The sequence below is a fragment of the Catharus ustulatus genome, chromosome 8 (genome assembly GCF_009819885.2).
Source record: "Catharus ustulatus isolate bCatUst1 chromosome 8, bCatUst1.pri.v2, whole genome shotgun sequence".
NCBI classification, from domain to species: Eukaryota; Metazoa; Chordata; class Aves; order Passeriformes; family Turdidae; genus Catharus; species Catharus ustulatus.
In genome coordinates, this window is record NC_046228.1 from 21,465,136 (window position 1) to 21,751,738 (window position 286,603).

General features: G+C 40.5%; 8 protein-coding genes and 2 long non-coding RNA genes across 18 annotated transcripts; 5 read left to right on the top strand and 5 right to left on the bottom strand.

The window, feature by feature from the left end:
• Positions 1 to 564: 564 nt before the first annotated feature.
• KAT6B (lysine acetyltransferase 6B) lies at positions 565 to 110,707 on the top strand. Of its 6 annotated transcripts, none has more exons than XM_033066199.2 (17): positions 565 to 680; positions 8,020 to 8,918; positions 53,116 to 53,224; positions 59,625 to 59,740; positions 59,886 to 59,967; positions 60,962 to 61,094; positions 64,917 to 65,842; positions 66,757 to 66,878; positions 69,470 to 69,585; positions 71,591 to 71,732; positions 74,752 to 74,913; positions 78,259 to 78,352; positions 100,696 to 100,927; positions 102,671 to 102,830; positions 103,429 to 103,695; positions 104,895 to 105,195; positions 106,823 to 110,707. In XM_033066199.2, exons 2-17 carry the CDS (start codon positions 8,298 to 8,300, stop codon positions 109,306 to 109,308), a joined length of 6,069 nt encoding a protein of 2,022 aa, XP_032922090.1. In that variant the 5' UTR covers positions 565 to 680; positions 8,020 to 8,297; the 3' UTR covers positions 109,309 to 110,707. The 6 variants fall into 6 exon arrangements, with proteins under 6 accessions (XP_032922090.1, XP_032922091.1, XP_032922087.1 ...); XM_033066200.2 differs by lacking the exon at positions 565 to 680 and adding an exon at positions 692 to 836 and having other exon boundaries at positions 8,022 to 8,918; XM_033066196.1 differs by lacking the exon at positions 565 to 680 and adding an exon at positions 1,008 to 1,220.
• A 4,606-nt stretch (positions 110,708 to 115,313) lies between these two features.
• Positions 115,314 to 146,018, bottom strand: DUSP29 (dual specificity phosphatase 29). Its single transcript, XM_033066378.1, has 4 exons — positions 145,920 to 146,018; positions 130,460 to 130,673; positions 120,534 to 120,754; positions 115,314 to 115,640 (listed from the first exon to the last, which is right to left on the bottom strand). The coding sequence occupies exons 2-4, from the start codon at positions 130,642 to 130,644 to the stop codon at positions 115,393 to 115,395; spliced, it is 654 nt and encodes a 217-aa protein (XP_032922269.1). The 5' UTR covers positions 130,645 to 130,673; positions 145,920 to 146,018; the 3' UTR covers positions 115,314 to 115,392.
• Positions 146,019 to 155,401: 9,383 nt separating this feature from the next.
• LOC116999835 (dual specificity protein phosphatase 13-like) lies at positions 155,402 to 164,454 on the bottom strand. The gene is made up of 3 exons (XM_033066852.1): positions 164,238 to 164,454; positions 163,327 to 163,547; positions 155,402 to 155,734 (listed from the first exon to the last, which is right to left on the bottom strand). Exons 1-3 carry the CDS (start codon positions 164,426 to 164,428, stop codon positions 155,520 to 155,522), a joined length of 627 nt encoding a protein of 208 aa, XP_032922743.1. The 5' UTR covers positions 164,429 to 164,454; the 3' UTR covers positions 155,402 to 155,519.
• Positions 164,394 to 181,176, top strand: LOC116999837. Its single transcript, XR_004418628.1, has 3 exons — positions 164,394 to 164,466; positions 164,556 to 164,668; positions 181,092 to 181,176. It is a non-coding gene; the product is annotated as an uncharacterized LOC116999837 (long non-coding RNA).
• On the bottom strand, positions 180,243 to 202,707 carry LOC116999834 (dual specificity protein phosphatase 13-like). 4 transcript variants are annotated; one of them, XM_033066848.2, is made up of 5 exons: positions 202,268 to 202,707; positions 196,652 to 196,680; positions 183,784 to 183,979; positions 182,449 to 182,669; positions 180,243 to 181,328 (listed from the first exon to the last, which is right to left on the bottom strand). In XM_033066848.2, the coding sequence occupies exons 3-5, from the start codon at positions 183,948 to 183,950 to the stop codon at positions 181,102 to 181,104; spliced, it is 615 nt and encodes a 204-aa protein (XP_032922739.1). In that variant the 5' UTR covers positions 183,951 to 183,979; positions 196,652 to 196,680; positions 202,268 to 202,707; the 3' UTR covers positions 180,243 to 181,101. The 4 variants fall into 4 exon arrangements, with proteins under 4 accessions (XP_032922739.1, XP_032922741.1, XP_032922742.1 ...); XM_033066850.2 differs by lacking the exon at positions 196,652 to 196,680; XM_033066851.2 differs by lacking the exons at positions 196,652 to 196,680; positions 202,268 to 202,707 and adding an exon at positions 196,475 to 196,601.
• LOC116999836 lies at positions 198,259 to 203,271 on the top strand. Its single transcript, XR_004418627.1, has 4 exons — positions 198,259 to 198,351; positions 198,765 to 198,873; positions 199,387 to 199,515; positions 203,180 to 203,271. It is a non-coding gene; the product is annotated as an uncharacterized LOC116999836 (long non-coding RNA).
• A 2,530-nt stretch (positions 203,272 to 205,801) lies between these two features.
• Positions 205,802 to 207,720, bottom strand: LOC116999599 (dual specificity protein phosphatase 13-like). The gene is made up of 3 exons (XM_033066439.1): positions 207,557 to 207,720; positions 207,044 to 207,261; positions 205,802 to 206,007 (listed from the first exon to the last, which is right to left on the bottom strand). Exons 1-3 carry the CDS (start codon positions 207,715 to 207,717, stop codon positions 205,808 to 205,810), a joined length of 579 nt encoding a protein of 192 aa, XP_032922330.1. The 5' UTR covers positions 207,718 to 207,720; the 3' UTR covers positions 205,802 to 205,807.
• Positions 207,721 to 214,122: 6,402 nt separating this feature from the next.
• Positions 214,123 to 227,490, top strand: SAMD8 (sterile alpha motif domain containing 8). The gene is made up of 7 exons (XM_033066116.1): positions 214,123 to 214,185; positions 215,449 to 215,598; positions 221,891 to 222,488; positions 224,267 to 224,362; positions 225,033 to 225,150; positions 225,809 to 225,959; positions 226,847 to 227,490. The coding sequence occupies exons 3-7, from the start codon at positions 221,923 to 221,925 to the stop codon at positions 227,149 to 227,151; spliced, it is 1,236 nt and encodes a 411-aa protein (XP_032922007.1). The 5' UTR covers positions 214,123 to 214,185; positions 215,449 to 215,598; positions 221,891 to 221,922; the 3' UTR covers positions 227,152 to 227,490.
• A 19,805-nt stretch (positions 227,491 to 247,295) lies between these two features.
• Positions 247,296 to 261,243, top strand: VDAC2 (voltage dependent anion channel 2). Its single transcript, XM_033066097.2, has 9 exons — positions 247,296 to 247,448; positions 251,009 to 251,080; positions 252,049 to 252,098; positions 254,280 to 254,432; positions 254,522 to 254,574; positions 255,008 to 255,235; positions 256,370 to 256,520; positions 257,419 to 257,476; positions 258,251 to 261,243. The coding sequence occupies exons 2-9, from the start codon at positions 251,014 to 251,016 to the stop codon at positions 258,340 to 258,342; spliced, it is 852 nt and encodes a 283-aa protein (XP_032921988.1). The 5' UTR covers positions 247,296 to 247,448; positions 251,009 to 251,013; the 3' UTR covers positions 258,343 to 261,243.
• Positions 261,244 to 274,523: 13,280 nt separating this feature from the next.
• COMTD1 (catechol-O-methyltransferase domain containing 1) lies at positions 274,524 to 280,943 on the bottom strand. The gene is made up of 7 exons (XM_033066694.2): positions 280,794 to 280,943; positions 279,397 to 279,521; positions 278,454 to 278,559; positions 277,580 to 277,698; positions 277,263 to 277,317; positions 275,619 to 275,752; positions 274,524 to 274,926 (listed from the first exon to the last, which is right to left on the bottom strand). The coding sequence occupies exons 1-7, from the start codon at positions 280,873 to 280,875 to the stop codon at positions 274,774 to 274,776; spliced, it is 774 nt and encodes a 257-aa protein (XP_032922585.1). The 5' UTR covers positions 280,876 to 280,943; the 3' UTR covers positions 274,524 to 274,773.
• Between the last annotated feature and the right edge of the window lie 5,660 nt (positions 280,944 to 286,603).

Consider the following 286,603-nt stretch of genomic DNA (forward strand, 5'->3'; position numbering starts at 1 on the left):
GAGTCGATGGTTCTGATGGGTCCCTTCCATCTCAGCACATTCTGCGATTCCTGAAACTTTGACATGGCGAGAGGCCTCTGGCAGCCCCGCTCAAGGCAGCGTGGAGGAAGCCGAGCTTTAAGCCCGTCCGTGTTATCACCTTGTTCTTTAAAACACATTCCTCCGAACATCTTGTTACTTGTACAAACTCAACGGGAGGACAACATCTGTGATTTGCTCACGCTGCTTCCATCCCTCGGACAAATTCTGCTAGGCTCAAGCACAGCCGTGTCCCCAAAGGCTGCCGTGCCTGCTCCCCTCGGGACAGCTCCATCGCCCCCGCAGCCCGCACAGCCCAGCGCGACCCCGCGGGCGGGCGCGGGCCCCCGGGAGGCGCCGGTGGCCACTTCCCGCAGCCGCCTTCCCGCCCAGGGGACGCGCCGCCCCCCAAACTTTATCGCCTTTCCCCCTTTCCCCCCCCCTTTTTTTTTTTTTTTTTTTTTTTTTTTTTTTTAGGGAGGAAAAAAGGTGGGGGGAGCTCAATTTCCCACTTGCCAACAGCAGATAAAAAAGTGGGGAGGGACCTCTTCTGTCACAGCCTATGTAGATTAACCTTTCAATTAGCTGTTATCAGGTCCTGTGTCTTAGCACCAGTCCTCGCAATCTGCGTCCGCCCGCACCGGGGAGGCTGGAGGTCTGGGGTGGGTTTCTGTTTTAATTTCTAAATTAATGATAATTGCTCGCGTGGCTCCCCTCCCCCGCCGGGAGCTGAACGCGTGTGTCTGATCTGCCCGTCCACCTTTGAGTATTTTGGAGTGAGAAGAGGAGCCCCGCGGAGGAGGAGGAGGGGAGACAAGGTATTCTCTCTGTATTCGTCTTCTTTTTTTCCCCTCTCGCGGAGGGGCTTAGGGAAGGTAACTGGTGCAATCAATCCGCTGGCTGGGGATTCCCTCCACCCCCTCCCCGGCTCGTCTGGCTCTCCTGGCTGGGTCTCTTCAGTGTGTATGTGTTTGGGGAAGGGGGTGGGGGGAGGCTGTGTTGTTGTTGTGTTCCTGGCTCTGCTTGCAGCCAGGAGAGAGAGCGAGCGGGCGAGCGAGAGACAGAGCGGAGCGAGCGAGAGAGAGAGAGGAGCCGCGATCGCGTTTCAGGGGCAGCACATTCCGCAGGAACCGCTGCTGCAGAAACACACACGGGCAGAGAAAGGAGGTCATTGCGAGCAAAGGGGGGAACCTGCATCCGAGGTTAGATTCCCAGGAGTTTATGCGGGGGATAATAGGGAGCATGCGATGGGGTTTGTTTGGCATTGGGTGACAGGCTGCAATTTGCCATAATAACCCCCTTTCCCTCCCCTCTCGCAGCGCAGGGGGCTTGTCACTAGGCTGGGTACTTTTTTTCCTTTAGCATCGGAGCCGATGCACGTGTTTGCAGACACTCGCGCTGGGTAAATGCATTGCAATGCTCTGCGTTTTGCAGGGGAGGGGGAGCAGCAGCAGGAGGTGATGGCTGGGTTGGATGGGGTGGGGAGAGGGGGAACGGAGCGGCGGAGGGAAGCAGGGGATGGCTGAGGTTTTTGTGTTGCATGTTCCCACCCTGTCTTTCTGAGGCGGCAATTGTTCCCTCGCAGACGGGGTGACAGAGAAGTCCCTGGGCTTCGCATGGCGAAACTTGCAGGGACCTGCATGTGGCTGCAGAGCCGGGAGTCATTGTCGTCGTCCCCGTTCCCACCCCCTCCTCCCTCCCTCGGCGGTGCGGGGTGTGTGTGCGCGATAAGCGGCTGCCAGTGCCAGGCACCTTGGGAGGGTAATGCTGGGAGCATGCTGTTCCATCTCGCCCGCCCGGGCCAGTGCCAGGCTCCGAGGCACGCGCGTGACGCTCAATATTTAAGGCTGCTCATTAGTGTGTGTCGCGCGCCCGCCCGCCCTGCCGAGCTGGTTCAGGCGGCCGCCGCCGGTGTCTCGGCAGCGCTCGCGCTCCCGAACAAACTTCGGGAGGGAGCGGGTGGGGCGGCGGCGGGGGGTGGGGAGGCCGGGGGGTGCCGGACGGGCGGCAGCGGCAGCCAACGGGAGGGCGGGATTGCGAGAAGTCCCGCCCCCGCTCGCGGCGGGTGGCCAATCGCGAGAGCCCGAGGCCCAGCGGCGAGGCGGGCGGGTGGGCGGGGCGCGCGGGTGTGTGGCGGCGGCGGCGGCCAGTGTGAGCCGCCGGCCCCGCCCCCTCCAGCGGGTGGGCGGTGCTGAGCGAGCAGGGAAGGGGCGCGCCGTGTGATTGACAGGCACCTGCCGCCAATCGCAGCCCCGGGCCGGTTGCCGGGCGGGCCCGAGCCGGTGTGGGCGGGTGACGGACAGCGCCCCCCGGCCCGTGAGCGCGCAGCGGCGTGCGCGGCGCGGGCCAATGGCGGGCGGCGGTGGGCGGGGCGCGGGGTAGGTAAGGTTTTAATGAGCCTCCATTGGGCTGTAATCAGTGTCATGTCGGATTCACGTTAAGTACAACAGGGCGAGACAAAATGGCGGCGTAGGTGCGCCGAGCCGCGCGTGGCGGCAGCGGGGCGGTCGCGGCGGCCGCGGGCAGCGCGGAGCGGGGCAGGCGGCGCGGCGCGGCCCGGCGGCGGGAGCGGCGGAAGAGCCGGCAGCAGGGGGAGCCGCTGCGGCGCCCGGAGGAGGCTCCTCCCCCCGCGGAGGTGAGTGGTACCGGGGGGGTCTCACCTGCCTCCCGCGGGGGACGCGCGGCCGCCGCCGCCCCCGGCCCCGCCCGGCGCCCCGCGGTGCGGGTGCGCGCCCGGCCCCGGCGCTGCGCTGCCCTGCCCTGCCCGCGGGTCGCCGTGCCCCGCGGCGCACAGCCCGCGGGCTGGGGGTTCCTGCCTCGGGAACGGCAAATCCCCGAGCAGGGCGGGCAGGGCGCGGAGCCAGCCCCGGCTCGGCCCCTGTCAAATCCAACAATGCCTTGGCCCGCGGCTCTAGGCGTTGTACGTCTCAGTGGCTGGGCTAATACTGCAAGAACCTTAAGTAAGTTGGGGAGGGGAATAGTCCAGCCTGGCAGTGCCACGTTTTGGAAGTGATGTTCACATTGTGTATTCTTTGCCCGGACCTCGCCTCTGGTACTCTGTCACTGAGCAGTGAAAATAAGCCCCTCTGTCAAGAGCTGACAGATACCCACCCCTGCTGCTGAAAACCACTGTCCCAAGAAGAAATGCTTTCGGTGGAACCCTGTTTCCAGGTGAACTCCTGGCAGTGAAGATCACCTTCCCATATTTCCTGCTGTTCTCTAGTACTGTATTTTAAAGTGCTTAGAACTTCCACAGGAGAAGGTGGGAAAGGTGAATTTGGGTGATTTTGCTGGTGTCATCTTGTGCTGATGCTGTTTCCTCTGGTGGCGCTTGCCGCTATCATGTTGTGAAATGATTTTATGATCTCAGAGAAGCTGGTGGGGTATCTCAGAGCACAAGCACTTCCATCAGTTCAGTTCGCATGTGCCACTCTTCTCTCCACACCCCCAAGTCTTTGGTGTCGTTTTGAAGTTACTGTAGTGTCTACACATCAGTCTTTTTAAAGCATATAGATGTGTCATTGCCCTTTCTTGTTATTATTGGAAACCCTGTGTTGTGAAAAGAATATTACAATAGCTGCCTTCATGACCTGATTAATTTTAAGAGGGATATGCACGATGGGAGTCCTTACCAGGATCTGCTTTCTCTGTGTAGGGTCATGTATTTTGCAATAGCTAAACAACTATCTTTTCTGTTTTGCATCATTAATTGAGATGGGGGTGGAATACAGAGTTCATTAGCTACAGAATTCTAAGTAATGGCTCGGAGCAAAGAAAAATGGCAAAAATGGAATGCAATGGCAGTCTTCTCTTCTTCCTCCTCCTCTGCTGCAATCCTTATCTGACCCTGATGCTGCAGCAGAGAGCTGGCCTGCTGCTGCTTCTCCTGAGTGTGTGCAGAGCAGGTAGGAGGGAGCAGAATGAGATTGTGCAACCTGCCGGTGACCTGTGAAGCACAAGTTGCTGTCATCTCCCCCAGCTGTGTCCTCTTCTCCCCTCTTGCTTCTCGTTTTTGATTTTTATAGCTGTATTAACCTCAGTTTTTAAAAGTTTAACTGCATTTACATTTATGGAAGCCAAAGCAAACTTTTCGTTAGTAAAAAACAAACAAACCTTTAAATTGTATGTTGTGATATTTGTGTAATAACTTTTAGTTTTGATTCTGGAGAGAAGTATAGCTTTTTTTGTTGCCTTTTTTTTTTTTACTACACAGCTTGTTTTGACAATCTGGATCACCTGAAAGCAATTCCTGGTCCTAGTTCAGTCTAAAAACCAGCTTATTAGAGGATTATAGGATTACTGATGACACCTGAGATTGAAGTGTTCAGTCACTGCCTTCTTTAATTATAATCAGCTGTGCAATAGGTGTGTGCTTTATAAAGGACTTATTTGCATTCATTCTAAATCCCAAACTGAAATTTTGCAACTTCTTTGTTTTTGTCTGATAATTTATGATCGAGGTAAAGGGACAAGCCTTGACTAGAGATGGTTTTTCATGTTTTAGAGGTAATGGGTTATAATTCACCCTCTAATGCTTCTGTTTTGCAGCTCTTCAGTGGCAGACTTGTTGACAGACTTGGTCAGTAATATAATACAGTCAAACTTTCTCAAATGCTTTTATTTTCAAAATAAGATACCGTACAGCCTAGAAGCTGAAATATGACCAATTACATAGAAAGAACTTTATGACTGTTGCCATAAAACTTGGAAGTTGTCCTGTGCATTTAATTATATGGAGAATCTATTTTGTGATTGAATGAGTGCTGCTGAGGGCTTGATTAAAAGTTAGTTAATTATAAGGGGAGGAAGATTAATAAATAGATATGAGCACCTAAATAGATTAATTTATAATAATTTCTTGAAAATGATATTGCATCAAAATTTGCTTGGGTAATCATCACACTTTTTATATTAAATGATGTTTGACCACCTGTTTGAACTTTTGGTATAATTGCATTCTAAACTTAGAAGCCTGAGTTTGGGTGTCCTTTTGTGTTGAATCTTGAAAGATTGTTTCTGAAACAATTTGTTTTGAGTTTATGTAGTCACTTTGTGTGTAAATGTGTGTATTTCTACATTGCCATTCTTGGATCAATCTGTTTTGGTTTCTGAAAGATCTCCTTAATTTATTGCTCCAGGATCACTCACCCAAGTTGTTTTGCTGGGGAAAATGTTTACAGTAATAAGCTAGTCTGACTCTAGGTGTGGCAGACCTTGGCACAGGAGTCATGGAGGTCAGGGGCTGCACTTCAAGCTCACGTGCATTCCAAGTGCCAGAGTAAGAGAGGCTCTGAGCTGTGGCAAAACAATTAAAAACTTGGGTTGGATGCACTTTGCATGGTTGCCTAAGGCAAAATGAACTTGGATACTGTTGGAAGGTGTGTATTTAAGATGTCTTGATTTTTCCTCCTGAAATACCCCGTCCAGTGCATTGGAAACTCTGTTTCTGCTGGTCCACTCTGCTGGTGTTGATTTAGTAGGTGCTAGCATGCAGGAGGTTGTATTACACGTAGGGAGTTTTAAGTAAATAAGTAAAAATGTAGTTCTGAATGTATATGGCTGTGAAATTTCTGCACCAAGCAGTAGACTTCATATAAAGATACAGGTTTATGCTAACCTTTTGCCACAGTCATTGGCCAATAAAAATTCCTGTAACCCACATGTTACAGCATTTATACTGAAATGTTCATCAGTGTCCAGGAGCTTGGAACAGACCCTGTACTGTGTGTTCTGGAATTTAATGGAAGTGATGTGGTTGCTTGTATGAAATTTAATATAACAGTGCTACAGTAGATGTAAAACTGAGACAAGTATGTCTGACTCAGCAAATGCAGTGTTCAGCATTTAATTAAGTCGTGACTGTCTTAATGAAGACTTACAGTGAATCTAAATAACTTTTAAAGTATCTTTCTAGGAATCTGGGGCTTTATATATAGCTGCAGAGAGCTTCCAAGTCCATAGGAAGAGTGTATGAAAAAGTCTAAATGTGAGTGAGCCTCCACTATATATAGGGTTCTGCTTTGGTGTGTTATTGTGTTTTCAGTGTCAGATTTGTGAGAGAATTTGTAGGATTTATCATACCATGGAAACACTTTCCTTCCCTATATTTGTCTGCATTTTGTAGCTACAGTATTATTTTGGAATTATCTGAAAACAGTGAGTATAAACAATTCTGTCAGGGAAAGAATGGCTTTTGCTAGCTGGAGTAAATAAAAAAGGTCTGTTTACAGAACAAGTTATTGTTTGCTTACAGATACTTGAAATACACAGAACTGTTATCAAATACAGCTTCCATGGGTACAGTCTGGAAGCAAGAAACAGAATCCAATCCGTGTAGATCAATAGGGTTCAGTATGTGAGCCAGTTAAGCGTTCAGGCCCTGCATTTGCATCAGTCTCTTTCAGTCTGACAGTCACTTGAATTTTAGTACTTTTAAATCTGAAGTTGTTTAAGCTTTGATCAGATTTCAGAAGGACAGATTCATAAAATGAATTAATTAATATGGACTATTTGGGTCTAGAAAAATTTTACACTCACCACTAACCAGCTGGTCTTTTGTTACTGATCCTGTTGTATAGGTATAATAATGTGTGAAACATGAGATGGAATTTAAAGACAATTTTGAGGGACAGAAGAAGGAAAAGGTATAGGACTAAAAGTATATGTTGTTGTACTCTTTGTCTTCATAGTTGCAGAGGAATCTTTTTAACAAGTTGAAAATAATTTTGATTACTGTATCAGTTCAAGATTTTTCCTAGCTATAGTTTACTCAAGTTTTTCAATATGATTTCAGTGCAGGATGGCTAGAATAAATGAATGAAAAATGAGATCCAGGACTTGTGTAATCATAGATGATTTTGTTATTTGTAGGCTGCTTGCCCTAGCTTTATGAATGTACTTGGATATTAGCTAATTTTAAATTTTTGCTGTGAAACTGGTAAATCTTCTACTTTACAGGATAAACCATATATTGAGAATTAATATCTTTCTCTTTTTGTTTTCCTTTGAAGTAGTTATGCAATTCTGTTGTTGCCTTCAAAAGTTCTCACACTTCATGACAGAAAAAATAGTACTTCAAATATATTTGTTTATTCATTACGCAACTCTTCTCTAAGTTTAATTTGTGAGTCTTTTAAATTGTTTTTTTTTTTTATCTGTGTTCCCACATTGAATAAACTCATCATCAGGATATTCTTTTAGGTTTCTTAAATGAGTTTTCATAGCCACTGAATTTTCTATTGGAGTGATGTATTCCATAAGTAAAAAAAAAAACAAACCAATTGTGTAACTGAGTCAATAAAATCTTTTAAAATGTGACCTCTTTATGCATCTTTGTGCTGGCAACCTATTTATATGAAAATGCCTCCTGTTACTTTGTTTCTTCTCTGTTCCTAAGGGTTTGTATCAATAATTCCTCTGTGCTGCATGCCTTAAAATGAGAAGTACTTTTGTGGTGCCTTTTGGTTTTGTAGCGAACCTAAATATTAATGAAGGATGTAGTACTTATAACTTGGTTCAGATATTTTTGGTTTTGGTTTCTGAGTTGTGTAATCAACATGGTAGGACTTTAGAGACAGGAGACTTTAAGAATTGGCAGCGGTTAATAATTTATCTTTCATTGGTTGGGGTTTGGGTTTTCTGTTGCATGTATAATCCATGCAGAAATGATTTGTAGGCAGTTTGTTTTAGAGAGTGTTTTCAGATCCCTGACTGAATGGAAATTGTCCAACAGGTCAGTAGTAGGTTAAGTGTTGGGGTGGTGGAATTTAGGAAAACTAAATCCACTGACTGTTATGAAAAGCAGAAGGCTTTTATGATGACTTGTTTGGTGTGGTGTGGGAATTGACAAATGTTTCATATAATATCGCAAAGATTTTTCTATACTGTAGCATCTATACTATGAGTGCATGTCTGAATGTGTTTTTAATTTTGATACTTTACTACTACTTAGCATTAACTGTGTTCTCTCTCTGTCTCTTGTTTTTTTTTTTTTCTTTTTAGAGGTTGCAACAAACTTTCTTTTAAGGACATACTGGTGTCATCAGGGATGAACCCCTTCTACATTTCGGTAACAGTAACATAATTGGAAAGTTGCAATCAGCAGGTATTTCTCTGCTTTATCTGACTCCTCAGGGTGGATACTTTTGACATGTTTCCAAGCAGTGTGTGGAATCCTTCCATTTGTGTTTGAGGTGTGAACAACCTCTGAAAGATCTGCTAAAAGGATAAGGAGGAACCTCTATGGGTAACTCTTGGCTGGAAACAATTACTGGTCAACCATGGTAAAACTTGCCAACCCTCTTTATACAGAGTGGATTCTGGAAGCTATACAAAAAGTTAAAAAGCAAAAGCAAAGGCCTTCTGAAGAGAGAATATGTCATGCTGTTTGTGCTTCCCATGGATTAGATAAGAAGACTGTTTCAGAACAGCTGGAACTTAGTGTTCAAGATGGTTCTATTCTTAAAGTCACTAACAAAGGTCTTGCATCCTACAAGGACCCAGATAATCCTGGACGGTTTTCATGTGTTAAACCCGGCACTGTTCCTAAATCTGTTAAAGGATCTAGAGGAGCTTGTAATGAGCTTCGTAATGTGGATTGGAATAAACTCTTGAGAAGAGCAATTGAAGGGCTTCAAGAACCTAATGGCTCCTCCCTGAAAAACATAGAGAAGTATTTGAGAAGTCAAAATGACCTAGCAAGTATTTTCAACAATCCCGCCTTTCAGCAGAGGTTGCGTCTTGGGGCAAAACGTGCTGTGAACAACGGGAGGCTACTGAAGGATGGTCCTCAGTATAGAGTGAATTATGGCAGTTTGGAAAGCAAAGGAGCTCCAAAATACTCCAGCACCTTCCCAGCTTCCCTTCCACCTGTCAGCCTATTACCCCATGAAAAAGACCAGGTAAGTCTGAAAAATGAGAGCTAATGTAGTAATGAAAAACTATTTTTGTTATCCTTTGTTTATTTACCTAATGCAAAAGTAATGATTCTTCTCGTGCTTTATTTGCCCATTTAAATGTATATGAGTGGGGATGCATGTCCAAGATTTATGCAGAATCAGTTCTGGTAAATGAGTTTTACTTGGCTCCCTATGTCCTGCCGTTGTGCATTGGGTGGTTTGCTTTGTGAATTTGGAGTAGATGAACAGAGCAGCAGGGTAGAGTACAGCTGTATGCTCTGTTGTAGGTGTGAGTTCTGAGTCTGTGTTGCCTGACAGACTGGTGTAGCTGAAATCTGCAGTGTGATTTGATTGTGGCCTTTTACCTTCATTTTCTGCCAGGATATACTGATTTTCTTGTAGTTTGACAACCTGAGATGCCCCTGGTAGGACTCGTGATGTTAAAAACAGAATTATTATTTTAAAATGATATATATATATATGTAGATAGTGAGCTTTAAAATGTCAGTGAATAGAAACCAGAATTAATGTAAATATTCTAGGAACAGAAGTGAAGGTGTTAGAGTGACAATTTGTGCTAAACTACAGGATCCTCCTTCTGTTTTACTTTTGTGGGTTTATTTTTGCTGTTACTTGAGTCTTGTTTTGAAGTTAATTGTTCACAGGATTTCAGCCTTGAGAGAGAAAGGGCTATCAATTAGGTTTTTGTTTATGAAAGGAGAGTGTCAAAGACATGTCTGCAGGTATTCTTTGATCATTTCCCATTTAGTACAGTGAAGTGTGTTTGGAATTTTTAGTGTACTTGGGGAAAATCAAGTTACCTGTTGTAGTGGGATTGGCTTACTTAAAATATTTGTAAGTTGATGGTTTGGGGTTCTTGGTTTGTTTTCATTTTTTTCCTCTTCTGTCTGGTCAAGTTTGATGGCAGTTGTTATAGACATGGAACAGTCCAGACAGCTTTGCTGTTGCAGAGGTGCCACCGGTGTCTCCTAGAAACTTGATGCATGATGGTTTGGTGTTTTTCCTTTGGTGTTGAGATGCTGGAGGATGCAGAGTGGAAAACGCTTGTGTTGGAATTTTTTTAGTGAGGTCTTCAGGAACAGTTGTTTGGGGAACTGTCAGAGGGGAGTAGTTGTAGCTGTATTTTTGTGAGCTTCTCTAAATGTCTGTTAAATATGATTGCATTTATATATGGAAATCTATTTCTGTCAAATTGGACTTCTCGGGTGTTTGAGGGACCCGTGGAGCTTCATGCTCTGTAATCAGAATGGAAATTCAGAAGTGCTGCATACTGTGCAATTACTGCTGTAGCTGTACACTACAAACATTTAATTACTTGTAGTGATAAAGCCGTCTGTTTAAGTACTTTGAGTTTCTACTGTAATTCTGATACTGTAATGACATGAAAAATTTGAGGGCTGGAGTACTGAGCAACCCAAATAACATGAATTTTGTAAAAACAAAAATCTCCCATGTTAGTCTACCTACAAAGCAGCCTTTGCAAGGAATGTTAGTTGGGTCATGGTGCTGAAAAAGCCATTACTGCCATACTAAAATACTGGTATAAGGATAAATCTGTCTTCTAGAAGTTAGCCAAACAAATCTGTTCTCTAGCAAGTGCTTTGGCAAGAAATAAGCTTTCATTTGGGTGCCTCAAAATTAGCAGTGCGACTTGCGTGTTTAAAAACTGGCATACGGTTTTTCCTGACAAAAATAGTTGTGATGTGAAGTTGGTGAATCAGTAGTTCTATGGTAGTGTAGTTTACCACTTAGTTGTGTTAAGTTGCTGAGGTTACTGAGCAAATACATAGAGACTTGTTTTAAATATGGGATTTTTACTGTTCTTCACTATTTGTGAAAGGACAGTTCTGAAAGTTACGTTCATTTCTTCATTTGAAATTGATGTTAATAGATGTATAAGCCGGATGACATTGCAAGAAAAATTAGGCTATTTTTATTGAAAGCATTTGAGTGACAGTATGGGACATGTCAAGATTATTGAAATTAATACAATAAATGTATTCAACTGGCATCTCTTGGGAATAGCTAATGTTTGATTGGTGTATTTAAAAGTTCCTTTGTCTCTTTCTATAGCTAGCACAACTAAGAGATGATTTTTGTTGGGGTGGCTAATTTTGTATACTTGTTTTGGTTTTTTTTATTTTCAAATACTAGAGGTGTTGTTCTAGTATGTCTTGACTTTTTTGGAGGAAAAGAACAATGTAAGGATGCATGGAAATCTGTTTTGATGGCTGTGGAAGTTTGAGTAATTTTGATTATTTTTCTTTCTTTAATGCGTAATTAATATCTCATCAGGATAAGACAGAAGATTTGGTCCATTAGAAGTGCTTTAGAGCTTTTTCTTTGTCACTCTCAACATTCACGCTCAGAGTACCAAATGTAGACTCTGAACCTTTTTTCCTGGGTGAAAGGTGATCAGAAGAGATACAGTCTGGCCTGTGTGGCGAGGTGGTTGTGTTGTGTGTGGGCTGTTGTTGACTTGTTTGGGGCTTTTTTGGTTGTTTTGGTTTTGGGATTTCTGTTTCTGTTTGCTTGCTTCAATCACCCACCCAAAGCATCGAGTATGTAGTGCACTGAAAAGATAAATACTGCTGAAATGCAGTGTCACTGAATTTAGTTTTACAGACTTGGAGCCTTGACTATGTGACAAGAGTGTTGAGTGGTTTGCATTCTATGAAATACTTGGAGCAGGGAGCTGGAAGTGCTAAACATTTGTCTTAGTGGTGATGATATAGGGCTGCTTTTCTCCTCCCTATTAACTGGGTGATCAAATTCAGCTAGATATAGTTCTCTTGTTCCATTAGCTTTAGAAGTAGCTGCAGTTAGTTACAGCAATACTGTGGCCATGTTTCCTCCTGGTATCCATAGGCCTGGAAGAAAGGATTTGTATAAAAATTGTGTTTCAAGTGTTATCCTGACTCTTCTGGATTTGGGCAAAGTTGCAGCAAGAGAAATCATGCAGTGCAGCTGTTTAACTCTTCCCTTACTGGATCCCTTTCCATTCCCTAGTGTGTGTGGAGGGTTGCTTTTCCATCTCTGAATGAAAAGAAAGATACAAGCAGAAGGTTCATGGAAAGACAGATCTTGTTGAAGGTCAGTAGCTTTTGGCAGCTATGTGGTATCTAGGTGGTACATTCTAAGTGTCATATATATGCTATATAAAGGACTTTTCAGTTATCTGAAGTGTTCTGGTGGTTACATTGAGGTAAATGCTCACTTGATGTGTCTGGGAAGGTAACTTGAATCAGTGCACTTCAAAAGATGCCTGATGTAGTGTTAACTGGATGTGTGAAGGACAGCATCCAGCCAGAGGTGGAGCTGCCTTAAGAGTGAAGGAAGACTGAAGGCCATGGGATCTTTAAGGATGAAGACTTAGTGTCTTTTTTATGTCCTAAAAAAATCCCCGGAAAAAAATCTTCCTCAAATAAAGCAGCAAAAAAGCCAAAAAAACCACACACACAAGAAAGCAGAAAAATAATTCATTTGGTTGTGTAGCAGTTTGATCTCGTGCACTTCACTCTGTTGCAGTGCATATTTAAACAATTTAACTGCTCTTATGTGCTCTTCCTTATGCTCAAGAGCATCTTGCATAGTTACCCTCCCTTTTGCTTCACACCTTTTCTCACCAAGCATTTTCTGAAAAGGGCTGTATGAATATGTTAACCAGAAAATGCAGTGTAAAAACTGGTTACATAGCAGGGAAGGGTGTGAAGAGAGAGGAAAATTGAGTGATACTTAGCTTTTCAATAAGCTTTTGAAGCATTAAAATGCGCTTCTGGAAATGCAGCAAAGTGGTATTTAAAACTTATGATTAGTTTTAAGAGGGTTGTTTAATTTATCTTTTATGGTGTCAGTTGTAGAATGGCAATATTGCTGGTGATTTTTGTTTTCCTTGTGACTTGGGCAAGCGCTAGGAAGATTCTGCAGTTTGGGAGCTGCATGAAACCTAGTAAGTCTTGGGAGTTAGCCATCTCCTGAGCACAAGTGCTGGGTGACTATAACCTCAAAGAAACAGATACTTGTAGACTGCTGGCAACTCTTTATTTACTTATTTTTAGACATAATTTAAAAGAATAAATTCCGCTTTTAAAGGTGAAGAGCGAGTGGCCATTGTAACATCACCAGAGAGCTGTGGGAATGCATAGTGTATCTCAGCAGTTTCGTCTTTGCTATGTTCAGAATAATTAGTACTTAAACTTCAAAGTCGTTCAAATGGAGATGGCTTGATGTTGGTTCTCCTCAGCGTTCTCTTGAACAGCTCAACAGCTGTGATTTTCATCTGATTCTTGGCATGAAAAAATTTAGTAATCCCTCTTTCACTTTCAGTTTGTCTTTCTAAGCTGACTTTCATGCAAAATCGAACTTGTTTTATTAATTTTTCTTACCCTGAACTCCTATCTAATTTTGTTTTCACTGGCCTACGTACATTTAGCTTTTCAAAATGTAACTTGGCATGGGTTGAATTTCAGTTTTCTGGTATGTAGCTTGTGCCAGTGCAGACACTGGGTGTTCCTCCTTCTGTCTATCAGGCAAAGGGCCAATCTATAGCGAATTGCTTTTTTGGAATTCAGGCTCCTCCTTGCTCAGTTTTTCAGCTTCCTGCCTTCCTGTGGGTAGGCAGCAAGACAGCGTTGGTTGAGATTTCTTGTTGCCTCTCTCCTCTAGACTTTCCACTGTGTAGAAACAGAAAAGGGAGGCAGAAAGGAATGCACAATGTATCCTGCCAATTTACACGTAAGGGGATATTCATGATGCTGAACTTAGGGAGCTGCCTTTGTGTGGTGTCTGGGCTTCTGAGGGTGAGTGAGCACCAAAATACAGTGATGGGGACGTTTCTAGAGTGTCTGCAGTGCTATAGTTGAAGAGCCTGTACATAAAGAAATCTAGAAACCTAGAAAGAGAAATCTGGGGTTGAACTTTGTCTATAAAATAGTGTTGTCTTCAGATGCAGCCTTTATTTCTCTCCTCATAACATCTTCATGGTGACAAAGTACTGAGGAATGTTGGCATTACTTGGCAAACACTAAGTCTTGTGTTTGTGCTTCCCATTATTTCAATTCACAAGTTACCTTTATTTCTTGGAAGGGTGACTTGCACCTTAACTGTGTGTAGATCTGTTCTTGGAAGTTCTGGGATGATTGCTAGGTTCTGCTGCTCTTGTGTTTTGGGGTGTTTAGGTGTTGGGTTTTGATTTTTGGGGTTTTTTTGGGTGGGTTTTGTTGTTGTTGTTTGTTTTATTTTGGGGGGCTTTGTTTTGTTTTTCTGTCCCTGTAGCTTCTGAAATGTTAAAAGTACCAACTCTGTGCATAAGCCACGAGAACACTTAGAAATAGATCCTATTAACACTTGAGATACTGGAGCTTACCAGAAAGTCAAGTGGAAAATTCTCATCACCCCATATTGTGGACAGGCAACTCATACCACTGCATAGATGAATATATCTGGCTTTGGGGGCTTAGTTTTTTGTTTCACAATTCAGCACATTTGGACCAACATAAGAAGCATATTTGTAAAAGTTTTCTTGAATTGTATGGTGGGAAATAAGTTGAATAGTGCAATCTCCTGAGTTAGACTGGTCGGTTCCTTCATAAGGCAGGGTAGAGGTTAGTTTTTAATTTGTGATGTAAATTAGTTTCTGCAAATAGGGTCATATTTGCAGTAGCCTATAGATCTATGAGGGGAAGACCCTACTCATTCTTTTTTCTCCCAAACTAGATAATCTGAGCATAGTTCTGCATGATGTGCACATGGTTCTTGTTTACTGCAAGGAGTGATTCCAAACCTTATACTGGAAGCTCTTTAATCCTAAGGCTTGCTAAAATTTGATTCTTTTGGCTGTTTCCCTTCAAAATTAATTGGTGTGGTGTTCTGTGATGAGTCCTTTATTGAAACTGACAGCAGTGAGTTAAAGAAATCCTGTGTAGTTCCAGCAGTTCTCTTGGTGTTTATTCATCTATGCTATTTTCTGTGAACTCTTCTGTCTTAACTGGGAGTGACATTGGATTCCTAAACTATGGTTAGAGGTTTTACTCTTTGCATTTTTCCTCCCAGACTAATTTTTCTTCAGCTAGTTAATGTGTGGATATCTGCTTCATCAAGATTCCTTCTAAAACAGAAATACCAGAAGGCTGCCTTAGATAGGAAAGCTACCTAGCATATTTTCTCAGTGCTGTTTTCTTATCTGTTCAAAGTGTCTTTGCTCTTCAGTGTTCAATAATAACAATGGTCTTGACTCTTGGGTATTTTTTCTGTGTCAGTTGAAATATGATAGCAATTCCATATTGTGATAAAAAAATCTTGATAACTCGCAGTTGAAGTTTTCTGCTATTTTTGACATGTTTTTTTTGTCAAGAAAGATAACAGGTATAGGTAACTGCTAATTAACTGCAGTTTTCCAATTTAGGGATTGGAAATGGTAAAAGACTCTCACTATTAAAAGAATTTCATGCTAGCTTTAAGAAAAGACTCCAAAGTTTTCTTTACAACTTTGAATCCATTTATGGTCCTGTAACAACTTGATTCTCTGTGTTCAGGACTATATTTGCTGGGTATAAGGACAGACTCGTGATTTGAGGGCCTGTTTCAAGCAGGCCACTAGGATTTCATGGAAGCAAGTGGATGGAGTGCTACTGTGTACTGGAACAACAGTATTAGGTCTCAGATGATGACTGTAGAATTTTGAACATGGTGTTAGATCAGGTACCACTTAACTGACAGATCCACTGCTGTCCTTTGTGGTTACCTGGTAAGTGACAAATAAACTTTTAAACTAGTGTAATTTTCTTCAATTGCAAAATTACTTGTATTTACTGTTTTTCTCAATCTGCTTAAATCCTTCATTGAGGAAAATTATTACTGGTGTCACATGGATTTTTCTGAGGGTTTTTTTTCCTTTCCAGGTTTGTTGCGAAGAGCTTAAAAGTTTTGATTTTGCAGGCACAGCCAGCCTTCTTGAAATGAGTGTCTGTGACCTGTTACAGGGATCAGGGATGCCTATGCAGGCAACTCCAGGGGTGCTGCACTTAGATTCCAGGTTTGTGTGGATTATTGTGACTTCAGGTTGTGCTGTAGCTAAGATGTTACATAAGGAAAATCCCATGTGGTGAGACAAACTGCAGACTAGTGAATTGTCCACTCTCCTACCTTGTCCCTGAAGTGCTAGCTACATATGTTCAGGAATTGCTGCTTTGTCAAGTTTTTTGGGTCTAGAGGGGCAGAGTCCCATTTTTCTCCCCTTATGGTTGTGGTGGTGCAGTCCACCAGTTACCAATTACTGCAGTTGAGACTTCTGGTTTTAATTACGAGCAGGACTCTGGCACAGGAAAAAAAGCTGTGCATGATCTCAGCAGAGGTGTCTGGTAGGCATGGCTGATATTTCTGCATCTCCAAATAGAAGTAGAGCTAGCTTAGGCTGTGGTGAATTTGCCACACATTTTCCACATGCTCTTCAGGAGTTAATTTCATCACTGGTGGTATTTTGAAGTTGGCTTTAATTTCACATCTGTTTTTTTCCAAAATGATGCAAATGAGTGACTGTACTTTTCAGGACTAATTTTATGTAATGTCCATGTATCCGTGGCAACGCTAACTAGCAATGTTTGCATTTGGCTCAATACAAGACAAATGTCAGTGGCACCTGTGTTTCAGATGTAGAGTACAGGCAGTTCTTAACTGATGAGTAAGTAGAATCACAGAATTATTTAGGGTGGAAAAGATCACTCAAAGATCAGAGAGTCCAACTGTTAACCTAGCACTGCCATGTTCACCATTAAACCATGTTGCTAAGGGCTGCATCTGCATGTTTTGTGAATGCTCTCAGGGATAGTGATTCCAACACTTCCCTAGGCAGCAGGAAGTACTTGCATGAAGCAGTTGAAAGGAGTACAGTCAAGATAAAATTGCCATAGATGTGTGGGGCTGTTGTGTTAAAGCACCTCTTTCAGAACTACATATTGGGTGATTGTAGTGAAGATGGATTTTATTTTTTTAGATGGCAAAATAATGAGAGGTAACTGGTCTAAGTTGCATTGAGGGAAATTGCAGGTAGATGAAGGAGAAAATCCTTTAAAATGAGGATGGAGAGACATGGAACAGAGAGTGGCTACAGAGTCTCCATCCTCAGAGCTGGACTAGGCAGTGTCCTGAGCAACCTGATTGGTAAAAATACCTAACCTGAAAGTAGTGTGGAATTCTTTAAAATGCTTAGCATGAGTGGATAATGAGCAGTAGTTAGAAAAGACATTGTATGAAAATACAGTTAAATGGGTGATGAAAATGTCAGTGCTTGAGCCTGAAAAGATTCTGAAGACCAAAGTAAGCTCTGTTAGTAGTAGCTACTTAACAAGTTCTATGCTTATGAAGGCTACTGTATCACTCCCTTCTATTCAAAATTTAAGGATACTCAGCTTTCATTTCCTACTTTCCATTTTTCTCCCTTGACCTCTGAATGCTAGTATACCTGCTGTAGGAGTTGGTTTAACAAGAATCTGTTGATGGTAGAGGAAGGGAACAGTACATTGACTCCTGCAAGTATTTGGTTAGTTTATAAATATTAACATGGAGGTTAATGTAATAAACAACGGGGTTATACATAAACATGGCATTTTCTCATCTGAATATTTTTGCTCTTCCTTGAACTGTCTAACTCTCTTCTCTTTCCTCTTTATCCAGTTGGAAAAACTGAATGACACAAAAACCTTACTAATGCTGTTTTGCAAATATTAATCTATTTTAATGCTGAAAAGCTGTATAGTAAACCCAGTGTACTTATTTTTATATGTTTGGCATGCATTCTGCTGATCTAGCAAAGCAGGCTTTTGGATGTTACAGATGTTTTCTGAGGGTCTGAAATTTATAGATAAATTAGTCAAAAGATGGCTCAAACCACATGCAGGGTGGGTTCTCAAGGTAGCAGCATGTGCTAAGAGCCTGCAGGATGTGTTCTTGTGCCTGTACCTGTATGTTGTAGCTACACTCAAAAGAACTGCAGCTCATGCTCTCTTGGAAGCCAGTAACTTGCTCCATGGCTTTTTCAAAGAATTGCTCTTGTTGAGTCACTTGACATGTTTGTCTGCCATATACTTAAGGAAGGAAATTATTGGTACTTGTGTTCAATAAGTTCTGTGCGTTGCCATTTGGGGTTTTTGTGACAATGGGCAGTTGTTTTTGCTTTATGAATCTGCACTGTGTTTAAAACCAGTGACTTCCTGGCTCTTCTTGCAGGCATGTTTTCCTTCTTTTGGTGGAGAGTTGCAAGAGTCTTTTCTGATCTGAACATGAGGTGGGTGGTAGGAGTCTTATTTGGAATAATAAACCACCTCAGGAATCTTCCTCTGTGTTCCCAGTTTCCTATACTGCTCTGAGTTCAGGAGGATACCTCAATTTTTGACTGAATTCAAGTAAATAAATGTGGCTTTATTCAGGCTGGGATTGACAGATTTTGTTTTATGTCTTCTGGAAGAAACTAGTGATGGAAGAAAGAAAAACTGCTTTTTATCTGCCAACGTGAACCAGAATCTGAATGATTTATACTGTTTCTTTTTCAATATTGTCATTGGATGTATTTTGAAGAGACCTCTGTATGACTTGCTTTCTAGAGAAGAGCTTGTAATATATCTGAGAATAAGCTTTTTCCATTTTCTGATCTGTTTGGTGCTAAAATTTTAATTTGCTTGATGTTTTACTAATGCAAGTGAGTTTTGCTAAAACAAGTGTATTTCTAATTTTATCAGAGGTTTTGTATTTGTATGGAGTTTACTTGTAAAGATTAATGCCTTAAAATTTTGTATTTGGTCCCATGTAGCAGGGTAGGGAATCATAAAATAGTTTTAGTAGCTGAGTGGTATTAGCATTGAATCTCTTATTTTGCTTTTCCTGTAAAAAATATTTATCATAGTTTTGGTGACCTTGTGTTGGCTTTTAGTTTCTGACAGCAACTTTAGTAGCAAATTCCTTCCTTTCCCCACAACACATGCATGTTTACTTCACTGTTACTGATACTGTGAGACCAGCAGCTTTAAATAAGGTTGGCTTTTTTCTTTTATGTGCACAGCTAGAATGACTCCCATTGTTATTGCTTTCTTAGGGCATGATAACTTGACTTTTTCTTATTTAAGATATGTATTTAATAAATTTTACCAATTAGAGTATAGACATCTGTTTTGGAGATCAGCAGCAATCAAAATCACTTACGAAGAAATTGTTGGCTCGTGATGCATCTAAAATATTTCTGGAAGTTCAGCTTCTTTTAGCTGTTGCTAAGAGATAAATTTTTATTGACATGAGTGATGTGAGGACATGTCAGCATGCTACCAGTTGTTTTATAGGCAGTCAGCTCTGCCGCCTTGCAGATGGTTGGAAAACTCTTGGTAGAGGGTAAATGTGTGCTGATTATCTCGCTGAATTAAGGTAACCTTTTGTTCATTGAATTCTGCAAAGCAGGCACTGAGCAGCTGCTCTACTGCTGAATCTGGATTTTGTGAATGCAAAGATTAAAGGGTGGTTAGTCCTGTTCCAGGTACATTGGCCTGCTGTAAGAATTTCTTGTTTCATATTACCTTTCAAGTGTTGCCTATCTTACTGGATTGGTAACTCTGTTCAACATTTTCACTAAACTGAGTTTTTAAATTTTGTTGCCACCACATGATTATTGATCTTTTGAAACTTTGAAAACTCTGCCTTTCTTCAGGTGGTGTCAAGGGAAGGCTCTTGTTTCTGCCTGATTAGACTTGCCTGAAATATCGTTTAAGCAATCTGATGATTATCAAGTTCTTAAATTTATTTTGGATTACATTTATGGGTGTACACCTGATCTATGGGAGTATATTTAAAGGTCATACTTCACTGTCATGTTAAAGCTTCTGTGTAGACTTGCTTTCCCCATCCTTTAGAAAACAAACTAATACACAGAATTTTATTAAGGACTGTTTTCAAGATTTAAAGGATTTAGTTTCTAGAGTGATTTTGGAAAGGGATTGGGGAAGGAATCGTAGCATCCCCCAGATCAAACTTAAAGTACTTTGACTGCAGAAAGCATTTCTGGGTTGTTAGTCTTTACATACTTTTTCATAAAACTGTTAAGGTCTTCAGATTAGTATAGCTTTGTCTAAGAAAATTCTGTTTTGTAAGGATCCGAAAGGGAGTTGTTGTGAGACTATTTCAATTGCTTTAGAAAGTCAATGGGTAAACTATAAATCTAAAAGTATTGTTCTGTCAGCTATATATGAAGGGGTGTGCTTGTGTACTTTGCTGTATAGAAGGGGATAATAGACACTTCTTCATACAGACCCTGTATTTAAGGGTTAGTGTCTAATGCACGTTATAGAAAAATGTTTTTCAGATCCAGTTTAAGTTCATCTTCCCTGCCCTAAGTGTAACTTTGACTTCATTCCTGAAAGCTTTGGGGGTTCATTTATTTTATCAAGTATATAATGTTTTACAGGATTCTTATGTTTCTTTTCAGCCCACATCGTACACTGACTACCAATAAACAGTTGACCATCTTCCATGCAGTTACAGGAAGTGTTGTTGGGCTGTTTCTGTAGAAACTATATTGTTCAAAAACTAGAAATTCTATTTTAATGCTAGGATTCTAATAAGAAGCTGATTTAAAGTCAGTATTTGGGGTATAGAATTTAGAAATTAATCTTGTTAAATGAATTTTGTTACATAAAACTGTAACACAATGGGATATGATATTGTCAAACCCAGAAGCTGAAGTGTTTTTTCTGTTGTAGAAATACCACAGTCAAATGATTCATCTTTGAAATTATGTAAAAAAGAAGCAACGTCATATTTGTTTCATCGCCCCCAATATATTTTTGCCCTAATAAGAAAATTGGTTTCAATTTCTGAAGTCGATGCTAAAACACTTAGTGAAATACCTTCCATCATAAATGTTCAAAATAGCTTCTCAAAGTGAAGAAATTGCTCTTCTCCTGTGCCTAGTGGAATTTTTATGGATTTTTCTTCCTTTGCCTTTCAGTTTCCTGAAATGCTGACATCTAACTCCAGTACATTTTCAGTAATTCCTTTCTACCTCTGCTTTGTATCAAACCGGTTTCTTTTGTGACCTGGTTTGTGTTTTGAAAGTTAATTACAGTAATTTCACAATTATAAGCCGCACCATTTTGACTAAAATTTTGGTCCGAACCCGAAGTGCGGCTTATAATCAGGAGCGGTTTATATATGGACAAAGAATGACAAGTTGCTGTTTTAGTTTGGAGGACAGGTGTCTGCTGAGAAAGGCAGGAGCTTCTCTTTGAAATGGAGAATGTAAACCCCCTCCCTCCAAATTATTACAATTTTGAAATCAAGGGGCTTTCAGGCAAAAATATGGGAATTAGGAATAATAGCTCTTTTCTAGGGAAATTAAAATAGAAATACAGTACTACAAAGAAACAAACTCCAAACCTGACAAAGTCAGAGTACAACCTGACACCCCGTCAGGCAGGGTGTTGGTAGCAGTTCCATTCAATGGTGGCTGCATCCTCTTGCAGTGACAGATGTGGCTCAGTTGGAGCAGTGCTCCTGTACAAGATGCAGTTTCCCTCCGGAGGTCCAGTGGTGATGTGGAGAAATCCGGTTTTCCTCTGGAGTCCAGTGGAGAAAGGGGCTCCCTTAGTGTCCCAAACCTCTGTTTTTATCTTGGTAAGAAATGTTGGGCTCTTCCCCCTGGCTGGAGCAACTTCCAATGGGATGCAGTAATTTTATCAGTCACACAGTGGGACTCAATGGGCCATTAGCAGACAATGACTCGCTGGAGGAAGGATGGATTGTGAAAAGATAAAGAACAATGCCCTGACTGGTTTCAATGGCTGACCCATTAGCAGAATATCTGCTGTTGAGATAAGGATCACTGCCCCCACCCTCAACAGATGGTGATAGAATAGATACCTTTTATCATGCTCTGTGTTGTAATGTGTGGCTTATAATCGGGTGCGACTTATATATGGACAAAGAATGAAAAGTTGCTGAAACCCAGAAGTGCGGCTTATACTCAGTGTGGCTTATAATCGTGAAATTACTGTATATAAAAATCTGAGCTATTGTCATAGCTTTAAAGAATGGTCTCTAAGATTGCCTCATGTTAAAGCTAACTATTGCATAATAATATATATATATGAGAAAATTGAATCTTTTATCTCTTAGCCACCTTCCCTAGAATATATTGCATGAACTACGGTAAACTGGTATTAATTCTTTCTTCAGGCAAAGTAGACCAAGACACAGTAGCTCCTGCAGTGATAGCTCCCACTTGTGTGGGACTGTGGCCTCCTTGGAGATAAGGATGAAGATAAGGCAGGTGGCATGATGACTTCTAAAGTACAGCTTCCAGTATCAGAGCTGGAAATGGCAGCTTCTGACACGAAGTCTGGCTTACAGCACTGCTGTTCCTTGCTGCTGTTGCAATCTACCCAAAATGGCACAGATAAGCCTCGCGCGCACTTGTAACAACTTGGAAAATTACTCAGTTATGTGATCTAGCAGTCCCCTTCACCTCTGATCTTTTTAAAGCCTGTAATAAAGGGTGCTTGCTTTTGGATAGCTTTTCAGTAAAACATTGCAAAATGCTACAGCTGGATAAAAAATCCCTCAGGTTTTAATTTTAAATTTAAACTGTTTTCTTGGAAGGAGTTTGGGAGGGGGTACCACAGGGAATATTGCCTGTTACCATATATCACTCTTCATTGAAAATGAACTGTAAGACTATAAAGCCAGTAAAGGAGTAATTAAATTCTTAATTGGGGCTGATATTAGCAGGGGTACAATGACAAGTGTTTTGATACAAGCAAAACAGCAACAGGGAAACGACTTAGAGCTACCTTTCAAACTAAGACAGCAACTCTTTCTTGTTAAGAGCTCTGTGAAGTTTTATTTGTTCTCCTATACTCTGTTGATATGGTTACTTTTATATACAAGTAAAAACACCACTTTTCCTAAGAGTTTTTAATATAGTGCTACAATAAAGTAATGTTTATATTTTTTTGCAATTTTAATGCATTTGGATTCACAAACTAGGAAATAAGTAGTCTACAAAAACTTTTTCTTAGTAGATCTATTAAATTCCATCACAACTCTATTTGATACAGCTTATGCCATTGGCACTTAATCCTGCTGTGGTTTGTACCAGAGAAGAGAAGTTTGATGTTTATGCTTTATGCTTGTTTTTTTGTTTCTTAGATATGCTTTTTCAGGCTTGTCAAGAGTAGCATAATCTAGAATAGATAACCCACTTAGTGAAAACAATAGCATAACACAGAGGGGTTTTGTTTTGATTTTTAAAAAGTAATTAAAAAAATATATATCAATTTAGCAGAAGTACATTGAAGGAGTTTTTTGTGAGTGATGTTGGTTGTTTAGCTTCATCAGTGTACAACTTGAGTGAAAAGCTGTAGTCAATGCTTCCCTTAGCAGCTTCCATGGAGGGTACTGACAAGTATCCTGTTACGAAAGTAAGAGGCAGTAATGTATAATCTGTATAAAACCTGTTCACATGACATGCAATTTAGCTTTATTCTCTGGGTTAGTTTGTCCAAATTTCCAGTTTGTATTCAGACTCTGTACTTCCTAGGTGATACCAACATCAGTAAAAACAGTATGCTGTGGGGGTTTTTGTTATTTTGTTTTGCTTTGAGTGCTTCTCAAGAGTGTTAATTAGGAAGTCACTAATACAAATATCTCAAATGATGGAAGAGGCCCAAATATTGTGTCAAAATGGACAGATTTCATTCTTCTAAACTTGTGACTACTTCAGAGACTTGAAGCTGAGCAGTGGTTCTTGGTACAGCTGTTTCTGAACTTTTCCCGTGAGGGAACCTTAACTGATAAGATCTTAACATGGGTTTTGTGGTTTGACTGCTCATAATTAGGGGAAGGAAAAAGCCAACTATGATTTGAGTTTGCTATTGTGGTATAGGACACAGTATAGTTCATGCTGTTTCCTGTCATGCAATAATCTCTATTAGGTTCTTTTGCAGAGTTTAGTATTTTTTTATTTAGCCTACAATAATTTGGGAAAACTAGACAAATATATGTGTAATGTTGGACTGTTCATCTGCTGAAGGAGTAAAAAAGTGCTTTCTTTTTCACCTGTTTCACTGGCTCTACCTTTTCCTACCCACCTACCTGCCTTCCACCATCAGTTCACACAGCTTAAAAAAATAGTTGGTTTGAGGCCCTTACTACATGTATGTATTTTTTAACTGATGTAAAATTGAGTAGAAAATGCAGGTTTAACATGCTGTTTATGTTTTCAAAGTCTAAAGTCAGGATCATCAGTCCCTTCCCATGGTTCTTTGTGATTCAGGATCTGCAATACTAGTATAATAGCACAGGTGAAACTTGAGAATAGGTCTATCTAGTGTGTTAACTCAAGAGCTCAGGCTTTTATAGCTGGATTAAAATAATCTTTCTTTGGTCCTGACTTGTAACACTGGATTAAATTCTGACTAAGTTAAATAGATAATCCATTAGAGTAGAATCAAAAGACCAAGTGAATGCAATGAAGACAGTTTCTTAAGAGCTTAATTTAATGCTTAATTATTCTGACTTGGGAGAAGATTCTGTCTTTAGCAGTATGATGCAGATGCTCTGTTTGAAGATGGAAATGTTCTTACCTAGATTACAGCCAAGAGCTGTTCTTGCAAACAAAGAATGATGGCATTTTGTTAACAGCACATTATTTGGAATTGAGTAGCCTTGTTTATGCTGCAGAAGCACTTCTGTAGTACTGTAATTTTCTTCTGTTTCATGTCTGAAATGTATCTGATTTAATACTACCTTCCTATGAAAGTTGTCTTCCATGTGTATGTACAACCGTACAACATGTTAGATTTCCAAAAATATTTTTGCCTTTTGATCTGTAGGCTAACCACTCCTGCATAGTACAGTTGCAGGTTGTTGAACCCTGTCTTTTCTATTACTGTGTTCTCCTTTGGTTATACAATCATTAGATTCTTTAATGGTCATGAAGTTCATTCTTGATATGTTTGAGGGCCAGTAAGAAAAGACTTGTTGGCTTTCATGCTTGGAGATGTTTTTATGCTAAATAAAGTATTTTTGCAGATCTTCTTGGATATAGTGATTTTGCAGAAATAGGTGAAAACATTTCAGGGTTTCTCATGGCTATGTGAAGTTAGCTACTTTACTGAGTTTCCTTTAGCTTACATGTCTGCACTACAGGGAGTTGCCATTTCAAGCTGTTTGGGTAGAAGTTGTTCTAAGAGCATGCATTCTAGGTTTTACCAGAAGGATTTAGGAGGATCTAGCATGTTGGTCACTAGGTGAGATTTGATTCAGCTAGGAGACTTCCTGCCCTCCATTGATCCAGGAGAGTATCTGGCATGCCAGGATCTGCAGAACTGCTATCTGTCTCATTTGCAGCTGTAATCAAAAGTAAGTGTATTAATTTCTAGTACGAGAGGTAAATGATCTTCAACTGCTTTTCAGACTCTTAAGTAATGAGTCTAATCTATTGCAATAAAAGCTCTACCAGTCAATGAGTGTGGTACTTTAAGTAATTCTGTGGTTTAAATTTAATTACTGTACAGTGCTTTTTAAATCAAACTTTTGCTGGCTGCAGGGCAAAGCATCTTAAGCTTTGTCAAATTTAAACTGTATGTTATGTGGAATTTTTTAAAGAGTGATAACTATGATCCTGTCATCTACAATATGCTCTGTATTTACAAGAGAAGAATTGCAGCTGTTGAAGTTGGTCAATTATATGGGAAATAATGGAAGCAACTGTGCTGGGATGCCAGAAAATAATTGAGTGTGTAAATGAGAGCCAGACTCAGTAGTCTGTGACATCACACAGTGAATGCAAGGTTTTAATGATAAACTAGGTACTAATTATGGAGCTTTTCTGTGCTACAAATGAGCTAATTTATAGACTGCCAGCACCTGAAGAAGGAAGTCTCTTAGGGCCGGAGGCTTGTGTATTATAACATATTTATTGGTTTGATAAAAGCTGTATTGCATTATCTGTCCAATTTAACTAGGAAGTATTTTTCTTATCATTTAACTGTAAATCTCAAGAGGAGAAAACTGTAGAGTGTGATTTTATATTCTAATGACACTTAGCAGTAGCAATTCAGGAATTGATGCAAATAGCAGTTTTAAACAGCTTCCAGGGAAGAGAATTTTCTTTTCTTCTCAGAAGTGATTTTTACGTGCCTTGAGGTACTCTGCTTTTAAACGTATTCATTCACAGATGTATATGTACAATATTTTTTATTTGAACTACCCTCATTTATACAATGGTTTACCGACCTCATTGTTTTGTGAAGACTGAAAGGTTTTGATTCTAAAAATGCAAAAAGGAGGGAGGGTGCAAGGTTGAGTGAGGATAGAAGAAAAACCCAGTAGACTACAGGGAATAAAAGGAAGGTGAAAGAAGTAAACACTGTCTACTGTAAACTTTGTAATGGTAATGTTTGTTACTGAAAGCAGCTTCTTTTCTGCAGGTACTGTCGGCCGCTTAGCAGTGTTGAGGTTTTGAGTTGTATTTTCAAGTTAACTGAGTAACTTGCTACTAGCTGCAGCTAGCTTCAGATACCTGGGCCAGAAGATGTGAGGGGCTGTAACAAATGTTGTGGCACCATGTCCAACTGCAGTAAACCAGAGTGTTGTTACTGATGAGTTTGCCTTCTGAAATCACTAGCAAAATGCAGTGTTAGTGTGTTCCTCATCCATGAAGTAATTTTATGACCAATTTATATGAGGAGTGGGAGAAACTCAGTAGCAGAGCCATTTGGTTGTTGTGGGTTCTTATTTCAGTTGTAGGAACTTAAGGAGTGATCTTTGCACTACTGTGCTTGTTCGGTGCTTGTTTATGGAATAAGTGGTAGTCACCTGAACATCACTTGAATAACCCTGTGATGTTTGTTTTTGGGGGTGGGAAGGATTTCTAGGTACTTAAATCCCAATTCGGATCCTGGAACCACAAAAGTATATCAGACTAAGCCTTATGGAAAATTAAAGGTTATGAGGAGTGCAAACCACTTATGTCCTCTCTTTCTTTTGGTTTAGTAGTGTAGTAATAACTGAGATGGACTAGAAAGTAGTGTAACTAAATAACCTTGGAGGGTGGTACATTTTTGTTTTGAAGTGTTGGGAAACTTTCATAAGCGCTCAGGTTGAGTGGGGGATTTTGTGCCTTTTTTTTAATTGCTAGGAATACTTTATTTCATGCTAGATTATTGCCACCTTCATTTCCACCCCAGTTTAACATGTGATTGCTACTTAAAACTCAGTTATAGTATAGATGTTGTACTGTATGGCACAGAAAGGCTGAAATTACACAGGTACATGCTTCTGTTGCTGAAGGAGTGGACATGGAGGCATGAGCTATACATGTGGTGATAACAGGGGAATGGGACAGGATCCAGTGTTGTCTTGAGAAGGTCAAAATGTAATTTGAAAAGTTCTTCACCTCTTGAAATGACAAAAATGCTCTGTTCTATCTGAAATATGTCTGTACTACAATACTATTATTCAAGAAAATAAAAATCTCTGGAGAGATCAGCTTATTTATACCATCTAGGATTTTGCTTATGTGCCTACCTGAGGAGAATAAGCAGTGCCTTGGCATAGAATGTGCTGTCATGTCACTTGAACAGAATAGAGAGGTAAATGTGTGGAAGTGATTAACATTATGCTCTTGAGTTTCTGCATGCATCTTTGAGCGTGTTTTTAGTGTAACTGTCTCTGTTTTGCCAGATGTTCCTATAGTGTGTTATGCTGACATTAGGGCTCCTGTGTAATAGGCAGTAGCACCAAACTCTGCCCTGAAAGAGTTTGGGGTGAAGGCTTCAAGTTGGAAATATGCTTAAGCTATTGAACTGCTCAGAGTGTCCTGGCAGCTACATACGGAGCTGTGATTGCTGGCAGAGTTGCTTGTTTTGAACTCTTGTAGAGAGGAGTGTTGGTATAATTCTCTTAGCTGGATCTGTCACTTTTGTGCAGTCAGGTAACTTGGCACAGGTTTCCCCAGCACATGGATGTGGTGTCTCCCAAGGTATCTTTGCATCAGCCACCTATTGCTGCTGCTGATTTCCAAGCTAACTAAATCTGGGAGCCACAATGCTAAACTACATCTGTGTTGAAAGTATCAAACATAACTCTTAAAGCAGGAAGCTGTGAGGTTGTCATGATAGCCTGAGCGTCTAGGTGCTTTATTTTGGTGGTCTTCCAGCTATTTGTCCATGTGTGGTTCTGTGGGCAGTAAGAAAGGAGTGTCTGTGCCCCAAGAAAATGTATGGAAAGCAAACAGATCATTAATGTTGGCTTTTGCTCAGATCAAATGCAAATGTCTTTATTGTATTATGTATTAATGGCCTTGGTTTGTTTGGGTTGCTTTATAAGGCACAATTGTTTTAAAGGAAATGAATCTTTTTTTGACTTCATTCAAATACGCCAAGCTTAACGAAAAGCAGTTTGAACTAGATCAGTTTAATGAGGCCTGCTTCTATCAAATTTACTGCTTTAAACCCAACTACAAATAAAGTGAATTAAAGACCAAATTATTTCAATACAGATGTGCATTGAACCAGAGTGCTCTAATGATTAATTTCCTCAAGTGTTTAATTCCCGGTAGATTTTTGTGTCAACAACCAAAAAAGAATTTATTGACTTTGCATTAAGTGTAGTTTGGTCCAGTTGATTATATTGTTCAAGTGTAAATTAGTGGGTGGTAGAAAACTTTGTTGTATTGGAATTTTATTTTGTCTTAAGCAAATCATCACATGCCTTATTAGCAGTGCTTAAAATATGTAGTTCTGACTCATCAAAGAGATGCTGGGGCTTTTAGAGGTGTAAGGGTTTTTCCTGTTCATTAGGTAAGACCTTATATATTCAAGCAGTTTTCCTCCTGCCCTGCCCTAGGAGCATGCTTTTAAGACTGTTTAGTAGATTTGAATGTTTTGTGTCAAACTTGCTGGTTTTTTTTTAAAATTCTATTTGACAAGTGATGTTTAAGTTCAGTTTCAGTATATACAAATACAGAGACCATTTTCTGTCTGGGATAAGCATGGTCTAGATGAAAAACACTCTCCATAGCTTCCCTTCCAAGTCCTGTCTTGTACATCTGTTGCTCTTAATAGATGACTTTCATTTGTCTCTGCTTTTTATGGATTGCAGTCAGGAAACATGATTTGACTAATGTCTCCTGTCTCATACAAAGATAATGCTAGAGGAGTATCTATTTTTTTAGTTGTGTTTTAAAGGGCTGCAGATGCCATGTGGAGTAGTTAATCCTGTGTGTTTATCATTGTCAAAGAACTTGTATCCTCAAATGCATTCTCTTCTCCCACACCCAAACATGCCATCAAAGTATTATTAAAAATGATAGGTGTTGAAGTAGATGATCCTTATAGGTGTTGAAATAGATGATCCTGATACACCTTTTTATATTTAAATTAAAAATTGTGCTGTGCATTTTTTTAAAAAAAATCAGACTTCTAGTTGGGCATGACAGCCCTCCAGTTTGAAAAATAATTACTGTTGGATCTAACTTTCTGTTTTGTTTGTTATCAAGTTATCTATCAAAGAAAATAAGATTGAACATTTAAAAGGTTCAGATCAAAGGCAACTGATTTAACTATACTGGAGGCTCCCATCTTTTAATTTAAAATGTATCTATGACTAACTGATTACCTCTCACATTTATAAGAAAATATTGACATCCTGCTAAAGTATGCAGTGGCCTCACTGCTAGCTGAGTTGTGTAGGCTTCACTGCAGGCACACTGAAAGCATTGATATTCCTGTAACCTTTTGAGGCAAGATATGTGCTTAGTGTATTAATGAGCTGGTTGAAGTGATGTACAGTAATTTCATCCTTGGGTAAAAACAGATGTGAAAGATTCTGTTTTAATATTTAATCAAGCTCAAAGCCTCTGTTGGCTTGTTTAAGTTGACCTGACAACATTATACCTGGAAACACTTTGAATTAAACCCTGAGTGCTTGACCTTGTTCAAACAGTTGTAATTTAATAAGGCTGCTGTCTTTGTGGAGATAGTGCGGCTAATGGGCAAATCTTTTCTTGGCCAGGATTGCTTTTTATTGCAGTGGAAAAACTTGGTATCTGCTCTTAAAAAGATGTTAATCAGCTGGAGTAATAAAAATGAAATAAAGAGCAAAAGAAGTTTTGTAGAGAGTTGCTAGTCCTAGATTATAGTTTAAAAAGGAATTCTAGATGATACCTGCTTTATTTGAATGTCTTCAGCATTCTTTTGTTCCAGGTTTCTGTCAATTGCCCTACTATAGCTCATCTCTTGCCAGATCTTTTCTTAGGGTTAGGAAGCTCTGTTTCTCGAGTGGTCTATATTGGTTTGGACACAGTGAAGTTTGCATCAGTTTAAGGCAAAAGGAATGCTTTTTAAAGTTTTTTATTTGGTTTTTGTTGGTGTTTGTGTGAGGTTGTTTTTTTTTTTTTTTTTTGTGCCTCTTCCCCTGCTTGTGCCTGCAATAGTATTTCTTTGGCATGGTTTTAAAAAGAACGGGCCAGGGAGAGGTGGGGGGGGGGGGGAAAGGCTTCAATGTTTGTGAACCAGTATCACAGCTAAAATTCTGTGAAAGGAGGTGGCAATGGAGTAGAAGCAAGATGGTAAGCTGTGAGCATCAAAGTAGGTTTCAGCATGGTGTCTGGGGTCTAAATGAAGTAGGCTGTGTAGTAGTATTGAGATAGAGGAGCAGTTGTTATTCATTAAATGTAATCACAAAGCTGGGAATGAAATGAGAGAAAAACATCAGGATCTATAGCTCCCTAATTCCACGTGTATATTCAAAGACTTAATAAAATTGTTAGATTTTCTGAAAAATGACTGGGCAGAACTGCACTGCTGTTAAAATTTGCCATCAGATTTGACAGTTTGACTGTCTTGTTCACCAAGGTTAAGCTTGTGTTTTAGTAATCCCAGAAACTATGTCTTTTAAATAACAATATGAAAATCAGAATTAGTTTGAAACAATTTTTACTCTGAAATATAACAACACTTACAACTACAGTGTTGTAAAATATTGTCTGTTTGTTGCTAAAGAGTATTAGTATAGCTTGGAATTACATATTAAACAAGGACTGCATCTGCTTACAAGAAAGCTTCCACATGCTGTAACAAATGTGCCTTGCTATGCCAAACAAGACAATAACTCATTAAAATCCGTTTTTCTCACTCTATCAAAACATATCTTTTATTCTCAAATTCAGTAAGGTAATTAGAGTTTGAATGTAATAGAATTTCTATTGGTGTAGGTTATTATATTACAGCTTTCTTCATATTCCTAGGATGCAGTTGATAAACATGATACGTATGGATGCATGCATTCAACACTTCTGTTCTAGAATCAAGCAACGGATCAGGGTAAGCTTGAAAGAATTATGAAGAATTACAGTAATACTGACTGATGCCCAGAGTGGATCCAACAGAGTCATTTTTTCAGTCATCATTTTTTTGCAAGGGTATTTAACAGGAAATAACTGTTCAGAGTCCTCCTAAGCCTTGCTAGTTGTTGCTAGTCTTTGACTTCTGTGGGTGAGGAAAGGAAAACAAAATCTAAAATAAGTGTTCTTTCACCTAGTAGTTACTCATTTTATTGACACCTTATCTTCAGGGATTTTAATTGTTTCTGTAGTTTGAGAGCTTGATCATGGTTTGTCAAGCTTGAGAAATGTTGTTTGCTTCTCTGATCTGTCATCACTGTTTTGTGCAGTAGTCTGTTTCTTCTGAAGCTTGTGTTTCTACTAAAACTGTAACTCAACTACAGACATTAATGACAGAAAAAGTGACTGTCAGCAGTGTTTTAGTATTAGGAATCTCTGGCAAGACCTCAGCTTCATTCTGTGCTTTTGTGGATCTTCTTCAGACTGTGCTTTGGCTGTTGAAATGTTAGCTTGCAGCATTTTGGCACTTTGTTGTTGCATGATTCTACCCTGGAAGGCCAATGACGTGGTGCCTTTCACCTCCAGAGGACTATTGGGAATATGGTTCAGGCCCTTTCCTGTGGCAGGTTATCTTGGCTACTTGCAGGCTTATGTAAATGACAGGGAGTCTCTGTACTGTTCTTTAAGAGCAGGTATCCATTTTAGGCATAATGAGGGTAATTTCATGGTCTTGGAAGTTTGAACAGTCTTAACCCATTGATTCCCTGTGGTAAAGGACACATGTGAAGGTGATGCCCTTTAACATAGTCATTCCTGCTTTAATTTCTTTGGATGTATCCTAAGCCACCTGATAAACACACTTGAGGAAACTCCATGTGCTGTACTTGGTGTGTGTGTGTTAGAAATACATTTGCCAGGCCTATTGCAGTGATACCATAGCAAGCTGGCAGTTTTTTTCTGTTGTCTCATTTTCTTGGTAGGACCTGGGACCTTGCAGGTAACTGTCTGTTAATTGCTGCTTGAGTCATGGGGACAGATGTGGCAGCTTGTTAGACCCAAGAGGTAGCAACTAATTTTACTAAAAGGACAGAGACTTCAACTCAGGCTTATTTGATTTGGATGTGATTGAACCACTACCCCATTTTTCTCATTAGCAGGAGGAAAAAAAGGTAATTTCAGTGTTGAGGTAAATTAACAAGTTTGGTATAGATGGAAAGTATCTAGTTTCTATGCTGCTTTTAGCAGTGCTAGTTTATTCTGAAATACATCTGTCTTGGATACACACTGCTGAATGGGTAGAGGTGCTTAAGCTGAGTCTGCTCTAATATACAGAAGTAGTAGTAGTATTGGAGTAACAATTCCACTGAGGGAGAAAATGGTACATTTGGTATGTTTGTTAAGGGCATCTGCTTTCTGATTTACTTTCCACTTCCCTACGTTAAAAAAAAAAAAAGGCAATGCAGTGACTTTGCAGCTGCAGTCAGCGTCAGTCAGATGTACTTTGCCCATCTTTCCTCAGTAAAGTTAACCTTAGTGGCCAGATCACACAGTTAACTTCTACTCAAGCAAAAATGACAAGCAGGTTTTATGGAAATTGAGAGTAGCAAGTAGATGTCTTGGGAAGCATTACTGCTGAAAGAGGAGGGAAGACAGCTCTGTCTTCATCTTCATGCTTGATATTTCACATGGTAGTAGTCAGACAAAGAATTAATGTACGATACTGGATTATATGTGGCACGTGTTCCTTCTTGGTAAGATGGAGATCCAATAGCAAGGAGGAAGAATTTTGGGGTTCTAAGTGTGAGCATGAGGGATATATTTTGAGAATTTGGAGCTGAGGAGTTAGTGAAGATGGGTAATCCAGTCAGAAGCTGATTTTACTAGATGTGTTGTGCTGGGGAATGAACTATTCATAAATGTCGAAGATGCTAGGATAAGCTAATGTTTCTTAGTGTGAAACTCAGTACTTTCAAAATCTCATGGGTTTAAGGAATGTTTCATAGCTAGAATAAAGTGAAATCTTGAGTGTTGTTTTTCTACTTTTATAGTAACAGAAACAGATTTCACCATCTCGTTTAAAAGCAGGATCTACATGTTCTGTGCAATTAGCTTGCCAATATAGCTAGATGTAATGAGGAACAATGCTTTCATTTCTTTGGTGTGATGTTTCTGGCCTTTCTGACCTCTTCTCTCCCATCTTGTTCCCATTACACAAAACTTGTTTCAAGCCCCACATTTGTCCTCTTTGGGTACCTTAATGAAAGATGCAATACAGCTAGGAATTGCTTAATTTTATTTTCTAAGATGACTGTGGAGTCAAATGTAACACCTTTTACCCTTGTATTTTTGTGTGGAGTTTTGTTGCTGTTGCTATAGACAGACTGAGTACAAAATAGCCCAGTGAGTGGGTTTTGCTTTGGTTGCACTGTTTGGCATGTGTTTGTAAGAGATTAGGCTGGAATCTCCTGTATATACAACTGCCCCCATCCTCTTAGATCTCGTGTAATAAAAGTACAAAACACAATTCTTACCTCAGAACTGTACAGTGATATTTTTGATTTGCAGGCTCTCCAGAAGTCGTAGACTTGTAGTAAGACTGGTATGCTTCCCGGTGGTTGGGGTGAAAATTTTAAAAATTTACGTATGTAGTACCAATTAGAGAAATGTCTTTGAATTATTTTGTTGCAAGCTTCTCCATTTAATTTACCTTGCTAAAAAATCAATGCATACATAGGTAATTAAAGCAGAAATCAGACTAGGTTAGTTTCCTCAGTAGGAGGTGCAAATAATTTTGCAACCTGTTTGTCATGACTACAGCTTTATTTCTAAAGGTGCCAGCAATTAACTCTGTTGATTTAGCTGTATACTTGGTATCAATACCTTGCTCTGCGCCTACAGAGTGATCAGTGTCACACTGAGTGCTGTCTGCTAGGATCTATCTAACATAGTTCTGTAACACCAAGCCCAGGGGGGACTAGCAGCACGAGCAGCAGCTTGCTTTTGACAGCAGAATGTCCTTGTTGCTATTGATTAGATTGTTCAGTGAAGTGAAAAAACATTGATCCAGCTTTAAACTGGTAGTTATATGATAATCCTGGAGATGAATGAGTATCAAGTGGAGTATTGCTGGGAGGAGGTGGCATGGGGGGAATCCAATACTGGTTTTCTTGGGTAACTAATAATAGGCTAATGATATTTAAAAAATAGTTGTTTTATTATTTAGATGTACAGTAAATTAAATGCAGCTAATAAATATGAACCAGATCTTGCTGAACAACAGATGTAAACAGCTGTAAGATAAGTCTTCTCCCTCTAGTTTCCCAAATCCCTGTTCACTACTGCTCTCTAGTCTGGACAGTGGAAGTAATGCCATTATTTTCACCAGTGGAAGGTTGGGGCATTGTTCTGCAGTGTTGTAGTGTCTGATTGGTGATTATGTTTGGCACTGAGCCCCTCTGAACATGTTTTGAAACCAAAGTCAGTTTAAGCCTCATCTCATCCTCCTGTTCCATCCAAAGCTTATCTGTATTTTGTTACTTTTTCTTTGGGAAGCTAACTTATTTCTTCAATTTTTCTTTTCCTTCCTGAAATGAAGACTCTTGGGTGATTGTGGGGTGGAATATGAGCTTTGAGCTGGATCTCCTAACACTTGGTCTTTTAATGGTCTTCTTGGTCTGCTCAGATACTATCAGGCTAACGATGAATGAGATGGCACTGCTGATATTGATGTTTTCTGGGATTTGAGTCTGCTTTGAATTCTTCATTCAATTATTTTGCTTTCCTGTGGCTTCTTCTTACATTGCTCCCTTAAGGAATGAGGAAGGCGTCTTGAATACAGATGGAAGGGTCCTCTTCCCCATCATTATTATAAATGCCACTGTGTACTGCTTAGTGTTTTGGCATCTGTAGTGGAGAATGGCAGCACCTCTGTGTTCTGGCTACGAGTGTTCTAGTGCCTGCTCAACCTGGGATCCAACATGACCTAGATTTAAGGGGTGACAGCATCTCTCAAAAGGTTGTGTTTGCAACACTGAGCTCTTGAATCCTTGACCCTATGTCTCTCCAGTTTTTAGGGTTGTGGTACTAGGGTTAAGGGGTGCACCTTTTTTCTTGCACTTTGTGTACTTATTTTCTACTCTGTAAAGACATAGTGGCATGTACTTCAAGGAAGATGTCTTGCAAAGATTGTGTGTGGAGATCTCAATTTCTTTGTTTGGTGTGGAACACTGAGCCTTCTTCAGATAAGGGCAGCTACTATAACTTAGTTTGAGAAATTGTATTGGCAGAGCAGAGCAGTCTGCAGGTCAGACTTTAAGAAATACCAAAATTCATCCTCCTTCTCTAAAGACTTTTGTTGTTGATTTGGGAATAGGGGTTGCTTCAGGATATAGCAAGTCCAAACTTTACCCTACAAGACCATTGCAGGCTTGGATTTTCAGCATTATAACTTACTTTGGACAGGTCATCAATTAGAGATAATGACACGAAGTTTATGGATGCAAAAGTGGTTTCAGTATTATTCCCATTCTATGAAACATTATTTCACTGTTTCCTCTTGGTGTATTTCTCTACTGCTCTTTTATCTTAGCTATGAGATGTAATAGCCTTTCAGGACGGTTAGTGTTGACAGAGAAACTTCTCCTGGCCCCTTGCTATTACCCTTAAATTTACTACTAAAGCATGAATAATCTTGTCTTATGTTTACCCTTCAGTCTTGCTTTATACGTCTTGCGATCAGATGATTATGTACTTAATTGAGAAACTAGGAGTGGCAAATCAATTTAAGTGCTTGACTGTAGTTGTCCTCAGTATCAAAACTGTGATAATATTGCAACAGAACATGGTTGCAGCAGTTGCCTCCTTTGCCTTACATGCAGAATTCAAGTGTATGCACCTGTGTGAAATACGCATTTTTCCCTTTCTCCTGCCTCCGTGGTAATCTGGATGTAAACCTGTTCTTTTGCTCAAGTTGTATATTTTGTTACTCCAGCAGAGTTTGTTGTATATAGTTGAGGAATTTAGGGGATGATTACATTAGATCAATTGGGTATAAACAAAGCCTGGACGTTCACAAGTGTTATTTAGCTGCTTTATTTCTAGCATTATTAAATATTGTAAGTTTAGGTTTGTGGTTAGGTTACTGGTGCTTAGATAGCAGTGGTAAGAGTTTGCAACTCTGCCATGCTGTTTCTTCTGCAGAACTGCATCTGCAGAACTACTGGGAATTAGGCTTAAAAACTGTTCAAAAGGCAGAAAACTACACAAAAGACTTCAGTTCTTTAATTTCTTTCTTACGGTTTTCTTTCCTTAAGGGGAGATGGGTGGAGTATTTAGAGTGAAATAGAGATGCACTTCAACTTTCAACTTAAATTGCATGTACACAGTAATGTAAATGTACAGACAAACCCTGTTTTATAGCCCAGTATTTTCAGAATTCCTTTCATGCAATGGGGAGGTGTACATTAAAGCTGCATACTGTTTTAAAAATACAGTTTCAAGGACAAATGTGTTCTCAAAAACATGTTTAATGGGCTTTATACTTGTGCACATTTATTGGTATGCAGAAATGCTGTTTCTAACATTAGTTAATTAATTTGCTCAAATAGCATAAGATCAACTTGAGTACTTTCGTCCACATAAACTAGGTATGCAGAGACTTGTCGCTGTAGGAGACAAATGCTGGATGGTTTTTGGACCTGGGACCATATTTTCAAGACACTGGAGAATTCCCTTTTCCCCTACTGTGGTCAAAATAGAAATTTGGTATTTCTGATGTCTTCCTTGGCCCTCAGTCACATGACCAAATATTTTTATCATTTTTTTTCTTTGTACTACACAGTCTATACAGTTTTTAAGTGTACCTAATAGGCATTACAAATAAGTTAAAAGGTTTGGTTGCCAGATGGTCACTTCTCGAACTAAAAAAATATGAAGGCATCTCCTTAAATTCTTCCTCATAAAGCTGAACGAGTGGAAAGGTCAGTTTGAAATGTTGTTAAATTTTTTTGAGGTAGCACGAGGTATATAAACTGTGAATAGTTTATTAGTTGGTGGATGTGTTGTCTTAACAGTAGAACTGCTCTAGAATTACTTTAAAATACTAACCTGGTATCTAGGGCAAATAGTGACGTTCTTTCAGAGAAATGATAGTTGATGTAATCTCTGAGCAGATCAAGTATAGATGAGTGCATATTGCTTAACTCTGCTAAATCGGAGAATGGAATGAAGACTGACAATCGCTTTTAAATTACTTAGTATTGCAGGTGTCCCACAAACTCTTTGCTTCAACAATTGCTGCACAGTCCTCTCACATTTATCTCCAGTGTGCTTGGGAGTTTGGGGTGGGAAGAAGGTTCCTTGTCTCTGTAAACTTAGATTTGAAGCTGAAAAGTTCTTGATGTAACCACTGCTGAGAACGAATTAGTATTAATTTATGATGTTACTTTGGCTGAGCTGACACCTTTTGATGACAAGTGTGCTGTAGGCTTCTCTCCTTTTTTTCCTCATATCATTTGGGGGATACATGACTATGCTGACCGTGACACAGTGACTCTCTGTGCAGAACTGAAGCTCAGCTGCATATTCAGCTTCAGTTCCATGGGATAGGGCCAGAACTCCCACGTGCTGGGATCTCTTCAGTGGTATTTAAGTGTTGTGGGAAGAGCAAAGAACAGTCTGTAAGTTTTGAGTTTTTTTCTGAATGGTGATGCTTTAATCAGCTATCCAAAGACAGTGTGAAAGGAGGAAAATTACAGATCCAAAACAATCTGAAGCTCTTCATTGAATTATTATTCTAGCAGCTGTTTGTGCTTTATGTAGATGCTTTCAATTAAATGTGACTTAAGAGGGCCGTAAAAATGCCCCAGTACATTGTTCAGAATTGTGGTGGAAATAAATTTCAAGTGGGGGAATGTGAGTTTAGCTAGTGCAGTAAGAGATTTATGCTCCTGTATAAACAAAAGTTGCAACATGCCTCTGTCGGCTTATACAACTTTGTCAGGTGGTGCCACTGTGATCTCTCTGCTTGTAGGTTGTGACTTTTACTTCTGTTTGGCTTCAGAGATTTTAAGCTTTTAGAGAATGTGCTTATGATGGTTGGTACAAGGATTTATTCTTCAGAAAATCAAGAGGCTGCTGGGAGATCATTGAACCTTCATCCTTGTCAGTGTTCAGGACTCTGATATTGATTTGCTGTGTTTCCCTGTTGTCTGTCTTGACATCAATTTATGTTTTTACACTGAATTTATCTCTTTTTATGGCATGTCCAAAGATGATTTACCAGAGGTGTTTTGGGGAAAAGTCATTCATCTTAAGAGATACTGGTTTCCAGGAGTGTGTATAGGTTTGTATGGGGAATACCTTTTCCCTCAGCTGATGACTTCAGTATTCCATCATGCTTTCATTCCACCTTTCCCCTCCAAACAGTGCAGATTCTCTAGAGAATCTGCAGACCATGAAGATGCTCAGCAGGCTGGAGCATGTCTGCTATGAAGGTGAGATGAGAGAGTTGGGCTTGTTGCACCTGCACAAGAGAAGGCTCTGGGGAGAATGTATAGCAGCTTCCAGTGTCTGAAAGGGCCTACAGGAAAGACTTTTTACAAATATGTCTAGTGACAAGGGGTAGTGATTTTTGAATTGAAAGAGTTAAGAGCAGGTTCCACTGAAATGGTTAGTAGATTTAGATTAGATACTAGGAACAAAGTCATTACTGTGAGGATGGTGAAGAATTAGAACAGGTTGCCCAGAGAGGTCCCATCCCTGTGAGTTTTCAAGACCAGGTTGGATGGGGCTTTGAGCAAAGTGGTCTAGTGAAACACTCACAAGTGTACATACACAGCCTGGTGGCAGGGGGTTGGAACTAGATAATCTTTAAGATCCCTTCCAGCCCAAACCATTCTGTAAGTTCACATGAGCAATGAAAGTGTTGATTTTTCCTAGAAAGCAGTGCTGGAGTAGTGACTGTACTGCATGATTAACTATGATTATGGGCAGGGGAACATCCGTTCTCCCAGGAAACAGAGGTCTTAATTTGTAGAATTACTCTTGTAATGTCCTTCCTCTGGAAGAAAATAAAAGCAAAAAAAAGTAGAAAATACTTTGTTCTGTACCTGTGGGTATTATCTGTAGTTATTGGTGAAGGAGAATGGTGTCAGTGCATGAAAGATGTCATAATTGAAGTTGCTATTTCCGGGATGTGTTACAGTGCTACACCTTTCTTCTGAGCTTCTGGGAGAGAGATGCTCTTAGGAAACACTCACAGAATCACAATATTAACAGTAGCTTTTGCTTACAGCTGCTGGTTTGTCTCCTGGTGGTTTGATATAGAGATGCTCTTCACCTTGCTTTTAGTTTGGCAAGGGGCATGATACCTAACCAAGTTATTAGTTCTCATCAGTCTTTTTCAGCACTTTGAACAATGAACTTTACTCAGTAAATAACTGGAGTATATGATTGTTCTCGTATGAATACTAAATCATTGAATTGCTGTGATACAATTAAAAGGAATATAAATCGGCAGATTGTGTGGACTGTTACCGATAAAGAATTTGGAGGGACCTTTTGAGAGCCTTTTTCCTAACAGTAGAAATCCCTGACTTCCTAAATCAACACTTCTGACTGCCTGCATAGTCTTACTGTATCATTTAGAGTGTCTTGGCCATTTGGGGGTTGAATTTGTTATCAGAGAGGCCTACAAGGGGGATTAAAAGTACATTATCAAGAAAAATTGATTTTTGCCTTTCTTTATATCTCACTTTCTGTATTATATAGTCTAATTAATCAAGCATTAATTTATTGGTAGGTTGAAAATGTAGATCTGAGGCTGTTTTGAAATATAAAAGTGATCTGTGCTTGGTGTGAGTGCTACTAGATGTGTCCAAACAAGAAATAAACCCACGGCTATTACAAGGAGATTCCTGATCCCAGATAGGTACCACAGAATAAGTTGTGTGATTTAGGTTTGTTTCTCAAGTTTTATTAAACATAATTTCCAGAAATAGTCTGTAGTTTTAAAGAAGTAAGAAAGATTAGAGTGACAAGTTACTTTCAGTTGCCTGATTCATGTATTTTGACTTTCAAGCTTTGCTATGTTTTGAGTAATAAAGTTGTACAGGGGGGGTTGTGCGATATTAATACTTTCCCCTTCCTTTCCCCCCTCTTTTTCCTACTCTCGTCATGTTTTGTCACTGTCATCTCTCTTCAAGTGTAGATTTATTTCTCATTCAAACTGTTGTTTTTGTTGGCAGGACCCTACAAGCAAGTCTGTGAAATTATGTAATGTCTGAAAAGTTATGTTCATGATTAATTAGCCTATCATGAAACTATTTTAGTGTGTGTGGAATAACTAGACCATATTTTTTATTTATTTGGCAGGGGTAGAAGGCACTCTGGTCAGATCAAGGAACTTCAGAGTGCTTTGTATTAACTATTCTATACGTTACCTGTTTACATTTGGAACCTGAAATGCCTGTCTTTTTTATTGATCACTTAATGCAAACCTCATATTTTATTATTTCTTTTTAGGAAATGAGCTTGGGCTGCTGGTATTCCTTTTTTCCCAAATTGTAAAATTTATAGTTGTTTGCTTAAAGCTGAGCACCCTTTAAATGGCGTACTCAAAGCAAAATTTGCAGAAGCTAAAAAATGGGCTAATGATATGTTATTTCTGAAATGTATGGACATGAATGGCGCAACTCTCATGGCAGTGGAGTCAGGATCTCAAGCAGAATTTGAAGTCTGGAGGGACTTTCTATTATTTATGCTGCAGGGCTTTCTCTTTGCATCCTCTCCACCAAAAAAAGCCAAAAAGGTATCCCAGTGGAGTTAGGTTATAATCTGAAAAATCAAAGGTGTGGATATTGAACCTTTCAGATGTTGACTTATTTATTAAGACTTCTTGCTAGTAATGAAGACCTCTAGGTTTTATTGTAAGCATCAAAGTAGAAAGAAAAGGCCTCTTCTGTGGGTTGTGTTATAGAGAGGTCTTAATAGCCTGTTATTGAAGTGATAATGTTTTAGGCAAGAAGTTTTCAAAACTTTTTTTGTCCTCTTTAAAACTTCTGGTTTGCGTCACTGAAGTACTGCTTCACAAATCCTTGCTCTTTGGAAATTTGAAGGAGATACTGTGCCCAACCTAATTGTAATTATTCATTTAAACCAGCTTTGCAGTTAAACACCATATATAATTTTTTGTTTTCACTAAGTTGATGACATTCTTTCTTACAGTGTAAGTGTAAATGCTTAGTTGTGAGTATTTTAAATACTGGAAAGTTAAGTCATGAACAGATAGGAGCTGTAAATAATTTTATTTAGACTATTAAGAAACGGTGGTATCGTCAATCTTCTGGTTGTCTCAGGATCTACCTGGTTCTTCAGAGAGGTTAAGGGAGGTACTGTTCTCATACTAGCCTCTATGGGATCCTGGAATATGTACTCTGTAGGGATCAGAATTGCAGGCTTCATTGCAATGATCAGTTTTTTGTTGTATTTCTTTGTTGATGCTAAAACAGATGAATAGTGCATGCACAAACTGAAAAAGGGAAATATAAAAGTGAGTTATTTACTGGTCTCTTGGTCTTACAGGCTAATCCAGTCCTAAAGACTTTTTGGTGAGTTATAGAGGGTAGCTCTTGTCATACTGCTTGTCCATTTCCATTAAGATACCGTATTTTCTCCTGTGTATAGAGGAAGAGGCAAGGGAAACATCTTTGCACAGAAAATTTTTCATGAAGTGGATTCCTGTAGTGTCTTTTAATGAGTATATCATTGTGTCTTGTCCCAGCTATGCTCTGCACTCATTTGGAATTAGATCAAAGTGTTTTTGCACTTCTACTGCACATGAAAATTTGCAGCGGAAGTAGTTTTAGTATTACTAGTGAGAGTTGTACTTTAATGACCAGGGCCCTTAGCTGTGGATGATGCTGTAGATACAGGTTATTTCATTGGTGGATTCTTTGACTGAAAAGAAGCAAACAGAAACTGCTTCCTGTCAGAGTTGAAGGGAGGTTGATTCTAGAAGACATCAATTGCAGATTTGGGTATGGTCCAAGAGTGTTGTTAGATGGATTTGCTAAGTGATGATTTCTTAATTCATTCTTTCCTTTGTTTTTGCCTTTTTCTTGAAATTGCTTATCACCTTCTGTAGGCTATCAGCAGTCCAGTTGCTGTTTTTGAAGCAGACTGTAACTACCTTTGAAGCACTGTTTAAAAATCCCTCACTAAACTACAGTCAACAAGCTGCTCACTTAATGAACTTTGTTATGACCTTTCTCCTGTCCTTTTGCACAAATGCTGATGCTAGCATTCGTATGTTTTCCTTGAGTAGCATGGCAATTTAATATTATTGGTAGGACAAAGAATGGCCTCATGGGCTTCATAGACTTTTAATACTTGGAAATAGTGTAGAAGATAAATTGAAACCAATGCTTGAGAGCCTCACAGGATTTGTTTCTACAAGCCACACAATACAAGTTGCTGCAATAATTTTTTTTAATTCCCCCTCCTCCCCCTCAGTCCCCCAGCTTAAATGTAATAGTTAAGGCAAATTTTAAGCCTCTTTTCTTCAAGGGACTTTCATTTAGTTTTATATAATAGGCCTACTTGAAAGCCTTTCTAAGAAAAACTGGTCTTCTGTGAAATGTTTACTGGCTTTGTTCTGAGCTGTTCGAGCTCTGCTTTACATCACATGGCTAGTTAGCAGTGTTTTATTATATTCTAAGGGAGATTATTTTACTCTATTTGTAAAATGACCTGCAGTGACCTGAGTTTTTAATTATGAAATTGCTACTTGATTTGAGGGGGTTGTGATTTCTTGATAGTATGTCACTACTGAACATGATCTACACATATAAAGAAGCAGAGACTGACAGAGCAATTTGTCATTTGTTGGAAGTGCCAGCCTCTTAGGTAACTGCTTGGGGTACAGGGCTACTGTGTCTATTCACCTTTATTGTCCTCTGCCATGGGTTTCAGCACACAGTCAAGTAAAAAACTCATACTCTCCCAAGCCTTGTATAAAATGCACTGTATGTACTTTACAGAGCTGGCACATTTTCAATGGCTTTGTGTCTTGGGCAATGGCTTGTAAAGGTAAATGCCTGCAAATGATTTCAGTGCCTTATCTGTTGAATAAACTGCTTTTCTTCTCTCAAGAATAAAGTTCGGTTCCTGACGGGGGGGGGGACAAAAAAAAAGCAGTTGTCAGCATTTAATCAGCTGTTTGTCCACAGCCTCTTGCTTCAGAAAGGAGACCAGGATTACTTCATTTTTAAAAGAATAAATAGATAAGTAGATTTTATTGCTTGTAATACTCTATAGCTCATCTGGTAGAGAAGTATCTTAGTACTGGTGCTTTTTGCTAGCTAGAAACCAGTGACTAAAATGCAAATGGTCAATGGCCAAGATGCTGCTACTTGTTGCCTGTATGAATATGAGTTTAGCCATGTCATTTTCCTACTACTTGGGCCTTGGTAAGAGAAGTGGCTGTGTTATTTACAGTGGTGTAATTTATACTGCACTTGCTCTATAATTGAGCTGAAAGAATCTCAAGTTATATGCATGAGTTAAAACTAAATACTGTTTTTGTTTAAAAACCCAAAATATATACAACAAAACTAAACTATGTGTTATCTATTTAAAACTTTTATTTCCTAATCATATCAGTGGAAGAAATCTAAAGAAAGAGTTTTCCTGTAATCCTGTATCAGGTTTTGGAATTTGTGACCTTAATAATTTTGCTGTGGTCCTAATATTTTCCCCTTCCCTAATATTTTACCTTATATGAGGCAACTCTGCAGGATATGTCTTGACTTTGTGCAGAAATTCACCTACTTCCTCTTGGAGTAGAACAGGGCTCTGCTTGTTTTATTTAGAATTGCATTTCAAACACTAGCCCAGTTTCAAAAAGCCCTGCTTCTGTATTTAGTATACTGCTATTCAAATCTAGATTGTGCTGACAGTAAATTTGCCCCAAAGAGTAAACTAGATAAAATATGCATATGATCAATTTAATATGCAATTAAACATTTTCCCTGAGCAATTAGCATCAAGACAACTAATAATTATCCTGTGCCACACTGCAAACATTATACGCATTTATGTAGGATGACTTTGGTAATAAGTTATGGATAAAAATATGCATATATACAAACATCTGAGTAAACATAATATCATAGCAATGAAGCATGTGCTTTTCATACTGGAGTTGATTTAATCTGTGTAAAAACAATACATTTCCCCAAAGAATGTAAAAGTTGGCATGCCCATGGTCTGGGAATTGGACCACCACTTACCTTGTGGTTACATGCATCACCTGCTTCATTCTAGTTGCAGTGCAGTAAAAGATAAAATTTGGAGTTGGAAAGTACAATTCCATTTGAACAACTGTATATACATGTGACAAAAACCAGTGGATACCCTGTTTGGAAGTCTCCTAAGCATATGAAGAAACTGAGGTAAAGAAGGCATTGTGGAAATTGGCACATGATGAGGAGGATTGTCAAAAGCGTGATACATAGCACACTTTACCTGTGAATGAATACCTAGAAGTGTGCTTGAGGGTGAGACTTGAAGGACATAATTTTTATTGTAAAGAATGCATGGCAAATAATTCTAGGTATTTCTGATGGTTACCTTGTATATCACAATGCCTTTAGAGAGATACCCTTTCAAATGTGTGATGCTCTTAAGACGTTTAGATGGATTTAAAGAATTGAGTTTTGAGGGAGTTGGCAAGTGTAAAAACTCATTGCTTTGGAGAAAAAAAATTGAGGTACATGAAATGAAAAGGTGTCACTTGGAAGATGTGGCATTCTTTGGCTAGTGGTAGGTATGTGAGGAGTAACACAGCTTATGGATGATCTGCCGTAGTGATTTCACTTTGCTTGTGGAAGTCAATGGACTGCTTGGCGAGGGAATGAAGATGTGAACCTGTTGTTGGTACACTTGAGGTTGCTTTGTATGCCAGACTGACGAGTGTGATTTAAGAAACACAGACATAAAACCAAAACAGTCTTTTAGCCAGCAACTGGATATTAAGATGTTTCGATTTTGAGCCAGTTGCTGGTCTCATAGTAGGCAAGTAAGGGAGCAGAAGGGATGAAGCTTGGAATTTAAAAATGTTGGAGGCCCTTAAATTTTAAGTATTATTTCAATATCTTTTCAGATGAGTCTGAAGACAGAAGTTATCTATGTCTTAGGTGTCAAGAAAATGGAACTCAGTTATCTTTATATAAAGTCTAATTTAGAAATGCGTTTCGAATTAATTTCCCGAGGGTACCTTGTAGAAGGTGAAAGAAGGGGTCAGACCCAATTGTAGTTGAATGTGGAATTGCCTACATGCAGTTCTGATGCTGCATGGTCTGTTCAGTTTCATCTGTTTGATAGAGACAACTTAGATGTGTATTCCTGAAGGAGCTATATTGCCACAGATATTAGTAACATAGCTGGAAAGTGTTAGAATAACTTTTTTCCCTTAGTCTTTTCACTTCACAAGACCGTTGAAGAAAGACTTTCAGGAAGGCTGGAGACTGCCTAGCCAAAGGTTATGTTTACACAATGTGGGTAACAGTCATCAGAATTTCAGGAAGATGCAAACAGAAAACTGTAATGTATATAGGATGTATTTACAGCTTGAGCTGTTGATAACCTGGTAAACAGAAGTACCTCATAGCAACAGGTTCTGTAGCTGGGCTGTGATCTCAGGTTGCAGGATGTGTAAGAGGGAATTTGAGGATTACCTTCTTCATAACCCAGTTACATTAATAGCCTTGGCTACAGAACTTATTATTATTTAAAAACACTCTTACTATTACAACGGAAAGGTGAATACACTTTTCAATTGTTTAGACTCAGATGCAGGACCAAAGCAGGAAACCTACGAATTAAAGAACAAATTCATTCCCATTCAGGAGGGAAAAGCTTGCTTTCTTCTGTAGCGCTACCACAGCCTACTGTTATTGACTAGGGCAGAGTTTTATTTTATTTATAGTAGCTATTATAAGATGATATCTTGGGTTTGTGCTGGAAATGGTGTCAACAATGAAGGGATAGTTCTGGTTATTGCTGAGCAGTGCTTACAGAGTCAAGACATCTTCTGCTTCTCCTGCATTCCTGCCAGTGAGGAGGCTGGAGGTGCTCATGAATCTTGGAGGTTATCTAGGCAGGGCAGCTGGTCCCAGGTGACCAAAGGGATGTTCCATACCATTAAATGCTATTCACAGTGTATAAAGTGGGAACAAGAAGAAGGCAGTGGTGTACACCAGCACAAGGGTGATGGTGTTTGTCTTGCCAGGTAACTGTTCCATGGGAACGGGCCCCTCTGCCCTGATGGCTGAACACCTGCCATGGGAATTAGTGCATCAATTCCTTGGTGTGCTCTGCTTGTGTATGTGGCTTTTGATTTGGCTATTAAACTGTCTTTATCTTAGCCCATGAGTTTTCCACTTTTGTTCTTTTGATTCTCTCCCCGTCCCCATGTGGGGGTAATGAGTGAGCAGCTGTGTGGATCCTAGTTGCCAGCTGGGGTTAAACTGTGGCATATAGAAATTAATGCAAGATCACAGAAGGGATACAGTTTAAATAAGTAAAGTATCAGAGACTGTTGACAGGAGCAGTACCAGGGTGTGCACACGTTTAGGGGTTGTTTTTAGATTGATTTCAGTAATTCTGTGTGTCTGTTGAATTTGGGTTATAGTTGGAAAGCCTCCCTTGTGTAAGTGTAGAGGCTTTATATTCATTCTGTTGAAAGCTGAGCCTCCAGAGCTGTATTAATACAGCTGCACCTCTATTAGCTGTACTTTTGAGCTGCTGCTTTGCACTTTCTCTAGATGTCTTCTGTGCTTGCTTGAGGTGGTGGTTTTTCAACAGAAAGTAAAATTTGTAATGTTTTCAGTGGATATAAACTACAAATGAAATATGAATGCAGGTTGGCTTCTGTGCAGCTAATTAAGCCTAAGATAATCTAGTATTACTCTTGCAGTTAGATGCCTTTGGGGTATGTGAATCCAGGAGGATGTGAAGAGTTTTTAATTTACTCTTTTTGTATAATTCTAGGTATCTCTGATTACTTTGTATATCACAATCCCCTTAGAGCGATATCCTTTCAAAGTACAAGAGAAAGACACAAAGCCTCTGTGTAGTAACAAAGTGAGTTTTATACCAGAAAAGGCACACAAACCTGCATTCTAGCAGTGATGATGATCTTAGGGGAGAAGTTTCAGACTGTAGCTTTTCCTCCATTCACACCATTTATGCAGTAGTTGGTCTAAAAGTGTAATAAAGTTCACAGCCTGGTCACTTCTCTCTATTTGGTACTGCCCTTGTACTGGCCTTTGCCTTGTGCTCTTTGAATGCATGGCTGCTACATTAGGGTTTGTAGCAGGTGTAATGTTTCCACACTTCTGCCTGTCAGGGCGTTTTTGCCATCATTTGAGTTGCTGTGTGCTTTTTACCATGCTTTGTGAGCCTGTAGGACTAACATGGGAGCTACTGGATAGTTAGCAAGTTGATATTAAAATGCAGAGTTTAGTTTAACCTGCAGTTCCTGAAATATAATTATTTTTATTTTTTCAGATATGGAAAGTAAACAGTTTTTTCCACAAACAGAATGGATGCAGGAAAGGGATTGCAGCTGAAAGTACTCACAGAACCTTTTCTTGCCTGGGACCAAGAATGACTGTTTCAGTAGCTGAGACAGAAATCAGTGCCTGTTGCTGATGAAGCTTTTACTTTTCAATATTAATATTTTTAAAAACAGTATTTAGAGATGCTTCTGGCAGTATTTCTTGTTCAAAGACTTCTTTTTTCAAGTCATGATAAAAACCAAAAAATAATAAAACAAGGAGTGTAGATAGCCCTCAAAGGTAGTTTGTGAAAATGCAGGTGTTCTGAGAAAGTCAGCTTGCTCCTTCTGTCCTTCCTAAGGCTGCAAATAGGCTGGGACCAGGACAGTGGATCTGTATTGAAGGTCATGGCAGCTTCACTTCTCAGTAAAATTTGCTCCTCTATGCTGGTAACCCTGTAATTACTTACGTGCTGTTTCTGTTCATAGGATAACAGAGATCTATTGTTTGGGTATCATGCATAAGGATGTGTTTTCCAGCAGGTAGTTAGATGATTGGTGAGGTGGTTCTGAAAAGGCATTGAGAGGCAGTTGCAAATGTGAACAGTTGAGGTTTTTGGTTTACTAGTCAAATTTCTTGGGAGCGTGTGTTAAACTTTTAATTTCTTTTAATGTGTGTGTACACTTAATGAGATAGCACTTAAGACTGTAATTGTGTGTACACAGCTAATGCCTAACAGTTTTCAGACAATCTGTTTAAAACCTCAGAGTGCTATAGCAATGCAAATAGGAATCTTCTTGCTTTGAATGGGATTTATAGTTTTGAGTAACTTTGCATACTCAAAAATAAAGTAAAACAAAACTTTTCAGGACCTACTGTCACTTCTTGGGGGGTGGGATGTTAGAACATGTTACATGCTTTAAGAATTTCATGGTAACTATAAATATAATCAAATAAGCATATAAATTGCACAAGCACAGAAACTACATAGGAAAACAATTGTTACTTTGGGCTGTAGTTCTGAGACAAGTTCTGGCATAAGGTAACAGAAGTCCAGCTGAATTTTTTCCCAAGGATTGATTTTGTGCAGGGGCAAAGCCTGTTAGTTTCTCAGAATAGATAGCTATGAGTCATTAAAATAAACAAAATAATTTACTGGTTGCATAAATGACTTCTAAGTCTTTGCATGGACACTGCACTAGTTTGACTAATGCTAGCACTATTGTTATTTCTAAATTAGTGATGATATGAAAGGTGTCCTTGCCCATGGCAGGGCGCTTGGAATTAGATTTTTGTCCTTTCTGACCTAATCCATTCTATGATTCGTTATTTTTTGTGGACCAATCAGAATGCAGAATATGTAAAGACTGTGAGCAGTAAGGATGGTGGAACCTTATTGTTTCGCAATGTGTAAACTATTCAAATAGTTAAAATGCTTCGTGGTTTTTTGGTGGCTTTGGGGTGGTTTTTTCAGTTGGATCAATTACAAAACACTTACCGAGGGCGCTAAACCAATATTTTTTTATTTTTAGTCTTTATCTGTAGCCCAAACTTATATTAATCATGTTTTTTTTATTATCATGTTCTTTAGTGACTGAAGTAAGAAAGCCATAAACAAAATTCAGTGTACACACTTTCATATATTTTTAGTGAAAACTGTTTCAAGTGTTAGAATAATCACAATCAATTATTGTTTAGAATAATTTTGAAATTATAAATGTTGTGAAATTGGCTTTTGGTGGTGTGTGTTGGTGATACAATATTGTCATACAGTACATGGTTTTAAGACTATTTAGAGGATTGATGGACTGCAGTTGTTGTATGTATGGTGTTTGAAGGGATTGATTGACTATGGCACTTGAATATGTGATGCTTAAATAAGTACAGTTCAATTTCTACTTGGAAAGTAAAATAAAAACCCAGCCTGTTTGCAGGTGCTGAGTTGGTGGTCTACTATTGCCCCATGATGTGTATATCTTTATTTTTTAAAAATCCACTTTCCTGACTGCTCTTTGTGAAACTTCAATTTCTGAATGTATTTTGGCATAAGGGATGAATTTTCTGTAAATTTGCTCTTAGTGCAATTGGGAATACAGTTATTAGAACAAAGCAGTCTTTTAAATTTGAATGTTCAGTTTCTAGTAACCTAGCAAACTAAATTGTTTTGCAAGTTGTCATATACCTTTGCAAAATTAAAGGGATGAAAAATTCTTTTCATTTTATTAGTTCTGTTGAAGCATTAGTGTGTTACTGGGTAAGAATTATTCAGACCTCCCTTGTGTGACAGAGCAGACACCATACTCCTGAAGCTTTTGTAACGCAAATATTAAATATTAACATTAAATATTAAGTATTACTGGTTCATCTGGTTCTAAATACTACAGTGTTGAATAACCAACTTGAATAGAGCTCCTTCCTGTAAGAGATGAAATGGAATTAACCTTCCTGAGGACTCATCTTTGTTTTTCAAAAGAGATATGATTGCTATATTTTAGAAGATAAACTATTGTTTAGAAAAATAGATATAGGATGTGCATTGCTGTTTGGACTACATTCTGCTGCTGTTAAGAAACAGCTAAAAAAATGCACCTGACCCCCCCCCCAAATTAACCCCCAAATCCATTAGTTTATGCTAATTGAGACAGTTGTGAGCCAGAACTAATACTATCAGTATGAATTCAGGTTTGCTTCGATTGTGCAAGCTAAAGCAAATTGAGATGTCTTGTTTACTGTGCTGACAGGAGGGTGTGTGTATTCTTTCAGTAGTAGAGAGAACAGACCCTGTAATACAGTTATGAATGTACATGGCTTCAAAGAATATACTGCACCCTGTAAGTTTTTTGGAAACTTGTATATGAAGTGATAGGATTTGCAAGCTCTTTGTGATTGGTTTTTGGTATGGGAACATCAGTCTTTGTAGCCCTGAACTACCAACAACCTTTGTCCTTTATTTTACCTTCAGAAAAAAAAAAGAGGGGGGGGGAGGTGGGGGCATGTTTGAAATAGGGAAGTAAATGAATGTTGGCTAATGGCCATGTCTTTTCCTAGAGCAAAAAAATATCTTGGAAAGATAGATGAGATTGTGGACCTGGATTTGAATGATATGTGAAGCTTAGTAAATTATTTATCAGCACAAGCCTTTTTGAAATGGGTAAAGCACTGTTACATCCAAGTGAAAGAGAACGGTATGGTTGCCAAGAGGAGATTTTTACTGGATTCCACTATAAGAATAATCTGTCTTTTTTAATTATCTGTATTAAACTTTAAGTAGCAGTTAAGAAATTTTCACAGTATGCTGGAAAATCTGTTTGAATAGCTCTGGACCCTTTCTCTACTGCTGATTATTGGCCTAGTTTATGTATTTTGGGTTTTTTGTTAATATCATTTTGTTCCAATAACATATCTGACAAAAGCAAAATGATGGCAAAGATCTGTTTAATTATATCTGACTGGCAAGAATAGTAACTAAATTCTATTTTATCATATTTTTAGATACTTATATATTTATGTTTTTAACAAGTGAAAAGTCCTGCAAGTAATTGGTATAACCCTTCCCACCTATAGAACTACTAATCGGATTCAATGTCATCGTTCTAAAACTGACAACACCACCAATAATGCTTTTTTTTTTTTTGGAAGCGCAACCATTTTTTTAAAGCTGTCTGGTTTATAACTTAAATGATTGTTTTTATCCAAGTAGCAATTTCGTATTTCAGCTGACCATATAATCAATAATGGAGACCTTAGTAAGACAGACAACTGCAGATGGTTTTTGTTCCTATTGGTTGTCAGAAGGTGACAGAAGTTCCTTTTTGTAGATAATGAGAGAACACACATCTCCTTACTTACAAAAAATTCAGTTCTGTTTATCTTTTATGTATATTCTTTGGGGTATACAAGTATGTCAATATTTCAGTAATTGGATTGTGAAGAGTTGAGTGATGAGCAGACCTTCTGAGGACTAAGCTTTCAGAAAAAGTAGGGTATGTTTATGTGGAAGGATGTTTATGTGTGCTCCTTTCCTTTGACTAAGGCCAAACTTAGCTTCCTAGTGTCAGTATTCTTCATGCTCCTTGACTTAAAATGACCATAAAGCTTAATAACATAAAAATAGTTTTGATATAATGGCATATCATCATGGAACTAATTTCTTCACAAGAATACCCTTAAAAACAAGGTTTGCCCACTTCCCAGATCTGTAATGGAATACAGATTTATAGGTCAAGTGAAGATAGCTTCCAAGTAGTGTAGCATAAAGAGGAAATGAAAAATGAAGGTAAAGCAAATAAATGATTGCTTTGATATGTTAAACAGCATTGTCTATCTGAATCTGGAAACTATGAATCTGTGAAAGAAACCATTTTAATCTGAGTTACTATGACACTCTCTGCTAGAAGGTACTCTTATTTGACTATCCCATTTGAGAGAAATAGTTGTATATTATTTTATTTGTTACAGACCTGTTTACTGATACTTCCATGTAGTCATTAAGACATTAATATTTTGGATGTTGCCAGTTAGCGTTTTAATTAAAGCTCTAAAATGTAATGCAGAAACTATATAATAGATACTTACACTCTGATAATTTGTCATGTAATTGATAAGGAAGATGGGTAGTAAATTTGTACTTCAATTCTGAAGTAATTCTCTGAAGAGTTCTGTGTATTGCTTTCTGACATTGAAAGATTTGCAAGGTTTTTGTTATGGATGTGTATCAGAGCTGATGGGACTCATCTGACTGTAATGGATAACACTTGATCTGTTAAAACTAGTGTTTTTAGCCCAAAAATGGTAGTTTCATAGGGGTTGTGAGTTGTATTGGATTTCCAATTAATAAAATATGTCTTGAATCTGAGAATTTTTACTAAGCTGGTTTTCTTGTATAAAGGAACTGTATTTGTCTGTAATAAAGAGTAGTTCACATCTTGATCCTTCTTGAGCACTGTTAAATTTCAAGAAGTGATTGTGTTCTGGAGTTGCAGTTGTGTGTGCAAGAAGAGTGTCCCAAGTTCCAATTTTTTTCTTGTTTTTGATAACACTACTCTTGTACTGATGACATTTACATGGATTAATGCACAGGTTGGCTTATTATGGGCCAACTTAAAGTTGATGAAATTTGTTAAGCAATTAATATGTGGTATAACAAAATACCAAGTAAAAGCCATGGAGACTGGTGGGTTTTGGTTTGGTTTTTGATTTTGTTTTTTTTAACTAAGTGTCTGTTTATTTTTAAATCTAGCCACGAGCTGATCCCATCCCGATATGTAGCTTTTGCTTGGGAACAAAAGAATCAAATCGTGAAAAAAAACCAGAAGAGCTCTTGTCTTGTGCAGATTGTGGCAGCAGTGGTAAGTTGGCTGAATTTATAAATACTGGAAGTGATTGTCTTAATATGTCTTCTAAAAAATATTTTAAGCTTGTTTACCTTATCCTCTCTTTGAACCAACATAAATGGAGAACTGAACTCAGGAGGGTGAAAGAGTTTGGTTTCTTTTCTTGGTTTTGTTTGTTTTGGGGTTTTTTATTTTTTAAACTAGAATTTTGTCATATGTATAATTAGGATAATTGCAAGTGAGAAGTCTGAATTCATCTTTGTCGAAGTATAGATCTGCTGAGTAAATTAAGAGGGGAAAAAACACACTTTTACAATAGAAGAATTCAGTTATTGTTTGGGATATATGTTGGCTCTGAAAACTCATTTTTGCATTGTGACATCAAATGATGATCAAGAATTTTGCTTGCACTGTTCAGAAGCTGAGGAATAATCATAATAAAGACTATGTAGCAGTCTCTTCTGCTGTGTGTCTTGTGTATCCAGCTCACTTTTTAATAAAATTGTGTTACTCAAGAGGGAATTTGAATACTATTTCAGGTAAAATACCACATCAGGTGGGCGGGGTGTTAGTTGTCAAGTACAAGATAATGACACTACTGATTGCATGTACCTTACTCCTGTGTGTTGCAGCAGCTCTAGCACACTCTGTGGCTGTTCCTAACATAGGTGCTTCTCTTCTTTGTGGTGACCAGTGTGGGGCATGAGGGCAGAGCCTGAGCTTGTGTCAGGGGAGGTTGAGAAAAGCTTCTTCACCTAGAGTGTGGTTGTGCACTAGAGCAACCTCCCCACTAGAACTGGGGAATAGTTGCCCCAGCTGTGCACTAGAGCAGGCTCCCCAGGGCACTGATCACTGCACCAAGGCTGACAAAGTTCGGAAAACATTTGGACAATGCTCTCAAGGTACATGGTGACTCCTGGGAATGTCCTGTGAAGGGCTGGGAGTTGGACTCCATGATCCTTTCAGGTCCCTCCCAGCTCTGGATATTCTGTGATTCTGTAATCTGGAGTCCATGAGTATCATCATTTTGTAGGTATGCTGATGGTAACTGTGGTAGTACCAAGGACAGACTACATTGGTACTAGAGTAAAAACGAAACAGTATGGATAAAAACGTGTTTACAGTTAATCAGTATATGTTATTGATTATCTGCTTCTCAATCTGTCACCCTGGTAGTTACGGTGTATTTTTTAATATATTTTAGCCAATTATTACACTCTGAAATAAGAAAATAACTTTTTAAACCCAGTATGCAACAGCAAACCTCATAAATTTTAAATTATCTTCCTGTAGTGCTTTATAGGTCTCCTCTATTTTCAAGTCTGTTTTCTGATATTTGCAAAATTAATACTTGGTTAGACTCTGGTGCACAGAGTTTATGTTCATCAGGTGAGCTTAGGTATCAACCACTCTTCTGTTGTGTAATAATTCCCTGGTGGGTCTTAAGACACTTTAGAGCTGGAAGTCTTGACTTTCATGGATCAACTTCTATTAGAATTAACACCAATACATTCTCTCTGCCTCATTAAGACTAAATTATCTTTAATTAGTTCTTCAGATGTCTTAGATATAAGGAATGAAATGTTGAGACTGCCAGTCGGTTTGCTGGATGGTTAAACTTTAGCTACTGATGCCTAACTAAAATAAAAACCAATTTCAGTGCAATTTATAAATAACAAAACTTCACTCAAGTGGAGTTTTATTGTAATTGGATTTGTAATTTTGCACATTGCAGTGTGTCTCAAAGCTGGTCTTGCTGTCTAACAAATAGAAAAGGAATTGCATGTTGTGCACAGCAAGCAAATTGTTCAGTTGATCAGAGATTAAATTGCAGTGCCCACTACTGGTATGTCTGTTTTCCCTTTTTGTTTTTTGTGTCAAATTGCTTTTGTCTTTTCAGGTAGTGCTTCTGCGTTCTGAAAGCAGAAACTAGCGGGATAACTGCACATTTTTGTGGTATTTGGGAGGAAAAAGCATTTGGGTAGTAGAAATGAAATGCACTGCTATGTCAGTTGGCACAGAGGATTTTCTCAAGTAGTAAGATGAGGCATGTCAGATGTGAGAAAATAAATCCCATTACAAAAGCAGACGTAGTTGCTCTTGGTTGTGGTTGGGTTTTGTGTTGGTGGTTCTTTTTCTCCCCCTCGTGCTTTTTCACTATCTCTTGATTTTGAAAAATCAATACACTTGAGAACTGGAGTTGAACTCTGCTTTTATTTTTCCGAACAAGATGTGCAGAAGTAATTAAAGAGCTGCTGCTGACAGATTTTCATGAGGATTTGAAGTTGTAGAATGAGGAGGGAAAAAATTGAGTGACTGGAGAATTATAATAAATGTTTTTTAAAAGGGGAGAAAAGAGCAAAGAGTAGATTATCTGTGGGTACTCTGCTTTCAAATTGTGTGTTATCCTGAGGAGGCAAGAGGATTACTCATCAAAGATGGGTAGAGGAGGCTGGAGACCAGAGCAACAGAGACACCGAACTCAGGTCAAGAGCAATAGGGACAGAAAATGTTTGGAAAGAACTGGGCAGAGATTGCTTTATAAATGAGATTTAGGGTATGCTTTAGTAATAATGGAATATAGAAATTGTCTTAATTATTGCTGTCTATTAGGCTAGTTGGATAAAAGGATCTGCTAAGAAACCTGCAGGTAGAAAAAAATGGTACATCCCTAAGACAGGTGCCACTGACCATCTCTGCTCATAGCTAAAATCTCCCTAAATAATAATAATACTTTCTACCTGAAGGATTAGCAGATACAAGTTGAGGGCTTGGTTTTTTGGGGTTTTTTTGGTGAATTGTCTTATACAGTAGCTCCCAGCATTTGTGGTCAAGTTAAAAATATCTGGAGATATTAGCATAACTAATTTAGCACTGTGTTTAATTGTAGTTGCTGATCTAATGCTTGTTCTTTTAAAAGACTAGCTTTCCTCAAATCCTTTAATGAATAAAAAGGCTCAGATTTGTGAGGAAGACATGATAGTGGGCTGGTTAAAGAAATTTCTTCAATCACAAAGGAATGAGACCCTCACTTTTGACTTCCTGGTCTCACCTATTTCTGCCACATTGGTGTATCAGGAATCTTAAACATTTCTAACACAGATTGAATGAATTTTGAGGTGTTTTCCTTTTAAACTAGGCCTGCATGTATTACTGGTGAAATTTTTGAGCTTGTAAAGGTCTAAATTTCCGGTAATCTGGTAAACTTGTTTGGTACATTAAAATATTGATGCTGCTGAGTTTCAAAAGAAAATCAACATGGTGGAACCAGGAGAAATTAGTAGTTTAAATACTACAAACTAGTGTTGGAAACCTCTTGCAGTTTTATCAGGTTCTGGATATGGAGAAGATGGTATGTTTTTAATTTCACTTTTGATTAGTTAGGGCTGAAATACTGCAAATTTGTAAGCCCAAAACATGTTTTCCTTCAACTCTCAAATTTAAAAAAAAAAAAAGCTGTAAAATCAGTGAAGGGCACAGTAACTTCAGCTGAGTATGGAAATCTGTTAAACTACAAAATCTGTGTAGTTGCTATGACTCTAGTTAAACAGAGTTCCTTTTAAAATTGAAAAGGGGTTACCACTTAATGTCTGATAGGCATTACCCTATACATGCTTTTGTTAGATTTGCACTGTCAATTTGTGTCTAAAATGAGTAGTTTAAGTATTATCAGCTATTAAAGAACAATACTATATGGTATTTTGAAATCTAGAAGTTTCTGGGCTGTCTCTGCTAGTGCATACCTAGAAAAGACAGTGAAAAAACATGATAAATACATAGTGACGGTTCCCATTTGCACCCTTCCACTTCTAGTTACTTGTGGCTCAAGGATTTGGAATTGCAGACAGAATCTTTAATACCAGTGGAATATTTGTTTTTAATTTTGTCTGATAATACAATCTAACGCTCAGAAATGTATGAAGCTGTGCAATTGCTTGAATGAGAATTGTTCCATTGGTAGATAAGAGATAAAAAGTAACATAGCTACACTTAATTTGTTCAACCAGTGGTTACCAACCAGTGAGAATGGATATTTCATGTGTTTTTACATTGCAGTTATTTACTTAAAATTAAAATTAAAAATTTAACTGCAACTTACTTGCTCCTTGAAATAAATCACTTCTGTGCAGGGTAGATAACTGGAATTAAATATACTTACATTGAAGTGATTGATTTTGTGCTTTAATGTGTTAATAGAGTTGTTATGTCATAGTTGATAAAATAAGTCTTTATGTGGTATTGATTACTAATATCAGCCTCTCCAGGGGGTTTCAGTGAAGGGAACAGTATCTCATTGAACTCATCTCTGCAGTTATAGTATATTTGTCACGCTCTTGAAAGTGCATACTCAATTTTAAGCACAAAGAATGTTGGTATATCTTAAACTGTGTGCTAAGAATCAAATGGTTATGCTTTTTTGATATCTTTCTGAAACTATTCTTTGAATTTATTATTGATTACTCTCTAGTAATAGATTATATCCCTGCATTTTATTTTGAGATAATATACAATTGAAGTTAACTTTCAAAGTTTAACAATAAAGTGGTTTAAGCCTTGGACAAATAGAATAAAAGGAAGTAAAATCTGAAATTGTCACTTACTCACGTGGCTTTTGCATTCTGTCAGTCTTTGCTATTCATGCCTCAGTCCATTAGAAGATAAAAACAGCAAATGCTCATAGATTAGATTTTATTTTTATTTATGGTGTTTTAGCTCAGTCTTGGACTGAGAAACGGTCAATGGAAAAAATCTGAATTACTGTGACTACATCATTACCTAGAAGAAAGCACTCATTCCAACTCTGACAATGAGAAGAGAGCACCTTTGATGCATGCCACTTCACTGCAGCCATCTCTAAGTGCAGCATGGCATCAGGGATTCTTATCTTTCTGACAGCTTCTGTGTTTATCTTCTTGATAGATAATCTCTGAATATAATACTATCATGAAGTGTTTCCCTGGGAAGGCTTAGCCCTTCCTATATAGCAGTCCTTTTATCTTTTCTGTATTAAGGGTACACTCTGAGGTTGTTGAAGATATGAAAAAAATCACTGCCAGTATTGCCCAAGGTGTTGAATGTGTTCACGTATCTTCTGTTAATTGGAAAGGTCATGTAGGCTTTCGAGGCTACTGTGTAGAGAGGATGGTCCTGCCCAGGAAGTCTTGTGTTTTGTGGGAGGTGATAGTTCAACTGCTCCACACCCACCCCCTCAATTTTAAACCTTCTATAATTTTCTTTATACCAATTGCCAAATTCACTTTTTCCGTTTTTATTACTCTGTAATTGTCCTTTGTGTATAATTAAGCAATAAGTGAAATAAAAAAATGTGTGTAGTGGGGCTGTTCAGTTTCTCTGGTAGGTACTTAGTATAGTTAGAAAAATAACTAATGCAGTTTTATCTAAATATTTCCTCTGTTTGTTTTGCACTGCTGAGAAAAGGGAGTGCGGTCAAGTTTTTAAATATACAGTAATTTCACGATTATAAGCTGCATGTCTGGGTGTCAGCAACGTTTAGGTCTTTGTCAATATATAAGCCACACCTGATTATAAGCCGCACTTTCGTTAGCAGTGAACTTTCACAAAGTTGCCAATTAGTAACAGAATCACGGGGTTTACTGGCAGGTGCTGACCTTGGAAACATTATTTCCAGGCAAAAAAAGATACAGACAATAGCTGCGGCAGCGTATATTAACAAGCAGAAAAAGATACGAACAATAGTGTGGTCATTTTACAAGCATTTCCAATGAATCTGCATTGCCTTTAAATAGCCACTCAGCTGGGCAGCCGCACAGCCGCACGGGCGGGTTGGGAGCCAGGTGGCTGGAGAGCCAGGCAGCCGCGTGGGCAGGCGGGGAGCCAGGTGGGCAGCCGCACAGCTGCACGAGACTGAAAACACTGAAAAAATACAGAGAACTATTGCGGGCTCCGGCTTGGCTCGGGGCTGCTGTGGGCTCTCACTTCCAGGTTGGAAGATTTCTGAACGTCGTTCATATATAAGCCGCTCCGGAGTACAAGCCGCATTTCCGGGTACGGACCAAAACTTTAGTCAAAATGGTGCGGCTTATAATTGTGAAATTACTGTACTTTTTTTCAGAACCAAGTTTAATGTGATATGGAAATCACCTAGTGAAAATGAAAACTTCAGTTTTAGCTGCTTATGTAGACCATTCCCTGGTGTTAGTTACAGTAGAAGTCAGTTTTCTATCTGTCTTCATGAATGGGTTTCATGACAATTACTCTGTGTATTTGTATGAAGTAGATGAGTTAAATAATGTGTTGAAAAATTCTGAAAGCAGCTGGTGCTTGCTGAGATTCTGAAAGTTTGCTGATCGTGCTGGCTATATCCTGCTGAACTTCAAAATCAATCTAACCAATCTTAGATCTCAAGCTCTCAATAAATTTTGGTATTTTTTAGGACATCCGTCGTGTTTGAAATTCTGTCCTGAGTTGACAACAAATGTGAAGGCCTTGAGGTGGCAGTGCATTGAATGCAAGACCTGCAGCGCATGTAGGATCCAAGGCAAAAATGCAGTAAGTTATACTTGGCTCTTCTTTGTTTATGGAAGCTTTATAATTAGCACATGTCCAAATGCAGATAATTGATGTACAACTTCAGCAATTCTGTATTAAATTTTCTCTTTTTCCTTCTCTCCACCCCCTCATCCCTACCCCTCAGGATAACATGCTTTTTTGCGACTCCTGTGATAGAGGGTTCCACATGGAGTGTTGTGACCCGCCACTGTCCCGAATGCCAAAAGGTGATCTTAAAAATCTTTTCCATTCAAATACTTACATTTTCAGTCTTGTATTAAGTGACCAAAACCTCTTGAGCAAGCTGTTTTATTTTTTCTTTTCAATGACAAATAGTATGATTTCATTCATATCAAAGGCAGTTTTATTTGTCATTATATGAGGAGTTTTCTCCTCAGGAAAACAATCAACGTCTGCGCGTAGCTGACCAGATGAATTTACTGTGTAACAAGTTGTTGCCCAGTTTATTGAAGGTGAAGCTTTAGAATGGCTGTTTAAATGCTTGGAGTAGATACACTGACAAAGAAGTCCTTGGAATATGTGGAAGAGACTCTTCATGCCTTTTCTAGGAGTAATTGGAAAAACAGGCAAACAAAACAAAATGCATGTGTCTTCAGGTTTTCTAATCTCTAGATTTGACCTATGGCACCTCTCACTTTTACATCTTTATGGCTTTCCCTATTTAGTCTTTAAGTTACATTAAAGACATTCTTCAGTTCCTCCCCTCCCAGTCCCCAGCCTTATCGACAATAAGTGTTTAGACCTGGCTATATAATGTTAAAAGGATTCTAAATTCAAGTTGTATATTAAAACATATATACCTAGGTGTGTGATGTAATATATTCTTTAGCTTGCTCTACCCTAGTAGCTTTGTAACACACATGTACATTTTTTTTACCCTGACTTAATTGGGTCTGGAGGAACCTCTGGGTAGTATAGGGAGGGACAAGCTAGAACAGAAATTGTTCTAGGAACCTAATTGTTCTTAATTTTTCCATAATGCTTATTGCCTCTTGTTTCCCCCTTTCCATGAGAACTTTGCTTTTAAAAATTTCAGACTATGGATAGAGTTGGATCACTTTTTTGTGCACTTTCCTTTCCCTATGTTCTGTTCAAGAGATAATTTGCTGACCTTGTGTATACTTGGTATGTATCTTGGTACACATCTGCAGTACAGATTGGATAAGTTGTGTATGTCTGAAATCTTTTTCCTTTATGTAGGGATGTGGATTTGCCAGGTCTGTAGACCAAAGAAGAAAGGGAGAAAGCTGCTTCATGAGAAAGCTGCACAAATAAGGAGACGATACGCAAAACCTATTGGACGACCGAAAAATAAATTAAAGCAACGAATGTTGTAAGTTTTTCTTGGTTTTTGTTTCTTTAACTGTTTCCGAGATTGTAGTCAGATAAGAGTTTGATACACGTTTAAGCACAGTTTTTCACTCCATTTCAGTAGACTAAAAATAGAAAATGAGTGATTTAGTATGTGCCTTTCAACCTAATGTTCAATAACTTCCAAATTATAGTAGATGCTTTTGGTGTCATGTCAGAAGATGATAAAAAAATTACTGTAACTTAATTTTTCAGATCCTGTAAGTTTTTATCAAAAATTGTTCCTATAGCAGATTCAAATAAACTTCTCTACAATAACATATGCCAGAGTTGTCTTTGAAGTGTAACTTCAAATAATTGAAATACCTACAGAATATAAAGAGGATAATATCAAACTAGTTATATATAACTTCAGGAGACTGTTCTACTCAAAGAGCTGTTTGAAAACTGTATAAAAATTCCTTCATTAGTTAATATCAGCTCACAAAACCCATTCCAAAAAGCAAACTATACAAGTGATAGAGAAGTTATGATTTCAGTGGTACTCTGGAAAAAAATATTACTTGAATTCTGTTGTTAAGCTGCCACTGGTTACTAGGAAAAGAGATTGCAATTCCTCTTGCTTCTCAGGAGTGTGTTTATCTAAAACAAGAGTGTGCTGTAATATTTTTTTAGCATCTGTCTTCCCAGGAAACACTAGTTGGACATTGTAAGTCATGGTTAGAGGATTGTTTAAGTAGCATTCAAATACTGAGCTGACATTACACTGTTAAACAGGAGCAGATTCTGTGTCAGCTGCAGTAGCATGTTGCCCTCCATCACATGTTCCTATCCACATACACATTTTCCCCCCTATTTAAATATTATTTAACTGTTTAGCTATGTGAAGTGAGCAATTGAAAAGCTTTCTGACTCTACCAACTACTCATTTTGTACATTGTGACATTCTTCTCTACAGTCTAAAAACCTGCCTTGTATTATTCAGAGTTACATGAGAGCTTCTCTAAAACTCTGCATTTTGCAAAACAAGGATTTTTGAAGCCAGTGGAGCCCACATGTGAAAGTAGAAGGAAAAGTACTTACAGTATAGTGCACTAGTCAAGTGATGTACTTGATGACATGTATCTTGCTGTATTGTTTTGCCTTTCTGTCTGCCAGGATCTTTTCATCTTGCCTTTTTGGTTTTTACTCTCACTACATGAGAGTAAGAGATATAGTTACACTGGTTGTTGAGACTGTGCTGTTAGACTGGGTGAAACATTGTACTTCTCTGTTCTCCTCCTGAATAAATAGCTTAGGAATTTGAAGGTCATTGAGATTTCTATATATCATTGTGCTTGCATAATAAAAATATTCCCTATCTCTCTAGCTATGCCTTGGGATTTAGTTGTATCTCTGGTTTTACCCTTTGAAAACACATAAACCTTCAGCTGGAGGTTAGGGCTTTCTTGTGGTTTAGGAGTGCTTAGTGCTACTGCCTTGACTCTCCAAACCACAGGCTGCTCACTTGCTTCCCCCTCCCCTTGCCAGTGGCTGGAGAGGTGAGTTGAAGGCATGAAAATTGAAGATCCAGATTGAGATAAGAACAATTTACTGGAAACAGCAGTGATATAAGACAGCAAAGAGTAACAGCTACATACAAGACAGGCAAAACAATTCACATGTGATTATTTGGAATGGTGTTACCCAGCTGCTCCCCACTTACCTGAGTGGAAACAACCCCTTCTCCCTGGAAGAGAGTCGCTTTCCCTGCCGTGACATGGTACAGAATAACCTCTGGGTCCTGGACATGTTCCCCCTGGCCACTGCAAAAATTAACCCTGCCCTGACCAGAACCAGGACTGGTTCTAGTACAGTCCTGCCATCTTACTTCTCTACAGACATGTCTCTGGTGTGGGTTCCCAAAGGGTGGGTTTAGCAGCAATGTCCCCCCTGCCCCCCTGACACTAACTCTGGTTCTCTTCCCTGCTTGTACATGTAATAGAAGGGTTGGAAATGTTATGAGGGTTTTGCTATTGAGATTCTGAGCTGCAACTTTTAAAGTGAATATCATGCTAAAGCATGTAGAAGTTTTCAGTATTATATGAAGATTATTAATATTTTCAGAGAAGTTTTCTTGGTAGCACATGATCTGCATGAGCATGTTACAGGAGTGTTTGGAAAGCTCTTTGTAAAATAAATACTTGCAATACTGCCAGCACATTTCTATTACTTCAGTGTCTCATATATAAAAACAAAGTAATCTTGTTTTGGAAAAAATAGTGGTTGGAGATAGAATAAGAGAGGATACTCTTCCACATGAATTCCTATTTAAAAGTGATATTGGGGTATGGAAGACAATAGTGTCAAACACAAAAAGTGTGTGGTCACATGAAATGCAGGAAGGTTAGTCAATGCCATTTAGTACAAAGAAAACCTGTTCAGTGGTACTGGAATAATTTTTTGCCTGTTGACCATCTATAGGAAGCTCTTCACAGGCCAATTACTGGGTAAGATTAACTGAAACCAGGTGTGTGCTGGCCTCTGGCACTGCTGGTGATTGCCACATGTGGTGCTGAGAATAGGTCTTGTGACAGACTTATGTGTATGCTGCCAAAGGATTCAAAAGACTTGGAAGTTTTTGGTTTTGTTGGCTCTTAGAAACTAACCAAATTTAAGGATGTGTGGGTGGAAAAGGGAGGGGACCCTTGAAGGTCAGTAAACCAGATGATAGCCCTAGGCTGTTGAATTCCTAATTAGAAATAACCTGTTGCAATTAATTACTTCAGTATCTCAATTAGGAAGGCAAAAAATCTGTGAAGGAAAACTTTCTGCTGCAAAGTAAATAAGCTAACTTCAAAGAGCAGAATAGAAAAGGGAATGAAAAAAAGCAAAATAATTTTGTTTGACTTTGTAATTTGTTTGCGTGTCCTGATAAGTGTTTCTTTTACTGGAGATATTTTCAAAAGTTCTGTATCTATATGCTAGAATATACTGCTCTGCAGTGTAGTTCCTCTCTTCAGTTATTAGCAACTAGTTAAGCCTGTTATTCTGCTCTCACAAATGCTGGTTTTCAGTATGCCCTTTTTCTTCCTAACATTTAAATAAGATTTACCACTCTGGTTTTTTAACTAATGCCTTCCATGTTAGGCCTGAGTAGTTAATGGCTTTTCTGCAAATGCACCTTGGTTGTAGTCCTTGCTCTTTCCTTTCCTTTGCTATTTTTGGTTTTTGCTATTTTTAGAATTTTTAGAGTCTATTTCTTTGGTTTTGTTGTAATGCTCTTAATAAACTACCTCATTTGGCTTTTAGATCTTTGGTGGTAACTTTTACTGCCACATTTTACATAATCCGGCAGGATTAAATAGCAGTTTCTTGAAGATTGACTGTATTGCTTTAAAGGATTAATAGGCTTTCTCTACAGTTCAAGCGAATGTAGTCTGAAGTTAACTGTTTTGATATCATATTAACAATGAAAACATTTATCTCCTCTGTGTGTACAATAAACTCTATGGTGATAGAGCACTTGTTGTACAAACACAGTGTAATGATATTTTCCCAAGAAGCACACTTTGGCTGTGCCTAGAAGTATGTGAGAAGGCTGTATACTTGGGAGATCCTGCTATGCCAGTGCTTGTACATACTGTGGGCTATATTTTAAAGATAAGAGGGCAGAGGGAACAAAAAGGAGAAGGGGGGGAAAATGGATGTTATGTTGTAGTGTGAAATGTATTTCCAAAGTGTATATGTCTTTAAATTTATTTAAAGTTTAAGTACAGTGGCTTAGGTAACTTGTATAAACTATAGTGCTATTTGACAGTAAAGATTTTGAATGCTGATTTTTATTTTTCAAATTTTTGCATAGGTCTGTAACCAGTGATGAAGGATCCGTGAATGCATTCACAGGAAGGGGGTCACCTGGTAGGGGTCAAAAGACTAAAGTCTGTACCACACCTTCATCTGGTCATGCTGCATCTGTGAAGGATTCAAGCAGCAGATTGCCTGTTACAGACCCCACTCGGCCTGGTGCCACCACCAAAATCACCACCACCTCCACCTACATATCTGCCTCTACACTTAAAGTTAACAAGAAAACCAAAGGTCTCATTGATGGCCTTACTAAGTTCTTTACACCATCACCTGATGGTCGCAGATCACGAGGTGAAATAATAGACTTTTCAAAGCACTATCGTCCAAGGAAAAAGGTCTCTCAGAAACAGTCATGCACTTCTCTTGTGTTGGCTACAGGTACCACACAAAAGCTAAAACCTCCACCTTCTTCACTTCTACCCCCAATCCCCATCTCTGGTCAGAGCCTCAGCTCTCAAAAATCCAGCACTTTGACTTCTTCTAACTCTCAAAGTTCTTCCAGTCAGTCAAGCATACCCTCCTTTAGCCTTCCTAGTAGCAGTCAGCTGAAGGGACTCTTTGATGGACTCTCTCATATCTATACCACTCATGAGCAACCTCGAAAAAATGGTCACCCAAGCTATGCACCCCACAAGCATTTGTGTAGTAAACCAGAATTATCTTCCACATCAACATCTGATAGCCATTCCTATGGAAAGAAAGAGTTTAGAAGTAGGTTTATGTCTCATGTCTGTGCCTCTGGATGGGGTGTGTCTAGAGGACATGCTTTTAAAGCAATTGCTCACCTCAAAAAAACAGCTTTCTTTAAAAAGCCCAGGATTCTAGGCAGATTAATGTATAAAATGACCCCTCAGATGGGGACCCCCTCACCAGGGAAGGGGAGCTTGACAGACGGAAGGATTAAACCTGATCAGGATGATGGTAAGCAAAGGTCGAAGTGCCAGCCAAACCTGCGTCCCATCCAAAACCAAAGTTTTTATCACATAGGTCTTAGCTATTGCTCTTGTTCTTACTTCACTCTCATACAAAAACAGCAAAACTTTGACCTTTTATCTAATGCTGACTAAATCTCCAAAACGTTTTTGGTTGTTTTTTTTGTTTTGTTTTGTTTTTTTCCTGACTAATACCACACCACTTTATTATGTTTTGCATCTGTAGTGACACTAGGAGCCCCAAATGCCTTCATGTTGCTTATGGCTGTGTAGTACCGCATGAGTAGCCACTTGTCCATGCTACTTCCTTGTTCTTCCCCTGCCGTTCCTGTGGCAGTAGTGCTGTCATCATGATTGTGTGCTTATAACGGTGGGCATTTCAATTCATTTTCCTCTACTCCATTGCTTTTTCATGAACAGTTCCATCATACTACAGTCTCCACAACACTTGATCTCTACTGCTGTGAACTACCTTTTTATTACTTTAATTTAAGAAAAAAATACATTTAATTTATAATGTCTGAATACAGACTTAGCTTAGCATTAATCTTCAAGTTTTAAGGGCAACTTTTTTTTACCTTCCGGAGTATAGTGGAATTTATCAGGTGGCATAGTTCTAGCAATAAAATATTCTCCATTTCATGGGGGTCAAACTAATTTAGTAGAACTGGACTATAAAGGCTTATACAGACAGACAAGCAAGTACCAAAAAATAGCTGGTGAAGCAGCAAGCTACAAAATAAGAAGGGGAGTGAAGGGTTCACTTCTGTTACTTAGTAATTGCAAATTTTGTTGAAATGGGGAGTTCATAACAGACATAGTTGCAATCCTGTTTAGTAGTGTGCTAATGCACATGTCACCTTCATGTCTGTGAATTAACTTTTTGCTGGTTTTAAATAACAGATACTGAAATCAAACTAAGCATCAAACAAGAAAATGCGGATGTATTTCTGTTGGGAAGCAAGGATACTGTTACACAGGAGGATTTGGAAGTGTTTAAGCAGGCCCGGGAGCTTTCCCTGGAGGTAAGAAATCATGTTGCATAAAATACAGTTATTTCTGTTAATAAAAAGTGAGTTAATTTTCAGTCTCTTCATCTTAATTTCTAATGTATTCCTCTTAATCTAATTTATTGTGCTTGCTGTGAATTTTATTTGGGAGACACTGTATATACAGATAAGAGACAAGGCCTCATGCTGGAATGGATCAGATGATAAATGAGCACTTAAGGTAGATTGTGAAAGATATACTTGAGCATTTTGGACCCAGGATTACAGGATTAAACTTAGAGTTTAAAAGTAGCTGACATCCTGGTCAGGACTGAGTGGATATTGGTTGGTAAGGATATGCCTAATGATTTTCCTCTGCAAAGAAAGCAGATATTCTGAAAAGCTACAGTAATTTCACAACTATAAGGCGCACCGGACTATAAGGCGCACCCCCCAGGATTCGGCAAAATTTGCAACTTTGTAGATCAGATAAGGCGCACCGGTCTATAAGGCGCACTTTTTTTTTGCAGTGAGGCCCCACCCCCAGCTCACCCCGTGGGGTTGCTGGCCGAGGCCCCGCCTCAACCCGGCAGCCATTGGCCCCCGGGCCCGCCTCCACCCGGTAGGGGCGGTGCCGTGAGCCACCGAGCCACCCTGGACCCGGCAGCCATGGGCCCCCGGGACTGCTTCCACCTGGGAAGGGGGGTGCCGCGGCCCCCCTAGCCCGCATTCACACGGCAGCCATGGCTCCCCGGGAATGCCTGGACCCAGGAGCGGGGGTACCGCGGCCCCCCTAGCCTGCATTCACGTGGCAGCCATGGCTCCCCGGGACTGCCTGGACCCAGGAGCAGGGGTGCCGCGGCCCTCCTAGCCCGCATTCATCCGGCAGCCATGGCTCCCCGGGACTGCCTGGACCCAGGAGCGGGGTTGCTGCCGGCCCCCCTAGCCCGCATTCACGCGGCAGCCATGGCTCCCCGGGACTGCCTGGACCCAGGAGCAGGGGTGCCGCGGGGCCCCTAGCCCACCTTCATCTGGCAGCCGTGGGCTCCCGGGACTACTTCCACCCGGGAAGGGGGGTGCCGCGGCCCCCCCTTGCCCACATTCACCCGGCAGCCGTGGGCTCCTGGGACTGCTTCCACCCGGGAAGGGGGGTGCCGCGGCCCCCCTAGCCCACATTCACCCGGCAGCCATGGGCTCCCGAGACTGCCTGGACCCGGGAAGGCGGGTGCCGCGGCCCCCCTAGCCCACATTCACCCGGCAGCCATGGGCTCCTGGGACTGCTTCCACCCGGGAAGGCGGGTGCCGTGGCCTCCCTAGCCCACATTCACCCGGCAGCCATGAGGCCCCAGGACTGCCTGGACCGGAGAGGGGCGGTGCCTCGGACCCCCTGGCCCGCCTCCACCCGGCAGGGGCAGTGTCGCAGGCCTCCGGGCCCGCCCCCAGCCGGCTGCAGTGGCACTTCCGGCTCCCCCCACGGCTCTCAGCTCACACTTCCGGTTTGGCAAATTTCACCGCTTTGTACATCAGATAAGGCGCACCGGACTATAAGGCGCACTTCCGGGTTCGATGGAAAATTTTAGTCAAAAGGGTGCGCCTTATAGTCGTGAAATTACTGTAAGTTGGTCCCAGAAAACACTGGTAGGAACCTGGGTTTAGTGAGTCCGTAAGTACATTTTACCTACATTTTAGCTACTGCACTTTGAGTTTAAATACTGTAGACTTTATCTAGCAACAATAGCATTTGAGCTGAATCATCAGACTAGTGAACCAGACTTGTACTTCTGTGTCCACAAAATGAACAACCAGTGTCTTTAAGAACCTGGGCCAGAAGGTGGGTGAATGTAGTGTTTCAATTGCTGCTTTCTTAAAATGGCATCATAAACGGCTGTGTTCTTCTTTTTTCAGCTAAAAGTCACTTAGATTTTTTTCAGGTTTAGTGTACAAGAACTAACATTACACTGTGACTTTTTTACAATCTTCATTCAGAGCATGTTAACTAACAAATGCAAATTGAGTTTGAAGATTCAGTTTCACTATTAGCTTCTACTTCTGTTTCCTCATTGAAATATTTCCCACTACTTGCTTTCTTCACCTTCCATATGCAGTCCCTAAAAATGTTAGGTGGTCAGGTTTCTAAAAGTTGACATTGAAACTGGTTGTTTTTCCCCACCTTTCTTACTCTTATATTTTGCCAGCCCTTTGGAGCCTAGCAGTCATTTTCTGATCAGCTTAAATGCAGTATTATAGCTGACAACAGTGTGTTAACATATTCTTTACTTTGAGGTAAATTCCAGTTGCTCTTGAAGGGTTGTGCTGATAGATTTTCTCTCATTGCTTTGACAAAGGGACAGCTTTGAGTTTGCACCAGAGTTACTGGGACATCATCACACTAGGTGCTGTGGGACAATAGAATTTGAGACTGTTGTGATTCTTCTCTGGCTGGGCTTTTGCTGTTTGTATTCTCTGTTTGCAAACTCTGTCCTCTGTCAGGGTTTAAAGAGCTTAAGCAACTGATTTGGCTATTTCAGGTTTCTTGTGCTTTCAGTGAGTGAAATTGGTTATATAAAGCTAAAGTTTGTTCTGCTTTTCTATAAATAATACTTTTTTATTTTTGTTGCACCTGACAGAAAATTGGGTGTAAAAACACTGGTGAAACAAGTGGGCGATACCCCTCAGTGATTGAGTTTGGAAAATATGAGATCCAGACCTGGTACTCTTCACCTTACCCACAGGAATATGCAAGGTAACAAGTTGTCAAGATTGCCATACATGAACATTACACAGATTAATTTTTTACTATTTTGTAACTTAATAATTCTTTAAAAGTAAATATGCTTTAAAAGTAAATATATGTAACTGTAATTGAGAACAAGGATTTGTCATTCTTTTTAGTTAGTTCTAAATCAAAGATTCAATGAAAAGTCTTTTTGCTAGTCCTGTATAAATGTCAACGTGCAGTGTGTATTGGTGTGGTTTTGGTCGATGTTTATTTTTGTGCTTTTGATTGGTTTTATTTTCATTTATTTGTTTGGTTTTGTGTGGGGTTTTTTTTGGTTTGTTATTTTTTGGTTGTTTTTTTTCTCTTACACCATTGCCATGAGATATGTCCAACTCCTCTCCCTTTAGATAGATTAGTCTTGGTTGTGGTCCAGTGTTTAACCTCCTTTTTTCTAAGGACCACGGGAGATGTCATGCTAAATAAATAAAGTCAAAGTGGGCAAGTTGTGGCGGCAGCATCTCATTTCTGGCCATCTTTGCAAGGGTACACCTTGGCAGCGAGCATGGACTGGTACATGTGCTCAGCAGATCTTTGCTGAGTTTTGTGTGTACTGAGAATAAATGTTTTATTAATCCATTGTCACTATGGCTCACTGGAGGATATTCAGGACTGTATGTTTATCAAGCTCTACTACTACAGCATGCAATGTGAGCGGTTTCAAAATGCTGTTGCATAGTGTTATTCTCAACTGCCTTTTGTTTGTGTGGTGGGAGTGAGGGATATGTCATGTATCCATCATATATAAATCAAGGGCTAAAAAAGTGTGGAGGGCATTTCCATTTCCTATTATTGGCACTGCTTTTGTAGTGTAATTTTTTTATTTCAATTTTGCTTTTTATTCTCTCAATTTCTATCATATTGTGAAAGGATGAGTAAATTAATCCCAGGTAGAAGCATAATGATGGCTAATTATTAGTATGAGGCTAGAGTGGGATGACACTGTAGGAGGCACTGTGGCTGTCAGCTGAGTGCAGTGGGATTACATAATTGAACAAACAGTTCAAGCTACTTTTTATATTGTTGATGAACTTCCTTAGGATAATGGAATAGTACAAACTGTGGCTATAATCCCAGGATGTGCTAGTAACTTCAGAGCAGATAAAGATTGTCCTCTGCTCTAAAACTTTGCAGACTAATTAATTTCTAGAGCAGTCTTCCACTGCTTCAGTAATTTAAAACTGAAGGTAAGTAGCCATAAAAATTACCTAAGGGAGTGCTTTATGATGGTATGTAGAACACAGGGCATGTAGGTTACTTGTATGTAGTCTGAACTGGATCCTCCCCACAGAAGTGCACTTTGTGTTGCCTGTGCTGTGGAGATGTCTGGAAGGGAGATGTTTTGCCTAGATGAACTCTGGGTTGGCTTCTGTAGTAAAGTGGTAGTTTAGGTGGAGGTGAAGGCGTACAATCCTACTAGAGTTTACTGTCTTGCCCAAGTATTTGAAAGACAGTGGGAAGAAAAGTCATCTCTGAGCCTTCCCCAGATGCAAAAAAAAAAAAAAAAAAAAAAAAAGGAAAATTAAAGGAAAGGAAATCCCTTGTATCCTGCTTTGTGCTTCCTTTATATTTATTAGGAGCAAGTAAGATAAAATTTGAAGTATTACTCCAGTGTACTTATTTTGATGGAAACCACAGCATAAGCTAAGGTGGAGTGTGGCAAGCAGGAAGTAACTGAGGTCTGCCAGAGGGCAAGGCCACAAACTGAGCACAGCACAACTCTATTGAGTTAGGTTCACTGTGATTGATTGATTAATTTAAACTGATACTTTCTTATTTTCCTTTTCTTATGACTAGTGTGTGAATGTTTAATCATTCACTCTAATGTTGTATTTTCTTATTTAGTTATGCTTTAGCAGCATTTATGTATGGTACCTTATATTTCAATGGAAAGGGTTTTTCATTTGTGGTAACTTTGTTTTCGGAATGTAACAAACATTTTGTGTAAAATATCTTCTTAATTTTCTTACAGATTACCAAAGCTTTACCTGTGTGAATTCTGTCTTAAATACATGAAAAGTAAAAACATTTTGTTAAGGCACTCAGAGAAATGTGGCTGGTTTCATCCTCCAGCCAATGAAATCTACAGAAGAAATGACCTTTCAGTATTTGAGGTAGGTGTATCAAAAGTATAAGCTTTTGGAAAATAACCAGTCTGCAGATGTTACAGACCAGGCTGTAGAACTAGTGAAAACTTTAACATGCTTAAATACTTGCTTGGAGATTCTTTTTATACTGCAAAACCAAGTTGAGATTCTGCTTATACTGCAGAAACCAATCCATCTTCCCAATTCTTTTCTGGTCTGCCATGTTCTATCATGAGTTGTACTTTACTTGTACTTCATGCCTTAGCCCAGCGCTCTTTAAAGTACTTGGCTAGCATGAATCTTAGGTCTTCCTTTGTAGTTCTTATCTTGGATTGGTTTGCCTTTCACTTCTCAGCAGAAGTACCCCTTGACACCGTTCATTTCTGGCTGCTTGAATATCTTGGGTGTAAGGAGACGACTAATCATAATGCAGGTGCTCCCAAAGTATAAAAGCAAGTAAAGCAGCTTCACTCTGTGTTCTAAAATCACAAATGTAGCTCCTGAGTGCTTTTGCCTTAATTTTGGATGTTTGAGAAACCTGCTCTGAAATACAAAAAATTACTATCTCGATTTGGGATTTATTAATCCATGTTATTCTTTTGGGAAATGACTTCTTTTAAGTGTGAGGTTTTATGGATATCCTGCACAAGATAATTCTCTTTCTAATAGCACGTATGCAGTTATTAAAACTATGCCTTAACGTTCACATTCCAGTTTCTCAAGCATTCTTACAGGTAGTAATAACAGAAAAGATTGGTGGAGTTGCTAGGGCTTCTTTTCTCAGTGTTATTCAGATGCATGTATGGATAATTTCTATTGTAGATGTCAGATTCTTCTTCAGAATTGTATTTTCAAATTGTATAAATGTTTTTCGTGCTTGGTCATTCCCATTATTTGTTCAAGCAATGGTAGGTTCTGTCTTGAAGTCCTTTTTTAAGTTAGAACAAGATCTTTGTGTTTGGTTCATTTGGTTGTGTTTGTGCTATTAAAAAAAAGTATTTTCCTCAAGATTGTTTCCTTCCTGACTTGAGCAGTTTTAATAAATATTGAAGATCTACCAGCAAAAGACTTTTGTTGTAAATAGACTTACCTGTTCTCCTATCAAGAATGAAATTGCCCTAGTCTGTTTAAAATAATTTGATTTTTCTCTGTTAGCAGGTGTTAAGAACTGTGGAGCATACAATAAGCAAATTGTGCTTTCTCACTTATTTTTATTAACTACTGCTAACATGTTAATGAAAAATTCTTAAGAAAATAAAGTAAAATACAGAGAAACTCTGAGAGGGGATGGGGAGGTGGGGGATTGCTGCAAAAAACACCTGGAAAACAAAGTATTGTGAAAGCAAAGTCCCAACTCTTTGTCCACGGCTTTTATTCCTTTTGTCTGTTTTGGGTGCTTCAGTAAGCACTTGTGTTAAGCCTTCTGAAATAAATATAGTTGGTTTGGGTCTTTTTATTTCAAAGGTAAATGTCAGTTGTCAGTGATTGCTGTAGAAAATTAGTCATTAGCTGATGTCTTTCTTCATAGATCCTTTCAGGAATTCGGTGCAACCATTCTCTTTTAGGCAGAATGTAGAGTTTGTGGTTTCCTTCATGCTTTGTTTTTGAGATAAGTGGAAATAAGTTTGGCATTTTGTGATTTATGTACCTCTGCCCAGAGCATGACTTTGACAGATTTGAGAGCAGACTTTGATATATCCTACTACTATGCTGTAGCCAAGCAACTTTTGACAGATGCTTCCTTTAGAGCTTGCTGTCTCTCTTTTTTCCTTCATTTCTCACATTTAAAACTGATGAACAAGCTGTGTTTGCCTGAAATTTAAGAAGTTTTTTACATTTCTGTACAAATGTTCTTACTGAAAAAGACAGCTCACATAATTTGTGTTTTCAAGCTTACGGCGTACCCAGTGGTGATTTCTGCTTGCTTAATGTTCACATTTAATTTGCACACTTGCTAAGTGTGAAAAGTAATAAAAAGCATCTGGACAATGGAGTGTGCTGTAAGAGAGCTTGATAAATTTGATAGGCTCTTAAGAGCTGTATGCAAGTTTATCCTGATGCCTTTAGGAAAAGTAACTATTCATTGCATGTTTTCTCTTCAATCCACTTAATGCAGCTATACTACTGATGTTCCCTTAAAATGACTAAATATATCTGAAAGGAGGATGGGTTTTGCTTAGATTTGTAACTAGGATTCTTATTCAAAACAAATTAGAACTGAAGATGGCTTCTTTTTCTGCACATTTCCTATCATTTGTCTCTCTCTGAATGAAATGCAGTTACTGTTACTATCAAAAAAATCAGTACAAGCAAACCTTTCTATTAAGATTATTTAAAAAATGTGTTGCCTTTGACTGAGCCTTTCAGGAAATACCTAATTGATCTAGGAAATCTGCATTTGTGTCTGGCTTTTCTGTAGCTGTCTGAATCACAGCTTGACTCTTTACACTCATAATATACCTAGACTAATTGTAGTGTTTAGCCAGGAAATTTACCTCTCTCGCTCAATAGGGTTTTAGCCTGGCATGGAAATTTTGTCTGGTCTAATTTATCCAAACCATTGATGTGATTGATATGTAATTTGCTACTCATTTATTGGCCTTACACCTTAAGGATTCAACATAATACACTTCTTTGTTTGGGGTTTCTTAAAAAGTTGTTGTACTCCACTGCCTTCTAGCAAACCACAGTTTAAGGCAGTTTAAAGTAGTGCATTTTATCTGCCTGTTGTACTCATTTTCATTCCAGGAATAAAGTGAAAGAGGTAAGTCTGTCTTGAACAATTAAAAGGTGAAGTTACTTTGCATTTTTAAGTAACCTCTGACTATCTGGATTTATTAAACAAAGTAACTAGCCCCTGCTGGAGATTTCTTATTTAAGAAGGAACTGGGGCATTTCTCTTCTGAATCTTGATGTGGTTTGTTGGTTTGTTTCTTGTAACACCATACTGTTCACGTTTTCTTCTAGGATATGATTGAATCAATAAGTTGTTTTGTCTTAACTTGTTGGTGTCATGGCAATAACTGCATCTGTCTTGTTTTTCTAGGTTGATGGAAATGTGAGCAAAATTTATTGTCAGAATCTTTGTCTGCTAGCTAAACTCTTTCTGGACCACAAAACCTTGTATTATGATGTTGAACCATTCCTCTTCTATGTCCTCACAAAAAATGATGAGAAAGGATGCCATTTAGTTGGATATTTCTCTAAGGTAAAAATTTTAAAAGTGGGCTTATTTAATGTTTGTAATGTCCTGCTCTCCTTAATACTTCTGCCAACAGCAAAGAAAAATCAGAAGTTGGGAAAAAACCCCATAAGCTTGAAAGTCACTCTGTAAATCTTGAATGTTATGTGCATTGTCTCAAATACGTTGTACTTTCTTGCCTCTGACTAATGCAAGTTGAGAATTTGTTCAACCACCTGAATGGGGTAGGTTTTTTCTTGCTTGGGGACATTTTTTCTTAATTTGTTTTGTTTCTGGAATTTGTTGTGGTTTCGGTTGAATATTTAAATCTCTTTCCTTCCCCAACATTTTTGCATTAGTATGCCAAGTCTAACTTGTAAAAGTTGCAGGTACTTGGAATGTTGATGTGTTTTCATGGCTTGACTGCTGGCAGTTCCAGCTGGCTATTTAGATGTAAATGGCAGTGATGTTGCTCTCTTGTGTGCAGTCTGATCTAATGCAGTTACTTGCTATTCCCAAGGAAGAATGCATTGCCTAACTTCATGGTGGCTGCCTTGTTTAGAGTGGATGGCTCAGTTGGTTTTTCAAGTAATAGATGGCTGCTATTGACAAAAATAATACTTAAGTATTATCTTGACAAAGATGACCAAGAAAAGTGGTGAACTATAGTTAGATATGCCTGCAATGGGGAAAGCTTCCATTATAGTTCATAATTTGCCCCTAAGGGATGTGTTGGATAGGTACAGTTACTCAGAAATCCACTTCTTCCTGATCCTAATATTGCTACCTCCTATTCACTGTATATTTTTTATTTTTTTTGTATAAGTGATTTGTAAGAAAATAGAGTAGTTAGGAGAAGCCCAAAAGTCTTGTTGGAGTCCCTGGATATTATACAGTCATCTCTTGGATGTCTGGTCACATCCTTCCAAGAGGTGGGCCTGGCTGGAATTAAAGTGAGACATCTAGGCACAACTTACACTGTCTTTGATGCCAGTCAGAACTTCTTGTGACAAACATGTCTACTTGTATTTAGACAAGTATTTTGTCCAGGTGGTCTCTACATGCTCAACTGGAAGCACATGGGGGTGGCCTGCTCCTGTATCTTAAAATTTCCTTCTTTAAGATGTCTAATCTTTGTGGACTCCTTTGCCTTGCAGAACTGCATCCTAAGGAACTTTCTCAACCAGCATCCTAAAAAGGCCAGAGTTTGCCCTGAGGGGAGTACAAGGTAGCAGTTCTGCTGACCCCCCTCATTATGTCTTCAAGAAACAGAAGCTATCATTTCATGATCCGTGTGCCCAAGATGACCTCCAGTCATCACATCACCCCCCAGTTTACAAGCAGCAGGAGGTCCAGCTGTGTACCTTCCCTTTTTGGCTCACTCACCAGCTGTATCAGGAAGTTATATTCCACACATTCCAGGAACCTCCTAGTCTGCTTCCTCTCTGCTCTGCTGTATTTCCAGCAGACGTCTGGTAAATTGGAGTCCCCCTCAAGAACAAGGGCTAGTGATCATGAGACTAACCCCAGCTGCTTATAGAATAATTCATCTGCCTCTTCATTGTGGTTGAGTAGTCTATAACAGACTCCCACCAGGATATGTGCCCTGTCGCCCTTTCTTCTGATTCTTGCCCAGAAACACTCAACTCTTTCATTACTGCAATTAAGCTTAAGGCAGTCCTTAACATACAAGGCTACTCCACTGCCTCTTCTTCTTCACCTATCCCTTCTGAAGGGTTTGTAGCCATCCATTCAGCACTCCAGTTGTGTGTGATCCCGCCATGTCTCCATGGTAGCCACTGTGTCCTAGTTTTCCTGCTGCACAACGGCTTCCATTTGCTTCTGTTTGTTGGCCATGCGGTGTGCATTGGTGTAGGTGCACTCGAGTTGGGCAATTCAGTCCTGCTGCCTTTTTGGGGGGAGCTCTAATTCCTGTGTGACTATTCTCAGGCACTTCCATGTTTCTAACACATCAGTAACCCTTGTATCCTTGCTGCCACATGGATCTCCATGCCCTGCCTTCAGTGAGGTGGCAGTGTGAAGGATGTCCTTAGCACACCTTCCCTCAAACAATGGATATATTTTCTTCTTCCAGTTCACCCCAGTTGCTTGTGGCCAGTCTGTGTTGATCACAATGTGATCTGATGATGACAAATATTATCACCATCAAAGCTTTGGGAAAAATCTTCATCTCAAAATATTGCATGTCATCCGTCTGGTTCCCCACCTCCGTTTTTTTAAAAGAATGTGTGCGTGTGTTCTTGCTGGCAGAAATGCCCTGGCTCTTCTTACCTGATTATAAACATTTTGCTAGGATGTGGACTTCTTAGTAGCAGTTGTCTTGAGAACTTGGGAAGCATGTACAGAGCAAATATTTAACTTTGCAGTAGAAACTAAGAAACCTTTGAAATATAGTTTGGGTATCTGATGGAGTATTTGGCAATGAATATACTGGCATGTGGTCCTGTCATGTTATCACTGGCCTAGTGTCACCTTGTGTGGAGGCTGAAATCATAGCTGGTGTCTTAAACTGTATATGTGCTTACCACAGCTCCTTGTCAGTTATACTGACCTGGATATTTCTCATTGCTTTGGTCTCCCTCAAAACTGCCTATTGCTGATTTTTTTGGGGTGTAATCTTTTAAAAGTAACAAAGTTCTTGCTTCTTATCAATGAACTGGACAGTACCTATAAACTTCTATAGTTAGAATAGCTTCCTAATCTTAGCTTCTGTTGTCTTAAACAATCAGTATAGTATTTGTCTTCATTGCCTGTATATGAGTTCATTCTGTCTGAAAGTTTTTGTTTCTGAGCATTCTGCCTAGATTTGTGCTCTGGTGATAAGCATCTAGCTTTGAAAAACTTAGTATGCTTCAAGTATAACTTCTTAGTTTAGTACATACGGGGTTCCTCTCCTGTACCCCAACCATATATTCAGATAAGACAAAAAAAAAAAAAGGTGAAAACCTGCAGGCACTTAGTCTAGCAATTATACAAAATGCAACTTCACCGTGTGTATGGATGTTGTATTCCACTTTCATATCCTGGAGAGATTGGTCAGTGAAGCATGAAAATATTTTCCTCTTCTTACTGTCTTTCTCCTTTACCGCATTTAAACTTCATTATGGTGTTCTGCCAAGGTATTTAATTTTTAAGGTGCCAAGTGGTTAACTAATTAAAAAAATATTCTGAAGGATATGTTTGATACTTCTTTCTTAAAATTAGATATTAACATGGAATTATTTGACTTTGGTGCTGAACTCATGCATCTGTTCACCTTATTGGGATATTTTAAAAGGATAGTAGCAGGTGCAGGCAATTGCCCACTTCAGCAGTGCTTTGACATACTTGATCTGTTTCTCCTTCCCACAGGAAAAGCTTTGCCAGCAGAAGTACAATGTCTCCTGCATAATGATCATGCCTCAATACCAAAGGCAAGGATTTGGAAGGTTTCTCATTGATTTCAGTAAGTGAAGTGTTTTATTTACACTTGTGATCCAAGGAGCTGATGGCTGTAATATACAAGTGTAACATATGAAATTTTATTTAACTCACTTTGTTATTTTTATCAATAGAAATGGGATTTCTGTTTGTATTTACATAGGATAGAAAAGCACCCTGAAGTGAAAAACTTGGTGTTGCTCTGTTATTGTACTCGAGGAAATTGGGAAGGGATCTCTTGGCAGTAATATTAGCTAACAAAGCTATTACCCTGAATGAATTGTCTAAATTACTTTCCATTTTGCTTTGCTCATTAGTATAAGAAGAGGCAATTATTTGTGATTACAGCTAAGAAGGTGTTAGTCTGAGGCATTCTTTCCATTCTAATATTTCTAGCTTGTATCTTCTTTTAACCAAAAAAAAAAAAAAAGCTTTAATTGAGGAATTGCCCCATGGAAGAAAAGTATTCTGGTTTTTGTGTTCATCACTTTCTTAGTGAAAAAATTTACCAGAAAGGGTGTAGGTGTTAGTGGCTGTACATATACTTGCTGCTTTATTTTGCTGAGCTGTCTGACCTGTTAGAAAGCTTCAGGCACACTTATTTAAATATAGATTTGTTATTCCCCAAATCTTTTAATGTACAATGACACTCCAAACAAAATTATCTAAGGAAACTTCCCAGTGGAGTGTCCTCATTACTACTGAATCCATCTTTCTACTCTAATTTAGAGGGAGGATGATAAGGAGTTAGTGCATATTGTATGTAGTTGCTTTTCACTATTATGTTTTATAAAGCACTGTAGAATTACATGATGGTAGAGATAGTTCAGATAATAGGATTCCTGCCCTGAAGGTGTATGCAAGAACATTAAAATGCAAATAATAATACATTGCAGTATAACAGCAGGACAAAGACAATCATTTGTAACTGTAGAGTTTTCAAGTTCTGTGTCTTGCAGTGTTGTACCCAGCATGACTGTGCTTGAGTGTATAAAGATACTAAGTATGTCCCATCATTGCATGGCTTAATAAACAGCCTTCACTGTACCCCTGTGAGTTAGGTAAAAATGGTTCTGGACCACTTAATCCACTACTGAAATGTAGCTGTCACTGGAGTGGAACACAGCAGCTGTTCCACTGTGTGCCTTCTGCAACCTTTTAGCAAAGGCTGTAGGAAGTACCACATATTTCTGGGTCTGTGGAGAGAACTTTAAGTTTACCTAGGTAGAAATTGATCCTGTTTTCCAAGTAGAATCTTGACTTTTTTTTGTTTGGTGGGGGAGGTTGGTTGGTTTTTTGTTGTTGTTTGTTTGTTTTCGGTTTTTTGCTTTTTTGGGGTTTTTTTTTTTTGTTTGTTTTTTGGGTTTTTTTTTCCCCAAAAGGAGATGAGGAACTCTTAAGTAGGCACTAGAAAGTGTTTCCAGACTTCTCCTTTGTTTGTTACTCTGTGGTGTGTGTCTCTCAATAAAAGGAAAAAGGCACTCTTGACAAATGTTATTCTGGTTGAGTTTGCCATGGTTAGAAATACAAAACTGATGGCACAGCCATGAAACCCGTGGACTTCCACAGAAGGTCTGGCTGTGAGTGTGCTGTGTCTCTCTGGATGTGTGCTCTACTACTTTGCCTTGTGCTGCTCAATCTGGGAAAATCAGTAGGGTGTTCTGGCCTTCTTGTCCTTCTGGAAAAATCTGGAAGCACATGGGGCTGTTTGAATCATTAGGTTTTATGTGATAACTTGCTTGGAACTTATTTGGTGCTGTTCTTAGGCCTTCCCTCTTTGCAGACACGTTCAGATCACAGGTATGGGCTGCAGCTGTACAAACAGCCCAGAGACACCTTTAGCTTCTGCTGTGGCTACCAGACTGACCCTTCATGAGCACACTGGCAGTCCTTCAGTGTTTTCCACAGTGCTTTCCTTTTGTTTTCTGGTCAGAGCTTCCCTTAACTTACTGGGAATCAGACTGTTTCATTTGCCAGCAGACTGAAGAACCAAGAGATGACACAGAAAGTCTGGCTCTGTACTGTAAGGTGCAAACTACCTGAAAGTAGTGAGGGAACTGCTTGTTGCTGTTTTTCCCTAGATGTAGAAAGGAAGAGAAAACTTTAGGGCTAGCTTTCCTACACTGTATTTGTATTTTTTTCAGGAGGGAGGCTGAATGCCGTGAAATAGGGCATAGCTTAATCTGAATTAGTCACCCCAAAATCTGTCTTTGTACAGGAGAACCCTTCAAAATTAATTATTTACTCTTTGTCTTGGAATTTGATATGTTTTTGCCTTGTGACTAGATTCCATCTTCTTTGTGCTTTACTCTTTCTCTTCACTTGTGGTCTCCTGAGTATAGATTGCTCTAACTGGTCTGAGAAGATATGATATAAACCCCTCCCTCCAGTTATTATTCTAAACTTGAACAGACAGAGTTTATCATAGTTTAAAGCATTCTTAGCCAGTGACATTATCTAGACTGTCATGTTCTCATAAAGTCATAGCAAGATAAATTTTATACTCTGGATGTTAAGTCTTCATTTGTTATGTGGGTAATGCTTGTAAACTGCTCTATTTTGAAATCTGTGAAGCAGTCACTGGTACTTGCCTTTTTTTTTTTTTATAACAGTAACCAGAACAGTATTTAGACTATAATAATAAAAATGTAACTGAGCAAGTAATTTTCAGAAAATGATAGTTAGAAACCACAGAAGGGAAGATTTTAAAACTGTGTGCAAGCAGTTGACTGCTCACATTATTTTCTATATATCCAGACACTTGATAGGCTGGAAAAAACGCAGCCTTTGAGCCAGTACATGATTTCTGCTTTGTCAGCAGTCTGCTGAAAATGTAGTTTGTGGTAGAAGTTTGCTTCTTTTTTTGGTAAGTGAAAGGCATTTGTTTGTTCAGATAGTGATGCATTCTTTTGTCTTGAACTAATTTAATCTTCACAGATGCGTCTTATATGGTCATGCTGTAACTAGGAAGGGAAAATAAATTCTTTCATTTTGCTGAAGGAAAAATAGCTATTTGTTTTCTGGACACTGATTTTTTTTTTTTTCACCTTAACATTTTCCTAGCTACATTTAAACTGGGAATAGAAGTAATTCTTTCACTGTAGACACCAATATAAAAGTGTATTAGTCTGTCTCTTCAGGAATCTGTAATCTCACCTGTGGGAAAGAAGAGTTTTTAGAAGAGGAGATTATCTCTTGGGAGAAGCAGGTGTGCTGTAAAATGACTGAGTTGTCTACTCTGATTGCCTTCAGCAGTAATTTCATTTCTAGTTTCTGTATGTCATTCATCATTTAAATAGAAATATTGTTAAAATCAAAAAAATATGCTTGTATCTATATTTTTAATGCCTGGTAAGAATTTTTTTTCATGAATTGTGGGGAAGTTAGAGATTTTGACTATGATAGAAAGTTGTTTGGCTGTTTAGAAATTGAAAAAGATTTAGTTATAAATATTAAATGGTTAAACTATTGATTTGTAAAATTGAAGACTTGATACTACTTCATTTTGCCTAATTTATTCTAAGACAATCGTTCGCACTAAGTATTCTTTATTAAATACTATTTTGTAACAGTTGGTTGATTTTTCACATAGGGATAGGGAACCTAATTTTCACTTGGAGCGTAGCTAACATAAAAAGCATTTCCTGAAAATGAATAAGGTTCCTAATTTGCTTGTTATATTTATACCTTCCTGCCTTTTACAGGACTGAAAACTCCTGCCAAACTTTTTGGGTTTGGGCTGTTTTTGTTTTCATTTCCTTCTTCTTCACTGGATTGTGATTTCAGGGTTTTATCTGAGGGAGAATAATTGACTTCTGCATCCATCTTTTGTATTTGCTGTAAATACAGTTTTTGGGCAAGTAGACTCCAGCTGAAGTTGATCCAGAATCACCCAGAAATCGGAGTTTATTGCGTAAGAGCCCATTGTGGGATTGTTGCATTTCAAGTCCTTTTGTGGTGATACACAGCTATCATTGCTGTCCCAAGGATTAGGGTGCTTGCATTTGAGTGAACCTTTGTGTGTCCTCTGTCAGCTTAGCCCGTATTGCTGCTGTGGTATGGACAGTGCAGGCACTGAAGCTGCAGTGCTGTTGCTTCTCTCTGTGCAGACCCATTACTTATATAAACTGGAGCAGCTGCTCTATACAAGACATTTTTCTTTGCTTTCCTGATTTCAGCTCTTGCAAAGCCTGGAGTCTTCATATGCTTTCTATTCCTATTCACTAGACTGTAGTGCCAGAACATATTAGTATTTCTTCATTTGGCGTATCTAACACAGAGTTCATTATTATTAGAATGAAGTACAGCAATATTTCATATTTGTTTTCTGGAAATTTAAAGTCCTCTTTTGATTCATACTTCTTCACAAAGCTCATCTTGTCAGTGTCTCACATTTCTGCATACTGGATTGCAAATTCCATGCTGGAGGCCCAGCCAGCAGCTGGAAGAGAAGAAATGCATGTGACTGTTAGGATAAACCTTTCCAACTGTGCTGGCTAGGATGTTGACAGTTCATTTGCATTACAGTAACAACTGGGCTTAATGCTGAAGAGCAAAGTCCTTGGTAGCCTTTTGTTATTTATCTTGAGGCTGTTTCTGGTCCAACTGATTGTAGCAGTTTCTTCCTCCCCTTCAGAATTCTTTGTTTCTATTTGGTTTATCTGTTCATTGTGAAATTATTATTCTTGCTCAAGAGATGAAGCCTGTTTTAAGGATGCTGGGATTCTGTTTGGGCTAAATGCATTCTTTGTTTTGTGAGGTTTTTGGGTTTTTTGGTTCATTTGTGTGGGAAAGTCAGTGCTAACTTTAACTTTGCTATCGCTTCTTGCATGCAACTTGAAAAGGCTGGACTCTTTTCCGTAGCTTGACTTAACCCCTGATTCTCCTTCAGGATTTAAGGTGTGTAGTTCAGATTTTTTGTGAGAAAACCGTTATAGGGAAAAGAAATTCAGGTCTGACAGTGGAAGAAACAAATAGAATTTATATTACCTGAGGACATTTATTCTGGTGTAGGAAAATCAGGTCTGTTAAATGTTGGCTCATTTCCCCAAATCTGGTATCTCTTTCTTGGTCAAGTGTTGGGTTTTTTTTCTTGTTCTATTTGAACAGGTGAGTAAATGCTCAAGTCCTGATTTGCAGAAGCAGCAGGGCAACAGCAGTAGCAGCACTTGAGTTCAAGAGCTAAGTTATAGCATCACGGAAGACAAAAGGATGAGAGGAACAAAATAATTTGCTTTACAAGTAAGGGAAAAGTGTTAATGAAGAGTTATTTCTTCCCTTCTAAATGCTTTTCATGAGTAAGTATCAGAACCATTGATAGATAGAGAAGACCAGTAGTGATATTTTAAAATTGATAACCAAGAGAGATCCACTCTTTTGCTCATGCAGTGGCAAGATTCATTAGCCCATATTGCTTCTTAATAGTGTTTATTTGTGTTTACAGCTTTGAAGAGCTCAACTGAAGTTCTGGAACTAAAGCTTGTTTCTTTGTTCTCAGTTTTAATCCTGTCCTCTTGACTGCCAATAGCTACAATCTCAAGTTCACATATACCCATTTAGAGGCTTTTGAGCACAAAAGCTGAATCAGTGAAATATTCTGGGTGAAAGTGTGTGGGGCATAAGTACAGCTGTCCTCAAAAGTGTTTTATACATGATCCTGTGTGCACTTTCCTTGAGAAGTGAAGGATGGTGATGGGATGCTGAATAGGCAAAAAAAAAAAAAAACCAAAGATGCATAGCTTTGTAAAGTGCATTCTTGAATCCCTTCCAGTTTGCACTTGTTTCAGAAGATCGTCATCTCTCTATGAAATGTGGAAGATGTTCACTGCTTAGTGCCCAGTGAAGCAGAAGTGCTAAGCATTGTGTATTGAGCCCAGAGAACTGCTGTAGGCAGAGAAACTTTCTGTCCCACAAGTGTCTACAGGTAACATAAACCTGTACTGATGAGAGTGGGGACAGTGTGTTTATTTTTTATGGCCAGCAGTTTTGAGATATTTTTGAAACAAGCTCAAAAAACTGCATTCCATGCAGTTTATTCCAGGTTAGTTGTCAGGCACAGTTTAAGGAGAGTGAAAAGGATGAGATTTTCTTCTGGTAGTTAGTGCAATTTTGTTCTTCCATCAAGTTTTTTAAAGAGTTGGTATAGCCTGTAAAAATCAATGTTTCTGTCAAAGGAAAGAATTTGGGTTTCTGCTGAGCTTGAAGATGAGCATACAGCTGAGAAATGAAACCTTTATTTTTTAATACAATCAATTCAAACTGCCTTTGCTCTTCTAGGATCAGCTAGTTATTGCCAACTTCCTTGTGGCTCCTGTACTTGAAAAACTGTCTTTGATACATTCAAAAGGTTATTTTTGATTGAAAGTAACAATTCTTTTTAGACAATTTTGGGTTTAGTTTTCTCACTCGTATGTATTACCATGCCTTGGGTTTTGCAGTATTGTCAGGAGGAGTCAGGGTTGAGCTTTCCATGGCTGGTTGAAGTTTGGACAATGATCTCTTCTTCTGGTTTCATCTTCCAGAGTGGCTTTGTGGTGCTTTAATGTATCAAGAAGGTTTGAAAATGTTGCTGTGCCAAAAGATCTGTTTTATAACTCACTTATCTGCGCTTCTCACTGTAGTGTTTCCAAGCTTTCTGCTTTAACAGCAAATTAGGCTACTCCTTTGTGGAAACCTAAAAAGCAGTGATTTTTGTCATGAAGCACCATGTTTGTGCAGCCAGCCAAAAAAATCTAATTGAGCAAAACTGAAAACTAGTAATGGACTAACATGTGGCCTCTCATTTAGGGCAACATATTGCTGGTAAGATACTAGCATTTGGGAAAATGTCAACCCTGTTTGGCAGATGAATAACTTTTTTTAATACAATAAATGTGTTGATAATAAGTGGTGGAATAAAATAAAAATGCTGCCTCAGGTTTTGATGGGACCTCTGAAAAAGCAGTATGTCAGAAAAGGAAGAGCCTCAGAAAAGATGAAAGGCTTTCTTGATTGAAGTGTTTTCATTTTTTGGTAGGAAGCTAGAATGAGGTAAGTGAGCAAAAACCATTAAGTACGGAAATGGTGTTATTTCTTCTTTGAAACGTACTTGAAAGTGGAAACAATGACAAACTATTAACAGAGTAGTGCCACAAGGGTAAAAGAGAGCAGAAGTAATGAAAATGGTTTTTTCTTCTTCATTATGATGAATTTACAGAGTTGACTTGCTTTGTGTAGGCTTACTTGGTGGTAAGTATCTGTGTAGACTTCTCTTAGAGTAAGATGTCAAAGAGGGGATTACTGATTTTAAACTATTCAGACAGAAACAGGACACAGATCCTGGACTGAGAGAACTTAAGTTCTTTTAATAATTACTCAATTGACTTCTGGAAAACAAAGCAATTTTTAAAAAAAATGTAGAGGTGGACGATGCAATGAAATAAATGTGTTAGGAGAGATCAGAGGAAGTGTGTTCACATGTGGCATTTGGGTTCTGGTGTGCTTATGGAAGTGCTGGGAACCAGAGTCTGATACCTGCCTGCAGTTTAGAGCTAGGCCTGAGCTGCAGGTGGCTGCAAGGGGTTGGATGTGTGCAAGTTGGTTGTATGTGTTTATATAACAGTGATAGTCTTAATCTCTTTATGAGAAATAATTTGTAGGCACGAAAGTAGTATTTTGGAAAATGTGATTTAAGAAAGTCATATGGAATTTTTAAATGTCTAAGTACTTTAATCAAAAATTAATCTCAAGTGGAAATAGCATTGAAAAATTAGGTTGTCTGTGGAATTATAACACATTCAGTAAATACTTCTTGCGCTGTTCTTTTCCAAAATCTGGTGTTATGGTGTTTTACAGTTTGCACTAACAAATATTGAAATACAACAAATACAATCTAGGAATAAACACACTTTAAAAGAGTTGTTCAGTCACGCTTTGCTGTGGTCTGTAAACAGAATTGAGGTGGGGATGAAATGGAACCATGGGGGTTTTTTGTAAGATAAAATTTACTTTAACTAAGAGCATTTCAGCATTTCCTTTCTCACATTACATTCCTGAAAGTAATGTTTTATTACTGCTGGGGCTGTGGCAAGCAGTGGAAGGTGAGAATGCAAGACCAAGGGTGGAGAGGAACAGTTTGGGTTTTTTAACAGGCTTTGTTGGAAAGGTGTAGTCTCAAATGAAACTTAGGAAGTTTTAAGGATCTGTGTAAAACAGGCCTGTTTCGTTTGTTAAATGTGGTGGCCCACGTTGAATCATTGTGTGCTTTGGGGTTTTCTACTCATGACTACTTGTGTACCCCAGTACAGAACACTGTGTCAGTCTCCTCATTGTTTTGTGGTGGTGTTTACAGATGCACTGAGTCCAAATGAAGGGTTGAGCTACCTGCTTTTTCTTTTCTTTTTCCTTTAGGAATGAATTTAAAGTGTCTGTGGTAGCTGTAGATTTGTGAGGGAGCCTGACTACTGCTGCTTATTTTCTTTTCTTGATGATTGATTATGTTGCTGACCCCAAGGCTTGAGTTTGGCCTCTCCTAAATAACTAATAAGGAGCATTCTGTCAAGCTGAGATTTAGATGAGGAGGGAATGAAGATGGATTTTGAATCAAGCTTAGTTGACTTAAGATTATTCCAAGAAAATCAGCCTCTTGGGATTTCTTGGCATCACTTTTGTATAGCTTGAAGACACTGTACATTTATCAGAATTGCAAAAGAAAGCAGACATGTCACTTCAGATACAGAAGCTAGGGCTGTTTTAACTGAAGAGCATCTTTATTCCAGATAGCAGTGAAAAGGCAAAGCTACACATGGTGAGAATGATAGTAAGTATTTGTTGGACAAAGCTGTATTTATAGGGCATTAGTGAACATGGAAAGCCATCTGCTGAAGACTGGTGGTGGAAAACAGATTTACTTAAGTAATGCATCTTTAATGATTAAAATTTTTACAAAGGGTGAGGTACACTGAGAGAAAAACAGATATTGTCTGAGTTGGTAGAGCTCAGGCTAGGAAAGCCAAAGCTCTGATAAAGTTAAATCTGCTTGGGGACAGTGAGGGCAGCAAGAAAATCTACAGCTGCATTAGTGATAGGAGGAAAGAATAGGGAAATGTGAGCCCTGGCTGGAAGGAAATGGGGAACCTCGTTACCCAGTATATGAAGAAGGTTGAGGTATTCCATGACTTCCTTGCTTTGGTCTTCAGCAATGAGAGCTCCAAGCACATTGCCCAGGAGTAGAAGGCAAAGGCCTGTCCTGCTGTTGTTAAGGCACAGAGAGAACCTTGTGGCTTCCTTAACAGATGTCTTGTTTCCAGTGCCAGCATTTTTATCAGTCACTTCTACCTTCTTCTAAAGAAATTTTATTTTTCCCTTGTGTATTGCTGTTTTGAATCACAGTAGATGTTTAGCAGATTACTGTATCCTGGGCTCTTTGAAGTGTGCTGTAATAGCTACATTTGTGTTTGATGCTTGGTAGATCATGTGCACTTTCTTATGCAATTACTGTATATGTTGACCAACCAGGTACTACTATCAGATTTAACCTTCTTCATCTGTTTGGGATTTTTTTCTTCTAAATCTTCTTTGGTTAATTCCCTGTTATACAGCATGCTTTAGCAGAGCAAATGAACAGCAGTGACATTTTGCTGCTCCTGTCAGACAAATACAGCTTGCATCTTTTGTATCTTATGGAGTATGTGTGTCATGACCGCTGACCTGAGCAAAGTCAGTACTAGCCGTGATTTCTTAGATGTGCCTTTTGGCTTCTCAATATTCAACTCCCTGTTTCACTTTTGTTCATGTGTTTAGTACTACTAGGCTGTCCTTTCTAGGTAAGAATACAATAATGATAGGAAAAGCTCTTGGGCTATGGAACTTTATCTACTCTAAAACTGTTAAAATCGTCCCTGATGCAGTTTTGGTCCAGGCATCTGTCACTTTCCAAGTGTGATAACAATCTTCCTGAACCATAAGTCTGGGAGGGATTATGTGAACAGCCAGGTTAACACTCCAGCTGAGAGTCAGAGCTTAATGGTAATGGTATGGACGCCATCTGTCTGTGATGGTTGGCCTCAGTGCCCTGTAAAGATTCTGAGGATATTCACTGTACTCGTTGTATTAGGCAAAGCCTCCTAGGTCCATCTTCCTGTCTGATCGGTTTGGTTTTGTAGAGACACATAGAACCTGTAAGAAGGCAAGCAGGTAATGTCTAATGAGCACAGGAGATATATTTACAACTCCAGTATTCAAGTGCTGTCAGCATTAAACACCAGAAGGTAAAGGCAGTTCCTGAAGGTAGTTCATTCAACAGTTACAGTTGTATAAACAATTCACTTGTCAGTGTAATTTATTGAATAGTTTTTAAAATGTAAATTTAAATAACTTAAAATACTGCTTATAAAACCAAGAACAATACAGAGTTGTTAATGATCTTCTAAGCCACTTAACCTACTGACAAATTTATTCATCCAATTGGTATTCAGGACTGATGCCCTCTGCACATACAAGTCTTGCTTTTAAGAGTACTTCAATTCTCTTTCTCTTGCTTATGCTTTCACTCTGCTTATAAGTAGTCCACTTCATACACAGAACCTCCACTCAAGGGGTTTACTGGCAACTGGCACAGGTAAAATAAGTGTTAGCAAATTAATTCACTCAAAGGGTGCCTTTTGTAGGTCTGAGTGTAATGCAGTCATCTTTACCTTTCCTTTTATTCATGAAGGGCATTTGTTTAGGCCTAACCTCTTCTGTGAAGTTTTCTATAAAGGAGTTAAAGGTTTTGGGCCTCCTGTGTTGGGTTTACTTGAGGATGTGGAGAGGAATGAGAGCTGGCATTATTTCTTGTAACAATAATGAGAGAATCTTTGGCTTACTCTGTTCATCATAAAGAAAGCTTTTCTTTACTCTGACGAAGAAAAGAGAATGTGGCAGGTTGTTCACTGATCTGAGCATCTCAAGTTACAGCTAGTCTCTTTTTTTTTTTTAAATAGTGTTTGTGTGGATCTTGGGATTGGGGTCCTTTGAAGCTGTTTCAAAAGTGCTTTCAAAGAGGGTACTAACACCTATTTAAGGTCCTCTATCTTTGACCTTCCTCCCACTGACATAGATAAGAACAGTTCAGAGGAACACAGAATAGTTACGGAAAAAATGGTAACATGATTTACAGTTTTAGGAATTGTAAGTCTTAATAAGCTCACACTTTCACCTTATCTATTTCTGCCTTCCACTCATGGTCATACCTCTGAACTTGCAGCGTTGAGCTGACCTATCTATATTGAGTTGTCCTGTCTGAATACTCAGCTGGCTTGATATTCCTGACTACCCTTTTGAACCTGTGTCTTCTCAATTTGTTCATATAATATCAAAAAAAAGATGTGATGTTTTGTACAACAAAAAACATTAGCTCTTAGGATAGCTTCAAATGTTGGTTTGAGGTAAATCTTCACTTTAGATACTGGTGTATTACTGAAACTGTTGCTAGTACTTGCTGTTCTGTCAGATCTTTGGCTTGATATGGCACATTTCACGAAAATTCACAAGTTCTTCCCTTCCATACTAAAGGATTTATTTTGCTTGGTTTTGTTTCAAACAAAACAAACTTTAATGGAAAAGTGCTTGATTCCATCTGCGTGAGTCTGGTAATTAATTTGTGGGGGATGGCCTTTAAAAAGACAGAGAACTCTAAGTATACAAGGATAACAGCTCACTGGTTGCTTCTTTTGTTCTGGATGGAGTCTCATGAGTGCATTTTCTTCTGACACAGAGTAACAAAATATAAATAGGAGCTGGATAGTGTTGATTATGTAAAGGTTACATTCTGAGCACAGGACCTTCCGCAAAGCTCTGATTTGGGAGTAGGGGTCTCTGAGAAGCAAATTTTTAAGCTGTTTCCTGCTCCCAGCAGTAGCTGAATTTTGCTGTGACACTGCTATCTGCTTATGGTTTTCAGCTGTGTATTGGCATCTTTTGAGTGTGTATGTGGAAGCCTTTCCTAAGTGCCTTGATTGTTTTCTGTAGAAGAGCTTCTTCGGTGGTGTTGAGTTCCCTTTGCTATGTGTGAAATTGTATGTAAATGTTGCTATGTGTGATGGTGATGTGCATACATAAATATGAACCTGAGATTGACAGGTTTAAGTTGTTATCCCTATAAATTACAAGGATCTGAGGTCCAAAATGTTAGTGTTAGTTAGTTACATGGCGTTACTTTATTTTGCAGATTTAGTGTGGATGTAGTTCTTAAGACTTCTGCTGTGAAGGCTACATTCAGTCTGAAATTGTGGGAAGATCAGTAGACTAAAATCTGTTCTTGTGACCCAGCACACCTGCTTCTATTTGACTCCATTTGCATGACATCAGTATATGGTTCCTACCCCTTTGCCCTCCAGCAGCTCTTGCCAATGGTGATGTTTTCGGTCTGACTTCACTGGCAGATAAACCAAATCAGTGGACTTGGTTGCTGGCTACTTATCAACATGATGACCTTAATAACCAAAATGATCCAAATTCTTAATTACAGGTATTGTTGCTCTAATCTGTTCATAGGGGATATTCATGCTAGATATAATACTATCTGATAGAAAAATAGAGTTTAAAATGGGCAGGGATGCATCTAGAATAGTAATATAAAAGCACAGTCATCTTGAACCCTTCCCAGCCTTTGTCTGGATACAAGTTCATAGGAAGTGCTCTTCAACATGAATCCTTCCTAATAGGAGTATATGCTGACTTCTTAGTCAAGTTTCTTAAAATTGTCTATCTTAACACTTCATGGAGAAATCCATACTTATTTTAAGTGCTTTTTTCACTTTTTTGTAGCAGTAGAAAAAGATGCAAATGCAATGACCCTTGCTGTAAACTCAATACACTGTAAAAGACAATAGAATATTGGTATTAGTTTCTTGGACTGAGCAATATTTAGACTAATAGCAGAAAATGGAACAAGATAGTGCATTTTAGAGCTGTCGGATAGTGTTTAAGGAGAAATACAACACATGTATTTCTTAATATACTTTGAGCATTTTGGAGCATAGCATAGAAGGAGGGAGCATATTGATGGATCCTGAGTTTGGGTGATTGAGCTTTGTAACAAACAGGTGGATAGCACCAATGACAAACACATGCAGACCTTACAATTAATGAAACAGTTGGCCCAGAATCAGTTGTCCTGAAGGTCAGAGAGCTGTTAGGAGTTGATACAAGTAAGAGGGTGATGTGTCACAGGCATCAGTTGGAATGACTACTTTAGCACGTCAGAAATCAATTTGGACAGCTCTTCTAGGGGAACAGCCATACTGGTCTTAGGCTTGTTGGAGAATGGGATTTTTAAGAGCTAATTGGAGTGGGCAGGGGAAGGGGGCCCACTTGCCTTGCATTTGAGATCCCATTATTCCAGTTTCTCATGTCCTGTAGACAAAAAGGTGGAGTTAGACTGTACTTTGTCCTTGAACTGTAACCTCACTGGGGTTACAGAGGTGCAGTGGGTAGCTCATAAGACTGGACTACTGCAATAGATGTGTCACAGTCTCTGCAGGGACAGGCAGGGAATCCAAGGAGAGGAGGTTGTGCTCTACACAAAAGAATTACTTGGAAGCATGATTCTCTTGCTGTGGAATGGGTCATAGGCCTGTCAAGCCTGTATGCTTCAGAATCAGAGGACAGGGCAGCAGCCATTAATGCTGTGCTGGGCATTTTCTATACACAGCCTGATCAAAAAAAGGGAAGAGCATGAACCTTCCAAGCAGCTGGGTGATACCTGCCAGTGAAAGGCCTTTTTTCCCAAGGGCTATTTGAAACTATTCTGCAAGGACAGCAGGATACTTGGGGTACTATTTAGGCACAGATTTTGAAAGGGCCTCTTAGGGAAGATGCTTTGCATTGAGCAGCCCAGGCTGTAGTGGCTGGGAGAAGGTAGGATTTCAGATCCTTAGAGAAATTAGGAGGGTAACTGTGAGACTAAGGTCCAGAATTTTATCTTGTTTAAAGAACTGCTACGTGGTGTCCTTCAAGAAGTTTGCTGTGAAGAGCAAAGGACATGTTGATCTCTGGAGAAATTTTCCTTAGACTGCAAAAATTACTTATTCTCATGTTCATGACAATAGCAGACATGACAGTAAGCCTGCTAGGCTTCAGGGAGAGTTACTGGCTTTAGTCAAACCAAAGTCTACAAATGCCACTGGTGTTGCTTACATATGCAGCAATGTTAAGCCAAAGCTTGGTTGGAGTTAAAACTGAGGGAGGTGGAAAGTAACAAAATGTGGAGAACTCTTAGAAGTATGCGGGCGGCCAAGGGAGGACTAAGCAGAACATGGCCCTGCTGGTGAATGGAATAAATATGGTGTGACAACAAAGGGACCTGATGTGCATCTCAGAAAGGATTTGAGACTTTCTTTGCAGGACCTGTTTTCAGGTGTGACAGAATTTAAGCAGCAGAGAGAGATGCCATCTTTGCTAGAGAAAGATCGAGTTTCAGAGTACTTAAGTGAAATGGTGAGATTCACCCTAGGGAACTGGCTGACAAGACTCCAACACCTCTCCCCATTGTCTTTGAGAAGTCAGGGCAATTGGGAACATCCTCAGTAACTGAAGGATGACAAATACATCTTGAAGAAGCTCAGGGAAGATGAAAGAGTGAAATAAATGGCTGTCTATCACAAACATTATAGAGCATATGACTTGGTATAAGTCACATAACGTAGGTCTGTGTAAATTCTGTCTACTGGTATTTCAATACGTGCTATCTTCTGAAACTTGGTTGTTAGCATTACATTGCCTCATGATAGGAGAACTTTGGAAGTAAACTTCAGGAAGTTTGGAAATGAAGTGCTGTCAGCAGGCTGTCATTTAGGCACTGTCTTGCATAGGTGTATTTTGAAGTGAACTTGATAATGTGGTAGTTAACACTGGCAGCTTTCCTCAAACCTGTTTATGGGATCAGTGGTGTTTTCAAATTGTTGGTGTAGCTTAACAGGTCCAGAAAGATGAAATGGAGTTATGTATTGACTGCACTTCTGTGTAGCTGTTCCAATGAATTTAACTGTGGTGGCCTTAGTGTTTGGCTGGAGAGCAAAGCTGTCTTTTAGAAAGGCACACTGTGTCTGCTGTACTGTCCTTGATTCAGTTCAGCCATTTACAGCTTGCTGCTGTAGCCCAGCACACACCCATGATGTCTCTAGGCAAAGGGAAGCTGCTGACACTTCACCTTACTGTGCCTTGCTGTATGTTGGAGCAGCTCAGTAGCTGTTTCATGACTGACACTTGTTCTAAGCTATTCATTCCTCTTTGTGAGTTGAAACCTGATTTTAAAATGGCTGTTCTGTGCAGTCTAGGCTTGAGAAAGTTTGGAACCATTTAAGTTTGATTTTTTCTTTTGCTGTGAGACAGATTACAGTGGCAAAAGAGACTCCGTGCTGGAAGCCAGATTAGCAGATTTGAATTTGCTTTTGCCTATGACCTATTCCTCACCCTGATTCTCTGTCATACAAGCATACAATTTGACTTTCTGGGTCTAAAAGTGATTGGAAGATTATTCAGATATGATAATACAGTCTTTGTTTTGTGGGTATTTTAATACATAAGCAATAAATTAAGGGTTTTGCAATGATACTTCTCTTAAATTTTGATCCTTTGTACTTTAAGAAGTGGAGACTCTCAATTTATTTCATATAAATGAAGTAAAGGTTCCCAATACAGAAAAACAGAAATTTTTCCTCTTTGAAGGTGCCATGATGATGCTCATGTAGTTTTACTAGGACACATGGAAGATGATAGCAAAAATTAAGTCTTTGTTATGTTCAGCAGGGTTTAATCAAGACAGCTTCTTCTTGTGCTTTTAAGACTGAGTCCTCTCTTGTTCAAAGCTTTGTAATAGGTTGATAGCCACTGGCAGGGTTATTCCTGTAAGACTCAGGAGTTGTTCTGGTCCAGGGACCTGTGCTATCTTGTATTTTCCGTGTGGCTCTTCTCCTGTAAGAGTTGCTCCTTTTGACGAGCTTAAGTGTGTCTGATAATGCTGTGAATGTGGAGGTATGAAACAAGATGTAAACATTTCTCTCTAATGAGTTTTTTAGTGAAGCAAAGCTATAATTTTCCTGCATTAAACTACCATTGGTGTAGTTCTGTTTTTGAAAGAAAGACTATTTGGTTGCAGCTTTTCTTTAAGGTAAATGCCAATCTAATCTGTAGATATTTTAAGAAAAGTAAAGATACAAGTTTGAATTGCAACATTTGAGTGGAAAATTCTGTTCTTTAGAATAACTAGGCTAATCTAAGATAAGTACTGGAATACTCTGGTAGGACACATTAAAGATATCTGTCTTGTTGCTGTTTTCTTTGTAAAGTGAGCTGTGTCTCAATTACAAGAATATAACAGACTTTCTTTAGTAGTATTTGTAACTTTCTTTTTCAGAGAGATTGATATGATTAATTTCCTAGAAAGTGATCTTGAACATGACTTCTTAAATAAGATGAGAACTATATTTGTCTCCAGTGCATGATGTGATTGATACATAAGACACATACAACTGTTTTCTGGATCATAGACTCTCAGATAAAATACTTTTTAAATTTTTAGTGTAAACTGTTATTTCCAGAGTTTTTGTAGCAGACAAAAAAAATTACGTTCTAGCTAAAAAGTAGGGCTTGTTAATCCTTACTCTTGGGGTCCGCTTTGAAGACTTTGGTTTGGTTTTTAGCCTCCATAAGTGAAAAGCAAATATGTGGATTCGATGCTAGTGACATAGGAGAAAGGAACTGCAATTTCTAAGTGCTTGTCCAGGCATAGAATGAGATTCAGTACTCTGTTTTCCATTCAGGTACATTTTTGTTCATTCTGTTTCTGCTGAAGACAATGTACTGCATTGCAATGCACTGATGTTTCAAAACAATAGTTGAACATCATACATGATGCCCTCAAAAGAGTCAAGTGCTTCTCTCTGTGGCACTGTTGTCAAAGAACCTGCCTGTCTGTAAACAGTAAAGTTCAGGGGCTGGAGGAATTGTGTTAGATCAGCAGTGTCCATGGCATATGTCACTGTTGTTTGTGGGGAGGTTGCTGTCAGATACTCCCTTAAGGGAGCACACGGTTCATAGAACACAGGCAATGGTACTAAAGTTTAAGCTAGTGGCATCTTCTGGAGAATATTGCATTGAAGCTGCTTTAGGATGGTCTGGATGGATTATATTCTGGCTATGTGGAATTTTCAGTAAAATGTACAACTGTATTGCCCATTGGAGAAAGCAAGAAATGCTGTGATCCCTTCATAAAAGGATGAGTGATATACTTACAAGCCAACTATAACCCTCCATTTCACCTTCTTAGACGCTACTCAGCTACAATTATTTCCTTGCCAAAGTGTGTATGCTAACTTTGTTTGACTGTTGTTTGCTCTTAGGCTAAACAAAGTAATTTTTGTATTTAATAATAAAATATAGCATTTCTAGGGCTGTTCTGGGTGGTTTCAAAGTAGAAATAGTAAATATAGTTACATAGAAAATGCTTGTTCAAACCTTCGTATTAGCTGAGATCCCTGGCTTCTCAGGTGAGTAGGAAACTGCAGAGTCTTCATTCACTCCTGTGCAATATGCATACCATGGTTTGGCTGTTGCTGTGTGTAACTGAGCCACAGTGTGACCACAAACAAGTACAATTAGAACACCTACATCCAGCTCATAAGTTGGGTGTTTTGGTTTGCTTGCATCAAGATTAATTCCTTAGGTTACTGAAAGCCTAATGGCTTTATAATGATTGTGGTCAGTGTTAATTGCCCTCAGGGAAATGGAACATTTCAATCTAGATGTCAGTTCTTTGACTATTCATTGGAAATTATGGATGTGAGGGGGGTTGAGCACTGGAACAGGTTGCCTGAAGAGGTTGTGGAGTCTGCTGTCCTGGAGATGTTCAGAAGCTGTCAGGACACAATCCTGACCACCATGCTCTAGGGGTCCCTGCTTGAGCAGGGAGGTTGGCCAAGATGAGCCTCAGTGGTCCCTTCCATCCTTGACTATTCTGTGAAATTAAATGGTAAATTGGTTTGTTCATTGCTATAGAGCATAAGGCATGTATTGGAGAGCACTCAGATTGCAGGAGTGTCTTTTAAAAAATCTTCTGACTTCATTTGACTTCCTTCTGTCAGTTTTAGTTTGTTCACTTGATATTTCCCAGTGTACAGTTGTTTAATGTCTTTGCTACTACTTCCTGTTTCACTGGCCTCTGTGCTAGCCTTTGAAGGCTAGCCTGCATTTGCTACCATGTTAAAAGCAAAAGAACAAGTGTGTTCCTTCAACAGGTAAAAAAATTCAATTCTGCTGTCTCAAGCTAAATTAAAACTGTTGTGATTTTTGCTTATAATATTAAGCAAAATTTATAATATTAAATTTATAATATTAAAGCTGAAGTAGTGATGCTTAGAAGTGTATGTGGTAGGGAAAGAAGGTTGTGTGGGCATTTGGAGGTATGAGACTTAATGAAATAGCTACTCTTGGCAGTTTGTAACTTGAAGTATGCATAAAACTGCTTTCATGCCATAGGAGTGAAAGGGGGCTGATCTGATCCTGATCTTTAGAAGATTTTCAGGAGAGAGCTGGTGCACTGTAAGTCTGTTCACCTCACAGCAGATGTGACAATAAATTTCTCCTAGAGAACACACAAGTAAAATGCAGTGAATGGAGGATGAAGATGGACTCTGCACTGTTTACATAAGGGAGTGATACTTAATACATCTTACCAAGCTCTTGAAAAATGCTAAAAAGTGGACATTAAATTTGTCTGGTTGGTTCCAATTGTTTGGATGAAGCCAGGCTAATTCTGTTTGCATGTGTTTCAGGTGGTGGTTGCCAGTCTGTTTGTCCCTTGGTTTTTCTCTGTTGGCTACTGTCCTGCTATCAAGCCTGGACCACTGATCTCATGCTGTTTAACTTGTTTGGAGATACAGAACCAAGTATCAAAAAAATCAGTAGTTACCTAACTGAAAGTTTCTGGAGACTGGAACAGATGTATTAAAGTTACTGTTTTCACATAAGTGTGTTGTGGGTTCTGTAGCTATTTCAGGGGCATCACTAGGAATGTTGTAGATTGAAATTACTAGGTAATTACAAGTCTGTTTGTTTAAATGTATGTTTTAATGCCTAATTATCTCCTTAATTTGTGTTGAAGGCATAAAATTTATGTAGGTTATATGAACTTTCTCACATTGCATTTCTTCTAATTATTTCAAATCTTGGGTAAGATGAAACCGCAGTAGTTTTGGGGAGGTTTGTGTGACAGAAATCAAAGCTGTAAATCACATTTAGCGCATTGCTTAGCTGTGGAGGGTAGAGAGAAGGCAAGAAATAAAAATCATCAATAATATTTTGGCTGTTGGATTTTGTAATGCTATCACTCATATGCCAGGAAGACAAGATAGACAATTCTCTGTTCTTGATTAGGTCTTACATTTTGTTCTGGTTTTAGTTGTTTGTGTAGCATACGGTCTTGGGGTGGGTGGTGAATAGCTCTATCTTCTCCTGAGAGCTTTGCTGTTGTTCATAACCTGCTGTCAAGGACTACGCCATTAGAAAGTTCTTTCAGGTTGCCACAAGAGGCTAGTTGTTATTAAGATTAGGTAACACAGTGAGGCTGCAGGTGTCTGTTGAACAGGGGCATATTGTGCTCATTTCAGATACTTCAGGATAGATACATGGGCTACCAAAATCAGTGTTTTTATTTACCTGCAACTTTGATCAATTACTTGGCATCTCTTTGGTAAATTTAATTTAATAGGTGTTATTCAAATCACAGAATCTGTTAAGAGACACTTTCCATTGAGTGTTTGCTTACATGTAACCAAGACTGTTACCTCTGATTTATGTTTTTGATCCTCTAGAATGTATCTTGGGAAAGCATAGGTTATGTTTTAGGAGGTAGGGGAAGAATACTGACAGGTGTTACTGCCATGCAGGCAATGTTTCACTGCTTTAATGTAGAGTGAAAACCACCACTAAGAACTAGTCTCTAAATCCCCAGACACAGGAAAGATAGTGAGCCAGTTTAGTAAAACTCTAAAGGTACTTGTGGTTGCCTAAATAATGATTCCAAACTCTTATTTGGATAGTGGTTATTTAAATTCAGCTTCATAATATATTTACCAAGAAATTATAGGTGCATCCCCCTTATCTATGAGGAAAATGAAAGTAGAGGAAGAATTTTTGTCAAAGTAACTTTAAAGTGTAGTGAAATACAAAAATGAAACCTAGGTCTTGCAAATACCCTACAAATGCTTTCTATTAGTGCCAGAAGACTTCTTGATTGTGAAGTTGGTAGGGTAAACTGTAAAGTTACTTGGAGCAGCTCAAGTTCTTTTCATGGATTTATCTTTAAAATCTAGGTTATTCTCCCTCTCTTTTCCTATGTTGAGGCTTCTATCACTGCTTTTTTTACCTACCTCATGTTGCTTTATGGACAGTGACATCATAGTATAAAACTTGGGTTTGTATGTTGTACACAAGGTGATCCAGAATTTTCTTGATACAAGTGATGCTTTCTTTAAAATCAGGCAGAATAGGCTATGCACTGTGGATCTGCTTTTATGCAATTGGAATTAAAGCAACAATTCTTTACCTTCAAACTATTCAGGATCCACTGTGGCGTTGAATGTGGAATTTGATGTTTCCTGTCACCACTAGTTTCATGTAGTACCAAGATGTACTAAAATGTATCATCTAGTTATAAAAGAAGCTTAATATGCTGCAAATTTAAATTCTAAAATACCTTCATTCCCTTAATTTTTATAGTAGTGTTTCTTCTGTACAACAAACTAAATTGACTTGCTGAGTTTCTGGTCGTGCCATGCAGATGCAGGCAGGCTTGATGGAGTTCTGTAGGAGTAGGCAGATGTGGAGTGGTATTCCTGAAGCTCTGGCATTTTATCACAAATCATGCTAATAGATAGGAAAGGCATACCGCTTATTTCAGTATCCATGTTGTGATCACTTGAAATGGTAGGATGTCTGCTTTTCTGTGTAAGTTTATTTAGGTAAACTGGAGATTAGACTACAGTGCATGTCTATGTTTTTTCTAAATTCTGTTGTGGACCTTTGGAATTGTGTCCAAGAAAGGGAAGACCAATGTTTCAGGCAAAGTAAAGACACACGTATTTATATGTATTTCATATTTTTATCTAAGAAAAATACCTCTGTTTGTGGTTTGTGTATGGTAGACCATACAGCAAAAAAATCCACTGCTTCTCTTAAACCTGAATGTTAATCATATGCTTTTAATTTATGGCTAATTTGATTAGGAGAAACTTTGTGAAGAGATTAGTAGGATTTGTTTAGGAAACATGGCATGACTGTACTAGATATGTCTTGCATTAGTCTTTGAAAAATAAGTGAAAAATTTGAGGGGAAAAAATATTTTAAGAAGATTGGAAGGCCCAAGAAATGTATATTTGGGTTGATTTCAAATGACTTTGAGTAGTATAATTCCATAAACATAATTCTATGTTTGTAGTGGAGGACGTGTTTTTGGAGTCTGGTTTTTTAAGGCCTTTATGTTGGCAGTTTTTTGAAAGGCATAATGCAGAATAAGTATTATGGAGAGATGAATTACTGTGAAAGGAATCCTGTTATTTTTTTTCTCTATACCGAATTAGTCTTACAGGTGGCATCTTCTGGTACCTCCAAGCAGGTGTGTTCTATTCTAAATTGTAAAATCCTTGTAAAACTGAAGAGTTAAAAGGGACTTACAACACACATAAAATATAAAATTAAGGTGGTATATTGTGTAATAGTGGATCAGCTACTGTCTTGAAGACTGGAAGCAGGAATTGTAAATGTTCATAAATGTGAATTAAGGGAGATTATTTTTTAATTGTTTCTCTTAACTAATTCTCTGAGCAATTCGTCTTGTGAATTATGTTACCTCCAAAATACAACTTCTAGCTGTTTAATCAAAAACTTAGGTCACCTGGGACTTCTTGAAGAAAAATGACTTAAATTATATTACCCATGATACTTCCTCTTGAGATTCTTTTGTAAGTTCTTGGCTTCAGTGATGTAACGCAGGTGTAAATGTTTGTCAAAAGACCAGAGAGTTGCAGTTGTAAAGGAGAACGTATATGATAGGACCTATTCTGAAACATGTTGCCTTTTTCTTCTCATCCTTGCCTTACAATTAGGAAAGAGTTTTTGGTTAATGTTTCATTCTCATAAGGTCTGAGTCACAAGAATATGATCTTTCCTATGTCACTGTAATGATGAAAACTTGTCTCTTTTATAAAGAAGATTTCCTTAATTGCAAGACATTCCAGTAGTTCAATCACTCATGCTGATGATCTTTTGTATTAATTCCAACTTTCTTACAGGCTAGTTAAAATTCCTTGATTGTTTTATCTCCATAAGGCATCCTGTTTATTTTTATTCTAGGTTATTTACTTTCTAGAAGAGAGGGTCAAGCAGGATCCCCTGAAAAGCCATTGTCTGATCTGGGTCGTCTCTCCTACTTGGCTTATTGGAAAAGTGTCATATTGGAATACCTGAACTGCCACCACGAAAAACAAATCAGCATCAAAGGAATGAGCCGAGCTACTGGAATGTGTCCACATGATATTGCCACAACCCTGCAACAACACAGCATGATAGATAAAAGAGAAGATAGGTCAGTGAATCTTGTAAAAAAATTTTTCATTACTGAGACAAAACATTCTCTACTTATAAAGCAGTTAATATGAAAAATGTGTAAAAGTTTGACTTGAAAATTAATGATAACCATCTTACTGTAGAAGTCAGTAGGGATGGGTCTTACATAAAGAGCTTTTCTTCCTGGGGATTTTTTGGATCTTCTTTCATGTTAATGGTTTTTAGAAGTATGTGACCAACTCAAAATATTTTCAGTTAAGAATTTTTTTTCATTCAATATAATCTTCCCTAAGTGTTCTCAGCTCTGACTGTGCAAATATTTTACTTTGAATACCAGTGAGGGAAAAATTTGTGTTTGTGGGTGGCAGTCTCTCTTTCCACACCTCCTCTTTCAATCATTGCTGAGTTCGTGTAAACCATGGGATCAGATCAGCTCTACATGAAGTGCTCCTGCTCAAGGTACTGGTAATGTGAGTTTCTATTTAATGTTATGATCAGTGTTGAAAGTCATTGCAGTGAGAAGATGAGTTCCTGTTTTATGAATGTCTTCTTTCTTCATGCTCTAGATGGTTATTTTAGAATTTTACTGGGTTGTTGTTCTTGTTTGGTCTGTTTCTTCCCATAAAATGTCTTATATGACTTTCAGTGGTATTTGTGTTTCTGAAGATGATCTTAATTCTTTCTGGATATTCCAATCATAGAAACTTATAATTAAGCAAAGCTGCCTTACAAACACTGACTTGCCAAGAAAATGAAATTAAAATCAGGAAAAGTTCAGCCTCAGTAATTTTTGTGTCCCAACACTTGTATTCAAAACAAGTCATTTTTGAATCAGGAAGAATGCAAGTCTTTAAAAAGGAGATTTGGTTTACAAGATGGTGTATGAGAGTAGTAAGAGGAGTGCTGGCATTTCATTAAACCCTTCCTGGAGTACTTAGTTATGGTCAGCCTGAGGACAAATATATTTTAAGGGAAAGTTTTCTTATGTGTAGTGAAGTAGAAGTTTGTCACAATTCTGTGAAGAGGGTTCTGGGTCTGATTTGGTTTTTTAATTTTGTTTTTCAATGAGAGACTGTTGTTACTTCACCAACTTGATTTTTACAGCACTTGAAATTCTTGCTAATCCTTGTTGTTTAGAATTGTGTAGTTCTTTGTAACACGGGGGTTTGATGGGATAAGCGCTAATATATTAGCATTTTGTGCAATTTTATTACTCTTTAGCTGCTTTTAATATGCCACTTCATAGTAATTGGGAAGTTGTTTTGTACTTTATTAGCAAAGGACTAAAGTACATTCGTATGCTTTGTTAGAGAACCTGTGCTTTTGACTTGTCTTCTTGTTGTCAGCTGTAACATTGTGACTTTCTCACTCTTGACTTGATGATCCACAGTATTTTCTTTCTATGTTTGTATGTAATATTAAAATTAGAAATTGTTCTGGCAGTGATTCAAGTGCCAGCACAAAACCTCTTGAATTAACTTTGGAGTAGTCAACTGCAAAACCTTTTCTTTCTTCTCTGTTGCCCTAGAGATGGTTAATATTGAACTTTCACTTCATAAACTGTTGTTTCCTCACTTCCTCTCAGTAAACAGTCAGTAATGTAAGGATGTTACCACTGTGTGTCAGCTGGTATTTTTAGTTTGATGGATCCTTTCATTTACCCATCTTTTTTCACAGGTTGTTTTCCAAAAGCATGTCAACTGTAGAAAGGTTATTCTAGGTGATCACTTTCTAAATTAAATTACTGTTTATTTGATTGTAGATTTGTAATTATTAGAAGGGAAAAGCTGATCTCTAGTCATATGGAGAAACTGAAAGCGAATCCACGTATCAATGAAGTAGATCCTGAAAGCTTGAGATGGACTCCTTTGTTAGTTTCTAATGCTGCAGTTTCTGAAGAAGAGAGGGAAGCAGAAAAGGAGGTAATATCAGAGATATCTTCTGAATTTCTTTCCTTTGGCTTTCATAACTCTGTGTTCAACATTGACTGTCTTAAATAGAGCAAATTTAGCTTTGACCACTACAAACTGCTATTGTCATGCAGAATTTTTGGAAGCTGTGCAGCAACACATGTTAACTTTGGGGGGGATGCATATGAAAACTTAAAATGTGAATCACTTGTCATGGAGCTGTATTTATCACTCCTGAGGTAGTCAAAGAGCATGTAATCAGATCAAATTTGGTGCAGAGCTCAGGGGCTGCACTGTCAATTGATTCTTTGTGTTCTCAACTTGCTCAAAGTGATCCAGTCAGTGGGCATGTAATGTAGTGCTAAAGGACTTAAATCAATTCGCTGCATCATTAATAGTGCTAAATATCCCATGAAATGCAATCTTCTTTGGTTTGTTATCTGTTAACTGTTGTAAAGGAGCAACTAGATGATTCAGCTGAAATGTTGTTGCTAGGTTAGCCAGCAGTGCTAATCAGGGTTGACTTATTTTAACTATTTAGCTGCATGTAAAGGATATGGCTAAGTAAGTGCTGTTTCAGTGACCTGTTATTTTAACCTCAACCCTTCAGGCTGAGCGACTTATGGAACAAGCTAGCTGCTGGGAGAAGGAAGAGCAAGAAATATTCTCCACAAGAACTAATAGTAGGCAATCACCTGCAAAAGTACAATCTAAAAATAAGTATTTGCGATCTCCTGAAAGTGTGGCAGTGGTGGGGGAGCGAGGGCAATCCACAGAACAATCTAAAGAAAGCAGTGAGGAGGATGGAGGGGATGAGAATCAACAGAGTTCGCCTCCCCGGCTGACAAAGCCCCAGTCCCTGGCCATGAAAAGAAAGGTGTGTAACTTCAGTGCTCTGGTTCAAAGTCATTTGTCTCTGATTTCAATCAAATTGTTATCATCACAATAACACAATAATGTTTGCTTTTTTGCAAACACTTCTTACACTGTTTTAATCCTTTATGTGTTATTTGGATGCTTAACTACTCCTCTCCTTTTCTGCACTCCATCCAATTTTTTGTCTTCTGGATTTTTCACAGAACTGCAAAATATTAGTGATAAAAAAAAATCAGATTTTTCTGTTAATTTTTAAACTAGAGATTGCCCTCTGCTGTTTGACATTGGTATTGATTCAATATCTTAATGGTTCTTTTTTTTGTATTAAGATGGAGTCCAGCTTGCGGGGTTTGTCTTTTTATGTGGATGGGGTTTTTTTAAGGAACTCCTAAAAGGGGAACACTGTTTTTCAAAAGAAATGCTACTAAAACAAAAGGGGATGTTTTTACCCATGTTCTTAGAATTTGAGTGTTAAATTCTGATTACTGCCATGTTTGCCTAATTCTTTGTTTCTTTGAAAAATCAACTCTTTGAGTTGCTTAAATGAGTAAACTTAAGAATCCCAAAATTTTAAAGCACTCACCTTAGCCTGTGTATTTTGGCATCTCTGATGAGAATTAGGAAATTCGATTGTCCCTTTGCTTATACTTTAAGTGACCTTGCTTTAAAGTAATCATAAATCTGAGAATGTATAATAATAGAAAAACAAAATCTTGACCAGGTTTTTTTTAGAGCAGCGAACTGTAGGGTTCTTGAGGTGCACTTCTTCAATATTATCCATTTTGCTGTGTACATACCTATTTCTAAAAATAGCAGAAATCCAAAATGTGGAAAAATAAGCTTTGATACTTGTGAAGGTTGTTGGGGAATTATAAATCTACAGAGGAAAAATGTGTGAGTACAATTTATGTAATAGTGCTATGAATATTAATTGACAGAAGAAGGAAAAAATCACTACAATATGAAGTTCTAGTCCTCATTTTCACTTACAGGAAGGTTTGTATACATGTACACATACCTATTTTAACTGTTTAGACATTTTACTTTTAGATTCTGTCTACATTTGAATTTGATGGCATATATGGTGTTTTTTTAATGAATAAATGAATTACTGTGAACTCATTCTACAAAAATTTATGTCTAGAATCAATTAATGAATGGGAATGTAAGAAGTGTTTGATTTGTGGAATTATTTTTCAGAGACCTTTCATACTGAAAAAGAAAAGGGGCCGTAAACGCAGGAGGATAAATAGCAGTGTTACAACAGAGACAATTTCTGAAACAACAGAGGTGTTGAACGAGCCATTTGATAACTCAGATGAGGAGCGTCCCATGCCACAGCTGGAACCCACCTGTGAGATGGATGGAGAAGATGATGACTTGAAGCCTGTGATTAGAAAAGCTTTTGAGTATCAACCTGGGCAGCAGAAACAGGAGGAAGAAGAGCAGAACAAGGAGCAGAAAGATAGCCATTGTTACAGGAGTGATGAAAATTGTACAGGTAAACTTAAAATGTTCTTATATCTTCACAGAAATAATTTTGTTGGGTTGCCTTCAAAAGAAGTGTTTATTTTTGTCATAAATCTGGAAATTTTTAATGAACTGTATTTAGCTGTTATTATAATAATTTTCTTTTTGTGTTCAGGAAACAAATTTTTTCCAGTCTGAGGCACAGAAGTTCTTGTCGTTGTCAAAACCAATTTCTATGTCCCTACAGCAGGGTATTTTGTACTCAACAGTACAAAAAGTATCACTGGAATATTGTCCAATATAGTTTTTGTATCAGTGGTAAAGGATACAAGCAAAAAGTAAGATTTGATTTACACAAATAACTTCCTATTCAGCATTGTTGGTAATTCCGTGGAATATTTGGTGCTTCTGTGGTGTAATGTATCCTCAGCACCGGGATGCTGGCTTTTTTCCCCATGAAAGAGAGTTTTAACTGTGTCCTTTCAAGGCTGCTTTTCTAGTTTGATTTCAAGGATATTTCCTGTCAGAAAAGTAAATGGATGGATAGTGAAACTACTAATGAGCTACTCCAAATGTACACTCCCCTCTTGACCTCCTGGCCCGCAAATTATGCGTATGAGTTTTAATTCCAGAATGAAATGACCAGACACTCAGGTCTGTGTATTTCTTTAAGAAGTAGTACCTACTTCAGTATTTTTGTAATTGCACTGGAAGATTGATCCCTGCAATCCTCAGTTAAGGGAACACGGGCTGATTTCTATTTCAAGCAGTTCTTGTGTGATGTGCTACCTTAGAACATGACCACTTTTTCCAGCTTCTCAAAAGAAATTATTTAAGCTAGTAGTAGCAAGCTCCAGCTATGTCCCAGTGGTCAGGTTTGCACTGTTTTAACCAGACTGATGTTTTGTATTTGCCATCACAATATAGAAGTGTCACTGAAGCCATTACACTCCTAAGTGCAGCATGTTTTGTCTTGATAATTCTCCTTTCTTTCTGGGGTATATGTTAGTGGTATCTGGGGGGAAAAGAAACAGATTATTGTGTTTGGGTCCTTTTTTTATAGTCAACTGATGAGTGTAATGTTCTGATGCACTCTACGTGTAATTTTAATTATCTTTTGTCTTCTATTATCTCTTGTAAACCATCTCATGACATTTTGCCCATGAGAAATTACTACAATGAACCACCTTTTCTCAGTATTATATATTTGTTATGGCTTGTCCTCCAGAATGGTCAAAGAGAGAACTCCAGACTTTCATGTCATTACTGTGAAAAAAGATGAATGTATGTTAGATCACTGTCTATATAAAGTGAAGGCATACATCTATTCTAAAACCAAAGGTGGAAAATCAAATATTTGGACAGTATTTGCTTTAGTTTACATGTCTTGTCATTTAAATCTCTGGGATTCTTCTAATATATAAATGGTGGTTCTGATAGTGTCTGTTAAAAGGCCACCAGACCATAACATATGTGTAGTGTCTTTGAGCTGCAGATATTACATTGTTCTACTGTGTTTTGAGACCTGTTTATAACTCTTGTTTCATATTTAATACATTTTGAGTTTATAAATTATTTTCAGGTTTATATTGGAAAATATTGATTAGTCTGCAAGCTAAGACTTTTTTTCCTTTTTTTGTCTCTATTACCTCCCAAAGATAATACAGAGGATGTAGCTGTGTTGGAAGAAAGCACTAAAGACAATCTTGAACCTTTAAAGAGTAAGCAGGGTTGGCCCAAAGGAGTTAAACGTGGTCCATCTAAATGGAGGCAAAGCAAAGAAAGAAAACCTGGCTTTAAGCTTAATTTATACACTCCACCTGAGACTCCCATGGAGCCTGACTATCAGGTGCTGGTGGAAGAACAAAAGGAAGTAGCTGAAGACAAGCCCTGCTCAGTTGCTGCTGTTACGGAGGAAGCTATTAAAGAACCTGTTGAAGCATTACCACCACCAGATGATGAGGTGAAGGAAGTAGAGCCTGAACCTCTGCATCCACCCAGTGAACCCTTTGAAAAACAAGAAAATGATACTGTGAAAGGTGGGGAAGAAGAAAGGAACATAGAAGAAGATGGAATCAATTCAAAAGATCAAGAAAAAGACAAAGCAGAAGAAGTCTTTGTGCACAAAGAGGAGTCAGTGCATTTGGATGATCAGGAGGAAGAGGAGGAGGAGGATGAAGAACCTTCTCACAATGAGGATCATGATGCAGATGATGAAGATGACAGTCACATGGGTTCAACAGAGGTGGAGAAAGAGGAATTGCCTGGTGAAGCTTTCAAAGAAATGCTGGAAACTCAGCAATCTTTTTTAGACGTAAACGTTCAAACTGGTAATTCGAATCAGGAGGAGTTAATGGATTGTGGGGTTGACCTTGCAGCTGATGAGTGTGAAAGTGATCAGAAAGAACTTGCTACAGATTCAGACCCGGTGCCTGAATCTGATGATGATCATGCAGACAACAGCCAGGACCAAAAAGCTGGAGAAGAATTACATTCCAATTTCAAGGGAGAGAGTACTGAGACCATGGAGATTGACTCCGAGACAGTTCAGGCAGTACAGTCTCTAACCCAAGAAACAAGTGAACATGAAGATACGTTTCAGGATTGTGCAGAGACTCAAGAGGCCTGTAGAAGTTTGCAGAACTATGCCCACAATGACCAAAGTCCCCAGATGACCACACTGGATGACTGTCAGCAGTCTGACCATAGCAGCCCGGTTTCATCTGTGCACTCTCATCCCAGCCAGTCAGTTCGTTCTGTTAGTAGTCCAAATGTGGCTCCTTTGGAGAACAGCTATGCTCAGATCAGCCCAGATCAAAGTGCCATTTCTGTGCCGTCTCTACAGAACATGGAGACCAGCCCAATGATGGATGTTCCCTCTGTTTCTGATCATTCGCAGCAGGTTGTGGATAGTGGGTTTAGTGACTTAGGAAGTATTGAGAGCACAACAGAAAACTATGAAAACCCAAGCAGCTATGATTCTACAATGGGCAGTAGTATCTGTGGAAACAACTCTTCTCAGAACAGTTGCTCGTACAGCAGCCTTACATCTAGCAACTTAACACAGAGTAGCTGTGCAGTCACCCAGCAGATGTCTAACATTAATGGAAGCTGCAGTATGATGCAACAAGCAAACATTAATTCTCCTCCCACTTGTAATGTGAAGTCTCCCCAAGGCTGTGTTGTTGAAAGGCCTCCAAGCAGCAACCAACAGTTATCCCAGTGCAGCATGGCTGCTAATTTCACACCACCTATGCAGTTGACTGAAATCCCTGAGACTAGCAATGCCAACATTGGGTTATATGAAAGAATGGGGCAGAGTGAATTTGGAGCAGGGCATTACTCACAGCCATCTGCCACCTTCAGCCTTGCTAAACTGCAACAGTTAACTAATACGCTTATGGATCATTCTTTGCCTTACAGCCATTCAGCTGCTGTAACTTCCTATGCAAACAGTGCCTCTTTGTCTGCCCCCTTAAGTAACACAGGGCTTGTTCAGCTTTCTCAGTCTCCACATGCTGTTCCTGGAGGACCCCAAGCACAGGCTACCATGACCCCTCCCCCCAACCTTACTCCTCCTCCCATGAATTTGCCACCTCCCCTTTTGCAGCGTAATATGACTTCATCAAATATTGGAATATCCCACACCCAAAGACTGCAGACTCAGATGGCCAGCAAAGGTCATGTCTCTGTAAGAACCAAATCCACGCCTCTGCCACCTGCTGCTGCAGCCCATCAGCCACAAATTTATGGGCGAGCTTCACAGACTGTGGCCATGCAAGGGCCTGCACGGACCTTAACAATGCAGCGTGGCATGAACATGAGTGTAAATTTGATGCCAGCCCCTGCTTATAATGTCAATTCAGTGAACATGAATATGAACACCCTTAATGCTATGAATGGTTACAGTATGTCCCAGCCAATGATGAATAGTGGCTATCACAGTAATCATGGGTATATGAATCAAACCCCCCAGTACCCTATGCAGATGCAGATGGGAATGATGGGAACTCAGCCATATGCACAGCAGCCAATGCAGACAGCACCCCACAGTAACATGATGTACACTCCTCCGGGCCACCACGGCTACATGAACACAGGCATGTCCAAACAGTCTCTCAATGGCTCCTACATGAGAAGGTAGGGAGAGACACACTACCAAACTGGCATATGGGATTGATCTGCACAAATACCTTTGGAGAGTACGATTTCAAAACCAGCAATTGGTGTGAATGCAAAAACATTTGTTGGCACCATTTAAAAGCTGTATGCAGCAGAAAGCCTTATACAAGTTTTTCTTTATTTCTTGCTTTGTTGGTTTTTTTCCTTTTTTTTTTTTTTTGTTCTGTTTTGGGAGTTTTTGTTTATTTTTTTCACATTGTGAGATTTAACTTCTCTTTGGGGGGAATTAGGTGATTTTCCATTTTTTGTTTATTTCATTGAGCTTGAAGTTCTCTGGAAAGGAAGAACTCTTTCTATGAACTGCAATTACACAGCAGCTGATGGTTCAGAGCCATTTTATGTGCCTGCTCCCATTAAAAATGTGGATAAATAGACTCCAAAACTATCAGACAGTACTGGATCATGAGCTTTTTCTCTCTCCTTTCCCCACATGTAAATGCCTTTTAGCAGTTCTTTTATTGTATTATTTTGTTTCTGAAGGTGACACTTCTGCATGCCGCTAATGTCTTTGTTAGTGACAGTGCATTTTGTAGTACTGTACAAGTGTTGTGCTTAACAGTAAGCCATTTCTTAATTTTTTTGCCTTGATTAGGTTACCCTAGTTTGAGGGGTAAAAAAACCAGAACTATATTTTTGTTAATTATAAAACTTGTAAAAATAATAAAAAAAGCTGCAAAAGCTATTCACATTTTGGTTAGTTCAAAGGGTTTTATTGCTGTATGTTTAGTGTAAAGTTGAGACTCTTTTCCATTTTGGTGACCAGTTTCTTTGGGGCTGGGTAGGAAAAAAGGCAGCTTTCTGTTTTATAAAAACTTACGTTTTTTTGTTGATTGAAACATCTCAGTGTTTATTTGTCAAGTTTTGAAACATTTTCGTATATGTCCAAATACTTGGCAGGATTTAAAAAAAAAAGTAGTGAATTTGGTGTAAAGTTGCTATTTTATGGAAATGCCTCTAACTTTACATTTTCATTCCATCTGTAGATTTTTCTATCTTTATAAAATATTGGAGTTATTTTTTAAGGGAAAAAATAGAGCAGTAGCGTGTGAATAGCTCAAACTAAGCTTACAGATCGCATGTAAAAAGGCAAAAGTTATTTGTGTCTGTTTATATTGCTTCCTTTTTTGTAGCCTTTGTACCTGTACAGAGTGACTGTAAGGGCCGAAGAGAAGAGGCTTGATACATGTAAAAATAGGACCCAGTGACACTCTTGTATTTATCTGTTATCTTTTTAGTCAGTCACTTAAAAAAATACCCACAAAAGACCCACCCAAGCAACAAAAATAAAAACTGCAAAAAACTACACCCCTTCCCCAAGCTGTACATTTTAACATAAAATAAATTATGATGAGCCATTTTTAGCCTCTTGTGTCTTGTCATAGTTTGATGTTGCATGGGAATTACCTCCTGAAACAGTGTTGGTTATGGTGCTCTCACATGCTTGATCTAAATCCCATTGAAGTTGGTGGGGTTTGGATTAGGATGTTTAGAGCTTAAGTGTAGGTTACTCATCATAATTGCATACACCTTGTGAAAATAAAGAATACCTAAGATTATTTTTTTTAATAATCTTAATAAAATATTGAATAAATATGTATTTAATACCTTACAAGGTTGTCAATATTTAATGTATGAAACTTCTTTCCTACAGAAAGTGTGAATATATATATAAAAGGATATATAATAGTAACAGATTTGGTGTTTGAACTGTATTTTAATGATACAATTGTAATCTCTTCCTTTGTCATTGTTGCTGGGTGACAAGATGATGCAAATTCTGCATTGAATTGTGTATATGCATGTATGTGGGCACACACAAACATACACAGATGCTCATCTAGCAATAGAAGATCTGTTAAAGACAAGAAGGCTGTCTATATGTGGATCTTGTGAGTGGACAAATTCAAATGTGGCATGTGTGAACCTACACCAGAAAAAGTCCTTACAAGAATTTTTCAGAATGCTTCTAATGTGGATGTTGCCACTTTCACTACAGTAAGGTTGCTAGCTAAGGTATAAGGAGTGCCCATCCTGACTGAAAACTGTCCCCATTCCAGTATATAGAACAGGTAATATTTCACTTACCTAAAAGTCAAAGAAATGTGTATTTCTTTAAATAAAACCATTACTGTGTGGTGGTGCCAAAGAAAGTGATACTACATATTCATGTGCACGACCTGTTAAGTTTTAATACAATGGGGTAGCAGTGAATCTAAAACAGTGAACCTTAATGAGAGCTAAAATTGCTGCTCAAATGGTAATCTGGAGTCACTTGTGTTTTAGGGGTTCAGAACAAATGACAAGTGGAGCACAATACAACGAAGATCTTGGTTCATGCCTTACATTGTCAAATTTGTTGATTGAAGGCAGAGAATATTCATAGTATTTAAGCTTTGTTTTCATCTTCTCAAAGTAACTCACCTTTTTTATGCTTAGGAAAAGGAAAGTGGAACTTGACGCAGTTCTGTGCAGCCTTCAGGTGTGTTTAGCTTTATGTTTTGTGATTGTTTTTTTTCCACTGGTGTGTTTTTACAATGAGTGTAAAAGGCACCTGGGTCTTCATCTGCTGCTGTTTAGTTTCAAGTTTTGAAGCCTGTAACATACAGGCAAGTCAAACCTTCTTATCATTTCGAATATTTGCTAACCTGAAACAGAACATCCTGACTCCAGCATATTGTTAAAATTCTGAATTGGCAATATATGGGCTAAGAGTTGGTTGGCAAATTATGCAGTATGTGTGCACAACAGGCAAATTTCCAATATCATTTTGTTATTTCAGAATGTAGTTCCTTTCAGGAGGACAAGGGACTATACTACATCTTTTCCCATAACAACTGTAGAGCTGTGAATTGCATCACAGCACTAAAATTCCTGATAAATAAGAAGGTTGTCTTTTCCTTAACAGTTGTACTTGTTCTGTCTTACACACCTTGCAGTGTCAGCTTTGACTGTGTGCTCTAGCACCATGCCAGAGGGGAATGAACTCTTGCTTTTACTGTCTTCAAAAACTTCTTCACAGAATTGCAAGAGATGATTCTTGTGAAAGGCAGGAGTCTTCCTTGGCCATGTACTCTTACAGAATGCTCCATGTCACTGGTGTTTGGCAAGAAGGAAATCCACTTGCCTTGTTCAGTGTGTGTGTTTGTGTGTTTGCTGCAGACCTGGCTTGTAGCTGGAGGCTGTGCTGCTGACACTTGTGAATCAGTTGAGCAGCAGTTGCCTCACTTCGTGGAAGTCACGTCTTCCAGAACTTCTGCTTTTCTGTTTAGTCTCATTAATTCTGGGATGACAGTAGGCAAAAAAAGCTGAGAAGTAAATGAAAAGTATGTTTACTTCAGTAGTGCTTAATGGCATAGCTGTGCCAGCAGTCCTTCAGGCAGGACCTGGTTTTAGGAAAGATACTTGTCTTTGGAGCAGGACATACTTCATCTGGAAGCTGCCAAATGCCAGCACTTGTTGGAAGCTGCATTCAGCCCTTTAGCAAAGACAGGAATGGTAAGTGTTGTTCTGCTCAGGCTACCTCATCTACTAGCAGTTGGCAAAATGCAACCAATTTTTAATAACACTGTAAGAATCTCTGATATAAGCAGAAATGAAGGACTGCTAAAGGTACTCATCTCCCATGTTAGATCATTGTCTGTGTCTCTGTTTCTTAAGCTGTTTAATTTGTCCATCTGTAAGGGTGGCTGATGGAAGCAAATGCCCTTTATGTCAGAATGGTAAATAGAAAGAATGGCCCTGGCAATTTTCTGTAGTGCTGAGGGTGATCAATTATGCATGTAAATCAATGACAAATCCTCTTTCAGTTGCAGCAGTCATCAGGCTCTCATGCAGGATACAAGAAAGAAGACAACCTGTAGCTTAACAAAGGAAAATCCTTACAGATCTTTGGTATCTTGTCATTGGATATCATTGGATACAGAATTCCTGTCTGTAAAGCAAATGCTAAGAAACATTTGGCTTTCACTGCCAGTGTAAAGGAAAGCAGAACCATGCAAGGCAGGTTTCTCTGACACAAGGCTGGGAGAGCTCTTCTGTGTCCTTGAAAATTAAACTGCAGTAGACAAAAAGGTGGTGGGGAAAGGTGCATTTGAAGGAAGTAGGTGGAAAGAGTTGAGGGACCCCATCCAAAAATATTTTTACTCTAAACCCACATTGTGAGTGCTTATTTATTTTTGAAGTGTCAAATTACTTCCTTTCAAGTAATTCATAGTTGAATTTCTGAATTCTAAATTCAGAAATAATAGTTCTCTATTATTTTTGAGGGTTTTTTCAGTGTTTTTTTTTCCCATCCTAATACAGATATAGGGATACTTAATTTGTTTAAAGTCCCAGCGTTTGTGTATTTCTATAATGAATATTGTTCACATTGTGATGTCTAATCTGTACTCAGTTTTTAGCAGTAGTTATTTAAAGATAAGGTGTTTATTATGCAGATAAATCTAATTCATAAATCAACAACATTGCATTATGGTTATCTGCAGCCTTGGCTACAGTTAGTAGCCAAGATGGAGATGAACGATTTACTGGGTTTTGAGCCTCAAAAGGAGTGAAGGAGTAGAATAGTCTTCACACTAGAGGTGCCAAGCCTGTGAAGCACTGCTGACATCTACAAAAAATGTATGAAGTTTTGCTCAACTCTGGTTAGTAGCCTGTCCTTGCGGTTGTCAATGGCACATTTCTGCCCTGTATTTTTTTTTTTCAAGTATCAGACTTACACAGTTCATACTGTACCAAGGTTGCCAAGTCCCCTGTCCGCTGTTGAAGACCAAGAGAACTCTCCTGTGTGCTTGATGGCCAGGCCATTCCTCTCAGCACTGAGCAAATTCCTCCTATCCTACACATTAAATTAGGTAAAATTCTTATAGGGAGGGTGAGGACCTTACCTTCTGCAGATGCAGCAAAGGTAAACATGGCTTAATTGGGATCCTCCTCTGAAGTACATTTTAAGAATATCAAATGCTGGCGAAACTCTCATTGTTTCAAAATGCAGTTGGTGATAATTTATGTTGAACAGGTAAATGGAGTAAGTTAAGGCAGAAAATCTGTCTGGTGTCCCCATTAGTGTATTAGCAGCACTTCTGTCAGCAGATGCAGTTATTAACAAATGTAACTATGTGGGAGCACAATGACTTATTAAGATAGGAAATGTTTGGTATTGATAGATATGAACAGTGTCTGGAAGTACTGCAGCAGCTTTCTTCTGCTGTTAGGTCACTGAGAGGCATTTTTTTAAAGACTTCATTGGTGCCTCTTGCCTTTTCTAAAATCTCACCAGAACTGGTTATAATCCACTATTAGTTAGGGGGCTGTTGGAACTCTAAAAGTTCAGCGTTGAACTTCATCATAACAATGTAAAGGACATGATTGAGGCAGTTGAAGGATTTAGGACAAGTTAAGCAATTAAAACTGCAAGTCCTAAAATGTCACGTGTATGTATCTCTTTGAATTGTTGTCCATCATAACTGCTCATGCATCTGACCTCCTCAAGGGTGTTTCTTTGTTTCTAGTTCTCATGGTGTAGTTGATCCTCATGTAGAGGCTTTCTAACTCTGTGCTGCCCTGGATTATCACTTAAAAAATAAACAGAATTGCCAGGAAACAGCACAAAAAGGCAAACTCCTGTGAAACCCTCCAGGACACTGGACTAAACAATTCCGTGTTTTTCCTGCAAGATTTCTTCAGGAGTGCCTATCGGTACTCCTTTAAAGGCTGTGGGCTTGAGTTAGGATCAGGATTTTGAGGGTACTCAGCTAGGAGAGAGTTTTAAGTTCTGCTTGCTTTTGTGTTGTAAATGTTTGTGGGTTTTTTGCAGAGAGTAAAACTTGTTGGTGTAACAAAGAATTCTCCTAAGGCTGGAACTTTCTAAGATGATGGGTTTTAAATTTGGTTTCCCTTCCTTCTCATCTTGACATATTTGAAACTACTTTGGGTTTTTTCCCTAGCAAATAACAAATGATCCTTGTGACTGTGTAATTAACTACACCTTCTCCTCCCCTCCTTTTATGGAGTTTCTTTTCCAGCAGCACAGCCGTGCCAGGACATGCTAGATGGTGGTGCTGTTCTGCTGCTCAGCAGGTGCTAGGCTGTTCTTGCTGTTCCTCCTCTGCAGTGCCAGTTCTATGTCCAGTTCTCTCAGCTGCTTCAAGAAGCCCCGGTTTGGCATGATGCAGCGGTGCCTTGACACTTGCTCAATGGCATCCACCACAGTCATGTTCTTGTAAATCATCAGGTAAGCCAAGACCAGCGTGGCTGAGCGGCTGCGGCCCATGGCGCAGTGAACCAGCACCTTGCCTGTGGAAACAGAGGGACACATCAGAGGTGACACTGGGTGATCCTTGCCTGTTGACTGTGAAGGTTTCTGTAATGCCTTTGCTCTGTTTGGTGTTTGACTACCCTTACCAGCACTCTCTTTTCATATGAGGGAAAACAGGCTGTAAATCTTACAACTGAACACTATCTATAGTAGGGATGATCCATTAAATCCTACACCAAATTTCTTTGTATTTCTGAACAAAGCTTGCAGAGAAGGCCTGGGGGCTGCATTAAGTGTCATAGCAAGCCCTGCTACAGCCTTGTCTTAAATGCCTCACAGTGTGTATGTATTTCTGTGTTTGGGAATGATGACCAAAGCACAAGGGTGTTGGGAGGGTTTGGTGTGCTCTCAGACTGTCCTTCCATGAGAATAAGTGGAATGCATGGTGGGTGCCTTTCTCAGTTCTACTAACTAGACACAAAAAGTTGTTTTTTTGTTCTGACAATAATGTCCTTTGAGATCTAGACTGCATAACTTTATGGCCATTTTTGAAGACAGAGGATAACAAAGGCTGTAGGTATATAACCAGGGGATGGAAAGAAACCACCTCTTACACTATAGAAAAGCTTCTGCAGAAATTTCTGGCTAGCACCCTGTTGTGTTGAATGCAAATAATGTTTCACCACCACCATCATGAGTGTTCTAATATGATCATCTCCTTATAGTAGGAGCCTGTCTCATATCCTTTGAGTGCAGAGTCTTTGCCAGGAGTTTTCATCTCGAATAAACATGCCACAGTTTAACTCTGTGACACTGCCTGGCTTAACTTGGGGCTTCCAGAGGCAGAAAGTCCTTGGCTTCGGATAGTAACAAGGTTGTAAGTCAAAGTGGAGCCCTCCGTGTTAGCAGTATCTGGGGGAGGTGGAAGAAGAGAACAGTAAGTGGGTTCAGGTCTGATTGGCAGGTTTTGAAACACTTCAAAAGATTTCCAAAAATTATTCAAAGCCCTTGAGGGGGTCTTGCAAAAGGTTGAACTGCTGAAGGAGGTAGATTTGGAGCACACTCTCTAACACCCTGCTAAGCAGAATTGCTACAGGAGAAAAAAATAAAAACTGTGCTATCAGGGCCAATAATAGTTTATCTCTGTCAGCTATGCCTAGTGAGAAGTGCTGGGTGCAAAGCCATGACTCCTGCCGATTAACTCCTTTGCTTCCAGGCACAAGAGGATGCCTTGGCACAAGTAGCATTGCTGTGTGATGGATGCATCAAGAACTGCCAACACTAAAGGATTAATGGTTACAGTCTGCATCCTAATCCCAGCAGATAGTCTTTGAGGCATCTTGGCAAACTTCCAGTCCTTCTGATAACTGAAAGTGCCTCTTCCTCTCCTGGAAAATGATAATCCATTCTATTATTACTGCAAATATTTGAAGTGGATGAAAACACTCATTTGTTCAGCCCTTCAGTGCTTCTCTTTAAGAGTTTCCCACCTTGTAAATCTGTTGCTGTTGAGGTGATAAAAACATGATGGGACAAGGAATGCTTTGCTTTGTGTGGGTGGCAAATGCAGGAGATCTAGGAGAAAGTACAGTTTCATTTTGTGTTAAAGGCAAAAAATGGCTGTACAATCTCCTGAAATGTCCACTGGTTTTCAAAAAAGGAAGTCTGTCCTTTGCTATGTGTGGACAGTCAAGAGGCAACTGCCTGTTACAGCAGAACACTGACACTTTTCTGTAGAGCCATGTCCCTTCTGTGCTATTTTGTAGTCTCTTCCATTCCAATATAAGGACCACTCTAAACCCTCAATCCCCAAAAGGGAGTCTGCTCTTCCAGTCTTGGATTCTGACCACTTATATCTTCAGGGTGTGCCAGAATATGCAGTATTAGCGCAGAGAGACGGAGGTCTGCTGGATGGTGACAGGTCTCTGAAATACTTCATTCACTTGACTTGGGTTTGTGTTCCTTGAAAATTTGTGTAGATACAGAACCCCTTTTCCAGAGTCAGTTGGAGCCATGAATGTTGACGTGTCTTTGGTCAAAAGCCTCAGCTCTTTTTTTCTATCTCTTATGTTTCTTCAAACTTTGTTTTAAATTAAATCTGTCTTCAGAGTATTCTTCCCTGACATTTTAATGTGAAGTGAAAATGCCATTCCTCTCTATTCTACATTCTGAGGACCTAAAATTCCAAGGGAATGAGTATTAAATCTGTAGCTTAGTAGGAAACAAAAAACTTCGTAAAATAAGGTCTTCCTTTCATGTTATACAGGCCTCACTGATAAAAATTTTAAACTATTCTATGGTCTGAATTGCATGTTTTGGGAAAGCTTTATGCACAGCTGAATGAGAGCATGCATAATTGTAACCCATTAGAGTTTGCCTCTAAATCTTACTCTTATAACTGTTCTGTCCATCAATCCATGTTTAACCCTGCAAATACTGTTCTGATCAGAGAGTTTCTTCACCATCATGAAGATTTTGAATGTTAAGTCAGAGTTAGGACTGTTTTGACAGCATCCAAATTGCCAAGCTTTCTGGTCTGTTTCAGAAAGTGCTTTCTTCATTAGAATGACAACTTGTTTCAACAGCATTGACTATTGAACATCTTCCCAGCAAAAATCATTATCTGAAGACATCTGTTCAATTAATTTGATCCTTTGGCTGAAGGTCATACCCCAGATACAGCCAGAACATGATACAACCAGAGTAAATTCATTAACACATACATTCTGGTCACACAAGCTGAAGCTTTTTTCTTTCCCCTGCTTTGCCTCTGCATTTGCTCAGCTCTAATACAAAGCAGCAAAGCAATGCAAAGGTGTTACTGATCAGAAGGATTTAGCACCACATGCTGAAGTCCCATGACATTACCACTAGGAGAGGTGCTTGGTTGCTTCATAACAAATCCTGTTTAGGAATTTGGATGTTCTTAGTCAGGAAGGTGCACACAAAATAGCCTGTTCATTTGGCACTTGAAATGCAGAACACCTCTCTGTGCTAAATATGCATTCACAAATTATACATTTATGTTGTTGGAGAAGAGCACAAGGTACCTCCAGTCTTTTCTTCCATAGACGGCATCAGTCCGCACTTTAGTCTGGCTTCTGGAGTCATTCTATTCTGTAAATGTGTATTGGGACGTTACTGTCATGCTTTAAACCTCATTGTCGTCCTGGGCCATGCATATCTGTGGCTGGGATAAGAGGTGTACATACATACATACATACATTTTAGTTTACCCTCATGAGAAAGTTGAGAGCTTGCTCTTTTTCTTCATGAGTATTACAGTAGTTCTTTATTTTATTGGTCATCAGAAAACATCCTAGGTAACTTGTTTAAAAACTATGAGAATGTGGCAGAAATTACTACAGCTACAGGAATCACTGCAATTTGTAGTATCTACTTGAGTGCAGATTTTTTGTTTGTTGTGTTTGTTCACCCATTCACTCCTCAATTTGTTTTTGTGTTCCAGTGCTGGGCTGGTGTTTGCTGCTGTCTCAGGACTTCCTGGACTTTGATGTGGTTTTGAAACAAAAAGGTTAATATCCCCCCATGTCATCCTTTCCTCCTACAATATTTATTGGGAAGCAAGGCTTTTTTCTTGCCCTTGCTGCTTCCCTTGTGCTTGTTTCTTTACCTCAGTACAGCAGACTAAAGTTTTACAGGAACAGGAGGATGGAAGTCTGCATTTCTTATTCCAGCTGCTCCAGTCTGACACTGACCTCTGGCCTCCAGCCATGGCTAGACACAGGTGTGAGTTATCCTCTCCTTTCCAAAGGCAGTGCTTCAGACACACTTTTTTGAAATGCTGGGTGGCTTTCTTCATAAGCCAGTAAGCTCCTGAAGCAGTTTCTCCTGCTATTAGGACTTTGATTTTTAGAACTGATCTGCTTTCAAAGTTTTTTCCTGAGCAAGGGAAGAGACTGTTGTGTGGACTGTACTTGCTGAAAGGGTAAAATTGTAAAGACCTGGCTGGCTATTGGAAGCAAGTCAGGTAGTAACTGCCTGCAGCTGAGCTAGACAGCCAAGAACAGAAGTTGACACAAGGCTAGAAACTTGATATCTGACCCTCTGATATTAGGGTGTCTTTAGGTCAGCAGGAAAGTTCTAAGTTTCTCAACTGGTTTCTGGCAAAATATCCTGCTGAGATTTTTTTAAGTATGTGGGGGGAAGGAGTAAGAGTAATATTGAAAGTCGGTGTGAGGCCTCGACTGTAGCACTTCACATCAGTGTAAAGCTTTCTGTTAGAACACTGCTGGATATCAGCAAATAATGAATTGTGGTAATCAAACTGAGAAATTACAAAGACTTTGATGAAATGTTTCTGGATTACTGCTGTCAAAGCCGTATCAGTTGCCTGCTGCTTGGAAGATGGCAGAGAGATAAATGTTATAGGTTGGAGGAGATCCAGTGGTCAGGTAGGAAGGGTGGTTTCTATATTTACCGAGAAAATCTAATGGTGTGGAGCATGAAGCTGTGGAATGACAGCATGGAATGTCTGAGACCATTCATGTTCTACTCCCACCATTATGCAACTAATAGTCATGAAACCTGTCTTGATAGGGACTAATTAGAAAAAGGAGAAGACAGCATATTCATGGCACCTTTGCAATGTCCAGTTGTCTCTGATGTGCTTTTGAAGGAGTCAAAATAACAACAAAACAATCTGCCAGACAGGACCCCTTGCTATGAGCTGGGATGAGAACTTTCACAAAAGTCCTTGATAAGGGGCTCCTGGGGGGATATTAGTGAGAAGGGTCCTAATTACATCACTGCCTTCTCTCAAACTGGTTCCCTAATACTAGTTTCATTGTTTCTGTTAAACTGTATTGGCCTTGTATCATTCCCACAACGTTAAATGCCATGGAACTATGCTTTTAATTAAATGTGGTAAATACTATACTGGTTTGAACCATTTTCAGCATCCTCCTTACTTCTTTCATCCTGAAGTGCATTATCAATGAATTTGGAAGCTGAGTAAAAGAACTGGCTGAGGTCGAAAGTGGGGAGATCATCTGCTTCCACCCCATGGTACTCCACACTCATGCTGCTGTAATATTCTGCTCCTGTGTCCACATTGCGCTGCCCGTGGGCCGCATTGAGGATGTGGGTGAATCCCTCCTTCTCCAGGCTGTAGCGATCCAGTGCAGTTTTTCTGGTAAAACAAGAGCTGTCATGTAAGTCAAGAAGCTTCTTCAAGATTTAAGAAAACCTCTAATTTGGTATGTTCTAAATGTTAGTGAAACTGATAATGCTTTAACAAGGCATCATTTGCCATTTTAAGGATCTTAAGATATTGTCATTCTGTTTGAAATTGTCATTCTTTTTGGAGCTCCTAATTATCTCACCCAGGTCCTTAGAGCATGTTTAATATTAATTTATTTTCCTGTTACCTTTGCACATAGGCAATACTGGCTTCAATCCATCTTGTACAGGAAGAAACTTGAAATACAGAAAGAAATAGAAGGAATTATCTGAAGTCAGAAAAGGAAATCAGTGACAGAACTTGAAATAGGACCCTGGAATGCTGTTTTCCCCTTCTATCCCATCAAATGATATTGCAGATGCAATAAAAGAGTCAGTAATATGTGAGTAGTAAAATCATCTGGGATTCAAAAAGCAACTCTTCTTCCCCAAAAGAAGTTTCTGAGTGTTTCTCCATTTCTATAAAAAATAAATGCAGTTTTAAAATCCCACCCTTGTGTGAATATAACTTCCTATCACTGCTTCATTTTACTGTCTTGTTTGGTTGAATCAGAGGTGTAAAGCAAAAAGAACCAGATAAGGAAATTGGATATTAGCCTTCAGAGGAAGCTGGAAGTCATGTATTTAGCCAAATGTTCATATTTGTTCTTGTCCTCTCTTCCCTTAGACAAGGGAAGTCAGGGAGGAGGGGAAAACTTAGGTTTTTATGTTCGATACCCGCTGTAGGTGCTTGCTTTAGGATGAAATTACAGAAAATTTTTAGTTTGGGAAAGTTCTGTTCTGAAAAAGCTCTCAAGTTTCATTAGTTCCTAGGAAAACTGCAAAGCTGTTTACAAAAAGAAAAAATGGCATAGCCTTTATTCTGTTAATATATTTTCACATAATAACTGCATGATGTAAAAAAACTTTTTCCAAAAGTACCTCTCTCCATGAACATTTCCTGAGCACTTCCATGTGTAAATGTGGCTGCTGTCACACAGGACACTGTGGTGGGCTACCTGCTGTGTCTCATAATTCTAGTGATATTGTGTTCCATAATTCTAGTGACAGCCCACAATAGCTTGAAGTTGACTGCCTTTCCAACCTCTAAGTCAAAGCCCCCTTTGAGCAGTTAACAACCTAATGATTAGAGCATTTAACTGGGACATGGACACTGAAGGTTTTACCTATGCTTGCTCTTACTTAAATTAAGCCCATGATCATTGGCTCTTCTGAATAGATACTGCCCTGCAGAAATTCCTTTCTGGTAAGGGTTGATAATGTCTTGACAGTACTGGTATTTTTGCCAGGAAATAATGTCACACATCCCCTAACAAAAGTTAATAAAAGCTTCTCTTAGTGTGGTGATGCCTACTTAATAAGTTGAGTAGACTCTGGAGGACAGAGACATCCTGCTGCTAATGCTCTAAGTTGCCACCTTCGCCTCATGTTAAATAATTCTTACTCCTTCCCTTTGTATTCCTATAGCAGTGATTGACTGAGGAAGACTTTCCTTCTTCTCCCTCCTTTAAAGAGGTTTGTGCCTTAGGATTCTCTTCAGGTGTGAATGCCCTGTATGTACACATTGCCAGCAAAGACACTTCAGTTCTATATCGAAAGGATGGAGAATACTTAATATAAAACAGGTTAAATGTCCTGGCTGAAGTGTAAGGGTGCAGTGAATAACTGCTGCTCTTCATTTTTATGTTCTTGAGGTGAGCTATAGTTCCTGCTTTCAAATTAAGCCTGTCTTTGTTTTACCTCTGCAATGCTGGAATAGAGAAAATGTGGGTTTTCATGCATCAGACTTGGCCCAAAGCATGTATCCTACAAACCACATAAGTCTGAGGGCTTCAGGTCAGAGACCAATGCACAAGGAAGGAGAACCCTTCCAAGTGGAGACCTACATGCTGAGTAGGAGGTAGGATTGCAGAGTAGTTAGGGTGAGCAGAAAAACAAAGACTTTTATGGACTGTAGATACTATCACACTTTGGCTTCTGCATGCACTTCCAGGGCTAATAAATAGCATTAGAATTAAATTATGAAGTTGTTCTGAGCTAGGACAAGGTCAAGCAATAGGTTACAATCATTAACATTTGATACTTGTTTTTATATTAAATCAAATTTTCCTGTTTCCTTGATTAGAGATTGTCTTTTGACACAGTGGGTGCAAGGAATGAATTTTTCTGACAGTCACACAGTCTTGTTCTGTTTCCTAGGACCTGATTTTGCAATGTTGGGTGGCCTCAGTTTTCCAATAGGTATTCAGAAAGAAGGGATAGAATCTTTCAGTAACTTGCATAAGCAGTTGGCTCAGCCTGGCCAAGCTTAGGTGAACTTGCCTTTCCATCTTCCAGTCTTGCCTGTAGCTGCATTCTGTGAATTTGAGGCCCAGGATGGAATTAATCCTTGTCCTTTTTATCTAATCATTTTAATAATTTTGCATGGCAAATGCATTAGCTGTTGTTTTGCCCTTGACCTTTTGGAGGTTGGGAATATGCACATTGTTACTCCAGTCTCTTTGTTTCCCAGCTTGGGCTGGAAATGGATTTGGAAGCAGCAATGTATCAACCTTGAATGGTGTGCAAAAATTCATTATAAATGCTCTGATGTAATTAAATCATCTTCTGTGAAATAACTTATTTTTCCCTCTTTTTACCAGCAAATTGCAAATGTACCAATGAATTTATGCTCAATGTTTTCCTCAATGCTTGGGTTAGGCTAACATTAAAATGTTATCTGCTTTCTTGATTGTGCTTGATATGCAGACTGATTTGGCAGTCCCCTTTGAACTGAATGGAACCTTTCCCAATAGAATTGTTTCCTTTATAATATGGATGCATATTTTCTTTTTTCTACTGACATTGCTAATCTGAAAAACTTCCAGAAAATGAATGCTCAGTGCTGAGCACTCAAATCTGTTAAGTTCTCCACATTTTCACCAGAATAGCTATCACTCAAACTGTGTGTGGGTGTTGTAGAACCTGTTAGTGGAAGCAAGACCTAAAATACTTGGCCTAAGTGGAACAGGGTCAGTACAGGTTCTGTGGCTACGTGACTTTTGCATCTGCAGGCCAAGCTAGTGCACACAGTCTGTAAAGTGGATGCCAGGCACTTTTATTACAGCAGATACCCTGGACACTTTTATCTATGGAAAGCTTTTCCTAAGGTTTGTAATATATCATGTTTTGTGGAGATATGAAGAAACAGTTGTTGTGTAATAGAAAGTAGGGTTCACTGGACTGCAAGTGGTGTTTGCCTTGGGCTTTAGAATCTGCATCTTTTGAAGAAAGCTGAAGTGACACTTAGTATTTTTCAAGAGCCAGAGTGCTTGGTTTCAAACCTAATATGGAGATTAGAAAGTACTTCAGCTCTTTCATCTTTTTCTCTATCCCCTCCAGTCTTACACTTGATAATTATATTTTCATAAGAGATTTTGCTACTATTTGCAAATTTTTCCTCTTTTTTTTCCTTGTAAAATCTTTCCCCAAAATCTAGGTCAAGAACCCAGCTGGGCCACCACTTGTCATACTGGCTCAGGTTTGTCTGCTTTTTACCTCCTGTCAGCCAGTACTTTGTACTTTGTTCATAAACATTGCCAGGCAGAGATGTCCTGTGCTGAGACTGACACTGCCATAGTGTAGGCAGTTAAATTTGGGGTCACACTGGGTTTGCAGCAGCTTGGTTGCCAGTTAACAGAGCAAGAAACAGCCAGGTAAGGCCTCCCGTGGAGGGCCTGTGTGCCTGCAAATGGAAGTGTTACTGTGCCCCTCAACAGGTGTGCTTGGACTGCCTGTAGCCAGCAGTGAGCTCTGGCTTTGGGAGAACGACTGGTTTGCTTTCCACCCTCAGCTGAGTCTGCATTGTCAATGCTGTTGTGAAAGCATCCCTCTGTACACTGGAACCAGAGCCTGTGGGATTTGCTGTGTTTCATCATGCATGATACTGCTGATTACACCCCAAGGAGAAGGGAATGCTCTTGGCCTTCCTTGCAGTTTTTACCATGCCTGAGGTATCAGAATTGTAGAGGAAAGAGAGAAATAAATCAGGCATGAATATCAGATTGGTTGAGGTTACTAATAGCATAGGATTGTTCAGGGGTATATGAATCATTACCCTATTGGAGTATTTATGACTCTCTCTCTAATTCACTTTTGACTAGAAAAGGCATAGGTTTTTTCTCCCTTGCAGTTGGCTCACTACCAGATTGTAATAGTCAAGCTAACAAGATTCTTCTTTTCCCCTCCTTGGGTGCTGCTGTTTCCTATTAAATTGCAATTAATACTTCCATTTTTGTGATTATGGTCGAATTTTAAGTAGTCATTGTAAAGAGGAATTTGCTACAAATGCCAGTGTAGGTGAAGCTGCAAGCACTTGGCTACTCGTGCAATTGTTTTCATTTTGTATATCTCCACCATCTGTGCTATTAGCACTTGATTTCCTTTTACATGGTGCAGCTGTGGTCTCCAGTGTCTGCCTTGAATGTGTTCCCATGCAATGAAGGTGAAGTGTGGCACTGGGAGATAACAGTGAAAATTTCAGTGTAATTCAGCTTAGTAAGAGATGACCTGGGCCAATTAGTCCCATGTAAAGCTCATCAGCTCTTCAGTTCAGAGCACATAAATTTATGCTAAAAGTTAAGTATACCCAGAAGTCCTTTTCTCTATATTAAGCAAAAGCTCAGTGCTTTTCTGAATCTGACCCTGCATTTACTGTAGGGCAGATGAACTCATAAACATGTTTTTCAAGTTCTGAGGCAAGGGGGACTACTTTGATGTGGGAATCCCACCTCTATTGTGAAAATTGGAGATAAAATCACTTCCACATATGGATATATCAATACTAACAAATATATCAATACTCACCAAAAGCTGACTCAGACAAAAGTGTCATCCACTTTTCAAATGGTTCCCAAAAGACTATTTACCTCTCTTGGGTTGTACAAGGGCAAAATAGAGGGCTTGTCTGAGACTTTAACCATGCCTGCTGTCAGTTTTAAGCCTAAATTTCATAGGATTAATAGCAAGTGTTGCAGTAAACTCTGCATTCTTCTGGAAGAAACAATATAAGTTGTTTTAACATGAAAAAAGAATGCTTTCTTTCACATTGCTGTCTCCAGCGTACCAAATCTCCTCTCTTCAAAAATACTGTCATAACAAGCTTTAGTCCCGGCTACTTTTGTTAGAAAGCCCAAATCAATGGAATTTTAAGAGAGGGGACAAAAACTTGCAGGCATTGCAGCCTGCACCTTCACACACAGTATTAAGGGTATCAAAAGCAGCTAACAAAGGGAAGATATGGCAGCTCATGAAGAAAACATAAGTACACTTAAAGGAAGGGATGTACTCCTCCAAAATACCTCAGAAGGGTATGGGCAGAGCAAGGTAAGTCAGCACCTTACAGCTGGTCCTACTCAACCATGACTGGTGCGTTTATCAACTTTAGGTAGAGCCAAGTCTTTTAAACTTCATGCAAAGGTTGTGCAATGCAAACATGTTTCAGTATAGACTGTTAAAGCCACAGATTGACGTGACCCAGATTGACAAAACACCAGGAAATTTGAGGCAACATGTTACTAGGAGAGGAATGTCTCTCTCAAATTTTTCCATTTACTTAAGCGCTAAAGGAAAGCTCAATGCAGGATGATAATTTACCAGATGGTCAGTGTCAGAAAGAAGCTTGCTGAATATAGGCAATATTGACACTTTCTTAAGAAAATCTGGCAGCTCTCCCTCCTGAGGAGAGATGTTGAGAATTTCCAATAATACTGACCCAATTTTTCCGGGTAACTCCAGCACTGAGGGAGGCTAGAGATAGTGTAGCATTGTATCCCCTTTTCCTTCTGAGGTGTTGCTCCATTTGTCTGGGTACCTCCTGTTCAGTGTTAATGAAAAGAATTTTTAGGTACCACTGAAAATACTGAACGAGATTGTCAGGATATGGGATAGAAACATTCAGTAGTTAATTTTCCCTTAGTCCGAAATGGTGGATGTACTTTTTTAAGTGATACAACCTAGACAGAGGAAATAGCTCTCTGTTTATGTACAGCAAAGGCACCAAGCACATGTACTGTCGTCAGTTAGTTCCTGGTCTTGACTTCAGTCACTCATCAAATGTTAGAAATCACTGATAGAGATGTTCGGTGAAGAAGTGTCAACTGTCTTGGAAACCACTGGAGCGTTGAGGTTTACTGTCCAGTGTTAAAGATCTGATTTTCTGGATTGTTAAACTGCTGTTACAATTGGCAGGTTCTCATTCTACACGAGTTAAAACTATGTCCTCAAGAGTGTTGTTATTATCTAAACCCGCATTTGCTTCTATTTTCATATGATTAATACTGGCGTAGATGCTAGGAGTTCGTAATGCTAAATGGTGGGAGGTAACTGTTTTCTAGCCTGAGTGAGTCCCATCTGTTTTCTTCTAGGTTAGTGTAAATTGTTTTTTTACTTAGTCACTTGGAAAAAGCCATACGGTATTGCTTCTTTGCAGAAAGGTAAGAGGAGAGAATGAGTTTTAGTTATGCATATATTTAGTGTTTAGTTACTTGTCTTAATTATCATCACTCCAAATTGTGGGTTTGAGTTACTCATCTTCCTTACTTGTGTTCGTTCTGAACACCATTAGCCATAGCACAGCACAGGCACAGTCCCTAGCTTTTGTGAATTACAAGCTCAGTTCAGCTGCATACCCAGAAGATTGTTTTTCATACTTGTAAAGAATTACATTTCAGAAGACTTCTTTTTTTTTTTCTGGGAATAGTTTGAGAACAAAGCAAGACTTGAAATTGTAATCAGGCCCTAAAACCTAACGAGATCTAGTGAATGCTTAAGAAAACAAATTGGCAGGCTTTTGTCTTCAGCTGAAATATTCTTTGAACTTCAGAAATGTAGAAGACTAAACATCATCTCAGGTAATAAGGCCATCACTGAATAGCTGCAAGAAGAAACTACAAGATGAGTAACTGGCAGATATTTTCCATGTGATCCCAGTGAACCAGGCAGGTTTGGGGTTTGCCAGTAAAACTGCCTGTGCGAGCAACCAGGTGGCCAGTGAAACAAAGGGGAAAGACAAGGCTGCTTTCTATCCCTTTAGAAGACTTCTAAATATGAGGAGGATACAAACAAACACTAATCCTGGTAGCAATTGAATCACAATCTTAGCCAAGAGTGATTTATTCCTATCACTGGGCTGTGTCATACAAATTCCAGTATCTGGTCTTTAAAAGCCCTTGGAACTTGCTGGGGGAAAATTTCAATTGGAGCTGAACACAGCATGTTATATTTTGAGGCTTTGATTATTCCGGGTCTGACAGGCTCATAGAGATTTCATTGCCTCTGGGCAACATCTGCACTGAAGCCTCCTAACAAAAGGATGGAGTGGCCTCACAGGGCTCCTTGATAGCCTGTATTGCATTAGAAGGAAGATGTGGTTACTAGTCAGGGTAATTAATTAGCATTTCCATAAGCAGTGACAAGTCCTGTTAGCCTTGTAAATGCAGGAGGCAGGAATGAAGCACAGATGTGGAGACTCTGAAGACAAACTCTGCATGTGTGTTCATTTGATTTTGTTGATGATTTCCACCAAATTCTTTCAAGATCTACCTTAATTTAGCATGGTTGAGATGCAAATGCACACAACATCTGTTCATGGCTTGTGGCATCTCTTTGACCACCAGTTCTAAATCAAGATCTTGAAACAATACAAAAACCCTGCCACACTGAGGGGGTAAGCTATTAGTCAGGGTAAGATACGGAGCTGGCTCTAGGAAAGGTCTAGAATGGTCTGTGGACTTTGCCTATTTCAAAGCAAATTTTAGCTAGGGTAGTAAAAGCCTGCATCTTGCCTGCAGACCAGTTCTCCTCTCAGATTTTCTGCCGTGTCAGGTTTGCCCTTGCCTGGCTGACAATAGCTGTTCTCTTTTGGGGAGTCCCATTTTCTGGTGAAGTTTTATTTCTGTCCACCCACCGCCTGCTCCTCACTTGTTTTCCTTCTCCACTGGTTTTCTCATTCTTTTGTCTTGTCATGGTGGAGGACTTGTTTTCCCTTGAAGCCCACTGATTTTCCTCCTGACTTAAGACCAGTCCCCAGCAGAACCACACTGCCCAGCATGATGGGGTGTATCTCTATGTGTCTCTCAAGAAGCTTGTGTTTCTGTTCCTTAGGTTAGTTTGTATGAAGTGCCAGGTGTGTGGTGTATTCAGAGTCATGCCTTCTAGCTTTTACTAAATTACAAGGTGTAAGAAAACACTGCTACAGGAAGATTACAGGAAGGAGTCAGTGACTGCTGTCCTGGGCTGCTGAGAGACTGACTTCTTGTCTGGTTACATTCCTTTGCCCAGCAGGCACAGCTATAGCTTCATCACACAGATTAGAGGAAAATTATTCTAACAGCTTCATTCAGGATAATTCTGCTGGTGATTTTAAACAAGGAAGTATGAAATAAATGCCAGAAGAGGCTGTTCTTTATGGTGAATCTTGAGTTAGAAATATCTAACAGGAGGGGCAGGGCGGGATGTGGAGAGAAAAATTCAACCCACTTTTCTTTGTTCCTGAATCATTTGGGCAGGCTGTTCACAGGCTTAATTTTTTTTATCTCACACCACACACACTCTCTTCCACCCTGTCTCTAAAAGTGGGAGCCCTGGCTTGGTTCAAGACCAGAACTCTTGTGTCTTTCTGTTGCCCCCAGCATCACAGAAGTAATTGGTGGATGGTACTAGGAGTCCTGTAACTTTCAAAGGTGTATATCTTTCTTCTTTTATAAGCTGGCAACAGATGAATTTTAGGACCTTTTAAAAAATTATTGAGAACTTTGGGGCCACTGGGGCTCCTACTTTCAGTGATGATGTAAAAATAAATGTCATGTTAGTGCAGGGTGTAGAGGAAAATGGGAATTGGACCAATAATGCCAAAGGGGTAAGAAAAGCTTTCTTGCTCTGCTAAGGGCTTGGGCTGGGGGATTTTCTGGTGGCATGTCTCCTGCTGCAACAGTCTTCTCTGCTTCTTGGAATAGCCTGTTTCTAGTTTAGTCCTGTGCTCAGCAGAACTAAGTCTGTTTTGTGGGTTTGGTTTTTTCCAGATCACACTTGGTCTGATCAGTGAGACACATCTCTGCAACTTTGTCTTCCTCAGGGTTCTGTTTGCTTTAATCTCTTGAGCAATTTGGAAATGGAGAGTGTTCTATGTACACAAGCACAGGCTTGGAAATGCAGAAATACAACTGCAGGGTGAGCTGTCTCTTCAGTCACTTTTCAAGAATTACATTTTAGGCCTAAACAACCTAAGGTGTGGCAAACGCATCCAGGCCGTGCTCTGTAACTGTGGAACGACTTTCACTCAGAGATAAATAACAAATTGGTCCTTGAAATGAAGCATTTAAAAATAGATCACAGAAATAGAGCTTCAGCCTCTGCAGCCTACACTGGTGCCACAACCAGTGCTGTCACTCTGACTTTAACATGAGACCCAGCTGCCCTTACTCTGTGCTTTTCTGAAGCAGCACTAACAGGGCCACACCAGGCTCTGACTGCTCTGTGGAACTCTGATATCTGTCAGTGCTTTCAAACACTTTGCTCTATGACTGAGCTGTGTTTAGAAGAGCTTGGTAATCCTCCGCGTAGAGGGGATGTACTAGGTACCCTTACCTGCTGCGTAGGGGGTACTGTGTGCACTTACTCGTCTCCTATGTAGAGGTTGGGCCAGACTTCATTGACATGAGTGTACTGAGGGCATCCCTTCCACAAGAGCCTCTCCAGTTCAAACGCCCCTGGGGTACAATAGTCCACATCAGGATCTACTTTGACTGTTGTATATGCATTTTTCTTCCCAGCATTCCAGCTTCCTGATGACATCTTGTCCATGGAGTAGCAGTCTTAGGATGTGCAAGAAACTGGAATGCAACCAAAACAGAACGTTAACCCAAGGAAACACATAGCAAATGACTCCTGTTCCAGCTGTGGGATCCTGGGAGCAGCACTGACCAGGTGTGATAGAGCGTTGCTGGAGTCAGATGAACATGTTCTGTGGCAAACACAGACCTGCACCTGGATTTCTGCCTCCTCAGAGTAAGGTGAGGAATATGTTGTTGGATGAGCTCACCAGCAAAGGAAATAAAACTCAAAGGTTGGTGATTGTTGAAGTTCAGTCTCTGCCAGGAATTTATTTCCTGAACAATCCACTGGCAACAGTCTAACAGCCTAAGGATCTAAAGCACCCATTAACTAAGACCGTCCTAAAGGCTCGTCCTTTGTGATATGCAGCAACGAGGAGAGAGTTCGTGTCTATTCAGGTGAATGTTGCATGTACTGTTGTACTGTCTTCTACTTTTTTTTTTCAGCGTTGCCAGCTGCAGATTCCCTGTCTGCTGCATATCCTTGTGCGCTCTGCTTTTATTTCTTTTCCTGGACTCTCTGGTGTCTCAGGGTAGCAGTTGTTCATGTCTTTTATTCCCTTGAAGGGAGAAATTGAACCTTGTGGTTCTGTAAGAGACTTGTAACAAGATGTGGAGTTGGGCTTGTTCTTATGAAGTGTGCAAGTAGAGCCTGCCAAAAATCCACCTTCCTTGCAGGCAATGAATCCTGTAGTTGCTCCCAAAATTTCTTCTGTGTTGGCTGCTGAACGTTTGTGTCTTTTTAATTCCAGAAATCTGGCCAATGCCTTCATGCAGCTATTGCAGAGCTGTCCTGAAAGTAGGATGTCCATTTTTCACTAACATCCCATGTACCCATGGGGTTTGTTTGCTCAGTTTGGGCTCTTTTGTGCCTGTCATTTTCTGTTTCTCTACAAAGCTTGCAAAAACCAAATTATTCCTGTTTTCCTACTCCAAAGCTGTGTAAGATTGTGGAGTCAGTTTTTGTTTGGCAAGTGTACACCTTTGTTCTAAAATTGGCTTGCTTTCACTGGCTAGGGGATTTATCTTTCAGCCATGAAATGTGATGATGATGATGATGTTTAGCTAAGCAGTCCTCTCTTGAGATTTTTAAAGGGCTCTGAGAATTCCAGCTTGTAGCAAATTTACCTTGGGCTTGTCTTGCATGCCTATGTGTAGTACCAAGTCCCATCTCTCTGCCCCAGTAGCTGTGCCCTGGGAGAACCTTTTTCCTTCCCATGCCAGAATTATGCTAATTCGACATGCAGACTCAGCAGTGTAGATAGATAATGTTTGTCTGTCAGAGATACAAATCTAAGACAGTCTGACTTTGGGAACGATTAGGCTGTTATCTAGAAATTGATAAGAACTGCTGTTTGTCTAGTAAAGAATTATCTTAACTGAGAGCCTGTTTGCCTTGATGCTGAAGGACTGACTACTTTTATTCACTCCATAAAATGAGATGGAGGAGAGGAAGGGAAGAGGAGTAAGCAATGTAATCAGTAATCACAGTTGGCGGCCACAGTGCATTGATTTGTTACACCTCAGAACAGGGCAATTACATCTGCAAATGCTGGTTTGTGGTACTGGAACACCGGCGCAGTTTGAAGCTTGGTTAACACTCTGAAAGCTCGACCACTGCTGAGAAATCCTTGTTTCTGTCTGTCCCAGGAAGCCATATGCTCCCTGAACTTTCAAGTACGCTATGTTCTTTTATGCCTTGCCAATGTTATCTGCTGCGGGGATTTTTAAATTGAATTAGAGCACAGGAAAGCATCAGCTGAAATTCCTCTAATAAAACGTATTTCAGATTTGACTCTAGACTATGTAAGAAGTAAGAGAGAGGAGGGAAAAAGGGGCAAAGGGTTGGTTTGCTACTTTGACTCTGAAAATAACTGCCATTAAACTTTTGGTTGAGGGAAGAAGGGCTTGCATCTTCCCAGGAATCAGTCTAACCTCATCTCATATTAGTTGTTCTACGTACACCAAACAGAGCTTCAGGAAGACTATTTCCTAGGCCAGCCTTCTTGGAATAAAAAGTAAAAAGGAGACTGGATTTCTTTGGCGTTCTTAACAGTTCTTAATGCTATTGTGGGTATAAGGGGTGACTGTTTAGCACAAGCCCAGGCAGGGAAAGCTCAGATTTCTCTGGCAGACTTGTGTGGAGAAGAGACCATCTCTTGCAGAGCATTTACCCAGTGCAGTCAGATGGTAGCCAGATTGCAGGGTTACCTCTGCACAGGCTTGTTGGAGCAGGCTCCCACCCCTTGTGGTGCTTCATGTGGGCTGTAGATGAGTTGGTGCAGCCTGAACGATGTACCAGCTTGGCAGTCGCTTCATGGCACTGCACTGTGTTGGGGACACAACCTTAGGCCACAATAGTCTGAGTTGAAAGGGACCCACAAGGATCACCGCAAATGAATGGCCCACATGGAGATTGTGAGCCTGGCACTGTCAGCACCTTGTTCTGACCAACGGAGCTAATTCCCAGGGTCACGTGGAAGTCCTCTGGAGTAGGGACTGCCCTTATGTCCTTTGCATAAAGAACTCTGCACCCTGCCTGCTCCTGAAAATGCTGCTTCAGGACAGCCTTTTTATTTCATGGGGGAGGGATGAGAAGTCAGCTGGCTATGGAACTGCCCTTGTCCCAGATAGTTTTCCCCAGCAGGAGGGTTTGAGCCCAGCTCCATAGCGAGGAACAGATCCCTGTATCTGGGGCCAGGAGTTTGCACCCCTTCCCTCTTGTCCTGCTGGCCTGTGCCGAGGCCAGGCTGTGTTAGCTGGTGAGACTTTGCTGTTCCTTCTGTGTGCCACCTGTGGGGGCTGGTCAGACCTGGGGGTGGGGCACACCTAGGTGGGGCTCACAGGTGCTCCAGCCTGTGAGATTCTGCCTGCTGAGCCCAGCATCCCATGGGTTCTGCTGTTCAGTGCACACAACGCTGAACTGCTGGTACTCCCCAGTTCTGCTGTCATGGACTTAAGGGTATTATCAGAACAAGGATGATAAAAAATCCAGTCATCTGCATTTTTATACCCTAATCTTTCTCTTCATAAATAAGACCAAAGTGCATGTTATCTAATAAATTTTATTTGTTAATCGCTTGGATGACTGGAATATTTGTCCCCCTTGGGTTATATGTATATAAATGAAAATATTGTTAGTGATTTCACAAAATGGTAATTCAGAATAATGGAGAGTTAATCCTCTTTTCATTAGTGAGCCACTTCAGGACATACACTGTGGCAAATTATGCTGCATTTTAAGTCATTCTGAAGTGCTGTGCACTAGAAAAAAATACATTAAACTAGTTTTGCATTGATATAAGTAATTGTGTGGCTAATTTGGATAAGCAGCATGCATTAGGCACAGCAAAGGAATCTCTTCTTTATGTTCACTATCTACTCTACAGCTGCCAGATGGAATTTCTTATACAGCTCTTTAGCTTTTTTTTATTTTATTTTTAACAAAGCAGGGAGGGAAGTAAGAAAGTGCAAGAGAAAAAAAAAAGAAAAATCTACCAGTCTGTCTGCTGTTTAATTCAGAGCATGAGCACAGTCTATTGGTTGGAGCACTAATATGGTAGTGAAAGATTTGCCTTTTGCACCACGTTTGGCATCCCTTGAACTACTCAAATTAGCCCTGTGAAGTCAGAGTGTGGTGGCCCATTTGAAGGGATGTCCAATCCCATCAGAAAATTTGTAGGGGTGAGTTAATGCTTTTGGAAATGTCAGTCATGAGCTCTTCAGTTTGGTAATCCCAAGGAAAACTGAGCTTTTTTCTAGAGGTGAACATCAGAGCCTTGGTGGTGCTGTGTACATTTCTAATGCTGGTTTTCCACATGTAATGGAAGTTTCTGAGTACTTTGAGACTGAAAGCTATAAGTCATTAGCTACATAACAAGATACTATGTTTCTTAGTATTTTTGACTCAATGTGCTGTGCAAGCCCTAGTGCTGTGTATAAAGATGACAAACAATTTGGCAAGATTTACGCCTGAGAGTTAAGATCCAAGTCAGCTGTAGAGACTTAAAAAGAAAAAAAATCAGGCATGCACAGACAAGCACTGCATTTGTCTGTGTCCTGTGCAAGGGCCTTTCTGTACCCCTCCCTGGCACAGAGGGTTCCTCCATCGCTGCTCTTGTCCCCACCGTATGTACTCTGGCCACCAACTTGTAGCTGTATTTGTGTTCTTGAAGCTTCAGATCTTCAGTGAAGTCAGAGCCCAGTGGCATTGGTATAAATAAGCAATGAAAGAGGCTAAACAAATAAAAAGTGGGAAGAAAAATGGAGAGAAGACAATTTTCCTTACTCTTTTCTTTAGCAGTATTAGCTGTTCTGTCATACTGGGCACAGGGCTTCTTTGCCTTAATACCCACTTCACTCCATATTTATACAGCGGAATAGTTTTAAATTCTTTGCCACCCGTGTGTCCTGCTCTTGGAAGTTCTCCCAGCTCCTATGACATTGATTACTTGTGCTAGTGGCGGTTTTGATGCTGACTTTATTAAATTTAATTTGGTGTGTACATGTGTACAAGCCTTGGGTTTGTACTCAGAGTTGTCTAAAAGCTACTGAAAATACCAGGCAATTTACCTGGTTTAGCCAGGAAGCGGAAGTTTTTTAGCATTTAACAAACACCTAAATACACAACCTGTTTGTAAATATGGAGGCAGATTTTTAATCTTATTCCTGTTCTGATGCTTTCAGATTTTGCTCTCTACCTGTTGTCAGCTCTGAAAAAGGAATGGAACTGTGGTATCATTGTAAGTTTTTTTTCCAAGATGCCAAGGGGAGGAAAGAAACCTGCCTATCAGCGCTCAGCTTTTCTTGAGGAGTCTACAAACGTAATGGCATATGTGCTGGACCTTATATCCATTTTAGTGCAGTAGAGATAAAAACTGGTCCCTTGAAATTAATTGGTGGTTTGACCCTCAAACCTGGGGACTAAAGTAGTTAACCTATTGCCATGAACACTAAATCCAAAAGAACACAAAAGAGAAAAAAGCTGCATTTTGATTAAGAAATCATTTTTGTGCATGAAGAGCTTGTTACTAAGAAATTACTCCCATTTTCTTTTCTTATCTTGGATAGAGGGCAGACTTACTTGAATATTTTTATTTATCTGGAAGAATTCAACACCACTGAAGTTGTTGGACTTCTATCTTCCAGGGAGTAAAACATAAAATCGTCTTGCCTTACAAACGATTGCAAAACTAATGGTTTTATTATCATTTACTTCCTTCTTTCAGTTTAATAACTACCTTAGGTAAGAACCTCATGGAGAAGCAACGTTTGTAACAAGTGTGTACAAGAGGGGAGGACTCAACAGAGGGTAAGGATGGAGAACACCAGTTCTATACTTTGAAAAAATGTGCAGAAGACTAGAATCTATTTCAGTAACCAATCTTCAAGCAAGCACTTGCTCACTTCTAAAGGCAGACAAAAATCAGATCTAACAACTGAGAGTCTTCAGAAATAGTGAGGAAGGATCTACTGAGCAAGCCCTTGAGTTTTTAAGAAATGTTCTCTTCTTCCATTTCCAGCCCACATGCCAGACGCATACCTCCCTTCAGGATGAAAAAGTGCTTGCCCTTTTTGAGTATGACTAAGCAGAGGGCTGTTTTATAAACTGAAAAGTTCTTGCAGAAGCCAGTGCACATGTCTGGAGCACAGTGTTTGCACTTGGGAGAAGGGTAAACAGTGCTTTGGTTTCTAAGCTTCTTGTAACTCAGAAGTATATCAGTTGAGCTGAGAGCTGGTAAACTGCAGTGACAAAAGCTTGCTCTGTCAGATGATTTAATGAAATTAATTGAAAATGGTGCTCCCTGATATGCCCCCCATGCTGTTTTGCTCAGACTGGGAAGGCTGGTAGTAGCCATGAAGAGCTATGTGCTTCCCCTGTAACTTCACACTTGTTGCACCCCAGGGCACTGCAATGAGCTGTGCTGCTGCAAAAGCTCCTTGGGTGGGGTTATGTCTTGTGTTTTGTTGGATTTTTTTTTTTCCCTAACACTAGGCGAAAAAAAGGTTATTTTTTACAAATAATTCTTGTGATGGAGAAGTCTTTCAAAATATATTTCTCTAAAACACCCCTAAAAGAATTTACCGAATTCCAAAGCTGTATTTATAGGATACTTAAGCAAAAAGTATAATCCTCTGTTCCCTATTCCTGTCCAAGTCTTCATCAAAATTCATTTACTTCAGTAGTACTTACTTTTTTTTAGCCCTACATTCTTATACTTAAAACATTCATGGACTATAAAATAGTTCATCTATTGCAGTCATCCTTAAACAGCTTTAAACCAGAGCAATTGTAGCCTCTGTGCAATTATTTCCCAGACCCTCCTGCTGTGAATATTCAAAACTAACCAGTTATTTCAACGAATTTCTAAGCCACATATGACTTTTAAAAAACTTATTTTTGCCCTCATTCTTTATTGTTGACTGGACTGGTTAATTGAAAACAGATTAAGCTGAGGTTTTATTAAATATTATTCGAGTGTCCAAAGAAACTTAAAACACAACATCATCTGAGAGAATTTTAATTCAATTGGAAAAGCTAGATTTGACTGGAGGGTGGAGCAATTATTGAAGAATAGGCAAAATATTCTGGGACAGATGTTACATGTCTTTAAAAATTGCATTTTAATTCCCTAACTTTTACATTGAAACTATCTCCAGGATAATTACAGTTTTGGCACCTAATTTCCTGATTGATAAAATTATTTTTTTAACACAACAATTTTGGTTTTCTAAAATTATACATTATACTTTCAAAACTTTTTGAGTCAGTAATAATTTTTTTTTTCTCTGCAACAAGCTAATTACATTGATAGTTACCTCGGCAAGTTTTCCAGTTCTCAGTCCCCTCCCTGCTTTACTAAACCAGGTTACAAAAAGAAGGAAAAAGGAGAAGTACAGCAGAAAATGTATTTTGCTCAGCCTTACCTGTAAGCTTAGGTGGGTGTTGTAGGTAACTGGTCCTGTGAAGTGCAGCAGAACGACAAAAGAAACCTTACTAACTTTGCAACTACAGTCTATTTTTAGAGGAGGTTTTGCTGACTCTGACCTTGAGTGCTACCCACTCCAAATGACGATCTTTACATCTGCTGGTAAAACTATTCCCTGATGCGACCTGAAACATTAAACCTGGCAGTTTAGTTATCTGGTCTTGGTATGACTAAGATAACATGATGCCTGCACGTTGACTATAATAAAACAAACACCACCTTTGATGTTGTCCCCTTGTCAAGGCCGATGCTATGTTTACTGCTGCATGTGGGTGAGGAGCATTGCACTGCTGTTTCCTGTCATGCTGTGCACAAGTGATTTGGCACTGGTACAACGGGCAATGGGAGAGGTGGCATCCTGACAAGGTTCTTTTCTCTTGCATGTGCACCACCAGAAAGCCATCTTCCCCTGCTTCTTGTTTTGGTTTTCTCCAGTGCCAGCACTTTTAGTGCCCATCTAACTTATGAAATGCCTTTCTTTACTGAGAGCATAACATGGTGTTCAGCCCTGGTGACATGAGAAAAGAGGCAGAGGTGCACTCTCCAACCTTTGAAAAATTCTCTACTTCCCTAAAGAGCTCCATGACTTCCTGCTGAAGAAAACCTAAGACTTTCTCTGGTAAGTCACAACCAGGTTCACCAAAGATCAGAGCTGGGTTCCCTGACATCAGAGCCATGCCTCTTCCTCTCCAGTACTTTGCTGCTGTGAGTGGTAACCTTCATGGCCACAGGGATGAAGGACTCAGGGACCACACATGAGCAACTGGTACACAATATCCTCTGCCTGGGCATTTGTTCTGCAACTTGCACCACAGCATTAACAGGAGATTTTGGTGCTGTTGGACATAGGGTTGTGATGATCTAAGATCCAGCTGTCATGTGAGTATTGCTATTTCTTAAAAGAAATTCTTCAGATCTTTTGCTTTCTGCCTGAAAGTGGGAAAAAGAGACAAAGAGACCAGTCGGGGCAAGTGTGTGATACTAGAAGTTACCCTTTGGTGTCTGGACCCTTTTTCTTCTGTTGAGTTGACCATCCTGGGAATGATCTCTCTGAGCAGACCTGCATGCACTGCTTGCCTATCTTTCTGCCTCAGTGCTCGCTACTGCCATACCAGTGCCTGCAAAAAACAGCCAGCTATTGATGGAAACCTCTTGGGGAACTTTTAAAATTTCTTGCAAGAACAGAAACAGTCTTCTGTGACTGCAAATGCCTCTGCCCTACCAAAGATTCAGGTTGCCTGACGATTTTCTACAAAGTATCCAATTCCTACAGTAGCTGCCATTAATTTTCAGTGGGACACAAATTCCTGACTCTGTCAGTTATTTTTAATGTTGCATTAAATTCTTTCAATCACTTTTGTCATCCCCTGTCTGTTTAGAAGATAAAAGTTCATCCTAGAAGGACCAGGGCCAGACTTAGCCATGGCCTGTGGCTAATGCTGCAGTACAGATGTGAAGTAATAACAAAGAGTTTCAGTTCAAGTTCTGGGCATTGGATCTGCTGCTGTTTCATGCTAACAGCATCACTCTAGCCAAGTTTCTGCATTACAGAGCTGCCAAGCTCCTCCCTGCCAATTATTCAGACAGTCACTCTTAAAATGAGAAAGAACTTGGATGCTAGAAACCTGCTGTGCCTTCTAAGGTATCTTGTAAGATTGTTGTGCAAATTAATTCTATACTGATAACAGAGAAACTTTGTGGAGATACAGACCCCATATAACAGAAACTTGCAGCAATTGCTTTATCTTGGTCCCTGCAGGTGACCCAGTACGGGTAACAGAGTAAGATGATCCAGCAGAGGGGCAGTGCTGGTGAGGGCAGTCTGCTCTGTGAGGTCTGTGTGCCCCAGGGATGGGCAGTGGTCTGTTGCTTGTCTCTGACCAAGGCTGTAATTCTGATGAGATCCATAGCATTACAATGTTTTGTGGTACTGTCATTTTCAGGCAGACATGTGAAAAAGAAGTGTTTTTCTGTCTGAGAGGCTATCTAAACAATATGAGCCCTTGTTCCCTTCTCTCTGTAAGGTCTTGAGAACAAGTGCAGAAGGTCACTCACCCCTTGGAAAAGCCACAGAATGGGTAAGATTGGAAGAACTGCAATGGGTCATTTGGTCCAACCTCCCTGCTCAGGCAGAGTCATCCTAGAGCACATTGCAGAGGACTTTGTCCAATTTTTGGGACTAGTTGTTAGTGTTTCCATTAGTTTTGTTTTTGTTAAGTAAAAAAATCCTAGCTGCTGAAATGTTTTGAGTGGCCAATGACTTGGAGTGCTTTGAGCCTGAACACATAGAAAACACAGCAGGAAGACTCTTAATTTGGAAGAGGTAAGCACCTGCCTTCTGGGAAGTTGAATTGTTACCTCAGACTCCTAAAAGCTGACTTGTCCTGTGTTATTGGTAATTTCTGAAAATCTTGGCCAAACTGATGATGGTGCTTTGAACACACAGATCACCCCCTGTTCCTGGAGCCTTGCCTACATCCAGCCTGTTCATGTTGGTGTGCAAATCCCTGCTGTCGGGGATCAGCTCCCAAGGGCAGTCACCCACTGGCACCAGGTGCCACTGACACTTTCTGTTGAACAAGTGTATGGAACTGTGGGAAGAATGAGCACTAAAGTCCCATCCAGAGGGAGGAGTTGGGAAAAGGGGAGCGGGGGAGGAAAGAGCTGCTTTTTTTTCTTCTTGTAAAAGAAATCTTAGAAGGAATGAGCTTGTTCCACAAAGGAAAGGGAAAGAAATTGTAGATTTCTGTCCAGAGCACACTAGAGGTACAGTTGGAAAAATCTGACATACTAAGACTTGAAATTTTTATGTTAGTTTAAAGAAAAAGCTTTGAGTAAAGTTCTGGTTTAGAAGACTTCCCTCCCCCATTCCAACCTGGTGAACTGGAAGATTTCCTCTTTGCTACAAAATATGTTCTTATTTGGAAAAGCTGGGTTTTTAACAATTTCATGGGAAGAGTAAGTATATAATTATATAAGATTGTCATAATGGACTTTTGCAGCTGTACTGAGATGCTAACAGCATGCAGAAACCATTATGTTTCCAGTTGTTTGGCAAAAGTTAAGAAACCTTATATATATATTTTAAAGTTAACTGTAAAGTAAATCCAGATGGTTCTGTCTCACACAGACAAGCAGTCTTCAAACTAGACATATAGTTGTAGCCTGACTATAACTTGTTTTGATTACTGCAGATAGAGAGAAATGCTTTAAATGACTGCACCCTCCTCACAAAATGCTGCATGCCCTTGATTCTTGCTGAAGTCAACTGGTGTTTATACAGCACTACATAAAACTTGTCTGACAAAACCTTGTGTGCAGGAGTATCTTGCTGGGTGTTACTCATTTAATTTCTCTTTATGCTGAAGTATTGCTTAATGACCCCCATCAGGGTTGAGGCTCTGCTGAGACAGGCACTGCAGACCCATAAAACAAAAATGACAATTGCTGCCCTGAGAAACCTACTGTTTGAGCCTGGGTTTGTGCTTCCCTCTTCATCTCCCAGCTACGGATTGCCAGAAAATATTGGTTGTATGCTTATTTTTGATTTATGTATTCAGAGTTTTATTTGATTCTTTAATAAGCACTGTCTGTTGTGTTCATTACTTCATTTCAGCCAGACGTCGGTTGTGTTGCTGCTATCAGCAGGGGAATCAGAATTATGTTGACTTGTGAGGCCATTCTGCAAATCAAATCAAAGGGGCAGCTTTGCTTCACGGAGCAAGGATTTCAGTGGCTGAATGTTTTAAGTTGATGCATTAAGGAGCATTTCTAAAAGTCTGAAAATAGGAGGAACTGAAAGGTCCATCAGAAATTATAGACTTGTGGTATCTTGGTTTTTTTATGTTTTGTGGTTTTATTTTTTTACTCAATAAGCAAACGTTCTTGTAGATAAAGGTTGATGTTGTTTGTCTGAGTCATGTAACAAGTAGACACACTGTTTTATGCGTTTCTTAGGCAGTATTGTCAAGAGGGTAATTTAGATTTGACCTGATAGGAATCAAATTTACTAACTGGTGCATCTCTTGCTATGTCTGTGACAGGGCTAATAGCCCAGTATAGTGGCTGTGTTTGTAAGACACTATGTGAGACAGGGACAGAGCAACTTCCCTGGGGGTTAGTTAGGAAAGACCCCAGTCCTGAACAAGGCTTCCTGGGTTTGTGGGGTGAGGCTGGGGCCAGGGCTCTGAAAGGCATTTTGTTCACTGTTCTGGTTTTTCTCTCACTGTCAGCAGAAAAAATGTTCTGGGAGATTTGTGTTGAAATGGAGTATAGATCCCAAGGCATAGTAATGTGGAAAATAAGGATGAGGTCTTTCTTGTAACCTCCCCTTACCGAAGAATGCTGGGAACAGGGAGAGCCTGGGGCCCCAAACTGCTGGCTCCCCTGTTGCTCAGTCAGTGCTAAGAGGAAGCCCTGCAAGCAGGGCACCTACCAGAGGAATCCTCTGCAGAGAGTGTACTCAGTGAGGGCCTCATTCTGTGCTGTGCAAGGCATCCTGATGTGCTCCTCAGGCCCCAAAATGGAGCATCTCCAATTGGTCAGTGTTAAAACTGACCTCTAAAGAAAAGGGCTTTGCCAAAAATCAAGGGGGGTTTGTCCCTAATTTACCACAGAAACACACACAGAATTGCAGCTAATTCTCTTGACAAGAGAATTGGGAAACTGCCACAGTCTGTTTCTACTCTTGATATTCAGGGGATAAGAAACTCTCTTTCTTTTACTTCTATGTATCATTAATAACATATTGCTGCAGAGGTTCCAGAAATGTGTGGTCCAACCTATTTCCTAAGCATAACACACTTTAAAAAAATAAACAAAAATAGTAGATACTTGGTATGTAACTCTGATCAGAAAAATTGTCCAGACATGCTGAGAAAAGGTTTCAGGTCAGAGTAATCTCATGGTATATGGAGATGTAAATAGAGCTGTGAGACAGAAATTGGATTGATGTTTACTGTCCACTTGGTACAGGATTCTGGCTTGCTGGCAGGGCAAATGGGGAAACACCAGAGTTGCCATGCTGGTGCCACTGATCTGGCGTCTGTTCCACTGACTGTGTCAGTAACAAACCTGTTAAAGGAAACTACAGTAACTTCATGACTATAAGGCACACCCTTTTGACTAAAATTTTCCCCCGAACCCGGAAGTGCACCTTATAGTCTGGTGTGCCTTATGGTCATGAAATTACTGTACACTAAATCTGTGCTCTCCACTTACAGGATAAATTTTCTTCCCTAGAGAAAATCTGTTTACTCTTCCCACTCCAATTCCTTAGATAAAGCTTGGCTGAAAGCCTGAAGTTTTACATCTTTTCCAAAACTATTTATTTTCTTCCAATGTAAATTGTCTCTGATGGTGGCTTTTCTTATTTATGTGACTACATTATATTTTCTTTAACTCTTCTGTGGTCTTTGCCTCAAAGTGTTCTGATAATGAGTTGGACAGACCAAATAATGATGACAACTTTAACATTAACTAGTTTGAAATATATCCCCTTTCCATTCTTCCTTAGCGGGCCTGAGGGAAGTTTATCCAGCCATTGCTCAGGTGCAGCTGTTCTGCTGTGCTTGGAACATCTGGTCCTGAGGGACCATATGGCTATGACCTACTGTCCCTCTAGAAGTAATCAGCTGCACTCATGTCATAAAACTCCACAACAGCAAAGCAATGCCTCATAATCCACAAGGAATGCTCCAAAACCACCTCAGGCCAAGTGCCTTTTAATGACTTTTTGCTCTGAGTTTGATCAGGTTCCAGACTATTTTAAGCTGAGAACACCATAAATGCTGGAAATTAGGTACTTCATTTCAGGAAAAATGCAAAATCCAGACTGAGTAGATCTGCAAAGCAGAAACAGGGTTGTTACATTGAGAGAGATAGCAAGGCTGCCTTAATAGATGGCATTCAAGTACAGCTGCTTATGGTTCTTAACTGGTGTTGGCCCACAAAACGCATGCTTAGAAAGGAAATCGGGGAGAGCTAACACATGCCTGGGGGCTTTGAAGTTGTTATTATCATCCACATGCATAAGAACGGGAGATCCTCTCTAGTCCAGCAAGTACTGAGAAATGAATGAGTTTGGCGCAGACATCAAAGGTCTTCACTTGTAATTTGCTTAAGAGATTAAAAATGAAATATGAGGGAATTATTGAGGAAGAGCAAGCTGCTGTTTTTTCCCCCTTGCAGCAGGAAAGAACAATTGAGCATCTATTCTGACTGAAAGTGATTACTGAAAAGCTTTCTGACAACCTGCAGCAAAACAGCAGTTGCATCTTAGTTTCACTGACATCAAATAAGCTTTTGATTTACTGAGACCCAACTGGACCTGTCCAGTGCCAAGGATTGTCTTTGAGTAGCAAATAAACTTGATAAAGCTCTTTTTTTTTTAAAGAGCCACAATCTCTAAAGCAATGTGTTGCCAGACCATGATATGTGCTCTGCTACCAGAAATATTCTATTTCAGAAATAAACTAACTAAACCTAGTGACAAACACCTGAAGCTTATTACTTTTCCCATGGCTGTCAAATGTGAATTTTACTAAGGTTCTTGAGTCTGAGTAACCATTAGGAAGGAGAGAGCATTGACAAGCCAGATTAGGAGATACGGAAGCTTGGTAACAACTGTGGTCTTCTGGGAAAAAACTATGAAAGCTTTGGAGGTGGAAGGAGGAAACAAATGGCTTCCTGGAACAGCTTCCAGTAGGATTGCAGAGTGTGGGAAACCCACATTTTTGGAATTTGAGGAAAGACTGTGGTGAATTTTTGAAAATAATCCAGAGATATTAGCAGAGGTCTAGATCATGTAAGTCTTCCCAATGCACATCCTTTTCTGTGGCTGAGTCAGAGATGTTGTGACAAGACTTGTTGCCTCTGAATCAAGATCACATACCTTCAAAGCAGAGCCTGGCCTTCTTTGGAAGTGTTACAGGAAGTGATGGGTATTAGTCTATAACGCGACTCAAAATGCAAGATGCTGACTACAAATCATTTCCGTGCTTACTTTGATAATTTCCTTAACACCATAAAATTTGTGCGGTTTGTTGACTTTATATCTATCATGCTATAACACCTTTTCTCCTCTTCACCACACTAATTCTTATTAAGTGTTCTTGGTCCACATCATCTTCTTTAGGTTGGAATTTTACCAGCTCTTCTATGTTCTGAAGTGGGTGGTCCTTAAAAAAATCTTGTCTGCTACTTTGCTGTCCCTTGAGCAGAATATCTCCAGTCCAGCTCATTTATTGTTTTTATATCATGGAGGCACAAGGCACTAGTAATAAAAATGAGGGTAGGTTTCCCAGTCAGAATTAATCAGCTACATTTATAAGCATTGCTGCTCTTAGTTGTTCTGCAGTGTTAAAATAGTCTCTTGTTAAAACAGCTAGAGTCTCCCACGTTTTTCAACCCATAAACACATGCTGAAAGTTTTGTGACCAGTTATTAGCTTGACCCACTGCTTTTCCACTAAGATACCATAGCACCTGCATTTGTGCAAGTATCCATTCAACACACCTTATTCCAGCTGTTACAAATGCTGATTCACTGCAAATTATGGATTCAGTCCTCTGCATTTTCCTAACTTACAGACAGTGAAGTGATAACCAATTATTTCAAATGACCATTAAAACACAGAGGATTTTCACATGAATGAAAATTACCTCCAAGCTACCACAGACCTGAGAACACAGCCCAGTGGCAGAAACGAGCATGGAAAGGGGTGTCAGGAGATGAATTCCTGCCAGAAAGGGAGTGCCAGGGGATAGGACTGGCCATCAGCAACACTTAAGGAATAAAACTGTGGGGAAACTGCCTGGATGGTCAGTGAGATGATTTTTTAAAAAATCTTTGTAGGAAAGGAGTACTTGGGGCTAAGATGCAGACCCTACATTTTTGAAAAATCTGAGCTATCAACTGGAGTTACTGCCTAATGCAATTATAGCTCATTTGCTAACAGAAAAGCAGTATGTATAAACAGTGCATAAAATTATTGCTAAGCATATTTTTGAAATGTCTTGAAATGCTCAGTGCTATGAATAAGCCTGGTTTTAGAGAAAGAAAACTACATGGCATGCCAGAGATAAATACAGGTTTTACCTATTGACTTGTCTCTTTTAAAAGAGAGGAAGAGAGCAGGTGGATGGGGGGGCAACCTAAAGGAAGAAAAACTCGAAAGTAGAATACATCAAATATTGTTTCCTTGGAAACAAAAAGGAAGATTACATCACAGGGTTCAAGCCTATAAATAGCAACCTACCAGTGCAGATACAGAAGAAACTCGTGTTCCATGAGAGAAAATGTAGAAATAAAGATGACCTCCCTTTAGACACTGCTGTCACAATGTAGTCAGCACAACTCGATCGTGAGGACCAGCAGTAAATTTAGCTGATGGTACATGACAGTCTTCTCTCAATTAGCTGTAGCAGTCAGCTCAGGGAACTGGTTCAGCTGGTGAGAAGAGGTACAATTTTCAGGCTGCTATAAATACCATCAGTGTCTCCAGAGCCCTGCTATGCTGCTGTGGCAGAAATTACTAGAAGTCTTCAGCCTGAACTCTAAATCCTTTGGGCAGTCATGACAGGACAGTGAAAACATCAAGTCTGTATTAATGTTTGTAAGAAACAACCTTGCCCGAGTATCTCTGTGCTCTGGTGGGGTTTCAGGCCTTTGGAGATGATGAGCTGCGACTCACAGGAGTCACGCAGGGGGTTTTGTCCTCCTGTGGTCCCCACTATGCCCTGCCCCCTTCTCCTGTCTCTCTCTCTCTCCCCCCCTGCTGCATTTGTGTGACTGTGGTTTCTGTGCTGAGGGCCATGGGGGTGAGCAGGAGCCCCTGAGGAGGCTCTGGAGGCAGGCACAGAGGAGGTGGCTCAGCACACGCTGGGTGCCTGCCCCTGCTGCGAGCTCGCGGTCTCTGCAGCACCCTGCTAGTGTGCGAACTGAGACTGCAAGTGTTTTCTGTTTGACTTATGTTTCCTGATGCTATGGAATATTTATACCATTAATTACTAAACCAAAACATGTTTTTATTGTTACAGATGAGTTCCTTTGGATTATGCAGTGGTTCATCTTACAGCCTTTCCTTTTTAGTGACATGAAACTTTCTGCTTTTGCAGCCAAACACTCATGTGAGAGTGTATAAACAACACTGCTAAAGGATAGCTCCAAAATTGGCCAATTCATGCATCTTATGGGCTAATGTAGCTGAATCTGCCTTCGGAAGACTAAAGCCTTGAATAAATCATATTATTGTACAGTCTCTCCATATGTTAAAAAAAAAAATCAATTGGCTATGGCTGTGTTAGGAAACAATCCCCTCCAAATTGAAACAGAGATTTGTTCCATTAGTTTCTATGTGATAACACAGGGCCTGGTCAAATTTCCACTTTCTGGTGGGAATCATCTTGGTTTGAGTAAGGAACTTAGTGTGATCAACAGCTCACAAAGGATTGCTGCTTCCCAAAGCTGACAGAGTAGGGACTGAAGGCTGGTAAATAAAAAGATTTCTTAAATGTCCCAATGTCATGGATGTTGATGATGCTGTAATATATATGTATGTATACATCCTTCCCTGGCACTGCTCATTAAAAGGCATAGCAAGTCAGTGAAACAGCATATGCTCCCAGCTGCTTTAGCCCTAGGACACGGAGTGCCAGGTGGCAGGACTCTGCTCTTGTAGTTTTTTTTCCATGTCTTGTGACATGGTACATACTCCTAAATCTACTAGAGAATCTCAGCTTTCCTTGACAGGGAAGAGGAGGAGGAATCTAAGTTTATTGCCCTTGTCAAGAAAATAATGAAAACAATGAACTTTAAGACAAATAATAAAATCCCATGCTTTAAAAAGACATTCTCACAATGGGAAAGGGTGTATATGTGTGTGATACAAGAGTTCTAAACATCTGGGGCTGGCAGAAATACAGTTCTTGCTTAGGTAGATATAGGGGTCGTTTGCATGTGTCTGAGTCCAGCTGTGATTCTGGATCTAAGACTGCTATTACCATAATAAATTTTTAAGAACCCAGAGCTGTAAATGTCTAGTGCTAAGGGAAATCTGGATAGGCTTTGATAGGATTTGAACCTTGTAGTTTGTGTCAATCTTCAGTTTAATCTTGTTGTTTTAATTTGAAAGGATTGTGAAGGATTTGGCATGTCTTTTCATGGCAAGAGTGGTTTGAGTGGGAAGGGGACGCTGATATGATAGTGCTCTCTTTAACTTGGGTTTGCTGCTGTAATCTCTCATCTCTGAATCATTGTGCCTGCACAATTTGCTTGTTTCTTTTCAAAATATAAGTTCTACATTGTAAGTTGATATTCTGTGATGCAATGTTCTGCCAGTATAATCACAGAATTCCGGAAGTTCCATTGCATGGGCAAGCTACTAAACTATGTAGATTTTTTAGGATTTTTTTTGTTTTCCAAGCAGCCCAAAATTAGGGGGTATTTTTGTGTGGGGTATTTTGTTTTTGTTTTTGTTTTTTTTTAGCAGACCAGTATCTTTATTGGCAAGCAAGCATTTCTTAGCATTGGGATGATTTGAATGACCAGCCTGAGAAAGATGTTTTAGTATTTGTCTGTTAAAATGCTTTTGGATGACTGGCCAGTCATTTATCTATGGCATTGGTACTTGACATCTGACCAAAAGGAAATGGCATAGCACAGATGATGTGAAGTTGAAATGTGTCAGGTGTGATGCAGAACATATATCTGGTGTGAAGGAGGCTGGATTAGAAACTGGAGGACTTGCTGGAGCTTAATAGTGATGGTAACCACAGAATGTAACCACATGGAGGTATAATGGAGTACAAACTAATTTTCTTTTCTTCCAAAAAATTGACAGTAGGAAAAGACATCAAGTGAATTGAAGAATAGTGTGAATTGATAGAAAACAATTTTGGTTGTAAAAATCTAAATACTCCTTTGTGTTTCTGACTTCTCCCAAGCATTCCCTACCTCCCTGAAGAGCCACATCCTGCTATTCTGCCTGATCAGATGAGCTGTTTAAATTGAAAGCACTCTGAGATTAACATGCATGCCAGAACTGTTTTCCTTGGTACAGTTTTCATTTCTTGTTATATTATGTCTCCTTTGATTAATTCAAATATGTAGGAAATGAAAAAGATGGTCACTGATTTTTAATCAGTTATGTATTCTAATCAGGTGTCAGCTAATTACACACAGACAATTAGCAGTTGCATCTGAGAAATGTGTTGCTTAGCTTTCACCTGTGTAGAGTGGGCAAGGCTGGGACTTCCCTAGGACAACTGAGGAGAGAAGAGCAGACTCCCCTAGCATGTGATGGTATTTGTTCTCAGGATCCAGGAGCTGGGGTGCAGCATCTCTCTGCAGCCAAGTGCTGCCTGGCTGAAGAGGCTGGGTCTTCACCAGTGTAGATTTTTCCTTCTGCAAAACTCTTGGCTAGGGAACATCTTTTGGTTATTATTTCTTTAAATCACCTTGTTGTTGGCCATTATAGATTGAACCCCTTAGAAATGTTCTCTGCATGGGTGACCTAGGCAAGTCACATGTGCTGTGGTACCTCCAGGCATGGCTACAGCCACAAAAATTGTGCAGCTTTTTGATAGTTACACATACACACAGAGAGGATTGCAAATGCAAGCCAACGAATAGAACAAAAAGTAAATTTTATTCTCCAAATATTCTTAGTTTGAATAGACTCTGATAAAATGTTTTTCCTGCTAGTGAGAATAGCAAAGAAAATTGTCTTTGAGTCCAGCCCTGGGATCCTGCTGCGTCTCTCTTGTGAATGAGCAATGAAAAGTGGCCATTCATTGCTGAATGATTATTTTTCCCCTTCAATGGAGTGTGGGGGGAGAAAACCTCCAAAATCCAAGTCTTCTAAGAGTCCAGCAGACTAAAAGCATCAGGAAACCTCTGGAGGGAAGTAAAAAGTTATGAATGGAGAATAAAACACTGATGCAGAGCAAAAGGGCTGTTGTGTATAAAGAGCAGATGGGAAAATGTTGAGTTTCAAATTTAAAAGACAAGGATCTGAATCTCATTCAGCTGAGCAGGGGAAGTGGTTTGGGTTTCCTTTCCTTGGAGGTTGGCTCCATTTGATGAATTGTCGAGATGTGCTATAAATGTTTAAGATTTATAGGAGAGGCTCCAAGTAATACTAATGAATAGCTAAAAATAGATATGATAGGAAAATATAAACTGACAAACAGATCATCCAACACAACAATAACTTCATAATCATGCAACTGTTGCCAGCTGAACATGGGAGACATGGCTTGAAAATGAGCTTTTGTTTTTCACATCTGAAAGTTGAAGGAATCGAAGTGGAAACAGATGTTCTTGAAAACAATGTGTCAGAATAACTCTAGTAACAGCCAATTGTTGCCAGAGCTGAGCAAATAATTCCTTGCTTACTCTTCACTGGCTGATGGTTTTCCAGTGGTGGGTGGGGTTTTTGTAAAGAACTGATTCATTTATTTATTCACTGTAAGCAACCTAAATGATGTTGATGCAAAAATTTTCAGTGTCTCACTTCTTACAGTTATGTGCTTCTTGGGAATTTTTTTTGAAGAGCTGTTGATCTTCGAAAAGCAATCTTAAGGGCTTTGATGGATCATTTTGGTTGTAAATGTTTGTGAATATTTAATTTCTGATATTTAATATTAGATGAATTGATGAATTATAATTGTTATTGAATTAGGAGGAATTAGATGCTTTGTTTCATAGAAAGGGGTTTGTAGAACAGCAACTGCCAGAAGTGTTCTACAATGGGAACAACCACACTAGATCTTATCTACTACAACAGCAGAATTATTGAGCTTTCATTTTTAGTGTCTGTCTGCTGAACACCTACAGAACAGAAACATTCAACTCAATGGCTGATGTGTAGACAGACAGAAGCATCAAAGGTCCTTTGTGCAGCTATGAACTTGGTCTGTGCTGGATGTCTGCTTAATGTGCTGGAAGCTCTTTGTGGTCAAGAAGATGACCAGCAACAAGCAGGACCAGTCTGCAGCAATTGGAGGACCCTATTCCTTGATAAGTAACATCTTGTGTGAGGGGAGGCTCTGCCCACAACCTGAGCAACAGCCAGACTAGAAGTGTGAGCTGAATCCCAGTCTTGCTTTTGAATTCGATGTTTTTATCAGCTGACTGGACTTGCTTGTGCAGATTTTCTATTTGTACTATTGTGAAAATCTTTTTATTTGCAGTGGTATTTCCATTGGGAGATTGCCTTTGTCTTCAGAGTAACTTCCCTGAGAGTGGTTTCAAATTTTAATCTCTGGAGAATACTACATCGTGTTTTGCAGTATTCATATGCCCTTTTACAAAGTAAAGGAAAAGATGTTACTCTGTTTTGGGTACTATTATCACCTTTACTTGCCTCTACCTTATTGTCTGAGACATGGGCAGAGCTCAAAGATTTGGGGAAGTTGTCATGGACTTCACTTTAATTTAGTAATTAAATGAGAAAACTCTAGATAAGACATGATATGGCAATATCACAGAAGCTGCTCTGTGGCAGAGTGGAGAATAGCTACTGGCAGAGGAGGAAGAAAAAGAACAATTTTTTTAGAGAATTAAGCAGGGAGAAGTTTGCTTGAACAGCTGGGGTTGTTGAGCATCAAGATGATGGAAGGATGTTACGGAGGCAGAAGCAGGCGGAGGAGAGACAGAGCCAGATCCTCAGTTAACATGGCTGGGTATTTTTAGGAGTGCTTCCTGAGAGTGCTTTCTGTATATAAACAGTCGAGGTTCCAGGAGGCAGTGGTGAGGGGGAGCAGTGTAACTCAATGATACTTTTACTGCAAATAGTACATTGCAAAGAGCAAACTGTTTGACTTTATTAAACTGAAGCCTCCTGCAACAGATCAAGGGTCTAGTTTCTAAGCAAAATAACTGTAGCCTAAAGAAAACTTAAATGTTGAAAGTCCCATAGGCCCTAGATTCCTGTTTGACTTGGCTTCAGGAGCTGCACATACTATTTGAACCCTAGACTACGAAGTAAATTTGCAAAGCACAAGCTGTTTTGAAGCCCCTTTCCACACTAACACATAGCCTTGTTATCATAAAAATACGGGATGAAAGACAATGGGAGGAGGATCAAGTCTGGCAAGTGGTTTGCTTTTCAATTCTGGTGGGGCTGGGCAGATCTGGTATAGGCATCAGGGCTATGCAGGATAATGCCTGGACTTGGCAGTGCCAAGGTTAAAGCAGAATCAGAGCCACGGGCTAACTTGGAACAGGGCAGCATAATGCAGAACTGGAGTCTGCCCAAGACTGATTCTGTCCACCCTTGTTTAGAGGCATGGAGGTTATTTAGGGTGCTGTACCTGAAGAATGGTCCTGTGTGTACTGGAAGCAAAAGCAATGGATGAAGATGTTCCCATAGGAGAGCAGCATCATTGGTGCAGCAACTCCAAAGCTACCTCTGCAAGGAGGAATGAATCAATGCACGTGTGAGAAAAAGGCTGACACTCTTAGCTGTTGCCACTACACACAGTGAGTACCTGGACAATATCTTGGCTGGTATTTCTTTCCATGGGAAACCTGTCCTTGGCACCATCTCTTTGCATGCAACGTGTTGAAAATTTCTGTCCTCTCTTCCCTTGGCTCCTTGTACAGCAGATTTATGGTCTCATTTTCCTTTTACAAATAAAACCCTAAGCACAAATCCAAAGGATAAATAACACAGTGCAGACGTGCCCATGGCAATATTCTCTGTATCACTGCTGAAAGTCTGAGAGAAAAACTAGAGAAGACAAGAGATCTCATGTGAGAAAACTCCTCTCATGCTTTTGTGCTAGTTCTGGAGGTTGGAGAGCAATCTTCTTGTGCTTTTCTCCAAACATCCTGATGCAGCTCAGGCAAACTTCAGGTGTCTTGTCTGCAGAAGGGGCCAAGGCACCCATTCTTCCTGGCAGGGTTTTTGTGAGGGAGGTATTACCAGCTCCATGACAGTGGTCAATGTTTCTCCTTCATAAAGACAGAGTGGACAGGTGTTCATAAATAAGCCTGTGTGTTTACTCTGCACCAGGTAGGGGTGTTCATGGAAATGGTAGTGGTGTCACTGCCGCTCTCCCATTAACATCTCTGCTGTTCCGACTGCTTCTACCCTGCCTGTGGCCTCAACTGATGTGGCTTGGGCAGGAAACATTTAACCAGGGCACTGGGCAAGAGCCATAGAGGCACCAAACCTGCAGGGCTGAGTGGGGCTCCTTTCAACTGCCTTAGCAGCACTGAAATGGACAGCTGCAGCCAGGACTAAACACCTTGTGTTAGCAAGGGTGGCTGTGAGGGAAGGAAGTTATTCCTCATTTCTCTGGCTGAGCTGGTGGTTTCCAACTCTGGATCTTGCAATTGTATCACAAGATATATCTGGAATGATCCTCAATATTGTTTTCATTCTACCTTGATTTCAGCTGCAATTTTTAGAGGTTTTTGTGTAACTAAGCTCAGGGGCAATAAGCGTCAGTGTGCAGGATGTGTGGGTCAGAGATGAGGACTTAACCGTCATCAGTATGGAGCCTGCCCCTGTGCCCCTGCCAGGCCACTCCATGGTGCTGCAGCCTTCATAGAGAGGGGAGTTAATGATGGATTCAGGAACATTGTCTCCTGAAGGGTGGAAAACCTGGAAGGAGATGGGGGACCTGCCTCTCACAATCTGTACTTCACAGCAATGCAAAGCACTCAAAATAGGCACTTCTCAGAAAAGGATTTTTTTTGTCCTGGGGATTGGATTATTCTCTTTGTGTCTTTTTGAGTGGTTTTGACCTCTTGTTTTTATTTAGTTGGGGTTTTTCCCATGTTGAAGAGGAAGTTTCTACTATACACCTGTAATGGTTACAAGAGCCAGAAGGTCTTAGCTTAGCTGGCATGCTGCAGCTCCACACAGATGTATTGATCCCAGCTGCAAGTCATGCATGGCAGGGAAATCTATGGCCTGCCCAGGCTGGCTAAAATAGTCACACAATGACCAACAGGCCTCAGCTGGGGTAACTTTAGGCTCAGTCAATCTTACAAGTTGTTCACCTTAAGTTCTTCCCTGCAGCCACATATATTTCCAGGTGTGCAACTCACGGGAAATTGTGGCCTGTCCTGATGGGCTCAATGCATGGAGATTTTGGACTGCTGTGTTTCATACACCCCCTATGCTTTAATATAGGGATTGGCATGGGTTGAGTTATAGAGACTTGAAGGGAGTGGTTAGTAAGGCAACTAAAAATACCAGTCACAAAACAGCTTCAGCATGGTCTGCAATAAAAAAGAATCCCCAGACAGACCAAGGTGGAAGAGACCCAAGTGCCAGGAGTGGTTCAGACACCATGCTTACTGAAATCTAATCTCCTTGCTGTGGCAGGCAATAAGAGGCCTGTGAAAACTATAACCTCACTGATTTTTTCCATCATTAGCTATGACCTCGCTTCTGACTGCTTACTCCAGTCTCAAAGGATGGGACCCTTTCTGGAGGGAAGACCTGTACCTCTGTTCCCTGAGAGGAAATTAGTCTGTAGCCTTGCTATGCTTTACTTAATATGTTTATGAAAGTAGAAACACCACCTGAATTCCTCTATAGACTCTGCAGGGAAATCATGTTTCCATATTGCATTATGAGAAATGCAGCGAAGGTGTGCTATGCTCAGTTAATATTTCTAATGGGTGGAGGTAAAAGAAACTTCAGTTCAGAAGAGGTTTATGCTTCCCTCTTTCTATTCAACATCCATGGTGCTATAAATACAAACTGCAGGGTACTTTCAGAACTGAGAGCCTTTAAGACTTCTCGAGGGAAAACATCACACCAAATTAATCTGCCGTCAAGTGGAAATTCTATATTGTTTGCATTTGCCAATGTTCTGTATGTGGCTGTAATTGCACTGAAGCAAATATCTGCTTCAAGTTCTTCACAAGATTAAATGTGGCCAATTGGGCGTAAAAGAGTAATTGAAATGCAGAGCTGCTGCTCTGGATTTGTTAGAGGCACTGCTCATTTTTGCTCTGACATGACGACACTAGGTTCTGACTTTCCATTAAAACAGGGAAATTTGGGGAATGTGATTTCAAGTGTTGGGTTGCAAGCTAAGAGGAGGACATTTCTGTCTGGCACAGTGCTGCCCTGCAGTGTGCCAGCGGGCAGTGTGCCCTGGGTGTGCTCCTTGCTCCATGCATGCAAGGGGACACCTTCCTCTCTCTGACCAGCAGAGAGGCTGTCAACAACTGGGCCCCAGGGTGCAGCCTGAGTTGGCTCCTGAGGATTTAATGGTCCTTAAGTTCTGAGTATTTGCCATAGATTTGAAGCAAAAAGGACTTGTGAAGGTCCAGCAAGAGCCTCTGTGGCTTGTAACAGAGGGAGCTCAAGGTCTGAATTGGATCCTGACTTGTGTCACCACGTCAGACGAAAGGACCACGTCAGCTTGCAAAACCTGCAGTCTCACCCTAAGCCAGCTGGATGTGAAATTTTAAAGATTTGCTTAAAAGCCTTATGCTTTTTTTTAATTTTACTAGTTTAGTCATTTTCCCTCTTGCCAAATAAATGCAATTATAAGCAAGTAAAAAGTATTTTTTCAAGTTGACTGTGCTGCCTTTTAGTTCTACATGAAAACCCAACTGCTCCCTATGCCCTGCCCAACAAGTAGTTAAGCAAACAGGCCCAGGTGAGCAAAAGTGCCAGTTTGAATCCTTCTTTATTTCATTTTCTTTCCAATTAGTGGGCTTATGCAAAAAAATACATGCCTAACAGTTCCTAACAGTTTGCTCATGCTCAGCCTTTCCCCAGAGTTTCTCCGTGCAGCTACAAAGCAGTCCTGACAGCATCCTTGCACTCTTCAGTGAGGACAGCATCTCTTGGGCTGGTGCCAGGAGACAAAGCTTCTTGGCACTAGCAGGCCTCTGCTCCTCTGCCTGTGCCCCTTCCTAACTGGAGGTCCAACTCCCGAAGCTGCTGGAGGAAGCCGGAGTTGGGGCAGATCCCTCTGTGGGAGCGCACAGTCTGAATGGCGGCGGTGAGGGACAAACCTTCACAGATCATTAAGAAAGCGAGGACTAGAGTTGCAGATCGACTGATTCCCATTGCACAGTGAACCAGTACTTTGCCTGGAAAAAGGAGAGAGATTTGCAATTATGCCAGCAGGCCTCATGGTGGGGGTTATTGTGTTGGAGCAGAGATGGAAACTGGTACTGGCGATGGGCAAGTAGATGTGTAGAGCCCTGCAGAGCAGCCCTGGTGCAGTTCCCCCAGTTGGGGAACATGGGGTTTTTACTGGCTAGGAACAGAAAATTCGTAATTGTGTTCCAGGATCCAAGGTTGCTTGTTTGAGCTTAGCTGTCAGCCTGACAGCACACCCTTATCCCTCCTGCCCAGCCTGCCATCCATTGTGTCCCTGCTTGCTCATGTGTGGTTTTGGGAGTGATGTACTTGCTGGCAAAGTTTCAAGAGGTCACGCTTGAAGGCCATGCTGTGGGAAGCAGCCTTGGCAGGTTACTTACTACCAGAGGGCTTGGAAACTTGGGATTTCAGAAGTGCAATGCTCAGGACTGCTCACTGCTGTCACAGCAACACTCCTGGCTTTCCACAAACTCTTTTTTCTTCTTTGCTTAGGGCAGTAGCGCTTTCTGAGGGTGCTGACTGCTGCCCAGGCTTTTTTGGAAGTGTGTTAAGAAAATGGGCGTTATCATTAAGAACAGCTGTTTGTATATGGCATTTGCACTAGCTCACTTAGACATTTTTATCTCTATAGCCTACCCCATACTAATCACTGTCCTTCTCTAATGCCTCTACTTTCCCCTGGTTTATTAAGTAACCAGTAGGAAGACAATTTATGAAATGTTTTTAGTTTTCCAGAGATTTCAGTGCAAGGTGTGCATCTTCGTTAGGAGTTCATTAAGAGTAACATAATGAATCCTTCCCCTGTTGCAGTAAGTGAGCCTCAGGGAACACCTTCCAGGGATTCAGCAGGAAAACTCCCTCCTTCCCTGTGTTCTGCTTTTGGTTTTCCTGCTGTGATCGTGAATGGAAGCAGCTTAAGAAGCTAAATTCTGTGCTGCAACTGCCTCCTAGGTTTCTACTGTGTGACTTTGACCCATTGGAAGGAGATGAGTATTTTTTCAAATGGTCTTATTTGAAATTAAAGGAAGTTTTTTAATTAAAGGAAAATTTTGCTCTCAGGTGGAAGAATTCAGGTTTGTGGTCCTTTCCCTCTAGATGTAAACAAAGAGCTCATTCCGAAACCTGAAAATTTGCATCCTATAAAATGCTTAAAGTTTCACAAAAATGGTAAGATCCATGAGCAAATTTTGAGTGTGAAACTCAATTGTTGTTTAACTGTTCTATTCAGTTATAACCATTCCTGAACATTTTCAAGCTCTCTTGTCCTTTGCTGCAGTCAGATCTATTTTTCTCACAGAGACTGTGGCCCAGCAACTCAGCATTATTAGAGCAACAAGTGATTAGAGGCAGATATGAACTTCTGACCATGTAAGGGACAGCCTCCGATTAAGGCAGCTGAAGAAAATGTCCTTTTAACATAGAAATTTCTGCACAGTTCTTCACTGGAAATCTTCACAAGTTTGAAACCAAGTACTTTTTACCTTTTTTCAGATTTTTTTTAGACTGTCACATATGTGGTCTCTTTTTCATTCATTGCATAGCTGGACAAAATGCAATTTAGTGCAGTAAAATTTATATCCAGAAAAGATGAAAAATCAGTAACAACAATGCCATGTTGCTTTTTTCCTTTGGAGATGGAATAGACTATCTCAGATGCTGCTTCTCTGCAAAATGTAAGGGGGTAGAAAGAACAGACAGCTTTTCAGGGTGAGTTCCTTGTTTTGTTTGTGCTTATAGCATCTTAATCTCTCTATTACTAGGGAGCAAGACAAAAATATCCCTGTTGGATGATGAGCCTAGATCCAGACAAAAACCTCAGACTGATTGTCCCTATCCCCCCAGGTGTTAATTCTGGGTTCTTTGTGTACAGCTTTTAATCTTAATTCCCATTTTGTTTATGACAGAGTATTTATTTAGCAACCATTCTAGTTCTAATGATGATGGCATAGCCACATGCTCAGAGAGGGTGAGCATGTGTTGTGAAAACCTGCTCTGGCCAGCAGGTTGAGAGAAGTGTTGAATTCCACAATGTATGTGACACAGCCACCTCTCATTATCCTGGCATGAGAAATCCGAGCATAGCCCTAAAGATAGACATGTCTTCAGTAGAAATAAAGGGACAAATATAGTCTCTGAGGAAGTGGCAGAAACAGCTCTGGTGACAGCAGACTTGGACCAGGCATCAAAACCCTTGGGGGAAGGAAGAGGTTTTCCAATGTAAGGCCAGTTTTGCAGAATTTCTATTTTCTCATTCAGATACAATTTCATAGAATTTACTGAGATATTGACGTCCTTATTAAAGTTAAATTGCATCTATCTGTCAATTCCACTAACTTCATGAAAATTCTTGGAAGTGAAGTCCTGCTTTTTATGGGCATATGGAGAAATGTTCTGAACCCTTGCTAAAAGATAATGCTAATTTGAATTTCCATCAGACTTCTTTTTCAATGTGCTGTACTTCTATTAGCCTTCTCACCAACCTTGTAGGATATGTACGTTGTATCATCTTCCCCAGAGGAGGTACTTGGGATCCAAATAACCCTGGTCTGAGATTTTCAGAGGAGCATAAAGGAATCAGGAGCACAATTTCACTTTGAAAAGTACTGCAAATAGGGCTAGGCCAAAAGATTTTTGAAAAATCTTTGCTTCAGTAGTTTGCAGGAGTTCTAACTGCAATGTGGTGACAGGAATGGGAAATCCAGACATTCACCCAAATGTGCACCCCAAATAACAGAAGCCAAGGAACAAAATGTTCTGAAAATTTTTCTTGGAATCAGAACCACTCTTTTTTGTTCATTTTTTTTTTTAATTTGTCTGAAAACTTCTGAGCTACCAGCAATCTACAACTAAAGAAGAATTTATGGTTTGAACTGCATCATAGGGGAGAAAAAACTAGAAAGAAATAGCCTTGAAGTTAGATTAGATTTTGCATCACTATACATTTTGAAATTACATCTAAATTTGTGCATAAACTGGGTTGGAGACTTGATGTTCGGAATCTAGTTTTTTGCAAAATTGTTTGATCCTTTTCCTCCCCCTCCCTCCCACCTCACCTGTATGAAGAGTTCTGCCTTTGAAAATGCTCTGCCCCACCAGCAGTCTTGAACTGAAGACCAAGCTGAGCACAGGTTTAAATGCTGCTGTTAAATATTGCCTGTTGTGTTTTTGTTAGAGGCACAGAAAGCAGAACAAATGCCAGGCTCCTGCTTGTACAGGCTGGCTCTCTATTGTTTTGCATCTGTGTCTGAGAGAAGACTCTGTCCAGAAAGAATACACTGAATTTCTTCCCTGTTTCTCTGGCTTATCTGCACTTCAGAAGAGTCCTCCTGTATCAGCAAAGAGCTTTAGAAGGTGTCTCAGCAAAAACCTGGACAAGCCCCAAGTATTGACCTTGTTCGTAATCTGCATGGTTCTCTGATCACTTGTTCCCATGAGGATGTAGGTATATTATCTCTTTTACAAGTGAAATATCTATTCCAACATGGTTAACCTCTGTGCATAGTGAAACAAAGGCTATGATAAATGCTGGTACACTGACAATAAAATGACTTGTTTGTTGCAGATAAATCAGTCATGTGAAATGATTTAATTAATGTAAAATTGCTCTAATGAAAGCAGATTTGAATTTACTGTGCGATTATTTTTAGCAAACAAATTGAATGTTAAACTTGACTAAGGAAACAAAAGCTGTGTTGCTGTTTGGTTCTGTTTACAGGGTCAGACCCTCGTCTCTTAGCAGTGGCTGCAAATGGGTCAAGTGACACTCTGGTGCCATCCTGCACATGACCAGTGCCTGGAGCACGTCTGCTCCGTGGGCTGCCTGCGGTGGGTGATTCCAGCCATTCCACCAGCCCCTCGCGGGACACAGCTGAGATGTCCCAGCACTCAGGCTCGCATTCCTGGGTGGCTGCTGGAGCACAGCCATGAAGAGCAGCGCTCACAGAGGCACTTGTGTGTTCCCCTGTCATGTGGTAGGCAAGGAGGGTATAACCCCATCTCCTGTACCACAGAATCTGTGCCATGAGCTGCCATCTTCCAGCTCTGCCTTCCTCACCCCCATTTGGTTTAACATACAGTGGAAGGAGAAGCTGGACTGGTCCCACATTAGAGGACCATGTTGCAACCTTCCCTCTGAGCATGAAATAGGATCCCTTAGGAATAATGGGATTAACTGAGGAGAAGTAGGGGCACTTAGCTTCTGGCATTATTAAATCTTGCAATCCTTATTTGAAATTTTGCACCACACATCTCGAGCTACTTTTTTCAGAGGCTGACAATAACTGTCATCTGTCTGGGATTTCTGCAGAACAATAACACTTGGTTTTTAACAGCGGATTATGGATATTCTATCCAGCTCATGCCTGCTGTAACTACTAACATCAAAGGGTTTGCACTAGGGATGAAGTTTGCACATTCAACTTTGTTGGCCAAATTCAAATTGAGAAATTCAATGTTGTTGAACAAGATCAGTCATTAAAACACATAATAACTTATTGTCCTTTTGCTAATCATCATTAAATGAGCAAAATGTCCTAAACTAGCCCTTGCTTTCTTGCAGGATGGATTCAATTTGGCTTAAAACGAGGCTCCAGATCTGTCACCCACAGTCACTGTCCCAGCTACCCTCACTCCATTGGATCCAGCAGAAGTATTCTGCTCAGAAGAGAGCTCAGCTGGGCTAATGGGCCCTAGGGGCTTGTTCCACGACTTTCTCATCTCCTGTTAGGTTTTAGCCAGGTGCAGAATCCACTGTCTGTTTCGTGATTAATCCAGTATCTGTTTTGTCACAGCTGAAAATAGCAAGAAGCCTACAGAGAGCTTTAAATAGTGGCAAGTCAGAGCAGGTAAGAGCTGTCATCTGCTGCAGAGTGGGAGGTCAGACTGATGTATGTAATGCACCTACAGTGGAGTCAAGCAAGAGGACCTTTTCTCCAAAGTTAAGCAGCTTTCATAACTCCCACCAACACGAAGGTGACAGGAAAGAGAGCCTAGCTTTTCATTTGCTCCACTGAAGTGGAGGAAGGGAAATTACTTTGAAAGAGTCTGCCATTTCAAGATTTTAATGGGTGATTTTAATCTGCCTGTTTTAAACATGTTTGGAGGTCAATAAAAGGCAAAGCTCTCTACTTGGGAATCTTTCTGTCAGCACAGTGTTAGTTTAATGGTTTTCATGGCATGCTTTCATCAAGTTCTCTTTGCCTCTTCCTTCTGTTAGACTTTACAAAACCCTCCTGATTTACTTTAGGTTTAGCTGCACTCCAGAAAGAAATGCAAATTGTACAGGTGGCCATGCAGAGGGTCAGGACTGATATTCAAGGTGCTGTCCTTTGAGACTGATCATGGGGGAGAAGGCCAGTATTTTCCCAGCTCCATGTTTTTAATTGTAAAGAGGATTGTGCATCTGCTCACTCTTGTCTGAGCCTTCCCAAACAGCTCTGTTGTATGGGCAAAGATACTGCTGGGCTGTGCTGAAGGAAAGGCAGTCAAGGAAGTAGGGATGATAAAGTAATGCTAATGTGGCATGGCTGAAATAGTAGTACATGTATTTTCTAATTTCTGCAACAAAGACAATAAAGGAAGTCAGGGCGTGATGCAGCCATTAGCTACTGTGACAGGAACAGCTCTCAAGTGCACACTCCTCTGCTTCCTTTTGCTCACACTCTGGCACCTGAATTTTAAGAAACTGCCTTAAAAACAAACTCCTTACATCACCAAAGATAATATTCTGTTCAGCTAAGGTAGAAATCTGGAATAAATCTGTCTGTGTTGTTTTCCAGACTTACGGTGTAAAGCATCAGATTTTTTTTCAAGCATGATGGAAATAACAGTTCTTACCTAATTCTAATGAGAACTTGATTCTTAGTTTTAAATATGTTTGTGTCTCATGCAGTCTTAACTTTGACTTGTCCTCTTAGATAAAAAGGATAATATATTTCCATTAAAGAAAAAAAATTATGTTGAATTTGCTTGTAATAGTTAAGCAGCAGTCTTAAATGACTTTTCAACCTAACAGTAGTACCTCATTACATCCTGTATTTAATATGGACAGGCCTCTTGTCACCTGGTGTATTTTTTTGTTGTTGTTCAATTTCACTGCTTATAATAAACACTACTTTTTTTCTTCTTCTAAATGATGTGAGTAACAATCCCCTCCCTGTCTCATCCCTGCACAGGTCATGGGTATTTAGCTGCTAAATTTCTGTACCTTAGGAAATTATGCTTCCAGAACATCTTGTTTATATATTTTCTAAACTGTTGCACTTTCCTCAAAATGATGAATGTCAGCAACAGCTGGACAGCGTATGATTAAATTTCACCTTGTCTCCATTCCCAGAACTCTACTTCCATATGGAGTTCAGTAAAGCAGTATTTAAAAGCATGGGAGTAGGGATAAGCATGCCTTGAGCTGTAACTTGTTCTGCATTCATAACTCAGTATTTCGGCATGCATTTTGCAAAGCACTAATTTTGTTTGCTATTGTGGCTTCTACAATTAATCTGCTGTTTTCTGTCTTTTGTCAATTGATGTGGAACTTTCTTTTACACACACACGGATAGGTTTTGGATCTTACCTTTCTCTGGAGCACTGCCAATAATGACTTCAATTACGAATAGCATATGCTGTAATAAAAATGGGTAAAAATCCAAATTCCCCAAAGGCAGCCCTAAGTTGCACAAAGGCAAATATTTTGTAACAGAACAGAACAAGCCCTCCAAAGAGCAGGAAACATACAGGTACCTAGCATGAAGGTACACTGTTCGCAGTTAGTGTGCCTCCCCTTCCTGGCTAGTATGGTGTGGATCAGATCTACTAGTACATACAATTAAGCTGGATAGTTAGTACTTTAGGACCCTGATTGCAAGCAAAATAGTTTGCTGAGTGTACAACTGTTCTCTTATTAAATCACTTACTTTTGAGTAGTATCCGTACAGTTTTGTGATACAGTGATGACTTGTTTTTGTGAAGGCTTGCTCTTAGTAGTAATGATCTCCCATTGTCCCCAAGCCTCGGGTGTTGTACCTGGCATCTATTTAGTGAGTCTGAGGATTTTATAGGTTGTCTTCCTGTTTTCAAGGAAGACTTTTTCTAGCAACAGCATGACATTATTCCCGGCTGATGGTGTTACTTCATCTCCCTTCTACAGAGTTGCTTTCTAGCAAGTTCTTCCCTGTTCTGTCTTTGTAGGACTTGCACAGATTGTTGAATCTTCTAACTCAAATACAACACTTGCCCTTGTCCTTTATTTTAAATCCCATTACTAATTTGAAAAGATCATATAATGTGCCTCCTCCCAGGTCAGTGTGTCCCTGTAGGTAATAAAGGATACTTGCTATTTTGTCTTTTGCTGCTGAATAACACTAGGCATAGGGAGAACCCCTATAGAAGCCTGTTCAGTGTTTCAGGGAAACATGAGAACTACCACTAGGAGTTCAGGAGGTAGACAGGATACTGCTTTGTTTGGGTTTCTCCATTCTTACCCACACACAGGTGGGTTGGTTTATGTCAAATAATATTTGATAACTTGTTCTGCTTGTCTACTATGCAGAAGATATGCAATATGCACAGATGGTCTAGTTACCTCTTGGGGAATTCAGTGCTGCTCTGATGTAGTGAGCAACTGGATAGAAGTGAATGCTGAGATCAAAGTTTGGGTTGTCCTCTGCTTCTACACCGTAGTAATCCACAGGCAAGTCGTTGTAGAACTTGGGCCCAGTGTTAATGCGGAATCTCCCAGCAGCAGCATTCACAACGTGGGAGATGCCCATGCGGCTCAGCTGTGCCTTGTCACGAGCAACGTACCTGGAAAAAGATGGGGAATTGTATTTGCCTGCTGCATTGCAACACAGGGAAGAACATGCTGCAGCTGGTGAGTTTGTTACAACTGCAGGACGTGGTAGTGGCTATTTTTTTGGCAGGTTGATCAAGTTCAATGTGTCACTTCTGTCTCAAAATGCTTTGAGACAGAAGTGACTTGTTAAGAAGCTAACTCTTAGATTTCCCTCAGTTTTTGCCCAAACGTATGTTTAGATGGTTTTCAACTGATAAAAGGCGGTGGCAGAGATATTTCTGCACAAGCTAAGGGTTTTCTGATTTCAAAGACTTTCTCACCAAGTCACCTCTGCTGAGCATTCATCAGTTCAGAGGACTGATGCTCTCTGGCAGAATAAGGAGAAAATGAGATTGATACTGTTTTACCCAGCTCTGGCATGACTGCCTGAAGTACCAATGCCACAGCTCCAGTGGGTTGTTGCAATGTGAGACTCCTGCACTAATGCAGGAGGAGAAACCAGGAGGAGGGGATATTCTTTTTGTCAGTTAGGATGCATTTCCTCTATGCTACCGCATCATATGCACAGGTTCAATCTTGTTCAACACTTCAGACCTGTTGTGAGAGGTCCCCAAACCAAGGCATAGCTCTCTGTTTTTAAAGAAAGAGTGGAAGATTTGGGGGAAGAGTTGCAATAACCTTCAGCCCTTCCTGTCTCTTACAGGTCTCCCACATAAAGATTTGGCCAGACTTCATCCACATGCCCTGCGGGGTGCGTGCGTGTGCAGAGCAGACGCCGCAGCTCCTCCAGGGATGGTGTCCCAGCGCTGCTCCCACTGCCGCGCATCCTGCTTGAGGCACTTCTTATTCTAGGCCGCCGCAAGTCCTGGCTGCACAAGGAGTCCCAGGCCATCCTGAAAGGGGAGAACAGACATTCACCACCAGCCAGAGGTATTTATGATGGCCCCCTTTCTTCCTCTCACCTTGTTGAATAGTTGATTAAAACTTCATTATATTTTTAAAGATTATTTTCTTCATAGGAAATTGGGAAGTTCCTACTACTGTCTGGAATTCTAGATGCAATTATTAGCACAGTGAAAAAGCCCAGCCCTTGATAAGCCAGCACAAGACTACTGCTTTCACATGGAAAGAGGTAATGTTATGGAAAATGTCCAGTGTAAATGTATCTACTCAAAGGGTGTAGAAACAAAGTATTAATATGGTATGCTGAGTTTTTCCTTTAACCAGGTAACAAGGGTTTCCTTATATATACTTGTTCTGATTTGTCTTCTAATTTGCTCAACACACTGATCTGGACTGAGTAGAAGCAGTCATGCAAAATCTTATGCACTGGTTAGCTATTAATTGTCAACTTCAATGGGGAAAACTCTGTAAGGAGTAGTTTGGTTCTTTCCAATGGTATTTACTGGCCATACTGGTTTTCCTCATGACAAATGTTCGTGTTAGAAAAAAACTGAATTACTTACAGTGATTCCGGCTATCATTTACATGAGCATTGACTAATTTTTTTAGCAAGTTGTTTTAATTTGCATTCCTCTCCTCTCTGCTCCCTCCAAAAAATATCACATTTCTAATCTTGAAACAAGTACTTCAGTTACAGGGAGAAACACTTTTTTTAGGCATCACTTTATCTCTGGAATTACTCTGTTTCCATGTGGTACATTTCTTTGGAAATAGGAGTTCCTCTACAGTGTTAGCAGTAGATTTGAACTGCTGGGAAGATTTTTTAAGAGAGGAATAGAAACTACATTTTTCCCAGAGTTCTGTTCTAAGAAAATATTAAAACTTTAATTTTTGTATGTTCTAAAAACTAGCCAAATATCTGCATTGCAGAGATAGTAGGAAGTCTGTCAACTCCTGAGGCTTAAAACAGAAGCACCTGTCTAGGACACGGGTGAAGTTGTAGTCAGTGAGTCTGGCAGTGCTCTGGCACTTCTTGAAGCATGTCTTCTACATAAATGATTTGAGGGGTGGTTTGGGCTAGAACAGTCCAGGACTACAAACCTAAAATCTCGCATCTTTTTGCTGAACAGATCTATCATTAACAAATAGGTTGTATTTAAGTTCAAGCATCTTCATTGACCATTTCTTTTCAAACACCAACTGTGGTGAAATATTCTCCTGGTTTACTGGTATTTTCTCTAGCCCTAAGTTCACATTTTGGTGTAATTTTATTTTGCATGCACAAAGACAGAGCAAGAGGATCTGAAGGCTAGCCTGCTGTGAGAGCCCATTGCACCTTCATATTTATACAGGGCTTAGCTGAAGCGCAAATGGAGCAATTAATTCCCTGAAATATCCGTAGAAAAGAAGGAGGGAAGTGTCAGGGCAGAGAATGGTCCCTACAAGTCACCCTTCTGCCATGCATGTGGGGTGATCTGCCTTGCCAAGAGAAGCCCTTTGTCATTTCAGAACACCTTCTCCTGCCACCTTCATGGCAGCTGGGGCCTCTTGGATACAGTAAATTTTCCCCAAGTGATGTTCCCACAATGGTTTTGTATTGTTTCAAAAGCCTTGCAAAGAGCTCCACTGTGGAATGTGCTCCCCTCCCAAATGTGCATATCTCCTCCAGTGTCAGCTTTTACTGTGAAAACAAAAGCAGATGTTCTGGCCCATTTTGGATGGCTTTATGCAAGAGGAGGCATGGAGGAATTCTCTACTGAAACAGGCATTTCCCATTGATTTTGATCGCTGCTTTGACACTGGCCACCCCAGTGTCCCCTGTGCCAGCTCTGCCTGACTCCTGCTGGTGATCTTGGACACTTCTCTGATTCCACACAGGAGGTCTGCAGCAGAAATGGGACTTGGATTTCCTGTGCCCTGACACAGGGCCATCTGCCAGTTCATTAAGTACTTTCAAGAAAAACAACCTCCTCCAATCCTTCCCACCTCATAATATCTGCAGCAAATGTTCCCCTTTTTTGATGTACCTAATTCCTTGCAGTGTGGCTAATGACCACTCTAGGGCACTTCTCACTCCCTGTAAAGTTGCTTTAAACTGTTTTGGTTTTTTCTTATTGAGTACTGCCTGTTACCCTTTTCTCTTGCCCTCTCCACTGTTTAAATACTTTGATTTTCCTACCACCTCAGAGGACTGAAGGCTGCTGTCAGCCTTGCTTTCCTAAGCCTCACAAGACCTGGGCAGATAACTCTGACATATAGTGCACCTAAGGAAAAGTGCTCCTTCAAAGACTGTTTTGTTTTGTTCTGTTTTGTTAGAATTGTTTAGAAGAGAAAATAACTGTATAGGCTGGGCAAAAGGAGGTACTGTGTGCTATATGGATATTTAAAGCTATGGAATAACAATCTTTGTAAGATGGGACTGCTCCTTCAGAATTATCCTAAGATGACTTTCAGCTTGTGCTCACATGGATATTGTATTATAGATAAGGAATTTACTCCTGTTGAAACACAGATATGAAGTGCTGATGGTGTGTACAAAACTTAATTAATCTTCATTCTGGTCATATTATTTTTTGAACTGGAGAATAGCATCAGTTTGTGTAAACTCTACATCCAACAAAAAGGAAGGACTACAGTCAAATTTCAAATGTGAAATAGCTGCAACTAACAGGCTGCAAATGATTCAAAAGCAGAGAAGCCTCAGTAGGACTATTCAACTAATATGTTGAATAATGAATGCCCTGAAAAAAGAATAGCTTTCCATAGAAAATTTACAGACAGAAAAACAAGATAATTTTTGGCATCAATCTCACTAAATTTATACATGTAAGTGTCATTACTGAAATGCACATATTTAAAGAAAATAATGCTATGATTAAAATTTTGTGTAATGTTTTATAAGGAACATGGATAGATTAAAAAATTAGTGAGAAAGGAAAATTATTATATGCAATAATGTGGTAGCTGTGCATTTTAAAAATATGTTTTTAATGATTCTCAGCTCAATTCCTCTATACTGACTTTTTGTAGTGGATCTGTTTCTGAGATGTGTGTTGTATGAATGAGCAATACAATTTTAAAATGCTGGTATCTGAACGATGATGACATGAAACATTCCTGATCTTTGCTGTACTGGAGTTGCATTAGGGTAATTATTCAACCACATAGGAGAAACTTTGCCATTATATTTATATTAATTTTGAATTGGCTGGTGCTGCAATTTTATTTGCTGTAATTGTATTTGTACTATGCAGTAGAATTTCCTTAATTACAACTAGCAGGAGGATTGCAATCAGAGGTCTGTTGCAAGAAGGTCATTCTGATGATGCAGAGTGACCCAGAGTATGACATAGGCTGTTTGTGCTGCCATCCCTGCCTGCACCTGTAGCCACCTCCCTGGACCCATGTGTGTTGGTGACTTTGCTGCAGTTGGGTGATGAGAGCAGCCAGGTCACTGGTTCCTTGTATATCAGCTATCCCAGGAAAAAAAGGAAAGTGGTCCTGTGAGTGGTCCCAGAGAAGTAACTCCTTCATGACTGTTTAAGATTCCCATCTGCCCAGCAGGGAATGTCCCTACAGGCTGCATACACTGTGGATGCTTTAGTTGGGTTCAGTTAATTCAGTGACTACAACTTTACCTGTAACATAATTGGTGCTGTTCAGTGCCATGCTGGGGAGAGGGCCTTTAGAGACTTTAGGTTCCTTTACAGTGTCTCAGTCCTTGGAAACATATGCCACCTTTTACCCAATTTCTCCAATTCCACAATATTTAATTAAACAACAAAATGAAAAGTTGGTGTAATTTGACAATTTGACATAACATTGATATGAGATCAAGTTGAGAGGATGAGATGAAGCAGCAGAAAATCTTGCAGCATGATGCTGTGGTAAGTCAGGAGGAAAAAGCAACTCTTGTGTCTAGGATATTTAGTAGAAAGCCTTTACAACCTCTGCTTTAACTCGCATTTTCCAATGCCAAGATAAAGGAAGGATCTGCGTATACTATAAAGATGTCAATGTGCTCATTTCAACCAAGTGTCAAATATTTTAATCATCCCAGGGCCTGTGTTGGCTTTTCTATATGGGCAGAACTTAGCCATTTTCTTACAATGTTAGTAAAGATACTTCTTTAAATCCTGGGTAAAAAGTAGCCTCTATCCTGTGTTTTCTCAAGCTGCTATGTGCTCTAACCTTGCCATCCCAGTGAAGATATCAGTCTGGCTATACTTCGAATAGACTGATTTGTGGTGGTAAAAGACTAGGCTGAAGCTCAGGGCTTGGCCAAGCAGGTCGTGTCAAGTTCATGCCTATCATGTATTCAAAAGCCATAAACATTTCTCAGAAAGCCTATCCCCTGGAAAGGTTGCTCCAAGATAACATATGTTTTAGAGTTTTGTGTTGCTACATCGCCACACAAATGACAAGTATTACTGTCATCATTCTTTCTTCCTTAGCATTTAACCCAATAGTCTCACTGGAGTCATAATTTATCAATTGCTAGGAGCACTACAAGATATAGATGGTATGAATCAAACACAGCAATGACTGAGGTAGGGTCGGCTGGACTTGAAAGTTGAGACAGAGGCTGTGTCTAGGGAGGCACAAGGTATTTGAGTAGCCAACTGCTTGTAAGAAAATCTCTTCAGCAGCTGGAGGATGTAATCTGAACAGCACTTCCAAATTCAGTGGAGGCTTCCAGACCCACAAGTGTAACCCAGCTATGCATTTAGGGCAAGGCACCCACTTGGTGGGACTTGGCAAAATCCATTAGGTGGACTTGTTCTCCACAGATCACACAATGTCTATGTTGAGGAGCAGACTAAATCTCTGTACTGGACAGCTTTGAGCAGCACAAGGCAAAAACATTTGATTTTTTTTTTTTCTCTCAATATTGCATCAATGAGCATTTTCTGTCCTTTAGAGGAATTGTGATGCTTACCTGCTGTCCAAGTAAAACTTTCTCTGTTTGCCATCCAGGGAAATCAGCTATATTTTTGATACAAAGCACTACTCAAATGCAAGGAAGAAATTAATCAACCCATCCTGGTTCTCAAATATGCAGAATTTGCCACAGTTTCCACTGATGTTATGGATTGCCAGGCCTCTGAAGCCTCAAAAATGTCTAATTTTTTCATAGCAAGTCTATGGGCCAGGCTGCAGTTCTCAAACCTAATGGTCTAGACTGTTTCAGGATGTACATTAGCATGCAGGCTTCAAGGCAGGGTGGCCTGGGAGGTTTTTTTCTGTGACTGTAGTATAAAATATTCTCTTGTCATCAGCTGGTTAGTACATTTGTATTTACCAACCATGTGTGCAGTTCCTGACAGCGGCTAGACAGACTCAGCCATCCTTTGATGTCCAGCAATGTTGTACCAAGTGTGGAAAACCTGGCCACCTGCTGATTTTGCTGACTCTTCTGGGTCTTGAATGTATGTTTATTTTATTTTTTAGCAATGGGAAACCAACTCTGTAGAGTTCTTGCTCACACAGCAGCTTTGAGTGGATAAGAGAAGTGAAAAATATAAGCAGCAAAATTTGCCTGACCCATCCTTTCCTCACAAAATGCAAAAACATGGGTTTGCTGTACCTTGTCACATATTTGTAATATAAGTGGGATCCTAACCATGGTTATGAGTCAGGACAGAGGCATGGACAGAATCTGTGCCAGGCATAGGAATGTACATGGGGTATGCTTTACAGAAACCATAGCTGATAGGTAGCTCCACCACAAGGACTGGAGAGATAAAAAGGTAGTTTATCTACCCCAAGCTCTTCTGGGGCTTCTTCAGCACTGAAGCTTTGGCATATTTTGTTTCTGAACTGGACTTTTTATTTACTAGTCACAAATTTTACACGCCCTTTTAATAATGTGCATTGTAACTCTTTAAAGCTGAGCATTAAACTAGCCCAGATACTGTTAACAATCTACATGTTACAATATAGTTTTTTTGTGTAACTGCTTGTTACAGCATAAGCTATTAAGAATTTATTACTGGTGCATTTTAGGTAGTGCTTTACAGTCATTTAATTACAGCCATCCAGCAATCATTACATAAATATGAATTGAGACCAAGAACCCCAATGTAAGGTGACCCAAAAGGCTTTTACCTGCCAAGACCAGAGTTTGGGCCCTTAGGTGGCAATGATGTCATTGATTATGCAGGGAAACAGAGAGTTTAAGGCTGTACAGGGAGCTGTGTTCCTCCCAGCACTAGGTGTTCATGAAGTCATCAGCTGGAGCAAGAGAACTGCAGAGCTCTAAGGACCTGAACTTGGCTCTTGGCAAGCAAGTAAAGCAAAGTCAGTTCCTTTCCAGCTCTAGGCTCAGCAAAGATGTGGCTTTTGGCTGTGAGCACAAAGCTGCAAAACTAGGCCCTCTGGAGCCCATTGGTACCTCTGCTCTCAGCTGCCAAGTGCATCCTCACACCCATTAACCCAACCTGATCTGGTAGACCAGCAGACACACTTCACATGACCCAAAGACAGTAACTGGTCCAAAATGCATCTACCAGATCTCTGTGCTATTTATGACTGCAGCACTATGCCTACATTTGAGAGTCTCTCCAGCTCCTGGCCAGGCTACTGCTCCTACATCAAATATTGCTGGTGTCCTCTCCTGCAATGGACTTCAGCCATCAGGCTTCACTGTCAGTTCTGACAGTCTCTAACTCCATTCAGCACTGACATTATTCAGTACTTCCTGAGAAAACAAAAAATCCCTATCTATAGCATTATAGCACTAAACAGTTCTTAGAAGTGCTACGAAACACTCTTGATATCACTATGGTTGCACTTGAAGACAAGCTTACCAAAAATTTAGTTGTGTGTTAAGGCTGGCTCTTCTTCTGGGCTCAAGAATTGTTCCATCACTGTATCTCTCTTGCCTCCAGCAATAACACGTTGGGGGTGAAAACTGGTATTCTCTGAATTGGTAAGCTCCATTTTTCCTCCTAGAAGCATCCTTAGAAGCTTACTGAAAAGTTGAAGGATGAAACATTTCTGAAAGACAGGCTGGCAAGTTGATGCAGGTTGCTCTAAATCAGGAGCAGCATGTGCCACTTTAATTTTCTTTTGGAGCTGCCAGTCAGAACCAGCTGGGTTGTCTGGCTGACACTGGTTTTTTGGTACAACTACTCCAAAGCCCTCGCCCTTCTTGAACAACATAAATCCTAGCTGCTTTTTCATGGCTTGTAGCAATGCTTTACCAATATGTGCAGCCTGCAGTTGCATGGAGCGTGTGTTGCACTCGTTACTGGATGATGTTAGTTCAGCATGACCCGGGGGAGAGGTACAAGCTTGGATTTATTCACAGATGGCCTGAAATGTGCTGAGTCTGTTCTCTGACACAGACCTGGTGGCCTGGAGGCTCACCACTGTGGTGCACTTCAGCCTCACGCTGTCACTGTGTGGGAGACAGAGCCTGTTCATCCTGTAGCACAAGCACATTGTCTGCTCCATCTCCATGGCTGTTTGGGCTGCAACTGTGACTACCACACAGCCCAAGTTCTACAATCTTTCCTATTTCTGCTATGTAAGGGGTGTTGATTTGGACAGTACCAATCAACTGTGTCCAACTGAACACAAGAAAGTCAGGTGGGTTGCTAGGTTGCACAAAGAAGGACAAAGCATCATTTGGATGTTGTTTCCAGTCTCTCAGCCATGGTTTTATTCTTCAGTTTTACTCCATGTTGCATATTCTTAATCTAGTCTCATTTAATTTTTCCAGGTCACCTTCTAAATGACCTGAAGTCATGTTTATTTCTTGCTTTGGTAAGGTTTAGAGGCTAAGGATTTCTTGTGCTGTGCCTTGCACAAAACCCCACTTGGAATGCAGTCCCTTAGGTCAGCATCCTGTGGCCCAAGAGAGTTTAGCAGCCCACATCTGAAGGTGAATGAGGCTGCTGTTAACAATAACTAATACAGCAGTGTCCTCCAGCCCAGAACTGAAAACATCAGGCTTCAGAATTCAAAGAATCCCATTACAAATGAATGGTTTCTGCCCTAAGGATCTAACCAAAAGGATGGCACAATGCAAAGCCCTTCTCCCCTGTGACTAGCTGTGGTATGTTCTTCTACTTAAAAACAATATATTGCTGGGTTTTTTTTACTTGTGTCTCTTCTGTTTGAGGGCATTAGAAGTTTCACTGCTCTTTGTTCTTGTCCTGTGGTCTCTACCAGCACCACAAAGACAGCTCTATGCTACCCAGCTTAGAGGAGACAGCAGACACTTCTCCCCTGCACTGGCATAGCAGGAGGGTTGAGTAACCTGCTAGGAAGTAAAATGGGAAACAGCAGGAGGTAGGCAGCCAAGAGTCCCTGGTGTTTCTTGGGCACTGGAATGCCTTTCATACATGTTATTACAGTGATCCTGTGAGGAACAGTGCTGTTCCCACTGCACATGGGGAGATGGCAAAGTTAAGCTTGATGACTTTTCTACATCTCTCCACAAATATGAGCTGGGAGGCAACCCAGGGGCAGAGTGCTGCCAAACACTGGTAGTGATAGTTGGACCTGAGTAAAAAGTTGCCCTTGGGTTTAATGTGGGTCAAAAGCTTTTACTCACCACTAGCAATCAAAAGGTAGCTTACAATAGGAGGTAAGTAACCATCAAGATTGGACTTCCATGCTCTTGGGGACAAGGATTTTAGGAATGCTTTGGCAGATGTTGGTTTCAGTGCTCAAAAGAAAATTCAGAACACATAAAATCAAACCAAGGACAAGAAACCCTTTTATCTCTGTGCTCCTGATACCCTTCTTTCAATGCTTGCAAAGTCCTTTTTTTTACAGTTATTAAAAAAAAAAATGGTATGATCTCTTATTAAATGCAGTGACATTATGGTTTTAAACCAACTGTGCTGGCTAAGTGTTCCTTTATCTTTCTCACACCCCAGCCTCTCTGATCTGAGACTTGCTAGGAATTTGATAGCCATGGCAGGACATGGAGAGGTCTGGAAGGTTAGTTCCAGTAACCTGTATTTTACACCAGTGTCTTCTGGCAGAAGGATAAACCACAGACAGAGCTGATTGCAAGTTCCTGTGGCCCAGGTTTCTGGCTACAAAACTGGGAAGGATAAACACCTTCTTAAGCACTGCAAGATAGAAGCAGAACAACAGGAAGGAATGGAAATCCTCTCATAATGCAATGGCTAGAAGCAATCCAGCTGGTTTGTTTTATTCTCACCATGAGAACTATGGTCAGTCCCAGTGCAAGCTTTGCCACCTGTCAGTTCAAGTTTGTGAACCCAGGCTTATAGGAATTTGACATGCTCTTGTCTTGGAGCATGCTGGTATGATCAATGCAGATTCCTCTTACAGCAGTGACACAATGTGTACACTACCCATGCAGTCCCACATGCCCCTCATAAATCATTAAAATACCGGCTCGTTCTAATCAGATCCTTTGAGTTATAACGTAATACACTATTTGAGAACTAAAACCAGTAAATCAAGTTAGTATAGAGGTCAGAGTGAGACAACACAGCTGAGGCTTGCTTGCTGATATGTGTGTAGTCTAAAAGACGCAAGGGAAGGAGATGAAATCCCAAGTCAGCAAAGCAAATTGCTTTCTTCTCATTGTAAAATCTTGCTACTAAGTCTGTGGAGGGGAAAAAATAGGAATTCATCATATTCTGTATCAGAGCTGATTTGAGGTCTAGAATTTCCCAGCAATTGTGTTAGCTCTTGGGATTATATATGATATTTCTGATAATTTGTCCTCCAGGTTAACTCTTACCATTTTTCTAAAAGAAACTAGCAGTTAAAAATATGTGCCCCCAAATGTCATAGATCACCCGCTACAAAAACAGAACATATTTTCTTCTATAGCATAGAAAACAGGTAACTTCTAATACAAAAAAAAAAAAAAATCAAATCCCATTAGAAGGCAGCTGTGGTGGTTGCATTCTAGTGCAAGCTGGGACACAACAGGAACCTTCGTGAAGGGGAGGCTGCAGGCCCAGGTGCTGGGAATGTGTGCTGGGGTGCTACTGCATAAACCTAAATAATCTATGTTTTCTTTTCTATGAGGAAAAGGTTGAAGGCCATCTAAATTTTTTGAGTGTTATCTGACTGAGGACAACATGGTCTGGGGTATGGCCAAGCTCCATGGCCAACACGTAGTTTGGCCACCATAAATGGTACCTGTCAAAGAATAATACTGAAGGCTAACTTCCCCATTTATGCTGTATTTGCATGTACATTTTTTTTCTTACATTATACTTAAAAGAGACAGTAATTGTTTCTTTCCTCATGGCAAAGACAGTCTGGAGCAGAGCTTGCTCTACTTAGGCTGTGTCATTCTCAGTACTGCTGAGTACTTCCTCATGTTTACTTTGTACTTTTCCCTTAAACCTCTCTATCCTGAACCGGACAGAGTGTCTTTAAAGCCCATACAGCAGAGTAACTTGGCACATGAGTTGTACCTAAGGAGCCATATTTCTCTAATGGTCTGCAGGAAAGGCTCTCAGAGGCCCCAGCTGTGGAAGCCTCCCTTCAGTGAGAACAGGACTTTGCTCTAATCCTGTGAAAGCTTGTTATTCTGGGCACAGGCTTAGCTTTTGGGAGGTGCAAGCTGTATGAACTCTTGGGGTTCATGCTGGCAACTCTTGAGCTGAAACCTGGTGATTCAAACCAGTGATCCAGAAAGTCATCATAAAGTGGTGAACAAGGTCTTCATGAGTCACTGGCAGTAAATAAAAGAGCTAGCAAAAACGAAGGCAGTAAGTAACAGGTGGGGAACAGAGTGAAACTTGGCCTATTTGAAAGATGCACCAACAAATCCAAACAGGGAGTATGGAGCAAGATGGATTTATATTGGGTTTATGTCTAATTAAACCTTACGCAAGTCTGAATTTTTCTCCAACCTGGTGGCGAAACAGTTGAAACATAGGAGAAACAATGATCGGGTTCATTAGAGGTGCAGCACAGCTTGGTGCTGGAACTTAATGAATATTTGTTGGTCAACAACAATCTTCCAACTCACTTAACATGCTCTCCATTTAATTTGCTCTGCTACTGCAAATGCAAAGTGCCAAAGTCAGATTCAGGTTTTGTGGCTCTTGTAGCCTATGCAGTGTCAGCAGGAAGCACAAACCAAAGACTTAGAGCCTGGACTTGAGCAATGTATATTTCTCTTAATGAAACCCAAGCCCAGGTGACATTTTCGGGAGAGAGGAAACAGGAAATGGAGTCCCTTTGGGGGGCAGGGAGTTTTCACAACACTCAGAAACTTGGCCCACATTTCTGGTCTCCTCCCTTTCTTGTCCACCGAGGACTTGTAGCGTTTTTAGACAAACTTGGATCCACTGTATGTTGCTGAGAGAACCTGGAACCTGCTGGGAAAATAGGTGACTCCTGCACTCCAGGGCACAGGAAATGTGTGTTTCTGCTTTGTGTTTTCAGGAAAGTAGGAAGATGAAATTCAAAATAAAAAAACAACAGATGGGAATCTCACAGAGACAGACACTGGGAAATGTTTAGACAAGCTTTGTTCCCAGTTCTTGAGCTCAGAATTTAGCCACTAAGCTGCAGAGAGACTTAAGAAAGACAATGAAATGCATTTTGGCTTCAAATACCGTTCCTCCAGATTCCAATGAGAGTTGTGCACGTGAATCTGAAGGCAGAGTACAGCCAGCAGTATGGGGAATAGATGTAATATGAGAAACTCTCATGCTATATTATTATAGTCTGAATTGTTTCCATCATTTTGAGTTAAGTAATTCCCCACTATCCATCTCTAAAGTGCAAACAGTACAGCCTTGATGTGCCCCAGGGAAAGGAAGCAAACCAGCCTTTGAATCTTTACCCAACCTTACTGCTCATATTTTGCTTTCAGTGAGTAAGTGTTCAAATCCTTTAATACTTCATTCCCATAAAAATATATTTACCAGGGGTTTTTGTGGCAGCAGTGAGGCTGTGTTTATTATTTCAGGAACACCACACGACTGGCTTTAGAGAAAAGACAAGGCAGGAGCATGGAGTGCTGCAAATCTATCAGAGAACAGCATGTTTTCCACCTGTTGAGGCAGCAACCACAATAACAGATGCACATAATAATTACCTGTACCTCAAAGGCAGCACCAAGTCCTGCACCTTCTGCTCCCCACCTAGCAGACAGCTTGATAGCAAATTACAAAAGGGGAGCATTGAGACAGAATAGGTAGTGCTTTGTGAAAAATGAAAAAGCAGCTCTTATTAAAAAGAAACTGGAAGGTGGAAGATGAGAAGGAAAGATCTGAGGCACCATGATGCTACAAGAAAAGTGGAGCTAAGGAATTCTAGGAGTGTACCTTTCTTTTAGAGTGGCAGTCACAGGTTTTTGCTAATACCCTTTCCAAAGCTGCTTTCATTTGTACTGTCAACATTAGAGACATTTCTACTGATAGAAATAGGTGCCCTACACACCTACTGGAGCCCATTCCTTCCCCGTGATGGGTGGTTCTGTAGTGGCAGGAGGGGCACGCAGGGTAAGGGCCTCATCTCAAGTGACACCACGAATGACCACGACTGTGTGCCAGTACCATGTTCCTATTCCTCTCTTCGCTGCCTGGCACTGGGGTTGTGCTGGAGCTACACTTTAAAAAAACCACCTTTTGTTTGTAAGTGCCCCAGCACACCTGGTGTAAGAAGGGCAGGGGACTGTATGGGGAGCAAGGATCCATGGCAGGTGAAATGTTTTTGGTCCTTCCTGCTTAAGTGCTGAGGCTTGCAAGAGTCTCTTTCTCCTCTTCCTTTGACTACTAAAAGGAAAGTGATGACATTTGGCTGGGTGAGAAGGACTTGGCCTCTGGAGTGATTTGTACCATGGTAGTTCCTTGTTGCATAAAGGAACAGACCCTTCCTAGAAAAGATTTGCTGGGGAAATGATCTCAGGCCCCATTTAATCTTGACAGAAGAAGATGATGAGAAGACTGTGTGCCGAGTTGGAGTTTTCCTTTGAATTCCTATGGTGTTGAAGGAAGCACTATAAATAGACACACTACCCTTTTTACCCTGGTACAGTTCTGTCTCTAGCTCCCCATACAGACAGCAAGTCTGCTGGTAGGTATTTAGCAGGAATTAATTTAACCCAGTCTTCTCCTTCTGTACTCTTTTACTCCAGTCATCACAATGGATTCCACAGCCATACAAGCATATTTCCTCAATAAAAATGTTCTGAGGAAGACTGCTGATATTAAAAATCCCATTTCTGTCTGAAAATTCTATCCTAGTTATAAATAATCCATAAATGTCCCAAATGATAGAGTTAGTACTTAAAAAAAAAAAAACCACAAAAAACCCAACCAAACAAAAACCTCCTCTCCCCACCCCTCTCCTCTCCAACTTTTTACTCTTTCATTTTGTTTCTGTCCGGTTTTGTTTTTGAACTGCACAGTATTTTGTTCATAGTCTGTTTCACATTTTCTCCAGTATAACTGGCTGGACAGTCTCTCCCTTCCCAGGCTCGACTTGTGGACATCAGCTGAGAGGAAGGAAACCTAAATCCAGTCTTTAATGGCTATTATCCTAAAGACAGATCTGTAAAAAATTTAAATACAAGCCAGGTTGGTATTTAAATAAAATGAGTTTGTTTTTTAAAGCAGTTTTTACAACGAGAGATGCTCAGCCTGTAAGTCCAGCTGGAAGGCAAGCTGGAATTTCACAAATATTGGAGTTTCTGAGCACAAGGGCACAGCCGCTGCTCTGGCCGGGCCCTGCCGGGGTCTCACTGCTGGCTGTGGGGGTGACACTGCTCGGGGCAGGTGCTGACCTCACTGGGGGCAGCTTTGTAAACAAGCTTAAAGGTACTTGCCTGGTAGTCGAAGCTCCCGCGCTGTGGTGTCTTGGATTACCTTTGAATAGTACCACTCACTTTCCTCCTAACGTGCCAGCTGCACAACAAATTTCTAGCCTCTCCGGGTGTTCAGTTTATTCAAAGCCTATTTTTAATTCTGTTAATTATAACCCGTACTCCCCTACCCTGTTTGGACCTGCAGCAGCAGCCGGGGTGAGGCGGCCGCGGGGGGTGAGCTGGGAAGGAGCCGGGGCCCAGGCGGTGCCAGCGGCCGTGACCGCCCGGGGGCGCGGGCGGTGCCGGGACAGGGCCTGAGGGTGCTGGGCATGGAGCCTGAGGGGTCCGGGACACGGGGCCTGAGGGTGCTGGGCATGGAGCCTGGGGGTGCTGGGACACGGGGAGTGAGGGCTGCCCTGCCAGCCGGTGGTGCCAAGGCTGCTCCTGTGGGGAGCTGCGGCTCAGCCCAGCTGGGAGCCGTGAGGGGATGGCTGGCTTTAGCCCGTGTGCGGGGCAGCCGGGTCCGTCCCTGCTGTGCCCCAGCCTGCCGGACGGCAGGGGCCGCCCGCGGCGAGGCAGGGCGAGCGCGCTCCCGAGCACAGCCCCCGTGTCTGCCCCGGTTCCCCCGGGGCTGGACCCGAATTCGGAACAAAGCGGCCAAGGCGGGCCCGGGGCTCGGCGCGGCCCTGCTGGGACCCTCCAGGGACCATCCCGGGATCCGACCGGCCGGGGGCGCCGCCCGCGCCGGGCCGAGCGCGCCACCTGGCGGCGGCAGCCGGAGCTGCGGGCGGGGCCGGGCGGAGGGGAGGGATGGGATGGGATGGGATGGGATGGGATGGGATGGGATGGGATGGGATGGGATGGGGCGGGATGGGATGGGATATGCGATGCGCCTTTGGGAGAAAAACCTTGCGCGAGACATCGCAACCTCAGAAGTTGCATTCTGTGCATTACTTTGCTGTGGTTTCAATATTTTTGCCGTCAGAGTAAGCTGCAGAATTCCAGTTGTGTTAATCAGTGTTTTAAAAGCGTGGTAAGTTTGTATCCTGTGAAATGCCTTTAATGTGCACGTGTTCTAGTACCTCCACCGACTCCTCAGCTCTGCCCTTTGCTTCAGCCCGAAAATGACTGTTGGCATTGTTCCTGCTTCCTAGAGGGGGAAGGATGAGAAAATGTGGTTCTGCTTGAGGCTGGGGGCATCTCTGTAGACAGATCCACCTGGGGGATTTCCCTGACTTGTTCTGAAAGTTTGAATCACTTTGTTAGATTTAATTGGTAACAGAAACATGCATATTAAATTTTGATTTGGGTCTGAAGCATACTTTTAATTTGGCTATTTTACTTGCTGAGGTTTTGTTGTATTTGCAGAGCCCCCCTGGAGCTTAAGAGGAGGTTTCCTTATGCAGGGAGCTAAAGCAAAGAAGTGTTCCAGTACTGCTGTACTGCTTCTTGGGGATGTCCAATCTATAGGGTTAGTCCAAAGTAAAACCCTGAGACATCCTTGGTATAATGGTCATGTCCTCAGTGACAAATACTCTGACTTTGTGCTCTGACTCCTATAGTCTGGCCCACAGAGCAGATGTAGGTATCATCTAAGAGCATTATAAAAGGTGCTGAGTTGCTTGTCCTGAAGGCAGAAATTCACCTTGCAGGCAATACTAGAGATGGCAAGGAATGTTTTCCCTTGTTGCTGTGCTGGTTTTGAGAAGCCAGCTCACATAGTGGGGAGCATTCATGCCTCTGCATTCCTGAGTTTGGTACTAGGAATACAAGCTGCCATCCCCAGCTGGCTTTGGAGCTGGCTTTGTGCTGCAAATGCTTGTCCACTGGGAACCAAAAGCCAGATGTGCTTCACATAGTTTCCAGGCAGCACTGATCCATCAGATGACAGTAGCTATTGAGTGCTCTTATGGTGGCCCAGAGACACAAAGATGAAAGCCTGATGCCTGTCAACGCCATTCCTGTGTGTCTTCAGTTTTCACTTCAGTCCGCCTCACAAAAGCAAATGCCACAGAATATGATGTTGCAATGCTAGTAACCTTTTATTTTTTAGAAAGAAAATCCCAAGTTTTGTAATTTTGAACTGCCAGACAAATTTGGGATACATTGAACTCTGTCAAATATTGTCCTGTACCAGCCTTAGCCAGGAACCCACCGTCTTCTTTAGAACCATTTTCTGCAGCACTTCCTGGATGATTTTTAATATGGAAGATGGACAGTGTTTAAATGCCCTCTCAAGGAAATGCATTTTCATGGAGGAAAAAACCTCTGATGAACAGCCAAAAGGAAAAGCCTGTAGAGATACCTGGAATAATTTCTTAGAGTGGCTCATGCTGCTTCCCAGCTGCTCTGCCTTTAAACAGCCTCTTACCCCAGCTCAGGAGCTCCACCAGTTGTAAAACCAAGAACTAACCAGTGCCAGATTCAAGTCTCAAAATACAAACCGTCTGAGATACAGGGAGTGAAGGGGTGGGGGGTGGGTTTGTAAGAAAACTTCTAAGCATTACTGTAGCATAAATAATATGGCATCTTTCACCTCAAATAGCCTAACACTTCATAAAGTGATATGAGCTTCACTAGTTGCTGAAACACAGCTATTTCTGAAGTGGAACCTGATCTCTCTTTTTTTTTTCTTTCTTTTTTTTTTTTTCTTTTAAACTAGCAGACAGCAGTGTTTTAAGGTGGAGAGGGAAGGATAGAGTATACAACCGATCATAAATATAAATCTAGGAAGGCTTTGCAAAATGGAAAGATCAAGCAAAATCTATTTTTATTAATAACATGCATCCTGGTGTCTCATAAACTTGTATCCTAAATTTATAAATGCAGTTCATCTATAAGAGATACAGGCAACTCAAACAAGATTTTGTCCTCTGTCTTTCAGCAATACTCTCCTACAGGCCTTTGGCAGCAGATGCTCTGGTTCCTTTCCTCTCTTCATTCAGCTTAATGTCCAAGTCCTGGAGCTGACTGAGGAACCCTGAATTCGGACAGATGTTTCTGTGAGCACTCACTGCCTTCAGAGCATCCACAAGTGTCATGTTTTCACGGATCATTAAAAAGGCAAGCACTAAAGTTGCTGAGCGGCTCACTCCCATGGCACAATGAACGAACACCTTACCTGCACAAACAAAAAGGCACGGCAAGGTGAGTGTGCTTTAGCATTTCTAAAGTGGGAAAGACAAAGAGAGGAGAAAAAAAATTAGTAGAAGCAAGTTAAGAAAGCCCTGGTGACAATTAGTGGATCTACATGCTTTTGGGAATATCACCTCTCAGGCAAGTGGTATTTCATACTGACCTCCTGCGTCTAATTTAGGCCTAAGATTGAAATAGTTGAAATTTTCTGTGGAAGGAGAAGCTTTCTGTGACTAAACTTGTCAGTATAGTTGTCTGTGGAAAAAAAAAAAGTTTTGGCAGAAAAATTTGGCCCAGCCCTGACTGTGATCACTGGCAAGTCACACAAACTCTGTGGGATAGTCTGCCTGTAAAAATGGAGTTGTAATTTACTGTATCTCAGCAGCCCAGTGTGAGCTATAACTGAGGATTTAATAAAGCACTCCAGTGAAAGCAGCAGATACTGCAGCCAGTCAGAGTCAGAGCAAACTCTGGAACAAATGGAAATTATGATAACTAGGCCATAATCCAAACTCTGCTGACAAAAATTCAGCAGGCTGCAGGTCAGGCTCGTAGTTTTTGACTTAGTTCATTAACTTCTGCTGCTTCTCTAGCTTAATAGACAGGCAGAATAAAGCTCCAATTCTGTGAAGTACTTGAGCATGTGAAGCATTCGAGCCAGCACCGAAGTGCCTCTCCTCCCGCAGGGAGCAGGAGCAGCCTGCAGGGCAGGATCCCCAGCTGGAGCCCCTGTCAGTGTGTGAGGGCTGGGAGGAACTTGTGGAAGCACACAGATCCTGCTGATTCCTACAGGAGGGGCCCATGGGGCAGCATCTACAGTGCCATAACCTCTGCCCTTCCCTCTACACTCCCAGAGCTTGCCCTTCTTTCCAACATGCTGGGCTGGGGGCAACCAGTCTTCTGCAATTCCTGGGGACCTGGCTCAGCCACCTTCTCTGCAGCACATGGCATAGGCACCCTTCTCCATCCTCTGCTCAGTGGTTCTGCATGTGCTGCCTTGAACCATATGCTGATTCTGAGCTCTGTTGATGCCTGTTACTGCAATGAAAAGTCATTTGGCTTGTGTTGAAATTTCCACTCAAAGCTTATTTTTGCTTCTCTCTTACCTCCTGGAGAGTTTAAGGCCTTGCCTATGAAATTGGCAGCATCATAGAAGAAGGTACTTAAATCGAAGGAAGGATCATCAAATGCTTCTACTCCATAGTACTCTATTTGCAGATCTGCATAATATTTGGCTCCTGTGTTGATGCTATATGGTCCGTCTGCTGCATTAAGGATATGAGTAATGTTGAGGCTTTGAAGTGTAGTTTTGCTCCTAGCAGCCCACCTGTTGAAAGACATGAAGGGCACATTGGCAATGCTCCTAACATTCTGCAAAAATAGCATGGTTTAAAGTTAGTGCCTGCTCCCACTACAGAAGGATGCAGGAACTGCATCCTGCTTAAAGAGGAGCAAGTTTCAAGAAGCACATAGTGCTTTGTACATGAAAAATATGATATGGGGGTGTGGAGAGCAGCGGGAGCACACACTTGCAAGTGGGATACTGTCAGTGTAGCAAATGCCTCCCAGCAGTTCATCCCTGGGAACATGGTTTACTGTGTGAAGTGGTCAAGATTTTCCTTAAATATTTGTTTAGGAACTTTTAGAGCTAATCTCTCATTGACAGTGTGCCTAGTCTCAAGAGTGAGAACTTGCACAGATACAGCAACACCTTCTTCCTGGTTTGGACACGAAATACATGCATTGTGTTCACCAACTAGGTGAACCCCACTTCTCACCATAAACTAGGACTATAGGCATTCTACAAAATTCTGAACCTTGACTGATATATTCATGAGGAGGAGGAGCTGGGAAAAATGAGCTCATGATCTAGGCAATCTGCAGTAATCCAATTGGAAGGAAATAGCAGTAAATATTATTGGTCACAAGAATAACGTATTTGCATGAAAATTCCTGTTTGATATTTTCAATTTTGTTATCTTTGAAAGAAAGCTTGGATTTGAAATGTCAAGATCGCTATTAGACAATTCATTTGGGTCTTTGTCCTTCTGAGTCTTAATCTTGCTACCCCTATTTGAGTGTTAGGCTACTGGCCTCCTGTTTGCTGCCTTAGAGCAGTTTCCAGGCCACATAATGCATCTCAGAATTGACGTCAGTTGACATAGGTTCTTTGAGGACTTTAGTCTAGAATATAAATAATTTTTACCTTGCCAAATCCATGGCAGCTCAAATATAAAAAACCGATTCAGACACACTATGAGTAAGTCACCATTTTGCATGTTCTTCTTGACATCCAAGCTCTTTACATCATCAGTTTTGGAAGCCTGTATCACAAAAACATTCCTGAAGACCCAAAAGCTGTTCCTCAGTGTACCACACCCTTTCCTCCTCCTCCTCCCAGGGACTGATAACAGCTTAACAGTAGGACCATATGTTCTTACGCATCTCCCAGGTAGATATTTGGCCAGACTTGGTCCACGTGATTGTCAGAGCCTCCTCTGAGCCACAGGAGCTGCTGGAGATCTGATAGTGCTGGTGTTTCATAGGAAGTGCTGCTAGTCAGAGATGAAGAGTTTCTGGTGTGAGGCATCTTGCTGCTCCCTTGCATGCACTCAGGCTGTATCAGAGACAGCTTTTCTGAAATGAATTGAAAGGAAATTTTCATACAGAAATACTATTCCCTAGAAAGTAGACCTGTTCATTACCCTTCAAATAGGATTACATTATTAGAACTAGTCTGTGCAGCAGGGCCTCCAGGTGTTGCTAAAAGCATCCAGAGAGCAGGACTGATTCAGGGGTAGAACTCTACAGGCATGTAATTTCTCCCCTGAGAAAGCACCATAAGATAATGTGATTTCATTTCTTGTCAAGTAACATGGTTGGTAAAGAACGTCTGCACCACCTGAATGCAGACTGGATGACCCTTGTAGGTGGAGGTATCATTTCTCTATTTGTTGAAGAGCTACTAGAGTATTTGTGCACACTTAATTCTGATGAGTTAAAACCAGAAGTTTTTGAATGCATCATTAGACTGACTTATACTTACAAAGCTTCTAGGGCCAAGGTGAAAATCCTAGGATGCGTATGTGAGAGCCATCTGTATGGTGTGTGTGTACTCACATATAAACAGTGCGTATGCACAATTTTATTTCATTTATAGTGATGTGTTTAAACACACCTATATGTATACATGCAGAGATACATAGGAAAATATTTTCACATGCATATATAAGCATATGTATACATGTCTGTATACATAGAAAAAGAAACTGAGAGCATTTGAACTAGTTTTTTCTCTTTCAGTTGAATATCCCTAGACACTTAGCTATACTGGTATTCTTGTGCTTGTGTCAATCTCTCCTCTGGGAGCTGTTCCACTTTGTATAAATAATGTGATAGCTACTTCCCTCCAGAGAGAGGCCATTTCTCTTGCCTGAGGGGCAGGGTACTTACCCAGGATGTGAGAAAAAAGAGTGTTTTTGAAATTATAGAGCTAAAAGTTTTGGCATTGTTATCTTGTTGAGAATCCCATCTAGGGCTCCCTCACAGGTCTGTGAGATCACAGACCTATGAACCCTCACAAATCATGCCATGGAATATGGGTAGCCCTTTTGCAATGCTGTTTGCGAGTTTAGACACAGCAAGCCGATGCCAGATGATTCAGCTGGAAGCAAAGCTCAGTCAAGAGCAAGACTTCCAAGCAGTCTCTTCTCTGAGATTTTAGGAACATCTTTCCTGCCTGGATCTCATTATCCTGAATTACTGTTCTTGCCCCCTGAAAATATTAATGTGCTTTGTTTGGTTGCTTGTTCTTACAAGAATCATAATCAGTGTGGAAGGCACACTAGAACTTTTCCCAAAGTAGGGTAAATGGTGTTTATTCTGATATGGCACCAACTTTCACTCTAATGCCTGAATTCCTAAATGTAAAGTTTGGGTTTATTTTCTTAGCAATTTTAGAAAACAAGTGCAGATGGGACCTTCGGAAGTCATCTGGTCTGTCCCCTGCCCCACCACAGCACCAGCCATATGGATGTTGCTCCTGAAACAACAACTTTGTCCACATATGTTATTTTTAACAGTGTAAGCTGCTTTGGGGAATAAGCAGAAAACAAGAGAGAATATATTTTTGCTTGCAGAAAAAGAAGTGGAGTTGATGTGAGGCATGTTGCTGAACATACACGTGTATTTCTGTGACCTCAGTCTAAATTTGCTTCCTTTTCCCCTTCCACCCTCCTCCTCCCCACAAATGTTAAGTGCAGTTATAGCTTTTTGTATGTTCCAATAAGAAAGAGGTCTCCCTAGGGTAACTACTTAATAAGCAAGATATGAAAAGCACAATAAAAATGATGGGAGACATAGGGGGAAAAAAAGACTGGTTTTACTTTTAATGATGAAGGAAAAGAACTGCGGGGAAGTAGAGAGAAATATAGAGATAAAAGCCTACAAATTTTTCAGGTCAGATAATATAAGATCAAGAGCTTTGGTAAAGGAGTATGTTGTGCAATCCTAGCCCAGATTAGCATGAAGAATAGCACAGAAACAGATACTGTGCATTGCCCTACAATTTTTACTGCCTTTTGAAAGTCATGCACTGTGCTCAAGAGCTACTGCCAGCATCCTCATGATGACCTGTTTGTACTTTCACCGACACAGAACATTAAGCTGAAGCAGTAAAAGAAAATCAAGAATAAGATAATACAGCTTCTAAACTGTATAAGATAATACAAGAGATTCATAATACCACAGGCTCATTTTCGAGGAGTGTGGCTGACTGTGGGTTGCTGCAAATGCTTAAGGGCTGAAGTTGTGGAGCAGATGGATACCAAACTTTACTTCTCCTAGACCCTGCTGCTTTAAACTTCTCTTGTAGCCTCACAATTAGTTACAGTAATAGAGATGATGAGCAAAGAGAATTAGATTGTGTGGGCTCTTGTTCAAAACCTGACTTTGAGGGAGTTCTCCCAGAATTGAGTAATTTTGGTGCCAGTGACACTTCCGAGGTGACTCTGGCCTTTGCGGCCAGGGAAATGCTTTGCAACAGAGCTCCCTTTCAAAGAGCAATCCTCTTTCCAAAAAGTGTGCCAACATTGTTTTATTCACATGCCTAATGTCAGACAAGTGAGCTCCTTGTGTCAACACAAGAATGGTTCCTCCCAAGAACACCGCTCCTGCCTGTGATGCACTGGCCTTGAGATTGGATTGCTCTGCAGGGCCATCAGGGTAGGCTTGGAAACAGCTATAGCTGATGATTGGACTAATGAGGAAAGCAATATGAATTTTTTAATTGAAGGTCAGGGACTTTGGTGAAGGTTTCCCCCTACCTTCTACTTTAAGATATTGCAGACGTAGCAAAAGTGCTGCCACTAGATTACATTTCTCTAAGCTTCTTCCTCTGGGTGGCTCCCAGAAGCTGCTGGAAGCAGTGACAGCAGGAGGGCAGGAATCTGTGTACCTGAGGGGAAAATCTCTGTCTTACAAGGTCACTAACATTTACTGTGGAGATCTAGACCATGCAATTTGGATAGGATTACTTTTCTTTTAAACTGTAGCCATTTCATTAGTCTTTCTTTCTTTCTTTCTTTCTTTCTTTCTTTCTTTCTTTCTTTCTTTCTTTCTTTCTTTCTTTCTTTCTTTCTTTCATCTTTCTATCTTTCTTTCTGTCTTTCTCTCCTATTTGTTTTTTCTGCTTAAAAGTAAAACAACAGAAACAAACAAAAAAATTTAACCTATGGGGGACTTTTGAGGCTGGATGGAGATTTTAATGGCAGTCACAAAATACAAGGTAACACACAAGCTTTAAAACTGTCTTGTCATTCTGCATCATTTCCTAAACACCTGGAGCAATATTTTAAAACATTAAAACAAGATGCTATCACTTGTCCCTGGTTGAGAAGAATACGTTTTATTTAACTAAAAATGAACACTGAGTAGCCACCTATTTGCCTAGCCCAAATTTTCACTTCTCTAACAGAGCCTCCTGCCATTTTGCCATGGTTGTTCCCTTGTCTCCTCAAGATGGAACTGAGCTGTAGAGATTAAATGAATGTCTGGTGTCCCAAGAGGAGTCTGACAGGGGCATTAGTTGGACTCCAATCATCTTTCCTCTTTCCCTTTTGCTAGCATCTTCCTGGCTGGCAGAGCTCTGCTGTGGTTATGCTGATAGCCCAGACAGGGACAGGTGTCTTTCAGTAACAAGTCCTTACAAGAGATTATTGAAAGCCTCAGGCACAGCAGAGCCTGTGGTTACTACAATAGCACAAACACTACCTAACAATAACATGATACAGAAAGCTCCTGCAGCCAAATATCCTAAATTCCCTGTATCAAAAACCTGACAAACTAAATGGTTCAACATACCAAAGCGTGCTGTCAGAATATAATTCACGTGGAAGGGAAAAAAATTAAAAAGCAGCAACTTGATGCATTTGAAAATGCTGTCTACTCTGATTTTTCTTCTCTTTTGTCTTAGTAAGCATCTCTGCACTCGTCTTTTACACTCCTTTCTCTTTTCTCTCAGGTAGTGTGTAACACTATGGCTCTTTGTTCTCCTGATGGAAAATTCCAGATGGAAAGAAGTATGTTTTACAAGGAAATGATCATGGTAGTGGAATTAATCTTTTAGATACTGTAATGTGAAATATGATCTTCCTTTTTGTTAAGAAGACCCAGTCTGTGTCTCTACACTTTGGTCAGAGCCTGACACCAAGAGAACCCAGGAGTCTCTTGAGGTAGAGCTGAAAGCTTCGTGTGCAGAAACAGGCACATTTAAAAGCAATAGCAAAGTTAAAACAGCCAGATGGGAACCTAGCAGGCAACCGAGAGGGGAACTCTCTGTTTTCCTTGCAAGCCTACAGGGGCTTGTTTGCAGGAATTAGAATCTCTCACCAGCGTTTCACTGCAGCTCTAATACCAAGTGGTATTGAAAATGAGAAGCAGGTTATGGCTGATGGTTTAAATGAGGTACCTATGGGAATTTAGAAATGAGATCCTGGACTTGTCTTGGTGTAGACTGTGCACATGGCAGAGCAATATTGCTTTCTTGGCTGACTGCATCATATATTATGGCCTTTTATTTTGCCCACAGTCAAACAGCAGGGAATAGTAGAAGTTCATTGCTCCAGCTCACTGTTCAAACTCTGATCTGCCTCACCAAAGGCAGTGCCCCTGAATAATGGAAAGCAGAATCGGTCCCTCAGCCTCAGTGCGGGTACATGTTCAATGCAGCACTGTATAAATGCTATTCCCATTATTTTGGAGTGAAGAGAAAAGCAGAATGTACAATTAAAGCTCTGTTTGGTTCAGTTTTTAACAGAATTTACTACCTGGGAAAGATGCCAGATTGAGGGCTTTGGAAAACAGAGCCCACCCTTTAACCGCAGTGTCAGGAAAGAGCAGGAGCAGCCCTCCAAGGCTCCCCCCTCAGCCCAGCCCAGCTCAGATTGCAGATGCCCCTCACCCTACACTGGCAACCGTGTTTTACAGGGTGGGAGAAAATCTGAGTCTTCACACCTCTTCACTGCTTGTTCTCCCTCCTGACATCTCCATTCACATCCGACCTTGTGCATTTATGATGGGGCCCTCTGGCCTTCTCCAGACTGAGCTGGAAGGTACCAACTTCTGCTTGCAGGGAGCCTGAGCTGGGCTGGAAAGCTAAAGGCTCCTTCCTCTGTGAGCCCTCCTGTTCCTGCGCAGGGCTGCCCATGGAGCTCAGGGACTGCTGCCCCTCAGGAGCTGCTGCCACGTGGGAACAGCAGGAGTGCACATGGCCATTTCAGTAGAGGGAGCGGTCACAGGGCAGGGCAGGGCAGGTGCAAGCAGTCAGCCTCAGGCAAGGTTTGGATAGCCAGGAGACCTCCTGGTAGTGAGGCAGGTCCCAGCTGAAGTGGGGCTGCCTGGCCAGCCGCAGGCGTGCAGGTGGAAGTGGAGCCCAAGCATCTCAGCTCAGAGGGGCCCCTGAACCCCAGCAAGGCCTCCCAGCAGCCCCATTCCAGGTCACAGCCACTGCTGTCCTTGGACAAGACAAGCCCCTGGGAGGGACACAGCTTGCTCAGTGGGGTGAGCTTCACCTGTGCCTTGCTAGTTTCTGGGGAGAGAAGCACTCCTGGAGAGCATTTCCTCTTCTTTGCAATGTAATAGAGCTGCACATATTTTCCCAAAACTCTTGTCATTCCAAGGGGGGAGAACCTTTGTATGCCCCCCTCCCACCTCCCCCAGCCCTCCTATTTGAGTCATGCAGCCTAGGAAGAAGCACTCGCCCACACACACGGCTAAGGCTGCAGGAAAGGATGGCTTAAAAATGGAGGCACTGGTTGGAAAAATGGGGAGTCCTGCTGGCAGTGACAGGTCATGGCTGTGGCATGACGCCAGCTTTTACATCTGCAGCTTTCAGATTCAAAAGAGATAAAAAAAGAAGTATTACCTTAGCAGCTGGCATCTCTGAGCTATGGAATGAACCATCCCCAGCAAGACAGCGCTGCCCTCCACAGGCTCCTAGCACAATTTTCGACTGTCTGTGGATATTGTCGAGCCTAGGGTGATGCTTTCCCCTTTATTTCTCCTCTGGGGCGTTCCTGTCTGGGATACCACAGTTAGGAATTCAAGCCCCCAAAACTACTGGGGTTTTTTTGATGCATCTTAACTGCGCCCATGTTCTCCCTGAATTAAAATTATCTAGTCTTAAGTCCTGCTGCCAGCAGCCATAACTGTGCTGAATGCTGTAATCAGGGGAGCACACGATCACCATGCAGCTAACTGCTTCTAATAGTAGAAACTTCACTCTAATCTTATATAACGCCAGTAATGGAGCAGAGAGGCTGTGGAGAAGCTTAGGCAGAAAGCTTTCTTGGGCAGCTCATGCCCTGAGGGCAGAGGAGCTGCAGCTGCAGTGAGAGCAAGAAAAACAAAATGACCTTGATATTGATAACAGTTCAGTGAGTGCTGTCACAGCCAGTGCTGTGCCAAGACTTCACTGGTGTCACAGGCTGTGGATAGGTGTAAGATATGGGCAGTTCTGATAAAAACGGTGTCAAAGAGGCCAGACTGAGAGAGGGATGTGGGGGAATAATGTCTTGCAATCTTCAGAAAAGACAAACAAGGATGTTAATATATTGCTGTTAAAAAGGGCTCCAAAGCACTCGCGCTTCTGCAGGCAGTATGGATTTGTGTGACTGTGGATTAAAGGGGGTTTTTCATCTCCTGATTTACTCCTGAAATGATTTTTATCTGACCGCTGCTGTCAATACAAAATTGACAATGCTGTCAAGTTTGAAGATTTCAGAATATTTGAAGGCATGAGAAAGGGTTTTTGATGTTCCTCAGTTGTTTGGCAGGGGTAGCTTTGAGCTGTATCTCCCTGCACTTTAAACATAAGCAGTGAAGTGCTCTCCTTGCTTTGCCTTTCTTGAAAAGGTACATACAAAAAAGGCAACTTTTTCTAAGGTTGACAAAGCTGTACAAATTCTTTGCTAAGGAATCAAGAGCAAACTTCAAAACTCTACAGTGGAAGATCTATTTTGGCACTTGAGTTTTTCAGGCATATCACGGAGCTTTCCAGCGACATTCTCAGCTGTGTTGGGGCAGAGTAGAATGGTTTTTTTCTTTAGATTTTTTTTCAACTGCTGACTTTAAAATCATTATTTGATTTCTATTAAGTGATCTTTTAAGAAGAGTGGTTGTGTGTCACAAAGGACTTGACCTCTGATGAACACATGAGAATAACTAGAAAGAGATATTAAGACATAGAACTGGGATTTCCTGTCTCATACAAACTTTTGATTATGTGCCTGATGACTATTTGCTCCTAATTTCTTACCTTAAATTTGAAGAAATGAAACTGAATGGTTTTCCGGTTGCACCTCCCTGGTATCAGGGTGCCAGGTAAATCAGAGTGAAGTAGGAACTTAGGAACTGCCTCATCAGGGGCTGTGGGCAAAGCAGGGTGTGCAACCACCTCTCCAGACTGAAGGATGGGGAGTCAAGGGCAGTGGGGATGTGCTGCTGCTCCATGGAACGCCCAGTCCCAGGGTCACCGGGAAGGAGTTTCCCTGCCTGGCCCTGCTGCAATATCTGTGTGAGAAGCAGGCAGCACAGTGCTGCCCCACTCCTGAGACTGAGGCTATGCAAGCCTTGCAGTTGGTCAGGCAGGGCAGAAGCAAGGGTTGTTTTGTGCCAGCAAGTTTTTGGAGAGTATTTTCACTTTATCTTGCCAGGTTTTATGCTATTGTTTTCCTGATTGTGTTTCGTGCTGTGGCTTGGTGTGGACTGTAGAGGGATGGTGAGGCTGGTAGGTAAGGTGATGGAGGGCAGAAGAGCCTCCAGCAAAGCAGTAGCCTTAGGGCTCAAGAGGGAGAATTGAGCACAGGTAGAAGGAAGGAGCATGTCCTTGCTGGAGGTTGTGCCTGCTGCTGGTGGTTTACAGCTGACAGTTTGGGGACACACCTCAAACCTAATGGTCCATTTTCCCAAAGCAAACCTCCGTGCCTCCAGCACAGCCTTGGGAAGGCTGTTCTCTGCTTGAGAAAGTTGCTGCGAGCAGGAATGCATTAAGGACTGCGACATTCTCAGGTACAATGGCAATGGGAGCCACGCTGGAGCTATAAATAGCACTAACATCCTTTCTCTCCAGTGCCTGGCATCCCAAGCAGTCATTTTTGCGGGTGCTTGTGAAAATGAGCAAAGCTTTGAAGAGCTTTTATTTACACTCTCTTTGCAGGCTGGAAATTCCCTTAGTAAATAATGACTAGTTTTTTCTTACTGGCTCAGAATTTTGCATTTATTTTAAGGGAAAATACTGGCATTTTTTTCTTTTTTAATTTTTAAAAAATTATCATATGTAATTTTCATATTTTTACCTCAACTATGTGGCGAAGAGCTATTGTGGCAGGAGAGTTGGGATCAAAAGTATTAATTTTCAAAAATCCTCTGTGCAATTGCAGCAAAAGGGGGGAAAACCCCAGGAACCTAGCTTCAGTCTTATATAAATCTTATATGCATTTTTAACAAAATAATGAAAATATTTTGGTTTAGAATTAAGCAAACAATGCAGGATGTTTGGACAGGTTTTGTGGTGTTTACATTGAGAGACCAGCCAGCAATAGTGGTTGCAGTAAAAGGAAAAGCTTTACATGTCTATCAGACAAGATCTTCCTATGGTTTGAGAGGGAACCAAGATGGCTTTGTTAAGGAGCTATGAAGACAGAGCAACACTGGCAAAAAGGAGCCTTTTCAAAATATTTAGGGTTCACTTGATGAAGTTGTCATAACATAATAAAGTCACAACTGTTATGCAACTCTGCTTTTGCTCTTTATAGACAGCAGAAAACACAAGGTCTACAAAACAGACGCTTTGCTCTGGGATAACCAAAGAATCCCCACTACAAGAGCAACTAATGGAGCTGGAAGAATTAGTCAAGATTTTAAATATGTAAGAGGGGCTGTAGTTTTTTGCAATGATACCAACTAATCTAATTATAGATCATACTTTTACTGACAACCCTTGTCTTAGGCCAGCAGGCTGCGCTGCTGCTAGTGCAACACCGTGATTTTTCCTGCTGCCACAAGATGGCAGGAAAAAACAATGTTGGGGAATTTTAAAATATACAGCGATGGGCATCACAGGACGGAATACACTCCTGACTACCATTTAAAGGGAGAACTTACAAGAAACTGTGCGTGTCAGATGGAAGAAAAATATTAAAAGTACCGAATTAATTAGATTGGTATTGACCTGGGTGTGTACACCAAATATCAACACCGCATCCTTTCCCATGCAGGTTTCCTGTATAAGAAAAACCTGTGCCAGTGCTCATTTTTCCTGTACACCGTGCAGTTTTGCCTGGTTTTGTTCTGCTGGCAAAATCTGTTGTACAAACCAGTCCAAGACATAATGCGCTCGCCTGAAAAGTAAAAAGCAGGGTGATTATTTTAGTCTTTTATACTGCCTTCTTCCAAATACGGTTCTCTTTCCATTCCCTGTTCCTCCAGCCATAGCAGAAAAAGAGCCAAGCTAGAGGACACTGATACGGCTTTTGGGAGCAGTGGGAGGCAGGGGGACAGCAGGACAGGGGGGCATGCCTGGGTGCTAGCAGAGTTGCACTGGGTTGCTGGGCTTGGCAGTGGGGTCAAATCAGTGTCCCTGCTGCCTGATCTCCTGGGAAAACTGACCCCTCTGTGTAATGGGTGTCACAGGAGCTGCTGGGGCTTTGGACGAGGGCTGGGACAGAGGAGTCTGTACTGCTCATGCTCTCTTCTCAGCTGCTTTCACTTCAGATACTTTTCTTAAAGGAAATAAACCCTCTACAAGAACAGAAATTGGTTTGGAAAGTACAACCATACTGGCTGGGAGCTTTGAGTGATCCAAAGGCATTCCTCCTCAGCAGCTAGTGTTGTGGCTCCCCTGCATTTTTGTAATAGATAAAAGAAAGCTGTGGAAAACTCGCAAAGATTATTGTGTGTTGATGGCAATTACCAGGAGCTCATTAACTGGTAGGAGTTAACTCAGAATGGCAGCACTGAGCAGACCTGGCCAGTCCTGGCCCTGCCACACCACTGCTTCCCAACATGGCCTGGCTTGGCCTGGCCTTCCCTCAATGACACATCCAGGACGTTCATCAGTAGCCTTTGCAGTTCATCTGGTAAGGACACAAAGCTTCCTCTAGCACCAGACTGTTCCTCACCAATCCAGCCTTCCTCCTCACCCATCCAGCCTTCCTCTTCACCATCCAGCCTTCCTCCTCACCCATCCAGCCTGCTCCTCAGCTGTCCTTTCACCTTTCTTTCTCACCCAGCCTTCACCCCTCCTTTTCTTTTTTCCCCCCACAGCCTGAGATAACCTCCTTGGAACTGATGGAGGCAAGGTGCTTGTTGGGGCCATGAGGGCAATTAGGGACTTTCGTGCTATGACCAGTTCTTCTGTTCAGTCTGTAAATTAAAAGTATCAAGAGGTTTAAGAAGTAGCCAATCTGTTGAAAGCCAAAAGCTGGAGGACACACAGCTGTCTTGTTTCTTATGCTGGCTTTCTCTAGACTCTGCTATGGCCTGGTGGAGAATGAATAACTAGTCAGCCCTTCATGTCCAACCTGCATTGTCTCTTTTTCCACCTGTCTTATGAATGCTACCCACACTACTCATTACTAAATACTGAATTCTATAACACAGGCACCAAACATCCAGAATCTGCCTCCCAGGCTGGCAATACATTTGCCACAAAGAACCAAGATTCATTTGGCAGTGGCAACATGGAGGAGAATGACAAGGCATAAAGAGTGAAGAAGCAAAGGCAAAATGCTTAAAGCAACTTGGAACTGTTGTGATGATGAGGGAAAAGAAGTGATAGTACAGGTGCCCATCACCTGGGCAGGCACACCCTGAGATGATGCTAACAGATCCCAACGCTTCATACCTTTCCTCTCCAGATTCTGATCCTACTTGGATTTTTAAGGTATTCTTTCTTGTATTACTTCTTTTGGTAAAATTACTTTGTTCCCAGCTTGGTTCTTCAGTTAGCAGCTTCATTTTGTGAGGAAAACAAGTGATGGAAGGACTGCAGCTGGTGGCAACATCACAAGAACACTGCTAGCATCCAGGAGCCTTCTTTTGCCCTTTGGCTGCCCACCTCTGAGTTATGGGGTCCCACCTGCTATTTAAAGGTAGATTTAGCCTTCCTTGAAATTAGTAGGTTAAATTGAGCACAAAATTACTTTGAATTAGATCATGCAGGACATCCTGCAAGCTGGGTCCTTTTTGACAGGCTTTCAGCAACTGATCATCTAGGTGAAAACAGCTCCAGGGTATGCTTAATTCTGCTCCTTTACACATTGAGGTGTGAGTAGGTAAGTGTGTACAGAGAAAACATCACTCTCTAGACACTTGTTCCCCTTTGGTGCTTGAAAGGAAATTCCTCCCCTTTCAGCACTAAAGCATTAACTGCAAGTGTCAACTTGCTATCTTTTCTAGCAAAAATAATAGTGAGAAACCATTTACCACAGGTAGTTTACCCACAAAGCAAGGGCAAATTCAGGAATTTGAAACCACTGGGTAGAAGGGATTTTCTATTTCTATTCTACTGGGTAAAGGGATTTTCTATTCTGTTCTACTGGATAAAAACTCAGTCTGAGTTTTTAATTTTTGTTCTGTTGAGCAAGGTGTATATGCCTGAGAGGGGGCAAACACGTGCACATCAGCTCTGGAGGGAAGAACCCCCTGCACAGGTGACATAATCACACTTGCAGTGCTGGATCAGTGCTTGATCAGGGCTACACTGATCTCTGCTCTTCTCCTGTCGCTTTTCACTATTGCCACAAGTAAGGGCTGAGATTGGGTGGGTAAGTCTTAACCCAAAAGATCTAATCTGATCTAAAATGCAGGGGCCCATAGCTACATGAGCTTAATTGGGCCTTTCTCTCTATTTCTGAGATTGTCAGGCACAGGAACGTGGTTGCTGACTGTTGGAACAGAAAAATGTGTCACATAGCTGAGGTGCTTTTCTTATCCTGACTTACTTAATGTCTGTCCCACCTCCTTCTTTATGGAGACGTCTGTCATGCCTGTCCCATTTTCTGCCTTTCTAGGGTCATAAACAATGCTGATTACCAAGTAACTTCATCTTGTCCCTCTATTAGCTTAACCATTCTCTTGATGGATCACAGACTGGATGACAACAGGCAAAATCTCTGTCATTAAAAACTCAAACTCCCTCTGCTCTCAGAGGTGCTGGTATGGTGACAGAGCTCCCCTTGCACACAGGCAGCCTTGCCTTCTGCCTGGTCACCTCTATTGCAGGCAGGATGGTGCATCTTGGCTTTACATCTGCTCTATGTGGCTACACATGCTTTCACAGCAGGATCTATCAGCACCAACTACTCCCCTTGCAGGGATCCGAAAGAGTGCTGCCTTTTGGCACAGGAGTGAGCCTGCTGTCCCCAGAGAACATAAAGACAAAGTCCTGGCCAAAGAGGGAACCATGAGAACAGAGCTAAGGTTATGACCTTGTAAATGTTTATCTTCAGTCTGTCTTCGATGTCTGGATAATAAGGTGACCAGTTTCTTACAGAAATTTAAGGCAGGTTAAACAAGAGAGGGGCACACAGTGGTTTTCTTGAGCTGCAGCACAGAGCATGTGCAGGGCCTTACCATTCCCCACTTGCCACCTTTGTGGCTGATGGATGCTTTCATGCAGTGTCTCTTCCTAAGTCCTCCAGATCTGAGCCCAAGTATGGTTAATACAGCTGTGCTTCTCTCTTTTTTCTAAAAAGAATGGCTTTCCCTTTGTACTGTTTGCATTTTGTCATGCTGCTTTGGTTCACTCACCGTTTTCCTCAGCTTGATAAAGAAGCTGTCTGTGAAAACAAGAATGGAAAAAAGAAAACTATCAAAGACAGGGTTTTTTATGAGATGTTTCCAAGTGAGTCTATCAGGTTATGGACCTAAGTATTATTTCTGCCCTTGAAAATCTTTCACTTACAGTGCTTAATTGGTCTGTGCAAATCCATTGCCAAAGAGGTAATTGGCCATTTTTATAAAAGGATCAGAAACAAAAACACTCCAGGCTATTGTTCTAAAAAAAAAATAAAAAAGGAATTATGGAAAGAATATGTTTCAGGGCATCATACAGCCTCTCTTGAAACCGCAAGTTGCAAATTCACTTGGTGAAAACAGCAGCAGACACAATGAAATGAGTTGTATATGTATATGAAGAACTGAGATCTCAAATGTGATATTATGCAGAAGGTAAAGAGTCTGTACTAAATAAGTAACAGCTCAACGTGTTACCAAGGGTGCACTTTGATTTTGATGAATGTTAAAAGAACCTTTAGCCTTGAAAATAAAGAGGATAATTTCTCTCTAGGCAATGGCTGCTCGTGAAAGCCATAAAATAAGAGCAGTGGAGCCCTAATTTTATAGTGCTTTTTAAATGATTTTCAAATGGTCCAGCTGCTTTGTGCCACAATAGCACAAGGCAGAGGATATTTACGCCGGCAATAACAAGCATGCATCAGCCTGCCCAAGCTGCTCTCTGCAGGCAGCCTGCGGGAGGCGAAGCACACGTGGAAAGATGATACTTGCCAATGTGGATTGATCACAATCACACCATGGTCACAACGATCCTGGGAAGCCACTTTTTCCACCAGACAACTTGATTGTTTTCCTTGTCTGTGTGTTGCCTGTGAAGCACAGGATCTATGTGGCTGGCAGTGCTGGTTCTATTTTGACACTTGAGAGCCTGCCAGCAATGTGTGCCTCTAAGGCCATACTGTCCTTGGCAGATGTCTCCTTTTGGAATTAGGAGGGCAAGTTCACCCCTGGGTTACACTGCTGGTTTGGGGTGGGAGTTTCCATAAGGATGAGTGTGGCCCCTAGCTTTGGAGTTCTGATGCAGCACTGCATTATCTTCTATAAAAATGCATGCATGTCGCAAGTAAACTCTGGGCAAATGCTGTGGAATTCTGCTGAGATGCTGAATTGCCACCAGCAACTTTCCCCAGGTATTTTACTTCTGCATGTTTTGGACTTCAGTCTAAAAGTACAATTTATTTTCCAAACAAATGCTCTAAGATGAGAACTACTCTGGGATGGTCTACCTTTGGGTAGTCTACAATTTGGGTAGTCATTGCAACAGTTCAAACAAAAGTTTCCCTTTTTTTTCTTTACAGTCCTCTCTCCTTGGTGATACATTGACAAAAGATAGGGTACTGGGAGAAACCTGCCTTCTGGGCCACCAGAATAGGCTTAAAAAAGCAGCTCCTTTATGAAATATTCTATTAAAATAAATAACTTGTCTCTTTCCATGTTCACTAGTGCTAGAGGCACATCAATGTTCAAGTAGTAAGAATTTTGGTGGGAACAGGGAATTCTGAGCATGAGAGAAATGTCTAATTTATGGCTGAAAACTTATTACATTTACAGAAATTCTTAGGTCCATAAAGCTGAGACAGAGCTGGGCAGAGGACATGGCAGGAAGAAGTTACCTCTGGAAAGTCCTCAGTCACTGAGCATCTATTGTCACCAGGGTGAGAAAACTTTCTCCTATCTGGGTGACTTCCTGTACAGGTTGGGCAATATTTTCCCCTTTTCATTTGCTGATCCCAATCAGCAAAACAGGTTAGCATCTTTTTGTGTGCAGGGATATACTTAATTTTAAACAGGGGGCTATTTTCCCTTGGTGTTGAGTTTTAAGAGTTTTAATGAGCAGAGTGGACAGCAAGTTAGGGGAGTACCTAGCATATTTGCTGCCTTCATTTAACCGACTGACTGAGGAGTGACAGGAGCATGAAAAATTCAGAAACATTCTATGCCCTAAACAGAGAGGAGAAACAGATTTGATGCCAAAGCTTTAGGTCATGTTACTTTCATCTTTATCTCATATGCTGATTGTTTGTCTGACATTTCTCCTTGTCTCTTTGTCTTGTTTTAATTTTATAAGAGTTTAGAGTTTACATGGGTACGTAAATCCTGCAGCTTGATGAAATTGCTCATGACTGGATAACTCTTTGGATAGCATTGCCCAGAGGAAAGTGGCAGAATATCATAAGGTAAGCCAGCATAAGGGAAGCAGATCTGCTTTTTTAAAGAATACAGCAATAAAGATTTTTCCTTCCAAACCAGAAAGGAATACATGTAGTGCTGTTCCAGGCTGCACAGAATAGTGCTGTGGTCACAGATTGCATAAGTTTGTACTTCTGCCTCACTCCATCGCATCTCATCTCATCTCTGAGAGATCCAATTTACAGAAGCTGAGATAAAGTAGCCTCCAGGGTATTACATACAGCCCTTTCATAAATCAAGAACTGCTTTTTGTTACTAGAGATCTGAGTCCAGAAACACAGGAAAACACATGGCATTAAGCTTTGCAAATGGCCAACTGGCATTCTTTGCAATAGCTCTTTGCAGCTTTTGGCTGTTTCTCAAACTAGAAAGTACTATTTTTAGTTACTTTTGTTGTGTATTCTGACAAATCAATACAGAAAAAAATAAATTTTGGTGATTTCTGACTGAGAAATCATAACTGTCTTCCCTTTTATAATTTTTTTTCTCTCTTGTTACAGAAGGTACATTCTGATGATTACCAATACACCATGTGTGATCCTTGCCACCAATGTGGATATGGTTTTGTTGGTCACTCCTAATCTCTCAGGATCCCGCTGTTTTCCCATGTGCCAATGAAGACAATGTCTGTAAGTGGATAATTAGGCTTACCCAAGTGGTTGAGTGACATTTAGTTAATGCTGCTAAGGTAATTTGTGATTGCTTAATGCGAGTGCTGTATAAGGGCAGCAGTTTTCCATCCGGACAGGGACTCGCTGTTTGCCCTTGTTAATGCACACAGAATGTACAGAAATGTGCAACAAGGTCAAAGTCGATTTTGGTGTCTTCTATAAAAGCTGGTGATTATAAGTAGCTCAAGTTATCTTGTTGCCTTGTAATATATTTCTGTCTGTAGAGCGCAGTGTCCACCACACTCTGACATGTTTTCCCCTTTGAGAGGTGTAAGAAAAAGTAAGAATGGGAAAAGGTTGCAATGACTAAATATACTCATAACATATCTGGAAATGCAAAATTCCAAGTTATTTCACTTCTGAAAAGAAATAAATTTAACAAGTTTTACTGCCTTCAGTTGACTACAATTAAGGACTGCTGGCCCAACACCCTACAGAAATTCACTTCAGAAGGTAGCTCAGGTCCTTCTATAACTGGAGTTGAAATATGTATGTTGAACACACTGGGGTTTTAGCATAGTTGTAACCATTTTGCCTCAGCCTGTAACTGTGCAATGTTTCTTTGCTGAAGTGATATTAGCCTTGCTAATCTGGTTACTCTCCAGTTAATAAACCTGCCTGGTTAAGATCAGCATGAAGTTTGACTTCTGCAGGATATTTTTTATATTGTGCCCTCAGCTACTTATTATATAGCACTTCCAAAAACATTGTATCTTTAAACCCAAAGGGTCTTCTATATCAGCAATGGCTGATAGCCAGACAAATATTTAATAACCAGTTTGTTGACAACTTCAAAGTCCTCTAGGATGAAAGTCATTACGTGAAGTCAGTCATCTCTATTTTAAGATAAATTTAACTTCTTTAAAGATGCTGAACAACAGATTTCTGATAAAGGCATAAGGAGAAATATTTATTATAAAATACAGCATTAATTCTAGATTGATCTTTGATTTCCAAGTAGTTGCTCAGAAACTGCACATAACTGGTTCCAGGGAAACAAGCAGTGACAATAAATGGTACTGTTCTGGGTTATTTTAGCTCTGGCACAAGTCCTGATGCTGGCATGGGTTTGCTCAGTAACAGAAGCATCCACTGTTTATTAACTTCACTGAGTACTGGGTTGGGCCCTAAATGCACATACTGTCTCTATTTCCCATTTCTATCTCATGAAGAGCCCATGAAACCTTACTCTCAGGTGTTGTTCCTACTTGTCTATTGATGTTGGCACAATAAAGAAAATTCTATCTGTACTACTTGATCAACTTCCAGTTTCACTCTTTGCAGTCTGTAACTTGTATTTAAGTTGATATTAGTGATCAATTGTTGCATTAACAAAGATACCTGTTCACATTTTTATTTCTGTTAGCTGAATGTTCTCAATGTTCATCTTTTCCTTACTACACATACACACTGCTGTTGTCTATATACTTTTTCATTTTATTCCCCACCATTTTTGTCCCCTACAAGACAGAATGTGATTGAAAGAAACATCCAAGAGTAGTTTAGCACATGTATACTCACAGGCATTAAAAGGAGATCTTAAAACTGCACTTAAAAGGTCTAAATCTGTCTAAAATCAAATGTTGCTGTTAAGAGAACACAATTTCAGTGATTTTTGTCTTAAATCTGTACCTGTCAGTCTCAATTCTACAAATCCTTAATTCTGCACATGGTCATAATAAGTAAAAGAGTTAATTTCCAAGTGTAGTTACAAGGTTTAACTGGCAAGGCAAGGGTGGGTTTCCCACTCTCCTGGCCAAGGCAGGAGTTCAGTGAAGCACTGCACGTTGCTGTGGCTTCTGCCGTGGCACAGCCTGCTCTGAGCAGGGCTTTGTGCTGCTGGGTGTCCCCAGCTGCTGTACACAGGGACACCTGCTGGTGCCACATCCTGCCTGCCACTGCAGGCACATCAGGAATTTGTAAAACCGAATTTTGTAAATGCAGATTATTTCCCCAACATCACCTAGTTCGTTTTTTGGCTTTGTTGTTTCATGGCTAAAAGAATGACCACTTTTAGCTGTAATCAGTGGGCAATCAACAGGGTTTTTACTTCTCCCTGCTTCTCTCCTGTAGGAATTGTTGTAATTTCTAGCTATTTCAGCAAGTTTGCAACATGATGATGGTGAAAAAACCCTTGTTTTGGCATAACATTGGGCATTCAGCATGTTGAGTGCAGATGACTGCCTGCTTCCTCTGTGCTTCAGAGTGAAATACCCATCTGCACAGTTTTCAGAAATAGTGAAGTCTGCTGTCATTTAAAATATCCATAGATTTGTCAGAAATTTCAACTGCAAATCAAGTTATCATATAAACAGCCAAAATTAGAATACTTGTTAGTGTGACAATTTCCCTTCTAGTTAAAATTACACCAAAAAAGGTAAAAAACAATTATTCAATTTTATGGCTGCTCAGGATCATGACTTTGTCTTGTACTTTGTATGGAAAACGCTGTAGCATTTATAAAATCTGTATGTCGCACAATTATAAAATAATACAAAGTAATAGAGTCTAATTATCTTTTAAATTGTTTTTCTGTGCAGTAGGTTCTTTCTTTAATGGATTGTTCTTTTGCTTTCTTCGGTGCTAATCTTAGGTCTATTTTAAGGCAATGAAGATTACCAACGCTAACTATATAAAGTTGGCCAGCATATGTTAATGACTACTGTATTCCCCAGCCCTTCAGAACAGCTCAGCCTCAAATAACACTTACATATTGCCTATGTAGAGATTAGGCCACTCTTCACCCACGTGATTTAATTCCACCTTGCAGCTGTCCAAAATATCTGGCAGTTCCTGGGCAGAGGGAGTGCCAGGCTCAGAGCATTCCTGGGCTGATAAGGGCTGTCTTCAGGTGCTGAGCGCTTTGGAGGCCTCATGCAGAGTCAGGCAGAGAAGGGAGGGCCTGCTGGAAGCCGCTGCTGTGGAATACACAGGGGAGGTTTTTGCTGAAGCAGGCTCTTTCTGCCGCTTGATATTCCCAAGCAGGTGGCTGACTCTAAATACAGCTCGCGCCTTGACGCCTCCCTGGATTAGCTCAGCACTCTGTCCCTGATGCAATGGGGAACAGCCAGAAAAATGAATGTTCTGCTCTAAGTGGATCTTACACAAAAAAATCTACTCCTGTCCTCACATAAGCTGTGGTGCTGTTCCTGCCAGCACAGAGCTTTCCCCGTGAAAGAAATGTCAGTCAATGCAACCGAGACGCAGTCCCAAATGCCTCATGTGACCCAGTTCTAATAATAAGCTACCAGGAAAGAGGGGACAGCACAGCTTGAGGGTGGGTTCAAAATAAACACCATCAGAACACCTGTCCTGGGCCTTACCAAAGGTTCACCCAGCCCACTGTCCTGTGCTTGACTATGGCTGAAAGTGGATGCCTACAGAATATAAGAACACACAAGCATGAATTATACTTGTGTATATAATAACACTCTCCCAGCTTCCAGCTGGCTGGAGTTTATGAGCTTGCTGGATGCAGTTTCTAGGTATTTGGTAACCCTGAATGGATTTCTGTCCCACAGACTTTTCCAGTTGCCCCTTGAATGTCTATAGGCGTTTACTGTCTACAGCATCCTGTGGCAAGGTGTTACACAGCTAACATAAACCCCTCCTCTTGTTTCAGACCTAATTTCTACTGACTTCATCTGATGCCCTCAGTTCTTACACTGGAAAATAACATTAAGAGAAGTTTTCACTGGAACTCTACGTGGGTCCCTTCAGGTAACACTGGTTTTGTGATTGCTTCAAGCAGATTTAAGTCTACCAGAGCTGTAGCTGGGACAGTTCCTTTCACTTGCACCTTCTCTCAGGTTGTGTAGACCCTCTTGACAAACGTGCATTTTCTGAATGAAGTGCCACTGGGGAGGCAGTATTTTCCCTTCATTTTTGTTCCTTAGTCTAACTTGCCAAACCAACATTCAAAATACACGTTTTTATGCTGATAGTGGAAAGCAGTGAAGTACTAATGTCATGTCCCATCATAACTTGAATTATGGATAAAGTGACAGGTGAGGAGGTCCCTTTTCCTCTTAGCACATTGCAGCAGACAATGCTTTTTTTTTTTTTTTTTTTAGGAAGTTACAGGACTATTCTTCTGCTTTTGCTTATGTTGACTGGAATCTTTTTCCCTGCACAAATGTGCAAAGTAAATCTGCATATAAAGAAGCAGTACAGACAGGCAGGAAATACAAGCATCACTGACTCTACAGAATAAAAACAATTCTGTGATTTGACAGTGCCCTTGAAAAAAAGTTTCTACCTAATTCATTCCCTCCACCAAGGTAAGTAAGTCATGCTTACAAGATCTCTACCATGCCATTGGTGGCATAGATGCCCTACTGACTCAGCTTCACTCTGTGCTCTTCCCTTCTCTGCCCCTGGTGAAACAATACTCTCCCAGGATGAGCAGTATCTTCAAGAGCAGGTACTAATTTACAACAGGAGCAGCTTTCACAGCTGTGGCTTTGTAGGACAGATGCTCAGAGGCATGCAGAACATTATCCTGATGGGGGGATTCCATTAATCTTGCTCACATGTGTCTAATTTTGCCCAGCCTAAAGCCATTAAGATGCATTATTTCACTCACATGAATTTTAGAATTTTCAGTGCTGTGTCTTCAAAAGATTTCCAGACTAAAACCTACTGTAAAGTGAATGAAGTATAAATTACAATGAAATATTAAGTCATACAAATCCCTATTAATTTTAATGGAGAACTTCAAAGCAAACAAAGCTCCTCCCCCACCACTCTGCTGCTGTGTGAGGTATAAAGATTGTCCTAGCACTGTTGGGTTTTAAACGTGATTTCCTATTTGATCTTTTCACACAACAATGTCTTACCTTTTTCTCATCAGTGGAGCTCTTTCATAAGGTTTGGGAAAATCTCAACAGTCAAACTGATGTCTGACAGGATCTTAAATATGCTTATTTTGCAAAGCACTTGTGTACGGTGAAATAGGGAGAGATTTCTACATTCCCATAAATGCTAGGCAGATCAGCATTCATGTCATAACCTCTCCAAGAATTAAGTAGGAAATGTGGTGTGGAAAGGAAGAGGTTCAACTCACAAGTCACCATTATATTAGTCTTCTAATAACCTTGCAGGTCTCCTTCAGTAGAGAATAAAATTATCAGAACTGATGCTTCAAATGTAAACATGCATGCAGAAATGTATTTACTTAATCTGGCAGGGAATCTTTATAAGGTCAAGTAATCAATAAATCCAACCAGCATCAAAGGGCAAAACCAAATTTGATTATCACTTCATGGTTCACCACAAGGTAACAAGCTAATTTTCAGGCAGAGTGGTAGCATGAATTTCAAATGCTGTTGCTGTATTAAAAATCACATTGGTTTAAGTACTGATTAACTGGTGACAGGAAAAGTGACATCCTCAAAACAGCTTAAAACTAATTTGCATCAATTAGGCCAAGCCACTGATGTAAGCTCAGTGTCTACCTGATATTAAACCACGGCTGATCCAAAGCCACTGACACAGAATTGATTTGGGATAATTTGGAATGCAAGCAAACTGATGAGTCCAACTTACAAAAGGCTTTGAAGACTTGACATATTCTCTTTAATGTCCTCAATATACTACATTATATAAATTATCTTTTCAAAAACATATTTAATAAGAAAAGACGTGGGGTTTGCTGATTGACCCAGGCTGCAGAAGCATCACAAACATTTATTCTGATGGTGTGGGTCTTGTGGCTGTCACAGCTTTCTATAACACCACAGACCAGCAAAAGAGGAAGGTTTCTGTAGGAGTGTCTGGGCTCTCAAGAAACTGCCTTTCTCTCATCATCAGGCCTGAAACACAAAATTTTTCTTAGGAGAACATGCATGTGAGAACTGTAACCAAACTGAGAAAGATGATTATGTTACACTCCCAAGTAAAAGGGACTCAAACATCCTTTACAGCTAGATGCAAATACTAAACTTGCCTTTGACATGAGCAGAAACCAGGGACAAACTTTGTCTGTCTTAACCACTTCAGTGGATTCATTGAGTAGCACCACTCAAGGCACAGTTTCACCCTATGCAGTGGTTACAGTACTGCTGCTGGCTTGGCTGGTTTTGGAGGGACTGAGATATCAGAATTAATGCATTTACAATTCTGTTGGCCTTTTATTTTGATGCATCATTTTCTTCATTTTTGTTATGTGCACTGATTATGGGAAGTTGTGTAAGCACAGTGGCTCTGAAGGGTGAAATTCAGTGAAGTGAATGTTTATAGGGTTGCCTGTTCAGCAGTCCTTCCTTTGTCGTAGCTGAACATCCAGGTTTCGCAGGTGCTTCAGAAAACCACGATTGGGTGAAATCCATCGATGCTCCTTCACTGTCTTGATGGCTTCAACTAATGGGAGGTGGTGATTTATCATGAGATATGCTAGGACTAGAGAGGCTGATCTGCTTACTCCAACTGCACAATGTACCAATATTTTGGCTGGTAAAAAAAACAAAACACAACCATCAAGAGAAGCAGTACAGTGAATGAAGTTTAATTTAAATATTTTTCTTACTCTTCTGATAGATCACATGAACAGCTAACAGTTAAGTTTAATTTGCCATTGTTACACTCACTTGTATGAGAAATTCCATGAGACCTCAACCTGATCTCAGAAACACTGGTAAATCAAAGAAAACCCTCTTAGAGTAATGAAGCTGTTCTGTTTTGACCATGAGGAAAAAAACACCCATTAGTTTCAGCAGGCTTGCTTATGCAAGGAAGAATGTTAAAATCTGGCCTGAATGGATGGCACAGACACATTAGCCACCAAGAAAAATGACTGGCCTAGTACTAATGCATAATAAGGCAATTTGATGCAACTGTAATTCTATTTTGAAGTCAGAACTTGTGATACAGAGACAGCTCCATTAATACAGTTTACTCAGGCTAAGAAATGGTCTTTTATGTAAAACATGTTAATTTGTATTTTATTGCACCACTGCCAAGAAGCTCAGTTTCTTGTAGAACTTACTGTAAATCTCCTTGGGTGAATCTTTTTGGAGCCACAGCCTTGCAAGCCCTATTCTCATCCTATTTCCTGTTTCTCGCAAGAAACTCATCTGCAATATATGAACCTCTTCATACAGTTGGTGATTGTGAAAATCAGGATATTTGTCTTTTTATTCACTTGTTCTTGCAATAAGATGGTCTCAAAAGGGGGTGTCCATTTCAAATGTATGTTTTTGCTTCTCCCTTTTTGAATGAGCTTTACCTTCCAAATAATTTTCTCTCTCCTTGCCTTCCTAGTCTCTTTCCTGCACAGTTCATCTGTTTTGTCACATCAGCTTTTTGGGACCTAGTCAGAGCTACATCCACATACACAGCACTCCCTTCTCCTGCCACCCACTGAGCAGGTGACCAGCACCTGCCAGGACACCATGTAGTGATTTGTCCACTGCTGAGCTTTGTGGAGCCAACCTGTTACGTGAGGCTGCTGACTTGCATCAAAATGAGACCAACAATAATTTCATACCTCCTGGCGTGTTCAAGGCATTGTGGATAAATTGTGCAGCAGAGAAAAAGAACTGGCTGATATCAAAGCTTGGCAGGTCGTGGGCTGGTACACCATAATAATCAATGGTTGCTCCATAAAAATCCTGGCCTCCATGGCTGTATGCTGTGCCATGGGCAGCATTTAAAACATGGGTCACACCCATCTTCCACAAAACAAATCTATTGTGCGCTGTTACTCTAAGGAAAAGACAAAGACAAGTCAAGATTGGTGCAGTGATATTCACAGAGCAGAAGCACTGAGATTGCATCTCCCAAACCACTGCTGGAACATCAGGAGCATCAGCCCATGCATTGCTTCTAAGGGTTAATCGAGAAGGGAGTACCAGCTTAGTCATAATTTTATCTCGGAAATCCCGCTGTCTGCTGCGTGCAAACGACAGCAATTAGCAAAACTATAAGCTGTCTAAAGCTGCACCCATGAGGCATACTAACAGAAGGTGTGGCAGAGGTGTGTCCATAAAGCTGTACTTACAGGTCCCCTAAGAAGAGATTAGGCCAAACTTCATCAACGTGGTTGCAAGAGGGCCGCCCAGTGCTCAGCAGCTGCTCGATTTCCTTGAGGGAGGGGACATCCTCCGGGCATGTCCCAGCCTCTTCAGAGTCCGGGGTGTCCGGCGCCTCTGCCGCAGACATGCCGAGATCAGGGCGGGAGCCAGCGCCGCTGCGAGCCGGGCCGGCTGCGATGGGCTGGGGCAGCTGCGGGCACCCAGCCGTGCCCGCCCGGCGCTGGCCGCTGCCCCACCGCCACAGCCGCTCCAAACAGGTGCAGCTACCAAACTGGGCATTGCTGGGTCCTTCCTGGCTCCACTCTGCTTCTCTGGGCTCTCTCCAGAGCCGCGCTGCTCTGCCCCACAGCAGCCTTGGTGCCGGGGATGTCACACATGTCACACATGTCAGCCGCATGTCACACAGCCTCTGCCCGCAGAACACGCACTGACACTGGCCCGGACTGTCTCCAGCCGTGTCTTCGACACAGCTGTGGCAGTCAGTGAGATCTGAGCATTCATCACTAGCATTTAAAGCCTGATAAAGGAAAAATAGCAACCTGTCCCAGTAACAATTTGTCGTTCAGTCTGAGGTGCTTAAAACATAGCAGTGAAAGGGGCAAAAATCCTACCAGGAGGTTGAACACCAAGTGGATGATGATGATCCCTTGCCTGTCTCTGATCATCTAGGGAAATTTATTTATTGAAGCTACTGGCTTTTTCACCAAATGGAATTATCTGACATAACTGTACTTTATATTTTTAATATTTTCTATTGCAGTCCTTCACTGGGTTAATACAGTCCACCTGCCACATATTGCATGATACCTCCGTCTGTTGAAAAGGTAACAAAAGGAGTATAATGGTTGTCAGGTGAAACTTGTAAGCCACTGAATTAGTTTATACAGGAAGGTCTGGCGAGTCATAAATTGGAGACCTACAATATCAAATTATAATATTAGTGGGTCTTTTCAAGTATAGCAATACCCATTGCTTCTGCAAGATGATTCCTAGCAGGGGGCTGCACAATTGTCAGTGGTGGAACTACAAGGCAGAACAAATGAAAAGTGATTCTTTTCCTCAATAAGCCTGGCAATCCAGGAGAGAAGATGACCCAAGAGGAGAAGCTTGCTACCAAGAGTTTCCCCTGTAGAAAAAAAGGTCACAAATGGATGGTCTGGTCTGAGGCACTTTTATTCCATGTGCATTGATATACTATGATAGATTTGCTTTAGTTTATAAAGAGACATATCATGGACATTCCAAGCTGGCCATTAAAGAGTGGAGTAATTAACTGGTCTTAGAGGAGTACTGAGTGAGAGATCATCATAATACAATGCAATACTTTCCAGCATCAGAGGACAAACGTCAGATGCAACAAGAGAAAAGTGGCTTTGTATAGACTATTTCATGAAGCCAAAATTACTTATATTCTGTGGTATTTAGGGAAGAAACTGTTTAAAAGCTTCCGGTGTACAAAGAGACGTTACTTCCCACTGCCATATATGTTCTGACCTAAAAGGTGAAAAAAGGGAAACTACAAATAACAGTGCTGCAGTGCTTATTTAGAGGGGGTAGTGGGACAGGCAGCCAGGCTCTGCTGTGGTGAGGCAACCTGCTGGCCAGGCCCAGCAGAGGAGAGGACTGGAAAAATGGCTGAAGTTATATTTCAAGCTCTATGTATACGCCCTTAATACATTACCTTGTTTTCGTTTTGTTCTTGAGTTTGTTGTTTCAGTAAACTAGTGCGCTTTAAGCTGATTGATGTGTGCCCATGAATCAGGAAAAGTGACTGAGCAGGTTAAGTTGTCCAATTTAGTTTACTTTTCTCAGGTTTCTGGGTGGAGACTCAAGGTGAGGCTTTACTATCAGGTTTTTATAAATGTAATCCCAGCCCATTTGTTGCTAATCAAGTTCTGTGAAAAAGATGAAACTCATGTTTAAGTCTAGCCCTTTTCAGCTGTAAAACTTAATTGGCCTCTCCACCAATTGCAATGGCTAAGAATTCATCAACTGCAATGACTAAGAATTCAAAGTTCATCTGTGGTAGGAAAGGTGACAAAGAGAAAAACACGAACTCTAGCAAAATGATCCCCAAGTCCTGTGTGCCTTGAACATTTGTATGCATACATCTATCTGCTTCAAAACTCTGCCTCTCCACACCCAACATCTTCTAAACATTTAATAGTGTGGAAATGTGGCTTTGGCAAAGCTGTGTCAGTGACCTTTTTTTAGCCAGGAGTTGCCTTTGAAACGGATGAGAGGGAGAGATCTGGCTTTCAGATGGATTTGCCTCTCTACATGCTTCTTTTCTGCCCCTTTTAACACCTACTGAGAAAGGATATAGAAAGCAACAGACTGATACATGGCAACACTGAATATAGGCAAGTTTGTTCAGGAGGAACTTTCTCAGATTCCAAGCATTTGGAGGTTCTCCCTGCTGTTTGAATGCTGGGCAGCTCTAAACCAAATATTTCTGTGTCATTATATATGAACATTAAACAGCTGCTGCTTTAGCTGAAATTAATGCATGTTTAGTCTTGGAACATGCAACAGAAGGCATTCTAACCAGACTACGCCTTTGTGATTGCTTAGAAGGTAGTACTTGGTACAATAATCTAAATCAAACAGTCCCTGGCTAATAATGTATTAAGTGGCAAAAGTGTAAATTGCCATGGAGTGCTCTAGTAGCACATGGCATGGCATTGCCTGAAAAATTTGCAGCAGTTGAAAACAGGAAATTAATGGTGGCTCTTCTATTTCTTCCCTTGAAAATACTCATATCAGTTCTGATGCCACGGTATCTCTCTACTGAGAAAAGAGCCAAAATCAGACTCCTTTCACATATCCTGAAAGAAGGCAGCATTTAAAGTGAAAATGGTACAGCACGACAGTTCAGTTAGGTAGGATTTTATAGATACAGTATCTCCAGCTAAAAAAGGGTTCTCATTTCACTCATTAGCCTGTTTTCAGGATTTGATTTTTGGGATGGTTAACTACTGAAAAAGAATAGAAGTATTTGAACTCTGGTACATTTTGGGCAATGCTAAGTGAATAAGTGAGACAGGGTTTTCTGGTGCTCTACAACAATGTATTTTTAACACATGGAACAATTTTGTCTAGTGAGCACATGGAGTTTATTATTTTTCTTTTTTCCTTAATTATCCACTTCTAAGAAGCTTGTTTTCAGTCTTAAAAATTATTATGGTTCACTAATTTGATTAGTCCTTAGGCATTCAATCTCTTCTTCTTCCATTACAGAATTAAGACATTTGAAGATAAAATAGATGCGTGAAAGTACACATATCTGACTGACCTAAGTATGCTTCAACTGAAGTACAGAGATTGTGAAGAAATTATAAGGCAGGAATTGATCTATAGAAAAATGAGATTACCAGGAACCTCACTCCAAACCCAGAAAAAGAAAAAAAATTGTTTAAATCAGTTAGCATTTCTAGTGAAAGATACATCCCTTGCCATGTATTCTTTGCTGAATAAGAATTTTCAGAAGCAATTAATTCTCTGTTCAGCTGAGGCCCTTTTTTTCCTGTGTTGGGCCTTAACATCTGAGATAGATTATTTCAAATTATTAAATGCTAACAGTATTACTTAATGACAGTGTTTTTTAAAAAAGTCCATTACATTAACACATCTCATTTTCCTTTGCTCTATAATATATTGTAACTTGAGCTAGTTGGGAATTTTCAATATAAATTTCCTTTCTTTTATTGCATTAAGTGTCAGCCTGAACATTAAATCAATATCACTATGTGAATTGAATAAATTGTTTTCAATCTAAAGATGCATCAGTGTTATTACACATTTTAAATACTTTTTTTCCCTTGGCAGTCCACAGTTGTTTTAAAAATATCTGTAGCATATAATTTGTCATAAATTCTCAAACTGACTTGTCAGCACTGGCACTGCCTGTCAAACTTACATCAATGCCTTCATGTCACATGGCATGAAGTGACATAACTCAAAGTGATGGAATGAGGTTTATTGGAAATTTCTATTAAATAAAGCACCCACTATTTAGATAATTCACCCTTTTAAAGCACATAAAATGTTAGCAAGGAGAAGTAGTTTTCCGTTTTGAAGTACAACGACTAAGCAGCTATTAGATATCTGTTACAAATTTTAAATTATGCTCTATTACTTTTCTGTGCAAGCTTATTTAGTAATTTTCAAAATATTTGCTAGATGATGAAATTAGACAGAGCAGAAAAATGCCATTAGCAGTGATAACTTGAGATAGAAACTGACCATCAAGCCTTTTTCCAGTGCTGAAGTTCACAGAATCAGAGATTCATTAGGGTTGGAAGTGATCTCTGGAGATCATCCAGTCCAACATCCCTGCCACGGCACGGTCACCTAGAGCAGGTGACATAGGAACCATTCAAGTGCATTTGGAATGCCTCCAGAGGAGACTCCATGCTCTCCCTGGGCAGCCTGTTCCAGTGCTCTTCCAACCTCAACATAAAGATGCTCTTCCTCACGTTGAGGTGGAACTTCTTGTGTCTTTGCTTATGGCCATGACTCCTTGTCCTGTCACTGGGCAAATTGCTTCTGAAAACCAGCCCAGCAACCTCCGCAGCCAGGCCCAGGGTGCTCTCCACTGTGTATGTATCTGTCTGTCTTCTTCACCTTTGCTCTGGATGCTCGCTTGGCCAGGGGTTCCCTGCATGGAAATCTGTTGCTGGAATAACACACCTTAGTGCCTGTAAACTTCAGATAGTCCTGGATTAACATGCATGTCTAAATACAGCTTATTACCCAACACAGACTTCTGAAGTCTGGAGACTGAATTTGGAATTTAATTTTTAGGTGGATTGCTGGTTTTGCTACAGTTTAGGGAAACAGGGTTAGGAAACGTCTGCTTCCATTTTAGTTTCCTTCCTGGAATCTGATGACCTGGTAGACCCTAGTGCATGTTTATATGTAAAATAAAACAACAAAGCCGTAGCAATCTGAACAAAGCAGCAGTTTCCTGGTAGCTCCCATGAAAAGAATGAGATCCCAAAGGGTGAGTTAGCTTCAGGACATGTGCTTAAGTTTGTCACAGTGACCTATTCTATGATGAGACAGCTCTGCAGCTGGCTAGGGTCATTTTTGCAGCAATTTTTAATTTTAATTTGTGCTTATTTTTACATTTTTGGTTTAAACCAGTGGTTCAGTTACAAGCTATGTATTGTAAATTGTACCGACTTGGCACTTGGAAGTGTGCAAAAAGTTGTGATTCACTGGCAGTTGGTGAAGAAGAATTCATGTTAAAAACAGTAGAGAAGCACAAAATCTTGTTTAACTTAGTTGCCTTGCTTTCCTGTAATTTTGTTTTCCTTATCAGATTAATGCTGGGGGGTTTCGCACATAAGTATGTGGACCTAGAGTAAGCAAAATGATCTCAACTTTCAAGCTTTATTAACTGATCCATTATAAACAGGAAGACAAGGTCCATTTGCTTTTTTCAGATTTATGTGTATGTGTTCTACAGCTTGTCACTGATGAATTCAGATTTATTAGTTTTTCGTCTAGTACCTTAAAGGCAAAGAAGGGAAACACTCAGGACTGAAATTGCACTTGATTCCTACATTGTTTGCAGATGTTGCTAAACTGGCAAAGAAAGTGGAACACACCCTCCAACTGCAGCAACTCATTCTGGGAAACTACAGATGATTTAGTGTAAAAAACAAAAGCAGGACGGAACAAACTACATAGAGATAGGCATCTCTGAACCAGTATCAAGGCTTGTAGAAAGGAGCAGATGTTCTCACGGCTTCTGAGAGATGCGCTTCCCAGTTTCTCTTCTGAATATCAGATAGATAGACAGTCCATTACGATTGAGATAGTACGAGAGAGCATGTTTGCATAGGACTGCTCGATGACTCGACAACTCAGCTTTGAAGAATTTTGAAATGCAAAATTTTCTTGTTTCACTATAGTAGCATGTAAGCTTTTATTTCAGTTGAAGCTACAACTTAGACTTTTCTTGAACCTCATAGTAATTACATCATCAACAAAACAAATTCTGACTGTTCTGGCTGCTACCCCAGACAGTTATTGTCCAAAATAAATTTATTTCGGAAGCAATTTGCTTCTAATTTGTCTGTCTCCTATCTCCTCCATTTTTATTTTTGTAGGGTAAGGAGCTCCCAAAGTTACGGTGCCTTGCTGAAGCTTTCACAAGTCATGTGTGCTGTTCACATCTGTGCTTTGGATGAGCGCTGACAACCAGTTTCATTCTTTCTATAACAGACAACAGTGAAGAACAATGGTGCAAATGAAATGTTTTGTAACGACTGCCTGATACGAGGCCTGACAGTATGAGGGACCTGTGCGTTTCCTGTGTTTATTGGTGCTTTGAGTCGAAGGATGGGAGTAGCCGCTGATGCACGGACTCCAAGCCCCTCGCCCGGCTCCAAGCCCCTCCTGGCAGGGGCCCCGTCCTCGCTCCCCGTCCCGCCCCTTCCGCCGGCGCTGCCGCCGCCGCTTCCGGACGGGGGATGGGGGGTGGCGGTGGCCGCGGCCGCCGCCGAGCAGAGGCACGGGCAGCGGCAGCGGCAGGGCGCGGAGGAGCCGCCGGAGCCGGCGCGGCGGCACCGCCGCTCGGCGCCAGGTGAGGCGGGGCGAGCTGCGGGGCCCTGCCCGGGAGGCCCTTCCATCCCGGGGACCCTTCCATCCCGGGGACCCTTCCTTCCTTCCTTCCCGCGGGGCCGCCCCGCAGCTGGGAGCCCGCCGGATCCGCGCCGCTGCCCCCGCTGCGGCGGGAGCCCCCGGGTGCGGGCGGGTCTCGGGGGGAAGGGGCTGTGCTGGAGGAGAACAGCTTCTCGTGCCGGAGTAGACGAGCCTCCTGTGCTGTGTGTCCGCGCTGAGATCCGCTCCGCTGTAATTACCGGGCCCGCCCGGCCCGGCACATCGCCCGGCCCGGAGCCCCGGCTGAGCGCCGCGGCGGTGTTGGGGCTGAGGGGTCAGCCCTGGTACCCGGCTCTCAGCCCTGATGCCCGGCTCTCTCTCAGCCCTGGTACCCGGCTCTCAGCCCTGATGCCCGGCTCTCAGCCCTGATGCCCGGCTGTGCCGCTTTCGGGCTGAACTTTGTCAGCCTCGGCCGGAGAGCCGTGTGTCGGTGTGGGACGGGCACCGGGCTGGCGGCGGGGCTCGGGGTCTGCGGGCACTGTGCGCTTTGCTGTGGGACCGGGGGCACAGGGAATCTGTGGTGTCTGATCCCCTCCTCAGCCTCCACAGCAAACTGATCGTTCCTGGTAAAGATGCTTTGTGTCGGTCTTGCAGGCAGATAACCAAACGGTTGTACCTGGTCCTAATAGATATTCTTACTACTTTTGTCAATAAAATAGGTATGTTTTCTGAGGACAGAGTGTTCGGTTTTGAATAAAAATGCTGTTGAGTGTGTAGGATTTGATTATTAAAAAGGCAACATGGAACAGTGCTGTTACTGGTTTGCATGTGTGCTCTTCGAGTTTCAGGGTTAAATGGTGGAGTCTGCCTGCGGGGGAGAGTGTCTGTGCAAGTTTAGGGCCAGAGTGTAAGGAAGTTAAACTACTGGAACTGTTACCCACTCAGTCTCTTCAATCTGTATTACTGATGCGTTATGTGGCCTCGGACCATTCACTTAGTCATTGATCATTGCTATTAAAAACCCCCACCACTTCTAAAAGGTAGATTTTTCCAGTTAATGGAAGAGGCAAATGAGAGGTAGTGTTAACATTTGTAGTTAGTTGAAGTGGTCTCACGGTTTTGTGTTTGAGGCTTCAGTTTGCAAAATTAATTTTATAAAAATTTTCTATGTGCAACACTCATTATTGTGTTGTAAGATGACTTGATGGAGGATTCCACTTGGCTAAAGTCTGCTCTGTCTCCCCAGAGCTCCCTCGTGCAGCTGGACACGGTGTCTGTGCCACCACAGAGCAGCTGATCATGCTGTGCTCTGGAGTGGCAAGAACTCAGAAGACGTTTCCTGGTATTTAAGTGCCCCTCCTGTTTGGTAGGGGGTGTCTCTTGCTGGATATCAGAGGTAAGGAAATGCCTGTGTCTTTTTCTTCCTTTTGCTTTCTGTGATGTAGAAGAAAGGTGGATTAGCCTGTAGGATTAGTGTGAAGTGATTTTTATACCAAGTGAAAGCAACTTTGGGAAGTTTTGTAAGTTTTTGTTGTGTAAGTACTGCTTAGATGTGAAGTAAATATTCTGTAGATTTGTAAAGCACAAAAAAAATTTAAATTATCTTGTTTGCTTTTCTATGTGATATTGTTTTTGTTGGCTGGTTGGGGTTTTATTTTAGTAGGATACTATTAAAATACAGGTTGGCCTGGGAATTGTAATCTTTTGGGTTCTGTAGTATTGCTTTTCTTTGTACAGACCTTGCTTTTGCAGTCCATTTAGCTGGTTGAGATCCACTAACCATATTACATTGTGTATGTTTGTTTGATAATCAGATCCTTTTAGATGTTTTTTATTTCTTACTTTATTAATGCCTCTAAAATGAGGAAGGCTATTAGATTTTCACTAGACCAGAAAGATCAGATTGTAAATGGTTGTGGAGAAAAAGATGATGAAACACAGTTTCACTTCAGATATTGTTCTGCTATTCATTTGGATGGAGAGTTGGTTCAGGTCTTCCCCTATTTCCATTGTAAGATGAGGGTGTGGGAAGAAAAGGGGAGAAAGAAACTTGAGTTGCTACTCCTAAGTTGTATAGGGATAAAGAGCAGCCAACATTCTGTTACAGGAGGGATATGCTACTTGGAGCCAGAAGAAAAATACTCGATGTGTGATATTTAGCATGTAAAATGTTCAAGAGCTTAGTCAAATACTAACGAAATACTGTAGAATGGCATCCTAAGATAAGTGGTAGAGCACTTGATCAGTTGTTTCAAAATCACTTGTGTGTGCCTTGAATTATGGCAGTAGGATAAAAATATGTTTTGTTAGCTGGTTAGTAGATTAGGAGTTGAGCTGCTTTTAGTGTTCACTTGAGTGTAGTACAACCTGTTTAACTTAATGAGGTGTAAGAGTGAGGGAACAGTATTCTGTTCATTTTGATGCAATATGTAACTGTACTTGATGGTTCTTAAGACAAACATGTTTAGCTTCCAGGACTTTCTGTAGTCACTGCTGTCAGTCTTGCATGGAGGTGTCTCAACAGAAAGACTCTGCTGAGAATATAGAGCTAATATTTGATCCACAAGCTACATTTCAATAATTAATTCTCAAAAAGCTCATCTTCCTTGATGGCATAAAACCTAAGACTAAACTAGTGTTACTTTGAGATTTCTTATCTTACCTTCATGCATAGCACTAAGACCTTTGAGTGCAGTTAAGCTGCTGCTGATCATCTCACTTATGATACCAAAGTCCCTAATTAGAGCTCAATGCAAGTTTTACAACGATATTTATGCATTTGAAATTATTGTAGTCTTGCTTCAGGAAAATGCCATTTTTTGTCTCATGATGGGTATTGTGCTGTGTTTGATCAATTTTATATGTAGTATGGTAGCCATTGTATTTAAAAACTCTTGAAAAATCATGTATTGTTTTTGCGTGTGTTGTTTTTGTCCTCCTGCTTACAAGATTGCAAGTGTATTATATGTATCTGGTGGCATTTAGAAGGTAAGGGCTAAGTCACTGTATGTTATATGGCAGTGAAATCTTTGGTGCTATCTGCTTTAAATAAGCACTGAAGAATTTAGTTTCCAGGAAGAACAGGTGACAAGCTTCTCATGTAAGTCAGAGTCAGCAGAGTAGCTGAGCCTTGTGCTGCATAACAAGGCAGTGCTGTGTGTTCTTTTCCCAGCACAGCATTGCTAAGTTGGTGTGTGACAGTAGCCTTATTATTGCAGGCTGGCTCAGTACATGTTTTTGTGTAGCTTTTTTGTGCTGGGGAACCAAGCCTTGTCCACATGGGTGAAGTAGCAGCCTTTGCAGGGAACAGCCTCTCCCCTAAGGTGTGGGACTAAGCCAACCGACCCAGCAAAGGGGGGCTGAGTTGGAATGGCCTGTATTCAAACTGCAGCTTGAAACCTTCACACAGAAATGTAGGTTTACTCACTTGAGATCTGATCATTCTTCAGCATCCTTCCTAAAATTCCTCTCAAGGATGGTGGGAATTGAATCTAGGGGAAAAAATCAAGGAGCAAGGCTCTCCCAGGTACCTGAGGGCAGGTGGTAAAGCAATAATGTGCTAGTAGAGATTTTGCATGTGTGTCCTAAATAAACAGAACCACTCAGCACTCTGTTAACTGCTGCAGACCTAAGTAGGTTGTTTAACGCTTCATCTATGACTCTGCTCTAATCAAGTTTGCAACCCAATGTTACTGTGATATTAATGCTATTTTTCCTTGGCTAGAGTAGTGATAAGCAGATTCAACTTCCCACATATCTACCTCAATATACAGTCTCAAAGTCTGTAAGCTAGGAAAGTTAGGGAGGGAATTAATGCTTGACTGGCAGCAATAGAATCATGGACAATCATGTTGAGGGAGGTTAATTTTCTCTATATATACATCTAGGAAATTTTGCTGTCAGATAGGGTATGCTCAGCATCTCAGGGGCATCTTATTTCTTAAAATACCACAACCAAATTGTAGGAATGTTAATGGCTCACAAAGTAATGTTTCTCTTTAAAAAAAAAAATACTTAGACATATGCAGTTCATATGCATTTGTATTCATGCTGTTAATTGACAGACTGGTGCAAGAAAATGGGACACACAGTACATATTGTTGACAAGCTTGCTAAGTGTTAAGTCACAGTACCAGGAAAATAATCAACTAACTAGCTACAGACATTGCTGATGTCAGGTGAAAAGTATATTTTGCCCTCTGACGCTTAAGTCTGTGCTTGCTTTGTGTTACTCATGTGTGTTATTCATCATTAAATAATGTTACCCATTATTTGGTTTCAGTGATAAAACTCATAACATGGAAGGCAAAGTAGTTACCAGAGCTGTTTCCTATCAGAAGACAGGTGCAGTTATCTATGGGACTTGGCCTCTGCTGCATTATTCTTACATAGCAATCTAGTGGTGTGAAAGTTATGCAGCATTCTTCAGCTTCAAAAATTAACAGGAGCAGTTGCACACAGGGATCTGTACTGTATTCCAGGTTTTACAATTATTAGGGAAAGTGCCTTTTACCTTTTAAACCACAAAAGTGTCACCAATTGAGTAGTCTGAAAGGCAAGGCAGTTTCAGGGTTTAAGAAGCTAGTTTATAATTAAAAATGAGGTTAACTGTTGCTTTTGGGATGCAGTATTTTAAATTTGTGTTTTGTGGTCGTTTCTTTGTCTTTTTCAGTTGGTTAAGCATCTTGTTGTTGACAGCATTTTGAAACAGAGCAGGTCCTATCAGTTAGGTCTTGAGGGATTAATGTAGACTTTCTCCCAGGTCCAGCCCACAGTGACCTTTGATGCGTGTGCTCATTCAGTGTTACAAGGTTACTTTTGTTGCACATTTGGTAAGGGTTGGTTTGTATTCCAGCAATGCCAGATGTAGGAAGACTAGGCTGCTGTTAGGCTATTTGACTTGTGACAAATGAATAGAATTCTCTTAGGGTAGGGACAGTTTCCTGCCTTTGTCCTCAGAAGTTGCTTTGGTTAGAAGACAATATCAGTAAGTTGAGTGTATTTGTGGTGGTGAGTTTGCATTCACTCTTTTTAGAAAACTTGTCATGATTACTATGTTATAAAACTCACTGTGATTAACAACTTTTTTTTTTCAGTATTTCATCTGTACTTAGTAAAGAAAGCTGGAAGTTCAGATAAGCAGCTCAAGTTTGTTTGTTTTTATTGGATGTTTTGGATTTAGTATAAGAACAGTGTTGATACACTCATGTTTTAGTTGTTGCTCAGTGATGCTGACCCTAAGTCAAGGAGTTTTTTGTTTCCCCTGCTCTGCCAGTGAGGAGGGGCAGAAGAAACTGGTAGAGACACAGCCAGGACAGCTGACCTGAACCTGGCCAAAGGAATATTCCATACCATGGAATGCCCTGCTTGGTATATATAAATGGAGGGGGGAAGTTGGCCAGAAGGCACTGACCACTGCTGGGGAACTGCCTGGACAAAGGTCAGCAGGTGCTGAGCAGTTGTAATGTGCACCACTGGTCTTTCTTGGGTGTTATTCTTCTCTCTTTTTGTTATTTCCACTGTTATTATCACTGTATTTTGCATTATTAAAGTGTTCCTATCTTAACCCCTTGGGTTTACCTTTTTAGAGTTCTGCCCTCCATCCCACTGCAAGGGGAGTGGGCCAGGGGCAGTGAGTGGGAGTGACTAAATTACTCTTATTGCCACCAGGGAGTAAACAGCAACCCTGGAGTAAAGTAAAAATATTTAGTACAAAACAGGTCAATTAACTGGTGATTAGTTGAAAATTGGAAAATTAAATGTCATAATTTATTTTATTAGCTGTGACCAAAATAATTATTACAGTTTCTTTTGAGCTACACTTTCAAAAATAGAAAGATAACATAAAAATGAGAAAATATATGGAGAAGAAAGCATTTAGTATATGCAGATATTCTAGTAGAGGTTTTTTAGGGTGGTGGTTTTTTGGGGGTTTTTTTGTAGGGTTTTTTTTTTTTTTTGGGCAACTATTTCAATCAAGGTATTAAAGCTTATATCCTTATTGACTGTATATGAGGTATTGAGAAATTTTAGCAATTAATTAAGTACATTTGTTATTATACAATCAACTCCTGAGAGAATGTCTTCAGAAGTATCATGCCCTTAATTATTTTAGGAGGGAAAAGTGTGATTTGTGTGGTCATTTTTCTTCTAAAATATTACTTTTGCACTGCTGGGAGATCTCATTTGGCAAATTGAATCTTCTCTGATACAGTATAAAATAGTTTGTAGTTCTGTTAGATGAAAGCCAGAAGAAAAAGTTGCATCCAATAATTATATTAAAAGCACAGTAGGTACTGTATCTCCTTAAAAAAATAAGTGAGAAGGAAAGAGGTTTGGTTTTGGAAGAGCTGTGCCCCTGAAGAAGATGCAGAACTGTGCTAAATATTCATGATGGGTTTGAGTACCAGTTTATTATAGACAGAAGCTAAATAATAGATTAAATACACTGTTTCCTTGCTTTCATTCTGAAACTCTTGAATGATGTATGTGGCAGTAGTGTATTGTACTGCCTTGTATGTTCTGAGATTTGGCGTGATTGAAGCATTTTAGTTAGACTGTTTTTTAGAGTACAAAAGAGCTGTGAAATTGTAGCTGTTTCTTAGATGGTAGCTGTACACGAGCCACCAAATATAAATTATGCACAAATCCATTCTCTACTGCTGTGGGTCTTCAATATTGCATAAACGTTTTAGTACTTCAACTTCACTGGTAGCCTTTCAAAGTTTTATCCTGTGTTCCACATAATATCCTGTGGTTAACTTTTTTCCTGGTTGTTGTTCTGGTGACTTGTCACCACCATGTGACTAAAACGTTGCTGAGCTGTCTGTCCTTCCTTCAAGCAATATTCTGGAGTCAGGAACACAATTATTGAGAAATCTCTATGAAGAGAATGCATCTCTTCTGGTTTCGGTGTGTTGCTATGTTATCTACTACCACATCAATTTTAAAAATGCTTTGAAGCTTAAGCTTAAGCCAGTGCTTCATTTCTAGTAATGTGATTTTTTAAAGATGAGCATTTTAAAGGATTCACAATTCAGTAAGTATCTTACCTTAATTACTGAGATCAAACACAGATAGAAATAGGATGGTTGTACCATCAACATACAACTAAGGTACTTCAGCTCAATAGTGTTGCAGATATATAGACTTAGATTTACTTGGAAGGAGTGGGATATTGTCATGTAATCAAAGCTTCAGTGTGTATTTTAAAACAGTGGGATGTATTGGACTGTATTGAAATGTATTGTTTCGGCTTTAATTCAGTTTTGTGCGTTTGCTGGCTGCACTTCCTGATGTAGTAGATGAAGTACACACAGTGGAAAAGTCTAATGATTAAACTGGTATTTAAAGAGTAGTATTTGATTTTCATTGCCTAATGTAATTAATAAACCAGGATTTATTTATTTATAGCAAAATTAGAACAGTGTACTGGGTACATCTAGAAAATATTCTACTTCTTGGAAAATTAAGATTTCTATTTAGTAGCAAATGAGATAATCTTAATTTAGTTTTTCTTGAATTAAAAAAGGCACTTTTAAAATTGCTTACCTTAAAAATTAGGTCTGTTTTTTAGCTATCTGTTATGTAAAATGTTTTGGGCTAATTAAGCATCTAAAATTGCACAGCAGCCACTGGCATTTCAGTACTCTGTGTTAAACTCTGTGTTGTCTCTCTGGGCTGTGCAGCAGGTCAGTGTGACTGGCGGATAAAGGGCAGGATGGCAGGCAATAACCAGCTTTGCATTCGCCGCTGGACTACCAAGAACGTAGCCAAGTGGCTGAAGGAAGAAGGCTTCTGTGAATACGTGGATCTTTTGTGCAACAGACACAGGCTAGATGGAATTACCCTGCTGACACTTACCGAGTATGACTTGCGATCCCCTCCTCTGGAAATCAAGATCTTGGGGGATATCAAGAGGCTGATGTTGTCCATCCGCAAACTGCAGAAGCAGCACATCGATGTCCTGGAAGAGCTGGGTTTCACCAGTGATGGTCATGCTGGCACAGTTGGTTCACTACAGGGGGCAGATTGGTTTTGTAATGGTGAAGTACCTCGGGACTATGATGGACCAATTACTGACTTGAATGGTGATCAGTATCAATATGCAAATGGAAAAAACAAACATGCCACACGCAGACTGGACCCAGAATACTGGAAGACAGTTTTAAGTTGTGTGTATGTCTTCATAGTGTTTGGCTTTACATCATTTGTTATGGTGATAGTACATGAGCGAGTACCTGACATGCAAACATATCCACCTCTGCCAGACATATTTCTAGATAGGTAAGAAATTTTCTTTCTAAACAAAATAGTAATGTGATGGTCAAAATATAGGCTGTCTTTTCTCTGTTTTCAAAGTTTCATGTGTTCTAGAAGAAAGTTTCGTATACTTTAGACGAAAGTTTGATGTGCTCTAGAAGATGCCTTTGCAAATTAGTAATAAAGGTCTAGTAAATCCTTCTGCTAAGATGGAAATGCAGATCAGTTAGATATAGATATTTAGTTGTAGGGGAAAATAGATTGAGCTGTTGTTCTACCTAGTTATATTTAGTTTTACATCCTTAACTCATTACAACACAGTAATTACTTTGTTCATCCACACATTTTAATAAAAAGCATAATGGTCAGCTGGCATAGATATGCAGCCATGTGCATTTTCTGAAATACAGTTCCTGCTATGAAGCTTAACATGTCTTGATATAGAAAAGACTTTGGATGAAGCAATATTTTGGTCTGTGAGTGAGCAAGGAAATTGGGAACAGCATTGGTACTGTATTTTTATTGTCTTCACACTGTCAGCTTGCTGAAGATGGTCTAGGGAAACTCTGAAGTAGAATGAAAAGACCAGCATCTCTTTTAAAAAGGTATTAAACCACTGTTGTGACTTATGCAGTACCTGTTCATTTTTTAAAGAAAATCTTTCACTTCAGGCAAAGAAGAGACACAATGGCAAAGGTTAAATTCTAGTCATTGACAGCAGATTTAATAGAGGATAAATGCTCCCTTTGAGAAAGTGCACTTGCACCATGGAGAACTTAACTGCCTAGAGAGTTTTAAAAGATGAGCTAAACTATTAAAAAGTTCAGCCTTTGTGATCTTCCCCTTCCTGCCAGTAATTTCCATTTTCATTAACAGCTTTCAAGAAGTCAGTGTGACTCTAATCTTTTGAGTAAGAATCCCCCATAAATTTATATATAATTCATCAAGGATGGACCACATCCATAGAGTGGAAGAGGAGAGAGAGAACAGGAGCTGTGGCATTACTGGATTTTGTTCCCAGGGTGCTACCATGGTGTTCAGTGCACAGGAGGATGGGGGAGGCCAGAAAGCAGCTCACGAAACAATGAGAGGGGATTACTACAAAGCTCGTGTTTGAGCAGTGCTTTGCTACCCCTGTGTGTCAGGGGGAGCACAAAACTACGAGGAGCAGCCTCTCTTGAAATCTGTTGATCTGTATTTTGGTGACTGAGGAGTGGAAATTGTTACTGGTGCCTTATGTGTGCAAGAAGGTTTTAGATCTTTTTACAGGGAAGGCTGAAAGATTTTCATACAGTGATTATCACTGAAGTTTTGAAAACAATTTTTATTTTCCCTGATACTTTTCTGTGCAGTTGTGCTTCATTACAAGTGTTTAAGGTTTTTGGCCTTGCAGCATTTAATTTATTGCATTGACAGGTCATTCTTGCAAGCATAAGCAGTGTAATTGACATGATGCAAGTTTTTGTCAGAATGAAAAAGGTTGTTGTGAAACAACAGTAGAGGAACACATCCTGTTAGTAAGTCATGTGTAAATTGAAAAAGCATACTGAAGATTTTCCATGACTTAGTTAATTCTGTGTAAACTGAAGCACATTATTAGGAAGGAGATGACATAACTGAATATATTTCAAATTCTATTTCATTCAGTCCAACAAAAGTATTTTTGGCTGTAGTTTATACTATTGTCAGATGAATGCAAATGAATTTTGAGGTTAGAATCTCATATGCCCTTCTTCTCAATACTGAGACTAGGAAAAAATTAGGCCTTTTTGTTAACTTTCTTGTTTCTTCCTTTTTTTTAGCGTCCCTAGGATACCATGGGCTTTTGCTATGACTGAAGTATGTGGTGTAATTCTTTGCTATATTTGGCTCCTGGTTCTTCTGCTTCACAAACACAGGTAGATTTTATAAAATACAAATTAACTGCAGAGAAAAGACCATAACAAGAATTTATGATGATTGTTTAAGAATTCTCATTCCGCAGGACTCTTGTCAACTCCTAGTATGTCTCTGTTAAAATGGATTAGGGAGTATTTAATCAAGAATGATGGCTTGTGAATTTTTCAAAGGAGTAATCTTCTTTTACTTCTCTACCATATTTATAAGTAATTTCCTTCAGAACATAGGTATTTCAGAGAGTTGTCAGTATATACACTCATGCTATAACAGTTTTGTGTATGAGAAAGTGCTACAAGAATGAATTACCACAGGATATCTGAGCCAGTCTGGCAGTTTGCTTTCACAGAGGGATAGAAAATGCTTTTGTGTTCATGTGTACTCTAAGTTATATTTTCATTGGTTCATTGATTTTTATCAGTTTGCCAACAGAAGGTAGGAGTGCCAAAGCTAGCACGAGAGTAGCTGCAGAGGTGGAGCTGTACCTTTTGGTGACAGTAAGCTTGCTACAATGTCTCACTCTGTCATGTTTTTACAGTACTATTTAATTAAAAAAAAAACTGTTGTGAAACTTGCAGTGATGATGGCAGGACTTAATGGGATTAAGTTGGGGTGAGGTGAAATGATTTTATCATAACTTCCCTGATCTCAGTTCCTGTGTACTTTTCCCAGATCTATCCTTCTGCGCAGGCTGTGCAGCCTCATGGGGACAGTATTTTTATTACGTTGCATTACAATGTTTGTTACCTCACTCTCCGTGCCAGGACAACACTTGCAGTGTACTGGAAAGGTAAAAACTTCAAATGCTCTAAATCACTGGCCAGTTTCCTTTTGTAAAAAAATACTTAAGAGATGATTACCATTGTTGCCACCATAGTGTTAGATGTGTGTTTTTTATGACAATCATGTTCTTACACCCTCTACAGAGGGAGCGAGTCAAAGAGGTGTGTGCACTTATACTTTCATGAAGAAAGACTGAAAGGGAAGTAATCGCTTCTTTGTCTTGTTGGTTGCATGGTTTTGGGAAAAAACCCAGCAAGCTATTATTATTTCACCCCTTCTCATAAGGGATATTCCTTAGAACATAGAAATTTATGGTTTCATCCTAACTTCTAGTTAGGAGAGGTTTGAGCTGAACAAATAGAAAGCTTGATAATGACACATTTGGGAGACTGAGCACTTTTAAAAAAAAAGGTGGCAGGCTCTATGGATAAATCACTTGCTCTAAATTCCAGTATTCATAAGAGGTGTGATGAATGCAATTAGTAATTGTTGTTAATGGGATTCATTGCCACAGTGAGATCCAAAGATGTGCTAACCTGCATTTTAATAAAAGACAACATGGTAAATGGTATTAAAGAAACATAGTGCAGTACAGCTAACTTTAGGGACATACTGTTTGGGAAGTGGGTTGGAACTTAGTAAAGGTTAATATCACTGTTTTTCAGTTGTATGGCAATGTTTGGGCAAAACTCCAGCGGGCATTTGCAATATGGAGTGGCTTTGGAATGACCCTGACTGGAGTACATACATGTGGAGATTATATGTTCAGTGGTCACACTGTCGTCCTGACCATGCTCAACTTCTTTGTCACAGAATGTGAGTACAGAGTGTCAATACTCAAATGTCCTTAAGAGTATGTACAGAGGTGTGAGAGTGTAAACATTTGAATGTCCTTAAGTATTAAGAATATCTGCTCCTTGACCTCCTCAGAAAGTTGAAATTGTAACATTTAAGCAAACAAATACAAATTCAGATTGCTGCGCTCTTTCTCAGGTTTGTGACAGTCAAGGCACAGTGAGGAAAGGAACACCACCTCATTGAATGGGGGGATGAATAAGGCACTTTGCAATGTGAGCCAAGAAATTAGAAAGGCTTTCTGGCTTGCTACTGGAGAATACTTAGGAAGATACTTAGGATTGTCTGTTACTGTTCCCTTCCCTAGGTGTCTGCCATGACTCCTATCAGCCAAAGTACCTGGCAAGGTTTCCACACATTTAGTAACATCCTTAAAGACAAACACCAGCCCCTGTAATGAGTGAGAATATATGAAACAGGAGTACCCTTCTGTAAACACCAGCAGTGATTTCATACATGTTACAGCAAGCAAAGAGAATTAGTTTGAGTTCAACTATGATATAATGACTGGAATAAGTAATGTAGCTTTCATTACATCTTCTTCCTTATAACATAGAAAAGACATGATTTTCATTAAAAGAAGTTGGTTGAACAAAGAATTCTGCTTTTCAGGATGCTAAACCATTTAAGGATGCTCCTGTTAATCCAGAAATGCATTTTCATGAACTGACAGCCATATATAACTTGCGTGGTTGCTTTTGTTGGATTTATTGGACCTGTATACAGTATTTCCGAATGAAGAGAGTAACTTCATCTCATTGCTGGATGAAAAATTTGTATAAAAACTTGGAATGTCTAGGCCTGCATTTTGAGACAGTTGAGGTTAATCACTTTCTGTTTTCTCCTAGACACACCAAGGAGCTGGAACTTCTTGCACACCTTGTCCTGGGTCCTGAATCTCTTTGGAATCTTCTTCATTTTGGCTGCACATGAACATTATTCTATAGATGTCTTCATTGCTTTTTACATCACTACAAGACTCTTTTTGTATTACCATACATTGGCTAATACTAGAGCATATCAACAGAGTAGGAGGGCAAGGATATGGTTTCCAATGTTTTCTTTTTTTGAATGCAATGTTAATGGTACTGTTCCCAATGAGTATTGCTGGCCCTTTTCAAAACCTGCTATTCTAAAAAGATTAATTGGTTGAAGACTCTGTGGGTCAGTTCAGGTTTTTATGAAGCATTATGACTAAGATCCTACAAGGGGGAAGTCAAATAACATTTTTCACTCCATGATCTCCTCCTTGCCTTGTTTCTTGGATTCTTAGCCATAAAATGGGCTTCCCATTCTTTACAGGGATGTGTTTTGTTTTCTCCTTGTGAAAATAGAAAACAATGCAGGGATGGGTAAAGGCTATCAGTGAAGCATGAATATAAACCAGAATACTGTTACCCTTGGTAAGGTTCTGTGTGAATGCTTTTGGAATATTAACCTCAAATATGTATTGAAGATAAGACACCCTTTACAGGTCCAGATAATTTTTGTTACCCAGCCTTTACATGTACTGACAAAATATTAGAACTTTATGAAGCCTTTCTTTGAAAGCAGTCATAAATGAAATTTTCAAAACAAACTGCGTATATTTAAAGATTGAGGAGGTCTGTGTCATAATGAAGGAAGCAGTATAGTTCTTTGCTGAGAGGGTCTCTTAGCTGTTAAATTACAAGTCTTGACAGTATAAATGGGCTGTATACAGGTTGCCAAAAATCAAAGTCTGCCTTGTGGTTATGCAGTGATGATATTTTTTTTAAGAGAATTTATTTAGTCCAGTCCATTGGTTGTCTGTATGGTTGTTCTAGCACTTGAAAGTTTTCCCTTTTGTGTTTAAATGAGTTCAAATAAGTGGAACATCCACTGAAAGTAAACTTAGCTTTAGTGAGTTTAAAGCCACAAAGTAACTTTTATGTGGTCTTAATTGCTTTATACCCAAAGCCATGCATGCTTTTCAGGGGCAGTTCTTTAACATTGGAAAAACAGAACAGTTGTCTTCGTGTATCTTACTGTCCTGTAAATGGATGGGAAAAATGCATGTAGTAACTCTTTCAGGAATAGTAATAATAGTGAGTATTGGAAATAGTGCTCATGTTGATGTATGTTTTAGCACTCTGGTGTCAACAATATGGTGAATATCTCTGGATATATATATGCATATATATTTGGTTATATATATAAACACACAGTATATGTTTTTCTAACAACTATGAAAAGAGGCTAGTTCTTAATTTGTTGCTCATTTACTACACTGAAAGATACTATGAACAGTTGAGTTTTTCTTGCTGAAAAAACCAAACCACAACCCACAACAAAACATCCCCCAAAACCTTAAACCACCACTCCGCGTCCATAATGCATGAGCAGGGTCACACAAGGGTTGGTGATTTCCTAAGCAGTGGATTATAAGGGGACAATACTAATGTTGTCTGTAGAGCCTTGAAATCAGATTTGTGCTAAATGAAAACTGATAGGTACAAGGTACAAGATCATAAAAATGGCATAGACCTTTTAATTTGATTATTGCAACTTTGGATGTGCAAATATAGTGTAAGTTAGCTTTGGAAAGTTACACAAAGCATTTCCAGCTTAGTACAAGCTGACTTAATGGGCATTATGTCCTTGTGTGTGCATGGAAATGAATCCATTTGGAATTTGCAAGGTTTTGTGTTTGGAGGCTTGTAACCTACTGTGGGTCACTCCTTGCTGTGTTGTGTCCCTTTTATAAACCTTGATTGTACTAACTTGACTACCTTACACTCTTCGTAGTATTAATTTTGTAACTTAATTTAGCTCCTGTTCCACAGAAGAATTATGCATCTTGGAGTATCTGCCAACTCTAATGAGCACATGTACACTGTACTATTCCAGAGATTTTTATATTTGTAACATTCCAATTTTTTAGCAAAATAGCAGGTTTAATACTATATTGTTCAATCTACCATAGCCTGATGGCTTTTGCCATCCAAATTGGGGGAGTATGCTTACACTTAAAAAAAAGGAGAAAATATTCTGAAATATTTAAAGACTTGCCGTTTGCTGCTCTTAACTTTCTGATTTCAGAAAGGCAAATTGAACATTCCTCTTGAGACTTTATAATAAAAGAGCTCTATTTGTTAACTTATATTTGCCTTTGCAATGCACAATTATGAATGCTGTTTTTCTAAACTCTAGGAAACATCTGTTCTCAGGATGTACAGGATTGTAATCTGAGTTATACGGAGAGGTATGCAATTAAACTTGCAAAGCTTTTGATTCTGAAAATAACCATTTGAATGGTAACTGGCATAAATGCATCTAAACTGAAATACTATTTTACAACTTAGACATGCAGGAGAATTTTCAAGTACAGCCCAATGTAACAATGTTTACATAAAGTAAAGCTATCATTTCAATATTTTTATTTTTTGTAGTGAAGTTCATATACATTGAAGCCTAAGGATTCTTTGTTCTAATTTAATTTTCAAATTCTGCTAAGTAAATTGTGTTTTAAATCAGCCTTGTCTATAATTGTTTTTTTAAAGAAGCTTGTTCTTTTGTGCTGTTTCCCCTGATGCTAGATATCTAAGTCCAGGATAAGTAATGTTTGGTTTTGTTAGCGTTGAAGTGGATTAAAACATTGTCAGGATAATTGTCCTCTGCTATTTTGGAAGTTCATTTTGTCCATCTCTGAACATGCAAGAGGAAAGCTTGAAGTTGATAGAAAAATGTGATCTCACTTGCAAGAGAGCACAGGTCAGTCTGTAAAGTTGAGAATGTAAGCTTTATTGTTAATTAGATGGAAACAAGTTGAGGTAACTGATAGGCTTAGCATTTTGTACCTCCTTTTCAGTCAATGCTTTAAAAGCATTTTGCTGCTTCTGTTCCTGACAAGCACTTTTAAGTAAAATCAGCAGAGCACCTTGGGCCTTGGATTTAATGCTTAGTATGTTCAGGGATGTCTTCCTTCATGTTCACATGCCATCATTGGCTCTCCTTTAAAATGTTGCACCTCTTTTGTTCTAAGTTGTGTTCTGTGGTCTGTGCGAGTGCCCACATAATCTGGATTCAGAATAATGAATGAATTACTGTGTAATGTCAGCAAGTGCAAGTGTCTCTACAACATTAGTACTACAAAGTGCACAAACGAATCAAGTAGCAAAGTCTGAAATTAGTAACCATGTATACAAAAGAAGGGAAGGGTCACTTTTTTACTAGCTTAGCAAATCTAATAATATTTGAGACTTGGCAATTGGGTTGAGCTCTTCCTTATTAGTTTGGGGATATGTATGCACATACCTGCAAATGATAGACACACAAGCTCTTCCCCCATCCTTTTTCTCTGTTTTTTTTTTAACCTTATGACACAGTTTCTTACAATAGCTTTCTTAAACTTTTTGCCTTTAGTTTTTCATTTCTGAAAGATCCCTTAAGTGGTTTATGGCCTTACACCTGCATAAATGAGACCTTTGTAGATGTGTTTTTTAACAAATTCTGATTACACTGATGAAAACTTATGCAATTATCTTTAAGCAAGGTTCTTCAACTGATCTTGAGCAATGCTATAGAAAGCTTCAATTTATGTAAATTATCTTCATGTCCAGTGGCAAACATGACAACATTTACACAAAGTGTCGGTACAGAAATGTAGGTAGGCCTGAAGTATTTAAATGTCCAAGACTAGCAAGAATTGGATCCCACAAGTGCAGTGCTTGACTTGTATGCTTAACTTCAAGCAAATTACTAAATACTCTTGACTTCAATGAGTGTTACCATTTTAGTTTAAACATTTTTTTGGATAAGGCCCAGTGCATACTGTGTATGGTATACTGCTACAGTAATGGGAATAGGTAATGTCACTTCTTGGTTTTCTCTGATGTTCCCCCCACTACTGTAGAAGAAAACATTCCAGTAGAATTTCAAAGAAGTTGTTACTTAACTGAGTTCTGAAAGAAGAAATCTGTAAAAAAAACAAAAGACTGAATAAAACTCTGGTAATTACCTGCTTTAAGAAGCAAGGGTCAGTTAAATGATTTGGGGAAATACTTATTTTTTGATAAAAGAATGTTAAATAAGGTCATTTACAATTACTGAAACCCTCCAAGGGGGATAAAAGCACAGGTTCCTATAATCTTATTTTCTGTACAGCTGTATCTTGTGTAGTGCCAAAAAGAGAGTTAAAGAGGAAAGAATTGAGCTCAGACACCAGTAAAAGCCTTTTGCAGCAATTAATACCTGCTTGTTTTTTAACTATTGCCTGCATGCTTAGTGCTATACTTGTCCACTACTGTTTATCTAGTTTTCTGATACATAAAAGCCAACTTGGTTTTCAAACATCAATCGTGGAGAAAAAAAAACCCTAAACAGTAGGTTTTATGGATTTGGAGTGTAACAAAAAATGACTTAAAACATCTGTGATAGTTTTCATCCTGTCTATGTAGTTCCTACTGAAGAGTTAGGGAGAATTTGTGGTAATCTACAGACAATAGCCAATTTTTTTTTTTTAAATAACCATGGTACCTTTTTAGAAATCTGACCTGTAACTTCAAAAACCACCATAGTCTTGTCAGGATGGAAGTATATCTGACAGAAGTCCTATCATTGAGACAGCTTACCCTCTGAATTATTTATACATGTAGACTTCAACAATAAGGTTAATTGATAGACCACTCATTTATAAAATTATAAAATACAAAATATTTCTATCTTTGACTTGTCACTATTCTCATTGAAACAGTATTCCTATGGGAAAAAAAGTTATTTAGCATTAACCTACTGATGTCTTGTTCATTGTATGAAGAAAACCACAAAAATACCCTCACCCAAACGCTACAGTATTGTGAACACTGAACCTTCCATATAGCAGTATCCTGCAGACTTACCACTTGTATCCTAACAAATTTGCAGTGAGTATTATGTACATAATTCAGTGATATGCACGTTTTAAAAGCCAGTTTGGAATAAGAGTGTAAGAACTTAAGGTGATCAATGTGGAGCACAATAACCTGATCTATTAGCCCTGACTGTGTAGTTAGAAAGACTAACTGTAACTTAGTTCAAAACTTTCAATTCAGTTTTGTCAAAAATGGAGAAATCTTGTCAAATTTGAGAAACCACGGACTGCATTGTACATGGTACTTAACATAGTAAGGATGTAGAAACATGGCTTTTCACACTGAACAGTTAATTCAGTTTTGTGCTGACTGAGAAAATAGTGTTATCTGATTGGCTAGAAGGTATGCCAGTGAAGTGTAGAGTACTGTAAATAAGTAAATATTGTTTTGATTCTAAACTCAGATTGAATTAATATATTGTTTTATATCTTTGTTGTGTTAAACATATTTAAAAATACTAAAATAAAATATTTGAAAGATGACAAATGCTTGATTTATTTTATATGCAAAATGATGGCTTATTGTCTCTGTTAGCACTGTGAAAGTATTCCTAAGCATAGGTGTGCTGGTGTTACAAGGTCTTTCTCCAGTATGGAAGTAATGCTGACAAAATATAATAGGCACATCCTGTGGGAATCTGTTACAAATCTGTGCATATACTTCAGATCATTTCTGGAGAAGTAACTGTTCCAGGGTGATGCAGGAATTAGAGGTTTACAGCTGTGGTCTTAAGTTTGCAGCTACCTACAAGGGGTTTGTTTTATCTTTTGGCACTGATCTGTGACAGATTCTGGTAAAATTCCTGGTTTTCCCTGGAACAGGGAAACAGCTGCCAAATACTGAATTCCTGTTGCTGTCAAAATTGTACTGAAGTTTGATAGTAGGACAGGATAGGTACTCACTGGACTGTTCATAGAAATTATTTGACTTATGCAAAATATTGACAGCCAATTTGATAACAGTTCTGTTTTTTCTAATAGTGTCACTAGTTTATCAAAAGTTTCTTTTCAAGTTCTAATGCCACAGAATGCAGGATTGATTTGAAAGAGGCGATGCTTTTCAAACAAGGATTCATCATTCAATTTAAATATTAAAAAAAATTTCACTTTTCTCTCCCCCCTCACTCTGCTGCATGAAGTCATTAAAACTGAATCTGTGTCTCTTGATCACTGATAGATTGTCAAGTACTCTGAATGGAGGTTAATAGCCCTAAAAAGAAAGGGTCAGAGAGGAAGAGGAGACAACAGCAAGCAGCAAGTTTGCTTTTCTTACAGTAACACTGAAGAAGGGTCTTCAGGCAGCGTAGGGAATAGCAGTTCATAAATACTGTGAAGGAGAGTGGAGAATGAAGCTCGTGTGGAGTGTAAAAGAGTATTCAAGAGGTGACTGTCCACTGAGGAATCTCTGATGTGTGAGTGGAAGCGCCAGAAAGGGGCTGATAACATTAACCTGCAATTTTGCTGGATTTTGCAATGTCATTGAAAGTCTCATCACAAAGGCCCCTTGCACAGTTTTTTGATTAAAATTATTTCATTATGTTAGGGGTTTGTGGGGTATTTTTGGCAAAGTTAAACAGATAAGACTTTTGTATCCTAATGGCACTTTAAAAAGGTTCCTTGGTGGGGGTTTTTTCAGTATTGCAGGGAATACTTTGTAATATTAAATCTGTACAGAACAGTAACCTGCTGTGACTGTTGTTTACTTAGGAATGAAACCTGTGACACATCATAAAGCTGTTTTGTGCATGATTCTGCCAGAAATACAAGTCATGTTGTGCCCATCCTCCCCTGCTCCAAGGTAAGAACTAAGCTGCATTTCATGTTAAGACAGAAAGTAAGGGGAGCAAGTCCTGCTGGAGGAGCAGGATTGTGGCAGTGCTGTGCTCCAAAAGGCCTTTCAGAAGCACACGTGAATTGCTTGCTCCAAGTGGCAGTTTGACCTACAAACGAGCCCAAGTTATGGAGAGAGAAGGCCGCAATAAAAACACAAAGCACAAGTTTCATCTTCTGTAAAACCACAAATATTCTTTTGCATCAAGCTCCAGCCAAACCAACTGAACTCAGTGCCCAGATTAGGTTGTTCATTTGATTATTTTGCTTCCCCGTGGGTCCCAGTGCACCTTAGCAAGCTCTGCCTTCTCCTGTGAGACACTGACTAAGCTATGGAGGATGCTGCCTTAGTTCAGTTTCCTGATGAATGATTTGAAGGTGTGCTGTCCTGCTCACCCACCAGCAAACAGCTCTGCAGGGCACTGCTCAGCACCAGTGCTCCTCAAGAGGACAGCAAAGTTTGTTAGCAAGTGCTTTAATGAGGCTGCCAAAAAGTGATTCAGTCTGTCAGTAACAGGGTTGCAGGGTACTTGGCCAAAGGCTCTAACTCTTGTTTATGTCCTGCCAATTAAAAATAGCCCCCTGGCTAATGCCAGGAGATGTAACAGCCCTACATGAGACAGGTGCAAGCTATCAGTCAGGAGGCTGGAATACCTAGAAAAGCATCTGCTTTCCTGCAGGCTCTGTGAGATGACCAAGAGGAGAGAGCAGAGGGAGGAGAGTTTGCAGCAGGCTCTGCCGAAGGCAGTCCTTGCTGAATGCTTCTGGCAGCCCTGGAGACAGCTCCTTCCCAAAGGTGCTCTTCTGTTTGGTTGTTCTGGTTTCCTCTTAGTCAGCCTGTTTCCCCAAGCTGTGGGTTGCTGCAACTGAACACCAGAGCATTCATTGGTAAAAGGCTGGTGTCTGCTTCTGGCAAGCTGGAACATGGAGTACCACTCAGGTGCTATCTCTATCCCAGCACAGCAGAAATGCTGTGTTGATGATTAGAGCTGGGATTTGGGCAGCAGGGACAGGCTGGTGTGAAGGCATGACCGAGTCAGGGCTGTACTGGTGTACACGCTGGCCAGGAATGGGGTTTATATGCCAGAATTCATTTATTATCTTTCAGGAACAGTTTCCCACAGGACAGGTATACCAACAGCTAAATCCACAGACAGGCTCCTTCTCGGGCATTATCTCTGCCACATTCAAATGCATGGGAATTAAATTCAAACCTGCCCTAGTGGGTGTGGTTCACAGATGGTTCACAGCCTGTGGCATTTTCACTTTAGCTTTCCAGAGGGATGTGCACTTCAACATCTGATGGATGTTAATTTGCCCTTGGTTTTCCACATACTATTTGTAAGCACAAATCCCTGCTCTGCTTTTCCTATGGCATGGGAGAACTGGCAATGAATGACAGAATAGCCCAGACCACTGCAGCACCACGGGAAGCCACAGGATCTTCCCTGCCAGCACATGGTGTGGTGAGCATGTCATCCAGAGGAAGACCATAGCCTGAACTTAACTTTTATTCACATTTTGCCTCGATATTCAAAGTCCAGTTCCAGCTAATCCAGTGCTACCATGTCAGATGTAGGAAGAATTTACACCTAGTGCTGCACAAAGATATAAGGACCTGTCTTTCCTCTTTTATTTAATCTAAAGAAATGCCCCACATAGAGCTAAATACACATAGCATTATCATTATCATTCTTGTTTCAGCTCTTAAGAGGCACTGGCCACCAGTCCCAGCTGCGCAAGATGTGGGAATTTAAACTCATTTGGATCCTGGGGCAATAGGTGGTTGGGATGCAGGTCCCTGATATCTCAAATGCCAGTCTGACCACTGAAGAACTGTAAGAATTCATTTTCAGACAGGTAAGAAAGTTGCTGGCTTAGAAAGGAGGATTGCTTACTTCCCTTTGTAAGAAATGAGGAAGCTTAACTGAGGGTGGACAACATACATAAATTCATCAGTGTTTCTGGAGATATTTATCAGGAGTAAAATAGAGGTATTTTGTGCTGTTTAATCAAGAGTACTGACTTTCTTAAAGATTTTATCTTAATGGTTACTAATAAGTGGTGTTCTTGAAAGGTTTTTTCTGTTTTAGATCACTAAGAGGAGTTCAGTTTTCTCTAAAGATTTTTGCACATTAATGTTCCCAAGTGCAGAAAAGAACAGGCTGAAGTTGACTTGGATTCAGATCCGTATTTTCTTTTCCTCCTTTTCTTCCCTCAGTCACAGGAGAAAAAGCTTGTATAGCATTATCTGTCTTCTAATCATCATCCCTGGGGTATTGTCCTGCCGGATCTGTGCTAGGCATGAACTAACTTGTCAGCTTGCTACAAACACAGGCAGGGTAACTGAGGACTACCACTCTATTTAGATAAAGAAACCTAAGATGGGGTGTGGCTGACATGATTGCTGGGTCTTCCAGGACAGACCTGTGGGGAATCTCATGGCAAAAACCTCAGAATCGTGCTCTCAGCCTGAGGATCCCGTCTGGCACAAACCTTGTGTGTTGCTACATCCTTTTTGCTGCCTGAGTATAGGCCAAAGGTCAAAGATTTTTGGAAGGCCTTTTCTTCTGCCAGAAGTGATTAATGGAAAGCAGACAGCCAGCAGATAGAATAACAGCTTGAGTGCCAGGATCCTGCCAAAAAAAGTATCCTTGTGCATTAGGATTACTGAGCACTGGCTTTTGTCACTTGAACATCTGTATCCTGCTCTGAGGATTTCAAAGCACATCTGAGATTCATCCTCTTGGAAAATGAAAGCACAGTAGTCCCAGGCATGCCAAAGATTGCAGTGAGCTTAATCAGACAAGCCTATTATATTGCCCTGGCTTCTCAGAGAGCTTATTTAAAACAGTGAGAATATCTTCAATCAGTCACCTATATATAAATTCCCTGAGCTGTAAGAAATCAGGACTACAATAAAAGAAAATAAACACATTACTAATAAAGCTATTTGTGTCAGCAATGGAGAGCTGAGTAAAACAAAAAAAACAAACAAACAAAAAAACCCAAAAATCCTAAAACAAAACCCAACCTCTTCGCCCCCTACCCCCGCAAAAAACCAAAAAAAAAAAACAAGAGAGAGAGAAAAACAATGTGTATGCAATTGTTCTTGGTCCCACACATTGTGCAGTCTAAGTCAGCTCACAGAAGCCTGATGAGCTGCGAGCTACTGGCAGTGCCAGCTGTAGAGGCATGGAGAAGACAAGGCAGGGATTGATTGGCAGGTTGGATACTGCAGAGAAAGGCCAGGGAAGGCAGATGTATCAGAAAGCATCCACAGCAACATGTCACACTACTTTCCCTGAAGCTTGTGTCAGAAGAAAGCTGCCAAGTATATTGAAAATGGTGCTGGAGACATGAAATCCTGGAACAGAATGTCCCCTTCCTGGGAACGACCACAGCTCAGCTGCCATACCCCAGGATGAAGTCCTACACAATATGACTCATGCTATATTTGGCACTTAGTGCAACTAATCTTATGCTATAGTGCTGAGCAAATGTTAACAGCCATATAATGGCTCAAAGTTCAGAAGGTCACTGTATCTCTGAATCAGTCATCCTGGGCTGGGCTTGTGGATATACAGCCTGGAACTGCATTTGATTAATGCAAAAGCCATCTTTATTTTAGGAATTTTCTTTTGTTTTTGTTACTTCTTTTGCATAACCTGAGATATTGTCAAAAATATTGGATATCACAGGGTTTCGTTTTCAAAGGGCAGATTCTTCGGCCCTTCCTGGCTTAAAAGTATTAGAAAAAAAACACTTTGTTCACATTTGCAAAGTGTAGATATTTCCATGTACTGCTGCTGGATGAATTTTCAGTGATTCAGGATCCTGGATGATGATGCCATCAAGCTGAGGCATGTTAGGCTGCAGCTTGATGAGCTGTTTCCTGTGTCTAAACAGAGCTGAGATCTCCATGTAAAGCATCTTGCAAGCTTTATCTTTATCATTCTCTAGCTTCTATTTTAGTATTCTGTATAATAAATCTTATACTATTATCTTCTGATCTCATAACAACCTTCTCCTATGAATATCTAATCTTGGTGGATGAATCTAGCACATTGAAGGAAGACTTTTGGGTAGCTGCTGATTTAATTATACTGGAAATGCAGGATTGCTGACACCAACCATGAGGATTCTCTATTACTTCTATTACTTGCAACCTTGGTACAGCATAATCTTTTTTTCACTTTTATTTTTTCTTTTTTTTTTCTCTCAAAGAATTAATATATCTAGGTTATTCGATTTAGTAGCTTTCTATTACAGTCATAAAAATTTATAAATTTTGTCCCTCTTAACTGGGAGAAATAGGGAGAAGCTGTACTAATAAAGAAAGCACAGCACTTGAAGCCTGACTCAGAACTAGAATTACTGTGGCTTGGTTGAAACTCCAAGCCTGTCTGCAAGAAGAATAGAACTATTAAAGTAAAATAAGATTATTTTTTAAAAATCCTTTCCACAGCAATACCTGAGGTGGGATAATTTAAAGCAGTTTGGCACATGGGACTGAAGAGCTAAGAAGTCAGATTTAATGCAAATAAGACAATAGACAGGAAAGTTTCGGAGTTCCTCAACTCCTGAAATGCACTAAGTCAAATATCCATTAACTGAAGCATACCAAAACCATTTCTATTTCCCTGTCAGACAAAAGTGTGTGGATTCACACAGAGACCTTTGGACGTGCTGGATGACTGTAATACTCCAATGTCAGTGTCACTTAGGAAGCATTACTAAGCTGTTGATGTTCACCTGGATAATACATTTGTAGATAACCACTACAGAATAGCAGAGTTTATAATATGTTTGATAATTTTCTACAATGTGGGAAGCTATTTAAGAAAAAATGTTCAACTTGTTTCAAAATACATATTTTTATTACATTCATGAACTTAAATATGCAGCGTGTACCTAAGTTTATATCAAAATGTAGTTGGAAATGTGAAGTTAAAATGTATATAGTAATTTACTGAACTGAATTGTAGTTCCTTTTTATATTCTATTTCTTAAGGTTATATTTTCTGTTCAAATTATGAGAGTTGCCTGAAAACTTTCATCCTGGATCTGAAAACATCCTACCAGAAAACTTTATTTCTGCACGACAAAAATGGAGCAAAGGGTCACGTCTCTCTCTGAAAGGACTCCTTCCTTGTGATCACTCCTTATGATCAATGCACCACGTGCTATTTCTCTATATATGTCCTGGCTAGCCTCTTAATGTTTATTACTTCCTTAATCTTCTGCTGAGTTAATTGAATCATTGGCCCATGTCCTGCTGTGAATGCCCATCGAAAGACAGAGGTCTGTTTGGTTGACAGCCCTCAATGACATTTTTGAGAAATATGTATTTTGTGGATCATTACTTGCAGATCTTTGTCGTACAGATCTGTCTTGGCTTCTGGTTGTAAGTGACACAGATGAAGTGAGTGACACAGAAATTTTCCACAACCTGCACCTGTGAGCCCATCTGCAACCACACACTATCCATTTTCCCCAGCACAGGCTTTTCAAGTCTCTACAGCATATTGTATCTGAAAGCCAGCAATTTTTAGCAATAACTACTTCTACTAGTAGCCAGTAGTGTCAGACAAATGTCTCTCCAAACCATAGAATAGGAGAATTTTTTTAAATGCCTGAATTCTAAAAATGGGGTGAATGTGTTCTCAGGGTATGAAATAGGTGTGGCTAGACATGTCTTCCTTCTAAACAGAAAAGGGACAGCTAGGAAGTGGTTTAGTTTTATTTTAGAATGGTGCATGATTTCTCCTGGTGGTTTGGTTGTATACAAATAATATGGTCTCTTTAGACTGTGTTATGTCATATTCTTGTACCTGTCTTGTTATCTTTGAATGTGGAGGATTTTGGTGTGTATAATTTTTAAGCAATATCTTATCTGTCTTTCTATTATATGCTGTGTTAGTTTTACAGCTGGGCATGCAAGTTTTTCAATGTGACATTAAAAAATAAAAGTTGTAGTTATGTAAGAGTTGGAAAGCAGGACAATTTTTTCCATGTTCACTTTTTGTTGGGCTGTACAAAGGAGGTCAATGTCATTACTCCCTTTTTGCAGAAGGACAAAGAGTCTTGAAGAGAAGTGAAATTAATTGCTAGAGGTAAACCTGTAGCGAAGCCCTGATTTCCTCGTTCTTGTCAGCAGACACCTTTGCACTCGTTCCTGTCACAGTTCATTATCCCCTTGTATTAGAACATACTCTTGCCTCTGCCTGTCAGCCTTTGGTTTTTACACCCTCTTCTCTTTGCTCCTGAACATAGAGGCATTTAGGGTTCTTATGCTCCTGAATGGTTACCTGTAGAGACTTTCTGTTCTGCTCAGACCCACAGCCAAATCGACAATGCAGGGTTAAATGCAGAAATCTCATTTCACTGTTTCAGCTGTGGGATGCAGTATGCACAGGTGCTTCAGGGAGATGGCTTAGACCAATTACATTAAGTGCAGAGATTAAGCATGTGCCTCCATCAGTACACCCTTAACAGAAGTCAATTGCCAGACTGTACCAGGGCAGATCCCTCCAAAGTTTATAGGTTGAGTGGGTGAGTTTTACTAAACAGCACAAGGGCAATTCTTTCATGTGATGTCTGAAACACCCACCTCAACATAGAATGCAAGAGCCCTCTCAAATCATTGTAAGAACTATTTCAATTGGGCAAACAGCATTTTTCCCTTTTAAAGCACTGAACATTTTAATCAAAACTTCTGAAAAAATGTTTTGACTTACACAAATTTCTGGACTAGAACCTCCAATGTGAATAAATAAAAATGAATCATTGAAATAAGGTATTACTAAAATAAGACATTTAAGTGGTGGTGATTAGGCAGATCTAATGATAAGAACCACTAGTATCAGCTTTGCTGTGCTGAGTCCAGCACTGAGCACCTGGACGCTAACTAGAACATGATTCTACATATACACAGTCAAATTTCTGTGAAAGAGGAAAAATCTGACAGTCCTTTTGTGCGTGTGAGTGTGAGGGTGTGTGTTCTATTATGTCATATTCAAATGAAATGCAACCCTGAAAGGACTGGATGAGTCACAATTGCTGGCAAAGTTTGCTTCCTTTCCACATGCAGTGGAAGGGTGTGGACTACACAGTTTATCAAGGAAATCATACAGGCAGAAAAAGTAATTAATTCACAACTTTTACATATGTTAGCATGATTGCTGTCAGAGTAGATAAATGACTTATAGGTTTGTCCTATCACGACAAGCCTCTCCTCCCAGGTAACCATCTGTGTCAGCTTGGCCCGGTTAAACTCTGGCTGATCACAGAGCAGGTTTTCGGTCAGCTCCATCCATCGGTGCTGTCCTTCCCCACGGGATGCGCTGCCGGGTGTGCAGCAGCACTCGGTGCCCTCCGGCACGTCAGCCTGTTTTCAGCAGGACGGTGCCGAGAGCCTGAGCTGCCTCCCTGTCGCAGCCTCCCTTTCCAAGCCTGTCTCTGTGCAGCCGGCCGGGAAAGCCTGCCCTCCGCTGCCGGCGCTCCGCAAGGCAGCTCCCAGGGAACGACCGGGAATGAGCCGCTGCGAGAGGGCCGGGACGGCAGCACAGAGCGCCCGTGCTCGGCCGCCACTTCACCCTTCATCCCCGTGTGCCCGTGGGATAAAAGTTTTATTAACTCCCACTTAAGGTGTGCCACGGCTGGTCCCGCCCGCTCAGGGTCCCCGCATCGCACCCAGAAGCCAAAGGCGACACCGAGGCACCCGCTGGCAAGCTCAGTCTCGTCCTGTCACACAGCACCCCCATCCTTCCCACTGCACCCCCATCCTTCCCACTGCACCTCCATCCCTCCCACTGCACCCTCACCCTTCCCACTGCACACCTGCTTCCCGGAGTCTCCTGCTTTCCCTGTTTAATGACCATCAATCTCCCTTTCCGCCCAGAGGAGATGGTGCCTTTCGGCGTCGGAGCCAAGGCACATTCCGTGTCAGAACTCAACCAGCCTGGCCCGGCTGGCGCTTTCTCCAAGCCCGAGCCATTTGGGGCAGGAGCTCCGGTTCCAGCAGCCTGAATCTCTCCAGCCTGGCTGCTGTGAAGGGCTTGCCATCACCTGCCACGCTTGTAAAGCTATAAACAAAGAGAGGTGACCTTAAGAAAGACCTATTGCAAGGAGAAATTGATTGAAGTATGGATTGATAAGACAGCAAATATTAATAAGATTTTTAGCACTGCTAATTTTATAAGAAGGAAACAGTCCTTCAGAAGCAAATGGGCAACAACATGTGCTGTTACTGTAGAGATGCTCTCAGGTTTAGAGCTGTGCATCAGAGCAGTTTACAGCAAAGACCACATCAGAATACTCTGAGCACAATAAGGAGACCCTGTAAATAACGTGAAAGGTTGTGAAGCCAGGGTAGAACTTTTTTTTTCTCAGAGAGGGATTTGCCTGGGAGCAAGCTGTTTTCTATTCCCCCTCTCCAAGCTCTCTTCTGAACACAGTACAAAACCCTTGGGCACAGTCCTGTGCATGTGCCTTCTCCGTGGCTCAGCTTTGCTTTTTTTCTATCAAGGTGTTATTTGCAACTTTTAGGTTTCACCCTGGAGTGGCTTCATTGAGAGACAAGGCCATAAAAACATTGCTCAACATTTTGTGCACTTGTGTCCCTCACTGGGTCAAGCTATACAAGGAGAAAAGCAGCATTGTGGAGGCAACCAAATTCTTTGCAGCAAGGCAAGTAGTCTTGGAGGCCTGTTGCTCTGCAATGTAATTCCTGGTGTAAAGTGCCCTGGGTTTTCTGAGACATGTAAACCTCATTCAACTTCTTACAAAAAACTTGAGCTAACTGAAAATTTGTAACCTCTAAAACTAAGTGCCCTGCATCCATTTGACACAGTAACTGTTCCAGCCTTCACCGCCAGCAGAAATGTCAACAATACAGCACAAACGAGTAGCTGGTCTCATATTTATTTCAGGGGAGAACTATTGCACCAATCTCTCAAACCTATTGTTCCACATAAGTGATTTGGAACGCTGGGCATATCTCTTTGAGTTTCTCCGTGAGATTTACATTAATTGTTGTGTTTTGTTTACAGGTCAGCATTTGATTATGTGATTGCCACTCCCTTTTTTGGATTTATCCCCTGCGAGGAATGAAGCCTATTAATTAACTTATTTCAGGGTATCAGGCCACCCAATGGTTTCTAAATCTATCAGGAAGATAAAAAATGTCTTATTCCTTGAAGATAAAAAACCCCCCAACAACAACAACAACAAATCCTAAGGAAATGACAACTGCAAGAATAAGAAAAATTAATAAAAAATTATTATCTACCAAATCAAAATTCAGAAGACTGTATAATGTATAAGGCTCTTCTGCATGGGTTTTTTAATTTCTGTTTCTTCTTGCTCTTTAACAGAACTTTTTCCACATCACTCGTATTATTTACGTGGGAATAAGGTGCTTTAGAGTTGAACATGTACTAGAAGAGTGTGCAGTATCTCCACAGGCCATAATAAGAACTGTATTTTTAGTTTAGTTTGCTTGTAGAGCTATGGGCACTCACGTTTCCTTAGTCATGCAGTTGTAAGGTGTTTTCTGTCTCCATTAGTCTTAGTAGAGACTGCAAACAAGTTAGTTCCCCTGTTGATTTTCTTAAATTTGGTTTCTGTTTACTTTCTCAGCCCTAAAATCACTGGTTAATATTAGCTGGTGTTCCTCTGAGCCAAGTTATTATCTCTATTGGATTATTCAAATGTGTTAGTCTGTGTGGACCTGCTTTAAGTGTGTCTTAGTGTCTTGGGTTGCAATATAGGATGTGACCAAAGTATCTATTCTATCACCACCTGTTGTGACCAGGTGGGGCAGTGATCCCTATCTCCATGGGAGATACTCTGCTAATGGGCCATTCATTGAAACCAGGCAGAGCATTGTTCTTTATCTTGGCACCCCCTGTCCTTCCTCCAAGGATCCTCTGCTAATGGCCATTGAGTCCCACTGTATGACTGACAAAATTACTTCATCCAATTGGAAAATGCTCCAGCCAGGAGGAAGAGCCCAGCTTTTCCTACCAAGATAAAAACTGAGATTTTGGGACACCAAATAGCCCTTTTCCCACTGGACTTCCAGAGGAAAACCAGACTTCTCCACATCATCGCTGGACCTTCGGAGGGAAACTGCACCTTCTACAGGAGCACTGCTCCAACTGAATCACATCTGTCACTGCAGGAGGATGCAGCCACCATTTAATGGGACTGCTACCAACACCCTGCCTAACGGGTGTCAGGTTGTACTCTGACTTTGTCAGGGTTTGGAGTTTGTTTCTTTGTAGTACTGTATTTCTATTTTAATTTCCCTAGTAAAGAACTGTTATTCCTAATTCCCACATCTTTGCCTGAGAGCCCCTTGATTTCAAAATTGTAATAATTTGGAGGGAGGGAGTTTACATTCTCCATTTCAAAGAGAGGCTCCTGCCTTTCTTAGCAGACACCTGTCCTCCAAACCAGGACACTTAGAATCTGGTTTAAGTTAAACTTCTTTCTAGTAGTTTAAGTTAAAATTAAAGAAGGTTACTTAAAACTGCATAGGAAAAAAATGGAAAGGCATGAAGTCTGTCAGTCTAAAGGATCTGGGCAGTATGGGCCTCTGCTGGTTACCCTCTTAGGGCTTTCCAGAGGCCTGGTTTCCATATTGTTGTAGGGTATCAAAAAAAGGTGTAGACAATGTAATATCCCTGCCTCTGGGATGATGCAGTGAGCAATGATTTAGGCAGTACATACCTATAAGAAACAGTATAAGAATAGGGTGAACTTAAATGATACCTCCATTTGCAGCTCAGGCGTTTTCTGACTCCAAACAGGTTATACAGCCATATGTAATTCTTGAGAGGTTTAGTAATTAGTAATCCTTGCTGGATTTCTCTTCCACAAGCCTGTCTAGTTTCCCCCGGAGCTCATATAAACATTTAGCTTCTTGTGTCAGGTAATTCCACTGGATTGCACTCCTTTGTAGAAAAAATCATTGGCTTTGTTTGTTCTGAATTTGTTTCTTGGTAGCTTCAAGTATTTTCCACCCTTTCCCTGTTGGTTACACTTTCATAATCTCTGCTATATACCCTAAATCAGCTTGTTTCAGAATGAGGAGTCCTGAATCACTTAGCTGTTCATTGCTAAACCTTTTGTAAAGCTTCTCCTCTGAATCTTCAACTGAAGGTCTGCATCTGAGGGAGAGGGCAAACAATGATTTCAGGCTTGTGTCAGAAGGGAATGTAAGTTATCTCAACTGTTTGATGCACACTGGTAGGTACTGTAGCCACTTGCTCTGTTTTTCTTGCTCACAGGCACTACTTCAGTAATTGTGATTATAAACAGTGGAAAGAGAAGCAGAGTTTGTGTTCAAATGGCAGTAAACTTATGGGTTTAGAACCTGTGAGCTGTTTTTCTCAAGTGGCACCAGTAAAACACGTGACTCTGTCAGCCATACAAAAATATGGCAGTATTCATACAAAATGCAACTGGCCCCAAAACTAGAGAGCTGCTGAATTTCAACAGAAAACCAGCCCATTCAGAGGAAGTGCACCTACATAAGAGCATAAGAGGTGTGCACTAAATGGTACGAGGTGATTAATAAGAAGAAAGCTCCAGAGTAATTCAGAAGGCTTGCTATTGTAGGCCTGAAGCTGTGCCTTTTTGGTGCTCTGAGCTTTAGCAGATATGCTGAGAGAAATGAGGCATGATTGTACGAGGCAGAGGCAGGCAAGAGTGAGTAAAAAGCATTGTCAGGCAGAAGCTGTTGCTGTGGAAGCCTGGAACAGAGTAATGCAGAGGAGTTTGTGTGCTGTTGTCTGTCTCAGGTTATTGCTTCTGCCTTGTCTCACGAAGCAAGTGATTCATTGCTTTTTTTTTTTGCTCAGGGTGGGGTAGTAATTGCTTTCCTAGATTGCTAAAAATAAAACCAAGCCATTACTAAAATATTATCTTTAAAGGAAAAAAAAGGCAGAATGCTGATGTCTCCTATAAGCAACTGAACTTTTATTCAGAATGGATTTATAGGACTGGTATGAATTATAAATGCATGTCTTTAAATAATGAGCAACCTATTCTACAACTTATTTTTTGCTTAATCAGATATCTCTTTATTCCTAATGTATGTTTCCATGTGCAGTAAGACATACTGGGTGTCTTTTCCTACTGTTATTTATTTTCTCAGTATGTGGCTTTACTTCTTGATTCATCAACATGTATCTATCTGTGCAATGCCAAACTGTCTTACTTAAAACTGTCAAAAAGAAACATCTCTTGGGTCTTTTGATGTGAAAACATTGGACTTGCACACACACAAAAAAAAATCTGTTGTTTATCTTTTGATATAACAAGCAGGTGCTGACTGGCATTATGTTGGGCCTTGATGCTAATCTGCTGTCTTCTTAACATCCTGGAAAATTACTGTTGTACCATATGAATTCCGCTGTTATGTATTTCTCATATAAAAATACATTTTTATTTGTAAATGAATTTTACTTTCTTGAGGAATTTGAGATCATGTCATAATCCAAGCAAGGAGAGAAGAATATGAATTTTAGAAATGGCTATCATGCCGTTCCTTGGCCTTGCAATGGTCTGCACTGGTGACTTGGCAATTCCTCCTGCAGAGCTGTGCAGTGGCTGCTGCGCAACAGTCGTGTGACTGTGCTCTCCAGCTATGATTTATGGTCAGACAGCACTATCTAGGAAAGGTTTCTGAAGGTTATTGCTTTTCTTGGCCTGAGAGACGCTGTGCTTCGATGGGGGAAGTCTGTGGGTGGTGACTGGAAGAGGTAAAAAAGGAGCTTAGGCAACTGGAAAGTCTGTGGTAATTTGTCCGCAGGAGGCACCAAACTTTGTTAGACGGAGCACAACTGCCCGAGCAGCAATGGGACAGCCATCCCGCGGGGTGTCTCCGTGCCCGTGTCCTTCAGCACGGCATGTGAGGCGGCATGTGTTCAGGGCAGCGGCACAACAAAGGAGAGCAGCGCTGCGGAGCGATGATGGGCCCAGTGCTGCTCCCTGGAGAAGGGAAAGGGCTCTTGGCGGCTCTAAGGGGCACGGGCTGCGCCCGGCAAGCGCCATGGCCACAAAAGCCCTGGGTCCCCGCGGCCGGCCCCCGCTGAGGAGCTTCCCCAGTCCGTGTGCCAAGGCGGAGGCGGCTGGGCCCTGGGAGGGTGACCGGTAGTTTCTGGGGAAGGGCAGCGGCGCATGGATCCTGCTGTATGTACAGCCGAGGGCCACCCATCGCCAAGGAGAGAACACTGCCCAGCAGGCCCCAGGGCGGACGGTTCCCGGGCGCGGCCGCTACGGCCGCTGCTGAGCCCCTCCCGCCCCGCGGGCGGCTCCGGCCGCTGCACCCGCCCTGCGCACAGCGCCCCGCGCGGCCCCGCCCCCCGCAGGCCCCGCCCCCCGCAGGCCCCCGCCGCCGCCGCCGGGGCTGCCCGCCCGAGCGCCTGCCGGGCCGCGGCGCCGCCGTCCCGCTCCTGGCCCGGGGCTGCGGCGCCGCCCGCCGCTACCGAGCTCTGGACCGCGAGTGCCGGCGCCTCCCGCGGGGCGGGTGGTGGCGTAGCACGGCGGTCGGGACAGGCGGCGGGCGGGGCGGCCCCGGCGCGCTAGGGTCCTGCGCGGCGGCGGCGGCGGGCGGGCGGATCGGTGTCTCCTTCACTTCGCCCTCCAGTGCCCGCGACTGCAGCAGCGCGGCCTCCGCACGGCCCCACCCGCCCGCAACCGGCCCCGGCCCCACTCCGACGCCCACCCGCGACACGCAGGTGCCGGCCCCGACTGCGACTGGCCCCGCGGGGCAATGGGGGGCGGGTGGGGTTCGCCCGGCGATGAACGGGTCTGGGGCCGCGTGGGCGGGGGGGGTGCTCAGGGCGGCGGGCGGGTCCCGGCGCTGCCGGGCTCGGCGGAGCGGGTGGGGGGCTCTTGTGCGCGCTGCCCCCGCGGCCGGGCTCGGTTGCGCGAGGCGCGGCGGGGCGGGAGGGTCAGGCCGGGATGCCCAAGATGGCCGCGCCGAGCGGGTCGGTTCACCTTGCGGCGAGAGGGCGGCGCGCCTGGCGCCGGGCCTGGGGCCGCCGCTCGGGCGGGCCCTGCCCGGGCTGCGGCCGCATCCCCGCTCTCCCTTCGCTGCCCTTCCCCTCGGGGAGGCCCTGCTTTATTACCCCCGCCTTCGCTTCCTGAACCCGTAGTCCATTTTCAGACCTCGTCCTTAAAGTTTCTGCATTGGCCTGGCCAGTATTAGGGTTGCGTGTCCACCTCCGATCTGTGAGTAGGGAGAGAGTTAATGCAAGGAGGGTGGCTTTTCTTTTTTTAAGCTTTGTGTATTATCAGTGAAAGCCTGAAGGTCACCATGTCTCCCATGTATTTTTACAAATTAATTTTTAATTCTCAATTTTTTGTTGCTTTTTATTGGGATACTGGGATAATTTTAGCGTAGTTGTTGCTTTTTAAAATTGTGTGAATACAGCTTTTTTAAAATCTGTTATAGGCTGATACGGTTTGTAGTTTGATCTTGAATGTCTTGAGATCTTAAAATGGTTAGAAATCCTAATAGAGATCTGTGGCATTCCTTAACTGTAGGGTGTGAGTTTTGAAATACTACCTCCAAGAAGAACTGTGATACAGTAATTCCAATAACATAAATAGATTTTTTTTGTTCTTGGGGTGATTTTTTTTTCATCTTATCACAGAAGAAAGCATGGTTATGGCTCTCAAGTGACAGATTAATTAAATTTTTTTCATCACGGTGACATGAAACAAGGATTAGGGTGGAGCTTTTACTTGGTTCAAGTATATTCTATACATCAAGTCAATTGTTTTACAGTTTTTACAACAAACCTCTAGGTGCTGAATGATGCTTATTGTTTAGTGACTTCTAATTACTTTTTAACTGAAAGATGCTTCAAAATAGGGTTGAAAAAATTGCTTTTAATTATAAGAATTTGCAAACCTAGCTAACATTAGAGGACACAGGACTGGTTTTTTATGGCCCTGTTTTTATTTAATGAGCATTCTGATGAGGACACTGGTTTATCAGGTATTTCAGTATATCTGAAATTAACTCATGGTTTCTTGTTTTATCCTCGTGCATCCCTGTCACTATTGCAGTACTAGAGCAGCAGTGTGACAGTTGTATTCTCTTTCAACATTTTATTACAAAACTTGCATCTGTAGGCTGGAATGTCTGACAAATACTGGCTGGTTTCCCTTAAGTGGTAAGGATGCTTAACTGGCCAGATAAAAGGGCAACATGGTTTTTACTGTAATAATCCTCTGAATTTTGACACAGATACAAATTTCTTAACTTCTCAGGACATTTCTGCTTAGCATAAATCTCTCTGTACTGGTTGTCTAGACAGATTGGAAACATTGAAAACAGAAAGGAAAAGCTTATTTAAAAGCATGTCTGCGCTAAAGGCTAATATAAAACTTCACAACTAGAAATAATTATTTTTCTGGCGATGCTAGTTATAGAGACCTGTTCATTAGGGGAAACGTGTAGCTAAACTTCTGTGATATGTTAAACTGCTGAAGAATTGTATGGTTGCTGTACAAGAGAACTCTACAGGCCAGAGTTCTCACACTCCTTTGTAATTTGGTCTATCAGATACTTCTTTTTATGGAATAAATAATTGGAACCATTCAATGGCTTGTCACTGGGATTAGGATCTGTTCTTCTATAGACTTGAACTTGAGCTAAGCTTCTTTAAACTTCAGATGCTTTAAGCCATTTTTCATGTGTCTAAAAGAAATAATGTTCAATTTAACTCCATGGAAAACTAGACTTGTTCTTGAGCAAGTGGTAGATGTCTTGATAGAGTGACCTGGTTGTAGAGTTTAGACATCTTTGCTAAATAAGTTTTTCTGAATTTGTGTGTATTTGTGTTAAACTGAGTGGAAATATTGTTTTTCAGAGGAGGTTGAAATTAACCCCTTAGGGCAGTAGGGAGCTGAAGTAGGGTACTCTGGGAAACTGCATTATGAATTGTGCAAAAACAAGAAACAGTCTTTTGCCTTCCCATTGATGGCTAAAGTAGGGGTTTTTTTGGTGTGGATTTTTTTTTTTTTAATAGTAGCAATTCATTCAATTTGGCTGTATATGGCAGGTGTAATTAGGGTTTGAAAGTTAATATGTGAGAACACTGCCCTTGTTATTTTTCAAGTTCTAAAGATAGTTTTTTAATTTGCTTAAAAAAGAGAAGAAAATCAATCCACCACACAAAAGGAAGATAAAAAGTCAATTATGTTAATCTGAGTCTCTCAGCTAAACAAATGTGACCAACCAGTTTCAGAAGATAAGATTTTTGTTTGCATGAGTTTGGTCTTGTCTAGTTGGGTTCATTTTCTCCCCATCCCTTCTCCCCCCTTTCACAGGAAGGGGGGAGTTATTAATATGCTCTCTTTTCTGTGTTTCACTACTTTAAAATGCAGGGCCTCTGTAATAGCAGCCTCTTGCTGTTGAAATCATGGGAAAACAGTCTTTCAAGGAGGTGCAGATAAGAGTGTGTCTTCTCAGGGAGGAGAGTGATAAGGGGCCTGGGTGAGCCTGTTGTCTGTCCATGGGGTGGAGAGCTGGGCCATAGCTCATCTGTGGTGACAGGTTCTTCAACAGCAAGGTTGCCAGAGGCTCCCTGTCTGAGAAAGGCACTTGTAAAGAGAGCTCTTCTCACAGACCCCACACTCCTCCTACTTGGATGTTTTAAATTAACATGACAACTTCCCAAACTTAAACTTTTTGTTTGTTTATCAGATTGATTGCTGATTAATGACATTAGATCTTTTTTAAATGGTATGTCTGCCATGTAAGATATGGGGCAAAAATTATTTTTGAGAGCAGATACCTTATCTTTTTACGTTTTCAAAATTAAAACTTTGTGGGTACTTCCAGGTAGTTTTCATAAGCATGTGTCAGCTTTGACTTTTTAGAATTTCAAGGACTGTCTGCATTACAGGTTTTTAGATTGTCCAGGTTTTTGGCAGTAACTATGCCAACTCTGGAAATACGAATTATTAGTTAATTTCTAGTAATGAAAGACCTATAGAGAAATCTACCTGAAAAATTAAGCACTGGGTGGTCTTGTAATGCCTTTTCTCTGCATAAGCTGAGAAAGCATGTTCACAGTGACCTTCACTGAAAATCTGGGTGTTTCACAGAATACTGTAGTATCATATCTGTTAATTTTAAATCTATAACTATATCCATTATATCTATTAATTGCTATTATGTGGATGAATCTGCCTTAAAGATTATCTTGAAAGAATTGTTGTAGCATTTTTTCATGTGTGCAGTGGTAAAAGGTTCATTATTAATTAGCCCTTTACCTTTCAGCTCCAATGGCGATTCCTCCATCATACGCAGACCTTGGCAAACCCGCCAGAGATATCTTCAATAAAGGATATGGTAAGAACAGTACCTTTTATAAGGGGTGTTTGAGGTGCAGCAATGAGTTCTCTTTTTAAGTCTGTATGGAAAATTGAATGATCAAATGCCTGTGTTTTTGGGAAGCAGGAAGGTGTGCTGTGTTTATATCTTTACCACCAACTAACAGATAGTTGAAGGCTTTTTGTGGGCTGTTTTGATGTGAAGGCTGTTAAATCTTACTGCTCGAGCCACATAAATGTCAGAGGTGTACAACTATGCAAGAATGTAAGCAGCAAGTGTAGTTTAACTTAAGAGCACACTTTGTTTACTGGTCTGTCTGTGCCACAACATTTGTTGATATAGAAAGTGTTATATACCAGTGTAATGTTGTAGCCTTTTTTGGACTAGAAAGAGGAATGGCTATTGGGATAAAGAATCCTTCCACTACCAGACAGCTGCATAGTTAAATCATTATTTGTCACAGTTTCTTTCTGGTCTTTGGAAATGTGGGGTTTTTTTTCACTAAGACTGTTACTCACCTCTCTGGATAACAATGTGAATTGACAATCCCACAAAACCTACTTATATTACAGTTCTAGTGGTTGTGTATTTCCCAGTGACTTTTACAGTTTTTTACTTTGAGATATTTTGTCTTGGTGCAGAAAGAGGCATTTTATGCATTGGGATAACTCTTTAAAAACCATTGACTATAAAAACTGTTCCATTCCAGGAACAGAAAATAATGTATTTCCTTTTGGAAGCATCATTTAGTAGTTAAAAAGTACTTGTGTAGAACTGAGAGGAACTTCCCCTGCCTTGTTTTGGAGAGGCCTCCTTTACCTGAGGTGGCATCTTAAAGTGGAACATTACTGAAGTCTGTCTATAGTGTTTATGTGTATGTATGTATGTGGTACACTGCCAAGACTGCCTGAAAGACCAGCTTATTGAAAAATGTGCAGGTTTTTAGCTAAGGCCTAATCATGTAACTGTGACTTCTGTTTGTTAAGGGTTTGGGCTGGTGAAACTGGATGTGAAAACAAAATCTGCGAGCGGAGTGGTGAGTTTAAGTCACTTTTGTTGCTTATATTTTTTTCTAGCTGTGTTCTGATAGTTAAAAGGGGCACATTTCAGATGCTGTTACGTATTTCATAGGGTATATGAATGATAAATACCTGGTATTAGATAATTTCAGAAGCCCCTAAAGTTCTGAATATCAGAATCGGGAATATTGCCTTGTTCAGTAATCTTTGTATAATAAAAGGACTAATTATTTGTCCCTGGCCTTCCATGTGAAGGTGAACAAATCAAGTATTTCGATATACCAATTATAGTACACAGATTTTATTTCTGAAGTATCTTGTGATACTGTTTGGTGGAAATTTCTGGCATCTTGATTCTTGTATGAAGTGGTTGTGATTGAATAAGTGTGTTGAATCTCTGGCTCCTCTAGGCACTAAAGCATTGCACTAGTGTTCCATGCAAGATGTCTTGGTCATGCAAGCAGTGCCCCCTGTAGCTTTTATCTATTTCTAAATTGCAAGATAAAAAGTAGATTTTTTTTTTTCCCCTATAACTGGAGCCTGAGCAGTGTAACTTGCTGTTAGAAACAAGGTTTGTGGGTTCTATGCTCTGTTTTTTCCTAGAAGTCTGTGTGCCAACTGAAACATAGTTTGCAAGTTACCCTATTGCAGAGGTAGTTGTTCTTACTGTAGCTTGTTTCTTTGGGGGACTACCAGTTAGGCTGGTAAAACTCTGAAAGATCCAAGCCCTAATGTGACTCTTGTATCGTTATAAGCCATCCTCCCCAGGAGGAGAAACTGCTGGCATATATGTACTTCAGATGTTTTAAAGCAGAGATAAGAGATAATATAATAATTTGCTTCTCTTGAAGCGATTGCCCCAATGGTTATGGTCACATAGACACTGTGCAGTAGGAATAGCACAAAGCAAGAAGTTAAAGCTGAAGGTATTTGTGTAGTTCCCATCCCTTGCCAAGAAATGGACCTACTAGAATTATGCAACTGCCTATGGTGTAGTGTGTCACTAACATAATACAAGTAAATGTCTTGGTCAGGGTCAAATTTGGTCAGCCACCATTAAAGAACAATCTGAGCCATGTTTGTTTTGTGCTCTTGGGGCTTTTGCTGTACGAGTGCCCAAGGACTTGCAGTTTCAAATCTGTGTTTCCTTCTGGGAAAGGTGTGAGAAGTCTGTTTCAAAATAATGTTGTGTATGGAGGCAGACAGAGATCAAAATGTTTATTTATATGTTTTCAGAAGTTGAAATAGTGGACTTCTTAAATCATAAGAGCAATAATTCTTCACTGCATAGAGCTCTTTAACAGGTGTTTGCAAACCTGGCTTCCACTTCTACTTACCTTCAGTTTTTGAATAGTGGAACACAGAAACTATTCATTCTGTTCTTCATGAGACTCCAAATAGTAAGAGACATCAGTAGTTTCTTCCTTTAATAAAGAAATATGAGTGATGCTGTTGACTTCTAAGTTACTTTCAAGAATTCCAGGTCAGATCATACTATACTATAAACCCAGCCTGTTTGCTTAGCTCCCACTTCAAACATGGGTGTTACTTCTGTGTGTCATTGAACCAAAGTGCCAGGGCAACAGGAATTTTATAGGTGTCAGTAGAAGGTGTGTCTGTGGCTGGTGTGAAAGGCTAGTGCATTGGGCAGGCTCCTGAAAAACCCAAACACAAAACCAAACCACCCACTCCCAATTTCAGAAATGATGCCGTTCTATGACATTTTACAGTTGCATGCTATCTCCAGGAATGGTTGACAAGTGTAATGAAAATACAGATGTGATTCTTAAAGAATTCTGCTGGAGTTGTAGTATGTGCCTAATAGTGTTCTTGGCTCTTGGTTTGATTTTTAAGTTACTCATTGGGAGTATCAAACTGAGCCGTATGTTTCAAGAACTTGTTGCTGCTTTAGAGGAGAATCCTTATGGTGGCTACTGTCTTGCTTTGGAGTTAATTTGCCACCTGTACATTTTGTCATAGTGGCAGGAACATAGCAGTTGAGGTGGGGATTGTGGGGAGGCCTCCTTGTGGGCATGAGTTATTAATTCTATTTGGTTGTGCTGTTCTCCCTTCTCCCCTCAAGTTGTCTAGTGATTTTAAATTTTTTCCATATAACAAGATCTTAGATCACTAGGAGGATGCTAAAGGAAACACTGTGGAATGCTTTCAGGTTCACATGTATCCTTTGTGCTTTTTAGGAATTCACAACATCTGGGTCATCGAACACAGATACTGGAAAAGTAAACGGGAGCTTGGAGACCAAATACAAGTGGGCTGAGTACGGTCTGACTTTCACAGAGAAATGGAACACAGATAACACCCTGGGAACAGAAATTGCAATTGAAGATCAGGTGATAGATTAGGACAATATTTATTTGCTTTACCTCTGTGTAAAAACTGAATTTATAGCTTTATCTTATCTTCTCCCCTCTTCAATTAGATTGCCAAAGGCTTGAAGTTGACATTTGATACAACTTTCTCACCAAATACAGGGTAAGAATTGTTAACGTTTTTACCTTATTTGGGGAGTAACAGCATCCATGGTCCATTGATCTGGTCTGTGATATTGACAGAGCAGTTTGTGTGGTTTGCTGTTGATCCAGCATAGCAAATCCCAATGCTAAAGGCTTCTACTCTTTACCATGACATCATTATGGGGTTAGTATTGCACATTTCTTATTTTCTGAGATAGAAGTACCTGGAAGATTGCAGGAAATATGAAACTGCTGCTACATTAATCAGGAACTGCCTGTTTGCTTTAGCCCTGATTGCTCTGGATGGGCTGGCTGTAGTTTTGCGTGGTCCAGGGGATGCATGTGCAAGGCATTTAGACACATTGTGTAGAGTCATAGGGCTTGAATTTGGCAGGTCATTGAGGAAGGTCATGTATGTGCTTGTCTTATGATAACTCTTCTCTCTGTTTCAGAAAGAAAAGTGGTAAAATCAAGTCAGCTTATAAACGTGACTGCGTAAACCTGGGTTGTGATGTTGACTTCGATTTTGCCGGACCTGCAATCCATGGTTCAGCTGTCTTTGGTTATGAAGGCTGGCTTGCTGGTTATCAGATGACTTTTGATAGTGCCAAATCAAAATTGACAAGAAATAATTTCTCTGTGGGTTACAGGACTGGAGACTTCCAACTGCACACTAATGTGTAAGTACTGCAAACTTCTCCAGCTTGCCAGAAGCTTTCTTTACCTTTCCTTCTAGTCAAAACACAAATGCTTGAAATATCAAGAGGTGTTTATAAGGCCATTAATGGAGTGCATTTTTTGGTAGGAAACTCTAAATAAATATAAATTATACTTTGTATCTCTCTTTGTCAAAACAGTAAACACCTGTGACTGATTAGCACTTGCAGCATATGTGATACAGCTTAGCACATACTGAAGTACATGCAAATGGAAAGTGCAGTGCTTCAGTAATGCAGAACTAATAATAATGCTTTTCCTGGCTATCCCATTACATTGAACTGTATCACATAACAATTTAAGGGCAGTAGATTCGTTATAGATAGTAATTATTGTTGCACTAATGCTGTAGTTTCTAGAGCAAGACTAGAGCTTTGCTTCTGGATTTTTTTGGGGAGGTTCATCTTCTTGCCTGTCAGGGATTAAGAATGCATGAAACAGTGTAAACAAGTGTAAGGTATCTTCAGACTTCCTGCCTTTAGATCTTACTTCAGAGCAATCTGATCAAAACCTAATGAAAAACATGATGTTTTCAATCCAAATGAATAAAATTGGTGTTCTGGTGTATTTAGATAGTTAAAAGTTTTTGCTTAAGCATGGAGATTGTATCTGTCTGAATTAACGGAAATTGATGAATATAGGAAAAAACTATAAAATACTTTAGAATCCGGGCTGTAAGAATTCCATTTCAATTTACTCATGTAAAACACTATGACAGATTTTTGAAGGGTCATCCAGTCCTCTAGGAGTTTCACATATTCAATAATCATATAATTCAGATGGCCCATTTTGTAACCATTGACAGAAATTGGTCAGTTTGTAAGGATGTGATCTGGAATTTTGTTAAGGGACTTTGTTTCACAATTAACATGAGAATTAGCTGTAGCACTCTGAAATACCTTTTTATTTCTCTGTATTACTGTCATTTAATTTTACCTTCAAACCTTTGTTCACCTCCCCTTCTCTTGTCAAAAAATGTGAAACAACTCAAACGTTTGAAATTCTTATTTGAATAAAAATCTGAAGTAGTAAAAAAGGAAAAAAAAAGGGGTGGATTATACAAATAGGAAACTAACTTTTTCTCTTAATTTGTGCAGCAACGATGGTTCCGAATTTGGTGGGTCAATTTACCAAAAAGTGAGCGAGTACCTTGAAACTGCCGTAAACCTGGCTTGGACAGCAGGTAGCAACAGCACTCGCTTTGGCCTTGCAGCTAAATACAAGTTGGATCCCACTGCTTCTATTTCGGTAAGTGTGGCTGGAACCTGGAGGGCTGTGCAGAGTACAGTGTATTTTCAGTTGCTGTGAATCCATGTGTTATTAGTACAAAATAGGCTGGGAGGCCTTGTAGGAATTACTCTTACAGTCTAGGCAACTATAATTAAACCAGCAGTATTTAAATTCTGTAATGCTGCTTTCAGCAAAGTCTCATAGAATCTCACTGGCAAATGTGGTTATGTTAGAGATCCCACCGTATTTATTAGAAGAAAAACACAAAAAATGTTTTTATCTGGTTCTGTAAGTTTACAGCATTTTTCCAAAACCAGTTTTTGGGAGCTCTGTCACATTCTTATGGTAAGAACTCTGGCAATACTGATTGAAAGTTGATAAGAAGGAAAGTTTCCTGTATATTACAAAGTTGAAGTAATTCTGTTTAGAACGTGATGCCAAGTGAGATAAATAATTTTATACATATTGTTTATGATGATATTACAAAATGTTTGCTGCGTGACTGATTGGACTTGCAAGATACTAATTCCTGTGTCATAATAGAAACATGGAGTTTTCTGATGTGGCATTTTTTGGGAGACTGGTGGTAGATGGCTCTGGCCTTCTGAAAAGGGGAAGTGGTGAAGTTCACCTGCAAAACCATGTTCCAATAACAGTTCTCCCTGCCCTTACATTCCCTCTGCTCTGAAATATGTTATTGCTACAAAATATGTTACTGCTTCAGCTGTAAGTTGAGGCATGAGGGCATAGCAGGAAAAGGAGAATTCAGGAAATACAGGAATACTGAAAGGGCAGATAAAATTTGGTTAAACTGATAATGGCAGTGTTGCCATAGTTATTCTAGATTCTGAATGGTAACAATGAATCAGTTACAATATTTCAGTTGCCTTTTTTTTGTTTGCTTGTTTTTTTTTAGGCAAAAGTGAACAATTCTAGTCTAGTTGGAGTGGGTTACACCCAGACCCTGAGGCCAGGTAAGAGATATCATGTGAATTATGTCACATATAGATCTTCTGTGCATCCTAAAGAAAATAATTGAGATCTCTACATTTATATGCGATTTTTTTTCCCTTCAGAATATTTTTTCCTTTGAAGGACAAGTAGATATTTCCTAAACAAGACAAGCTATTTTATCTAATGGTATTAATGCATTATATTCTTCACTGATCTGTGTGGGAGTGGACTGTTTTATGTTTGACAGCTTAACTTTAGGCTTGACAAAGCATGTCTTTTATTTGGCACTGCTTTGTCTAGTCATGCCATGTTGAATGATAGCAGGTCTTCAAATTATGACTGCACTTCCTGCTCCTCATATTTAGTAAAAAAACCTTTCAGACCTTAACTTGTTCCACTTAAGTATGAAAGCACCTGTTAATGGCTGTATTACCATTGGTTAATCCCTTATTTGAAAATTCTGGTTTCATTCCATCTCTTTATAGGTTGGAGTGTCTGTCTGTGCATAGTTTTCCTTCTCCTTTGCATGTCTTAATGCAGGAAGGGAGAACTCTTGTGTATTTAGCAATTAGAAACTTTGTATATTGACTCTATTACTGTTTACAAAAATCATATAGCTTTCTTCATTTGACTACCTTTCAGTAGATTTCATGGGTAAATGTGTTCTACTCAAAAAATCTTGAGAGGAAAGTAATTGTATAAAGAGAGCTACAACTGGGACTTGTAGTGACAGAGATTAAGTTGCTTGAAAGCCACTCTGTGTGTTGTAAACATGCTGCTTAAAAATTTTACAGGTGTGAAGCTTACACTGTCTGCCCTGATAGATGGAAAGAGCATCAATGCTGGTGGCCATAAACTTGGTCTTGGCCTGGAACTGGAGGCTTAAAAAGGTGAAGACACTGCTGCAGAGAAGGGATATCAGAAGAATTTGGCCTTAAAATAAAATGTGATTTCCAATGTGACCAGCAGGCTTTATTTCCAGAAAGGATGATCTAGAACAAGAGCTGTATTTGAAGTATTTAGACAGTTACTTCTTAGCTGGTTTCTAGTTAAATTGGTTACCCATCTAGTTAAAATTCTGCATTAGTGCAGTCACTTAAACATTATTTAAATGTATTTAACTGTTTAATGCGCTACCCACAAATAATGAAATAGACATCTATGAATACTGTACGATTGTGTGCATGTTCGTTTTTATGTTCCTTTTAACATTCAATACTGCCATTGAATGAAAAATGGATCACTGGATGTTTTGAAATGAGGTCAACAATTTTTTGAATGACCTGAACTAGAAATACATTTGGTATCCCAAGACAAATTATGAATAAAACAAGTACACACATACTTGTGCCTCAGATATTTTAAGAATAAAGATAGGAGGGTAGTGCTCAGTTAAGTTTTAAGTAATCCAAGAAGTAGTGCTCCGTACCTTTGTGCAATTAAGGACCCCCACCCATGACAATACTGAATACAGGTGAACAGTTGGATTCCTCAAGCAAATGGAATTTGCTTTTCTGTCAGGTAAGGTTTGTCACCACGCAATGGTTTAATTCCCCCTGTGATCAACAGGCGAGATGTACTGTGTTCCTAGTTGGCCTCCTCGATGCGAAAAGTGCAGATCAATGTACTTGGCACACTGAGACATTTAGGAAATGTTCCTTGAAAAAGCTCACCACAAACACACCTTTTGCTTATATTTGTATGAAGTGAGATGTATCTCTGCAATTGAATGTAACAGTGTAATGGTATAACAGCCTGCTTATCCCAACTGCTGTGAGAGGTTTCTGCTTAAAATGACTGAAATAAAGACAATTTTAAATGGAGCTGGAGGAAAATGCATCTGATCTTGCTTTCCCTTTAATAAATCTTGGCAGATACCCATTTTAAGTCCAGAAACTTGCAGAATAATGGGAAAACTCTCATGTTTTTCCAGAATAGTAGTAAGAGAGCATAGAAGTATGAGGGATATTTATTCTGTGAACCTAACATCCCTGAAGGTTGAACTAGTTGTGAATGCTTTTAATGTGGAATATATTAAATACATGTAGTTTCACTGCTTACATTTAAGAGTTGGAATTTACTGAGCCTGGGGAAATGCCTGGAGCTCAGTTCTTAAGACACTCTAATAGCCGAGAAGGGTGTCTTGATACTTAGTCTTGCAGTCAGTGATTCACAGCAGCTCCCTTCATAGTGCAGGTGGATGGCTCATGATCAGGAACCTCTTTGGTTTGAAAGTATTCAGTTTATACTGGATTAAAATTAATGCCCACTAAAGTATCAGTGATTCGCTTGAGGTCTTGTTCCATCCTGCATTGTTGTCCTCAGACTGAAATTCTCACATGAAGCACTCTGTTAGGAACTGCCTGTGTTTAGGCTTTAGCTGTGGAGTAGCTGAGCCTCCTACTTTGTAGAAGACAGTAGAGCTTAAAAGCCTCCAGCTCAGGCTCTTGAGCAGCCTTGCTAGTGTGTTTGACTAATTTTCTTACATGATGGTAAAGCATTTGTGCTTCGGAGTACCTCTACTGCTGTGGTCACTAAATGCCCTTGTCTCAGTTGCGTTTTTACCATTTAGAGTGGAAGAAGCATGTAAGGTGCAATTCGTTGCTGTCATTGCATGTAAAGGTCCATAGTGTATATTTTTCAGTTCAAGGTGGTTTTATGTGCTAGACCACTTAAAAGCTAGAGACCATGCAGCCAGACATTGGATTTTGTAGGTATCTTCAGTATAATCATCTTTGGTGCCTCACACAGACTGCGCTTCTGATACAAAAACCACAAAAAGAAAAAACCTAAAAGCTTAAAAAAACAAACCACTAAAAAAATGCCCAAAACAAGCCAAAACAACCTACCAAAACCCAAAAAGCTCCCTGAAATGTTGTGTGTCTGTATGCGTTGTCCAGCTGTAGCACCCAAATAATGGTTTATGTCTTTTGGTTATGAATGATGCCTTTCTTCTATCCTTAAACCAGCAACACTGATGTTTCTCAGCTTTTGATAGGGCTGTAATTGACTTTTTTTTTTTGTGATGATGGTGGTGGTTTTTGTGAGTTTTGTTTTGTTTTTATTTTAGAAGCAAACACTATAACCTTTTTCTTCACTACCTGCTCTTCTACACATTTTTTTTTCTGAGGTCACAAAATGGCTAAGTGAAATAAAAGCACATATTGCTGAGTTTCTCTTCAACTCTAAAAAATGAATATTGGAAAACTTGAACCTATTCATTTTACTCTTTGTAAATGTGCATGACTTTACTGAAGGTTTAAAGGCTGAGAACTAGTAATCATATTTGTTATAGTGCTGATAGGCAACTGGAGAAATTAAAGGGCTCTGCAGTAGTTAAGAGAACTGTGAAAATGTGAGTTTTTCTAAAGTATTCTGTCATAAATCACTACTTTGAACATGAAAAGGAAGTTCAGTGTCTTTTTCTTATTATCTCCCAGGTAAGGCTTACTAAAAATGGCTTTCAAACTTGTCAACTGTTACAGAAGCTTGTGGTGTAATTGGAGTTTTGTGGTAAGGAATGTTGGTAGTTTATATAGCTCCATTTTCTTACAATATGTGAAAAGCCTTAACGATGACTTTCAGTGCCAGACAGCCTTTCCTAAGGTGTCCTGAATAAAACCCCCTCACCACCTGAGATCACCAATGACCAGAGCATCGTTCTGCATCTCGTTTCTGTGAACTGTAGCATTGCATTCCTGCCTGGTACAGCTGGAGTAAGGGGTGTATGTGTATACTGCAAGGAGACTTAAATCACGCTTTCATAAATAAAAATCCTTTCACGAGAGATTTATGACGCCCTGGATTTCACGAGTCACTGTCTGTGTGTCTTGAACGTTTGTGCTCTTCCTGTGCTGTGGAAATTCTCCAGGTTGGTTCACTTAACCTTGCACTCTTCACGTGGTTCAGCTGGGTGTGGTATATTCCTAAACCTGCCTTTTGCACACTGCAGTTATTCAAAAGCAGGAAATGTGGAACTATTTTGGAATGGGCAGGGAAACCTTTCACTCCCCAGTGTTGGGGCAGGGTTTTTACCTTTCCCTTGGCCTTGGATAAAGCAAGGCAGCAGTGAGGGTGCTTGCTGCCCTCTAATGTCCTGTTCCGGTGTTCGGCTCATTGCTGCAACAGGCCGTCGGCTGGGCACAAATACACATTTAGTTCATGGTGGCTGCTCTCCTAGGGGAAGTAGAACCGGGCAAACGAGACAGCTCATGCACGGATGATTCAGCCCTTCTGAATCTTCTACCAAAGGTCCTTGTTTCCTTATCAAACCTGTGAGCAAAGACAAGCAATTCTATGCAAGGTGAGTCACTAATGATAAAACTGGCTCATACCTGTAGCAGTAGTGTCTTAATGGCAGGTAGAAATGCTTCCTGGAACCAACTGGCAGGAAGGCAAACCCAAAGAAAAAGCTTGTTGGGTTGTTATGTGGCATGAAAGGCTACGTTTATTGTAAGTGGTCTTACTGTGCTTGTTAATGTCCTTTGCGGTGGAATGTTTCTGTTCCCGATCTGGAATAGTAATAACAGATTAGATTATATCCATTACTGTAGTGGGCATTCATTGTATTTAGTGGTATTTCCTTTTGGGCCTGCCTTTTAGTTGTGCTTTGGGTCCTCCTTTCCGCATGCTGCTGGGTTAAATGGGAAGCAATAAGCGACTGGGTTTTTCTGAGCATAATGTGCAGCATCTTTTACTTCAGGTGCAAGTATGATACAAATGCTTGTATAAAAAGGAGAGCTTTTTTTTTTTTCCCAAAGTGATTTCTGAGAATATGCAATTATGAGTTATGAAAATGCTTTTAGACAAAATGTGAGGTGTTAACATACTGAGATATGGTTCATCTACCCTTATTTATCTGCTGGTCTTGAGAAAAGTAGTGACAGACCTTTAAAGATCGCAAGCATGGACTGTTCCAGCTCCAAATATTTGACCTTTACTTCAGTATCTGTTAAAATGAGGGTTTTCTGCTGAGCCCAATACCACGGCAGTACTTGCAGTACACTTGCTGGTTAACAGTAGCGCACATACCAGGAATGTTTCGAGGGTTTGTGGTTTTTTTCATGGGATGTTCTTTGTCCTGGATCCATGGGAGAAGATCCCAATGCTGAAGCAATGATGCTGTTTAAGGGTTTGGCATTCTTAGCACTTAATAACATTTTTTGTCGTTTGTTTACTTTGCCTGTGTTCCTATGAGCATTAAAACATTAAATGTCTGTTAAAGAAAATATCCCTTATCTCTCGCTGTGCTTCATCGCTTCAGCCTGAGCTACCCGAGCTGGGTACTCACAAGGAACCAGAGAGCTTTGCCCTCGGACTCCTAGCGATCTATGGTGGCATTATGAAAAATAATTATTACTTTAAATTACTCTTTAGTACGCACACGTGGCTCCTTCGGTTAAGAAATGCCAAGTTTCGCTGTGCTGTGGCTGGGGTTTCGCTGCGGTGTGGGGAGGGGTATGTGTGAGTGTTCTCTCCTGCACAGACCGGAATGTTTTCCCAGCAGCTTCCGAGCGAGCTTTGTTGCTAACTTAGTGTTTCTCGTGATCCACTGCGGTCCGTGCCACGGCTCTGACGATGAGGGGCCATCGCCCCAAGCCAGCCAGGACCGCTCCGAGGCGGTGGCGATGCGGGGCCATCGTCCCAAACCGGCCGGAGCCGCTCCGAGGCGGTGGCGATGCGGGGCCATCGCCCCAAACCGGCCGGGGCCGCCCTCAGGGCCGCGGAGCGCCCGCCCCGAGTCCGCAGCGGGCTGCGGGCGCCACCTGGCGGCCAGCGGTGCCCCCTCAGGCCGCCATTGCGCCCTCAGGAGGAGCCGCACCTGCGGGCACCGTACCCGACCCGCCCACCGAGGGAGGCAGTGGGAAATGATGATGGCAGCGAGCGTGAGCTCATTCTGAGACAAACAAATAGAATTAGAGGAGGAAACGCCCGCGTACGCCGGCACTCGGGGTGCTCTGTCCCTGCGGCTGAGACCCGGGCAGCGCCCGTCGGCTGTGAGGGAGCAGGTAGCGCTGTTCTCACGGCCTGCAGCTGGCTCCTGGGAGCATCCACTCCCTTCTAAACAGAATTCGTTAACGCAACAAGTTGTCTTCCCGATTGCTGCTCTGTTCCTGACGTGACAATATTTTTCTTGAAGAAATCCCCAAATGGCTTGTGATACCTTGATTTTTAAAGAGATATTCTGGTCACCCTTGGCTATAAGAAACACTTGTTGGCAGGAGAGTAAGGTTCGCCAGCAGGCAAAGGGGAAGGATTTGAAACATTGCTGACTGGTGCTGTTGCCATGTCTGGTGGCATCAGGCAGTGTGGTGGGGCTGGACCAAGGCTGCGGTGGCCACAGGACATGTTGGGAGTGGGGACACATGGCTGCAGCTCAGGGACCTCACACTGCTACAGTGTGGGTAGCTCACAAACTCTTCCCCTGTCTTTGCAATTAATTGTAAGTGAAGTGTCATCAGTCAACCCACAGGAGCATGGAGACAGAGAGGAGAGCCCATCAAGTCTGCTAAGGGCCTGTCCTATTGGATGTGGCCAGCAGTGTGCCCAGGTGGCCAAGAAGGACAGTGGCATTCTGGCCTGTATGGGAAATGATGTTATCAGCAGAACTAGGGAAGTGTCTGTCCCTTTGGGCACTAGTGAGGCTACACCTTGAGTACTGCATCCAGTTCTGGGTGCCTCAGTTCAGGAAGAACATTGAGGTGCTGGAGCATGTCCAGAGAAAGGCTGCAGAGCTGGTGGAAGGTCTACAGGGTAAGTCCTATGAGGAGCAGCTGAGGGAGCTGGGGTTGTCTAGCCTGGACAAAAGGAGGCTCAGAAGTGACCTTATCACTCTACAACTACCTGAAAGGAGGGTGTAGCCAGGCTCGGGTCAGCCTTTTCTCCCAGGCAACTGGTGACAGGATGGGAGGACAGAGACTCAAGCTGCACTAGGGGATGTTTAGCTTAGACATTAGGAAAAATTTCTTCACAGAAAAGGTGATTAAATGTCAGAATGGACTGCCCAGGAAGGGTCCTAGGAGGTGTTTAAGAAAAGACTGGACATGGCACTCAGTGCCATGGTCTAGTTGGCACAGGGGTGTTTGGTCACAGATTGGACCCAATGATCTCTGATGTCTTTTCCAACTTAATTCGGTGATTCTGTGATGAAGCATAGTCTTTGCTGTTTGAGCTGCTGATGCCATGGGGCAGAAGTGGTTAGCTCTGCTGTGAAGAGTGACTGTACTACCATCTCCTTCACACAGAGGGGCTGTTAGAAAGTTGCTATGCAGCATATTTCCGTTGAGGATGAGGAGCAGACCCAACTTTTGTTTGTGCTGTTTTGTTCATGAACATAAAAAAATTGTCTTTCCTGGACAAAACCAGAAGACTAGTGCATCCATGGTGCTTCATAGTCACAGCTGCCCCAGGCTCCCCACAGCCTCTTCCTGGATGCTGCCTCATCTTGTCTTCTTTGGAGACCCTTGCTGGTCTTTGGGGCTTTGTTTCCCTTCCAAGCAGAGCGTGGAAACACTTCTTTGCCAGTTGTGTTGAATACCTCAGCTCCCAGGGAGTCAGAGAAATGGCCAGCTACCCTGGTGCTGGGAGCTGGGCCCAGGCCAAATTGACAGCTATGGTGAATTTCTCCCTTGGTACCTTGCCGAGTGGATTGGGTGGGTTGTAACTGTTCACAGGAAGCACCTGGTGTCATTTTAATTTCTCTAATTGTCAGCATGTGCTTTGAGGAGCAGGGTAGGGAGTATTTTTGCTTTCTCTTGGTGGTGGTGTGTACTGTGTGTCCTTTAGCCCTGACAGAAGCCTGCCCATTGTGATGGAGTGTGTAGCAGCTCTTGCTGTCCTACCTAGGAGGTTCATTTGTTGGGCTGAACAGAGCCAGCTTTGACAGACATTCCCCGGATGTGGCAAACAGAGGTGGTGGTGTCAGCTGCAGAATTTGCTCTGAGAGAGGTGAGTGTGTGTCTCTGTTTCAGGAATCAATGTTTTATGAAGTGTTATTAAGAGAACTGCAATTCACAGGTAGTTCTTCATGGTGCTGTAATTTACTGTGGATGTAGGCTAATGCTGCAGTCTTAGAAGGCTAATCTTCTTCCATTGTGTTTGAGAAAATATTTATTTTGTATTACTCTTTTGAAGTAGATTAGGAAATCTTCTACAGCATTCAGTACTGGTGCAAGACTGGTAGGCTTTCAGGTGAGTTTTGTAGCATTTGTAGCATTTTTAGATCCTCTGCATTTAGAGTATGTGAGCTTGTGTTGAAATTGTTTGCAGCTAACTTATATAGCCTGAAGCTCCCCTGTTTTAGCTTTATCATGCCCATGATAAGGTGAGTTCATGAGTGAGCACTGTTGTAGCAGTTTTGATAGCCTCTCTACCAAAATAGAAAAATCTAACTAAAACACCTCCTCTTTTTCAAAACAATCTGGCTTGGAGTCCCATTTCCTAACATCTCCTTTTCTGTGTGGGCAGCTGTAGCAGAGATGTACATGGAGTCCCAGCACAGCCATCAGTAGCAGCTTCTCCTGGGCACAGCTCATGGCACAGCCCAGTGCCAGAGGAGTGCATGCCACGTGGTTGTCCTTGGCTCGTCTCTGGGTTTGGCAAAGCGTAAGTCACTGGTGACCAGAGAGAGCAGGGCTCATAGAAAGCATGAACCCACTGCCTTACAAACCTTTTGTGTTAAGCTGACTGTTTCTTGTTCATGAAATGAGATTGCCCTCGTGTTTCTGTTTGGGATTTCCTGAATTAAAAGCATGGTGTGCCACATGTGCCTGGTCTGATGGAACTGGGGCATCCATGGAGTGTGGCTGTGCTGGCCTTAGGTGGGAGTGGGTACAGGCCTGCCCTGGCCTGTGAGCTGAGCTGCCTGCACAGCAACTGGTGGGCCTACCTATTAGCAAGGGAGAGAACAGCTGAGGAGCAGAAAAGCATTCAAAATGTGAACTTTCCAGAAGAAGAAAGGCTCTAACTTAGGTACTTTCCTTTACAGGATAACTGTAGAAAACCTGTTGTTACTTCTCTGTTTTTCTTTCCTGTGACTTAGAGCCTTTAATCCCTTGGAGAAAAAGTACATGGAGTTGGCTGAATTGACTTGGTTGCTGTAGCTGTCACAGTCCAATTTTTTTTGAAGTAAGATAAACCCAAAGCAGAAAGTTAAGATAATTAAACACAGAAAAGGAAGTTGTATCTTCTGCTGGTGATTCCCTGATTTTGTCTACTTCTTTTGCTAGAGAATTTTGACCACAGCAGAAAGCTGCTTGGCTCTTCTGAGATCTAGGAGTCTTCCACTGGTACAGACTGCTGAAAGCCAGTTTCTTGTTTATAGGTTCTCAGTTTGTTAGCCTGAAGGCAAAAAGAGTAATATGAAACCCAATAAAGTCAGGAAGGACCATGTCAAAGGTTGAATGCGGAAATGTTTGATCATAAAATTAAAATCTATATTGTAATGCTTACTTGTAATAGGGGCTGTCAGAACTGATTGCTTGTGCAAGTTTGATTAGTCTTTTGCAAGAACTGTCAGTGCTTAACTTTGCAGCCTTAATCATGTAGCTTTAGTGTAGTTTGTAGAGATGACCATAAATGGTTCCTAAGGTCAACAGGCAGACAGACCCTATCTGCATGTCTAAAGTGTTCATTAAGAGTTTACCATAGACTGTCTGGAAGTTTAAATATACACTTGAACTTAAGCTTGAGCTAAAGGGTGACTCAATATATGGTGAGTGACAACACTGAAAATCAAGAAAGGAAGACATGGTAGCAGCCATCAAAGCACCATGAGAGAGGAGTGTGAGACGGGCTTGATGGTACCCGAGGCACCTTCTGTAATAACAGAAGGAATTGAAGTGCTCAGTCTCTGGGTGTTGATTAAATGTGTCTGTGCTTTTGTCTCCTTCAAGTTAGTCTTCTGTGGTATTTTGGATCAGTCTCAGAACTGTGAGGATAGGCCTGATCCCATGCAGCAGTCCTTGATAGGGGCCAAGGGAGCTTAGCAATGATACTGTGGCACAAATGCTCTGCAGACACCTTATGGGGGTCTTGATGGTCCTTCTGACCTGAAAAAGAGGGACTACTGCCTGTTGGTGGGAATAGCTCCCAGGAAATGACTGTGCCTAAAATCCACAACTGCTGTGGGAAGACCCAGAGGTGGTGATATAGAAGCTGGTTCTAAACATTTGTGGAGAAACTCCAGATTTTTGTACAGGAATCATCAGGAGTTTGACATAGTGTGTGTTGTTTCAAATTGTACTTTGATAGTGAATGGAGGGCTCTGCTTTTTCTTTCTGGCTGTGTTCATCTCTTTGATATAATACCTGATGGCACTGTTACACTGTTAACTGTGGCTTTCTGCTTTGGAATGACTCCACTAATTACACTATATAGAAAAGATGATTAAGTGTCCTGGGAGAGCATTTTATGCAGCTGACATTTAGATGTCTGGAGGATGTTGAAGGTGACACTGGAAACTACATGCCAAAACTCTGCTGATGTGCCCAGGAAGCTGAGGGGACACTGGTAGCTGGGTGGAAGCAGCTGAGGGCAGCTGAGGGACCCTTTCTCACCTGTTTGTGGAGCTGAACATTGCCAGAGTTGGAGACAGATGTGTATGCCTCCACACAGAGCAGCAGGGAGATCTCATTGCCCACTCCTTCCCTGACCTCATGTAGTCTTTACAGCTCTGCTTGAACCCAAAGGTGTCCAATGTTTTCTGACAAAGCTTTCCAGTTCTGCTCATTGCAGCTGTTCCTGCTCCTTGGCTTTCCAGGTTTTGATTTGTAGCCGATATCAGCAGCACTGACTTCAGAAGGTATGTATTTTTCTGTCTGCCTACCAGAAGTAAATGTTGAGAGTTGTGGGCCACAGCCTGTGTGAATTTCGCTGTAGCAAGCAAAAGGGTCAGACATGTAATGCAGAGTAAAAAGACTGCTCAAAATCAGCATTTTTGAGCTACGTATTGTAGGTGTTTTGGGTCTTTTCTGGTTGGTTGCTTGGTTTTGTTTGTTTTTGCTTTTTTTTTTTTCTCGTCCAGGGAGTTACATGCTTTGCTTACCTTTAAATGTGAACTCCTAATGTTTGCTTCCTAAAACGCCCTACAACAAAAGATACAAGGTGACATCATGGACAAGCATGAGGTTCCTTACAAATAAGCCTGCATTTTACCTGCAACTATTACTTCTTTTTGAATTTGCATGCATCCATTTTACTTCATGTGAAAGTTTCTTTTGCACCTGTTTTAAAAATGCATTTGTCTATTTCAGATTTGCTTCTTTTTTCTTGCTGTGGCTTGTTTTTTTTCTTTTCATGCTGGCAGAATCCCCCTGTTGTGTTGCTGAGTGTACAGGACAGTGACATCTGGGCCATTACCCTATGGACTTCTCTGGCCATGCCACATGACACAACAGCCTTGGTGTCCTGTGAACCAGTCCTCTCTGAGACTGGATTTCTTCTGTTGATGTTTTTTGTATTTGTGGATTTGATTAAAATTCTTGGTGTTGTGAATGTACAGTAAGGCTTTATCTTGGGTAATGAATGCTGTGATTTTGTGTGGGTGTGCAGTATTTAGGTATTGCATTTACTTGTGACAGCAGCAATAATACTTTCTCATTAACTATCTTCTGAAATCTAATTTCATGATGTCAAAAAGTTACTACTTTCATCTCACCAATATAACCCAAGTCCCTACCCCAGCATAACTCAAAAGGTTGCTGGAAAAATGCACAGTCTCTTGTTTTTTTAGTAGGTAAATAGGAATAAAATTATGAGCCTTTAAACTAAATAATATTTTTTTTCCTTGTAGCCTGAGATCTGTTCAATCAATAATCTTTCTGCTAACTCTGGGGAGAATTTTAGTTGCCTCCATAAAATGTTTTAATTATTTAAAATCATAAAATATAAGTAGGCGCAATTTGCTTGGAACTCATTAGGGAAATATATGAATAAGAAGAAAAGATAATGTTTGCTTCTGCATTAATTTAAAGCAGTCTCTAAAATATGAAATCTAATCCTGGAAACCAGTGACTTATCAGCAATGTTTATTTTTCTTATAATAGGAGTAAATATTAAAGCAGCTAGTTATGTGCTTATCCCTACAGCATTGCACTGAGCCAAAAAGGCAAATAAATAACTTGTCTGAAATCCCACATTAATTTCCCTCTTTTGCAGGTTTTATGTTTGTTCATTTCCTTTTTCAAAACATTGCTTTAAAAATTATTATAAAACAGGTGACTTAGAAACCGTGAGTAGCTGCAAATGCATGAGACCAATTTTGTGTGATTAGAATTATGCAGAGGTAATGCTTTATATTTGTGCAGAGCCTTTTCATCTAGTGCAAATCACTGGCATAATATGCAGCAGAAGAGAAATGCCACAGCCCTGGGAAAAGGCTTGGCAGACCAGAGAGCAGAGCAACTGATGAGTTAGGAAACAAAAGAATTTCTTTAAGCTTTTCTGAAGAAGCTTCAGTGTTCACTGTGGCAGGAAATGCTCATTTGCAGCTCTTAGGTGTGCACAGAGGGAAAAATCAGCTTTGTCATTCTCTTACTCAGTACTTGTTTGGGATGTCATCAGCAATCCCTTCCCAAAAGACCATTCTTGTTGTATTTGTGATTTCCACATTTGCATTCTGGGAAGGCCATGGTAGTGCTGCCTCTCCCATTAAAATGGAATGAGCAGTAAAATCAAACGTGCTGCAAACTGCTCAGAGATGGGCCCAGATCTTTTGTGCCTGGGGTGCTTTAGGTTATTCAACTGTGTTGGTCTGGCTGTTCTTTGGAAGAAGATATGGAGCCACTCAGCACAGTCACCTTCCTCAAGGTAGTGCACTGGTGGTGTGATGATGGAGGAGACCTGTGCACTTTCGGTAGATGAGATGGATAAAATCGAGCTGTACTAATCTCAGCTGGTAGGGTGTTGTGGTTTAACTTTAGCTAGCAACTAAGCCCCACACAGCTGCTCCCTCATTACCTCTGGTGCAATGGAGGAGACAATTGGAAGGGTAAAAGTGAGAGAACTTGTAAACTGAGATAAAGAGAGTTTAATAAACAATGCAGAAGCCGTAAAAGCAAGGAGTTAATTTACCACTTCCCATCTGCAGGCAGGAAAGCCATCCCCAAGAAAGAAGGGCTCTATCACACAACTTGGGAAGACAAACACCCCATCACTCTGAATGTTTCCCTTTCCTCCTTCTTCCCCCATTTTTGTATGCTGAGCACAATGCCATGTGGTTTGCCTTCAGACAGTTTGAGTCAGCTGGCCTGGCTCTCTGTCCTCCAAAATTTTCATGCATCCCCAGCCTGTTCCGTGGTGCAGTGGATTGAGGGGAATATCAAGTTTCCAGCACAAGCCCAAAACATAGCTCTGTACTAGCTGTTATGAAAAAAATCTGAACTCTTCTCCAGGCCAACCCAGCATAGGAGAAAAATCTCTTAAAAAAGTACTGATCTCTTAGCTTTTTTACTCCCATTGTGATCATTTAGGATCGATTTCTTCAAGTGATAAACAGAACATAAGCAGGGATATAACCAGCTGTGTGCTACTACATCATCAAAAAGGAGCCAGTTATGGCACTTGCTACTATTGCCACTCCAGTATCAAGATTGCCCTGCTTGAGATATGGCATATCCCTCAGATCTGAGCTGCAAAGGTTTCTGGGAACTGCTCATGCCTCAAAGGAAGGAGTTGGGATGAAGTTTGTATTCATGTTCCTTTCTCTGTATCCTAAGGGTTTTGTTACAAGTTTGCTAATTGTCTTCCATGAGCAGCAATTCACAGAAAGTGCTGTCTGTGTGTAATGTGACTGAATTCAAATAGATTAAAAACACTTGAGTCTGTTAAAAGAGTGACAGCAGTATCAGAGGTTCAACAAATGCCTGTAAATTATGTTCCACTCAGTAACCTAGTTTTTCTTTAGGCCATTACTTTCTTTAGTAATGTGAGAGACTGAGGATACTCCGTGCTTTGACCCCCCAATGTCCCAGCAGGATTAAAAGCTGCAGCATTGAAAATGCAGAACTCAGCCTTGAGCCCTGTGTCTACCCTTGGACAATGAGCTGGTTTTTTGGGCAGCCTTCTCTCTAGATTTCTGAGCATCTGCTTTCAGTCCTGCGCATTTAATTAGCTAGTAAAGACGCAAAGCATACTTTTAAAAAGTCTTCTATTCCCTTCTCTGTCATCCACATAAATATCATACCATACAATTCTGAATGTGTTATTTTTGGACTAGGGACTCAGATACCTAACCAGCAATTAGGATTATGTGCTTTAATTCTCATGGTGGCTTCTGGGAGTTACCACATTAGGGGGAATTCTTTTTTCATTGTTGTTGTCTCTGTTTTTTGTTTAATGACCAATCCTTCAGCCCAATTTGCTTCTGAGCAAGTCCCAGCTATATGTTTGTCACCTGTGTTGGCCCCTCTGGGGTCCTCCCTTCCAAGCAGAAGAGATGTCAGTGTTGCAGCAACAGCTGGCTGGGAGGGTTTGGACAACAGCTGTGCCCCTGGGTCAGCTCCTCTCCAGGGGCAGAAAATCCTGAGCCTCTTTAGTGTGAGAGTAGTTCAGGCAGGTGAATTACCTGAGACAGGTGAGCAGACCCAGCAGACCCACGAGCTTCCATTCATGGTGTCTCCATTAGAGAGACAAAGACTTGCATTGCATTATTGGGTGGTCCATTCTCATCAGGTAATGGAAGTCTAAATTCCCATTGCCCCCAAAAATTCCCCATAGCTGATTCACCACTTGAATTAAACCATAATTATATATTATCAGCAGTCATTTCATAGTAAGGTTGAAGGATTAAATGCAGTTAGTGGTGATGAATTCCAGATGTGCAGGACAGAAGCCTGAAGAGAAGGCCAGTTTCTGAGTAACTACAAGATAGAGTAATGTATTCTAAATATTTGATTCAATTAAGCTTCCTTCTGCTCTTTGTTTCCACTTACAGATGGCTCATCAATCTATAGTTTAGGGACACATTGCTATTCTTTCTAATGGTAATTAGGTGATCAGGATAGAGACAGGTTTGATGAAATACTCACATTATGATGTGCATATTTAAAATGGAACAGAGTCCAAAGCAAAGGCAAAATGCTAGCTGGCTGCTGCACATGGCTTCAACCTCAGGCACTTGGTAGGTCTTCCTGTAGCATAGGTAATGGGGACTTTGCCAGTTCCCAGCACAGAAAGAATAGTTGTTTTTGAATTCATCAGCTATGAGTGCTTGTACCTGGTTTTGAATGATGCTAAACTCTTACTTGACAGTTTCTTGCAAAAACACTCATGATGCTTGCCCATTTTTGGCTCAGCTTCACTGAGAGGGTTCTTGGAACTTGGAAAATAGCAGTAAAACAGTTGTGATTGATCTTCCAGTGACTTCTCCCTGTTTGGGAAAAGTCATCAGGTGCTTTTAGGACAGGGTATGTATTCTTAACAGCTTCTGGCTTGCGTATGTTTATCAGCCTCTAGCTTCTGAAAGCAGGAATATTTGAGACGATGCCCCTGCTATTGAAGTGTCGCATTTTGTGTTTTTAACTCTTACAATTATTTTGGTATTTACTGATAAAGCAAAATTGCAAAGTAGAACATGGACAGAAGCTCTGCATGCAAATGTGTAATGATCCTGTACACTCCTTTAGCCACTTCATCTGAGAGCTTATAGCCACAAAGAATTTAATAAGGTGTTATTTCTTTTGTGCAGAGAAGAAATTAGAGGAGTGCAGAGGTTTGAAGCTCTGAGGGTAAATCTATACTCAGAAAAAAAAATTGGGCAAACTTTATGCCCGATTTAAATTCTAATTTAAGGGCAACACACAGCTTGTCCTGGCCTTCTCCCAGACATGGATTTTGGAGTCAGTCCTCAATTCAGCAAAGTACTTAAGCACATCCTGATATGCTCTGCTGAATCAGGGTTTTAAGTGGAAGTGACAGAAATAGAATTGAGATCTCCTCAGCCATCTCTGAAGTCATCAGGCAATGCTTCCTTTCTTCATTGCCCTCTACCACAGTATACCATGGCAAGTGTCTGAGACAGGCAAGAGCCATGCTCTGAACTTCTGCCCCTCATCAGAAGCCAAGCCACCCAGTTGAAATTTCCAAAATATGAGCCAAGCAGACAGTTTTAAACATTCTGAAACTTGAAATCTTTGTTCCCCAGTGCCTTGAGTCATTCAAGTGCATTGTTTAAGCAAATGGACAAAGGATTATCTTAGCTCTGATACAGCTTCCCTTCATGACATCAACAAAACTGAAGATCTTTTTCTTCTACACATGATACCCTTCCAGTCCCCTAAACCAGTTACCAGTAAAGTTTTGTCTGTAAAATCCTACTTTCAGTTTCTTATTTAATCAATTGTTATCTGTAATAAAGAATTGCAGGCTGAAATTTTGTTACATGGTGCCTAGGGAAGGGAATCTTTGCTTGCAATAATGATTTAAATAGCCAGTTAAGAGCTGTAATGCATCCTCATACAATCATAATCCTTCCATAGGCTTGCCACCAATACTGTGCTTGCAACTTCCTAGGAAACAAGCAACTAGCAAGTTGCTTCTTTCGAGGGAGCGAGGGAGAGGGACACAGGAAAGAGAGAAAATTGTTTTGGTTAACTTCTTGCCCATTTGCTTTTCCTCATTCTGACTTAAAAAAAAAAAAAATCTACCTGCACTGTTACCTAGGTTTAAGAAATCCAATCTTTGTGCACAAAGGTTTTAGAAAATACATTTACTGTATTGTGAATACTGTTTGTTTTTTGGCAAGCTTTTAAAAAGAACTTTTTTTTTTTCAGATGATGTCTTTTTGAGTCTTGTTCTGTAGTACTCTTCAAAGATAAGGAATGACTTACAATATTTTTATTCTGAGAAGGCTAGTAATCACCTTGATGTCATTTCATTAAAAATCCATTTTTCTGTTATGTCTACAAATATTAGTAAACTAATGTTTATAAACTAAAGTGCATATATTTTCCTTTTAATGCTACTGACTGATTATTGTGCTGCTCAAGAAGCTCTTCTAGGACAGAAAATTACTTTGTTGTATTGAGTCACTTGGACAATCTATAGAGGGGGATTTTTTCAACCACTATCTTACAAGGACAATTTCAGGTAAGTTTATTTACTTTATTACAATTAAAGTGAGAAACTATAGTGGATCTCATAATACATCCCTCTTCTCTACTTAGCTGCCCTTAGGATCCTGCTGCTCCTAAAGTCTGCTTTCTGGGTTATGCTATTCAGTGGAGATACAGGTAAAATTAAATTTTTGATACTGTTCCACCTGCATTTCTCCTGATGATTTGATGCTGATGCTATTTCCCATCTGCTGGGCTTCCTCGAGTTACAACTTGAATGCTAATGTGACTCCATCCCCCACTGGGAGCATGCTGATATTGACACGTGCATCTCTGAGAAGCTTCTCATTGAGGCGGTGGATACTCTGCGCTGCCAAGTCATCCTTCCTTGGTTTTAGCACCTTTCCATTCCAAAAGACCTATTAAAAAAAGAAATGTGATACACCTCCTTTCTTCCAATATGGTCCTTGGACTGCAAAAGCAGCTTTGGAAAAGTTCCTCTATATTTTTTAGAGATTGATATTATTTGTTGTGTTTCAGATATCTAATGGTCTCTGATATGAAACTGTTATAAGTAAGTGGCAGTCCACAGAACTTGCTAATTTTACTTCTACTGTAGATTTGAAGCCAAAATAAAAGATGTCTTGAAATATAGGTTTTTTAAGAGCCCCTATTCAGCTGCTACCATAACCCCAAAGGTGCCTGAAGTTTAACATCTTTGTTTCTTGTAAAAGTAATTAACTGATAACTTACTAATAGTTACTGATTAAAAGTGCTACTTTTGATCTTGTGCGAGTACTGTAAGTAGTATAAACGAGTACTATAAGTAGTATAAACGTACTACAGGATGAACTGGAATAATACAGAGCATTCTCTGTAACGAATAACAAAAAAAGGTATACATTTTCTATTAGAGTTTTATATAGCTCACTTAAAGAATTTATGTTGAATTTTCTTTTTGTTTGTGATATATGGAACAAACATGTCCAATTAGCAACCTAACTGCAGGTCAGAAGTCACATTACTAGAATTCCACTATGACTTTTTTTTCTTTTCCCACAGCCAAGAGCAGTAACTGCCTGTGAATTAGCATCAGAACTGCAGTACTTACGTTATCAATAGCTATTAATCCTCCTTTCTTTATGAGGCGCAAGCATTTTTCATAGTACTCATTGTAGTTTTCTTTATCAGCATCAATGAAAGCAAAGTCAAAGGTTTCTGCTTCTCCATTGGCCAGCAGTTCATCTAGATGAGCAGCAAAGTGAGTTGTTATACCCTGGTTAGTGCTGTGTAGGAGGAAGTAATCCATTTGTGTCAAAGTTCTCATTAAATGTTTTCTGCTGCCTTGACCAGACAGCTTCTTCCTCCACAGGTAATTACTAGAAAAGCTTATCCCACAGAAACCAATCTAGACATTATGTATGCCATAAAACACGCAGTGACTGAGTTGTGTGTGCTTAGGAGTTTGTGGAGCAGCTCCAAACCTGAAGGATACAGTGGGGATTGCTGAAAGGTACAGTAAAAACTGAAACCGGACATACTCTACATCTTCAACTTTTTTTTTGAGCTGAGAACTGTTTTCTTGAGTGGATTAAAATTATTCTCACTTTATGAATAAGTTCTAAAAGCTAATCTCTCCTTGCAGATCAAGTGCCATGACACAGGTCATGAACAAATCCCGTCAGAGATATTTACAGCAAAAAAATTGCTATAAGTAGTCCCTCTCTGGGCCAAGGCAAGTAGAATTCAGTATTAAGTTCTCCTAAACAGACTTCTTGACTGAGAATTCCAAATTGCCAGTTGCAGAGGTGATTGCTGTGTCCTAAGGTCCTCTGCTACCACTCGAACCTGCCCTAAGCCTCTGCCAGCAGATCTCTTTGTCTGAAGCAATGCCTGGACAAAGCAGTTTGATAGACTTCAAGGAGTGTGCACACCAGCAAACTGCTTACAGTAATTTCACGATTACAAGCCACACCTGATTAGAAGCCGCAGCTCCAGCTGTCGGCAACATTTCCTTCTTTGTCCATATATAAGCTGCACCGGATTATTAGCCACACTTTCGTTCACAGGGAGGATCCGTGTGCAACTTTCACCAAGTTGCTAATTAGTAATAGAATTGTGGATCCATCAAACACCTTTGCTAGAAACCTTCTGCATCAAACAATCCTAGAAATTTTCTTGCATTTTCAAAACATTTATTAGTATTTCCTCTGCCTCACATTTTCTCTTTCCTTGAATGAGAAAAGTCATTGCCTCACTAATTGCCTTGCATACTTTTGGCACATCCTAAATTTGAACTTCTCTCAACATAATTCAGCCTAAGTTATATACTGGCTTCTGATTTTTTTCTGCACCTCAGCCCTTTCAGTGAACTCTTCTCTCTTAACAAAGGAATACTTGCTTAGAATGGACAATAGATAAGAGAAATTTGGCTTTGTCTAATTAATCTGTTTTAATCAGCTTTCATAGGAGCAGCTGACAATAGTACTTGATAGATTAACCAAAGTGATGGACAGAACAGGTGAGTGACCAGTACAGCCCAATACATAGGACAAGCATTTTCTTCCTCTCTACTATCAGGCAGGAAAACTGTGAACTCCTGAAGATTTTTACTTTTTAACATAAGAGAAGCTGCCTCCCTATTAGCAAAAGGGATCACTTTCACAACCATATTTGGTCTTGTATTTCATCACTATTGTACCCCTCCTCTATTTCTAGGGAAGGGGGAAACAATCAGTTATTTCAGGTTACTTACCAAGTGTTTGAATTGCTGGCTTAATCCGCAGGTCAATTTTATGCTCTACTCCTGCCTAAGATGCAAAAGAACAGTGTTGATAAAAGTGGTCAAGAAATAACTTATTAGTAGTCTGTACTCAGGGAGTGACTGGGGTTCAGAGAGTTTTCCTATTATTTCTAGGTTCTAAACACCACTTTTTGTTCTTCCCAAACTGAACTCTTATCAGCCTCCTTTAATGGTAAGAATACTTCTGTGTGAATGTGGAAGCCTAAAATACCAAAATCTCTTCACATGTAAAGGCAGCTGTTCCCCACTGTGCAGGAGATGCTGCTTACCTCCTTCCACAGTGGCCTTCCAATTTTGGCATAGTCCTCATTTATATCACAAGCAACAACTCGGCCATTATCTGGCAGGACAAGTGCCATATTCAAGGCATTATAACCTGTGAAAACACCTAGGAAAATCATAAGAGATATCAACACTTATTGTATCATGGAAAAAAGATTTACAGGGCTCTCTTCAGGAATAAAATCCCCAAAGGAATTAAGGATGACAATTTATTAATAGACAGTAAAGATTTTTCATTTTTCCTTCCATTTTAATGTTATGGTAGGTTGAGAGGAATTTTTACTTTTTTTTTTTTTAATCAATCTTTTAGCAAACTTCAATGTTAGCTTTTTCCAAAAAGCTCATGGACAGACAAGGCAGAGTCTGGTCTTGCATGTGTAACCAGAAAGACTGTGTGAGCAGCAAAATTCCAGGGAATTGTAACAGCCAGGCCAAGAAGGAAGATGGTGGGAGCCCATACCTGGCTGCTCAGCATCAGTCTGTCTTTTAAGACATCCTGGTAAATATAAGTGCATCAAGCAAAGTGGATTTGATACAGGGCCTGTGCAGCAAAATTTTCTTCTTCTGGCAAGAAACTGATACAGGAAGGACAGAATACACCTTGTCCTGCAACTGCAACTGAGATCTATTTAGCTCAATTTTTCAGATTGTCTTAGAACTGATGAGCCATCCATGCTGATGCCAGAACTACTGAATGCACAGTTAGACAAAGTGGCAACCAAGTGCAACTCCTTGTAGTTTGCCCACCTGTTTGCTGACAGGTATGCAGTGCCTTCCTGTATTTGGGTATTTTATGTTAAACATAGCTGTATTTGGAGAATGATAGTCAAGAGTTTTATTTTACAACAAAGTGACACTCACCGATTTCAATAACTTTCTTGGCTTTAATGAGTTTGACCAAATTTGCCATAAGCTGAGCCTGCTCACAGGACACCATCATTCTGCCCCAGGGATGCTCAGCAGTGAGCTAGAAAAGGGGAAAAAATAACACATTGCATCAAGTAAAAACCAAATCTACCAAACCAGTTTCCTAGAGAAAAAATGCCAATGGAACTCCAGGAAAAACAGATACCTCTGTCTTCTCATTTTAGATCCCTTCATGCTCCATCTATGAGCCAGAAATTGGTTGGAATTTAACTATAAGTAAGGAGGATGTTATGTGCATCATAACCAGTGGATATTCAAAGCAATAATATGCTCCAAAGTTACCATGGCTGTGGCAAACCCAGCAATATTTGTAACTAATGAAGAATTGTAGAAGAACTTTGACTGTGAAAGTCCTTGATTTCTGTGAATTTACACAAACAGATGCAATTCCTTGAAGATGTGTAGAATGCTTTAATGAATTGCTAGGTTCACATCTGCCAAAGGTCAGGCCACATAGTCCTGGCTACACAGTGCAAACCTGGAGAAGCTGTGCCCATCCCAGCGTGGAAGGGCTCCTGGCACTGAGGAATGGGCAATGGGAGAAGGAGGGCTGTGCCATGACAGTTGAAGGGGAAGTATGTTTCTGCTAGGGACCATTCCAACCAACTTGTTCCAGCAGTTGGCATTTCATTTATTTTATACAAGAACAGTTTGTCTCACCTGAAATGACTCAAACCTGAGTCAGGATGTCTGGTCTCATCTCTGACACTGGAGCCTGATGGAGGCCATCACCTCTCTGAGCTACAGGTTCCTTATATGCCAATCAAAATGAACAGAAATAATCTGTTCACCCCTCTAGTGGGTATGCAAGCAAGACAGAGGAAGTAAATGTGACCGGGAGCCCAGCAGTTCAGGATGAGGTGTGGGTGATACTGACCAGCCGCAGCTTCTTCAGAACTGGATGTTCCCGCAAAGAGTGATCCAGTATGTATTGCCGGATAGGACTGTTTTTCCCGATCATACCACTCGGGGTCCCAAAACCTAAAGATGGGTATCTTCTACCTACAAAGAATAACTAATAATAAGAACTTTTATACTTTTCAGTTATTGCTGTTTTAAATAAAGTAATATTGAAGTATTACAAAAGGTTAAAAAGTTCTCCGCTCTAAAATAGCCATGGAAATGGAAAATGCAACATAGCTGGACAACCAGATAGAATATATTTTTTTTCCCTTTCTCAGGGGCCCAGGCCTTCAAAGGCTGAAGGGGAAAGGCTTCAGTACTGTGTTGTTCAGGAGCCAATGTGATGGTTACAAATTGCCATAATCTCACAGGAGAAGTAACCCCATCAAAACTCAAAAGGGTAAGTTTAAAGAGACTATGAATGAGGTGCACAATTTTCTTAGTCTGGGGCCCTTGTTTTGCAGATGAATAGAGGCAGACCGAGTTTAGGCCCATCAGCTGATGTGTCTTCTCAAATCCTGTGCTCTCCTCATGACACTGTCCTGCCCTCCAGCCAGGGTAAATGTGGGATTGCTCAATGTCTTGTTTAGCATGAAACCAGTATAGAACAAAGCAGGTGCTGAAATGTGAAGTTTAAGGATTAGTACATGTCTACTCAAATACAGAACTGACTGCAGCTTTCATGCCCAATGTTTCTTTTACCAAATGGATCAACTATTTTGAAGAAATAAGAGCAAATTAATTTCCACATCTGCTGGGGTTATTTGCTACTATAGAACATTTTTATTTCTCAAGGGGTTTCTTTTCTGTTGATGGTTCTGTTTTACAGACGACCACGCCGAGATGTAGATTATTTCAACAACCTGCCTTAAGTCAAAGTGTAAGTAACCCAGTGCCCGCGTTACAAACCCAACACCAGTCTCATTCCCCTCCTGGATCATGGGTTCATTCTTCCGCTGCCACCGGGGAAGGAAAACGAAACTAGAAAACAATGCTGTGCGCAAGGACCACTCCCCGGCCTTTCCGGGCAGGCCAAACAATTGCAGGCAGGGGACCGGGCGGGGAGCGTGTCCTCGCCTTCGCTGGGACCTTGGCCCGGCCCCACACTGCGGTAGCTGGATTACAGGGAGCGGCTTGGGCTCTAAGAACATCAGTGTATTTACTGCCGCAGCTCAGGAAAATAAATCCCTGCCCGCAGGGCAGTCCCGAGGGGTCTGCTCCCCCGACGGCCGCCCGGCAGCACCCGCGGCGGGGACTCCTGCCCGCTCTGCGAGGGACCTGCCCGGGCGCTGCTGTTCCCGTCCTGGCCCCGAGGAAGGCGCGGCCTCCAGGTCTCCGTGTATGTGCCAGGGCTTGGGGGGCGCCGCTTACCTGCAAGCATACCCGTGGCAAAGGCGACGCCCAGCATCGCCGTCCCGACGGCCACTTCTTTGGGCACGCTGAGAAGCGGCATTTTGGAGCGGGGAGAGAGCGGCTCGGCAGCACGGAGCGGCCCGCCCGGGTTCACGCGGTGCGCTCCGCCCGCCCCGCGAGGGCGGGGCCGCGCTGGCCGTGGGTGGCGGCCCGAAGGCTCCCGGGTTCATCTCGGGGTCTCTTGCGGTCCCCGCGCCCTGCCGTGCTCCATGCTGGGGTGGCGACAGGGTGGGTGACCCGCGGGAGGTGTGCGCCTTTCTCTTGGTGGCATACTCGGTTGGGATGTGTAAAGTGACAAAGACAGCTCCTGAAATCTGTGCCGCCACCTCCTCAGAGGCTGGTTCACAGCTTCACCGCAGTCTTCGTTTTAAAACGCCCAAGTGTCATGTGAGCTCGTAATGGGCTCTGCTGGAGGAGCTTTTCACGGAAATATGTTCGTAAGAGGCTTGGTACTCCAACTAGCCCGGGAAGTGAGCTCTCTCCTTCCCCTAGAACACGTTTATTTGCAGCTGAGGTATGAGCAATTACTCGTCAAAAAACATGCAAGATTTTTGGAATTTCAGTCCTGTGACCTATGAGTTTCCAGGTGAAAGGAGTCAAGGAAGATTCTCCAAGAGAGGGGGAATGGGGCCTCGTTTCCCCCACTGCTATTTTCAGCCCCTTTCTGCACTACCTTCCCGGTGAGGTGGAGCAGTGCCCTTGCCACTCCTTAACAACCTTGTTGAGGGGCCTCCTCCTTCAGCAAGGATCCCTGGATCTGTTGCTGAGGGAGTTGGTTTATAAGTCAACAGTGATTGTGTAATCTTTTTCATGTCAGCCTAAAACCAACCTTTTTGGACTTCTGTACCTTTTGGAGATGGGCTGGGGATTTGGTTTTAATTTTGTGAAATATTGGTAATATCTGGGTTTTGGAAAACACAAGCAAAATATGGAATTCTATCATTTTAACGTTCTATGGGAGATGAAATTAGTGCCATACATAGGAGTGGATTGGGTTGCAACTTGGCCTCCACAGATGTGGGATACTGGTAAAAATTCCCTTTTGGCACATGGTCTATTTCCAGAAAGCCAGATGAATTGTGTGTTGGTAAGTTTGGATGAAAACATTTCAACTATTTCCCTATGCTAACAAAACAAATGTCAGTGCAATTAGAAGAAAAATATTGTTTTTAAGTACATCTTAAGTGTGGAGTTAAGTATATCACCAGGGCATTTATGGGAAATATGTTTGCCTATCACTGCATTTTTAGTGTGTTGGAGCTTATTTAGAAAGACTTGCCCCCAGAACTCTTGTACTTCTTTTGCAGCAACTGATTATATCACTCACTAGGGAGTCTGCTGTGATTTCTGATTTGCAGACCAAAGTAAGACATATGATCTGTCTTGGCAGATAAAATAACTTTCAGTTCACTTCTAAAATTTATTTAATTTTGAAAGCTGTGAGTGTTGTTGGTTTCTTGGTGGCTTTTTTCATTCAGTATCTTGTCACTTTCTCTGTGTACATTTTGCGTTTGTAAATGAGAGCATTTCATCCTGCCTTTCAGAATATGAGTTATCAGCACGTGCTGCAATGTGTCAGTTTTAGGCCAAACAACTATAGCAGGCAACAACTCTTGCAGCGGCCATAAATCAGATTTGTGACAGTGCGGCTCCATCTAGTGATTCTTCTCTACAACTGCAGCACAAGGGAGAGAGGAACTCTGGGTTACTCTGTTCAATGAAACACACTAAGTGGGAAAGATTCCAGTGTTGTGGTGACCTCTCAAATCGACGAGATGCCCCATTTGGGCCTCTCTGGGAACGTCAAGTTTCTGAAAGCTCCAAGAGAATTGGTGAACTGAATTGCTAACATAGTTAAATGTGTTTCTGAAATTGCTGCCACCCCCAAGCTGTTAATCAGTAATAGCTTACCATTGCTGGCAGTGTCAGGTGTTTTATTGTATTGCTGTACTGGACAACATGTTGTTTCATTTAGATAAGGAAATTGATTTTCAGATATCTAAGATATGATGAAATACTGTCATTTAAAAGTGTTTAAATATTCCAGCAGGATAGAATGAAGCCATCCGCTTTTCTCTGAGCCATTTCCATTTTCAGTTTACTTAACATCTGAATAGAAAACTTTGATTAGAAGATTTATTAGACGTGTGCTTGCAGTGTGCTGTGGCTATCTGAGAATGTAAACATTTTGGTAGATTTCTGCCTACTACTTGTGCTAAGTAAGGTGAAGACTACCTAGAGATTAAAAACTGAATGTAATATGGGCTTGGATACAAACCCCACTGCTCCCTAAATCTGTAAGGTCGGTCCAGTTGCACAGATTTCACAGGAGATCAGGATTACTCTCAGTGCTATAGTCAGTCGGCATATTTGCTATGCCTGAAAGTTCCTTCTCTCTGGAGCTGCATTCTTGAAAGGGTAGGAGAGTTTTGGCAGCATATTCAGGCTGAAGCCAAAACATGATTGCATTTGTAAAACACATGGAGTAGGACAGACAGGATAGTGGCTGACCTCAGAGTGTACAAATGCTCACTTTATTCATATTGATAATCTATTAAAGGTTTTACAGACACTGTTCTTCTCCTGGAACCTTCCTTCCAGGAGTATTTTTGTATGTGAGAACATTGCACATCATCTACCTCAGTGTCATCTGTGTAGACTTATTGTAGAAATGGGACTGGCAAAGAGTTTGTCTACTGATAAGGCTGTCATCTCACTTATGGGTTTCTGCCTTTCATTTGCAACTATTTTTACATGGAGCAGTTGTCCCTAGTAACTGAGGCACCACTGTAAAATGCTAAATTACTTGTGTTGAGTATAGAAGGTTTTTCCTTTCATTGTCCTCCAAATTTACAATTTTTTCTGTTGCTGTTTTTCTTTTATTTCCCTCTTCACTCTTGCATGTGTCAACTACCTGAACTCAGCCTATTCTGGCAGGCTGTGCCTTCCAGGTCGTTGGTGATGTTCTGTGGCCTGCTCCAAGGTGGTGGTAAAGGGTAGTTCATGAGCATCTTGATTGCTGCACTAAAAGAAGTAAAATCCATGAGCGTTTCAGCCTGTGTCCAGTGTAAACAGCCTGGGTATAGATGACTCATTCTAAAATCATACTCACTCTGTGGTGGAAAATCACTGTGTAACATGGATACCCTGAAGGAAGTGTGTACAGGCATGTTTGAACAGCACAACTCACTGGAAATATGCCCTACATGTGTTGTGTACGCCCTTCACATTTGTTGAAAGTCTATGACTTTGGAAAGCATTCAGTGGAGTTTGTGTTGTGTCTGCTTCATTCAGGTTGCAATGTTGCTGGTGTGGCTTCAAGCATAATTTAAATATTGCTTACTTAAAATATTAGTTATCTGCACATTGTTCTTTTCTGTTTACAATGAGGATAGCAGTCAAACAGTCCTCTAAAACACATAAAAATGTTGAAAAGCAAGTATAAATGCTACATGTATTTAGTTTAGTGAATAAAGTGGAAATATTTTTGATGCTTCTGTACAGCTGAAAGAGAAGACAGCTGTCTTTGTCCCCAAAAGCTTACAGTGTGAATGTAAAACCGTGGTCATGGGCAGGAAATGTAGGGAATTGGATTGTATTGAGCAGTGTGCTTGGCAGTAACCTCATTCAAATTTCTTAGGAGATATCAGAGCAAAGTTTTAAGGAGTGATCTGGAGGAACGAAAACGAAGTCTGGAGCTGTTTAAAAGTTTACCTCGAGTGTAGAATGAGTAAAAGCCCAAATACAAAGAGAAACCAAAGAAGAATGCAATCATGCATTCCTATGGTCTGATTAATTGCTGAAAATGTTGGTTGGGTTGAAATTCTGGGCTAATGTGACTTGAATGAGATGAGAGCTGGGGAAAGAAGTTGTAGTAAGCTAGGAAATGAGACCTTAGACAAATGTTTTAATTGTGAAGATGAACATAAAATCTTGAAAATATGTCAAAATATTTCTGCTTGGTATTGTATAGTTGAGTGTGTGGGTTTGGGTTGATAATAAAGAGTTATAGGTTGAGTGATAGGCAAAGTACAGTAATTACACAACCATAAGGCGCACCGGACTATAAGGCGCACTCCCTGAGAGTCGGCAAATTTCGCAACTTTGTAGATCATATAAGGTGCACCGGACTATAGGGTGCATTTCCGTGTTCGGGGGAAAATTTTTGTCAAAAGGATGCACCTTATAGTCGTGAAATTACTGTAGTAATTTTTTTTCTATAATGATGGAGCAAAAAGTTTGTAGAGCTGAGGCTGACCTGATTTTAGCCATCCTCAGAGAAATGCTTGATTCAGATTGGGTTTTTAATGTGGTTCAAGAAGACAGGAGGGAAGAGGCATATTTACGAGTTGTCTGCACTGACTTTGTGGATGAATGTGTGCGTGGATTGGGCCAGATACTCAGAAAAGACATCGGGCCATGAATTCCTTACCTTTTAAGAGATCACAAATAAGCAAACCCATAAGCATTCAACTGTATTTTTTTATTCTATTTTAATAGGTTTTTGTGATGTCTTTATTTAAAAGTGAAACAGAACTTATTTACCTTATTTATGTGTTCATTCTTCTGTCATGGGTGTTGTAGATGAAAAATGAGTATATTCTATGATTTTAGACTCTGCAGTGTAAATATTCCCTTGCGTGACGTAGGTAAATCACTTGATGGTGTATTTTAGTGGACTGTATATGAAATTATAATTTTATTCATGATTGAGATTTCTTATTTCTTCTAATTGTTTTGCTATGTATTTGTCTGTTCCATCCTTTTTATCTTTCTAGTATTGTGCTTAGTGTTTCATTCTGCAATTCTGTAAAGCAGGGTATGCCATTTACCAGAATAACCTCCTTGACTTTAAAGATACTCACTCCACACATATCTGTTATATCAATTTTAAATTTTTTTCCCCCATAAGTGTTCATTCATCTTCTCAGCTGAAAATCTTGGAATTTTAAGAATGGTACAATTTAAAAAAAATTAGTGATAAATGGAATTGCTCCCCAATTTTTTTTTTTTTTCAGGTTGAATTCAGTAATTTGAAATAAGACTAATAGTTTCCCAAATACTCATCATTGCTTCTGAAGTCCTCTGGATTTTTTATCAGATGAACTGTAAGTAGCAAAGCTTCCTTTAATATGATTCATTGTCCAGCTGGAGGGCAATCACTGAAATGGAACACAGACATGAACAATGACTTTAACTAAGTTGCTTCGGTTACTTTCATCCTGCTCAGCTACTTCTATTGCATTCAGTCTTTTGTGGGAGCTTTTAAAGTATGTCTTTCGATAACAGCTTGTAAAGGCTCTGGTACCTTCACATCTATTTCAAGGCTAAGATATCAACATTTCAAATGCTGCTGCTAAGAAAGCTGGTGATTCATGAGCCCATAAGCCTTAAGCCATTAAACTTGCAAACAGCGAATGGTTTAGAAACTGTTTTCAGCTAGAAGCATTTTGACATATTGGTAAATATTTTCAGGCCTTACTGGCTTACAGGCCAACATTTTGAATATATATGACTACTTTTTGCAATCTCATTACAAGACTAGGTTGAGCTTTGGACAAGCAGGTATCGTGAGGAGAGATAGCCCCTGCCAAGCAGCATAATTCCCAGTGCAAAGTACGTTAATGGCTTCTATGACAATATCCTACAAGTATCAAGGACTGTGAAACTCAAATTGAGCTTGACTGGGGGAGACCCAGTGAAATGGCTTGTTCAGTGGCTCAGCTTAACAGATCCAATGATAGAAGCAGTTCTTCTGACAAAGACAG

Coding starts and splice junctions, on each gene's coding strand:
- KAT6B (XM_033066199.2), top strand. CDS start 8,298: ATGGTAAAACTTGCCAACCCTCTTTATACAGAGTGGATTCTGGAAGCT. Junction 100,928..102,670: donor ATAGATAAAAGAGAAGATAG/GTCAGTGAATCT, acceptor ATTTGATTGTAG/ATTTGTAATTATTAGAAGGG. Junction 103,696..104,894: donor CCCTGGCCATGAAAAGAAAG/GTGTGTAACTTC, acceptor ATTATTTTTCAG/AGACCTTTCATACTGAAAAA.
- DUSP29 (XM_033066378.1), bottom strand. CDS start 130,644: ATGGACAAGATGTCATCAGGAAGCTGGAATGCTGGGAAGAAAAATGCA. Junction 120,755..130,459: donor AACCTCTACATAGGAGACGA/GTAAGTGCACAC, acceptor TTGTTTTACCAG/AAAAACTGCACTGGATCGCT. Junction 115,641..120,533: donor TGCACTTCAGGATGAAAGAA/GTAAGGAGGATG, acceptor CTGTTTCCACAG/GCAAGGTGCTGGTTCACTGC.
- LOC116999835 (XM_033066852.1), bottom strand. CDS start 164,428: ATGGCCTGGGACTCCTTGTGCAGCCAGGACTTGCGGCGGCCTAGAATA. Junction 163,548..164,237: donor AATCTTTATGTGGGAGACCT/GTAAGAGACAGG, acceptor ATCTTTTTCCAG/GTACGTTGCTCGTGACAAGG. Junction 155,735..163,326: donor AGCACTGAATTCCCCAAGAG/GTAACTAGACCA, acceptor TCCTTTTTCCAG/GCAAAGTACTGGTTCACTGT.
- LOC116999834 (XM_033066850.2), bottom strand. CDS start 183,950: ATGCAAGGGAGCAGCAAGATGCCTCACACCAGAAACTCTTCATCTCTG. Junction 182,670..183,783: donor AATATCTACCTGGGAGATGC/GTAAGAACATAT, acceptor GTCTTTCAACAG/GTGGGCTGCTAGGAGCAAAA. Junction 181,329..182,448: donor GGCCTTAAACTCTCCAGGAG/GTAAGAGAGAAG, acceptor TTGTTTGTGCAG/GTAAGGTGTTCGTTCATTGT.
- LOC116999599 (XM_033066439.1), bottom strand. CDS start 207,717: ATGTCTGCGGCAGAGGCGCCGGACACCCCGGACTCTGAAGAGGCTGGG. Junction 207,262..207,556: donor AATCTCTTCTTAGGGGACCT/GTAAGTACAGCT, acceptor TCTTTTCCTTAG/AGTAACAGCGCACAATAGAT. Junction 206,008..207,043: donor TGCCTTGAACACGCCAGGAG/GTATGAAATTAT, acceptor TTTTTTTACCAG/CCAAAATATTGGTACATTGT.
- SAMD8 (XM_033066116.1), top strand. CDS start 221,923: ATGGCAGGCAATAACCAGCTTTGCATTCGCCGCTGGACTACCAAGAAC. Junction 224,363..225,032: donor CTTCTGCTTCACAAACACAG/GTAGATTTTATA, acceptor TACTTTTCCCAG/ATCTATCCTTCTGCGCAGGC. Junction 225,960..226,846: donor CAACTTCTTTGTCACAGAAT/GTGAGTACAGAG, acceptor GTTTTCTCCTAG/ACACACCAAGGAGCTGGAAC.
- VDAC2 (XM_033066097.2), top strand. CDS start 251,014: ATGGCGATTCCTCCATCATACGCAGACCTTGGCAAACCCGCCAGAGAT. Junction 251,081..252,048: donor TATCTTCAATAAAGGATATG/GTAAGAACAGTA, acceptor CTGTTTGTTAAG/GGTTTGGGCTGGTGAAACTG. Junction 254,575..255,007: donor ACTTTCTCACCAAATACAGG/GTAAGAATTGTT, acceptor TCTCTGTTTCAG/AAAGAAAAGTGGTAAAATCA.
- COMTD1 (XM_033066694.2), bottom strand. CDS start 280,875: ATGCCGCTTCTCAGCGTGCCCAAAGAAGTGGCCGTCGGGACGGCGATG. Junction 279,522..280,793: donor TGCCACGGGTATGCTTGCAG/GTAAGCGGCGCC, acceptor TATTCTTTGTAG/GTAGAAGATACCCATCTTTA. Junction 274,927..275,618: donor GATTAATAGCTATTGATAAC/GTAAGTACTGCA, acceptor TTTTTTTAATAG/GTCTTTTGGAATGGAAAGGT.